This window comes from Apostichopus japonicus, chromosome 9, assembly GCF_037975245.1.
Source record: "Apostichopus japonicus isolate 1M-3 chromosome 9, ASM3797524v1, whole genome shotgun sequence".
Lineage (NCBI taxonomy): Eukaryota > Metazoa > Echinodermata > Holothuroidea > Aspidochirotida > Stichopodidae > Apostichopus > Apostichopus japonicus.
In genome coordinates, this window is record NC_092569.1 from 13,306,422 (window position 1) to 13,594,779 (window position 288,358).

At 37.0% G+C, this 288,358-nt stretch overlaps 7 protein-coding genes and 4 long non-coding RNA genes across 16 annotated transcripts in view; 3 read left to right on the forward strand and 8 right to left on the reverse strand.

Moving 5' to 3' along the window:
- Positions 1-1,754: 1,754 nt before the first annotated feature.
- LOC139974180 (uncharacterized) lies at positions 1,755-6,323 on the reverse strand. Its single transcript, XM_071981153.1, has 3 exons — positions 6,193-6,323; positions 2,797-2,902; positions 1,755-2,453 (listed from the first exon to the last, which is right to left on the reverse strand). Exons 1-3 carry the CDS (start codon positions 6,242-6,244, stop codon positions 2,261-2,263), a joined length of 351 nt encoding a protein of 116 aa, XP_071837254.1. The 5' UTR covers positions 6,245-6,323; the 3' UTR covers positions 1,755-2,260.
- A 20,401-nt stretch (positions 6,324-26,724) lies between these two features.
- LOC139974161 (uncharacterized) lies at positions 26,725-188,953 on the reverse strand. Of its 5 annotated transcripts, XM_071981103.1 has the most exons (21): positions 188,627-188,953; positions 187,389-187,499; positions 185,413-185,529; positions 184,349-184,459; positions 184,052-184,168; positions 181,661-181,771; positions 180,660-180,779; positions 178,385-178,495; positions 174,066-174,182; positions 172,029-172,145; positions 171,099-171,218; positions 170,608-170,727; positions 137,096-137,212; positions 136,144-136,263; positions 52,353-52,472; positions 51,000-51,119; positions 49,996-50,112; positions 49,296-49,412; positions 48,279-48,389; positions 28,832-28,937; positions 26,725-28,397 (listed from the first exon to the last, which is right to left on the reverse strand). In XM_071981103.1, the coding sequence occupies exons 1-21, from the start codon at positions 188,706-188,708 to the stop codon at positions 27,941-27,943; spliced, it is 2,739 nt and encodes a 912-aa protein (XP_071837204.1). In that variant the 5' UTR covers positions 188,709-188,953; the 3' UTR covers positions 26,725-27,940. The 5 variants fall into 5 exon arrangements, with proteins under 5 accessions (XP_071837204.1, XP_071837205.1, XP_071837207.1 ...); XM_071981104.1 differs by lacking the exons at positions 26,725-28,397; positions 28,832-28,937; positions 48,279-48,389; ... (2 more) ...; positions 51,000-51,119; positions 52,353-52,472 and adding exons at positions 126,184-130,309; positions 130,669-130,777; positions 133,807-133,917; positions 134,853-134,969; XM_071981105.1 differs by lacking the exons at positions 26,725-28,397; positions 28,832-28,937; positions 48,279-48,389; ... (4 more) ...; positions 136,144-136,263; positions 137,096-137,212 and adding exons at positions 160,990-163,552; positions 163,911-164,016; positions 165,948-165,977; ... (1 more) ...; positions 168,912-169,028; positions 169,611-169,727.
- Positions 54,879-59,238, forward strand: LOC139974181 (uncharacterized). Its single transcript, XR_011795413.1, has 3 exons — positions 54,879-55,220; positions 56,485-56,613; positions 57,776-59,238. It is a non-coding gene; the product is annotated as an uncharacterized lncRNA (long non-coding RNA).
- Positions 69,538-73,509, forward strand: LOC139974187 (uncharacterized). The gene is made up of 3 exons (XR_011795418.1): positions 69,538-70,628; positions 71,427-71,641; positions 72,746-73,509. It is a non-coding gene; the product is annotated as an uncharacterized lncRNA (long non-coding RNA).
- On the reverse strand, positions 75,745-80,492 carry LOC139974183 (uncharacterized). The gene is made up of 3 exons (XR_011795415.1): positions 80,137-80,492; positions 77,887-77,986; positions 75,745-76,201 (listed from the first exon to the last, which is right to left on the reverse strand). It is a non-coding gene; the product is annotated as an uncharacterized lncRNA (long non-coding RNA).
- Positions 93,658-111,035, reverse strand: LOC139974173 (uncharacterized). Its single transcript, XM_071981138.1, has 4 exons — positions 110,839-111,035; positions 98,196-98,274; positions 97,637-97,960; positions 93,658-96,179 (listed from the first exon to the last, which is right to left on the reverse strand). Exons 2-4 carry the CDS (start codon positions 98,248-98,250, stop codon positions 95,467-95,469), a joined length of 1,092 nt encoding a protein of 363 aa, XP_071837239.1. The 5' UTR covers positions 98,251-98,274; positions 110,839-111,035; the 3' UTR covers positions 93,658-95,466.
- An 8,642-nt stretch (positions 188,954-197,595) lies between the features above and the next one.
- On the reverse strand, positions 197,596-227,741 carry LOC139974160 (angiotensin-converting enzyme-like). The gene is made up of 25 exons (XM_071981102.1): positions 227,205-227,741; positions 222,163-222,321; positions 220,727-220,817; positions 219,789-219,932; positions 218,129-218,320; positions 217,804-217,901; positions 216,905-217,077; positions 215,773-215,996; positions 214,501-214,645; positions 213,782-213,880; positions 212,469-212,591; positions 211,513-211,682; positions 210,943-211,079; positions 210,193-210,351; positions 209,136-209,223; positions 208,037-208,180; positions 206,927-207,115; positions 206,152-206,249; positions 205,015-205,187; positions 204,025-204,248; positions 202,019-202,163; positions 201,544-201,642; positions 200,684-200,806; positions 198,622-198,788; positions 197,596-198,125 (listed from the first exon to the last, which is right to left on the reverse strand). Exons 1-25 carry the CDS (start codon positions 227,406-227,408, stop codon positions 198,046-198,048), a joined length of 3,648 nt encoding a protein of 1,215 aa, XP_071837203.1. The 5' UTR covers positions 227,409-227,741; the 3' UTR covers positions 197,596-198,045.
- A 4,746-nt stretch (positions 227,742-232,487) lies between these two features.
- Positions 232,488-246,589, reverse strand: LOC139974166 (melanotransferrin-like). The gene is made up of 14 exons (XM_071981127.1): positions 246,415-246,589; positions 245,224-245,354; positions 243,642-243,762; positions 242,736-242,957; positions 241,720-241,843; positions 241,292-241,469; positions 240,454-240,537; positions 238,341-238,500; positions 237,552-237,716; positions 236,734-236,903; positions 235,637-235,766; positions 235,143-235,305; positions 234,253-234,517; positions 232,488-233,242 (listed from the first exon to the last, which is right to left on the reverse strand). The coding sequence occupies exons 1-14, from the start codon at positions 246,473-246,475 to the stop codon at positions 233,033-233,035; spliced, it is 2,184 nt and encodes a 727-aa protein (XP_071837228.1). The 5' UTR covers positions 246,476-246,589; the 3' UTR covers positions 232,488-233,032.
- Positions 246,590-246,648: 59 nt separating this feature from the next.
- LOC139974185 (uncharacterized) lies at positions 246,649-278,768 on the forward strand. The gene is made up of 3 exons (XR_011795416.1): positions 246,649-246,785; positions 262,222-262,355; positions 278,652-278,768. It is a non-coding gene; the product is annotated as an uncharacterized lncRNA (long non-coding RNA).
- Positions 260,469-277,400, reverse strand: LOC139974177 (peptidyl-prolyl cis-trans isomerase-like 3). 2 transcript variants are annotated; one of them, XM_071981150.1, is made up of 5 exons: positions 277,264-277,400; positions 266,890-267,017; positions 265,216-265,324; positions 263,722-263,840; positions 260,469-262,077 (listed from the first exon to the last, which is right to left on the reverse strand). In XM_071981150.1, the coding sequence occupies exons 1-5, from the start codon at positions 277,264-277,266 to the stop codon at positions 261,942-261,944; spliced, it is 495 nt and encodes a 164-aa protein (XP_071837251.1). In that variant the 5' UTR covers positions 277,267-277,400; the 3' UTR covers positions 260,469-261,941. The 2 variants fall into 2 exon arrangements, with proteins under 2 accessions (XP_071837251.1, XP_071837250.1); XM_071981149.1 differs by lacking the exons at positions 260,469-262,077; positions 263,722-263,840; positions 265,216-265,324; positions 266,890-267,017 and adding an exon at positions 269,568-273,800.
- A 6,107-nt stretch (positions 278,769-284,875) lies between the features above and the next one.
- LOC139974172 (tenascin-R-like) overlaps positions 284,876-288,358 on the reverse strand; it is a 10,227-nt gene continuing 6,744 nt past the window's right edge. The window contains exons 4-6 of the mRNA XM_071981137.1: positions 287,693-288,001; positions 286,183-286,450; positions 284,876-285,263 (exon numbers count right to left, since the gene is read on the reverse strand). Of these exons, the coding sequence (XP_071837238.1) occupies positions 285,016-285,263; positions 286,183-286,450; positions 287,693-288,001 (825 nt within the window). The 3' untranslated portion in view covers positions 284,876-285,015. The remainder of the gene's footprint in view (positions 285,264-286,182; positions 286,451-287,692; positions 288,002-288,358) is intronic.

Consider the following 288,358-nt stretch of genomic DNA (forward strand, 5'->3'; position numbering starts at 1 on the left):
GGTTCCAGTAAGCTAAAGATGCAATTATAATGGTTCCAGTAAGCTAAAGATGCAATTATAATGGTTCCAGTAAGCTTAAGGTGCAATCATAATGGTTTCAATGGGTCAAATATGCAATCACAATGGTTCCAGTAAGCTAAGGATGCAACCATAATGGTTCCAGTAAGCTAAGGATGCAATCATAATAGTTCCAGTAAGCCAAAGATGCATCCATAACGGTTGCAATGAGCCAAAAAAGATGCGATCACAATGGTTCCAATGAGCCAAAGATGCAATCATAATGGTTCCAATGCGCTAAAGATGCAATCATAATGGTTCCAGTAAGCTTAAGATGAAATCATAATGATTCCAATGAGCTAAAGATGCAACCATAATGGTTCCAGTAGGCTAAAAATTGCAACCATAATGGTTCCAGTAAGCTAAAGATGCAATCATAATGGTTCCAGTAAGCTAAAGATGCAATCATAATGGTGCATATCGAACTCATGTTATCCCTGCATTCGGGGCTACATGAATTCGATATTGTCCATGAAACATGACAGTTGCATAGATGTACAAAGAACAGATATGTGTGACAAACCAATACTTCTTTATAAAACACCATAGATTGCCCAAAAGCACGTTATCAATACTCTGTATAGATATTTACAACTATACACAATCCTCGTTTAAAAACGAGTTCTACTATAGTTATACTCAAATGTGAAAGTACCTACACTGACCAGTTTGGTTGTGTAAATTCAACTGTTTTGAGCTTTAAGACCTTTAATAATATAGCCAGTCTACCATCAAGCAATCAGACCTTGCCAAAAGGACTTGGCGAACATAATAACGAAACCTCGAAATTATATACATATTTCATATCATGAAATCGACAAAAAAGCGAAATTACAGAATTTCATAATCAATTTAAAATGTTTTTGATTTTATCAACCCCTCTTCTCTCCTGTATTCACAATTGTCTTTAATAGTACTGTATTTTAGAAGAAATTAAATTTGTCGAATAGAATAATTATCAGTTTAGAATGTGATTCATTTTGTCCACTCCTTTACTTTCCTGTTTAATTACATGATAATCTCATTAAACTGAATCAAGTAATGAAGAAGATCAGATGGGATGCAAACGTAAAGATAGGATCATCAAATTTGTTATAATATAGAAAACATCCAAAGTTATCAAAATTAAATATGCGAATCTTCGAATATGTTTTATTTCATCATCCAGATAAAGAGAAAGTAATTTTTTAGTTTAATTAACGAAAGGGCTGATTATCTCCCATAGTGTACATCTTCCCCATATATAGGAACATAGAAATGATGGTCATATTTATTTACTTTTCGTTCAACGTAATCCCTTAAAAATGCTAGTCTATAGTAAATTGTGAAAACAATGTCTAAATTATTATCAAATAAAATGCAACAAATAAGTTTGAAAAAGGCGAGGACCGTCATGTTGCTTATTTCGGCTGAACTGTTTTTAACTTTGTACACGTTTCTTATACTACTGTGGTTCCCATTTATCAAGGAAGACACCTCACAGAGAGCTAGCACCCGATACTCATAGCTAGTACAGTAACTATTGTTCATGTTCCACAATCGTGCATTAGTAACTACTGCTCTATGTTCGCAACACGGTAACATGTGTTACAGGTGGCACAGTAGTTACTCCAAAGCTATTAAACGTTGAACTACGACGTTATTTTCCGATGTAGGACGAATTTCCGATAGGTGAAAATTTGCAGTAATTTAAAAAAAAAACAGCTAGAGACTTTAGGTCTTTACTTATCAGTTTCAATGCGCTGATACACAATCAAAATCAAAATCAAAATTAAACATATTTATGAGACCAATCGTTACAGAGTGAGGAATTCACAATTTTAAGTATAATTTCTTTTATTCTGTGGAAAATTCTACGACTCCTATACATAACACTCGGCTAAGGAAATCCTGAGATCATTATACACCTTTCCCCTGGTTTCCCAATACCGAGTTAAGCTTTCCAACTATAGAGGTGATTTTATAGTATAGTATACAGAATACGACTGCCTCTTTTCCTTCAGTGAATAATTTTTGGGAATATTCGTTTTCTTCTCTCATCGAAGCCTCATCGACCATTTTGCCATTCGCATTCTCAACTATCCCTTTCTTCTTATCAATCTGTTCAAAATATTTATTTGTAGTTTGGATATTTCATTTTTCCAAAGTTTCCTTGCTTTTAATCGTTGCCTTCTTGCCAACGGTTTCATAACTATCATGATTGTTAACGGTTTCCTGATATAGTAAAAGCATATGTTGGTGTTTTTACTTCTCCATCTTCTATACTGTAATATTTAGGGTCACCATTGTACACCATTTCGTTATTGACATCACCATGGTGATTGGCAGGTTGATTCCCTCTGACGCCAGTTCTGTTATTATCTTGTTTATCAGGATGAGCAGTTCCTCCTTTTTGTCTGTAACATAAACACAGAATGAATACCTTGTAGAGTCTTTCAGTTTTCATTGGCTGAATGATAGAAATTTTGAAGTAAACTTGTAATAACCTTGATTCTGCTTGTCGAACCCTATTTTCGTCATTGATTCATTAAATGGTTTCCAATATTTATTACACCTACATGGTTTACATTAAAGCCTCTGATTTGTAACTATTTGATTATATAGGCCTATACATATATTCCTTTCTTTATACACTGTTAAATCCTTTCATTCGCTGCTCAAACATCAACACATATTTATAACTAAGCATCGATTTTAATTGTGGCTACTGTGCATAGTTTAAATGAAAATAAGATTCACCTTCTTGAGCGGTACCAGAGTAAGCCCACAAACGCAAGGACTAGCAACAGTATAACCGCAACTGCGACAATTACTATCCAAAGACTTGTCCCGCCGTTGTTAGTCTCTGTGAGTGAATATAAAGTGGCTTGTTTAGGGCAACAAAAACAAAAGATAAACTAGACGTTCCACTGAGCAACTAAATTGGTACACGTGCTCATCTCTTACTCCATATTTCTGGTATGAGCATGAGGTGTCACTTCCATTATAGAAACGTTTACAAATACAGCCTGTCCACAAACAAATACAGCTTCCATTGGCTCACATATCTGGGTATAACAGTTTTATGGCAGCTGTTATAAGGTGTCAAATACTGTTTTCGCTGAATGTTTCAAAAGTTTTTGAAGCGTCTCAAAGCTACGGCCCATATCTCAGTGGATTATACAACTGCCATATTTCAGGGTAAATGCTAACGTTTAATATTTTAAATAAATAAAGATATGTATCAACATCGAAGACACACATACAGATAGTAATAGCATATGTCTTAAGATGTGTATACCCTCAGTATGCTAGGTATAGTTACATAATTTTTCAAATTGACGATAATGTACATAGCAAGGTAGCTTATGTCATCAGCTTTGTACACTTTTGACAATAATTCTTTCATCTTGATTCGACTATGAGATTGGTCCTTGTACTAAGTTATGAATGACTTATGGGAAATATATTCTTTGTGGTTTGAAACAATATTTGTCTTTACTACTACTTCTACTACTACTACTTCTACTACTACTACTACTACTTCTACTACTACTACCAGTACTACTACTACTACTACTACTACTACTACTACTACTACTACTACTACTACTACTACTACTACTACTACTACTACTACTACTACTACTACTACTACTACTAGTACTACTACTACTTCTACTACTACTACTACTACTACTACTACTAGTAATACTACGTCTACTACTACTACTTCTACTACTACTAATACTACTACTACACACATTGTTCCCAATAACGTTTTAAAAATCTGAGAGGTAATGAGTATCAATATGTTTGATTATGATGATTATTTTCTTCCAGTTGTAAAGTCAAGATTCTACACCCATTTTCAGTCTCAGCTTGAGACATATTTTAACATCTTCTTCCATTCGTTGCTCAACTGTACGCAGATCCTCTGTGTTCATTGTATAACTAAAACCAATGACTAAATGTTTCTCAGAAGTATACACACAAGGCAAAAATTATATAGAAATGGATATAACCTGGTGAAAATTAATGCCATCTCTAACCTATGTGGGTCTCATGTTAGAAAGTAAACTAAACAAATAACATACACAATTAAATGTATTTCGTTGAAATAATCTTACCAGAAATATTTCTAGTATATCAATTTTTCATTTATTACGCTTAGACAAGCTTTGAACATTTTTGATTGAAATTAATGTTTGGCATTTATAATGGTAAAATACTTAACTGGCAAACGTAGTATTTAATGACGTATCACTTATTATATTTTTATATTACATGTGTATTACTATTTCAAAGTGAATAAGCATCGTTAAATCATCCAGCATTCTGTGCGTTGAATATAGTAATGAAGATTACATTAGCAATTGTATTGCTCTTGGTTTTCTGGAAATTGTAATATTGGATCCGATATAACTACGCTGATGATTTTTTCGTTACGAATTCAGATAAAGCAACAAATAAGAATGTATGTTATTAGTTAAATTAATTAATTAAGAAACTGAGAAAGAAAAAGTAAGTGAAAACAGATAGAATTATTAAACCAATGAGGTAGAATGATGATACTCAAATTTTTAAATGTAATCGAGAATATAAAAATGTAGTGTGTCATGAAAAGCATCAGCATTGCTTAAACAATATATTGTAAGGTTTTGAACAGTTAAAAGCGTCTCTGAACCAGAAGCAAGCTTTGTTGTTATGTGATTGGGGAATATGTCCAACAAGGAACAATTGCGATTATGATAACATTTGTCTCACGAGAGGTTTTGGCATAGAAGGGAAAAGGAAACGATGGGGTTGAATGGGATTTGAGAAATAAGTATGAAAAGAGGCTTATAAAAGAAATTTTTTAACACATGGGCACGCGAGTCAAGAGTACACGTACACACGTCTATTTTCGCAAAGATTTCTTCTTCTTATACATAAGTATATATAAAACAGAAATGATGAATTCCCAGTACAAAGCGATGTCCTTTATTTCGTCTTAGTTAACAGCGTAGGCAAACATTTCTTTCAAAACACCATAATGTTATATTCTGTGTTGGACAGGTGTGTGGAAAACCCACCGGAATAATATAGTGTTGCATACCTCCACACAATGTACAGCATACTGCAGGCAAATAACAAATCGACTAAAATGTTATTTCATGAGTGACTTTAATACTCAGTTACTGTAAAGGAGAATATTAATGTCATTAATGATTGCAACGTATAGTTCCTCCTCTGTATTGTACTGAAAAATCCAATATTCTTAGTAAACCAAAGCATGGCTGAAAGTAATACTTTAACAAGACTTTTATGGTATTTAAAACATGATTGTTATTATATCCTCCTCTTTGTATTTTTGAAATCCGAGAACGTCATAGTATTACCATCACATTTCAGCTAAATTCTTACACTCTGAGCAACTGACTCCGGTGAAATCTGTAGGGATACTGTTGTGGGCAAGTTTTACCTATTGCATATTCGCAATGCTATATTTATTTATGACGTAATTTGTACGACATCACCCTCGTAACCGTCCACGCAAGTACCGCATCCTGATACCAGTCAGAGGTTTATACACCGTTGTTGGGGAACCATCGCCTCTCACCCAGTTCCAGTTCCAGCACGGTTATTTTGCTTTGCTTTGCCATAACATTGCGTTACCTGTTATGAAACTCCAGACCCAATCTTTATAAATAATGTATTTCTTTCTACCTGGCGCCTTTCGTTAAATGTACTCTTTGCTATTCATTTATTTGTACCATTCACCTTTATTCTCAATATTATTTGTAGAATATATAATATTATAATTCAAAATACCATTCGAAACCTTGTCCATCTTTCTATTATGCGTTAACACCCTTGGAAACTCTTTCTGCCGGAATACGAATTATTTTCATGTCGTTTCCGTTACAATACACATAACACTGGCTTTTGCTGTCACACGTCGCTCTGTAAACCTCCGTCACCCTCCGGAATCAATAATGAGTAAAGTTAGTCACTAATAAGAATATAAGCATATACAATGCATATTGTTAATTTAATAGATTGAGAATAAACCCCGTTTCTCTCCTAAACAAATATATTTTTGCTTTGCATCCTCATATATCCCTTTTGGAGTTCCAAGACATAATAGAACAGTTATATAGTTATTTATCTTACCTTTGGTACATCTTGGTTCAAGGAAGCCATTAGGACAGGTACAGATGAACATGTCGGATGATTCAAAGCAGACACCATTGTTTAAACAGGGTGCGGATTCGCAAGGGGAACCTCCCGAAGAAAAAAAGAAACAAACAAGCACAAGTAAGACAGTAATTAACTGATATAAATATAAAGTTGGTAAATTTTTGATGTTACTGAACGGTAAAATCCCTTACATTGAAAAAATAAACTAGTCAATATTGCCACGGACTAACGTAAAATTAGTCTGTAACGTTAGTCAATGCACACGGACTAGCAAAAGTCTTCGTTTCATCACTGCTTCTTAGTCAGTTTACACTGACTAAGGAAATATAATCGCAGCTTAATCGGTGGCGACGGACTAAGGTATTTTAACCCATGGACTAAGAACGATACGGACACCCGATTTATGTCATAATCGTAGCTTAGTCGGTGTAGACGGACTAATGTATTTTAACCCAATTTGATTCAATTCAATTTCGAAACCGAGAGGCAACGGCAGCTTGATAGGCTTGGCATAGTTTCATACGATCACCCTAAGCAACTTTCAACCGTAGATCACCCAAGAAGGTCTTTAGAAAAATGGAGGTATTAACTGCCATCATCGGCCTACCTGTTATTCCTTTAACTTTAAGGTAAAATTAAAGTTAATTGTTAGGCCACTGGCACTAGTACTGTATTATGGTTAGTGTTATTACGCAGTACGTGTAACCGTTGTTAGGCTGGTGTTTCGCAATACACAAGTGCAATGACAGTGAGTAGCCTATAGGATATCTACTGGGTACTGCAGTGCATTCTCAACACTAAAGTGTGCATTCTAAACACCAATGAACAATGTGTTTTGTGTGTATTGGGCTAGATTGAACAGTGGCAATTTATTCCCAAACAAATGCTGGGACTATAAGTCTCAATAGTTTATTTGAAGTCTACACTCATTTGGTAAAGATTTCCTGTAATTTCCCATGTGAATCTAAATGGGTAGGCTATGTGATATTGAATAAGCAAGGCTAGACCTTCAAACTTACAGTCACAGTAGGCTGAACAAATTATGTTGGCTAGTCACCGGTATTATATACTTTAGTACTACTAGTTAGACTAAATCAAAACGACCGAAAGACAAACTTAGTGTAACAAAGTACTGATTCTTCTCTAGCCTTGGTCTGAACAGGCTTGTTATGTGAGCAAGCAAAATAACAACTAAAAACGATTAGGCCTATAAATAAGTTGACTCAGTGCATTTGTGTTGCATTTGTTCTAAAATTTTATATTTTTTTAATAGATCATAAAAACAAACAAAGATTTAGCCCATATTTTATTATCTCAGTATTCTGCGCATTTGATTCTGGTTGCAATGGTGATTACACTCTGGTTCAAATGTTCAGCTTTAGACAGTCTGCTTCAAACTTTAAAGATTGTTTTTTGAGACTATAGTGGAAGCAAATCTCACATAACTTTGCGGTGAGAACTTTATTTAATTTTGTTTTCAAATGATGAATACTTTGCTGTTTCTTTTTTTCCAGGAAGAATTGAAAAGCCAAATATTCAAGATGTTCACAATGCATTCCTGTATATGAAACCAGACGACTGGCAAACCGGCTGTAGTGGGTGTGGCTGGGAGAGCAATTTTAAAGTCACCTGATAGCTAACCTAGATCAGCTTTCATAGTAATCACATCAAAGTAAGTACAATGTGTCAGGTATGGCCCCAAGAGCAACAAATGGCCATTGCCAGTAATTATTGGTGGTGGGGTACCCTGCCAGTGATCAATAATTGACCCCTCACGGCTGACCTAGATCAGCTCATGAGGTAACCACTTGAAACCTACTGGAAAATGTTGGTTAGGACTTCAGATACAAGGGATGGGCATTGCCAGTAATTTATATTGGTGGGGTACCCCTGCCAGTAGACCCCCAAAATGCCCATTCCCTCATTGACGTAGGTCAGCTCATAATGTAACCAGTTAAAACCTATTGGAAAATGATAGGTATTACTTCAAATGTAAGTGATGGGCATTTCAGTAATTTATATTGGTAGGGTACCCCTGCCAGTAAACCCCCAAAATGCCCATTCCCTCATTGACCTAGGTCAGCTCATGCGATAACCAGTTGAAAAATTACTGGAAAATAATAGGTATCACTTCATATGTAAGGGATGGGCATTTCCAGTAATTTATATTGGTAGGGTACCCCTGCCAGTAAACCCCCAAAATGCCCCTTCCCTCATTGACCTAGGTCAGCTCATGAAGTATCCAGTTGAAAACTACTGGAAAATAATTGGCAGGACTCTATATGTAAGGGATGGGCATTTCCAGTAATTTATATTAGTGGGGTACCCCTGCCAGTAGACCCCCAAAGTGCCCCTCCCCTCATTGATCTAGGTCAGCTCATGATTTAACCAGTTGAAACTACTGGAAAATGATAGATATCACTTCATATGCAAGGGATGGGCAATTCCAGTTATTTATATTGGGGGGTACCCCTGCCAGTAGACCCCCAAAATACCCATCCCCTCATTGACCTAGGTCAGCTCATGAGGTAACCAGTTGAAAACTACTGGAAAATGATTGGCAGGACTCTATATGTAAGGGATGGACATTTCCAGTAATTTCTATTAGCGGGGTACCCCTGCCAGTAGACCCCCAAAATGCCCCTTCCCTCATTGACCTAGGTGAGCTCATGATTTAACCAGTTGAAACTTACTGGAAAATGATAGGTATTACTTCAAATGTAAGGGATGGGCATTTCCAGTTATTTATATTGGTGGGCCACCACTGCCAGAGCCCCCCCCTTTTTTAAGATAGGTGGGCTAATTGTGTGACCAATTGAAAACTTCTGGAAAACAAACCAAATTTCAGGTCATAGGTCGTAGATTAACGTTTTATGGTTTTTCACAAAGAAATGTCCCCATGCTGAAAGAAATTGGTTTGGCAACAAAAATCACAAACAGTGAATCATTCACCAGATTAACATATTTTTCCTTGACACCTGGAAACAGGCTGGTGCCACTGGCATGGACCACATGTTTCAATCAGACAATCACCTTGGCATTAGTTAAGCTACGGTAACTTGAACGGACCACTTCAGAACAGCTCCTCTGGGCTCCCGGTCTATTGGGATCATTATGAACATGATTAACATGATTATTAAGCTTTGAAAAATAATTTGGTATTATGCTGTGCAAAGCTAATAATTATTTGGTAAAGCTGCTATTCCTGGCTTATAATTTGAGGGACCTAGATTTAAATGTATACCTATGTATGTTTATGATAATGTGAGTTATCATGTGCTATATCTGTATCTGTGCTTACACGTATATCATATTTTTTGTTCACAGGTCAATAATGGTGCACATTTTTGGCTTCCTGAAGACAAGTGGGAGGCCATTTGTAGTTAAGAGAAACACTCTTTGTTCGTGAAGACTTAAGTGGTGTCGATTTGGGGTACCACTTTAAAACGAAAGTCGTGAGGAACTCTTGCCCAAGATTCAACTTTGCATTATTGTGCAGTACTATACTTTTGTGATTCATGTTTGATCCATTAACTTGTCTTAACTTTGTTGGAATAAAATGATATTTTCAGATTTTTGTTGACAGTGATTTTTTCTCCATCTGTCGAAAGTCAGCTTTTGTAGACATCAGAAGTTTTATCAGAAATAAATATTGCCAACGTACACATTATTTGTGTTTCTTCTGCTCTCTTTTCTTTCAGTGATTCTAGTCAGTGAAACTAGTCGGGTTTAATTCTTTCAGTGATTCTAGTCAGTGCAACCAGTCAGTCGATACCGACTAAGAAAGGTTAGTCGGGAGAGGCACCATCCTGACTAATGTAAAACCTGCTATAAACTAGTCGGTGGCTCATATAAATTAGTCGGTAAAGACCGACTAATGTCACCAACTAATGTAACTGTCTAATATACATTTACCGACTAAGATATTGTTGATCGACTAAGCTGACGGACTAAGATGATCGACTAAGAAATTCAACTCACTAAGGAATAAATTAGTCGGTTTAGCAACTGACTAAGGCTATGTTAGTCGGTAGAGGCACCAGATGGACTAACGTTATGTTAGTGTGCATGGACCAATTTAAGTTTTCAGTGTAGCATATCATTAATTACACTTCAATTCAAATGAGAAAGAAAAAGTAGAACAGTCAGTTTTGAACATATTCAATGTGCTAGTTGCAGCTGATTAATACTAACATTCAAAACGTGTTTACACGATTACCAATTAAGTCATTTGGTGTTAAAAGGTAACAGATTGACTTACTTTCAACAATCATCACCTTATGATGTGTAAATCTCGCCATTTTGTTTGAAAATTTCGTATAGTAGCTGCTCTTGATTAGGATTGATTTTAGCTATTTAAATCTGTTGTAATTGTTGCTATCAAATGAGTGAAAGCGATTTGTGTATTCTTACTTAGAGTAAACTAAGGTGAAAGTTTGAAAAAAATTAATGAATAATTGTGATTTCAAACAAAATCGTTGTTGCGGTATTGAATAATTCTTAGGGAAAGAGGTTTTGCTTGCACTGTAAGATTATGTCAACATCGAGAGAATGTAGAAAGGTTTAGATCGTAGTGACACTATGACGTTAGATAATCCATCATTACAAAATGAAAGCTACCAGACACAGCACCACGTCACGTCAAAACTGCGTCATTTCATACTTCATGTCATTTAGACCACACCACACCATATGAAATCACTCTCTTCGACGCTGCATACACACCACACCACATCAAATATCACAACTTACCACTAAGTTGCACCAAGTCACCTACCATTCCACCTCCTTTCATGACATACCATATCACATACCACATTACACCAAGCCACACCACATACCAAATCACATCACATCGTATCACGTTACTTCGTATCACGTCACGTACCACACTACATCACACCACATGCCACCACGTCACGTCACATCACGTCACGTCATATCACATTACATCTCGTGCCTTTTCAAAATGGTATGATAGACCTGACGTCACACAAAATGACTTGAAATTTCACCTGACTTGCAAAAGTTTAACGTTTGACCTATGGCAGTTGCAACGCGTAACATATGCATTAGTAAACAGATGTAACTTAAAATTTTATTTCTTTTGTTTATTGATCGTTATCAAAACATAATTCCGCAGTTACCAGATTAATTATGGATTTACCTCGGCATGAACTAATTCGCATATATTAAACTAGATTGTAAATGCAGTTGCTGCCGTCTTAAGATTATTGCTTGCATCATTGAAAATAAAACGAAACAGAACTACATAATTTCAATACAGAGGGACATTTTAATATTATGCAGGGTGATTCAAATTACGTTATAGTACAAAAGCAACAACGGATACCAAACCTGTGCCATTACAGAGACAGGATTATCCTAGTCTAACGTCATTTATCTGATATTAACTTTACCTGGATCCGTGCAGTTCTTCCCAGTGAATCCAGTTGCACAATCACATGAATAGTCCTCCGTCATTTCGTCATTCATACATGTGCCTCCATTCAAACACGGGTTGGGGACACAAGGATCTGTCATGGAGAAAAACATCGAAAGAAACTAAGCTTTGAAATATTATTGATACGATTACAATAGAATAGTAGATTAGACGTAGCATATATAACAGTGGCTGTACATAAAGCCCCGGATGAAGCACACAAAGATAAAAGAAAAAAAACTTAAAATATAGATATAAATATATATATATTTATATATATATATATATATATATATATATATATATATATATATATATAAATATCAATATATCTATCTATCTTTGTATATATATATATATATATATATATATATATATGTGTATATATATATATATATATATATATATATCTATCTATCTTTGTATATATATATATATGTGTATATATATATATATATATATAAAGATAGATATATATATAGTAAATCAATAAAGAATAACACACCAGAAAAGTTCCACTCCACGACCGGTTTCGTCCTTTTGGGACTATATATATATATATATATATATATATATATATATATAATTAAAAATCGTTATGAGTTGGAAAATCAAGAACAGTGAAGAAACTTACAGCCTCCACCGAGATTCGAACCCGGGTCTATAAAAATGTAGTGTTTCATGAAAATCCTCAGCATTGCTTAACATATATATTGTAAGGTTTTAAACAGTTGAAAGCGTTACTGAACCAGAAGCAAGCTTTGATTGTTATGTGATTGGGGAATATGTCCAACAAGGAACAATTGCGATGATGACAACATTTGTATCACCAGAGGTTTTGGCATAGAAGGGAAAAGGAACGATGGGGTTGAATGGGATTCGAGATATAAGTATGAAAAGAGGCTAATAAAAAGAAATTCTGTAACACATGGTCATATGGTCTTACTTGTCTTATTTGGTCTTATTTATACCATTCACCTTTATCATCAATATTATTTGTAGAATATATAAATATTCTTATTCAAAATACCATGTACGAAACCTCGTCCATCTTTCTGTTATGCGTTAACACCCTTGGAAACTCTTTCTGCCGGAAAACGAATTATTGACATGTCGTTTCCGTAACAATACACATAACACTGGCTTTGGCTGTCACACATCCCTCTGTCAACCTCTGTCACCCTCCGGAATTAATAATGAGTAAAGTTAGTCACTAATAAGAATATAAGCATTTACAATGCATACTGTTCATTTAATAGATGGAGAATAGACCCCGTTTCTCTCCTAATCAAATATATTTCCATACTCTGTTATTATCGCTTTGCATTCCCATATAATCCTTTTGGAGTTCCAAGACATAATAGAACAGTTATATAGTTATTTATCTTACCTTTGGTACATCTTGGTTCAAGGAAGCCAATAGGACAGGTACAGATGAACATGTCGGATGATTCAAAGCAGACACCATTGTTTAAACAGGGCGCGGATTCGCAAGGGGAACCTCCCGAAGAAACAAGAAACAAACAAGCACAAGTAAGACAGTAATTAACTGATATAAATATAACATTTGGTAAAGTGAGGATGTGACTGAACAGTAAAATCCCATAGCAGATCATTAATTACACTTCAATTCAAATGATAAAGAAACAAGTTGAACAGTCAGTTTTAAACATATTCAATATGCTTGGGGCATTTGATTTAAACTTAAATTCAAAACGTGTCTACAAGATTACCAATTAAGTCATTAAATCATTCAAACACGGGTTGGGGATCACACGGATCTGTCTAGAGAGAAATATCGAAAGGAACTCAGCTTTGAAATATTATTGTAGAAAAGAGTAGACGCGAAATAATTTGTGATTCCTAAAGCCGGCTCTCGAAAGAGATACTTTGAAAGACTTTATGTAAATGAAACGGAGGTAAACGACATAGGCAAATGAATAAATAAATAAATATATATATATATATATATATATATATATATATATATATATATATATATATATATTTATTTATTCATTTGCCTATGTCGTATATATATATATATATATATATATAGGCTAGATATATATAGGCTAGATCTATATATGCAATATATATAGGCTATATATATACATATATATATAGGCTAAATATATATATATATATATATATATATATATCTCTTTATATATATATATATTTATATATATATTTATATATATATATATATATATATATATATATATATATATATATATATATATATATATATATATATATATATATATATATATATATATATATATAGATATTCACACAAATGTGTGTGTTGAAGGACAATTAAGAGATCTCCTGTTTCCAATTATTGAAACTCATGTTTCATGCTTTTAATCTTAACATGAATTTGGTTTTATGGTATTTAAAACATGATTGTTATTATATCCTCCCCTTTGTATTTTTAGACCCGAGAACGTCATAGTATCACAATTACATTTCGGCTGAATACTTACTTGACAAGCAAGTGACTCCGGTGAACCCTGCAAGGCATGTACAAGTAAAACCCTGACTTGTGCTGTCACATGTCCCTCCGTTACTACATGGATTGGAGTCACATGGATCCGAGACAGCTAAAAAATGAAGAACGAAATTCTGACGTTATTGCTTAAGCCGTTACCTCTTCTGTCCTTATGTTACAGTGATGCTATAATATTTGGGAATATTACCTGTTTCCTCCCACCATCCTTTAATGTATTCCTACATATTCTTATCCTCTTTCTGTGGCAGCATATCCTACCTAAATTAATCTTAGCTTGTCTAGTTTGAGTCACATAAGCACATGTAAATGTGTATAAATGGTTTAATACTGTAATCAGTAAAGTGTGAACCTTGCTTGAAAAGGGCGAAACAGTAAGTTGTCGTCATCGATTTCGGCAATAAATGTTGCAATGACCTAATAGAAAACTTAACATGAATGCTTTTATAACCAGACTGCAGATTGTTTTGGTCTTGTTCACCCATAACGTTTATAGACTACAAGATGTTCACACAGATGTTCACGAGTAGGATGCTCCATAAACCTACTTGCCGTCTCCCACACCCGATCTCCCACAATACATTGAAAAATAATACAACTTGTTAAAGTATTACTTAGCGCTCATTCCATGTTAGTATATCGGCCGTGAGATGTGCTTATTTTCGTATGTTAAGGTGATTAAATCATGATGGTAAATTGCTAGAAAAATTCAATTAGCTAAGTTATTACATAATTGAATTGAATGCAAATTTCACCAGCATGCTTAGATTATGTCCCTCTTTAACATATCGAAAAGAAATTTTACCCTGGAATATTCTTTTAAATTTAAACGTAAGTGACATAGAGAGAAGCCACTGCTCCTACCCAACCCACTCCTCCTCCCTCCTAGTAAACCTTAAAATACAACCTACATATTCAAGCATAACATACAAATTGTCTTTTAATATGCCGGCTATTTTACTTTATTTCTGTCTAATTTATGAAAAAGCAACTCAAAACATGGCAGCATTAGGAAAGGCACTCAAGTCACATTCGGTAGGCATGAGCGATAAATAATTTGATAAACCATTGATTATTGCAGTACATACATACCATTATCTGAACACGTACTTCCAGTGTACCCTGTAGTACACATGCACATAGGCTGAATTGTGCTGTCACATGTCCCGCCGTTCTCGCATGGATTTGGAATGCATGGATCAGACATCACAGCTAGAACGAAGTTATGATTAAAACGTTTTTACTTCAGTGATTATGTCGGCCGTGAGATTAGCTAATTGTCTGCATGTTAAGGTGATTAATACATAGTAAATTTGTAACAAAATCCAATTAAGTATATTATATGCATTTTGGAAAACTGGAAAACATTTTCCCTAACCTCCTTCTTTTCTTTACTCAATCATATTCCGGGTGAAAATTTCATAATACTAATTCATCACGGAAGGACTTATAGATCAGACCCGGAATAAGATTGACATAAAAATGAATAGTTCAGTTAGTCAGGTAATCACGATCTTATTTTAATGCATTGGCCGGTAACTGCCAATTATTGTTGACCGCTGTTCCCAGATCATGAAGATCAACACCATGTACAACATTGATTCAATTCAGGTTGATTTATATAATTGCATGTATAAATTTAACATGATTTGAACTGGGTTTAATCGACGCATGCACCAATTTAACCCAAAACGTTTATTTTTTATGTGTGTCGGTGTTCAAGGACAATTAAGAGATCTCATATATCCAATTATTCAAGCTCATGTTTCATGCTTGTAACATTATTTTTGTTCAGCATTTATAAAGCGCAGGGCTGACAATCATTATCGAAAACTTTATATCGTGATAATCAATGATGCCACACTTACCGCCCCACCCAATTAATTTGTAACAAATCAAAGCATGGGTTAAAAGCAATACTTTAACAAGACTTTTATGGTATTATAACATGATTGTTCTTATGTCCTCCACTTTGTATTTTTTAGATCCGAGAACGTCATAGTATCACGATCACATTTCGGCTGAATACTTACTCTCTGAGCAAGTGACTCCAGTGAACCCTGCAGGGCATGTACAAGTAAAACCCTGGCTTGTGCTGTCACACGTCCCTCCGTTACTGCATGGATTGGAGTCACATGGATCCGACACAGCTATAAAATGATGAACGAAATTCTGACGTTATTGCTTAAGCCGTCACCTCTTCTGTCATTTTGTTACAGTTCTGCTATAATATTTGGGAATAATACCTGTTTCCTCCGACCATCCTTTATCATATTCCTACTTATTCTTATCCTCTTTCCGTGGCAGCTTATCCTACCTAAAGTAATCTTAGCTTGTCTAGTTTGAGTCACATAAGCACATGTACATGTGTATAAATGGTTTAATACTGTAATCAGTAAAGTGTGAACCTTGCTTGAAAAGGGCGAAACAAAAAGTTGTCGTCATCGATTTCGGCAATAAATGTTGCAATGAACTAATAGCAAACTTAACATGAATGGTCTTTATAACCAGACTGTGGATTGTTTTGTCTTGTTCAACCATAACTTTTATAGACAACAAGGTATTCTCCATAAACCTGTTTGCTTTCTCACACATCCGATCTTTAACAATACATTGGAAACTTTAAAAACTTGTTGAAGTAGTACTTGGCGCTCATTCCATGTTAGTAATCACATCGGCCGTGAGATGTGCTTATTTTTGTATGTTAAGGTGATTACATCATAGTACATTTCTAACAAAAATCCAATTAGGTAAGTTATATGCACTTTGGAAATCTTGAAAATTTACCTACACACCTACTTTTCTTAATCATATTCCAGGTCAAAATTTCATTATACTAATTCATCACGAAGAACTTACAGATCAGACCGGAATTAAATAGACATATTAATGAAAAGTTCAAATAACGATTATATTTTACTACATTGGCCGGTAACTGCCAAATATTCTAGGCCGTCTTTACCAGATCAGGAAGATCAAAGATATGTACAACATTGACTCAATGATGGTTGATTAGTTGAAGTTCTTCCTCTATCATATCCATACTGCAGTACATCGTATACCACACCGCACACCACTACGTGACGTCACATTGCGTTATCTATAATACCACTCCGCATAATGTCATCCAGATCACACCTTATAGCATCACTCTATTCAACGCTGCATACCACAACATCAGATATCACACCTTACCACACAGTTGCACCACGTCACCTACCATACTACCGCGTACCATCCACATACCACAGCATCTACCACAACACATTACCACTGAGTTGCACCACGTCATCAACCATACCACCTCGTATCATTCACATACCAAATCATCTACCACATCATATCACATACCACGACACATTACATATCAAACCTTACCACAGAATTGCACCACGTCACCTACCATATCATCCACATACGGTACCACATCACATAACATACCATATCACATACCACACCACATCACATCACATCACATCACACCAAGCCACACCAAGCCACACCACATATCACATCATATAGAATAGTTCACGTACCACATAACACTACACCACAATACAAGCCACCACGTCACGTGATATCACATTACATCCCATACCTTCCCATTATCACATGATAGACCTGACGATTTACAAAATGACTTGAAATTTCACCTGATTTGTAAAAGATTATCGTTTGACTTGTTGCCATAGCAACGCATAACATCTGTACAAATGTACCCCAAAATGTTATTCTTTTTGTTTATTAATAGTTATCAAAAAATAAATACACAGTTAGCAGATTAATTATGAATTTACCTCGGCATGAACTAATTCGTACATATTAAGGTAGATTGAAATTGTAGTTGCTGAGGTCGTATGATTATTGATTGCATCATTTAAGATGAAACGAAAGAGAAAGAGAAGAACGATTTTAATATGATGCAGGGTGATGCAAATTACGTCATGGTACAAAACTAACTACGGATACCAAACCTGTGCTGTTACAGAGACAGGATTATCCTAGTCTAACCTCATTTATCTGATATTAACTTTACCTGGATCCGTGCAGTTCTTCCCAGTGAATCCAGTTGTACAATCACATGAATAGTCCTCCGTTATTCCGTCATTCATACATGTGCCTCCATTCATACACGGGTTGGAAACGCACAAATCTGTCATCGAGAGGAATATCGATAAGATATAACCCTTGAAATATTATTGATACGATTACAGTAGAATAGAGAAGTCATATCATATATAACACTGATAAGTGCGGACTGTATGTAAAATCCTGAATGAATTAGATTACAGCAAACTGTTCCTGTTGATATAAAATATGAATGGCCAACATACTAATAATACAACAAAATATTGTGTGTGATTTGGACGAGACGTTACCTCATGTATGCCGTAGCCGCATATTTGGTGGGGGGGGGAGGTGGGGGGGTGGAGTGATTGCAAAATGCTACATAGGAAAAACGTTAAAAGGATACTTTTAAGAATCAGTTGAAGAATTGATCATTTTTGTGAGAATGAAGTACATTTGGAGAAAGGTGATACTGTTGGGGATTAAGGTATCACAACGATCAGTTCTGAAGGAGATGATTTACGTGGACAGGGTGCAGAATCAGGTTTGACATGTCTCCAACATCAAATAATAATCGGACGTTTAACTGGTAAGCTATAGTACAGTAACGTTTGTGGTTCTATTCCCTAATACTGAAGCATGCCTGGACCCAATGCGTTGTCGACCCAATTCTAGCAGTAAGGGGGTTCGGAAGGACCTATTTTGTAAAAAAAGTACATTTTTCCTGGAGGGGGGGGGGTGGCAAACAAATATAAGGTGTATTTAATCCCCCCCGTTCCTAAGTCACAGTTGTAACCTGCAAAAGTTTAAATTTGAGATTTCTATTTCAGTATTTATGTCGAATACTCAACATAAAAAGATCAACTTTTCTTGCAATTAAGAGTTAAGGTGGTACGTAGTAAGGTATAGTGTATATTGGCAATTGAGGCCGTAACGAAACTTCCACATCAAGTGTTGAAAAATTCCATGTTTCAGCTTGATTGCCTGGCACTCTGCTATTTCTTTAAATTTATCTCTAGATTCAAAAGGGAGGTGACAGAAACATACTTCGTTCCATCACATTTCACAGTGGGATAGGGTGGGGGCAACTACCAACCTATTTGTCCCCCGTTCGTACGTCTATTTTATTGCTTTAGGCTACGAACATGGTTGTGACGTCACGGATTCACTTTGTCCCGACTGCCCAATTTATTTCAATGGATGGTATCACGGTAACAATATTTTAGACCATTTACTTCAACATAAATTTTGTTTATATATATATATATATATATATATATATATATATATATGTATATAATATATATATATATATCATTGAAATCGTCGCAGATAGTTTTCTACAGAGCATTTCTATATAGTGTGTTGGCCACCTATGTTGATATGGCCGCAAAGTAAATACAGGTTTAACAAACATGTTCGTAACGTTTAAAATGTGGGGGGGGGGGGGGCTAAAGGTTATTTTCAAATGTCATTCTCTCAAAAATTGTAATTCAAATGAGTATATGCTTGATTTGGTGCATTTTCGGGTTATTTCCGATTAATGTTAAAAACATCTGGACCATTCTGTTAAAGTACGATCAACTGCCCATCACGAGTTAGAATGCTCGTTATTCTAGTTTCTCTTGATATTGTATATGTTATACAAAAGAGAGGTACAACATTCGTTTCCGGTTGTCGTTTACAGCAAGGTCTCTCAGTACACTACACGCGTTCGCGATTATTGCAAAAAGCCAACACAGAGCAACTCGCGTTTCGGGAATTAAACGTGTGACGTATGGCAATCCGAGACTGTGAGTTGCTTTCCGCATAGCCTGTACTTGGAAATCGTCCGGAATTGATAATGAGTAATGTTAGCCATTGATAAGAATTTAGGCATATGCAAGTTCGTTAAGATTAAGTTTGTCTTGGATACTGCTTTGACCTTGACTTTTTGTATCCAAGCTCGTCGGTCTTAAGCATCGGAGAAGTTTGTAGCTGGTTATTTTAATAGAGGGAGAATAAACCCTGTTTCTATCCTAAACAAATATATTTTCATACTCTGTTATTATCGCTCTACATCCCCATATATCCCTTTTGGGTTTCAGAGACATAATAGAACAGTTATATAGTTATTTATCTTACCCTTGGTACATCTTGGTGCTAGGAAGCCATTACGACAGATACAAAAGAACGTGCCTGAATGGTCAACGCAGAAACCACCGTTTAGACAGGGACTGGAATCGCAAACGAAAACTCCAGAAGAAACAACAAATAAACAAACCTCAAAGTTAGACAGTAATTATCTGATATAAATATAACATTTGGTAAAGTTTCGATGTTACTGAACAGTAAAATCCCATAGCAGATCATTAATTACACTTCAATTCAAATGATAAAGAAACAAGTAGAACAACCAGTTTGAATATATTCAATATGCTTGTTGCATCTGATTAAAACTAAAATTCAAATCGAAATTCAAAACGTGTCTAGAAGATTACCAATTAAGTCATTTGGTGGAAAAACAGATTGACTTATACTTTCAACAATTATCACCATATGATGAGTAAATCTCGCCATTTTATTTGAAAATTTTGTATACAAGCTGCTTTTGAGTAGGATTTTTTTAACTCTTTAGACCGCTGTAATTGTTGCTATCAAAAGAGTGAAAGCGATTTGTGTATTCTTTCTGAGAGTAAACTAAGGTGATAGTTTGAGAAAAATTAATAAATAATTGTGATTTCAACCAATTCCTTGTTCAGGTTTTGAATATTTCCTAGGGAAATAGGTGTTGCTTACACTGTAAGATTATGTCAACATCGATTTTGTCCTTTATTACAATGTTTATTTTCTGTAATGGAAGTGAGTATAGCAATCAAGCTCTTAACGTGACCTAACATTGGCATGGGTTTCCAGTGTTAAAACTGTCACCACTCTACCTTGAAAATGTCAGAAAACACAGAAGAGAATGTAAAATGTTTCAGATCCTAGTAACACTATGACGTTATGTAATCATTACAAAATGAAAGCTACCAGACACGACTTAAACTACTATCTACGAAACGGAGCAAGATATTGTAAGTTGGATGATCCTCATATAGAACTCTGTCATACAAGTTTAAGTTCCTAGTCCGGTGTGTATTCGTTGAATACAACGATTTTGCTTTTTACATCTGTTAATCAACAATATACCCCAAAGCAATAATCAAAATGAAAGTCATGTATTAGTGAAAATTCAAGTCAATTCAAGTTTACAAGTTGATTTGAAAGTCTCTTTTCGAATATTCATGTCTAGAGTGTACTGAATAAAAACTATATACTATTATTTCTATGCAGACTGTAGTCAGACTTACCTTGACTGGTTACTGGTTGAGAAATGAAAGATAAAATGATGATAAAAATACACCAATCTCTAATTCTTGATGCCTGTTTCATGCTGCTCGTGATAGCAGAAAACTAGTCACCGTCGACGAATCGTAGAAAGATTTGTATAAAATAAGAATAAAACACAGGCACCTATCCACTGTAACTGCACACAAAGCTTTATTGACTACAGATTAGCTATAAGAGAAAAATAATATGCATAACCTATATACAGTCATTTAGTTATCGAATACCACAGCCATATTGTGCATAGATTCTATGCAAACGTATGTACATGGTTGAGTAACCCTCACTATATACAGGTTGTCTACTGAAGTATTCTGTTTAACCGATTCTCTTGAATGATCATAAATAGTGTACAAGGAATGTCAACATAATATCGGACGGCTTGGCTCTCTGCTGCACTCCTTTGTGTCCATTTTGCTTAATGTTTGTGACATTTCTGCGATCATGTGATTTAATTAAACAGTGTCAGACAAGATCTACATTGGAGGTATTTTTTATCTGTACCCGTGAATTTAGAATTAGCTCGTTGAACCGAGTGTGCATCAACGAAGAGAATCCGTTATACACACAACTAGCATTGATACTTGTCGTTGCAGGACAGTTAAAGGTCACGGTTGTCAAACAAAGTTATATTTCTATATAGCAATGTTAACTGTTAAGGTATGCTCTATCTTGTGTGTTATTTCGATATGTCTGATAACAATTTGAAGAGTAAAGACTTCCCGGAAAGGAAAACTTCTAGCAATTATAGCGTGCTATAATTTGGGTCCTGACTACCTTTAACCATGATAACCGCTAGCCTGTCTGGGTATCTTCTTTATTGAAGTAAGCTAAATATGCAATCATAAAGGTTCCAGTAAGCTAAAGATGCAACCATAATGGTTCCAGTCAGCTAAAGCTGCAATCATAATGGTTCCAATGAGCCAAAGATGCATTCACAATGGTTCCAGTAAGCTTAAGATGCAATCACAATGGTTCCAGTAAGCTAAAGATGCAACGATAATGTTTCCAGTAAGCTAAAGATGCAATCATAAAGGTTCCAGTAAGCTAAAGATGCAATCATAATGGTTCCAGTAAGCTTAAGATGCAATCATAATGTTTCCAGTAAGCTTAAGATGCAATCATAATGTTTCCAGTAAGCTAAAGATGCAATCATAATCCAGTAGGCTAAAGATGCAATCATAATGGTTCCAGTAAGCTAAAGATGCAATCATAATGGTTCCAGTAAGCTAAATATGCTATCATAATAGTTCCAGTAAGCTTAAGATGCAATCATAATAGTTCCAGTAAGCTTAAGATGCAATCATAATCCAGTAGGCTAAAGATGCAATCATAATGGTTCCAGTAAGCTAAAGATGCAATCATAATGGTTCCAGTAAGCTGACTATGCAACCATAACGGTTCCAGTAAGCTAAAGATGCAACCATAATGGTTCCAGCAAGCTAAAGGTTCAATCATAAAGGTTCCAGTAAGCTAAAGATGCAGTTATAATGGTTCCAGTAAGCTAAAGACGCAATCATAAAGGTTCCAGTACGCTAAAGATGCAATCATAAAGGTACCAGTAAGCTAAAGATGCAACGATAATGTTTCCAGTAAGCTAAAGATGCAATCATAAAGGTTCCAGTAAGCTAAAGATGCAATCATAAAGGTTCCAGTAAGCTAAAGATGCAATCATAATGGTTTCAGTAAGCTTAAGATGCAATCATAATGTTTCCAGTAAGCTTAAGATGCAATCATAATGTTTCCAGTAAGCTAAAGATGCAATCATAATCCAGTAGGCTAAAGATGCAATCATAATGGTTCCAGTAAGCTAAAGATGCAATCATAATGGTTCCAGTAAGCTAAATATGCTATCATAATAGTTCCAGTAAGCTTAAGATGCAATCATAATAGTTCCAGTAAGCTTAAGATGCAATCATAATCCAGTAGGCTAAAGATGCAATCATAATGGTTCCAGTAAGCTAAAGATGCAATCATAATGGTTCCAGTAAGCTGACTATGCACGATAACGGTTCCAGTAAGCTAAAGATGCAACCATAATGGTTCCAGCAAGCTAAAGGTTCAATCATAAAGGTTCCAGTAAGCTAAAGATGCAGTTATAATGGTTCCAGTAAGCTAAAGACGCAATCATAAAGGTTCCAGTACGCTAAAGATGCAATCATAAAGGTACCAGTAAGCTAAAGATGCAACGATAATGTTTCCAGTAAGCTAAAGATGCAATCATAAAGGTTCCAGTAAGCTAAAGATGCAATCATAAAGGTTCCAGTAAGCTAAAGATGCAATCATAATGTTTCCAGTAAGCTTAAGATGCAATCATAATGTTTCCAGTAAGCTTAAGATGCAATCATAATGTTTCCAGTAAGCTAAAGATGCAATCATAATCCAGTAGGCTAAAGATGCAATCATAATGGTTCCAGTAAGCTAAAGATGCAATCATAATGGTTCCAGTAAGCTAAATATGCTATCATAATAGTTCCAGTAAGCTTAAGATGCAATCATAATAGTTCCAGTAAGCTAAAGATGCAATCATAATGGTTCCAGTAAGCTAAAGATGCAATCATAATGGTTCCAGTAAGCTGACTATGCAACCATAACGGTTCCAGTAAGCTAAAGATGCAACCATAATGGTTCCAGCAAGCTAAAGATGTAATCATAAAGGTTCCAGTAAGCTAAAGATGCAGTTATAATGGTGCCAGTAAGCTAAAGATGTAATCATAAAGGTTCCAGTACGCTAAAGATGCAATCATAAAGGTACCAGTAAGCTAAAGATGCAACGATAATGTTTCCAGTAAGCTAAAGATGCAATCATAAAGGTTCCAGTAAGCTAAAGATGCAATCATAAAGGTTCCAGTAAGCTAAAGATGCAATCATAATGGTTCCAGTAAGCTTAAGATGCAATCATAATGTTTCCAGTAAGCTTAAGATGCAATCATAATGTTTCCAGTAAGCTAAAGATGCAATCATAATCCAGTTGGCTAAAGATGCAATCATAATGGTTCCAGTAAGCTAAAGATGCAATCATAATGGTTCCAGTAAGCTAAATATGCTATCATAATAGTTCCAGTAAGCTTACGATGCAATCATAATAGTTCCAGTAAGCTTAAGATGCAATCATAATCCAGTAGGCTAAAGATGCAATCATAATGGTTCCAGTAAGCTAAAGATGCAATCATAATGGTTCCAGTAAGCTAAATATGCTATCATAATAGTTCCAGTAAGCTTACGATGCAATCATAATAGTTCCAGTAAGCTTAAGATGCAATCATAATCCAGTAGGCTAAAGATGCAATCATAATGGTTCCAGTAAGCTAAAGATGCAATCATAATGGTTCCAGTAAGCTAAATATGCTATCATAATAGTTCCAGTAAGCTTGAGATGCAATCATAATAGTTCCAGTTAGCTTAAGATGCAATCATAATCCAGTAGGCTAAAGATGCAATCATAATGGTTCCAGTAAGCTAAAGATGCAATCATAATGGTTCCAGTAAGCTGACTATGCAACCATAACGGTTCCAGTAAGCTAAAGATGCAACCATAATGGTTCCAGCAAGCTAAAGGTTCAATCATAAAGGTTCCAGTAAGCTAAAGATGCAGTTATAATGGTTCCAGTAAGCTAAAGACGCAATCATAAAGGTTCCAGTACGCTAAAGATGCAATCATAAAGGTACCAGTAAGCTAAAGATGCAAAAGTATTGGTTCCAGTAAGCTTAAGATTCTATCATAATGTTTCAAGTAGGCTAAAGATGCAATTATAATGGTTCCAGTAAGCCAAAGACGCTATCATAAAGGTTCCAGCACGCTATGCAATCATAATGGTTCCAATGGGTCACAGATGCAATCATAATGGTTCCAATGAGCCAAATATGCAATCACAATGGTTTCAGTAAGCTAAAGGTTCAACCATAATGGTTCCAGTAAGCTTAAGATGCAATCATAATGATTTCAATGAGTTAAAGATGCTATCATAATGGTTCCAGTAATGCAATAATAAAGGTTCCAGTAATCTAAATATTGCATGCATAATGGTTCCAGTAAGCCAAGGATGCAACCATAATGGTTCCAGTAAGCCAAGGATGCAATCATAAAGGTTCCAGTAAGCTAAAGATGCAATCATAATGGTTCCAGTAAGCTTAAGATGCAATCATAATGTTTCCAGTAAGCTTAAGATGCAATCATAATGTTTCCAGTAAGCTAAAGATGCAATCATAATCCAGTAGGCTAAAGATGCAATCATAATGTTTCCAGTAAGCTTAAGATGCAATCATAATAGTTCCAGTAAGCTTAAGATGCAATCATAATCCAGTAGGCTAAAGATGCAATCATAATGGTTCCAGTAAGCTAAAGATGCAATCATAATGGTTCCAGTAAGCTGACTATGCAACCATAACGGTTCCAGTAAGCTAAAGATGCAACCATAATGGTTCCAGCAAGCTAAAGGTTCAATCATAAAGGTTCCAGTAAGCTAAAGATGCAGTTATAATGGTTCCAGTAAGCTAAAGACGCAATCATAAAGGTTCCAGTACGCTAAAGATGCAATCATAAAGGTACCAGTAAGCTAAAGATGCAAAAGTATTGGTTCCAGTAAGCTTAAGATTCTATCATAATGTTTCAAGTAGGCTAAAGATGCTATCATAATGGTTCCAGTAAGCTAAAGATGCAATTATAATGGTTCCAGTAAGCCAAAGACGCTATCATAAAGGTTCCAGCACGCTATGCAATCATAATGGTTCCAATGGGTCACAGATGCAATCATAATGGTTCCAATGAGCCAAATATGCAATCACAATGGTTTCAGTAAGCTAAAGGTTCAACCATAATGGTTCCAGTAAGCTTAAGATGCAATCATAATGATTTCAATGAGTTAAAGATGCTATCATAATGGTTCCAGTAATGCAATAATAATGGTTCCAGTAATCTAAATATTGCATGCATAATGGTTCCAGTAAGCCAAGGATGCAACCATAATGGTTCCAGTAAGCCAAGGATGCAATCATAATGGTTCCAGTAAGCCAAGGATGCAACCATAATGGTTCCAGTAAGCTAAAGATGCAGTCATAATGGTTCCAGTAAGCTAAAGACGCAATCATAAGGGTTCCAGTATAGGGTTCATATAGAACTCAAGTTATCCCTGCATACGGCTCTACATGAGTTCGATATTGTCCATGAAACATGGCAGTTGCATAGATGTACAAATACCAGATATGTGTGATAAACCAATACTTCTTTATAAAACACTATTGATTGCCCAAAAGCACGTTATCAATACACTGTATAGATATATACAACTATCAACAATCCTCGTTTTAAAATGAGTTGAATAACATAGCCCCTCAACGATCAAGCAAACACACATTGCCAAAAAGACTAGGCGAACATAATAACGAAAACTCGAAATTATAAACATATTTAATATCATGAAATCGAGAAGAAAGAGAAATTACATAATTTCATGATCAATTTAAAATGTTTTTGATCTTATCAACTCCTCCCCTCTCCTCTCCTGTATTTACAATTGTCTTTAATTAATAGTACTGTGTTTTAGAAGAAATAACATTTGTCGAATAGGATAATTATCAGTTTAGAATGTGATTCATTTTTGTCCACTCTTTTACTTTCCTGTTTAATTATATGATAAACTCATTAAACTGAATCAAGTAATGAAGAAGATCAGATGGGATGCAAACGTAAAGATGAGACCATCAAATTTGTTATAATATAGAAAACATCCAAAGTTACCAAAATTAAATATGCGAATCTTCGAATATGTTTAATTTCAACATCTAGATAAAGAGAAAGTAATTGTTTAGTATAATTAACGAAAGGGCTTGATAATCTCCCGTAGTGTACATCTTCCCAATATATAGGAAAATAGAAATGATGGCCATATTTATTTACTTTGTGTTCAACGTAGTCCCTAAAAAATGCTAATATATAGCAAATTGTGAAAACAATGTCTAAATTATTATCAAATTAAATGCAACAACAAGTTTAAAAAGGCAAGGACCGTCATATTGCTTATTTCGGCTGAACTGTTTTTAACTTTTTAAACGTGTCTTATACTAGTGTGGTTCCCATTTATCAAGGAAGGCACCTCACGGAAAGCTTGAGACTTTAGATTTTCACTTATCAGTTTCCATGCCTATCCACAAACAAAATCAACATATTTATGAGTCCAAGCGTTACAGAATGTTGAATTCACAAGTTTAAGTATAATTTATTTTATTCTGTGGAATACCTCTTCGAATCCTATACATAACACTCGGCCATGGAATCATAAGAACCCCATAGACATGCCCCCTGGTTTCCCAATACCAAGTTAAGCTTTCTAACTAGAGGTATGCCCGGTGATTTTATAGTTTACATATTGAGGCCTTCTGTCACAGAATACAACTGCCTCTTTTTCTTCAGTGAATATTTTTTTGGAATATTCGTGTTCTTCTCTCATCGAAGCCTCATCGGCCATTTTGCCATTTGCATTCTCAACTATCCCCTTTTTCTTATCAATCTGTTCAAAAGATTTATTTGTATGTTGGATATTTTTAAGATGATCATTTTCCAAAGTTGCTTTGCATTTAATCGTTGCCTTCTTGTCAACGGTTTCCTGATCAGGCAAAGCATATGTTGGTATTTTCACTTCTCCATCTTCTATACTGTAATATTTAGGGTCAACATTGTACACCATTTCGTCATTGACATCACCATGGTGATTGGCCAGTTGATTCCCTCTGACGTCAGCTCCATTATTATCTTGTTTATCAGAATGAGCAGTTTCTCCTTTTTGTCTGTAAAATAAACAAAGAATAAATATCTTTTTAGAGTCTTTCGGTTTTTCATTGGCTGAAAACGTTCATTAGAATAAATGAAATTTTGAAGTAAACTTGTAATCACTTTGATTCTGATTGTCCAACCCTATTTTCGGTCATTGATTCATTGAATGGTTTCCAATATTTATTACACTTACATGGTTTACATTAAAGCCCCTGATTTGTAAGTATTTCATAATATAGACATATATATATATATATATATATATATATATATATATATATATATATATATATATATATATATATTTATATATATATATATGTATATTCCTTTCTTTATACACTGTTAAATCCTTTCATTCGCTGATCAAACATCAATACATATTTATAACTAAGCATCGATTTAAATTGTGGCTACTGTGCATAATTTAAATGAAAATAAGATTTACCTTCTTGAGCGGTACCAGAGTAAGCCCACAAATGCAAGGACTGGCAATTGTATAACCGCAACTGCGACAATTACTATCCAAAGACTTGTCCCGCCGTTGTTAGTCTCTATGAGTGAATTCAAAGTGGTTTGTTTTAGGGCAACGAAAATAAAAGATAAACTAGACGTTCCACTGAGCAAATAAATTGGCACACGTGTTGTGCACACGTATTTGTGGTTCGAGCATGATGTGTCACTTCCATTATAGAAACGTTTACAAGTAGAGCCTGTCCACACACAAATACAGCTTCCATTGGCTCACATATCTGGGTATTACAGTTTTATGGCAGCTGTTATAAACTGTCAAATACTATTTTCGCTGAAAGTTTCAAAAGTTTCTGAAGTCTACACCTATAGAAGCGTCTCAAAGCTACGGCCTATATTTCAGTTGATTATACAACTGTCATATTTCAGGGTAAATTTTAACGTTCATTATTTGTAAATAAATAATGATAGGTATGAACATCGAAGACAAATATACAGATAGGGATATCTTATGTAGTCTGGTGTGTATACTTTCAGTATGCTAAGTATAATCACAGAATATTTCAAATTGACGATAATGTACATATAGATAGGTAGCATATGTCATCAGCTATGATTGATTGGTTACTCTGAAATAAGCTTTGGAATTTTATTCTTCCTTTCGTGATTTGTGTCACAGATTGTGTGTTTTTAATCTCAGTTAATAAAATCTTGAGGAATACAAAACGGATATTGTCATATTTTTGTTTCATTCGATTTATACCAGGATGTATTTATCGTTTAAAGTTAAGTTACTACCCGTACCAGTTTTATCTGAATCTGAAGTTTGCATTATTTTCGATGTACGAGGAAGCTCTATGATTTCAGTTGGAGAACTTTCCCTAGGTCCGGAAGACTCAGAAATGGTAGCTTAAAGAAATGGAAAGGAAGAACGAAATAACGGTAGCGATAAATGAAACAATTGTTTGTAATTTATAATGGCAAAATACTTAACTTGCAGACGTAGGTATATGTAATGTCGTATCACTTATAATTATATTACAGGTGTATTACTATTTCAAAGTGAATAAGCATCGTTAAATCATCCAGCTTTCTGTGTGTTGAATATAGTAATGGTGATTAAATTAGCAAATGCGTTGATCTTGGTTTTCTTGAAATTGTCATATTTGATCCGATATAATTATGCTGATGATTTTTTGTTACGAATTCAGATAAAGCAACAATGAATAGTGTATATCATTAATTAAAAGTTAAAAGCGTCTCTGAAACAGAAGCAAGCATTGATCGTTATGTGAAAATTTGTATTACGACGGGATTTCGCATAGAAGGGAAAAGAAAACAATGGGGTTGAGGGCGAGGGAGGCAGAGCATGTCATAAACGTCCTTTAAAATTCAACAGAGTTGGTTTATAAATCATCGCGTAGTGCAATTTCTCCACTCCTATGAGATATTATACATATATTTAAATACATTTTATGTTTTGTTATTCATTTTTGTGCATGGTTATTTGTCAAGTGAATTACTTTTCAGGCTAAAAATGACTGAAAAATGACACGGGTATAGACTTGGTAACTGTTGGAACATCTGCACTCAGTAAAAGAAGAAGAAAAGACGTATTGGTCTCGGAGGAATTCTTAGATTCTGAGTTCTACTTATTTTTGTTCCAAAACAATTTTTGTTCCAAAAATAAATCCAAAGTTATCATATTAATTATGGATTTACCTCGGCATGAACTAATTCTCATACATTAAGCTAGATTGAAATTGCAGTTGCTGTCGCAGGAGTGATGCAAATTACGTTATAGTACAAAACCAACTATACGGATACCAAACCTGTGCCGTTACGGAGTCAGGATAATCCTAGTCTAACGTCATTTATCTGATATTAACTTTACCCGGATCCCTGCAGTTCTTCCCAGTGAATCCAGTTGCACAACTACATGAATAGTCCTCCGTCATTTCTTCATTCGTACATGTGCCTCCATTCAAACACGGGTTGGGGACACAAGGATCTGTCATCGAGAGAAATATTGAAAGGAACTAAGCTTTGAAATATTGTTGATACGATTACAGACATAACATCTATAACAGTGACTGTACACAAAGCCTTGCATGGATCATAATGTAAAGAAAGGAAATCTTTACACACATTATCGTATCTTTCCATTAACGTGTGATAGATCTGACGTCACACAAAATGACTTGAAATTTCATCTGACTTGCAAAAGTTTAACGTTTGGCCTGTTGCGATTGCAACGCGTAACAACTCCTTAAGAAAACAAATGTACACTAAACTTGTGTTTCTTTTGTTTATTGATCGTTATCAAAAAATAAATCGAAAGTTATCATATTAATTATGGATTTACCTCGGCATGAACTAATTCTCATACATTAAGCCTAGATTGAAATTGCAGTTGTTGCCGTCTTAAGAATATTGCTTGCATTATTTAAAATAAAGCGAAACAGGAATACATAATTTCCAAACAGAGGGACGTTTTAATATGATGCGGCGTAATGCAAATAACGTTATAGTACAAATCCCCAAAACTGATACCAAACCTGTGCCGTTACAGAGACAGGATTATCCTAGTCTAACGTCATTTATCTGATATTAACTTTACCCGGATCCGTGCAGTTCTTCCCAGTGAATCCAGTTGCACAACTACATGAATAGTCCTCCGTCATTTCGTCATCCATATAACATGTGCCTCCATTCAAACACGGGTTGGGGACACAAGGATCTGTCATCGAGAGAAATATCAAAAGGAACTAAGCTTTCAAATATCATTGATACGATTACAGTAGAATAAAGTTGACATAACATCTATAACAGTGACTGTACACAAAGCCTTGCATGAATCACAAAGTAAAGAAAGGAAATCTTTACACACATTATCGTATGATAATATAATAATATCTTTCCATTAACGTATGATAGACCTGACGTCACACAAAATGACTTGAAATTTCATCTGACTTGCAAAAGTTTAACGTTTGGCCTGTTGCGATTGCAACGCGTAACAACTCCTTAAGAAAACAAATGTACCCTAAACTTGTGTTTCTTTTGTTTATTGATCGTTATCAAAAAATAAATCGAAAGTTATCATATTAATTATGGATTTACCTCGTCATGAACTAATTCTCATACATTAGGCTAGATTGAAATTGCAGTTGCTGCCGTCGTCAGATTATTGCTTGCATTACTTAGAATAAAGCGAAACAGGAATACATAATTTCCAAACAGAGGGACGTTTTAATATTATGCAGGGTAATGCAAATAACGTTATAGTACAAATCCCCAAAACGGATACCAAACTTGTGTCGTTACAGAGACAGGAATATCCTAGTCTAACGTCATTTATCTGATATTAACTGTACCCGGATCCGTGCAGTTCTTCCCATTGAATCCAGTTGCACAACTACATGAATAGTCCTCCGTCATTTCGTCATTCATATAACATGTGCCTCCATTCAAACACGGGTTGGGGACACAAGGATCTGTCATCGAGAGAAATATCGAAAGGAATTAAGCTTTCAAATATCATTGATACGATTACAGTAGAATAAAGTAGACATAACATCTATAACAGTGACTGTACCCAAAGCCCCGCATGAATCACAAAGTAAAGAAACGAAATCTTTACACACACACACACACACACACACACACACACACACACACACACACACACACACACACACACACACACACATACATACAAATAGACATACATACACAAATACACAAATATGTTTATACATACACATTGAGCAAACAAAGAAAGACATAAAGAAACAGCAGAGAATGTCGATGTTCGATTTTTCAGACATATCAATCTTCGTGACACTTGTTTCGTCATGTTTTTAACTGATTCTGTATCTTACTATAATTTAGTATTACACGTTATTGCTTGTAATCTTTACATGAATACCTTACAGTTCAGTGATTAGTAAAAAGAACGTACTCTATCATATCATATCCATACTGCAGCACATCGTATTTCACACCACACCACGCAACGCCACGTCACGTCACGTCACACTGCGTCATCTATCATACCAAACCGCGTCATCCAGACCACCCCAAACCATATTGAATCACTCTCTTCAACGCTGCATACAAACCACACCACATCACATATCACAACTTACCACAAAGTTGCACCAAGTCACTTACCATTCCGTCTCGTATCATCCACATATACCACATTACATCACATACCACATTACACCAAGCCACACCACATAGCAAATCACATCACATCGTATCACGTCACTTCGTATCACGTCAAGTACCACACTATACCACACCACACCACATGCCACCACGCCACGTCACATTGAGTCACGTCAATATCACATTATATCCCGAGCCTTTTCACTATCGTATGAGAGACCTGACGTCACACAAAATGACTTAAAATTTCACCTGATTTGCAAAAGTTTTACGTTTGACCTGTTGCGTTTGCAACGCGTAACATCTGCATAAGTAAACAGATGTAACTTAAAATGTTATTTCTTTCGTTTATTGATCGTTATCAAAACATAATTCCGCAGTTAGCAGATTCATTATGGATTTACCTCGGCACGAACTCGTTCGCATATATTAAGCTAGATTGAAAATGTAGTTGCTGCCGTCTTAATATTATTGCTTGCATCATTTAAAATAAAACGAAACAGAACTACATAAGGAACGTTTTAATATTATTCAGGGTAATGAAAATTACGTTATAATACAAAACCAACAACGCATACCAAACCTGTGCCGTTACAGAGACAGGATTATCCTCATCTAACGCCATTTATCTGATATTAACTTTACCTGGATCCGTGCAAATCTTCCCAGTGAATCCAGTTGTACAATTACATGAATAGAATCCCCTAAATTCGTCATTCATACATGTGCCTCCATTCAAACACGGGTTGGGGTCGCAAAGATCTGTCATGATCGAGAGAAATATCGATAAGAACTAAGCCCACACATATCATTGATTGATACGATTACAGTAGATTAGAGTAGACATAACATATATAACAGGACATAAAGCCCCGCATAAATCACAAAGAAAAGAAACCTTTACACACACACACACACTCACACACACACACATATATATATATATATATATATGTATATACATACATATATATATATATATATATGTATATATATATATATATATAAATATATATATATATAAATATAAATATATAAATATATATATATATATATATATATATATATATATATACGCCCAATCTTTCGCGACTGCACTTTTGTTCTGAACTTTTTTTCGATACATTTGTACCCACTGGCACTTATTTCACAAACTTATTAGCCCCCCCCCCACCCCAACCAAATAATTTTGTGAAAATTCGGGCAGTATGCTGATAACTTTTCGGGCACCTACTGAAAGAAAGATTATTTGGAATGTGTTTCTCAGTGGTTAAACTTATATAAATATTACCATTACTATTGTAACGACTTCCCACATAATTGTAACCAAATGGAAGGGTAATAGGACGGAAAATTATTGTATGTTATTTGCATACGATGTTAAAACCGATGCCTGCCTATATATTATGCACACTAACACGTAGAACGTGCGAGTAGCGCGCGAAAAATTTGGGTTATATTTTCGGGCAAGTCGTTACAACCTCCCCCCCCCCCAAAAAAAAATCAAATTGGGCTCCTACGCCTATGACGGTAGTTCTATTAGGCATTTTTTGGAGTATTCAAACTCATACGAAGTTTTGTACGGTGGAGTATAGGAATCGCGAGATTTTTAGGTCATGCACAATCACAGGAATAAATGAATAGGCCTATATCGGAAATTCCGACTGTCGCACTCCAATTTTCCAACTATCGTCAGTTTTACCAAATTTGGGGGTTGAGACACCCCACATCCCCTTTAGCGACGTCCCTGCGTGTACCCAGTGTTCTCACTGTGGAGTAGACTCCGGTATCACTCAACAACAAGGTAAAATGGGATGCGCTGCCACGGAATATGCTCCCTATATCATTTCCCCAATATTAGGGAACGGGCACCGTCTTTGAAACACCATCTGCAACTAAACAACAACTATGTACAAGCTTTGGCTCTAGCTATGAAGTGCTATCTATTATGATATTGACGGCGCACAAGTTTTCTACTGGAATCGCCTGAAGATGCGGCGTCTGTAATCCGAGGAACCAACGAACTTCTCTGATAATTCCTCAGGCTTCAACTGGACTAGACGTTCGTGGTGAATTTGGCCCACCATCACATGGTTCAGCCTCTGTTGAGTCACGGTGCTCCGCAGCCATGTCTTCGAACGCCTCAAAGCACTAAAAGATCTCTCGGCTTCCGTCGAACTGGCGGAGGAGACGAGGAGCAACCACAAAAGAGCTTCGACTTCACCAAACATAGCCCGTACCGCTGGATTCATCGACTTGAATATTTATCTATACCCTTCAACCAACGACGACTGGAACTGGCCTCGAAAGAAGGACAGACTAAGTTTAAGATTGTCGGAGAGCTCAGGGTACCAACTCACGAGTTCTAGTGGAATTCTCCATTCAGCAACATTGAGTGATATTCGATGATATGAATCCTGAGATGTGTAAGTCCTAACCAAATAGACACTACTCTTTTTCCAAATGCGTGGGGGGGGGGGGGGAGCATTTGATATTGTTTTCCCTACCCATCGAAATGTGGGGGGAGGGACGTGTCCCACAGTTCCCCCTGGATTGACGCCCATGATATATATATATATATATATATATGTGTGTGTGTGGGTTTCATATATATATATATATATATATATATATATATATATATATATATATATATATATATATATATATGTGTGTGTGTGTGTGTGTTTCATGCTTGTTATCTTAACCTGAATTTGGTTTAGCATTGATAAAGTACATTGCTGTTAATCTTTATCGAATGATCGTTTATATCGTGGTAATCCATGATGCTACGGAGCAAACTCCCCGCCTAACCCACTAAGTTCTTAACAAATCAAAGTATGGGCTACAAGTAATACTTTAACATGACTTTAATTGGTTTTTTCAAACATGATTGTTATAATATCCTCCCCTTTGTTCTTTTAGTTCCGAATACGTCATAGCATCATCATCACATTTCGGCTAAATTCTTACTTTCTGTGCAAGTGACTCCGGTGAACCCTGTAGGGCATACATATTACCCTGACATGTGCTGTTACACGTCCCTCTGTAACCCCCCGTTACCCCCGGAATTGATAATGAGTAAAGTTAGTGACATAAGAATATAAGCATATGCAATGCATATGGTTAATTGCCATAGAGGGAGAATAAACCCCGTTGCTCTCCGAAAGAAATATATTTTCATACTCTGTTACTATCGCTCTGCATCCCCATATATCCCTTTTGGAGTTTCAAGACATAATAGAACAGTTATATAGTTATTTATCTTACCCTTGGTACAGTCAGAAATACAAAAACAACGGGACGTGTCGGATGTTTCAAGGCATAGTCTACCCTCCGGACAGGTAATGGATTCACAATCGGGACCTCCAGAAGAAACAACAAACAAACAAGCACAAAGTTGGACAGTAATTATCTGATATAAATATAAAATTTGGTAAAGTTTCGATGTTACTGAACGGTAAAATCCCATAGCAGATCATCAATTACTTCTCAATTCAAATGATAAAGAAACAAGTAGAACAGTCAGTTTTGAACATATTCAATATGCTTGTTGCATTTGATTAAACTAAAATTCAAAACGTGTCTAGAAGATTACCAATTAATTCATTTGGTGGTAAGAGCTAACAGATTGACTTACTTTTATCAATGATCACCTTATGATGAGTAAATCTCGCCATTTTTGTTGTTGAAAATGTTATATACTAGCTGCTTTTGAGTAGAATTGTTTTTAGCTCTTTAAATCCACTGTAATTGTTGATATCAAAAGAGTTTTAGCGATTTGTGTATTCTTACTTAGAGTGACATAAGGTGAAGTTTGAGAAAATTCAATAAATAATTGTGATTTCAAACAAATTCGTTGTTACGGTTTTGAATTTTTCCTAGACAAAGAGGTGTTGATATCACTGTTAGATTATGTCAATATTGATTTTGTCCTTTATTACAATGTATATTTTCTGTAATGGAAGTGAGTATAGCAAGTGCTACACATAAACTATTCAAGCTCTTTACGTGACCTCATGTTGGCATGGATTTCCAATGTTAAAACTGTCATCATTCTACCTTGAATATGTAAACAACAAAAAAACAGAAGAGAATGTAAAATGTTTCAGATCGTAGTGACACTATGACGTAAGATAATCCATCATTACAAAATGAAAGCTACCTGGCACGACTTAACTTACTCCAAGCCATACACATTTCCCTAATGAAGATAATAGTACTTGGGATCTTATTAATAAAATATTTTGGAGGGCTTGACGTAACCTGAAAAAAGAAAGAAAACGACTGAGTTTAATGATTTCAAAATACTTCACGATTGTGTTTCTACCAATAGATGTGAGATCACGCCCATTCCAAACTCTAAGCTGGTGCTTCAGCCTAGATAAATATCTGCTCATAATTAAAGCGAAAGAGATCGTCACCATTGTGAGTAAAGTTGATCACGAGGTACCTGATAGGACCGTTGCTAATATACAGATTGGATTCACTGACATGAGCTGGATGCTTTAAAATAAAAGGTCCAGGGGAAAAAAAAAACTGGGATTGGTTGAAAATAAGTTTTAAGACCAGATTTTATTCGAAAAATCTCGAAAATATTCAGCACCTTAACGGTACTGTTGCGGGTACCGTCTAAAAAGAAAGTGGTGTCGTCGGCATACTGCATAAACCTGCCATACAAGTTAATGATCCCAGTTCGGGTTTTGTCTTTGTTAAATACAACGATTAATTACATTTGTTTATTAACAATATACCCTTAAAATATTCAAAATAAAAAGTCATGTATATAGTTAAGTAGCCTACTTCTTTCAAATTGAAAGTCTCTTTTAGAATATTCATGTCTAGAGTGTACTGAATAAAAACTATATACTTTCATTTTTATGCAGACTGTAGACAGACTTACCTTGACTGGTTACTTGTTGAGAAATAAAAGATAAAATGATGATAAAAATACACCAATCTCTAATTCTTGATGCCTGTTCCATGCTGCTTGTGATAGCAGAAAATTAGTCACCGATTACGAATGAAAGATTTCGTATAAAGTAGGAATAAAACTACCCAAAACAAGAACAGGCACTTATCCACTGTAACTGCACACAAAGCTATATTGACTACACATTAGCTGAAAGAGAAAGATAATATGCATAGCCTATATACAGTCATTTAGTTACCAAATACCACAGAAATATTGTGCATAGATTCTATGCAAACGTATATACATGGTTGAGTAACCCTCACTATATACAGGTTTCTACTGAAATATTCTGTTTAACCGATTCTCTTGGATGATTATAAATAGTGTACAAGGAAGGTCAACATAATATCGGACGGCTTGGCTCTCTGCTGCACTCCTTTGTGTCCATTTTATTTACTTTTTAATTATTATTTAAATTAAACAGTTAGATAAGATCTAAATTTGAGGTATTTAAATCTGTAGCTGTGAATTTAGAATTAGCTCGATGAACCGAGTGTGCATCGATGAGGAGAATCCGTTATTCACAAAACTAGCATTCAATTTGATACTTGTCGTTGCAGGCCAGTAAAAGTCACGGTTGTCAACCAAAGTAATATTTCTATATAGCAATTTTAACCGTTAAAGGGAGTGAAGACTCGTGAACAAAGAAACGTCTGATGCCGGTAATCTGACCAAGTTTCGAATGAGGTGTAACAGAAGTGTTAGACACCACCATCGATCCCAGAAAATACACACACACAGCTTGCTACCGTCGGTAAATAGACACTAGTGTACATTCAAAACATACAGCTACGATCAATACCCACAACACAGTGTACATAGCAGCGATGGACATCTCAGGTCCATATAAAAGGTAGAAAGGTATCACGTTTCATTACTGTCTGCATTTTGTAGCGACAAGAAGAAAACTTCACTTGCAAGCAACGGAAAGTTAACTTTTTCAGAGGGCGGCACGCGGTTTGGGGTGAGTCTTCGATGCCTTTAATGTATGCCCTATATTGTGTGTTCCTTAAAACTGTATGTGTATAATTTGGAGAATAAGACCTCCAGGAAAGTACTTTTGGAAAACTACTAACAATTATAGCATGTTATAATTTGGGGCATATACCTTTAACCATCTTTAACTATCTTCCCTATAATGAGAAGATTTTTACTTTTGAAGATACAAATGGGGTCCAGATGGGACACAGAAAATTTCAACATCTCAACATTCCATAACTTCATCTCAATATGTAGCCTTGTGCGACCTATTTACCACTGTCCTACACGATAAACTTTCAACAAAATCAACATTTCGGTATAAAAAAAAAAATCACGAACGTTCAACTACAATCACAAAGCATAACATTTTCTTAAAATTTAGGATGAAAGTGCATGGTAGGGTGGTACTAGGTATGGTAGAGTACGGGTAGGGTAAACAACTAAGGGTAGCGAAAGGGACACATCCATTAACTGTTGACGTATTCGAACTCTGATAACTCTGAAGATATCAAACATGGGTGGTATTCATAATAGAAACATTGAACCAGCTGAAAATGTTAATTTGCTTTTCAAAACACACTTACGTAGAGATGAAAGTTTTAATAAGGATGACATAAATATTGTCGCCTGTTCGAGCCCGTCCTCGCTCTCAAAACCACTTTTACAGATAGAATCCAGAACGAATTGCTAACTTCACTTCCACTAAAACAAACTTGGAACATATGCAATCTAAGGTCAAACAACAAAGAGACAGAGACAAAAATGAAAGAACAGAAAACGCTTTGCTGTCAGTGTGCACTCAAGTGGTCAAGTCATTGGACTTGTAATCTATGGTTGCAGGTTCGAGTCCTGGCCAGATCATTACGTTGTATCCTTGGGCAAGGCCCTTAATCCCCATTGCCTATCTTCACCCAGGAGTATAAAGGGGGGGACCTTACAGGGATATAGCTTGTATACATAGTTGCGTGTGCCGGTTTGTGGCTGCACACCAGCGTAGATGTGGTACATTGCAGTGGTGCATTGTATAGCGACCAACAGGGACTGTTTGAATTGTGCACACTTTGATGTGTGGGTGTGACAAGGTATACCAATCACCGGGGGTTTAATGTTGCACCAGGGGTTTAATGTCGTGTGTCAAACAAGATTGTAAACCTTCAACTTTAACTTAGTTCACTTTTACTAGTCAAAATGGGTCAAATGTTTCAAATGTAGCTATCTCTAAAGCAGGATGCTTAAAATATGTTCTTTCAATATTCAACTTTTTGTTTTCTCTCTCGATACACACAAATCGAATGCAAATTTCATTAAGATTCCTAGGATATGTAACTCTTTCTTTCATTAGTAAAATTCAATTTTTCATTTGGAAGCTATATCCCTTTTCAACGACTAATCTACTTTCCCTTTTGAGGCAACGTTTTGTCCTAAGTTGTTGACTTTCTCAAGTCATTCAATCTTAGGTTGTGCAGATGTCATGTTGAATATATCACGTTGTTGAGTGCAATACGTTGAATGGTCTATGTAAGTAATGTAGTTACGTTAAAGGTGTCGAACCCTGATGGATATTTGCATATGTCAGTATCTGACTGATTAAAACACCAATTATTAATAGACTTAATAGGTGTTGAGATGCCGCGAGCAAAAATTTTCAATTTCTTCTGGGAATAGCTTCTCGATAGCTGTGAAATCTCCTTCATGCCATCACTAGAGAGACACCTAAGATGGTTGGTTAAACTAGAAAATCAACGCATGTTTTTCGAGTATGATGCCGCAGCCTATATATGCCTTATCGGTCGGACCTATTAGTTCGAATAAATGAATAATATAACCAAAGCATTCGATTATCTATACATTTATATTAAGTGATGTATTTCAACCAATTACTTTGACGATTTAGTTTGGAAGTCAATAGAGCAATTATATGGAGTATGATACCTCAGAGGGGCTTTCCAGAAATTCAACATACTTCAACATCGCTGCCACACAATTGCATAGAATACTAAAATCCTCCCGATAGTCATCCTTCTTATATTAACCTCTGCGTATTTATTTAAAACGAAAAGTCAATTAACAAGAATTTTCAGTAATGTCTTCTTTAAATCAGTTTATTTTAAATTCTCTGACCAACAAACGTTGTTTTACCAAAAAAAAAAGTCATACCATAAACTTCCCCGAATTCAAACGCTTCAGAAAAAACAAAATAACAGCCCTTTGCTTATATTATCTGAATAAATACTTGCATTTTTACTTCCAATGATATCAATAAGCATTAAAAATAATTATTAAAAATAATTGTTAAATAGCTTAGGTCTAAAACACGTGCTGAAGCGCTCTGAACTTCTGTCTCCTATCATACTCCACCCATCCCACCAAAGTCAACCCCTTCTCTCAATTGACATACCTTTAACATTTTTCTCTGCATTAACATATCTACACTTCCGTTAACATTCATGTTAGGATGTCAAATATTTAAATACGTATGCCTACATGAAATATCGTAAATCTAAAAGTAAATATTGCAATGATAATGGTTCCCATAGGCCAAAGATACAATCATGATATTTCCAGTTAACTACAGATGTAACCATGGTTCCAATAAGCTAAAGATGCAATCATAATGGTTCCAAAAGACTTGAGATGCAATCATAATGGTTCCAGTACGCTAAACATGCAATCGTAATGGTTCCAGTAAGCTAAGTATTGTAATCATAATGCTTCCAATAGGCCTACAATATAATCATAATATTTCCAGTACGCTACAGATGTAACCAAGTTTCCAATAAGCTAAATATGCAATCATAATGGTTTCAGTAAGCTAAAGATGCAACCATAATGGTTCCAGCAAGCTAAATATGCATCGTAATGGTATCAGTAAGCTAAATATTGCAATTATAATGGTTTTAATAGGCCAAAGATAGAATCATAATATTTCCAGTAAGCTACAGATGCAACCAAGGTTCCAATAAGCTTAAGATGCAACCATAATGGTTCCAGTAAGCTTAACATGCAATCGTACTGGTTTCAGTAAGCTAAGTATTGTAATCATAATGCTTCCAATAGGCCAAAGATACAATCATAATATTTCCAGTACGCTGATGCAACCATGGTTCCAATAAGCTAAAGATGCAATCATAATGGTTCTAATATACTAACGATGCAATCATAATGGTTCCAGCAAGCTAAATATGCAATCGTAATGGTTCCAGTAAGCTAAATATTGCAATGATAATGGTTCCAATAGGCCAAAGATAGAATCATAATATTTCCAGTAAGCTACAGATGCAACCAAGGTTCCAATAAGCTAAAGATGCAATCATAATGGTTTCAGTAAGCTAAAGATGCAACCATAATGGTTCCAGCAAGCTAAATATACAATCGTAATGGTTCCAGTAAGCTAAATATTGCAATGATAATGGTTCTAATAGGCCAAAGATAGAATCATAATATTTCCAGTAAGCTACGGATGCAACCAAGGTTCCAATAAGCTAAAGATGCAACCATAATGGTTCCAGTGAGCTAAATATGCAATAATAATGGTTTCAAGAGACTAAAGATGCAACCATAATGGTTCCAGCAAGCTAAATATACAATCGTAATGGTTCCAGTAAGCTAAATATTGCAATGATAATGGTTCTAATAGGCCAAAGATAGAATCATAATATTTCCAGTAAGCTACGGATGCAACCAAGGTTCCAATAAGCTAAAGATGCAACCATAATGGTTCCAGTGAGCTAAATATGCAATCATAATGGTTCTAGTAATCTAAAGATGCAATCATAAGGGTTCCAGTAAGCTAAATATGCAATCATAATGAGCTAAAGATGCAATCAAAATGGTTCCAGTAGGCTATGGATGTAATAATTATGATTCCAATAAGCTATAGATGCGATAATAATAGTCCCAGTAAGCTAAAGATGCATCCATAATGTTTCCAGTAAGCTAAAGATGCAATCATAGTGGTTCCAGTAAGCTAACGGTCCAATCATAATGGTTACAGTAAGCTAAAGATGCAAGCATAATGGTTCCAGTAAGCTACAGATGCATTCAAAATGGTTCCAGTAAGCTTAAGATGCAATCATAATGTTTCCAGCAAGCTAAAGATGCAATCATAATGGTTCCAGTAAGCTAAATATGCAATCATAATAGTTCTAGTAAGCTAAAGATGCAACCAAAATGGTTCCAATGAGCCTACGGTACAATCATAGTAGTTCCAGTAAGCTAAAGATGTATTGTGACTTTGTGATAAAAGCAAAGTTAGGATAAATTCATGCTTGAAAATTGTTGTTGAGGGACAACATGCAGTCACTATTCTGTTTTAAGATCAAACACTAGTTCAATATTACACTATGAACTTGATCTTTTACGAAGCACTGTAATGCGTATTATAGTTTAATAATGACTGAGATCGTGTCTCGAAAAGTTGGGGGTTCGTGGACAACTCTGATATCCACAGGGGTTTGTGGGGGGATATAGTTAGGGAAACCCTGATTTAATCCCTTTGCATCCCGTTTGAAATAGAAAGGAAACGATGCATGACGTACTGCAAATTCAGATTATTAAACTTCGTAATTGCTTATTTTTGTTTTTTGATTTTTAATAGTTTATCAAAATCCATGATGGCCTATAACACTGTGGCCAAAGAAAATAATTTTAATCGAAAAATCTTATCATCAATGAAGTATCACGCTGTGTATTATGTACAGGTATAAATACAGACATGTGTATTGTATAACTACTGGGCTGTGTTCGCAACACGGTGACATGTGTTACAGGTGGCACAGTAAATACTGCAAAGCTATTACACGTTGAACTACGAGTCCGGCAGGTGAAAATTTGCAGTAATTAAAAAAAAAAAAAAAAAAACAGCTAGAGACTTTAGCTCTTTACTTATCAGTTGCAATGCGCTGATACACAATCAAAATTAAAATAAAATTTAAACATATTTATTAGACCAATCGTTACAGAGTGAGAAATTCACAATTTTAAGTATAATTTCTTTCATTTTGTGGAATACCTCTACGACTCCTATACATTACACTCGGCTATGGAAATCTTGAGATCCTTATACACCTGCCCCCTGGTTTCCCAATACCAAGTGAAGCTTTCCAACTATAGAGGTGATTGAATAGTTTATATATTGAGGCCTTCTGTCACAGAATACAACTGCCTCTTTTCCTTCAGTGAATAATTTATGGGAATATTCGTTTTCTTCTCTCATCGAAGCCTCATCAAACATTTTGCCACTCGCATTCTCAACTTTCCTTTCTTCTTATCAATCTGTTCAAAAGATTTATTTGTAGTTTGGATATTTCATTTTTCCAAAGTTTCCTTGCTTTTAATCGTTGCCTTCTTGCCAACGATTTCATAACTATCATGATTGTTAACGGTTTCCTGATATAGTAAAAGCATATGTTGGTATTTTTACTTCTCCATCTTCTATACTGTAATATTTAGGGTCACCATTGTACACCATTTCGTTATTGACATCACCATGGTGATTGACAGGTTGATTCCCTCTGACGTCAGTTCCGTTATTATCTTGTTTATCAGGGTGAGCAGTTCCTCCTTTTTGTCTGTAACATAAACACAGAATGAATATCTTTGTAGAGTCTTTCGGTTTTCATTGGCTGAAAACGTTCATTCGAATAAATGAAATTTTGAAGTAAACTTGTAATAACCTTGATTTTGCTTGTCTAACCCTATTTTCGTCATTGATTCATTGAATGGTTTCCAATATTTATTACACTTATATGGTTTACATTAAAGCCTCTGATTTGTAACTATTTCATAATATAGGCCTATATAGGTATTCTTTTCTTTATACACTGTTAAATCCTTTCATTCGCTGATCAAACATCAATACAATATTTACAGTTAAGCATCGATTTAAATTGTGGTTACTGTGCATATTTTAAATGAAAATAAGATTCACCTTCTTGAGCGGTACCAGAGTAAGCCCACAAACACAAGGACTAGCAATTGTATAACCGCAATTGCGACATTTACTATCCAAAGACTTGTCCCGCCGTTGTTGGTCTCTATGAGTGAATTCAAAGTGGTTTGTTTTATGGCAACAAAAATGAAAGATAAACTAGACGTTCCACTCAGCCACTAAATTGGTACACGTGTTCATCTTTAACTTGATATTTCGGGTACGACCACGATGTGTCACTTCCGTTATAGAAACGTTTACAAGTAGAGCCTGTCCACAAACAAATACAGCTTCCATTGGCTCACATATCTGGGAATTACAGTCTTATGGCAGCTGTTATAAGCTGTCAAATACTTTTGCTGAAAGTTTCAAAAATTTCTGAAGCGTCTCCAAGCTACGGCCCATATTTCAGTGGATTATACAACTGCCATATTTCAATGCTAACGTTTAATATTTTAAATAAATAAAGATAGGTATCAACATCGAAGACACATATACAGATAGGGATATCTTATGTCGTCAGATGTGTATACATTCAGTATGCTAGGTATAATTACAGAGTTTTTCAAATTGACGATAATGTACAAAGATAAGGTAGCTTATGTCATCAGCTTTGTACACTTTTAACAATAATTCTTTCATCTGGATTAGGCTATGAGATTGGTCCTTGTACTAATAGTTTCAACCTCTAGTAAGAGCTAGAAATTATTTATATGGCTGATAAGTTATGAATGATTTATGGGAAATATAATCTTTGTGTTTTGAAACAATATTTTGTCTTTAATACTACTACTACTACTACTACTACTACTACTACTACTACTACTACTACTACTACTACTACTACTACTACTACTACTACTACTACTGATAGAATGAATATATAGAAACTGATAGAATTATGAGACCTATATGAGGTAGAATAATGATACAGATTTTTCAAATGTAATCGAGAATATAAAAACGACATGTTTCATGAAAAACATCAGCATCGCTTTAACAATATATTGTAAGGTATTAAACAGTTAAAAGCGTCTCTGAAACATAAGCAAGCTTTGCTTGTTATGTGATTGGGGAATATGTCCAACAAGGAACAATTGCGAAAATGACAACATTTGTATCACGAGAGGTTTTCGCATAGAAGGGAAAAGGAAACGATGGGGTTGAGGGCGAGGGAGGCAGAGCATGTCATAAACGTCCTTTAAAATTCAACAGAGTTGGTTTATAAATCCTCGCCTAGTGCAATCTCTCCACTCCTATGAGATAAATGTTTATACATAAAACGGAATAAATTTTGATGTTATTCATTTTTGTGCATGGTCATTTGTCAAGTGAATTACTTTTCAGGCTAAAAATGACTTGAAAATGCCTTTTCAAGTTGATAATTAAGAAAATACTTACCACTGGTAGGCTTGGTAACTGTTGGAACATCTGCAATCAGTAAAAGAAGAAGAAATAGACGTATTGGTCTCGGACGGATCCTGAGATTGTGAGTTTTACTTACTTTTGCTCCATAGGTCTGCTCACCGACTGTAACCAGTACCAACAATTATGAATGGGATTCGAGATATAAGATATGAGATATAAGTATGAAAAGAGACGTATAAAAAGGAATTCTGTAACACATGGGCACGCGAGTCAAGAGTACACGTACACACGTCCATGTTCGCAAATATTTCTGCTTCTTATATATAAGTATATACAAAACAGAAATGATGAATTCCCAGTACAAAGCGATGTCCTTTATTACGTCTCAGTTAACAGCGTAGGTAAACATTTCTTTCAAAACACCATAATGTTACATTCTGTGTTGGACATGTGTGTGGAAAACCCACCGGAATAATATAGTGTTGCATACCTCCATACAATGTACAGCTTACTGCAGGCAAATAACAAATCGACTAAGATGTTACTTGTTACTTCAATACTCAGTTACTGTAAAGGAGAATATTAACGTCCTTAATGAACGCAACGCAGTTCCTCCTCTGTATTGTACTGAAAAAATACAACATTCTTAGCAAATCAAGCTCATGTTTCATGCTTGTAATCTTAATATGAATTTGGTTCGGCATTGATAAAGTACATTGCTGTTAATCATTATCGAAATCGTTATATCGTGATAATCTATGATGCTATGGAGCAAGTGACCTTCTCACCCAATAAGTTCTTAGCAAATCAAAGCATGGGCTGAAAGTAATACTTTAACATGAATTTAATGGTATTTAAAACATGATTGTTATTATATCCTCCACTTTGTACTTTTTAAATCCGAGAACGTAATAGTATCTCAATCACATTTTAGCTAAATTCTTACTTTCTGAGCAAGTGACTCCGGTGAACCCTGTACGAATACTGTTATGGGCATGTTATACCTATTGCATATTCACAATGCTACATTTCTTGATGATGTCATCTCTACGTCATCGCCCTAGTGATCGTCAACGCAAGTACCGCGTCCTAATAGAGGTTTATACACCGCTGTTGGGGAACCATCGCCTCTCACCCCGTTCCAATAGCACGGTTCTTTATTGTTTTGCCGTAACATTGCGTTACCTGTTATATTCCTATCGTTAGTACGTTCTGTGTATCTGTTCAAGTTTTGACTGAAGGATCTTCAAGTCTTTAATGACTTCTTTCCACCTAATTATCCACTCACTTCTACTACGGAATGGACTTTCCCTTATCCATACCATATCTGACATCCATCCAGAGAATTGAAGTGGATCCCATTATAACAAGTTTAACTATTCTTGGATGAACTTTTATTCATTTATAAATTCCGCGCCTCGCGCCTTTTGATGGAGCACTCTTTTTCTCGGATCATTAAAAGGCCCAGCTCTACTACACCATCGAGTTCATCGACTTCAGACCCAGTCTTAATAGATAAGTTAATTATTTCTATCTGGCGCCTTAAGTTAACTCTACTCTTTGTTATTCCCTTATTTGTACCATTCACCTTTATTATCCATATTATTTGTAGAATATAGAAATATTACTATTCAAAATACCATTCGAAACCTCGTCAATCTTTGATTTTATGCGTTAACACCCTTGGAAACTCATTCTGCCGGAATACGACTTATTTACATGTCGTTTCCGTACCAATACACATAACCCTGGCTTTTGCACACGTCCCTAATTCAACCTACGCCACCCTCCGGAATTGATAATGAGTAAAGTGAGTCAATAATACGAATATAAGCATATACAATGCATACTGTTAATTTAATAGAGTTAGATTAAACCCCGTTTCTCTCCTAAACAAATACATTTTCATACTCTGTTATTATCGCTCTGCATCCCCATATATCCCTTTTGGAGTTCCAAGACATAACAGAACCGTTAAATAGTTACTTATCTTACCCTTGGTACATCTTGGTTCAAGGAAGCCATTAGGACAGATACAGATGAACATTTCGGATGATTCAAAGCAGACACCATTGTTTAGACAGGGATTGGAATCACAAGGGGAACCTCCCGAAGAAACAAGAAACAAACAAGCACAAATATTGACAGTAATTAACTGATATAAATATAACATTTGGTATAGTTTCGATGTTACTGAACAGTAAAATCCCATAGCAGATCATTAATTACACTTCAATTAAAATGAAAAAGAAACAAGTAGAACAGTCAGTTTTGAACATATCCAATATTCATGTCATCCAGACCACACCACACCATATTACATAACTCTCTCTAACGCTACATACTACACCATACCACATATCACACCTTACCACAAAGTTGCACCAAGTCACCTAACATTCCGTCTCGTATCATCCACATATACCACATTACATCACATACCGCATTACACCAAGCCACACCACATACCAAATCACATCACATCGTATCACGTCACGTACCACACTACACCACACCACATGCCACCACGATCACATAACGTCACGTCACGTCACATTACATCCCGTGCCTTCTCAATATTGTATGAAAGACCTGACGTCATACAAAATGACTTGAAATTTCACCTGACTTGCAAACGTTAAGCGTTTGAACTGTGGCGTTTGCAACGCGTAACAATTGCATTAATATGTAACTAAAAATATTATTTAGTTTGTTTATTGATCGTTATCAAAACATAATTCCGCAGTTAGCAGATTAATTATGGATTTACCTCGGCATGAACTAATTCGCTAGATTGAAATTGTAGTTGCTGCCGTCGTCAGATTATTGCTTGCATCATTTAAAATAAATCGAAACAGAAAGACCTAATTTCCATACAGAGGGACGTTTTAATATTATGCAGGGTGGTGCAAATTACGTTATAGTACAAAACCAACAACACATACCAAACCTGTGCCGTTACAGAGACAGGATTATCCTAGTCTAACGTCATTTATCTGATATTAACTTTACCTGGATCCGTGCAGTTCTTCCCAGTAAATCCAGTTGCACAACTACATGAATAGTCTTTCGTAATTTCGTCATTAGTACATGTGCCTCCATTCAAACACGGGTTGGGGACACAAGGATCTGTCATCGAGAGAAATATCGAAAGGAATTAAGCTTTGAAATATTATTGATACGAACAGTAGAATAGAGTAGACATAGCAGCTATACTACTGACTGTACATAAAGCCCCGCATGAACACAAAGATAAATGAAAAAACTTTAAAAAAAACTTAAACAAAAATAATAATATATATATATATATATATATATATATATATATATATATATATATATATATATATATATTTATATACACACACACACATATGTGTGTGTTGATGGACAATTAAGAGATCTATTATTTCCAATTATTCAAGCTCATGTTTCATGCTTGTAATCTTAACATGAATTTGGTTCGGCATTGATAAAGTACATTGCTGTTAATCATTATCGAAATCGTTATATCGTGATAATCTATGATGCTATGGAGCAAGTGACCTTCTCACCCAATAAGTTCTTAGCATATCAAAGCATGGGCTGAAAGTTATACTTTAACAAGACTTTAATGGTATAAAAAATATGATTGTTATTATATCCTCACGTTTGTATTTTTTAGACCCGAGAACGTCATAGTATCACAATCACATTTCGGCTAAATACTTACTTGATAAGCAAGTGATTCCGGTGAACCCTGTAGGGCATCTACAAGTAAAACCCTGGTTTTTGCTGTCACACGACCCTCCGTTACTACATGGATTGGAGCCACATGGATCCGACACAGCTAAAAAATGATGAATGAAATTCTGACGTTATTGCTTAAGCCGTTACCTCTTCTATCCTTTTGTTACAATTCTGCTATATTATTTGGGAATATTACCTGTTTCCTCCCACCATTCTTTAATATATTCCTACATATTCTTATCCTCTTTCTGTGGCAGCCTATCCTACCTAAATTAATCTTAGCGTGTCTAGTTTGAGTCACATAAAACACATTTACATGTGTATAAATGGTTTAATACTGTAATCAGTAAAGTGTGAACCTTGCTTGAAAAGGGCGAATCAGAAAGTTGTTGTCATCGATTTCGGCAATAAATGTTGCAATGAACTTACAGAAAAATTAACATGAATGGTCTTTTATAACCAGACTGCAGATTCTTTTGGTATTGTTCAACCATAGCATTTATAGACTACAAGATGTTCATGTGTAGGATGCTCCAAAAACCAACTTGCCGTCACCCACACCCGATCTCCCACAATACATTGGAAAGAAAACAACTTGTTTTAGTATTACTTGGCCCTCATTCCATGCCAGTAATCATATCGGCCATGAGATATGCTTATTTTCGTATGTTAAGGTGACTAAATCATGATGGTAAATTTCTAACAAAAATTCAACTAGCTAAGTGACATAGAGAGAACCACTGCCCCCACCCGACCTACCCACCCCACCCCACCTCCCTCCTAGTTAACCTTAAAATAAAACCTTTATATTTAAGCATAACATACAAATGGTCTTTTAATATGCCGGCTATTTTACTTTATTTCTGTCTAATTTATGAAAAAGCAACACAAAACATGGCAGCATTAGGAAAGGCACTCAAGTAACATTCGGTAGGCATGAGCGATATATTATTTGATAAACCATTGATTATTTCAGTAAATACATACCATTATCTGAACATGTACTTCCAGTGTACCCTGCAGTACACAAGCACACAGGCTGAATTGCGCTGTCACACGTCCCGCCGTTCTCGCATGGATTTGGAATGCATGGATCAGACATCACAGCTAGAACGAAGTTATGATTAAAACGTTCTTACTTTTGTAATTATGTCGGCCGTGAGGTTAGCTTAATGTTTGCATGGTAAGGTGATTAAATCATAAAACATTCTAACAAAATCCTATTAGGTAAATTTAATGCGTTTTGGGTATCTGGCAAATTTTCCCATAACTCCTACTTTCCTTTGCCTAATCATATTCCGGGTCAAAATTTCTTAAGACTAATTCATCACGAAAGGACTTATAGATAAGACCCGGAATTAAATTGATATAACAATGAAAAGTTCAGTAATCAGTTTAATCGACGATCTTATTATCATAATTTGGCCGGTAACTGCCAATTATTGTTGGCCGCCGTTACCAGATCATGAAGATCAACACCCTGTACATCATTGATTCAATTCAGGTTGATTGATATCGTGACATGTATGAATTTAACATGATTTGAACCGGGTTTAATCGACGCATGTAACAATTAAACGCAAAACGTTTATGTATGTGTATGTATCGGTGTTCAAGGACAACTAATAGATCTCATATTTCCAATTATTCAAGCTCATGTTTCATGCTTGTAACATTATTTTGGTTCGGCATTGATAAAGCACAGTGCTGACAATCATTATCGAAAACTTAATATCGTGATAATCAATGATGCTACAAACTTACCGCCCCACTCAATTAATTTTTAACAAATCAAAGCATGGGTTACAAGTAATAATTTAACATGACTGTAATGATATTTAAAACATGATTGTTATTATATCCTCCACTTTGTACTTTTTAAATCCGAGAACGTCATTGTATCTCAATCAAATTTCGTCTGAATACTTACTTGATAAGCAAGTGACTCCGGTGAACCCTGCAGGGCATGTGCAAGTAAAACCCTGGCTTGTGCTGTCACACGTCCCTCCGTTACTGCATGGATTGGAGTCACATGGATCCGAGACGGCTAAAAAATGATGAACGAAATTCTGACGTTATTGCTTAAGCCTTTACCTCTTCTGTCCATTTGCTACAGTTCTGCTATACTATTTGGGAATATTACCTGCTTCCTCAGAACATCCTTTATCATATTCCTACTTATTCTTAGTATCCTCTTTCCGTGGCAGCCTATCCTACCTAAAGTAATCTTAGCGTGTCTAGTTTGAGTCACATAAACACATGTACATGTGTATAAATGGTTTAATACTGTAATCAGTAAAGTGTGAACCTTGCATGAAAAGAGCGAAACATTTTCCCAACCATTATCTGAACATGTACTTCCAGTGTACCCTGCAGTACACATGCACATAGGCTGAATTGTGCTGTCACACGTCCCGCCGTTCTCGCATGGATTTGGAATGCATGGATCAGACATCACAGCTAGAACGAAGTTTTGATTAAAACGTTCTTACTTTAGTGATTATGTCGGCCGTGAGGTTAGCTTAATGTTTGCATGTTAAGGTGATCAAAGCATAGAACATTTCTAACAAAATCCAATTAGGTAAAGTAAATGCGTTTTTGGAAATCTGGAAAATTTTCCCTTAACTCCTTCTTTTCTTTGCCTAATCATATTCCGGTTATAATTTCTTAATACTAATTCATCACGAAAGGACTTATAGATCAGACCCGGAATTAAATTGAAATAACAATAAAAAGTTCAGTAATCAGCTAATCGACGATCTTATTATCATAATTTGGCCGGTAACTGCCAATTATTGTTGGCCGCCGTTTCCAGATCATGAAAATCAACACCCTGTACAACATTGACTCAATTCAGGTTGATTGATATCGTGACATGTATGAATTTAACATGATTTGAACCGGGTTTAATCGACGCATGTACCGATTAAACGCAAAAACGCTTATGTATGTGCGTGTGTGTCGGTGTTCAAGGATAATTAAGAGATCAGTCAAATTTCCAATTATTCAAGCTCATGTTTCATGCTTGTAACATTATTTTGGTTCAGCATTGATAAAGCACAGGGCTGACAATCATTATCGAAAACTTTATATCGTGATAATCAATGATGCTACCGAGCAAACTTCCCACGCACCCTAATAAGTTCTTAGCAATTCAAAGCATGGGCTGAAATTAATACTTTAACATTAATTTAATGATATTTAAGACATGATTGTTATTATATCCTCCCCTTTGTATTTTTAAAATCCTAGAACGTCATAGTATCACAATCACATTTCGGCTAAATACTTACTTTCTGAGCAAGTGACTCCGGTGAACCCTGTAGGGCATGTACAAGTAAAACCCTGGCTTGTGCTGTCACACGTCATTCCGATACTGCATGGATTGGGGTCACAAAAGTTCACTGAAATGATGGAATGAAATTCTGACGTTTTTTCAAGCCGTTACCTCTTCTGTCCATTTGTTACATACAGTTCTGCTATAATAATTGGGAATATTACCTGTTTCCTCCGACCATCCTTAATCATATTCCTACTTATTCGTATCCTCTTTCCACGGAAGCCTAAAGTAAGCTTAGCTTGTATAGTTTGAGTCCCATAAGCACATGTACATGTAAATGGTTTAATACTGTAATCAGTAAAGTGTGAACCTTGCTTGGTGAGGGCGAAACAGAAAGTTGTCGTCATCGATTTCGGCAATAAATGTTGCAATGAACTAATAAAAAAACTTAACATGAATTGTCTTTTATAATCAGACTGTGGATTGTTTTGGTCTTGTTCAACCATAACTTTTATAGGCTACAAGTTGTTCACACAGATGTTCACGAGTAGGATGCTCATAAACCTACTTGCCGTCTCACACATCCGATTTCCCACAATTCATCGCCATCTCACCGAAGATAATTATTAATATTTGCTGAACACGTTGTGCTATACCGAAAATAAAACAACTTGTTAAATCAGTACGTGGCGCCCATTCGATGTTATCAGACATCTGGAGCTTCATGAGACCTGATATTTCCTAGTTTCGTCATGTTTGTAACTGATTCTGTATCTTACTATAAATTAGTATTACACTTTATCCTTTTAGGTTGTGATTAGTAAAAGTACTTCCTCTATCGTATCCATACTACAGTACATCGTATTCCATACCGCACATCACTACGTGACGTCACATTGCGTTAACTATAATACCACTCCGCATAATGTCATCCAGACCACACCATATAGCATCACTCTATTCAACGCTGCATACCACAACACATCACATATCACACCTTACCACAGAGTTGCACCACGTCACCTACCATACCACCGCGTACCATCCATATACCACATCACATACCACAGCACAACACAAACCACTGAGTTGCACCATGTCATCAACCATACCACCTCGTATCATTCACATACTGTACCACATCACATATCATATCACATCACATACCACATCACATTACATCACATCAAGCCAAGCCAAACCACATATCACATCACATAGAATAGTTCACGTACCACATAACACTAAACCACAATACACGCCACCACGTCACGTAATATCACATTACATCCCATACCTTCACATTATCCTATGATAGACCTGACGTCTTACAAAATGACTTGAAATTTCACCCGACTTGCAAAAGTTTATCGTTTGGCCTGTTGCGAGAGCAACGCGTAACATCTGTTCAAATGTACCCCAAAATGTTATTTGTTTTGTTTATTAATAGTTATCTAAAAGTAAATCCGCGGTTAGCTGATTAATTATGGATTTACCTCGGCATGAACTGATTTGTATATATTAAGCTAGATTGAAATTGTAGTTGTTGCGGTCGTACACAGTAAACACAATGTGTAAAAGTTAACGGGGTACAAAAGTGAGGGGTAAAGAGTTGTGCAATTTTTACACAACGCTGAGTAAAACATGTATATCAGGCGACACAGACACAGGTGTAATGATTTACAAATGCGTATTGTGTAAAAAAAAGGACCAGTTTGCCCCTTTCTACCGGTAAAACAAAATACCGGTGTAATTTGTTGCACTGCACTGGGTAAAATACATTTATGTTACAACTTTGATGTGTAAACACGCTTTCATACCGCGTCGCTGCTTGCAGAACGACAACATGGAAGCCACTAAAAGTTCGATGGTCGTTTCACAATTTCTGGAAAACATCGGCCTAGCGGAACTGAAGCCACAATTAGAAGGTAGGATGGTGTATTTCGGGCATCAGTACTAATATTTTATGCGGAAAGAATAATATTTCAATAAGTCTTGAACTACAATTTCACCGTTGAATACTGAACGAAAACTGTTTTAAACGGCATATACTCGTCGCCTAGGCCTCACTCTTGTTTAACGTTACGACTAAATGTTAGTGCAAGGTCGAACGTTAGGCTAAGCTATTTCTAATAGTAAGCGCCAAGCATACATATATAGCCTTTCGTTCCTCTCTAGATTCTCTTTTCATGCCCATAGAGACTAGGTAGTGCACATCACCATCTTGTTCGTACTAAAGATATTACTCACGTATGAGAGTAACTTAGGTTACGTATAACGTTGGCCCACGTTGAACCATCCTAGCTTTGGCTTATGTTTAAGGCCCAAGCCAATTCTACATTTATATACTGATAGGTCTCCTTAACCAACACTACAAATAGGCAAGCGATACAGCCTAGGCTAACATTACCAGTTGAATATTAGTTTTAAGGCCAGGCAATGACCCATTATGACTAGCATATCCATTAAAATAAGCCTCACTATGATCCTGCAGTAGTCAACCAAGACCCTGGCTCTCATATGTTAGGGCCAAATGGTAAAACAAGCTTTGTTAGTTGTGATGAAAATAGTATGCTTTGCAATCATAATGGCGTATGTGTGTGTTTGTGCTGCCAAGCTTGTAAACACAGTATTTCAAGATGGGAATTTTGGACTTCTCATGTTTGGTGTGTATGTGACCACATTAGGGACAAGAAGCGCACTGATTTTTGGGGAGGTCAATGGTCATTTGGGGTCATCAGAGGTTAAATTGTGAAAACTACTAAACCTGATATCTCAAGAAGGGAAGCTTGGACAGATCTGATATTTGATATGTGGGTGTGTAACATGAAGTTGGCCTACAAGAAGCCTACATTCCAATTAAGACTCTGGTCCATGGTGGCTTAATAAAATAATGATGTTAGTGTTAGAACTTTGAATGCAGTTGACTTTTACCTGAAGAAAATAAGTTATGTTAATGAGTGGGCTAAGCAGTAAGCACATTAATATCTCTGCATTTTTTTTATTTCACAATAAAATGTTTACATTCTCTGGTTGTTTTTTATGTCTAGAATAATATGTGATGATTGCAATATCCATGAATGTTCATTTTACGGAAGCAATTTCCTAATATGCAACATGTCCTTTGTCATTACTGTTATTAAGCTTTGTAACAGTGTTATATGGAAAATATTTTCCCTCTAATTTCCACAGCTCACAGGATTGATGATGAAGTATTTGAGTTACTGGATGACGAGAGCATAACACAGATAATCCCCAAACTCGGTCTTCGTTTAAAGTTTAAACATCACTACAACCTAAGGTGCAACTCTCTTTCAGAAGGTAATAATATCATTGTTCAACACAGGTTCGATTCCTTGCTGCACACGGAATAGTATATGTGTTCAGGTCCATATGCATATGTACGTGTACTGCGTATGCATGAGTGAGTGTGTGATGCTTGGCTTTGTAACGTGATAACTCAACAATGGGTGATCGCCCTTTGTTACTTAAAGATCTTATTGTGTATGGTGTTCATCGATCTCATCGTAAATATCAGTTAAAGTATTGGGTCAGAGGTCAAAATATTTCAATAACAATGATTCTGCACCCAAAGGTCACATTATATCCAAACTTTGTATGATCTTTGTGGTTATCATGTTTGTCAATGTTATTGTGACATAATTCTGAGTGGTGGGCCTCATTTCAGAAGATGGCATGATATATCATTACCATGCTAGTAAATAGCCCGTAGTAATCAATTGTTTTTGGTGTACATAGCATTGATGTTGTCACAGATTGAGGTCAATATGTACAGATAAATGTTGCAATATTACTCAAGTAATGGTTCTGATGCCACAGGTAATCATCAAAGGTATTACTGTACTACAGTATAAATGCCCTGAAATACTGCATTTATGCTCATAGTAATCAGTTCCACTAAATAAAATTAAATAGACTGTTAACCCTGGAGAACCTGCATGGTTGTCAAATGGGGTGGGTGTGGAATATGCCTCTTCCTCAAAAGGAAATACCATCACAAAAATGAACTAGTAGTAACCATGAGTGAGGGTTGCATGGGGATACCCTCTTTTAAGGGAAATTTCCTGATAGTTTCAGTGCCCCTTTGACTCTATACCCCACATAACTCGCCCATTGTCAGAACCTGGCTATGTTACTGCAATATACTACCAAAATAAGTTGCCCTTAATTTGGCCAGAACTAACATATCATTTCCATGGTACCTCTAGACTTTGATAATTTATTATACCAGGAATCTTCATAGGACTGGAAAAGAAGATATTAAATAATATTTCAAATCCTTTTGGTGTCGAGACAAGTATGACCTGTGTGTTGTAGAAGTTCCCCCTGAAGAAACCTGTTTCTTTTTTACTAGCATTGGTCAGATATGCTTAAAGCTACACAACTGGAAGGTTACCTATACATATTTCCCAGATTGTGGTCAATATATATATAAATTTTATATAATAACTTGTCTTTTCAGGAAGGTGTAAACTTAGCGCAATACTTGACTCAATTTGATGGACGTACACAGCCATTCGTTTTGATCTTGGGAGGCAACTACTGCCAGCCACAGCAGCTCTTCGTCATCATTGAGCGAAAGGCAATGGTGGTAGACACACTTATTGCAGCAATTGACCTCTGCTACAAGGCTTACCAGATTTTAGACCTCTGCTATCCACCTCAGGCTATGGGGGTATGAACTGCTTTAGACACTCTCATTTATGCTATTAAAGTACCGAATGAACCAGGGTCTATCAGGGCATTCAGGGCATACTATCATTTCAAATCAATTATGTAAGACCACTGTCAGCAACATGACATTATTTTCGTCATTGTTAACAAGTAATCCGCTCCAGTAGCTCTTCGTCATCATTGAGGAGAAGGCACTGGAAGTGGGCCCGCTCTTTGTATCCATTGGCCTGTGTTATGTAAAGCTAAACAGATGTTAGACCTCTAGCTGCTATTAACTTCAGGTTACAAGGGTATGTAAAACTTTACACAGTTTAACATATAAGTGATGATTTGAGTCTGTTCCTATATAGATATTTTCTGTTGTTTTGAAAGTTGTGTTGTGTTCTTTCTATTATACGTGATCACTGCGTATAGGTAATTTTGCAGGGCTTTAGTTCTCCAGCATGTTTTATTGAACAACTGTGATAACAGATAAGTGATGATTTTACTTTCATTCCATATAGATATTTTTCTGGTGTTTTCAAACTTGTTTTGAGTTCTTTCTATTATATGTTAGATTTTTGTGAAATATCACAGCTTATAGTTGATTTTAAAGGACTTGAGGTCTCCAGTATGGTTTATTCAACAACTGTGAAAGCATATAAGGGATGGTTAAGTTTCTTCAAAGTTCTGTTTTAGTACCTCAACTATATGATACATTGTAACATTTGTCGATGTAAATATGTTAGAATTTTGAGAAATATGACAGCTTAGTAAAGTTGAGTTTCATAGGGTTTTAAGCATCTAGCATGGTTATCCAACACATAGTAATGATACACTTTACATTAATTCTAAATAATACTGCCCGAATGTTGGAAAACTTTCTGAATAACTCGTTGATGAGGTCAACATTAGGCACAAACAAATTAAAAAAATGTAGATTTTGTTGGCTATATAATTGCTATGTGAGATTGATATCCAGGAAATACCCCAGGAATAAAATATCACAGGGATTTAAAAGTCATGTGTATGTTTCACCTGTTTGATATGTAGCTTAACTCGTCTTTCACCTAAACTTGGGTTGATATTATGCAAGCCCATAGCAAGTGGTGTCAAAAAAAGCCCCCCCCCCCCACACACACACCAACCTGATTAGAAAAACAATTAAGAATAAGAAAAGTACATTTCATTATGCAATGGCTCCCCTACAAAAATATTTTAGCCTACTATGAACAATATTATTAACCTATATATGTGGCTGCATTGCTACGAATACTGTAATGGTATTCACTTCTATGATTTTCATGTTCTGTTTTATGCAAGAGAGAAAATTCATTTTTCCTGATAAGCTGAAAGTTATTTACAGAAGTCTTAATAAATTTTATCAGTTCATTTTGATGTTACAAGTGTTTTATTTTCTTGCACTGAGATCATAGGCTTCCTTGCCATAGAGCCAATGTTTGTTCCCATGTTTGTTCATATAAACTAAAGTCTTAAAATTATTGCAACCTTACTTAACACGCAAGCATATGCAAGTATGGAAGTTATATCAAATTGTTCAAATGTATATGTTTTTGACACGATTTTGAGACATTTACAGTATATATAAAATTATATTATTTACACAAGTGTGTGTGTAAAAGTAACCCCAAAAGGTGTGCTTATATTACACAACTGTTGTGTAAAAAAAAAGGAACCCAGAAAGGTGTGCTAATATTACACAACTGTTTTGCAAAAAAACTACACAACTGTGGGGTAAAACCAGTGCCCTGCTTGACATGGGTAAAATTTACACAAAATGGGGTACAAAAGGGAACATGGTCATTGTTGTGCAAATTTTACACAATGCTCAGTTGGTAAAATAATTTACACATTGTGTGGTAAAATATTACCCCACAGTAAGGTAAAACTTTGCCAAAGCATTAATGTGTAAAGTTTACACATCTGTTGACCATGTTCCCTTTTTACACCATAGAGGTGGTCCATTTTACCCCATGTTGAGCAATTATTTTTAAGTGTGTATAATTATTGCTTGCATCATTTAAGATGAAACGAAAGAGAAAGAGAAGAACGATATTAATATTATGCAGGGTGATGCAAATGACGTCATAATAAAAAACCAAACCTATGCTGTTACAGAGACAGGATTATCCTAGTGTAACGTCATTTATCTGATATTAACTTTACCTGGATCCGTGCAGTTCTTCCCAGTGAATCCAGTTGTACAATTACATGAATAGTCTTCCGTTATTCCGTCATTCATACATGTGCCTCCATTCATACACGGGTTGGAAACGCACAAATCTGCCATCGAGAGGAATATCGATAACAAAATAAGCCTTGAAATATTATTGATACGATTACAGTAGAATAGAGAAGTCATATCATATAGAACACTGATAAGTGCGGACTGTATGTAAAGCCCCGAATGAATTAAATGACAGCAGAAAGTTCATGTTGATATAATATATGAATGGCAAAGACATTTTCTGGTGAAAGATTTTGATACATTGTCCTTGCAATTATTTTTTTTTATTTTTCTAACCATGTAAAAATTGTCCCCATTCGACGTTTTCTTCTTGTAGAAATGTGGTTTTCAAATTCACCAGTTTCACACCAAAAGTACCGTTTGTTCGAACGCATCAATATGGTGATTGACGTAGTGCTGGCAAACAGGCAAAACAGGCGAAGTTAGCACTCCCATTTCCGCAGCAAATACACTCCCACGTGTACACGCACATGTGAATGCCTTTATAATATATGGTATACGTATAGCGTTGCACATAATATACTCTCACACTCAAACCACAGTTCATAAACTGTTCTTCGAAATCGCTGAAATTAAATTCACGGATCAAATTTACAGTAAAAGGAAACTTGAAAAGTATTCGGAACACCGAAAGATGAAACTTGGAGGAATCGATGTCAGAGCAGAATGTAGTACCGAAAAGCTTAGGCTTCGCAGAACTGTCCGATTGTAAACCTTAGAGTAGCCTACATGCAAACATTCCATTAATCCGTATACAAACGCGGTTTTTGTTGTGATTACTGTATCCTACATGCGAACATTCCTCGCGTTGGAGCTGGATAGCGCGATGTATAAACAACGATGAGTCTGCTGTTAAAACTTATCTTGTGTTTACAAAAAGACCACGAAACCACCGATCTACTGCATATATCGCGGCTTAAGGAGTTTTTGAAAACATATCTAAATTATAAGAAATTTCACCGAAAATTAAGGAAGAAATTAATCTGTATACAAACGCGGTTTTTGTTGTGATTACTGTAGGTACTGTACGGAGCGTGGGTTAATGTTGCAATCTGTATTAGCGTAGATGACGTCAGTACGTTTTGTACTGTTCAAATCATATTGGAAATGTCCATCCTTAACGATTAAAAAATCGTTTCTCTGTCAAACGCAACATTAGCGTTTTCATACTTTGACAACATGTTTGGAAAATTATTTATCACTTTTTAAGGTTACTTCTTTGGGCCACCAGACAATCCTTTTAACAAAACCAAAAAAACATTGAGTGTGATTTTACGAGACGTCACCTCATGTATGCCGTAGCCGCATATTGGGTGGGGTGGGGGGAGGTAGGGGGGTGGTGATTGCAAAATGTGCAAAATGCTGCATAGGCAAAAGGTTTAAAGGATACTTTTAAGAATCAGTTGAAGAATTGATCATTTTTTGCGAATGAAGTACATTTGGAGAAAGGTAATACTGTTGGGGATTAAGGTATCACAACGATCAGTTCTGAAGGAGATGATTTACGTGGACAGGGTGCAGGATCAGGTTTGACATGTCTCCAACATCAAATAATAATCGGACGTGAAACTGGTAAGCTATAGTACGGTAACGTTTGCTGTTCTATTCCCCATTACTGAAGCATGCCTGGACCCAATGCGTTTCTAGCATTAAGGGGGTTCGGAAGGACTTTTTTCTTTGAACAAAGATATTTTTCCCTGGAGGGGGAGGGAGAGGGGGAGGGGGAGGGGGAGGCAAACAAATATGGGGGTGGTTAGTCCCCCACCCTCCGTTCCTAACTCACGGTTGTAACGTTGCAAAGTTTGTATTTGAGATTTGTATTTTAGTATTAATGTCAAATAATCAACATCAAAATATCAACTTTTCTTGCAATTAGGGCAATGGTAGTACGTAGTACGGTATAAGGTATATCAGCAACTGAGGCGGTAACGAATCCTTCACATAAAGTGTTGAAAATTCCATGTTCCAGATTGATTGCCTGGCACTCTGGTATTTCTTTAATTTTTTCTCTAGATTCAAAAGTGAGGGGACAGAAACATACTTCGTCCCCCTCACATTTCACAGTGGGAAAGGGTGGGATGGGGGCAACTATCCACCCATCTGTCCCCTGATCGTACGTCTATTTTATTGTACATTTTCAAGATGAGTCCTTAGCAAATGTGTATCCATATAACTGTGTATTGCCCTTTAGCTATTAAAAGAAAGTTAAGAGAGAGATTTTTGTCATACCATAAATGAACTACAGAGTTATAAAACAACACTTCACGAAAACATTTACTTATCTGATAAACAGGTTGAGAGAAAATGAAATTTGAAACTAACCATTAGCCTGCTCCCGAATTTTATAAAATGCTTTTTAGGCTATGAACATACTTGTGACGTCAGGGAATCACTTTATATATATATATATATATATATATATATATATATATATATATATATATATATATATATAGTGACCTTTAACTGAGATGTCAAGCGAAGTATAGTTAACCAACTGAAAATAATTATCTGTGCTATTAACCAGTATATCAATACTTGAGAGGCTCACTGACCGTTACTTCGATTTATTTCTTCTTTCTCAGTGAATTTCAACCCATCTATATAAGGAATATAATTTTTCAAGTTTTAGTCAAAAATTTCGAGTGGTAGAAATCTTAGAATGTTTTTAAATCTTATTTCAACCCTTATACGCGTGGCAGAGCATCTCTATATACTATGTTGGCCACCTATGTTGAATATGGCCGCAAAGTAAATACGGGTCTTCACAAACATGCTCGTACCGTTTAAATGTTGGGGGGGGGGGGGCTAAATGTTATTTTCAAATGCCATTCTCTCAAAACCTGTAATTCAAATCAACTGCCCATCACGAGTTAGAAGGCTCGGTATTCTAGTTTCTCTTGATATTGTATATGTTATACAAAACAGAGGTACAAACATTCGTTTCCGGTTGTCGTTTACAGCAAGGTCTCTCAGTATGCTACACGCGTTCGTGATTATTGTCAAAAGCCAACAAGTGCCCGTAGAGAGCAACTCGCGTTTCGGGAATTAAACATGTGAAGTATGACAGTCCGAAACTGTGAGTTCCTTTCCGCATAGTCTGTACTTGGAAATCGTCCGGAATTGATGATGAGTAATGTTAGTAACTAATAAGAATATAAGCATACGCAAGTTCGTTAAGATTAAGTTTGTCTTTGATACTGCATTGACCTTGACTTGTATTCAAGATCGTCGGCATTAAGTCTCGGAGAAGTTTGTAACTGGTTAATTTAATAGAGGGAGAATAAATACTGTTTCTCTCCTAACAAATATATTTTCATACTCTGTAATGATCGTTCTGTATCCCCACATATCGCTTTTAGAGTTCCAAGACATAACAGAACAGTTATATAGTTATTTATCTTACCCTTGGTACATCTTGGTTCAAGGAAGTCACTACGACAGATACAGAAGAACATGTCGGTAAATTCAAAGCAGGCACCATCGTTCAGACAGGGATTGGAATCGCAAAGGGTACCTCCAGAAGAAACAACAAACACACAAGCACAAAGTTAGACAGTAATTAACTGATAAAAATATAACATTTGGTAAGGTTTCGATGTTACTGAACAGTAAAATCCCATAGCAGTCATTAATTATTACACTTCAATTCAAATGATTAAGAAACAAGTACAACAGTCAGTTTTGAACATATTCAATATGCTTGATGCATCTGATTAAAACTAAAATTCAAAAAGTGTCTAGAAGATTACCAATTACGTCATTTGGTGTTAAAAGCTATAACAGATTGACTTACTTTCAACAATTACCACCTTATGTTGAGTAAATCTTGCAAGTTTCTTTTTTAAATTTCGTATACTAGCTGCTTTTGAGTAGGATTGTTTTTAGCTCTTTAAATCTGCTGTAGTTGTTGCTATCAAAAGAGTCAAAGGGATTTGTGTTTTCTAACTTAGAGTGATATAAGGTGAAAGTTTGAGAAAATTTAATAAATAATTGTGTTTTCAAACAAAATCGTTGCTCCGGTTTTTAATATTTCCTAGGGAAAAAGGCGTTGCTTACATTGTAAGATTATGTCAACATTGATTTTGTCCTTTATTACAATGTTTATTTTCTGTAATGGAAGTGAGTATAGCAAGTGCTGTATACTTAAACTATTCTAGCTCTTAACGTGACCTCATGTTGGCATGGGTTTCCAGTGTTAAAACTGTCATCATTCTACCTTCAAATTGTCAAGAAACACAGAAGAGAATGTAGAAAGGTTCAGATCGTAGTGACACTATGACGTTAGATAATCCATCATTACAAAATGAAAGCTACCAGACACGACTTAAACTATAGGATATCTCCGAAACGGAGCAAGATATTGTTAGTCGGGTGATCCTCACATAGATCTCTGTCATACAAGTTAAAGTTCCTAGTCCGGTTTGTGTATTCGTTGAATACAACGATTGTTTTTTTACATCTGTTAATTAACAATATACCCCCAAAAAATTATCAAAATGAAAGTCTTGTATTAGTGAAAACTATTGAAAATTTAAGTACACAAGTTGATATGAAAGTCTCTTTCGAATATTCATGTCTGGAGTATACTGAATAAGAAATATCAAAATGTACTATCATTTCTATGCAGACTGTAGACAGACTCACCTTGACTGGTTACTTGTTGAGGAATGAAAGATAAAATGATGATAAAAATACACCAATCTCTAATTTTTGATGCCTGTTCCATGCTGCTCATGATGGCAGAAAATTAGTCACCGTTTACGAATGAAAGATTTCGTATAAGGTAAGAATAAAACTACCCAAAACAAAAACAGGCACTTATCCACTGTAACTGCACACAAAGCTACATTGACTACACATTAGCTATAAGAGAGAGAGAATATGCAAACCTATAAACAGTCATTTAGTTACCAAATACCACAGAAATTTTTGTGCATATATTCTATGCAAACGTATATACATGGTTGAGTAACCCTCACTATATACAGGTTTCTACTGAAATATTCTGTTTAACCGATACTCTTGAATGATCATAAATAGTGTACAAGGAAGGTCAACATTATATCGGACGGCTTGGCTTTCTGCTGCACTCCTTTGTGTCCATTTTGCTTAGTGTTTGTGACATTTCTGCGATCATGTGATTTTAATTAAACAGTGTCAGTCAAGATCTACATTGGAGGTATTTATATCTGTACCTCTGAATTAGCTCGATGAACCGAGTGTGCATCGATGAAGAGAATCCGTTATTGACAAAACTAGCATTTAATTTGATACTTGTCCTTGCAAGCCAGTAAAAGTCACGGTTGTCAACCAAAGTCATATTTCTATATAGCAATGTTAACTGCTAAGGTATGCTCTATCTTGTGTGTTACTTAAATATGTCTGAGAACAATTTGGAGAGTAAAGACTTCCAGGGAAGGAACACTACTAGCAATTATAGCGTGCTATAATTTGGGGCCTATACTGACTACCTTTAACCATGATAAACACTGGCCTGTCTGGGTATCTTCCCTATAGAAGATTTTTACTTTAGGAGATGGAAAGGGGTCCAGACGGGACAGAGAAAATTTCAACTTCCCAACATTCCACAACTTAATCTCAATATGTAGCCTGTGTGCGACCTATTTACCACTGTTCTGCACTATAACCTTTCAACAAAATCAAAATTTCGTTCTAAGAAATCACAAACGTTCAACTGTAATCACAAAGCATAACATGTTCTTAGAATTTAGGATGACAGTGCATGGTAGGGTGGTTCTAGGTATGGTAGGGTAGGGTAGGGTAACGTTAAAAACTATGTGTAAATGTTACTCGCTTTGGGAATATTTATGTTCGCAACTTTCAGAACACCGAACGCTGACGTCGGCATATGTTTCAGAGTCAGAATGGGTAGGAGGCGTGCTGTGTTACCATCATATTTACAAACACTTCACATGATGTAGGACATGCGTATATTGTGACCCTCCTGTGAAGTTGTGGGTCCTCATCTTACGTCATTAATTTCGTATAGGTGCCTTAATAGGTGTGGAGGAGATGAAAGAAATATTGCAAATTAAGCCATTTGACAATGTTTCTATGTGTGAATGTGGGCGGGGGGGGGGAGGGGGGGGGTCGTTGAAGGGGAACTGATAGTGTGCAAGAGTACTCGATGCGTGTTTGAAATAGTTACCTTGCAAGGTCGATGGAGTTGTGTAACAACACCGAATTATCGTTCTATTTGTAATATTGAATAAACTTTCTGAACAACCATTTGAAAGTGTTCATGTTTTGAACGAAAAATTAACTTCGGGCAAACAGGTGTGATGTCATAGTTTGACATATCAACTCCCTGGTGAAAAATTTCTTTTCTGTTTTTCTTTAAAATGTTCATTTATATCCCTTAAAACGTACGATACATTAACAAATGTATGAACACACTACAGTCATTAAGGGTTGGAGGTTGGGTGAGGGTATTGATAACTTCATTTCCACCAAAACAAACTTGGAACACATATCCAATCTCAGGTCAAACAACAAAGAGACAGAGACAAAACTGAAAGAAGAGAAAAAGCTTTGTCAGTGTTCACTTTATGATATCACTCCTCCATCCGTTGTGGTCAAGTGGTCAAGGCATGCATTGGACTTGTTATCTATGGTTGGCAAGTTCGAGTCCTGGCCAGATCATTGCCTCTCTTCACCCAGGTGTATAAATGAGGAACTTACATGGTTATAGCTCGTAAACATAGTTGCGTGCGCCGGTTTGTGGCTGCACACCAGCGTAGATGTGGTGCATTGCAGTGGTGCATTGCATAGCGACCAACAGGGACTGTTTGAATTGTGCACACTTTGGTGTGTGGGTGTTACAAGGTACCAATCATCATGGGTTTAATATTGTCAAGTCGTGTGCAGGGAGGCATTGGCCTCAAACAAGACTGAAAACCTTCAACTTTAAATTAGTTCACTTTTATTAGTCAAAACGGGTCAAATGTTTTAAAGGAATTGTCTGGTGGAAGAATTTGATACATTGTCCTTGTAGTTATTATTTTTCTCTTTCAAACCATGTAAAAATTGTCCCCAATCGACGTTTTCTTCTTGTAGAAATCTGGTTTTCAAATTCACCAGTTTCTCACCAAAAGTACTGTTTGTTCGAACGCTTCAATATGGTGATTGACGTAGTGCTTGCAAATAGGCAAAATAGGCGACTTGAAGTTAGCACTCCCATTTCCGCAGCAAATAAACTCACGTGTAAGCACATTGGATTGCCAAATATATATAACGTACATACTCGCGAACGTATATCCTACGATGCCCAGTTGGTGTACTTGTATAGCGTTGCACATAGTACACTCACACTCAAACCACAGTTCATAAACTGTTCTTCGAAATCGCTGAAATAAAATTCACGGATCAAATAAACAGTAAAATGAAACTTGAAAAGTATTAGATACACCGAAAGAGCAGAATGTAGCACCGAGAAGCTTAGGCTTCGCAGAACTGTCCGATTGTAAACGTTAAGAGTAGCCTATACACGCGAACATTCTTCGCGCTGGAGCTGGATATCGCGATGCATAAACAACGAAGAGTCTGCTGTTAAAACTTATCTTGTGTTACACAAATACCACGAAACCACCGATCTACTACATATATGGCGGCTTAAGGAGTTTTTTAAATCATATCTAATTTATAAGAAATTTCACCGGAAATTATGGAAGAAATTTATCGGAATCTTGTCAGAGCAGAATGTAGCACTGAGAAGCTTAGGCTTCGCAGAACTGTCCGATTGTCAATGTTTGAGTATAGCCTACATGCGAACATTCTTCGCATTGGAGCTGGATAGCGCGATGTAAAGCCTAAACAACGAAGAGTCGGCTGTTAAAATTTTTTGGCAGAGCTGACGTCACGTATTGTACTGTTCAAAATATATTTGAAATGTCTATCCATAACGATTAAAAAATCGTTTCTCTGTCAAACGCAACATTAGCGTTCTCATACTTTGACAACATGTTTGGAAAATAATTTACTATTTTTTAAGGTAACTTCTTTGGGCCACCAGACAATCCATTTAAATGTAGTTATCTCTAAACCAGGATGCTTAAAATATGTTCTTTCAATATTCAACCTTTTTTCTCTCTAGTTACACACGAATTGAAATGCACATTTTCATCAAGATTCCTAGAATATGTAACTCTTTCTTTCATTAGTCAAATTCAATTTTTCAATTTGGAAGCTATATCCCTTTTCAGCGACTATACTATACCTTTCCTTTAGAGCTTACGTTTTGTCCTAAGTTGTTGACTTTCTCAAGTCATTCAATCTCAGGTTGAGCAGATGTCATGTTGAATATATCACGTTGTTGAGTGCAATACGTTGAATGGTCTATGTAAGTAATGTAGTTACTTTAAAAGGTGTCGAACCCTGATGGATATTTGCATATGTCAGTATCTGACTGATTAAAACCCAACTAGTAATAGACCTAATAGGTGTTAAGATGCCGCGAGCAAAAATTTTCAATTTCTTCACAATTTCTTCTGGGAATAGCTTCTCGATAGCTGTGACATCTCCTTCATGCCATCACTAGAGGGACATCTAAGATGGTTGGTTAAACTAGAAAATCAACGCATGTTTTTCGAGTATGATGCCGAAGCCAATATATGCCTCATCGGTCGGACCTGTTAGTTCGAATGAATAATATGATTAGCATAACCAACGCATTCGAATATCAATACATTTATATTAAGAGATGTCTTTCGGCCAATTATGAAAAGCAAAAGATTTAAAGAAACTAATTTGTCAATGAAAAATTAAAACATAAATTTAACATTAACATTTTCTTTTGCACCAAGGAGTCATCATTAATTTACCCGTAATGTGTCATACTACATAGATCCGTATATCCATATATATATCCATATATATATTCATATATATCCATATATACATATATCCGCATACTACATATATCCGTTAAAGGTGGGATCGCTCGTAATTTCCTCGTTAATTCTGTCCTTCACACCAACCGATTCAAAAATAATATCAATACTACCCTCTACCGGTTCGTCGCTGTTGTTTCGTAATTTCTCAGCAATCCCGTATTTACGGCTAGTAAGCAATAAACGGGTTTGGTTACCTGAAGCGGTGGCCTTGGCGAAATTCCTGCATAGTTTCTTGTCTGTAGCAGAGTCAGTACAGGGAGTTGTTATGGAAAAACTCCCTGGTCAGTAGTATGCGGTAAATTATTACGTCTCGTTTTCGTGTGTGTTATGTGATACAAAACTCTGTGGTTTGTTTTACGTTCATAACTTTTTACAACTAGTGGGCTGTACACTGAAAAAATAAACTAGTCAATATTGCCACGGACTAACGTTAAATTAGTCTGTAACGTTAGTCAATGCACACGAACTAGCAAAAATCTTCGTTTCATCGCTGCTTCTTAGTCAGTTTACACTGACTAAGGAAAATATAATCACAGCTTAGTCGGTGGCGACGGACTAAGGTATTTTAACCCTTGGACTAAGAACGATACGGACACCCGATTTACGCCATAATCGTAGCTTAGTCGGTGTCGACGGACTAATGTATTTTAACCCAATTCGATTCACTTCAATTTGGAAACCGAGAGGCAACGGCAGCTTGTTGGACTTGGCATAGTTTCATACGATCACTCTAAGCAACTTGCAACCGTAAATCACCCAAGAAGGTCTTTAGAAGAATGGAGGTATTAACTGCCATCATCGGCCTACCTGTTATTCCTTTAACTTGAAGGTAAAATTAAAGTTAATTGTTAGGCCACTGGCACTAGTACTGTATTATGGTTAGTGTAACGCTACCGTTGTCACGCTGGCGTTTCGCAATACACAAGTGCAATGACAGTGAGTAGCCTATAGGCTTCTACTGGGTACTGCAGTGCATTCTCAACACTAAAGTGTGCATTCTAAACACCAATTAACAATGTGTTATGTGTGTATTGGGCTAGATTGAACAGTGGCACATAATCTTCTAATTTATTCCCAAACAAATGCTGGAACTACAAGTCTCAATAGTTTATTTGAAGTCTACACTCATTTGGTAAAGATTTCCTGTAATATCCCATGTGAATCTAAATGGGTAGGCTTTGTGATATTGAATAAGCAAGGCTAGACCTTCAAACGTACAGTCACAGTAGGCTGAACAAATTATGTTGGCTAGTCAACGGTATTATATGTTGCGAGCAGTCAGGATGCACGCTTCAGTTCTATTTAACCTTTTCATTTATCATTTTTTAGTATTTAATTTCCGGTCACGCCCAGGAAACAGTTGCGACATTCCTTCACGGTCGACTTGTTTACTGTAAGAAGTATTAACCGTTTTTTCTCAGGAAAGCTTGATAGTCTGAAGTTATTATAACATGTGCTTTTAGTATACTGCAAAAAGAGTAAGTTGTTGTATTTGTATTGATATTTTATGTAGAAGTAACGAAAAATTTAGTATGTTTAGTTTGGTCTAATTGCACGTTCTTTTTCTGTCCAATGTAGTGCAGGGTTCACTTGCGCGAATTCAAATTATTCTGTTTATGTATATGTATATGCATCGATTCGTAGATTATGATGTTTTATTGACATTTATTTGTAATTCAAGCATATCTGTTCAGTAGCAAAGTTTAAAGGTTAAGATTAATTAGTTTTCTCTTTTTGATCCTAGATTGAATGAAACTCATTGACGTAAATAATAGGTCAGATCATACAGTTTAACGCAGTTCCTAAAACTCTGGGTATTCTCTAGTCTTCGCCGGTCCATTATATACTTTAGTACTACTAGTAAGACTAAATCAGAACGACCGAAAGACAAACTTAGTGTAACAAAGTACTGATTCTCCTCTAGCCTAGGTCTAAACAGGCTTGTTATGTGAGCAAGCAAAATAACAACTAAAAACGATTATGCCTATAAATAAGTTGGCCCAGTGCATTTCTGCTTCTAAAATCTTATATTTTTAAAGATCATAAAAACAAACAAAGATTTAGCCCATGTTTTATTATCTCTGTATTCTGGGCATTTGATTCTGGTTGCAATGGTGATGACACTCTCGTTCAAATTTTCAGCTTTATACAGTCTGCTTCAAACTTTGGGATTGTTTTTTGAGACTATAGTGGAAGCAAATCTCACATAACTTTGTGGTGACAACTTTTTTTTTCTTTTTCAAATGATGAATACTTTTGCTGTTTCTTTTTTCCAGCAGGAATTGAAAAGCCAAATATCTAAGTCAAGGGTGAGGTTTCCTGTGATGTACGACACCAGTGTGGAGGCAATAACAGAAGAGGAGAACTGTGTTATATATGGCTTACAGACATGTTTTAAGATGATATATTGGTACCCTTCGCAGAACAAAAGAGTTTATCCAAGAGTCCAAAAAGCAAAGGAACAAGTACCATAGAGAAAAAAGATGGAAGAGTGAGTTTAACTATTGTACCCAACTGTTTAATGATATTAAAGATACTTTTCATAACCTGTTTAAAAAAAAAACAGTCTAGTATATAATTTACGTGCAAGCTTCATAAGTTTGGTCAAATTTTCACTGATCTGTAGAACGGGAGTCCAGAGGGTTTGGTTAGCTGGGAAGGTAACCAATTGCCTGGTACATCACAATGTTCACAATGCATTCCTGTATATGGAACCTGACGACTGGCAAACCGACTGTGGTGGATGTGGCTGGGAGAGCAATTTTAAAGTCACCTAATAGCTAACCTAGATCAGCTTTCATGGTAACCACATCAAAGTAAGAACAATGTGTCAGGTATGGCCACAAGAGCAACAAATGGCCATCGCCAGTAATTATTGTTGGTGGGGTACCCCTGCCAGTGATCAACAATTGACCCCTCACGGCTGACCTAGGTCAGCTCATGAGGTAACCACTTGAAACCTACTGGAAAATGTTGGTTAGGACTTCAGATAAAAGGGATGGGCATTGCCAGTAATTTTTATTGGTGGGGTACCCCTGCCAGTAGACCCCCAATATGCCCATCCCCTCATTGACCTAGGTGAGCTCATGATTTGATCAGTTGAAACCTACAGGAAAATGATAGGTATCACTTCATATGTTAGGATACTTACTTTGATGTGTTACCATGAAAACTGATCTAGGTTAGCTATCAGGTGACTTTAAAATTGCTCTCCCAGCCACACTCACCACAGTCGGTTTGCCAGTCGTCTGGTTTCATATACAGGAATGCATTGTGAACATTGTGATGTACAAGGCAATTGGTTACCTTCCCAGCTAACCAAACCCGCTGGGCTCCCGGTCTATTGGGATCATAATTAACATGATTAACATAATTATTAAGCTTTGAAAAATAACTTGGTGTTATGCTGTTCAAAGCTAATAATTATTTGGTAAAGCTGCTAATCCTGGCTTATAATTTGAGGGACCTAGATTTAAATGTATACCTCCCAATTTGTTATAAAATTTTAATGTAAATGTATGTTTATGATAATGTGAGTTATCATGTGCTATATCTGTATCTGTGCTTACACGTATATCATATTTTCTGTTCACAGGTCAATAATGGTGCAGATTTTGGCTTCCTGAAGACAAGTGGGAGGCCATTTGTAGTTAAGAGAAACACTCTTTGCTCGTGAAGACTTAACTGGTGTGGATTTGAGGTACCACTTTAAAACGAAAGTCATGAGGAACCCTTGCCCAAGATTCAACTTTGCATTATTGTGCAGTGCTATACTTTTGCGATTCATGTTTGATCCATTAACTTGTCTTAACTTTGTTGGAATAAAATCATATTTTCAGATTTTTGTTTACAGTGATTTCTTCTCTATCTGTCGAAAGTCAGCCTTTGTAGACATCAGAAGTTTTATCAGAAATAAATACTGCCAAAATACACATTATTTGTGTTTCTTCTGCTCTCTTTTCTTTCAGTGATGCTAGTCAGTGAAACTAGTCGGGTTTAATTCTTTCAGTGATTCTAGTCAGTGCAACTAGTCAGTCGATACCGACTAAGAAAGGTTAGTCGGGAGAGGCACCATCCTGACTAATGTAAAACCTGCTATAAACTAGTCGGTGGCTCATATAAATTAGTCGGTAAAGACCGACTAATGTCACCAACTAATGTAACTGACTAATATACATTTACCAACTAAGAAATTGTTGATCGACTAAGCTGACGGACTAAGATGACCGACTAAGAAATCCAACTGACTAAGGAATAAATTAGTCGGTATAGCAACTGACTAAGGCTATGTTAGTCGGGAGAGGCACCAGATGGACTAACGTTATGTTAGTCGGTGAACCAATTTAAGTTTTCAGTGTAGTAGCTGTACAGTATAGATGTAATAGCTTGACCAGGGAGCTGCTACTCGAGCGGTTCCCTGCTTTTTACTCTTTTAGGCCCACATGTTGAACAGTCGAAGTCCGAACTGTTCGGATGCCCTGGTTTCGTAGTTGATTCACTGATTTGGAAAGCTCTGCATGCTTTATGCTGTATCGAATATCAGAAGTTTAGCCTATAGAAGTACAGTAAGCTAACGCTATTTTACTGTAAAAAAACAGTGTATTCCAAACCTTTACAGATGCGCCAGTCTTGTACTAACCCGAGTAAAGTATTTGAAATATTGCAACCTTAGTTGCGAGCCGACATTCTTTCACAGCTCAAGAAACTTATAGTGAAGTTTATGTCTGATACATTGACTCGTGTCACAAAAAGGACAGACGCGAATGAGTGAAAAAATTGACTGAAATGATTACAACATTGGGTATCAAACGTATGGTCAAGTCCGTCATATGTGAACAATTGGTATTTCAGCCAATTTAGGTATTAATTACACATAGACACAGTCACAACTTACATTGTATTTTATATATACATTTTAGTTATATATCAGGAGGATTTTATGTCATAAACCATATATAGATAAATATGTATATTTAATTATTTTTGGACTCCTGACAACGGGCCCTTTAGGCGATCACAGAACACTTGCCCTAGCTGCACCCCATCCTCCTAACCGGTGCACGTAAACCCTGTCCTTGCACCACTTTGACCCGAATTAAAAATAACGAAATTTGAACGGAAAAGGGAACGAAATTACGTTGCCATAAGGGGCGGCTCCACCCTCTTTGGAAAGGATTGGCAAAAAGGGAATAAGTACATGAACAATAAATTAAAAGTTATTTCCATTGAAAAGTGACTCGCTGAACACCTGCAGTCAAAGCAACCTTTTTTTTTTCTAAATCACGTCAGTTTATTGCTTTCCAGCGTACTGTACTCCAGTATTGATTTTCCTGCCTCTTGTTCCGAACGGCTCCCAAAGAAATGCCAAGTCGGCAACGGGTTGGGGGTGGGTTACCCAGCCCCACCATGGGGCACCTCATCACGACTGACTCGAATTACAACTCAAAACTATAACTCAAATTGGATTGAATTTAAAAAAAAAAAACTGTCTGCATGGCTCATACTTATCTATACTATTATGTGAACATATAGGCGTACAGGCTCTAGTCAACCAGGAGGGACACTGGAGGGGGAGGGGAGCTTTTTTTTCTTGCCACAGAAAATTAAACATTGCCCGGCAGTTATAGCACGATTAATTCATTTCAAACTTCGACGACAATGAAGGACAAAGAGAACCATCTAGGCCTATGCCTGACTATAAGACCATTGAACCATCACGAACAACTCCGAATAATCTTCCATTTGCCGATTCATGACACTGGGGAAGTAAGGGGTGGGGGGTGGGGCTTTCCATTTGATCCGCAAGTATAGTGAACGGTCACCACAAAAGGTGTATAACTTGGGACTAGCATGGGGAGACTTGTCAACCTTGTGAACATTTTTTAGGGGGGTAAGATGTAAGGGGGGGGGGGAGTCGGCAAACTAAAACATACAGGGTAAACAGAGGGAAGGAAAGAAGTCAAAAAAGAAAGAGTGAAAGACAGATGAAGGGATGGAGGAAGAAAGTAATGAAAATGTGGAGATGGAGGTTAGGGGTAGAGATAGATATGATATGAAATACAGAGAAAAGAAAACCAAGAGCAGAAAATGGAGATCACTGGGATACTGTCAAATACACAAGAAGAATATACAATCTCAATACTGGAATTAAATATTGCACCACATAAATACAGCTTATGACATCAAGAAATCAAAGGGGAAGGATATAATGTTTCAAGGATGCTGGAAAATAAGACACAACAGAAGATAATCATGGTTTCTGATCTATTAGGCTTCTTCTAACTACTGCTACAAGGATGTAAGAGACCACAGGGACTCACACAACTCTTTAAGTTGTGATGACCTCTGACCCTTACTATGCCTAACTGTTATGTTGCCAGGAAATAAATACACCAGTGCATGAGAGGAGGTGAGAGACAGGACTGATTGATTGTGTCTATAGGGGTGTTTAATATACATGTGATTCAAGAAGATAGATGTAAAATGTAGCACTGTTTAAACACTTCAAAGGGGACCCCTTCCACACCCCCCCACACCCTCCCCACGTTCAAATCATATCCCCTCCTGCCTCCTGGCAACGGATATGAACACCACTATAAATAAACCGATACAGATATTTATACCCGCTGTGTGTAGGCCTATATACAATAATACAAAGCTGGCCATTCTCTGATTGTTACTCCTTGATTGAATTTCCCCAACCTTGCCAACCTTGACTTAGAGGGTGGCCAAGCTTCTGATTCACAGTCATAGCTACTATCGAACAAAATGGACGAAAGCAATTTATCTCAATCTGGTGATGCAGATGTATCAATAGCTGCTAATCCAACGTGAATGTCGCACAACCTGTCAATAAAAGTCTGGGAAAAGTGCTTGCCCCTGCCATATGTATGATCTCTTTTGTTCAGGATCATGTAAATGTGGCAATGTGTATTTGTATGGTCTGAAGTTTCTCTCCCATGCTGCTCCATATCTAATCCTACTGGTGACATTGGACAGAACATGGCAGATGGCTTCTTGAGAGGTGTTGAAGTAACTGGATCAGAAGTATCTGTAAAGATTACATAAAACATTTGTTACTAGATTGCAAGTATCCTGCTATAGCTACTATGGCTGTGACTAAAAATATACTTTTGTTTAGAACTTATCACACTTTCGCAGCACTGGAAACTGATATTTCAATTTAAATGGTGTCATTGAGTTTAGAGGACATTGAAGTAGAAGATATTGAAGTTACAAGTATGTTGGTGAAACCAAGACCACCCTCAATAAGCAGTTCTAGTCACAGGTCAATACAATGAAAATGGAGACTCCAGTGGGGGAACACTTTCAGTTCCCCAATCATACCATTAAAGTAAGACATGTCCCAACAGGTAACTAAATTCGTAGACTAACCATCTCAGACATAGTACACCACAGCAGAGATAGAGAGAGTGGACGGAATGCCTTAGCACCATTCAACTGAATGGGCTCAATATACAAGAAGGACATGACTAACTTACATAGGCGTAGGAGGCAGGGGGCTGGGGGGGCTGCAGCCCCCCAACCAAAATTTTTGGTGAAAATTCGGGCAATATGCTGAGAATTTTTCGGGCACCTACTTAAAAAAAGAATAATATGCAGTGTGTTTTGCACATTTTTGGGTGAAAATTCGGGCAATATGCTGAGAATTTTTCGGGCACCTACTGAAAAAGGATAATTTTCAGTGTGTTTTTCACATTTTTTGGTGAAAATTCGGGCAAAATGCTGAGAATTTTTCGGGCACCTACTGAAAGAAGAATAATTTCCAATGTGTTTTCCACTTTTTTCGGTGAAAATTCCGGCAATATGCTGAGAATTTTTCGGGCACCTACTTAAAAAAAGAATAATTTGCAGTGTGTTTTTCACATTTTTTGGTGAAAATTTGGGCAATATGCTGAGAATTTTTCAGGCACCTACTGAAAAAAGAATAATTTGCAATGTGTTTTTCACTTTTTTTGGTGAAAATTCGGCAATAAGTTGAGAATTTTTCGGGCACCTACTGCAAGAAGAATATTTTGCAATGTGTTTTTCAATGTTTAAACTTATATTGTTATGATCATTTTTGTTTTACAGATTCCCCAATAATTTTAACCAATATGGAAGGCTAATAAGATTGTATGTTATTGGCATGTGATGTAATAACCGATGTATGCCTATATGATATGCACAACAACATGTTGATCGCGCGCGGAGCGCACGAAAATTTCGGATACATTTTTCGGGCAAGTCGTTTCAGCCCCCCACAAATCAAATGAGGCTCCTACGCCTATGCTAACTTAATCCTGCTCCATCTCTGTATTCTGCCATAGTTCATTCCCCCTCTCTCCTTTCTTAATCCTCGCTTTGTACTCCACAGTTTATCTAAATACCTCTGCTTTCCCTGACTCCTTTTTTTCAATACACCATTAACTTCTTTCTTTGTGTTCACCATGTCCTCTCTGTACCAGGCTCTATTGTGTCTCTTGAATTTCTTGTTACTAGTCAGTTTGCCTCTAAAGAAGATCCTCATAATATCAGGCCCACTGACTTTTATATAAATTCTCATACACATGTACCCTTTTTAGTGGATGAGCAATATGCTACCATTTTTTTCTTTTCTTTAGGAATTTAATGAGAATGAAATTGTATTATTTTTCTGATCACATCAGATCAGATATAAGATTAGCACTGCTCTTCCAGTCTGTTATTCATGCAAGGATAAACATATAAATTTACCTTCTCCTTTCTGAGTGTCAACTGATCTTTCTGTGGTGACAGCTGCTGAGAATGCCTCTGTTTGACTTTCGGCATCCTTCTGGAAAGATGCATTTAACACCTGTTCAATGAAACAAAAAAATTGTCCGTAAATCATATAACTGAAATAGTAATTTTACTGTACACCCCAAGCTTAATTGTATGCGTAATGAATCTGGTAATGATTATTACAAACAAACATGTTTTTATCATACCTACCCAAGAAAAAATATGAAAGAGAAAAGTAACAAACAAACACTTTGGCAGATTTCAATAATAACATATTGTTAACCCACAATGATTTAAACCCAGATAAGGATGATATATTCTTTCATACTCTTCTTCAACATATCCTAAAACCGTGGTACCTTTCAAGAAAATTGTGAGGATAATTTTGTGTTGCCCAACTGCTTGCTCAACAACCTGAGCTCACATGTCAATGTACAATTTACTATGTAAACTTCCTGTCTAAGTGAACTGATTGGTTTCATATCACTAAAAGATGTCCAGTCTTTTGATCAAAGTTTGATGTACACTCATTATTTACCTACTGTGAAAACTTCCTGTTTATGTGAGCAGTTGGTTTCATGAGTGAGAATTGAGATGCTAGCTTACTCCATGACATAAGCCCACCATTGTGAAAAATTCCTGTTTACATGCATAGCTAGTTTTCAGACTACCATTAACGCTAGATTACTCTCCACAAGAGATAGTTACGGTCACCAAATTTAATAGATTATAATTTTTGAACACTAAACATCAGATCATTTACGGCTCTTAAAATGCAATCTGGATTTGGTTGCTAGGCGGGCCGTATCCTAGCAACCAAAAAGTTTTCCAATTTTTTTTTGCCCAATTTCATCCTTTGAGACATATTGCAAGACACCATATCAATTTTAGGCAATTCTGAGAGGGTGGGCGTGGAGGCCACTGTTGATTTGGCATGGATGGACCCATATATAAAAATATGATAACTTATCACAACATTATAGCATCAGGCCTACACAAAAAACTGGTACTTTCTTACCTCCAGGCATGGCAATATAAAGGTTTATATAGGTGTAGCTATATGTACTAATATGTTCCCTCAATTTGTGAGGCTAATTTACCTTAGTTCTTGCATAGCAGTTGGGTTCCTTCAAAAATCCCAAACGCAGAAATGTACACACGATTGAGTCAGTAGATAACATGTACACCCCGTTGCCCAAATGAACCATTAAAACTTGATTACGTATATGCTAGCTGTGGCTGACCTTAGAAAAACCTAAGGTATAGTTGCATATGTAGCGGTGTGAAAACATGTGAATCAGTTAGGAGTGATTCTAAAGTATTTATGTAGATGCATTATTTTTATAGGAAAAACTGCAGGTCCATGTGGTTGTACGTGTACAGCACTTTGAACACTAAATTCAGATACTTATTACAACAGGCCTTAGTTCTATATATGCCTAGTTAATTATGACTGGGCAAAGATGAGGCTTCAAACTTCTTTCTTTTTTTCAAATGCTCATTCACAAGAATATCTTCTTCAAACAAGGACAGCTGATAACAATTTAGAACCTGGAGGGGGTGGGGATGAACAGATCACCAAGGCCTAGTGGTTAGAAAATATATTTCCATCAATTTGTTGAGGCAAAAACAGTTTACTATTTGGTGATGAGAAGGCCCAGCTTTCCATTGCATAAATATGAGTCAGTCTTCTTTAGAAAGGATACTTTCATTTTTAACTGTATACAGTGTCTTCATGACAAGCATTCACAAACAGTGATGATGCTGACTCAGTAATACAACTTACTGCTACTTTGTGCTAGGATAAGTATGATAAGGTTAGCATACGCTAGGCCCATTGGAAAAATAATGAATGATAGGACTAGTTACATGGCCTAGGCATATCAAATCATGTATGTTACAAATACAATAGCATACTACCTGTAGACACTGCGAAATTCGAACACCTAAGCCTTAAAATACCCCCAAACTCCGTTATCTTCATTTTATTGACAAATATATACGTACATACTTGCACACAGGTCATTTTGGAGAGGAAATAACTGTAGCTTCGTAGTTTTTAGTGATACTGGCTTTTGTTTGTAGGTTATCATTGTGAAATCGTGTATTTCTTAGGGGTGTCCGAACTTGACAGTATTCTGTACTTCGCAAAACTGATAGGCTATACATGTAACCTAGGACAACTACCCTATACAGTTTTAGCCTAGCTTAGCAAATCATTACCTTTTTGTGTGATCCTGAAGCAAATGTCCTGCGAAATATACGTTGCTCACAGAAGTCAAATCATGGACATGTCTGTATAGTTCTTTCTCCATTTGCCAGCTTACATAGGAACGTAGAAGATAGATCTTCGTGGCATCTCTTCGTCGCTGTTGTTCCTTTGCACTGCTGTTTTTGTCATGTCCATGCAACAAAGGCCTTCCTCCACTTAAACCTAACCTACGCTCGTTCCAGGATAAGGTCGTTTTATTTCGCCCGATTCTTCTTGCCCTGATCCTTTTTCCATGATTGTCACAATACTCTAATCGAATGTATTTGGACGAAAATCGTACAGTATTCTTTACTCAAAAGGCACACAAACAAACTATCGAGGACGAAGGTCCTATGTGGTAAACAGTACAGGAAACTGAAATGCTGTGTTATAGCATTATGTGTGCAATGGGTACGGGCTTGTTGCGAATACGCTTGCCTGTGCTATTCACTGATCTAAATTTGCCACCGAGGTCACGTGATTAATAGGGGTCCCCGTAAACCTCGCTGAAACCTCGATAATGCCAGTGCCCTCAAAAAAAAGTCTACGAGCGATATCGCCTTTAATATATCCATATACATATATATACATACATATACATATATATATATATATATATATATATATATATATATATATATATATATATATATATATATATATATATTGTATTAACATAAAGTCTGTTCAAAGTATCTCTTTCGAGATCCGGCTTTAGGAGTCACAAATGATTTTCGAGTTGGATCGCATCATGTTTGATCTCCAGAGTAGGGCAAAATATGTCACCAAAAACAGAACTAGTATTGTTCGATATAGGTGACAAACGCCTACAGTGGAATTACGATCTTCCTTACCGGTTTCGAACCTCTGGACATACAATCAGCGTCCATAGCCTAGTGGTTAGGGTGTCCGCGTACAGAGCGGGAGGCCCGTGGTTCGAATCCCGGTGGAGGCTGAAAGTTTTTTCACTGTTCTTGATTTTCCAACTCATTACGATTTTCATTTATATATATATATATATATATATATATATATATATATATATATATATATATATATATATATATATATATATATATATAGTCTATATCAATCAGGAAATGTGCCAGCAAGCATAAACATGTTTCTTTTCTTTGATATGTAATCAAACAGTATCTGTTGTTTTTCTGGCTGCGATGTCAGAGTATACACATGGAAATACAAGCGGTGCACAAATAGGGTCATTTGAGGCAGTTTTTGGGTCCACTCTGGGCCTCCCGGAAGCAGCGTACGGACATGATTTATTAAACTGAGTAAAGGAGTTTGTCAACAAGTGACGAAACTTCAGGCTCTCATTAATCACGGTCATGAACGGAAAGTATATTGTGCCATGAATAGCCAACTTATCAGCTATCCAATGATGAGTTTGAGGTTTAGCTAGAGAAAAACGTCTACAATGACTGACATAGACCACATTACTTTAACAATTTAGTGTGGAAGTCAATAGGGCAATTATATGGAGTATGCTACCTTAAAGTGGCTTTCCAGAAATTCAACATACTTCAACAGCGTTGCCACGCAATAACACAGAATACTAAAATCCTCCAGTTAGTCATCCTTCAAGGCAACAAAGGATTACTTCTTATATTAACCTCTGCGTATTTATAAAAAACAAAAAGTCTATTGACATGAACTTTCAGTAATATCTTCTTTAAATCAGTTTATTTTAAATTTTCTGACCAACAAACGCTGTTATACCTAAATATGTCATACCATAAAATTCCCCGAATTCAAACGCTTGAGAAAACCAAATAACAGCCCTTTACTTATATTATCTAGATATATAATAGCATTTTTATTTGCAATGATTTTAGTAAGCATTTAAAATCATGTTTAAGAAGCCGAGGACTAAACCACGTGCTGGAGCGATCTGACCTTTTGTCTCCTATGTTATTCCACCCATTCCGACAAAGCCCTCACCCCCTCTCTCTAATGACATCCTTTAAAAGATTTCTCTTCATAAACATATCTATAATTCCGCTTACGTTTATGTTATGATACAAATCTTAAAATACTTATGCCTACATGAAATATCGTCAATCTAAAAGGTAAAGCAAAATAATTAAATTAGAGTAAAATTCCCAACATGGTTTCGATGAGATAAAGATGCAATCAGAATGGTTCCAGTAAGCTTAAGTTTCAACAACAATGGCTCAGGTAAGGTAAATATGTAATCATAATGGTTCCAGTAAGCTATAGATGCATTCAAAATGGTTCCAGTAAACCAAACATGCAACCATAATGGTTCCAGTAAGCTAAAGCTGCAATTATAATGGTTGCAATAAGCCAAAGATGCAATCACAATGGTTCCAGTAAGCTAACGATGCAACCATAAAGGTTCCAGTAAGCTAAGGATGCGATCATAATGGTTCCAGTAAGCTAAAGGTTCAATCTTAATGGTTCCAATATGTCACAGGTGCAATCATAGTGGTTGCAATAAGCCAAAGATGCAATCACAATGGTTCCAGTAAGCTAACGATGCAACCATAACGGTTCCAGTAAGCTAAAGATGCAATCATAATGGTTCCAGTTAGCTAAAGGTTCAACCATAATGGTTCCAGTAAGCTTAAGATGCAATCATATTGATTCCAATGAGCTAAAGATGCGACATAATGGTTCCAGTAAGCTAAAGATACAATCATAATGGTTCCAATGGGTCACAGATGCAATCATTATGGTTGCAATAAGCCAAAGATGCAATCACAATGGTCCCAGTAAGCTAAAGGTTCAATCATAAAGGTTCCAGTAAGCTAAAGATGCAATCATAATGGTTCCAATGAGCCATAGATGCAATCACAATGGTTCCAGTAAGCTTAAGATGTAATCATAAAGGTTCCAGTAAGCTAAAGATGCAATCATAATCCAGTAAGCTAAAGGTTCAATCATAATGGTTCCAGTAAGCTAAAGACGCAATCATGAAGGTTCCAGTACGCTAAAGATGCAATCATAATGGTTCCAATGAGCCAAAGATGCAATCACAATGGTTCCAGTAAGCTGAAGGTTCAACCATAATGGTTCCAGTAAGCTTAAGATGCAATCATATTGATTCCAATGAGCTAAAGATGTGACATAATGGTTCCAGTAAGCTAAAGATACAATCATAATGGTTCCAATGGGTCACAGATGCAATCATTATGGTTGCAATAAGCCAAAGATGCAATCACAATGGTTCCAGTAAGCTAACGATGCAACGATAACGGTTCCAGTAAGCTAAAGATGCAATCATAATGGTTCCAGTAAGCTAAAGTTTCAATCATAATGGTTCCAATGAGCTAATGATGCAATCACAATGGTTCCAGTAAGCTGAAGGTTCAACCATAATGGTTCCGGTAAGCTTAAGATGCAATCATATTGATTCCAATGAGCTAAAGATGCGACATAATGGTTCCAGTAAGCTAAAGATACAATCATAATGGTTCCAATGGGTCACAGATGCAATCATTATGGTTGCAATAAGCCAAAGATGCAATCACAATGGTTCCAGTAAGCTAACGATGCAACGATAACGGTTCCAGTAAGCTAAAGATGCAATCATAATGGTTCAACCATAATGGTTCAACCATAATGGTTCCAGTAAGCTTAAGATGCAATCATATTGGTTCCAGTAAGCTAAAGACGCAATCATGAAGGTTCCAGTACGCTAAAGATGCAATCATAATGGTTCCAATGAGCCAAAGATGCAATCACAATGGTTCCAGTAAGCTGAAGGTTCAACCATAATGGTTCCAGTAAGCTTAAGATGCAATCATATTGATTCCAATGAGCTAAAGATGCGACATAATGGTTCCAGTAAGCTAAAGATACAATCATAATGGTTCCAATGGGTCACAGATGCAATCATTATGGTTGCAATAAGCCAAAGATGCAATCACAATGGTTCCAGTAAGCTAACGATGCAACGATAACGGTTCCAGTAAGCTAAAGATGCAATCATAATGGTTCCAGTAAGCTAAAGGTTTAATCATAATGGTTCCAGTAAGCTAAAGAAGCAATCATAATGGTTCCAGTAAGCTAAATATGCAATCATAATGGTTCCAGTAAGCTAAATATGCAATCGTAATGGCTCCAGTAAGCTGACGATGCAATCATAATGGTTCCAGTGAGCTAAAGATGCAATCATAATGGTCCCAGTTAGCTAAAGATGCAATCATAATGGTTCCAGTAAGCTAAAGGTTCAATCAGAAAGGTTCTAGTAAGCTAAAGATGCAATCATAATGGTTCCAGTAAGCTAAAGGTTCAATCAGAAAGGTTCCAGTAAGCTAAAGATGCAATAATAATGGTTCCAGTAAGCTAAAGACGCAATCATAAAGGTTCCAGTAAGCTAAAGATGCAATAATAATGGTTCCAATAAGCTAAAGATGCAATCATAATGGTTCCAGTAAGCTAAAGATGCAATAATAATGGTTCCAATAAGCTAAAGATGCAATCATAATGGTCCCAGTAAGCTAAAGATGCAATCATAATGGTTCCAGTAAGCTAAAGGTTCAATCAGAAAGGTTCTAGTAAGCTAAAGATGCAATCATAATGGTTCCAGTAAGCTAAAGGTTCAATCAGAAAGGTTCCAGTAAGCTAAAGATGCAATAATAATGGTTCCAGTAAGCTAAAGACGCAATCATAAAGGTTCCAGTAAGCTAAAGATGCAATCATAATGGTCCCAGTAAGCTAAAGATGCAATAATAATGGTTCCAATAAGCTAAAGATGCAATCATAATGGTCCCAGTTAGCTAAAGATGCAATCATAATGGTTCCAGTAAGCTAAAGGTTCAATCAGAAAGGTTCTAGTAAGCTAAAGATGCAATCATAATGGTTCCAGTAAGCTAAAGGTTCAATCATAAAGGTTCCAGTAAGCTAAAGATGCAATAATAATGGTTCCAGTAAGCTAAAGACGCAATCATAAAGGTTCCAGTAAGCTAAAGATGCAATCATAAAGGTTCTAGTAAGCTAAAGATGCAATCATAATGGTTCCATTAAGCTAAAGATGCAATCATAAAGGTCCCAGTTAGCTAAAGATTCAATCATAATGGTTCCAGTAAGCTAAAGACGCAATCATAATGGTTCCAATGAGCTAAAGATGCAATCATAAAGGTTCTAGTAAGCTAAAGATGCAATCATATCGGTTCCAGTAAGCTAAAGATGCAATCATAATGGTTCCAGTAAGCTAAAGATGCAATCATAAAGGTCCCAGTTAGCTAAAGATTCAATCATAATGGTTCCAGTAAGCTAAAGACGCAATCATAATGGTTCCAATGAGCTAAAGATGCAATCATAAAGGTTCTAGTAAGCTAAAGATGCAATCATATCGGTTCCAGTAAGCTAAAGATGCAATCATAAAGGTCCCAGTTAGCTAAAGATTCAATCATAAAGGTTCCAGTAAGCTAAAGACGCAATCATAATGGTTCCAATGAGCTAAAGATGCAATCATAAAGGTTCTAGTAAGCTAAAGATGCAATCATAATGGTTACAGTAAACTAAAGGTTCAATCATAAAGGTTCTATTTTGCTAAAGATGCAATCATAAAGGTTCCAGTAAGCTAAAGATTCAATCATAATGGTTCCAGTAAGCTAAAGACGCAATCATAAAGGTTCCAGTAAGCTAAAGATGCAATCATAATGGTCCCAGTAAGCTAAAGATGCAATCATATTGGTTCCAGTAAGCTAAAGATGCAATAATAATGGTTCCAATAAGCTAAAGATGCAATCATAATGGTTCCAGTAAGCTAAAGATGCAATAATAATGGTTCCAATAAGCTAAAGATGCAATCATAATGGTCCCAGTAAGCTAAAGATGCAATCATAATGGTTCCAGTAAGCTAAAGGTTCAATCAGAAAGGTTCTAGTAAGCTAAAGATGCAATCATAATGGTTCCAGTAAGCTAAAGGTTCAATCAGAAAGGTTCCAGTAAGCTAAAGATGCAATCATAATGGTTCCAGTAAGCTAAAGACGCAATCATAAAGGTTCCAGTAAGCTAAAGATGCAATCATAATGGTCCCAGTAAGCTAAAGATGCAATAATAATGGTTCCAATAAGCTAAAGATGCAATCATAATGGTCCCAGTTAGCTAAAGATGCAATCATAATGGTTCCAGTAAGCTAAAGGTTCAATCAGAAAGGTTCTAGTAAGCTAAAGATGCAATCATAATGGTTCCAGTAAGCTAAAGGTTCAATCATAAAGGTTCCAGTAAGCTAAAGATGCAATAATAATGGTTCCAGTAAGCTAAAGACGCAATCATAAAGGTTCCAGTGAGCTAAAGATGCAATCATAAAGGTTCTGGTAAGCTAAAGATGCAATCATAATGGTTCCATTAAGCTAAAGATGCAATCATAAAGGTCCCAGTTAGCTAAAGATTCAATCATAATGGTTCCAGTAAGCTAAAGACGCAATCATAATGGTTCCAATGAGCTAAAGATGCAATCATAAAGGTTCTAGTAAGCTAAAGATGCAATCATATCGGTTCCAGTAAGCTAAAGATGCAATCATAAAGGTTCCAGTAAGCTAAAGACGCAATCATAAAGGTTCCAGTGAGCTAAAGATGCAATCATAAAGGTTCTAGTAAGCTAAAGATGCAATCATAATGGTTCCAGTAAGCTAAAGATGCAATCATAAAGGTCCCAGTTAGCTAAAGATTCAATCATAATGGTTCCAGTAAGCTAAAGACGCAATCATAATGGTTCCAATGAGCTAAAGATGCAATCATAAAGGTTCTAGTAAGCTAAAGATGCAATCATATCGGTTCCAGTAAGCTAAAGATGCAATCATAAAGGTCCCAGTTAGCTAAAGATTCAATCATAATGGTTCCAGTAAGCTAAAGACGCAATCATAATGGTTCCAATGAGCTAAAGATGCAATCATAAAGGTTCTAGTAAGCTAAAGATGCAATCATAATGGTTACAGTAAGCTAAAGGTTCAATCATAAAGGTTCTATTTTGCTAAAGATGCAATCATAAAGGTTCCAGTAAGCTAAAGATTCAATCATAATGGTTCCAGTAAGCTAAAGACGCAATCATAAAGGTTCCAGTAAGCTAAAGATGCAATCATAATGGTCCCAGTAAGCTAAAGATGCAATCATATTGTTTCCAGTAAGCTAAAGACGCGATCATAAAGGTTCCAGTAAGCTAAATATCGCAATCATAATGGTGCATATAGAACTCAAGTTATCCCTGCATACGGGTCTACATGAGTTCCATATTGTGCATGAAAAATGGCAGTTGCATAGATGTACAAAGACCATATATGTGTGACAAACCAATACTTCTTTATAAAACACTATTGATTGCCCAAAAGCACGTTATGAATACACTGTATAGATATTTTCAACTATCCACAATCCTCGTTTAAAAATGAGTTGAATAACATAGCCCGTCAACCGTCAAGCAATCACACATTGCCAAAAAGACTAGGCGAACATAATAACGAAAACTCGAGATTATACACATATTTAATATCATGAAATCGAGAAGAAAGAGAAATTACATAATTTCATGATCAATTTAAAATGTTTTTGATTTTATCAACTCCTCTCCTCTCCTCTCCTGTATTTACAATTGTCTTTAATAGTTCTGTGTTTTAGAAGAAATAAAATTTGTCGAATAGGATAATTATCAGTTTAGAATGTGATTCATTTTGTCCACTCTTTTACTTTCCTGTTTAATTATGCGATAAACTCATTAAACTGAATCAAGTAATGAAGAAGATCAGATGGGATGCAAACGTAAAGATGAGACCATCAAATTTGTTATAATATAGAAAACATCCAAAGTTACCAAAATTAAATATGCGAATCTTCGAATATGTTTTATTAGATAAAGAGAAAGTAATTGTTTGTATAGTTAACGAAAGGGTGATGATGATTTCCCATAGTGTACATCTTCCCCATATATAGGAACATAGAAATGACGGATACATTTATTTACTTCGTGTTTAACGTAATCCCTTAAAAATGCTAGTCTATAGCAAATTGTGAAAACAATGTCTGAATTATTATAAAATTAAATGCAACAAACAAGTTTGTAAAGGCAAAGACCGTCATTTTGCTTATTTCGGCTGAACTGTTTTTAACTTTTTATACAAATCTTATACTACTGTGGTTCCCACTTATCAAGGAAGGCACCTCACGGAGAGCTGAAGACTTCCGACCTTCGCTTATCAGTTTCCATGCACCTATCCACAATCAAAATAAAAATCAAATATATTTATGAGTTAAAGCGTTACAGAATAAGGAATTCACAAGTTTAAGTATAATTTATTTTAATCTGTGGAATACCTCTACGAATCCTATACATAACACTCGGCTATGGAATCATATGATCCTCATAGACATGCCCCCTGGTTTCCCAATACCAAGTTAAGCTTTCTAATTAGAGGTATGCCCGGTGATTTTATAGTTTACATATTGAGGCCTTCTGTCACAGAACACAACTGCCTCTTTTTCTTCAGTGAATATTTTTTTGGAATATTCGTGTTCTTCTCTCATCGAAGCCTCATCGACCATTTTGCCATTTGCATTCTCAACTATTCCCTTTTTCTTATCAATATGTTCAAAAGATTTATTTGTATGTTGGATATTTTTAAGATGATCATTTTCCAAAGTTGCTTTGCATTTAATCGTTGCCCTCTTGTCAACGGTTTCCTGATCAGGCAAAGCATATGTTGGTATTTTCACTTCTCCATCTTCTATACTGTAATATTTAGGGTCAACATTGTACACCATCTCGTCATTGACATCACCATGGTGATTGACCAGTTGATTCCCTCTGACGTCAGTTCCATTATCTTGTTTATCAGAATGAGCAGTTTCTCCTTTTTGTCTGTAAAATAAACAAAGAATGAATATCTTTTTAGAGTCTTTCGGTTTGTCATTGGCTGAAAACGTTCATTAGAATAAATGAAATTTTGAAGTAAACTTGTAATCACTTTGATTCTGCTTGTCTAACCCTATTTTCGGTCATTGATTCATTGAATGGTTTCCAATATTTATGAATCTTACATGGTTTACATTAAAGCCTCTGATTTGTAAGTATTTCATAATATAGGTCTATATATATATATATATATATATATATATATATATATATATATATATATATATATATATATATTCCTTTCTTTATACACTGTTAAATCCTTTCATTCGCTGCTCAAACATCAATACATATTGTTAACTAAGCATCGATTTAAATTGTGGCTACTGTGAATATTTAAAATGAAAATTAGATTCACCTTCTTGAGCGGTACCAGAGTAAGCCCACAAACGCAAGGACAAGCAACAGTATAACCACAACTGCGACAAATACTATCCAAAGACTTGTCCCGCCGTTGTTAGTATCTATGAGTAAATGCGAAGTGGCTTGATTAGGGCAACACAAATAAAACATAAACTAGACGTTCCACTGAGCAACTAAATTTGTACACGTGCTCATTTCTTACTTCATATTTCTGGCATGAGCATGATGTGTCACTTCCATTTACAAGTATAGCCTGTCCAAAAAAACACAACTTCCATTGGCTCACATATCTGGGTATTACAGTTTTATGGTAGCTGTTATAAACTGTCAAATACTATTTTTGCTGCAAGTTTCAAAAGGTTCTGAAGTCTACACCTATAGAATCTTCTGAAAGCTGCGGCCCATATCTCAGTGGATTATACAACTGCCATATTTCAAGATAAACTTTAACGTTTAATATATTTAAGTAAATAATGATAGGTATCAACATCGAAGACACATATGCAAATAGGTACACCTTATGTCGTCAGATGTATACATTCAGTTTGATAGGTATAATTACAAATTATTTTCTTCAAATTGACGTTTATGTACATAGAAAGGTAGCTTATGTCATCAGCTTTGTACACTTTTTGCAATAATTCTTCCATCTGGATTAGACTATGAGATTGCTCCTTGTTCTATCAGTTTCAGCCCCAAGAAGAACTAGGAAATATTTATATGGATGCTAAGTTATGTGAGATTTATGGGAAATATAAATCGTTGTGGTTTGAAACAATATTCGGTCTTTTTTACTACTACTACTACTACTACTACTACTACTACTACTACTACTACTACTACTACTACTACTACTACTACTACTACTACTACTACTACTACTACTACTACTACTACTACTACTACTACTACTACTATTGCTTTAACAATATATTGTAAGGTTTAAAACAGTTGAAAGCATCTCTGAACCAAAAGCAAGCTTTGATTGTTATGTGATTGGGGAATATGTCCAACAAGGAACAATTGCGATGATGACAACATTTGTATCACCAGAGGTTTTCGCATAGAACGGAAAAGAAACGATGGGGTTGAATGGGATTCGAGAAATAAGTATGTAAAGAGGCTTATAAAAGAAATTCTGTAACACATGGGCACGCGAGTCAAGGGTACACGTACACACCAGGGGCGTATCCAGGATTTTCTAACCCGGGGGGGGGGCGCAAATTACTATCTAAGCGGAGCGCCACCATCGGTTGGCGCGCAGCGTACAAGAAAATTTTTGGTTTTGATAGCCTCCCAGATCACCGGAAATGGCACTTTTCGGGCTTGAAAATGACCATCCAGATGTGCACTTTTTGCTTGAGAACCAAGTATTTCCCAATAGTTTTTTTTCCATCCATAACATTTTTGAAGATTGTCACCAGTCACACATCATGTTCGACCTCATCGCATGTCCTGCATGTAGATCATTACTTTTGTAGGTGATTCTATGTCGCGGCCCACAATACCCGACAGCCCCACTTTTCAAGGTTTTAAGCCCATTATTTGTTCAGAATTTGAAAATTCACGTTTCTCGTGAATAAACTCACTTGAAAACATACCCATAATGTTGCCAAAAAATTCATCTATTGACAACCAATATAGAAAAACCTCCTTGAACCCCTAACAGACCGGCCAAAATTGCACGAGTAAAGGGAAGTATGATGAAGAATGTTGGTCAGGAAATTTTCGAAAATTCAGACACAGTTAATTTATTGGTGTAGAAATATTAAAACCTTTTATAACGGCTATTATAAAACTTGGTTGAAGGAAATGAAACAAATGCCAGATATTTCCGAAACCGAACACTACACAGATAGGCGTGGGCTGCAGCCCCCCCCCCCCAATATTTTTTTCCTGAAAATTCGGGCAATATGCTGAGAATTTTTCGGGCACCTACTGAAAGAGAAATAAATTGCAATACATAGCTACATCTAAAGGAAATTAATTTAAATAAAGTTCTAAGCTTGGCCGACTAGTTAGCCATTACTAATATAAAAGAGAGTTTTGACATAATTGGACCTCCATGCTTTTTCTTCATATACATAAGACATTTCGTTGTTTAGATGGGCATCCCGCGGTGTACTGCGCAACTTTCACGAACCGCACGGTACACGATGGTATGCGATGTAATAACCGATGCTTGCTTAAATGTGATAATGACATTAACATGTTGAACGCGCGCGGAGCGCGCGAAAAATGTTGGTTATATTTTTCGGGCAAGTCGTTACAGCTCCCCAAATCAAATTGGGCTCCTTCGCCTTTGACTACACACACAGACAGATTTGAAGCTGTTCATCCTGGAACGCCATTTTCATGCTCACTGATATGATTTGATATCTGCTGTTTGCTTTAAAAATTCGAACGGGCGCGTAGCGAGGAATTTTCCAAGTTAGGGGCGAAGTCTGTAGACAAACTATCTAAGCGTAGGGACGTTTTAATATTATGCAGGGTGATGCAAATTACGTTATGGTACAAAACCGACAACTGATACCAAACCTGTGCCGTTACAGAGACAGGATTATCATAGTCTGACGTCATTTATCTGATATTAACTTTACCTGGTTCCGTGCAGTTCTTCCCAGTGAATTCAGTTGCACAACTACATGAATAGCCCTTCGTCACTTCGTCATTCATATAACATGTGCCTCCATTCAAACACGGATTGGGGTCGCAAAGATCTGTTATGATCGAGAGAAATATCAATAAAATCTAAGCCTTCATATATTATGTTTTATTAAAAGAAATTATGAATTCCCAGTACAAAGCGATGTCCTTTATTACGTCTTAGTTAACAGCGTAGGTAAACATTTCTTTAAACGTATACCATAACGTACATTCTGTGTTGGACATGTGTGTGGAAAACCCACCGGAATAACATAGTGTTGCATACCTCCACACAATGTACAGCTTACTGCAGGCAAATAACAAATCGACTCAAATGTTACTTGTTACTTTAATACTCAGTTACTGTAAAGGAGAATATTAATGTCCTTAATGAACTCAACGTAGTTCCTCCTCTGCATTGTACTGAAAAATACCACATTCGTAGCAAATCAAAGCATGGGCTGAAAGTAATAATTTAACATGACTTTAATGGTATTTAAAACATGATTGTTATTATATCCTCCACTTTGTATTTTTTAGATCCGAGAACGTTATTGCATCACAATCACATTTCAGCTAAATTCTCACTTTCTGAGAAAGTGACTCCGGTGAACCCTGTATGGATACTGTTATAGGCATGTCCTTCCTATTGCATATTCACATTAATCGATGACGTCATCTCCACGTCATCGCCCTCGTAATCGTCCACGCAAGAACCGCGTCTTGATACCAGTCAGAAGTTTATTCACCGTTGTTGGAAAACAATCGCCTCTCACCACCGTTCCAATTGTTTTGCCGTAATATTGCGTTACTTGTTATATTCCTATCGTTAGTACGTTCTGTGTATCTGTTCAAGATTTGACTGAAGGATCTTCAAGTCTTTAAAGCAGCAGTTTGCGTCCTTTTCTATGAAATTTCTCAACCTCACTAACTCCAATATGCCATAACGACATACATAACTAGCTTACCTATTTAAATCTTACTTCAAATGGTGGTATAAAAGTCGAAAAATTTGCAACATTCAACTTTGTTTTTCTCCAAGATATTTTCCGTTGGGATCCCAATTAACCTCGCCCATAATATAATATGATTAAGCACTACGAACGTCATTGACCAATACGTAATACAACACCAAGCTTGATTTGTGTACAGTCTATATGGCAATTGTACCAGGGAGTTCCATAACAACTTCCTGGTTGCACCAACGCAAAGTCTTGAATTTATTTTCAGCAATGACTCATGACTAAACCTGCATCTCTGATTGGTTGAATTCAAACTAGTGGGTTTGGGGGAACTGTATGCGATTAATTTTAAATGTGGAATTTTGTCGTGGACACCTTTCTCATTATCTGCAAATATCCTTAATTACTCGCCAATTAACGATGTTGGCAGGGAAAAACTTGGCTGGTATCTTAGTTTGCTGATTTGTGATTGATATATGTAAAAACTCGATGGACATGTCAAAAAAAAAATAGAAAACGGCGACCAAACGCAAAATGCTGTTTTAATGACTTTCTTGCCACCTAATTTTCTACTCACTTCTACTACGGAATGGACTTTCCCTTTTCCATACCATATCTGACATCCATCCAGGTAATTGAAGTGGATCCCGTTATAACAAGTACAACTATCCTTGGATGAACTTTTATTCGTTTCGCGATTCTTGATGGAACACTCTCTTTATCGGATCATCGCAAAGGCCCGGCTCTACCACACCATCGAGTTCATCGACTTCAGACCCAGTCTTATTAGATAAGTTATTTTTTTTCTATCTGGCGCCTCAAGTAAACTGTACTCTTTGTTATTCCCTTATTTGTACCATTCACCTTTATTATCCATATTATTTGTAGAATATAGAAATATTATTTTTCAAAATACCATACGTCCATCTTTTTTTGATATGCGTTAACACCCTTGGAAACTCATTCTTCCGGAATACGAATTTTGTACATGTCGTTTCCGTACCAATACACATAACATGGCTTTTGCTGTCACATGTCCCTCTGTCAACCTCCGTCACCCCCCGGAATTAATAATGAGTAAAGTTAGTCACTAATAAGAATATAAGCATATACAATGCATACTGATAATTTAATAGATGGAGAATAAACCCCGTTTCTCTCCTAAACAAATATGTTTTCATACTCTGTTATTATCGCTCTGCATCCTCATTTATCCCTTTTGGAGTTCCAAGACATAATAGAACAGTTATATTTATTTATCTTACCCTTGGTACATCTTGGTTCAAGGAAGCCATTAGGACAGCCACTGCAGAGGAAATTGTTTTACAGGGGCGGCCCACCCTGCCCGTCTTTTTCGCCTGCCCTGCAACTCTTTTTGTCCGCCCTGCCCTTTCAACCAATTTTCACCGCCTAGCTCTGCTTTCAATCGCCCTTGTACTTCCCTACTCGCCAACTACGTAGTAGCCCCATTCTTCAACCTTGCAGTGATTCCAACTGTTCAAATCCTCATACCTACAGTGTGCATATCTCTCACTAAATTCCTCACAGTTCACTACTGCATAACGCAGGTAGATAGGCCGGTTCGAACTTGGGAGTTTCAACTAGACATGCGATATTCCTCAAAACCTGATCCAACATTATCCTGCGTTCCTTGCAATGTTTGCAAACAACCAGCTCCACGAAAATTACAGCAGGCCTATGAAAATAACTTGTTATGCAATGTCGATTAAAAAATAAAACTTCAATGGCTACTTTTGACAATGCATGAAGTACAGTAGATAACACAAGAACATTGCACACAGAAAAAAATGCTGGAACCACGTAGGGTCATGGTAAGTGAGGTGCAAAATCCTTTTCAGTATCTGAGATGCTAGCTTCCCACAAAATTCATTGACTGTCTCAAAACACAACATTTTCTGATCAAAACCATGATTAAAATATAGGTGATAGTCTCAGAAACAATTCAAGCGCATCTTCGTAACAGGAGCGCATATATGATAGCCTATACCACAAACTTAGCTATCTCTACAGAGGGGAAAGTAGCGTTACAAGTAGTTGCATACTATTGTGTCCATTGAGCACTACAGATGCAAGTTTATCTGCAGACAATGTGTAAGGGACTACTAGCCAATCAGATCACTGGAAATTTGGACAAGCATCATTGACTATTTTTATCATGAAAATATTGACAATGAAATGTTTTTTTAAGCCTGCACCTTGTGCTTGGTTGTTGTGACTTAATTGTTTTCAAACAAATTCAATGATCCGTAGGATTGGAAGAGATTTTGTTTCTTTTCAAAAGAAGTTGTGGTTTTTGAAAAGGGAAAAAAAGATGTTCAATCAAAAATGTACTTTTTTTATGTTTTGCATAGGCCTAGTTGTAAGGGTGTGTACTTGGGGTTTGTTCTGTAATGAAAAATGTTTGTGCCTGCCCTTTACGAAGTATAGGTATTAGATGCGGGTTTTATAACATTTATGTATACAGAAAAGTACTTACTGAAAATAATAACATCGATTGTTTCTATATGATCCATGTCATTATGGCTGGCGACACATGTATAAATGCCCTGGTGATACAATTCAGCTTGTGGCAGCATCAGTGACCCATCAGGAGTCAATCTGAAATCCTTGTTGTATGTTTCATTAAAATCCTCTTTCCAGGTTTGCACTCTAATTAGAATGACTTCTGGGGTTTCAAATCTATCAGTGGATCTCTTCCAAACTAGAATCCTTTTGTTAAAGTCATGACAGGGTAGAATCATAGTAGAATGAAGCTGGACATAACGTTGTATAGGACTGTGTGATATGTCGACACTTCCATTCTCTAAGATAACCAACGTCTCATTCTCCTCCAAGATCCAAGTGTTCTCGTTTACGCTACATACCAATACTGACAATAACGGGGAGTCGTTATGTATTTTAACAGTCGAACGAGGAGTGAAAGTTACTTCATCGTTTCTGATTATTGTCATATTCGACTCCAAAAGTTTATCACGCTGAGAGTTTCGCTGATTCCAAATCACAGAAATTATAGGACGGACATTTTCGACAGAGCAACTCAATTCCAGAGGGTTTTCGTATAACATGTAGCATATTTTAATCTTATCTTGACACTCTTCAATCACAGGATATTCAAGTTCCGGCTTAACTGTTGAATGTAAGGAAATGAAATTAGCGTGTAGTGAGTAGTGAACGAATATGATTTTGTACATTCATTCATGCATCCAACTAATCAACTTATGTTAAAGGCCGCTTAACTTCAATACAGACAAATGGAAACTTATTTTTCTTAATTAAAAATAAGCTTTATATTATGCAATTCTTAGTAATTGTACTGGCAATCACTCAAGCCACCTGGACTAACATGTTTGTCTTAATATAATTATATATCGATGATGAATGTTCGATTCATCACATGTAAATACCAGTAATGTTATTAGAGAAAAGAAATGTGCGTCCCGTAAAAAAAGCATGCGTCCCGATCGAAAACCAATTACGTTTATCGTATGACCTACTGTTACTATTACTAGTGTAGTATCACTGCCGAGACTTTGTGAATGTTATACACAATATATCGAGCAGAAATGCTCGGTGCCTTAGCTTCGCTGTTTTCAGCCATTTGTTTACCCCCAGTCCCTCCTTCTTCATCCACCCTTGTACTTCCCTACTCACCAACTAAGTAGTAGCTCCGTGCTTTGACCTTGCAGCGATTCCAACAACCAACTCTTCAAAAATCCCAGTACCTACAGTGTGCATATCTCTCGCTAAATACCAGTTCATTGTACTACTGTATGTACATTTTGAACTTCACATGCGCAAATCCTTAAAATCTGATCCAACATTTATCCTGGCTCTTTGCAAGCAATCATCTATACGAAAATTACAGTAGGTTCATGTGAATAGCTTTGAAGCAATGTAGATTTTTAAAGAATCAGTTCAATGTTCTAAAGTACAGTAGTTTACTGACAAATGTTGCGCCAAAATTACATTTACTAAAGCACGTGGTTAATTGGACCGCAAACAATTTTTGCAACAGAAACTACTGTTGGTGAGAATGCACATTTTACATTAGCAACTCTTAATGCAGAGAGAAGAAACATACTGTGAGCTGAAATATCCTGTTCAGGATCAGAGATGTTAGCCTCCCACAAAATTCATAGTTTCTCTCCACTCATAAACATTTTCGGATCAAAAAAATGATTCAAATATTATATGATAGTCTCAGAAACAATGCAAGTGCATCTTCGTTATCAAAAGGTATACGTATTGTATGTGACAAACATGATATTGGAGTGCACACACATGATAGCCCATACCGCAAAATTCACTATCTCTTCACAGGGGAAAATATCGTTGCAAGTAATTGTTGTGCCCAACCCCCCATGCGCGGAAGGGTTAAACAACATACTCCGTGTTCATTGAGCACTACAGATGCAAGAATGTTCACAGACAATGGATGGGGACTATTAACCAATCAAATCACGGGAATTTGGGAAAAGGAACATCATTGTCTATATTCAGCATGAAAATTATCATTACAAAGCTACCATTTGTTAGACCCTTTCATACGTTAAATGAAGAATGATGAAAGTCTGAGGTTCTTACCAAACAATTGAACTTGAATATTATACTGCTTCACCTCTGCAGATGCCGAGCGTGCATGGGTGACAATGAATACTCCCTCATGTTCTACTGTTACGTTTCCAACAAACAGCGATCCATTTAACCATACATCGTAATCTCCAGATCTAAATCCAGGGCCATCTTTTACATCTCTTATATAGGTAATGATCATAGAGGTTTCCTCTACTGTTGAATTGAACCACTGAACTCCAAGAAAGCCCTCTTCGAGCGAACACTGGATAATTCCTGGCTGATGTAGCTCGAGATACTGTTTGTTTTCACAACCTTCGCCGACAACAGATGAGGCTGGACAGAGTGTAAGCAAGCAAACCGGAATGTTTTGTATCTATATTCTCTGTATAATCAAGTAGTGATTGCTTCTTATAGGCTTTAGATATAGAAAACTGCCATGATAGTCATTTTCTTTCAGGTGCAATATGCACAGTTCACTAAAAAACAGTTAAACATGACTTACATTCAACATGTCCAGATCAGAAACTTACTAATTTCCGTTTAAGATGGACCATGGTTAGCTACTTACCACAGACTACCTGGACCAATAGGAAGAAGGTCAAATGTATGGTGAACTTTCCCATTGTGAAGAATCCTGTGTTAATCAACTGCAGCAAAAGGAGAAACAATCATCAGATAATCTTAGTTATCTTAGTGTTATCTTAGTGCTGTATTAACATGCGGAATGATCTTAGTTGCTGTACTAACATGAATAATGATCTTGATGCTGTATTAACATGAATGGTCTTAGTTGCTGTATTAACATGAATAATGATCTTAGTTGCTGTATTCACATGAATGATCTTAGTTGCTGTATTAAGATGAATGATCTTAGTGCTGTATTAACATGGATGGTCTTTGCTGTATTGACATGAATGATCTTTGTTGCTGTATTCACATGAATGATCTTAGTTGCTTTATTAGCATGAATAATGATCTAAGTTGCTGTATTAACATGACATGTCAAAAACTATTTAATTTACTGAACCATGGCTGCAACATGATGGGAGAATCTCTCCATAAATAGTTACCAAATTGTCGTAGTAAATAAAGTATGTTAATGAAAGGCAAATGAAAGGAAATAACCGAATTGTCAAATGGCTAATGATAAATGTCAAATATGCGTCGTTATCAAAAGTAATAGCTCTGGGTGTGTTAGGGAGCAGTGCAGTACTCAATGACTACTACATTATCTACAGTTAAACAGTAAAGTAAAGCCTCTGGATGTGCAAGAGAGCAGTGCAGTACGCAATGACTACTGTAGTATGTCCAGTTATACAGTAAAATAATACCTCTGGGTGTGTAAGGGGCAGTGCAGTACTCATTGACTACTGTAGTATGGACAGTTATATAGTAAATTAATACCTCTGGATGTGCAAGGAGCAGTGCAGTACTCATTGACTACTGTAGTATGTACAGTTATACAATAAAGTAACTCCTCTGAGTGTGTAAGGGAGCAGTGCAGTACCATATTACAACTACTGTAGTATCTACAGTTATAGAGTAATGTAATACCTCTGGGTGCGCGAGAGCAGTGCAGTACTCATTGACAACTGTAGTGTCTACAGCTATACAGTAAAGTAAATCTCTGGATGTGTACAGAAGCAGTGCAGTACTCAATGACTACTGTAATATCTACAGTTATACAATAAAGTAGTAGCCCTGGGTGTGTTAGGGGGTAGTGCAGTACTCAATGACTACTGTATTGTCTACTTTTATATAGGAAAGTAATACCACTGGGTGTGTAAGGGAGCAGTGCAGTACTCAATGACTAAGCTTGAACACTGACTTAAGTCATTTCCTTCAATACATACTATACAGCTCACATACCAGAACATTCCTCTCAATAAATTACAGTGTTTCTAATCATTCTCTTATTCAATGACCATTTTCTGATCATATTGACTCAACACTTTTTACTACTGCAGATGTTTATACTGCACCAGAGCCATAGAGGAAACATGGGTTGAGTAATTCATGTTCAGCTAGAAGGATTATTTATCATCTGATATAGTTTAGTCTGTTGTGTATTTTTTCTTGTATCTGATACACATATTAGGATATATTGGACAATCTTCCTTCCTATCTGTGGCTAATGTTAGTCTTGATTTAGCTTTAGACTTTGATTGTCATGTCATGCCGTTCATGTTAATAGGTTTCGTAACATGTTTCCAAGTGCATAGTATCCAGAGATGGGGAGGGTGGAGCTTTAGGAGTATCCAATGAGGTTTGTGTGTATTGCGCGTATAGACAGACATGAATAATAAGGTTTGTATGTATTGCACGTAAAGACATACATGAATAAGGCTTGTATGTATTGCGCTTATAGACAGACATGAATAATGTTTGTATCTATTGCGCGTATAGACAGACATGAATAAGGTTTGTTTGTATTGCGCGTATAGACATACATGAATATGTTTTGTATGTATTGCGCGTATAGACAGACATAAATAATAATGTTTGTATGTATTGTGCGTATAAGATATACATGAATAATAAGGTTTGTATGTATTGCACGTATAGACAGACATGAATAGTATTAAAGGTTTGTATGTATTGCGCGTAAAGACAGACATGAATAATAAGGTTTGTATGTATTGTGAATATAGCTGATTATATCGAATGCCAACATCTACGACAGACATGAATACCGAGCTAGGAAAGGTACCACTTCTATAACTACCCCGAGTGTTCCAGTCAACGACATCTGATCTAATATTATCTATAACATACAGTACACTGCTCATGTAGTGGTAAAGTGGTAGACATTGTTCAACATGTTTGTGTGTTTTATGTCTGTGTGCATATTCGTAGCTGTTATGATTGAATTATTTACTCAATTTTTGTCTTTCCTTTCTTATTATGTTTTCTAGCAATCTATAGTGTTATTGTATATGGACATGTTTCAGTCAATTAATTGTTTTGTGTATCTGGTCGAATTTGGAAAACAAAACTAGAAAAAAGTATGTAGTAACGGGAGGGTGGTACCAATTAAAGTTTGAGACACAAGAATATCATGATGCGAAATCTGACCACATTTCAATTGTAAGCTTTCTGGGAATAGGTTTGTTGTCGCACTACCTGGTATAGTACTACAGCTAATATGCTATCATACATGCTAACACATGGGAGGTACTGTAGTGCCACTACTAACATATATTACAAACAGTACAGGTATCACAGCACAATTCGAGTAGTGCATGTCCACCACAGAGGTTAAACATTGTCGGAAAATAGCCATAAAGTGACCTACCGAATTGATTGTATTGGCATTTTCTGAGTCATTATCATTCTTTTTTATGCTTGGGTATTGATGAGGATGAAATAAACTACTGCAAATATGTATACCTGGACTGTATCTTAGGTGAAACAAGAAGATTCCACAGCGACAGTTGGCAGATGGGTTGGGGAGCACTATGATAAACTTTGAGCTCTTCTAGGTAGAAATCTAGGCATCAGCTATCAAATATGGTGGGAAGGCCATGTCAGATGAAAACTTCTATCTATGCTCTAGTGGCCTTGGGAAGTGACAAGTTTAGTGTGTAAGTCAAAGGGAGCAATTGCTTGTGGTGCGACCACCTTTAGGCATTTTTTTTTGCGGTTTGGCTGAAACACAGCATGTTATTGGCTTAAATGCTTAGCATAGTGTAGCAATTGATATTTCAGGAGAAACATTCATGATTCAGTGATTTCTGTGGTCAGAAATGAATAATTGTGTCAAAGATTTTGACTTTTAGGCCTGAGATTGCTCACAAGGTCATAACTCGGTTCCGGTAATCCGAGATCCCGGTGTGTATAGGGACACTCACCTTGCAATGGATGAGCAAGTTAATCACATATTTGTCATATTAGGCGGGGAGGGGGGAACTTATGAAATATCTCGATAGGCCTATGACTGAGAAACTTAGTCAAGTTGTTTTGAATGTTTCTTCAGGCTCAGCAGCTACCAGCGATTAGCAGCTAGGACTATAGGCTTGGCCCTATATAGATGTGTTGGGGTCTTATTGTCACACGTTGATCTATTTACTCACACTAAAGTTATTTTGAATGTTTCTTAAGGATCAGCAGCTACCAGCGATTAGCAGTTAGGACTATAAGCTTGGCCCTATGGAGATGTGTTGGGGTCCTATCGTCACAAATTGAGCTATTTACTCATACTAAATTATTGTTAATGTTTCTTAAGGATCAGCAGCTACCAGCGATTAGCAGTTAGGACTATTAGCTTGGCCCTATGTAGATGTGTTGGGGTCCTATCGTCACAAATTGAGCTATTTACTCATACTAAATTATTTTGAATGTTTCTTAAGGATCATCAGCTACCAGTGATTAGCAGCTAGGACTATAGGCTTGGCCCTATATAGATGTGTTGGGGTCGTATTGTCACACGTTGAGCTATTTACTCACACTAAAGTTATTTTGAATGTTTCTTAAGGATCAGCAGCTACCAGCGATTAGCAGTTAGGACTATAAGCTTGGCCCTATGGAGATGTATTGCGATCCTATGGTCACAAAGTGGGCTATTTACTCATACTACTGTAAAATTATTGTTAATGTTTCTTAAGGCTCAGCAGCTACAGTACCATATATATAGATATATACGTATAGGTCACAATACTTTACAAGCAAGATACTGTCTGTGAAACCATAGCAAAGCATAGTTAATGATTTGTTGTTGTTAATGTTTACCATTTTCCTATTTTTGTTTTTATTCATTTGATCTTTTCCTTTCATTTCTTACTTTGTTTTATTCATTTGACAATGATTAAGAATTACATAGGTAGATTAAGGATTTCCTAAATTTTCACTGCTACAGGGCAACAGTTTGTGGTCAGGTGTCCCTGTGTGACCTTTCTCTTTAAAAACCTGTCTTTAAAAACGATTTATGAATATTCAATGATCAACTTTTGTGTTTGATTAGTTTATAAAGGTGGTCATGCGTGAGTTTCCATACACTGAAATATGGGATGTTTTCTTACAAATATGGGATGTATTCTGTTAGTTATGGGATGTATTGTAGGAATTATGGGATGGAATGAATAGGGTATGATAGTAGGGGACAAAGTTAAGGGAAGATACTATAAGCCAAGTTTTCATAGTAAGAGGAGAACAGAGGAAGGATAAGTTGAGATGGTTGTGCACAAGATCAAGATAATTTCTTAAAATAACAACAGTGTTAGAGGAGAGGACCCGTATTTTCCAATAAGTTCAATGGATTTCTTATAAGACTTATAACAGCTCTTGTTTAAGTGACCTCATTGCTTTTAATACACGATTCATGTGCATAGTAAACCCATTATTTTGCCTTTATATGTTTATTTTTTGTGTGAGCAGTTCGCCTTTTCAAGTTGTCCCCACGATCTCAGAGTAAACCGACCCTACCCTCATGGAAAGGTGCCACTTGTAATTTTCCATACCTAAAAATATAATTTTGCCTGGTCACTGTGTTTTTGGCCGGCTACACCTGCAAATAGGTTTTTAGAATCTAGTCTCAGGATGTATGGCTGTTTGGGATGTATACAGAAAATCATTTCATAAAACTCTTGTTGAAGATTGGAATGCCTGCTTTAGAGACTATTACCATCACCAGAAATGTGACAAAGTTTGAAAAAAGATGGATGTTTAATGTGTATGACTTTTATCAATCAAATAAGAAACATATGACAAAGAAATAATATATTTTTTTCATTATTTTAATTCATTCACTTTTTATGTAGTTTTTTTTTGTATAATATACAGACACGGGGTTTTCACCAATCAATTTTATACAAATGAAATAACGTGAATAATTCATTCATTGGAATATTGCAAAATTAAAGCCATCAAATCTGAATACCATTTAAGCGATGCTTCATGCTAACGATATTTGTCCCTGTGTCGGCAAGCGCTAATTAGTCCAGTTCTGGGTCCTGGAACCTCACATACTCAGCTGAGGGGAAGGAATCCCTAATCTTTGTAACTGCACAAGCAAGAGTGGTCACTCTGTGTTTTTTGCCAAGATACCCCCAACACCACCTGACTAGTTGCCTGTAAGCAACATATCTGTAACGCCTGTCAGAAAAAAAGAAGTAAATCACAAAATATAAGAAAATGCATTATAACTGAACACTCAAGCAAGCCCATTGAATTGAATGTTTCCAATAAACAACGAACCGAAATCTGCTTATAAGATTTGGAAGCAAAACAATACTTTGTGAATTTTTTTCCATAATTGGGCAAATTGATTGAAAACTCAAAAGGGAGTGTTTCCCTTTTTACAGGATTGATTTCTTACTTCTTTGTAGAGTTTTTCAAACACTCCCCCACAAAGGTGCAGACACTGAAGAGTGGGGAAATGACCAATTTTCTCTGCACTTACATGTATGCAAATGCTTTTCCAGGTACAGGTAGGTACAGTATTCAGTTGATGAGTCGGTCTTGCAAGAAAGAGGCTCTGAGTTTACTACATTTTCTGAGTCATCTGTGTTCTGTCCTTGCACAAACAACATTTTATCACTTGCGTCATTGAAACCAGGGAATAGCACCGGCTTTATTGGCCTAATAGTTTGATGGTATTCACTCTTTTTTCATATTACATTACAAATTTGAAGTATATATGAAACAAATTATTTCCAATCTGATTTACAGACATATCTGGCAACTGTAGATTCTGTAAATCCTGCTAAAATGTTGTCTTCGCATATTTTTTTCACCAAATCATTTAGTACCCTACTTTACTTAATAGTAATTTATTATTATGTAGGTACACTACCTTATACTTACGTGTGTAGATCTTCTTCTTGCAGTTGTCCATATTGTTGCTGGTAGTCATAATGAGCTGTTTACATAACATAAATGTCCAGAAATACACTTTGAAAGCCTGGGTGTTGGATTATGCACCGCACACTATCATCCTCTAGGCTGTCCACTTTGTTTTTCACTTCTTCAATTTCCTTTTCAAATTCTCACAGGTGCACCTGCAAATTGAAGTTGTAAACATAAATGGCATAGAAAAAATGGCTTTCATGTAGTTCACACGACACCAAATATGAGACCACTTTTTAACTGCATCAACAAGTTTTGAAAGACTGGTTAGGGATAGACAATAATTGACACTCAGGCGCGTAGCCAGTAATTTGCCAAGGGAGGGGCGAAACTGTAGATTCGGCATTACAAACTATCTAAGCGAAGCGCCACCATTAGTTGGCGCGAAGCATTCAAGAAAATTTTGGCTGAAAATGCCTCCCAGATCGCTGGAAATGGCACTTCCCAGGCCTTGTAAGTTGCATCTTAGCATTTTCTCTTTTGAAAATACTAGCGATATCATAAAATCATTAAAACAAAATAAAAAAATATGCTCAAGAGGGGGGGGGGGGGGTGCGACTGCCCCTCCACCCCCATTGGCTACGCGCCTGTTGACACTATGTAATATGTTTTTTGTTTTGTACCACAATCCCATACAAAATTTAGGCCTTAGATTAGGAATGAACTGAAAGTCATTTTTTCAAAAAGACGTAATAAATTCAGTATTCCTGTTTTCTGCTGGGAATGGTCGGCGCAACGTAAATAGATGTAGATAATATTGAGTGCAGAAATTTCCAGTATGAGCCTAGCCTAGGCTTACTGTTAGATTAAATAATTTTGCATTGTCAAATTGCTTGTTATATTTTACCTGAACTAATTTTCGTATCCGTTTAGTTCCTGTCAAAATGATACTGCTTTGTCCTATGATCAACGTCATATCGTCATAACGTCTTATCAACGTCAGGAACTGCCGGAGCTTCGTCTCCCAAATCTCTTTCTGCACCACCCCTCGCAACTGCCACTGGCTCGAACTGGTAGGTTGCACCCAAATGCTTCTTTTTTTCATCATCGCTATTTTCGCTTTCATAAAAAACTCGACGAAGAGCAAGACAGGCGCAATTCTATTTCCTCTGAATTATCGTCGGAACTTTGAGACATTTCTGATCAATTTTGTGCTTCATTGTGTAATTGATTTCAAGTTGATGAAAACGCGTTAGCACACACTACACAGTGAAACACACAGATATCGGCGTAGCGTCGTTCATGCAATGACGTCACGAGGCTTATCGCTGCAAAATTTGTTTTTCTCACTTCCTGGTTCAGAATGCGTCATAGTTCGTATCTTCATTTGAAATTTTCTCCACGAAAATCACGTTTTTTTTTAACAAAAAAAGTTATATATTTTTCTATCAAATTGTCCAAATATTTTAATTTCAATGAGTGACCTATGACCGTTTCGTGACCTCTTTAATGCTTTTAATGCAGCTATAGGGTGGGAGAGGGGAGAGGGAATCGCATGTATTATCCAAGCGTGCCATACTTCAGTAGCCTCTTCTATCTATTAGAGCACAGGTGAACAGTACAGCAGCATATATATTTGGCGAAGAAACAGTTGCAGTTTCTCATCCCCTTCACAACTAAACGTAACATCTAATACTGAGAGCAACGACAGACATGTATAACAAGGGAAGGACATTTGCAATCCTAACCTTGAAAATGCTATGTGTAATGCATGTACAACTCTCATGTAGTGGTAAAGTGATAGGCATTATTAAACTGGTTTGGCGGTTTATTGTAACGCCGACCGAATTCTATACAGTCAAGTCGGAACACAGAGCCTTGAAAAATCAGCCAAAGAGTTCAAGTAATGTCTAAAAACTTTGTTAAAAAGAAAACACTTTCTCCTGTTACAATGGTTAATGAAGTACATCAATTAATCCTCCAATCAATGTTTAAACGCTTTAAGATGAGTTAAACGGTAGCAATACATCTTTGGGCATAATACATGGCTTAACTCATTTACAACACTATTGGAAGTAAAGCAGTACCAAAAGAATACAAGTGTAGACCAAACCTCGCAGCCTCTGCGAGTTCTGACAATAACTCGCAATATGCGAGCGAACCCTAAAAGTCGTAATTCCTGCGAGCTGATCTGTTTCCCGCTACTTGCGATCTGTGCTGTATCTCGCAAATCAGTGCGAGCTGGGATGTTTCTCGCAGCTTGCGATCTGTGCTGTATCTCGCAAATCTGTGCGAGTTGGACTGTCTCTCGCAGCTTGCGATCTGTGCTGTATCTCGCAAATCCGTGCGAGTTGGAATGTCTCTCGCAGCTTGCGATCTGTGCTGTTTCTCGCAAATAGTGCGAACTGCACTGTGTCTCGCAAATCCCGAGAGCTTAAACTGAAACCCAGGTATATCTCGGGTCTTTACACATATTCACAAAATAGGGAGATGGTCGAGCTTCAGCCTTAGGTTACGTTTCAGTACTTGTACGTCAATCTTTCTCAATATACCGCATTGAATTCTGAGCTACGTTAATGCTCCAGCCTTGTAAATTTTAGGGTTACATCACAAGTAATTCTGGCAACTTTAATATTATATTTGGTCGAGATAGATAGACAAACAAATATACTATCGTTAATTGGTTCACTTCACTGACACGGTCGATATAACATTGACGGGTACTAACGGCTTATTCCCAAGTTCCCTTAACACATAAAAGAAAACAAATGAAAATCATTACCAAGTAAATGTCTAGAATCACCGGTCACCAGGTAGAGCCAGGAAACACAATAACGGTTCCTTGATACACAAGGATCACAGTAGAGATCCGTGTAGAGAGTACACATGAGCAAGGGCGGCGGAACCGGGGGGGCACAGGGGGCACGTGCCCCCACTTTTCCTCAGGTTAAAAATGTGCCCTTTTTCTACATAAAAATTGACGTGTCTCAAGTTAGCAAGAGGCCAGGGAAACAGAATGAACACTCGGGAAAGGCCGTTTCCAGCCATCTGAGGGGTCTGTAAAACCAAAACTTTTCTTGTACGTTCCTCGCCAACTGATGGTGGCGCTCCGCTCAGATAGTCGTGCTTACAACTTTGCAAATCCTGGCTACGCCCCTGACTTTTAATGAATTTCCGTGGGTCAAACTCAATGCTATTTCGAATGGAAAAATATTGTTAAGATATTGACAAGAAATAAACTTCAATTCGGAAGATTCCTACATTAGTAACTAGCATGATTTCACCTCATTTTGTCTCAAAAGAAAACTTTTTCCTTGTTTCCCAATTTGCACATTGGATATTGCAGTGCTAGTATTTTCCTTCAAGGGGGGGGGGGGGGGCGTTGATGGAGTGATGTGTATACGCAAATAAGATAACACAGTAAGAGTTATAAAGGCTACTAAATATAAAGCTGCATCAGTCCAAGCGAATTTCTGCAAAGTGCCCTTTGATGTCGGTGCCCCCCCCCAGATTAAAAGTGCTTCCGCCGCCCTTGACTATAACGTAGGCACCCTCAGCGCGAGTCGTTGTTTGGGTGTTTCAAGATGGCGTGAATGACCTTCAAATAGCTGCAAAGAGTAGTTGTTGTAAACAGATGCGATATGGCTTCTATGCATTAATTTCTGTGGTAGAGTCACACTGAGCGTTAACTGCTGAGAGTTCGAGCAACCACAATAACATTAACAAAGGAGTTAACGGGGTGTGTTAAATATTAAGTTAAACATTTATGGTCGACACAGGTGCGGAAGATATGTATATGTATGTGGAAGCAGTTTTAATCATTTATAAAACTATCGGGCAGCGGGGCAGGTGAAAAGAACAACAAGACCCTGGAATATCAAGACCCTGCAGGGAAGACAGTGAATGTCAGTAGATGATAATTTGGCATTTGGTATATGCAAATACATAATGCCTTATCTAATCCATAACCGCTATGTGTAGAGAACTCTTTGTCAAAGTAAATAACGCAGAAAAGGGTGTATGAAGGGACAAGAAGCGAAACCAAAAAGAAAGGAGCAGCCGTTATGATGGGGTTACGATTTGGTTTCACGATTTTATGATAATAATCTATCTCCATTATTGTAAGTGATCGCCGATAAACCTGCATTATATCAATATACATATGAATAAAAAGCCTTAGCAGACGTTTCTGTGTTCTCTAGTATATATATTTTTTTTAAATTTATTTATTCATTTATTAGGATAGTTTTGAATTAGGTTTGGTTGTAGGCCTATCTACTATATTCAATGTTAATCAATACTGAAATCTCATACCAATATAACTCACTAATTATCATTAGCTTCTCTTTTGTAAACCGAGTTACCTTTGGTTACAGGATGATAGGAGGGCGTGCCTTATCTTATCCAGAGTGTATAACAGTTGATTATAATTATCAACTGTTAATCTGTCATATACCAATGTATTTTGGCGACAACACGGTGAGTTATAGGCTACTATCATATAGCATGGAGTGAGCTCCATGCATATATAATAAGGGGTTTTATGCTTCAGCCCCCATAGGGTTACGACACACGGTACCCGCGGCCTCATCTTGATTTCCAAGGGTTATACACGTCAAAATTTACAGAGAGATTTTGTTTGTTTGTATATGTGCTATTAAGGTATCGTATAAAGTATTAACCACCACTGTACGTGTATCTTTTATCCGGTATAGGCCTCAAAAATTATATGCTAGATAGCGCTATTCGGAAGCCATGCTATCATATATACAAGGAAATACGACTTTGGTGTAACATATATGTGCAAACTAATACAATGTGGAATAGCTTAGTATGTTTTTTTCCAACAAATGTCGGATTATCTTTCATGCATATTTTGAGAATCAGCCATCTTATAGTTATATTTCATTCCTATATGAGGAAGTAATCTATGTGATTGTGAGATGGCGTACGTGGGTGTGCGCTCGCGTGTGTGTGTTTGATACTCGTAAAATGCTGTAACTTCAGAAGGATAACTAGGATACATGTCATGTTTGGTATATACGTTCTCCTTAGGAAGAACTGGTTTGAATTGTTGTTGGTATGGGACAAAGGTCATTTCAGGTCAGCACGGGTCAAAGTCAAAGCAAGGGCGGCGGAACCGGGGGGGGGGGCATAGGGGGCACGTGCCCCCCACTTTTCCTCAGGTTAAAAATGTGCCCTTTTTCTACATAAGAATTGAGGTGTCTCAAGTTAGCAAGAGGCCAGGTAACCAGAATGAACACTCGGGAAGGGCCGTTCCCGGCCATCTGAGGGGTTTGTAAAACCAAAAATTTTCTTTGTACTCTCCGCGCCAACCGATGGTGGCGCTCCGCTCAGATAGTCTTGCATACAACTTTGCAAATCCTGGCTACGCCCCTGACTTTTTAATGAGTTTCTGTGGGTCAAACTCAAAGCTATTTCGAATGGAAAAAAAATTTGTTAAGATATTAACAAGAAATAAACTCTAATTAGGAAGATTCCTACATTAGCAACTTGCATGATTTCACCTCATTTTGTCTCAAAAGAAAACTTGTTCCTTGTTTCCCAATTTGCACATTGGATATTGCAGTGCTAGTACGCATATTTTCCTTCGGGGGGGGGGGGTGGGCGTTGATGGAGTGATGTGTATACGCAATTAAGAGAATACAATAAGAGTTATAAAGGGTACTAAATATAAGGCTGCATCAGTCCAATCGAATATCTGCAAAGTGCCCTTTGATGTCGGTGCCCCCCCAGATTAAAAGTGCTTCCGCCGCCCTTGCACATGAGTAATATTGCAGTAAACGATTGCAACTTAGCGCTAACTGACTACTTTCACAACTTTTGGGCGTCTGCCTCTTACGAACAATAAACCAATCCTTTTTATACCAAGTAGCTTGAATAGCTGAACTCGGTGACCCCCTTTTATGTTTTTGATGTATGCCTAAGCGCGCGCACGCAGGAAGCGGCTTCCTTTTTGTTTTGGAAAACTGTCTACACTGCTGGGAAAACACGGTGAGCTTCCTTAGATCTTAAGAGAAAGGGTTAAAGTTCTGGGGCCCGAGACGGGAAATCAAAATGAGAATAGTAAGCAGCCCGAGCTCAATACAGAACGAAACAAATTAACAGTAAGAAATCTGCGAGGCTTATACGTCAAATTTCTGTAACATTATGTCTAGGCCTATGTTAATTCATGTAGTGTACATAAATTTGGTACACAGTAACGGGTACAGTAAATTGAATTAATTCAATATTGTTGTTTAAAATATTAAATGTTATTATGAAATGTTGTAGGGCAACCTGTTAACACCGTTTTCAAGAACATGATTGACACACACACACAAGATTAGTTTAGTAACCTACTAGCCTGTAGCAGACATGATAGGCTAATCGTTGACTAGAGATTCTTAAAGTTGATTAGCACTTACCTGTATTCAACTGATACTATTTTCCAACTCGAATTTTCAAGATGTACGTTACAGTGTTTTTAAGCATATAAGTGAAGAAACCGAACGTGGGAAGTTCCTGTTGGGTGCAGCGCGTAAAATAATGGCTGCACACAGCGAACCATAGTATGCAAAAGAGCACTTATATTGATAAAGCATACAGCTAATGTGTGTGAACGAAACCGAAAGGTAAACTTCCTATAAAAACACGGCCGCGTTACATTAGGCGTTTCATGAATACAACGGCAAAGGTTAAGGTCAAACGTAATGCACGCCGTTTGTACCAAATTTGTTTCAGAAACTTATGTTCAGGGGCGTCAGAAGCTATTTGGGATTGGTACGGCAGATCAGAGTGTGGCCATCTATCATAATTATCGGGGGGGGGGGGACGATTGGTAGGTTAAACTACGCTACGCGTCACTATGGTTGGCGCGTAGCGTAATGGAGAAAATTTTGAAAAAAAAACGGTTCCCAGATTGCAGGAGATGGCACTTCCCGAGCTTGAAAACAAGACACCTGCCACCTGATTAATCTTCTGAAACACATTATGCAGTATGTTTCATTTTGGTTCTTTATCTTTTGCCATTTTTTTTAGTCCTCCTCCTTTTTGTTGTTGTTGTTGTTGTTGTTGTCGCCGTGAATATTGGTCACGCCCCTGATGTTGCCGTGGCTAAAACCCAGGTTGACGCCGCGGTAACTTAGGTTGCATTCGAGGAAACTTCCGTTATCCAATTTTATTCTGTTGTCCACTTTCATTCCGTTGTCCAAATTCATTTCGTTTCGAAGTAGTCCGTCGCGAGGAATCTCGTTGCATGATGCAAGAAGTTAACTGTGAAGGTGGGCCTTGTCCAATCAATGAAGTTTATATCTGGCATTTAGAACGGCCTCATTGAAGGTAGCAGCCAACACTAACATCAGCCAATAAGAAAAAAAAAAGACAGTAAGACATGACACAAGGTACTGCCACTGCGGTCGTGTGTGTGTTGTTCAAAATTAGTGCATAAATGTGAAAGGTATTGTTTATTTTCTTCAAAATCGTTTAAATTGAGTTATCGACCTAAATGAGAAGTCCGGTTAGCACCACATTAAAGTAGAAGGAACCTTTTCACGTGATATATCTCTACCATCGCTACGTCTTGACCTAGAGTGGCCTTAAAGTTTTCACCCCGATACGGACCTCTATCGTCAGCCACGGAAATATGCCACTTATGAAAGACACTTATTTTTCTCTCGATCTCAACTGAACAAGTGGCTGTAGAATAATTTAAAGCGCATGTCTTTGATCAGGGCAGCTGTACGCATCTGTAGGATTCTGAAAACAACTGTTTAATAGCAACAGTTAATGATAGGGAAAAAATATCTCCCTTAGCATACATAGGCAATTGCTACAATCAAAATGAATTAGCGTCTTTAATATATCTGTTTATTGACGCAAAAATTATCAATGCCAGGTGAAGTAAATATCCAGCAGTCTGGAAGGCATTTTCGACATATCATGTATTTAGTAGACTATACTTTATTTACCAAAACACTGACACACATATGAATACATGCAACACCTATATGACTTCATGCTGGTTTCTACTGACACGAGTTGACTCTGACCGCGCAGATTGTTTTGACTTAATTTGACAATGTATCTGATTTGCTTTGACGTGGGAAAAAATTGTCCACTGCATGCTGATTAAATTAGCTTTTGACAAGTCGAAATTTGGCCAGAAAATGAAAAACTTACAATTGTCATTATTTATATAAGTTTGTGTGAATATAATGAAACCATGAGCAGGGAAAATCTTAACATGGCTGAAAGTGTGCATAGTAAACAACATGAAAATGGCTGAAGTCTTCATAGGATTTACAGTTTTGAATTACTAAATTTTTGCAACACAAACATTTTTACAAACATTTTACAGTAATACAAATTCACATAACCATCATTTTATCTTGTTTCATATGAATTTAATTCATGTGGGAGTGTTAGTGTTAGTATTACTGTTAATGAGTGTTAGTGTTACGAAGTGTTAGCTCAGTGGTTAACGCCAGGCGCGGCGGAATGGGAAAATTATTGGGGGCTATTGTGTGGAGACTATCTAAGCGGAGCGCCACCGTCGGTTGGCGCGGAGTGTACAAGAAAATTGTGGGTTTTTCAAACCCCCCAGATGGCCGGAAACGGAACTTCCAGAGTGTTTTATGCTACGAATACCTAGCCCTAAAATAGTGGTCTCAAGCCTGCAATTTCTCAGATTGCACGTAAAAACATTGTAATTTGTATATTCGATGGTGTTTTAAGAGAGTAGCTATTACTCGTAGTGTACTCGCAAAGACGTTTTTGAGTTTAGTAAATTACTACTTGCAATTAAATGCAATAATTAAATAAATGTCATAAGAACAAAACTGAAAGCATTCCTTAATGTCAACAAATGGGTAATTCCAAAACCATGTGCAGCTGCACAAATTTCTATGAACCAAGCACTATCACGAATGCATGTACCCTATACAGTACACTGGGCTGAGTACATGTGAAATGCTAATACTGTGTTTATGTTATCACTTTAGAAGGATATACCCTACGAAAGATACATCTCCAATAAGAAGGAAATGTCCCTGAAGGATATACCCATGGGAAATGTGCTACCATTAGAAGGATATACCCTTCAGGGGATGTTGGAGAACTGGTTGAAATGAGGCAAGTCATTGGCCTAAGACAAAGCTGTGTTGCGCTTACCGGTACTCACACTTACTGCTTCCACTTTTCACGGGGCGTGAAGACGCGGTTGGCGTGACAATGTGGTCTATAGCCAGGGGACCTGTCGAGGGTCCCCCAGCATTAATTAAAATTATTACACCTATATAGTATACATGTGCTTCGGACAGATCGACAAGTATGCATTCAAAAATAGGCAGATGCACGTTTCGGAGCCTTGGTAAATATTGGGGGGCTTTTCATGCATTTGCCCCCTCAACTTTTCATTGGGGGGGGGGGCTGAGCCCTCCAAGCCCCCCCCCCGGTACCGCCGCCACTGGTTAACGCCGGTGCCTTTCAATCATAAGGTCCCGAGTTCGAGTCACTCCAAGATTAATGTATGTGATCCAGTTACAGAGTTGTTGACAATTCACAATCATGGACGTTATATATGAATCTAAGAGACAGGTCGGTCAGCTCGCGGCTTTGATAAGTCAATGATGTCTTCTTCGCGAGTTCCTGCTTGCAGGAATATCTAAAGTACGTACATATGCAGGAAAACCATTACTATGGAACACTGTAGTCCCGTAAAAGGTCTTTATCAAGATGAATGAACAGATTTAAAAGAGAACTCTCAACTGGTAGTGAGATGTCCCTGAATTATTTAAATCTGTACTCTGATTTCCTGATCTTCCTTAAATGACTATTTACACAAGAACCACAGAAAGTTACAATAAACTGGCAAATTAACTCTGGGGAAAGAGGCACAATTTTTAAAGCAAAATTTTACTGTACATTAAAGTATGAGTATTTCCTTCTTTCCACAATGCTTCTGCTGCACAAAAATATTCATTGATTTACATCTGAAAAAATCTCTGCAACGATTTTACACAAATCCCAAATGACACAGATTGGTTTTTTGTACTTGTATATCTGCAAAATATACATGTTGGCTTTTTTTTTCTCGAATAGACTTAACATTTTAGACTTTAAATTCTTTAGATTCTTTAATGAATAAAACATTAACAGCACTTTAATGGTTTCATCCTCCCAAAGAAAAAAGTTTTATATGTGATATATTTGTTCTTCTTTCGCATTTAAATTGGAGAGGATGTGGGGAAAATATTGATCGTTGGCTTGATATCCCCTTAGTCCATTAACTATGTTGCCATTGAGAACATTGTATTTATACATCAACACTAGTGCTAGCCAAAACAAGGAAAACTTATAGGATGCATTTAGATAAGCCGTGGCCAGTATAAGTGTTTGCTGAATACATCTTATGAATTAAGATATTACACAGGGCATTTTCTGAACCAAATGCAGAGCAAGACATGATGACAGGAAATTGGGAATAAGACTTGGCATAGTTAGGTAGGCCTAGTTCTGTGAGGGACACTTCGTTTTCATAGTCATATGTCTACTTCTTTAAAATGAGGGGTATTATTAATAGAGGTGAGTATAGCTAGTGCTATATACTTAAACAAACTATTCAAGTTCTTAACGTGACCTTATAGTGACATGGGTTTCCAGAGATAAAACTGTCACCATTCTACCTTCAATATGTCAACAACAAAAAAACAGAGAAGAAAATGTAAAATGTTTCATATCCTAGTGACACTATGACGTTAGATAATCCATCTTTAAAAAATGAAAGCTACCAGACACGACTTCAACTATAGGATATCTCTGAAACGGAGCAAGGCTTTGTTAGTTTGGGTGTTCCTCACATAGATCTCTGGCATACAATTTGTTTTCCATCTCATTTATTCAACACACTTGTATTTACAATTCTGATGAGAACATTGTTTTGTCATATCAATGTTACAAAGGAATTATTCATATAATGCGAACAATGTTTCCGAATAGAGTATTTATTCCCTCTCTTCTTTTATAAATATATATGCCTACACAAAACCGTACATAAATACACGTACACACATACACATACATAGATATACACATATATGTACAAACATACCTATATATATTTATACACATACATACACACACATATGTATATAAACATACACAGTGAGCAAACAAAGAAAGACAAATAGAAACAGCAGAGAATGGCGATGTTCGATATTGTCAGACATCTCAACCTTCGTGAAATTTGTTTCGTCATGTTTTTAACTGATTCTGTATCTTACTATACATTAGTATTACACGTTATTGCTTGTAATCTATACATGAATACCTTACAGTTCAGTGATTAGTAAAAAGGACGTACCCTATCATATCATATCCATACTGCAGTACATCGTATTTCACACCACACCGCAAAACACCACGTCACGTCACACTGCGTCATCTATCATACCACACCGCGTCATCCAGACCACACCACACCATATTGAATCACTCTCTTCAACGCTGCATACAAACCACACCACATCACACCACATCAGATATCACAACTTACCACAAAGTTGCACCAAGTCACCAACCATTCCGTCTCGTATCATCCACATATACCACATTACATCACATACCACATTACACCAAGCCACACCACATACCAAATCACATCGTATCACGTCACTTCGTATCACGTCAAGTACCACACTACACCACACCACAACACATGCCACCACGCCAAGTCACATTAAGTCACGTCATATCACATTACATCCCGTGCCTTTTCACTATGGTATGATAGACCTGACGTCAAACAAAATTTCACCTGACTTGCAAAAGTTTTACGTTTGACCTGGTGCGTTTGCAACGCGTAACATCTGCATAAGTAAACAGATGTAACTTAAAATGTTTTTTCTTTCGTTTATTGATCGTTATCAAAACATAATTCCGCTGTTAGCAGATTCATTATGGATTTACCTCGGCATGAATCGTTCGCATATATTAAGCTAGATTGAAAATGTAGTTGCTGTCGTCTTAATATTATTGCTTGCATCATTTAAAATAAATCGAAACAGAACTACATAAGGGACGTTTTAATATTATTCAGGGTGATGAAAATTACGTTATAGTACAAAACCAATAACGGATACTAAACCTGTGCCGTTACAGAGACAGGATTATCCTCATCTAACGTCATTTATCTGATATTAACTTTACCTGGATCCGTGCAAATATTCCCAGTGAATCCAGTTGTACAATTACATGAATAGACTCCCCTAAATTCGTCATTCATACATGTGCCTCCATTCATACACGGGTTGAGGTCGCAAAGATCTGTCATCGAGAGGAATATCGATAAGAACTAAGCCTTCAAATATTATTGATTGATACGATTACAGATGATTAGAGTAGACATAACATATATAACAGTGACTGTACATAAAGCCCCGGATGAAGCACAAAGAAAAGAAACCTTTACATATATATATATATAAATATATATATATATATATATATATATATATATATATATATATATATATTTATATATATATATATATATATATATATATATTGATGCCCCTGGTATATATATATATATATATATATATATATATATATATATATATATATATATATATATATATATATATCAGGTGCATCAATCCGATTTGAAACGTGAGGGGGGGGGACGTAATCGATTCGAGTATTTCGGCCGTAAGTACTATCTAAGCGGAGCGCCACCATCAGTTGGCGCGCAGCGTATCAAGAAAAATTCAGATTTGAATACCTGCCAGATCGCTGGAGATGGCACTTGCCAGGCTGGATAGCAGCCATCTAGTTGCGTGATTTCGGGAGAAAAAGACAAATTCGTCACTCAGAAAATCTGCAGCAAAGTTCATGCGACCTTCATTTTTGGTGGATTATTTTTTTTTATAAGTGATTCCAATTGACATGAACATTAGAACCCAGTGCAAGTTGACAATGATGTGGCGAAGTGGAATCCAGCCCCATTTTGCCTATGTTTCAGGATAAAATACCCCTCATTTGTTCGAACCCATGACAACTAACAATCTGTGAATATATTTACTTCGAAATGGGCACATTATATTGCACCAAGTCGGTAAAGGAATGACCCCAGGGCCTCCTCAGATATAGGCCTATAGCAGGGGTGGGCAACCTTTTCGAATGAAAGGGCTAGATTTTAGGAGTGAAAGATTGACAGGGCCGCACCTAACCAACGACCTGCTGTTGATTTCAAACCGTTGCTTCCGAGGACGTTCAAGCAATGGGTGTGTGTACTAATCTGTATTCACAAAAACATAATGTCAATATAGTCCAATTGGTCATTAATGGTGATAATAGACCTACCTGACAGCATCATAAGTGCAGATAAATTCTAAGCAGCTGGTTCGTTTTTTGCGATGATGTAAAATAGATTGATTTTTTTCTTTTTCTTGCGACATCTCACGGGCCGCAAAAAAATCACTGGCGGGCCGCATGTGGCCCGGTCGCCGTAGGTTGCCCACCCCTCGCCTATAGGAACGATGTCCCAAAATGTCCCCGGACATATAGGCGAAGGAAGCTATCCGCCGCGACTGTATGTGAGTTTCTCGACTTGCCGTTCTTGGAGTCATACCACAAAATGGTGCATTTCCTCATACGTCATTATTAATAATTTAAATAACTAACTAATGAGGCAAAGCCCAGATCCGAGTTCGTATATTAAGCTTAGCGCAAATTTGGCCAAAAGTTGTCATAGGCCAGCATGTTAAACCACCAATGACTTTTAATGCAACCCGTGACACACTTCCAATGGGACTGTGTCAGTTTAAATATTTTGCTAGGTCTACAAGAATACATTTCTATGAAATTTGAAACAAGGATGGCAAGACGAACCACTTTAATAATGTTTTCAGGACCTCACACATGCGCATGTATCGTCAGACTTAGAATAGGTCCCATGTGAGTGGTGGCTAAAGTGATGAAGGCATCAAAATAAATCAGTGGTTGTTCGTTGGAGTCCTCACGCAAGTTACCTCGGTTGCTAGGTGAATCTGCATCTGGTAAATCGGGTGAATTCTGGTCGGAGCGTACAATGTAAACACCGTGTACCAAGGGACGTAGCTCTGAAGGTTGGGGGGGGGGGGGGTGGGGGTGTAGTGGCTGAAAATCCATCTAGATGGGTTTTGAAGCCAGAAAATTCCGACTGCTGCTTTGTACCCCCCCTCACCCTCGCGCTACTGGTCAACGATACGGTCAGTGTCAGTCAGACACCCAATCTTTCGCGACTGCACTTTTGTTCTGAACTTTTTTTCGATACATTTGTACCCACTGGCACTCATTTCACAAACTTATTAGCCCCCCCCCCCCACCCCAACCAAATAATTTTGTGAGAATTCGGGCAATATGCTGATAACTTTTCGGGCACCTACTGAAAGAAAGATTATTTGCAATGTGTTTTTCAGTGGTTAAACTTATATTAATATTACCATTAATATTGTAACGACTTCCCCAATAATTCTAACCAAATGGAAGGGTAATAAGACGGAAAATTATTGTATGTTATTTGCATACGATGTAAAAACCGATGCATGTCTATATATAATTTGGGTTATTTTTTCGGGCAAGTCGTTACAACCCCCCCCCCCCCCCAAATCAAATTGGGCTCCTACGCCTATGACAGTAGTTCTATTAGGCATTTTTTAGAATACGAAGTTTTGTACGGTGGAGTATAGGAATCGCGAGGTACAATTTCTCAAGTGACAAGGAAATCGTGGTAAATATAACAGATTAAAGGTCAATTTTGACCGAATTTTTTCAATTTTTAGGTCATGCTCAATCACAGGAATAAATGAATAGGCCTAAATAATCTATAGTGCGACAGTCGGAAATTCCGACTGTCGCACTCCAATTTTCCAACTATCGTCAGTTTTACCAAGTTTGGGGGTGAGACACCTCCACGCCCCCCCCCCCCCCATAGCGACGTCACTGCGTGTACCCAGTGTTCTCATTGTGGAGTAGACTCCGGTATCACTCAACAACAAGGTAAAATGGGATGCGCTGACACGAACGAAATATGCTCCCTATTTCATTTCCGCAATATTAGGGAACGGGCACCGTCTTTGAAACACCATCTACAACTAAGGGACAGCTATGTACAAGCTTTGGCTCTAGCTATGAAGTGCTATCTATTATGATATTGACGGAGCGCCCTAGTTTTCTACTGGAATCGCCTGAAGATGCGGCGTCTGTAATCCGAGGAACCAACGAACTTCTCTGATAATTCCTCAGGCTTCAACTGGACTAGACGTTCGTGGTGAATTTGGCCCACCATCAAATGACATGGTTCAGCCTCTGTTGAGTCACGGTGATCCGTAGCCATGTCTTCGAACGCCTCAAAGCACTGAAAGATCTCTCGGCTTCCGTCGAACTGGCGGAGGAGACGAGGAGCAACCGCAAGAGATCTTCGACTTCACCAAACATAACCCGTACCGTTGGATTCATCGACTTAAATATTTATCTATACCCTTCAACCGACGACGACTGGAAATGGCCTCGAAAGAAAGACAGACTATGCTTAAGATCGTCGGAGAGCTCAGGGTACCAACTCACGAGTTCTGGTGGAATTCTCCATTCAGCAACATTGAGTGATATTTCATAATATGAATCTGAGATGTGTAAGTCCTAACCAAATAGACACTTTTTTTTTCCAAATGCGTGGGGGGGGACATTTGATAATGTTTTCCCCACCCATCGAAATGTGGGGGGACGTGTCCCCCGTCCCCCCTGGATTGACGCCCATGATATATATATATATATGTGTGTGTGTTTCATATATATATATATATATATATATATATATATATGTGTGTGTGTGTTTCATGCTTGTTATCTTAACCTGAATTTGGTTTAGCATTAATAGAGTACATTGCTGTTAATCTTTATCGAAATCGTTTATATCGTGGTAATCCATGATGCTACGGAGCAAACTCCCCACCCAACCCAATAAGTTCTTAACAAATCAAAGCATGGGCTACAAGTTATACTTTAAAATGGCTTTAATGGGTTTTTTATTCAAACATGATTGTTATTATATCCTACCCATTGTTCTTTTAGTTCCGAATACGTCATAGTATCATCATCACATTTCGGCTATATTCTTACTTTCTGTGCAAGTGACTCCGGTGAACCCTGTAGGGCATACATATAACCCTGACATGTGCTGTTACACGTCCCTCTGTAACCCTCCGTTACCCCCAGAATTGATAATGAGTAAAGTTAGTGAATTATAAGAATATAAGCATATGCAATGCATATGGTAAATTGCCATAGAGGGAGAATAAACCCCGTTGCTCTCCTAAAGAAATATATTTTCATACTCTGTTATTATCGCTCTGCATCCCCATATATCCCTTTTGGAGTTCCAACTTCCAAGAAATAATAGAACAGTTATATAGTTATTTATCTTACCCTTGGTACAATCAGAACTACAGATACAGCGGAACGTGCTGGATATTTCAATGCAGAAGCTACCGTTTGGACAGGTAGCGGAATCACAACCGGGACCTCCAGAAGAAACAACAAACAAACAAGCACAAAGTTAGACAGTAATTTTCTGATATAAATATAAAGTTTGGTAAATTTTTGATGTTACCGAACGGTAAAATCCCATAGCAGATCATCAATTACTTCTCAATTCAAATGATAAAGAAACAAGTAGAACAGTAAGTTTTGAGCATATTCAATATGCTTGTTGAATTTGATTAAAACTAAAATTCAAAACGTGTCTAGAAGATTACCAATTAAGTCATTTGGTGGTTAAAGCTTACAGATTGACTTACTTTTATCAATGATCACCTTATGATGAGTAAATCTCGCCATTTGTGTTGTTGAAAATTATATTTACTAGCTGCTCTTGAGTAGGATTGTTTTTAGCTCTTTAAATCCACTGTTATTGTCGCTATCAAACGAGTTTTAGCGATTTGTGGATTCTTACTTAGAGTGACATAAGGTGAAGTCTTGGAAAAGTTATTAAATAATTGTGATTTCAAACAAATTCGTTGTTACGGTTGTGAATTTTTCCTAGACAAGCGGTGTTGATATCACTGTTAGATAATGTCAATATTGATTTTGCCCTTTATGACAATGTTTATTTTCTGTAATGAAAGTGAGTATAGCAAGTGCTGCACTTAAACTATTCAAGTTCTTAACGTGACCTAATATTGGCATGGGTGTCCAGTGTTAAAACTGTCACCATTCTACCTTGAAAAAAAAGACGAAAATGAAGGTTCAGATCCTAGTGACACTATGACATTAGATAATCCATCATTACAAAATGAAAGCTACCAGACATGACTTAAACTATAAAATATCTCCGAAACGGATTTTGTAAGTTGGGTGTTCCTCACATAGATCTCTGTCATACAAGTTTTGTTTTTATTTATTCAAGAGTATTGTATTTATATATATGGTACACACTTGTATTTAGTTCTGATAACTACATTGTTATGTCATCTCAATGTTACAAAGGAATTTTGTACATGAAAACAATGTTTTTGAATAAAGTAATTTTCCCTCTCTTCTTTATTTAATATATATGTATACCTAAAACCATATACAAATACAAGTACTCGTACACATACACACAAACATAGATATAAACATATATGTACATTCACACCAGTCCTACATATATATATATATATATATATATGTATATATACATATATATATATACATATATATATATATATATATATATATATATATAAACATTCACACCTACACACAAATACACACACATAAACAAATACACACATATGTATATACATACACAATGAGCAAACAAACAAAGACCCCTGCAGAAACAGCAGGGAATGTCTAAACAACAATTAAATGAAATCCCAAGAAAGTGACATATCAAAGCCATACACATTTCCCTAATGAAGATACTAGTACTTTGGATCTTATTAACAAAATCTTTTGGGGGGCTTGACGGAACCTGAAAAGGGAAAACGAATGACTTGGCTGATTGCAAAATATTTCACGATTATCTTCCTACCAATAGGTGTGAGATCACGCCCATTCCAAACTCTAAGCTGGTGCTTTAGCCTAGATAAATATCTGCTCATAATTAAAGCGAAAGAGATCGTCACCATTGTGAGTAAAGTTGATCACGAGGTACCTGATAGGACCGTTGCTAATCTACAGATTGGATTCACTGACATAAGCTGGATTCTTGAAAATAAAAGGTCCAGGGAAAAAAAATACTGGGATTTGTTGAAATTAAGTTTTAAGACCAGATTTTATTCGAAAAATCTCTAAAATATTCAGCACCTAAACGGTACTGTTGCGGGTACCGTCTAAAAAGAACGTGGTGTCGTCGGCATACTGCATAAACCTGCCATACAAGTTAATGATCCCATTTCGGGTTTTGTCTTTGTTAAATACAACGATTAATTACATTTGTTTATTAACAATATACCCTTAAAATATTTAAATTAAAAAGTCATGTATATAGTTAGGTAGCCTACTTCTTTCAAATTGACAAGGTGATTTGAAAGTCTCTTTTAGAATATTCATGTCTAGAGTGTACTGAATAAAAACTATATACTTTCATTTCTATGCAGACTGTAGACAGACTTACCTTGACTGGTTACTTGTTGAGAAATAAAAGATAAAATGATGATAAAAATACACCAATCTCTAATTCTTGATGCCTGTTCCATGCTGCTTGTGATAGCAGAATATTAGTCACCGATTACGAATGAAAGATTTCGTATAAAGTAGGAATAAAACTACCCAAAACAAGAACAGGCACTTATCCACTGTAACTGCACACAAAGCTATATTGACTATATATTAGCTCAAAGAGAAAGATAATATGCATAGCCTATATACAGTCATTTAGTTACCAAATACCACAGAAATATTGTACATAGATTCTATGCACGCGTATATACATGGTTGAGTAACCCTCACTATATACAGGTTGTCTACTGAAATATTCTGTTTAACCGATTCTCTTGAATGATTATAAACAGTGTACAAGGAAGGTCAACATAATATCGGACGGCTTGGCTCTCTGCTGCACTCCTTTGTGTCCATTTTATTTACTTTTTAATTATTATTTTAATTAAACAGCTAGATAAGATCTAAATTTGAGGCATTTAAATCTGTAGCTGTGAATTTAGAATTAGCTCGATGAACCGAGTGTGCATCGATGAGGAGAATCCGTTATTCACAAAACTAGCATTCAATGTGATACTTGTCGTTGCAGGCCAGTAAAAGTCACGGTTGTCAACCAAAGTAATATTTCTATATAGCAATTTTAACCGTTAAAGGGAGTGAAGACTCGCGCACAAAGAAACGTCTGATGCCGGTAATCTGACCTAGTTTCAAATAAGGTGTAACAGAAGTGTTAGACACCACCATCGATCCCAGAAAATACACACACAGCTAGCTACCGTCGGTAATTAGACACTAGTGTACATTTAAAACATACAGCTACGATCAATACCCACAACACAGTGTACATAGCAGCGATGGATATCTCAGGTCCATATAAAAGGTAGAAAGGTATCACGTTTCATTACTGTCTGCATTTTGTAGCGACAAGAAGAAAACTTCACTTGCAAGCAACGGAAAGTTAACTTTTTCAGAGGGCGGCACGCGGTTTGGGGCGAGTCTTCGATGCCTTTAATGTATGCTCTATATTGTGTGTTCCTTAAAACTGTATGTGTATACTTTGGAGAATAAGACCTCCAGCAAAGTACTTTTGGAAAACTACTAAGAATTATAGCGTGTTATAATTTGGGGCATATACCTTTAACCATGATAACTGCTGGCTTGTCTGGGTATCTTCCCAATAATGAGAAGATTTTTACTTTTGAAGATAGAAATGGGGTCCAGATGGGACACAGAAAATTTCAACATCTCAACATTCCATAACTTCATCTCAATATGTAGCCGTGTACGACCTATTTACCACTGTCCTACACGATAAACTTTCAACAAAATCAACATTTCGGTATAAAAAAAATCACAAACGTTCAACTACAATCACAAAGCATAACATTTTCTTAAAATTTAGGATGAAAGTGCATGGTAGGGTGGTACTAGGTATGGTAGGGTACGGGTAGGGTAAACAACTAAGGGTAGCGAAAGGGACACATCCATTAACTGTTGACGTATTCGAACTCTGATAACTCTGAAGATATCAAACATGGGTGGTATTCATAATAGAAACATTGAACCAGCTGAAAATGTTAATTTGCTTTTCAAAACACACTTACGTAGAGATGAAAGTTTTAATAAGGATGACATAAATATTGTCGCCTGTTCGAGCCCGTCCTCGCTCTCAAAACCACTTTTACAGATAGAATCCAGAACGAATTGATAACTTCACTTCCACTAAAACAAACTTGGAACATATGCAATCTAAGTCAAACAACAAAGAGACAGAGACAAAAATGAAAGAAGAGAAATCGCTTTGCTGTCAGTGTGCACTCAAGTGGTCAAGTCATTGGACTTGTAATCTATGGTTGCAGGTTCGAGCCCTGGCCAGATCATTACGTTGTATCCTTGGGCAAGGCCCTTAATCCCCATTGCCTATCTTCACCCAGGAGTATAAAGGGGGACCTTACAGGGATATAGCTTGTATACATAGTTGCGTGCGCCGGTTTGTGGCTGCACACCAGCGTAGATGTGGTACATTGCAGTGGTGCATTGTATAGCGACCAACAGGGACTGTTTGAATTGTGCACACTTTGATGTGTGGGTGTGACAAGGTATACCAATCACCGGGGGTTTAATGTTGCACCAGGGGTTTAATGTCGTGTGTCCAACAAGATTGTAAACCTTTAACTTTAACTTAGTTCACTTTTACTAGTCAAAATGGGTCAAATGTTCCTCTAAAGCAGGATGCTTAAAATATGTTCTTTCAATATTCAACTTTTTTTTTCTCTCTCGATACACACAAATCGAATGCAAATTTCATTAAGATTCCTAGGATATGTAACTCTTTCTTTCATTAGTAAAATTCAATTTTTCATTTGGAAGCTATATCCCTTTTCAACGACTAATCTACTTTCCCTTTTGAGGCAACGTTTTGTCCTAAGTTGTTGACTTTCTCAAGTCATTCAATGTTAGGTTGAGCAGATGTCATTTTGAATATATCACGTTGTTGAGTGCAATACGTTGAATGTCTATGTAAGTAATGTAGTTACGTTAAAGGTGTCGAACCCTGATGGATATTTGCATATGTCAGTATCTGACTGATTAAACCCCCAATTATTAATAGACTTAATAGGTGTTGAGATGCCGCGAGCAAAATATTTTCAATTTCTTCTGGGAATAGCTTCTCGATAGCTGTGAAATCTCCTTCATGCCATCACTAGAGGGACACCTAAGATGGTTGGTTAAACTAGAAAATCAACGCATGTTTTTCGAGTATGATGCCGCAGCCTATATATGCCTTATCGGTCGGACCTATTAGTTCGAATAAATGAATAATATAACCAACGCATTCGATCATCGATACATTTTTACTAAGTGACGTATTTCAACCAATTACTTTGACGATTTAGTGTGGAAGTCAATAGAGCAATTATATGGAGTATGATACTTCAGAGGGGCTTTCCAGAAATTCAACATACTTCAACATCGCTGCCACACAATTGCATAGAATACTAAAATCCTCCCGATAGTCATCCTTCTTATATTAACCTCTGCGTATTTATTTAAAACGAAAAGTCAATTAACAAGATTTTTCAGTAATGTCTTCTTTAAATCAGTTTATTTTAAATTCTCTGACCAACAAACGTTGTTTTACAAAAAAAAAGTCATACCATAAACTTCCCCGAATTCAAACGCTTCAGAGAAAACAAAATAACAGCCCTTTGCTTATATTATCTGAATAAATACTTGCATTTTTACTTCCAATGATATCAATAAGCATTAAAAACTAATTGTTAAATATCTTAGGTCTAAAACACGTGCTGAAGCGCTCTGAACTTCTGTCTCCTATCATACTCCACCCATCCCACCAAAGTCAACCCCTTCTCTCAATTGACATACCTTTAACATATTTCTCTGCATTAACATATCTACACTTCCGTTAACATTCATGTTAGGATGTCAAAAATTTAAATACGTATGCCTACATGAAATATCGTAAATCTAAAAGTAAATATTGCAATGATAATGGTTCCCATAGGCCAAAGATACAATCATGATATTTCCAGTTAACTACAGATGCAGCCGTGGCTCCAATAAGCTAAAGATGCAATCATAATGGTTCCAATAGACTAAAGATTTAATCATAATGGTTCCAAAAGACTAAAGATGCAATCATAATGGTTCCAGTAAGCTAAATATGCAATCGTAATGGTTCCAGTAAGCTAAGGATTGTAATCATAATGCTTCCAATAGGCCTAAGATACAATCATAATATTTCCAGTAAGCTACAGATGTAACCATGGTTCCAATAAGCTAAAGATGCAATCATAATGGTTCCAAAAGACTTAAGATGCAATCATAATGGTTCCAGTACGCTAAACATGCAATCGTAATGGTTCCAGTAAGCTAAATATTGCAATGATAATGGTTCTAATAGGCCAAAGATAGAATCATAATATTTCCATTAAGCTACGGATGCAACCAAGGTTCCAATAAGCTAAAGATGCAACCATAATGGTTCTAATATACTAAAGATGCAATCATAATGGTTCCAGAAAGCTAAATATGCAATCATAATGGTTCCAAAAGACTAAAGATGCAATCATAATGGTTCCAGTAAGCTTAACATGCAATCGTACTGGTTTCAGTAAGCTAAGTATTGTAATCATAATGCTTCCAATAGGCCAAAGATAGAATCATAATATTTCCAGTACGCTGATGCAACCACGGTTCCAATAAGCTAAAGATGCAATCATAATGGTTCTAATATACTAAAGATGCAATCATAATGGTTCCAGCAAGCTAAATATGCAATCGTAATGGTTCCAGTCAGCTAAATATTGCAATGATAATAGTTCCAATAGGCCAAAGATAGAATCATAATATTTCCAGTAAGCTACAGATGCAACCAAGTTTCCAATAAGGTAAAGATGCAATCATAATGGTTTCAGTAAGCTAAAGATGCAACCATAATGGTTCCAGCAAGCTAAATATACAATCGTAATGGTTCCAGTAAGCTAAATATTGCAATGATAATGGTTCTAATAGGCCAAAGATAGAATCATAATATTTCCAGTAAGCTACGGATGCAACCAAGGTTCCAATAAGCTAAAGATGCAACCATAATGGTTCCAGTAAGCTAAATATGCAATCATAATGGTTCCAAAAGACTAAAGATGCAATCATAATGGTTCCAGTAAGCTTAACATGCAATCGTACTGGTTTCAGTAAGCTAAGTATTGTAATCATAATGCTTCCAATAGGCCAAAGATAGAATCATAATATTTCCAGTACGCTGATGCAACCATGGTTCCAATAAGCTAAAGATGCAATCATAATGGTTCTAATATACTAAAGATGCAATCATAATGGTTCCAGCAAGCTAAATATGCAATCGTAATGGTTCCAGTAAGCTAAATATTGCAATGATAATGGTTCCAATAGGCCAAAGATAGAATCATAATATTTCCAGTAAGCTACAGATGCAACCAAGGTTCCAATAAGCTAAAGATGCAATCATAATGGTTTCAGTAAGCTAAAGATGCAACCATAATGGTTCCAGCAAGCTAAATATACAATCGTAATGGTTCCAGTAAGCTAAATATTGCAATGATAATGGTTCTAATAGGCCAAAGATAGAATCATAATATTTCCAGTAAGCTACGGATGCAACCAAGGTTCCAATAAGCTAAAGATGCAACCATAATGGTTCCAGTAAGCTAAATATGCAATCATAATGGTTTCAAAAGACTAAAGATGCAATAGTAATGGTTCCAGTAAGCAAAATATGCAATTATAATGGTTCCAGTGAGCTAAATATGCAATCATAATGGTTCCAGTAAGCTAAAGATGCAATCATAATGGTTCTAGTAATCTAAAGAAGCAATCATAAGGGTTCCAGTAAGCTAAATATGCAATCATAATGAGCTAAAGATGCAATCAAAATGGTTCCAGTAGGCTATAGATGTAATCATTATGATTCCAATAAGCTATAGATGCGATAATAATAGTCCCAGTAAGCTAAAGATGCATCCATAATGTTTCCAGTAAGCTAAAGGTCCAATCATAATGGTTACAGTAAGCTAAAGATTCAAGCATAATGGTTCCAGTAAGCTACAGATGCATTCAAAATGGTTCCAGTAAACTTAAGATGCAATCGTAATGGTTCCAGTAGGCTAAATATGTAATCATAATGGTTCCAATAAGTTATAGATACAATCATAATGTTTCCAGCAAGCTAAAGATGCATTCATAATGGTTCCAGTAAGCTAAATATGCAATCATAATAGTTCTAGTAAGCTAAAGATGCAACCAAAATGGTTCCAATGAGCCTAAGGTACAATCATAGTAGTTCCAGTAAGCTAAAGATGTAATGTGACTTTGTGATAAAAGCAAAGTTAGGATAAATTCATGCTTGAAAATTGTTGTTGAGGGACAACATGCAGTCACTATTCTGTTTTAAGATCAAACACTAGTTCAATATTACACTATGAACTTGATCTTTTACGAAGCACTGTAATGCGTATTATAGTTTAATAATGACTGAGATCGTGTCTCCAAAAGTTGGGGGTTCGTGGACAACTCTGATATCCACAGGGGTTTGTGGGGGGATATAGTTAGGGAAACCCTGATTTAATCCCTTTGCATCCCGTTTGAAATAGAAAGGAAACGATGCATGACGTACTGCATATTCAGATTATAAAACTTCGTAATTGCTTATTTTTGTTTTTTTGATTTTTAATTGTTTATCAAAATCCATGATGGCCTATAACACTGTGACCAAAGAAAATAAATTTAATCGAAAAATCTTATCATCAATGAAGTATCACGCTGTGTATTATGTACAGGTATAAATACAGACATGTGTATTGTATAACTACTGGGCTGTGTTCGCAACACGGTGACATGTGTTACAGGTGGCACAGTAAATACTGCAAAGCTATTACACATTGAACTACGAGTCCGACAGGTGAAAATTTGCAGTAATTAAAAACAAAACATTAAACAGCTAGAGATTTTAGCTCTTTACTTATCAGTTTCAATGCGCTGATACACAATCAAAATCAAAATCAAAATCGAAATCAAAATTAAACATATTTATGAGACCAATCATAACAGAGTAAGGAATTTACAATTTTAAGTATAATTTATTTTATTCTGTGGAATACCTCTACGACTCCTATACATAACACTCGGCTATGGAAATCCTGAGATCCTTATACACCTGCCCTTGGTTTTCCCAATACCAAGTGAAGCTTTCCAACTATAGAGGTGATTGAATAGTTTATATATTGAGGCCTTCTGTCACAGAATACAACTGCCTCTTTTCCTTCAGTGAATAATTTATGGGAATATTCGTTTTCTTCTCTCATCGAAGCCTCATCAAACAGTTTGCCACTCGCATTCTCAACTTTCCTTTCTTCTTATCAATCTGTTCAAAAGATTTATTTGTAGTTTGGATATTTCATTTTTCCAAAGTTTCCTTGTTTTTAATCGTTGCCTTCTTGCCAACGATTTCATAACTATCATGATTGTTAACGGTTTCCTGATATAGTAAAAGCATATGTTGGTGTTTTTACTTCTCCATCTTCTATACTGTAATATTTAGGGTCACTATTGTACACCATTTCGTTATTGACATCACCATGGTGATTGACAGGTTGATTCCCTCTGACGTCAGTTCTGTTATTATCTTGTTTATCAGGATGAGAAGTTCCTCCTTTTTGTCTGTAACATAAACACAGAATGAATTTCTTTGTTGAGTCTTCCGGTTTTCATTGGCTGAAAAGGTTCTTTCGAATAAATGAAATTTTGAAGTAGACTTGTAATCACCTTGATTATGCTTGTCGAACCCTATTTTCGTCATTGATTCATTAAATGGTTACCAATATTTATTACACTTACATGGTTTACATTTAAACCTCTGATTTGTAACTATTTCATAATATGGGTCTATATATATATATTTCTTTCTTTATGCACTGTTAAATCCTTTCATTCGCTGCTCAAACATCAATACATATTTATAACTAAGCATCGAATTAAATTGTGGCTACTGTGCATATTTAAATGAAAATAAGTTTCACCTTCTTGAGTGATACCAGAGTAAGCCCACAAACCAAAGGAGTAGCAATAGTATAACCACAACTGCGACAATGCTGACTATCCAAAGACTTGTCCCGCCGTTGTTAGTCTCTATGAGTAAATACAAAGTGGCTTGTTTAGGGCAACAAAAACAAAAGATAAAGAAGACGTTCCACTGAGCTACTAAATTGGTACACGTGCTCATCTTTTACTTCATATTTCTGTTATGAGCATGATGTGTCACTTCCATTATGAAAACGTTTACAAGTACAGCCTGTCCAAACAAAAACAGTTCCATTGGCTCACATATCTGGTATAACAGTCTTATGGCAGCTGTTATAAGCTGTCAAATACTATTTTTGCTGAAAGTTTCAAAAGTTTCTGGAGCGTCTCAAAGCTACGGCCCATATCTCAGTGGATTATACAGCTGCCATATTTCAGGGTAAATCTTAAAGTTTATTATCTGTAAATAAATAAAGATAGGTATCAACATCGAAGACACATATACAGATAGGGATAGATTATATCATCAGATGTGTATACATTCAGTTTGCTAGGTATAATTACATACTTTTTCAAATTGACGATAATTTACATAGATAGGTAACTTATGTCATCAGCTTTGTACACTTTTAACAATAATTCTTTCATCTGGATTAGACTATGAGATTGGTCCTTGTACTAATAGTTTCAATCTCTAGAAAGAACTAAAATTATTTATATGGCTGCTAAGTTATGAATGATTTATGGGAAATATAATCTTTGTGGTTTGAAACAATATTCTGTCTTTACTTCTTCTACTACTATAAGACACAGTGTTCCCAATGACGTTTTAAAAATCTGAGAAGTAATGAGTATAAATTTGTTTGATATGATTATCTTTTTCCAGTGATAAAGTCAAGATTCTACACTAATTTTCAGTCTCAGCTTGAGAAATCTTTAACCATCTTCATCACGTCGTTGCTCAACTGTACGCAGCTCCTCTGTGTTCATTGTAGAACTAAAACCAAATGACTAAATGTTTCTCAGAAGTATACACACAAGAAAAAAGAATATTTATAAATAGATATTACCTGGTAAAAGGTAATACCATTTCTAACCATAGTAGTGTCTCATGTTAGTAAGTAAACGAAACAAATACCATACACAATTAAATGTATTTCGCTGAAATAATCTCACCAGAAATATTTATAGTATATCAATTTTTCATTGATTACTCTTAGATAAGCTTTGGAATTTTTTCTTCCTTTCGTGATTGAAATTAATATTTGTCATTTATAATGGTAAAATACTTAACTTGCAGACGTGAGTATATATATATGAGGTGTTAATTATAATTATATTACAGGTGTATGGCTATTTCAAAGTGAATACGCATCGTTTAATCATCCAGCTCTCTGTGTGTTGAATATAGTAATGGCGATTAAATTAGCAAATGTGTTGCTCTTGGTTTTCTGGAAATTGTCATATTTGATCTGATATAACTACGCTGATGATTTTTTCGTTACGAAATAAGATAAAGCAACAATGAAGAATGTATGTTATTAATTAAAATTAATTAACTGAGGAACTGAGAAACCAAAAAGTAAGTGGAAACCGATAGAACTATTAAACCAATGAGGTAGAATAATGATACTCAAATTTATAAAATGTGATCGAGAATATAAAAATGTAGTGCGTCATGAAAACATCAGCATTGTTTAAACAATATATTGTAAGGTTTTGAAAAGTTAAAAGCGTCTCTGAACCAGAAGCAAGCTTTTATTGTTATGTGATTGGGGAATATGTCCAACAAGGAACAATTGCGATTATGATAACATTTGTCTCACGAGAGGTTTTGGCATAGAAGGGAAAAGGAAACGATGGGGTTGAATGGGATTCGAGAAATAAGTATGAAAAGGGGCTTATTAAAGAAATTCTTAAACACATGGGCACGCGAATCAAGACTACACGTACGCACGTCTATTTTCGCAAAGATTTCTTCACCTCATATATAAGTATATATAAAACAGAAATGATGAATTCCCAGTACAAATCGATGTCCTTTATTACGTCTTAGTTAACAGCGTAGGTAAACATTTCTTTCAAAACACCATAATGTTATATTCTGTGTTGAACATGTGTGTGGAAAACCCACCGGAATAATATAGTGTTGCATACCTCCACACAATGTACAGCTTACTGCACATATTCACAATGCTACAATTCTTGATAATGTCATCTCTACGTCATCGCCCTAGTGATCTTCAACGCAAGTACCGCGTCCTGATACCAGTCAGAGGTTTATACACCGCTATTGGGGAACCATCGCCTCTCACCCCGTTCCAATAGCACGGTTCTTTATTGTTTTGCCGTAACATTGCGTTACCTGTTATATTCCTATCTATAGGATCTTCAAGTCTTTAATGACTTCTTTCCAACTAATTATCTACTCACTTCTACTAGGGAATGGACTTTCCCTTATCCATACCATATCTGACTTCCATCCACAGAATTGAGGTGGATCCCGTTATAACAAGTACAACTGTCCTTGGATGAACTTTTATTCATTTATAAATTCCGCGCCTCGCGCCTTTTGATGGAGCACTCTTTTTCTCGGATCATTTCAAAGGCCCAGCTCTACTACACCATCGAGTTCATCGACTTCAGACCCAGTCTTAATAGATAAGTTAATTATTTTTATCTGGCGCCTTAAGTTAACTCTACTCTTTGTTATTCCCTTATTTGTACCATTCACCTTTATTATCCATATTATTTGTAGAATATAGAAATATTATTATTCAAAATACCATACGTCCATCTTTGATTTTATGCGTTAACACCCTCGGAAACTCATTCTGCCCGAATACGACTTATTTACATGTCGTTTCCGTACCAATACACATAACCCTGGCTTTTGCTGTCACACGTCCCTCTGTCAACCTTCGCCACCCTCCGGAATTGATAATGAGTAAAGTGAGTCAATAATACGAATATAAGCATATACAATGCATACTATTAATTTAATAGAGGTAGATTAAACCCCGTTTCTCTCCTAAACAAATATATTTTCATACTCTGTTATTATCGCTCTGCATCCCCATATATCCCTTTTGGAGTTCCAAGACATAACAGAACCGTTATATAGTTACTTATCTTACCCTTGGTACATCTTGGTGCTAGGAAGCCATCAGGACAGATACAGATGAACATGTCGGATGATTCAAAGCAGACACCATTGTTTAGACAGGGATTGGAATCACAAGGGGAACCTCCCGAAGAAACAACAAACAAGCAAGCACAAATATTGACAGTAATTAACTGATATAAATATAACATTTGGTAAAGTTTCGATGTTACTGAACAGTAAAATCCCATAGCAGATCATTAATTACACTTCAATTCAAATGAAGAAGAAACAAGTAGAACAGTCAGTTTTGAACATATCCAATATTGATGTCATCCAGACCACACCACACCATATGACATCACTCTCTCTAACGCTACATACCACACCACACCACATATCACACCTTACCGCAAAGTTGCACCAAGTCACCTACCATTCCACCACGTATCATCCACATACCATATCACATCACATACCACATTACACCAAGCCACACCACATACCAAATCACATCACATCGTATCACGTCACTTCGTATCACGTCACATACCACACTACATCACATCACATCACATGCCACCACGTTCACATCACGTCACGTCATATCACATTACATCCCGTGCCTTCTCAATATCGTATGAAAGACCTGACGTCATACAAAATGACTTGAAAAGTCACCTGACTTGCAAACGTTTAGCGTTTGAACTGTGGCGTTTGCAACGCGTAACAAATGCATTAATATGTAACTTAAAATGTTATTTATTTTGTTTATTGATCGTTATCAAAACATAATTCCGCAGTTAGCAGATTAATTATGGATTTACCTCGGCATGAACTAATTCTCATACATTAAGCTAGATTGAAATTGTAGTTGCTGCCGACCTCAGATAATTGCTTGCATTATTTAAAATAAAACGAAACAGAATTACATAATTTTCATACAGAGGGACGTTTTAATATTATGCAGGGTGATGCAAATTACGTTATAGTACAAAACCAACAACGCATACCAAACCTGTGCCGTTACAGAGACATGATAATCCTAGTCTGACGTCATTTATCTGATATTAACTTTACCTGGATCCGTGCAGTTCTTCCCAGTGAATCCAGTTCCACAACTACATGAATAGTCCTCCGTCATTTCGTCATTCGTACATGTGCCTCCATTCAAACACGGGTTGGGGACACAAGGATCTGTCATCGAGAGAAATATCGAAAGGAACTAAGCTTTGAAATATTATTGATACGATTACAGTAGAATAGAGTAGACGTAGCATCTATACTACTGACTGTACATAAAGCCCCGCATGAACACAAAGATAAATGAAAAACTAAAAAAAAAACTTTATATATATATATATATATATATATATATATATATAAATATGATGAACGTTATTCTGACGTTATTGCTTAAGCCGTTACCTCTTCTGTCCTTTTGTTACAGTTCTGCTATAATATTTGGGAATATTAGCTGTTTCCTTCGACCATCCTTTAATATATTCCTGCATATTCTTATCCTCTTTCTGTTACAGCCTATCCTACCTAAAGTAATCTTAGCGTGTCTAGTTTGAGTCACAAAAAACACATGTACATGTGTATAAATGGTTTAATACTGTAATCAGTAAAGTGTGAACGTTGCTTGAAAAGGGCGAATCAGAAAGTTGTCGTCATCGATTTTGGCAATAAATGTTGCAATGAACTTATAGAAAAATTAACATGAATGGTCTTTTATAACCAGACTGCAGATTGTTTTGGTATTGTTCAACCATAGCATTTATAGACTACAAGATGTTCACGAATAGCATGCTCCATAAACCTTCTTGCCGTCACCCATACCCGATCTCCCACAATACATTGGAAAGAAAACAACTTGTTCTAGTATTACGTGCCCATCATTCCATGTCAGTAATCATATCGGCCATGATATATGCTTATTTTCGTATGTTAAGGTGGTTAAATCATGATGGTAAATTTCTAACAAAAATTCAATTAGCTAAGTTATTACATAATTGAATGCAAATTTCACCAGCATGCTTAGATTATGTTCCTCTTTAACATATCGAAAAGGAATTTTGACCTGGAATATTCTTTTAAATTTAAACGTAAGTGACATAGAGAGAACCACTGCCCCCACCGACCTACCCACCCCACCTCAATCCTAGTTAACCTTAAAATACAACCTTTATATTCAAGCATAACATACAAATGGTCTTTTAATTTGCCGGCTGTTTTACTTTATTTTTGTCTAATTTATGAAAAAGCAACTCAAAACATGGCAGCATTAGGAAAGGCACTCAAGACACATTCATTAGGCATGAGCGATATATAATTTGATAAACCATTGATTATTTCAGTAAATACATACCATTATCTGAACATGAACTTCCAGTGTACCCTGTAGTACACATGCAAATAGGCTGCTTTGTGCTGTCACACGTCCCGCCGTTCTCGCATGGATTTGGAATGCATGGATCAGGCATCACAGCTAGAACGAAGTTATGATTATAACGTTCTTACTTTAGTGATTTTGTCGGCCCTGAGATTTGCTTATTGTCTGCATGTTAAGGTGATTAATACATAGTAAATTTGTAACAAAAACCAATTAAGTAAATTATATGCATTTTGGAAATCTGGGGAAAAAAATCCCTAACCTCCTTCTTTTCTTTGCTCAATCATATTCCTGGTCAAAAATTCTCAATTATAATTCATCACGGAAGCACCTATAGAACAGACCTAGAAAAAGATTGACATAAAAATGAAAAGTTCAGTTAATCAGTTAATCACGATTATATTTTAATACATTGGCCGGTAACTGCCATTTATTGTAGGCCGTCATTACCAGATCATGAAGATCAAAGACACGTACAACATTGACTCAATTCAGGTTGTTTTATATCGCGGAATGTATCAATTAAGCATGATTTGAACCGGGCTTTATTGACACATATACCAATTAAACACACAAACATTATATGTATGAGTGTGTGTCGAAGGAAAATTAAGAGATTTCTTATTTCCAATTATTCAAGCTCATGTTTCATGCTTGTAATCTTAACAAGAATTTGGTTCGGCATTGATAAAGTACAGTGCTGTCAATCATTTTCGAAATCTTTATATCGTGATTATCCATGATTCCACTGAGCAAACCTCCCACTCACCCTAATAAGTGCGTAACAAATCAAAATATGGGCTGAAAGTAATACTTTAACATGAATTTAATCGTATTTAAAACATGATTGTTATTATATCCTCCACTTTGTACTTTTTAAATCCGAGAACGGCATAGCATCTCAATCACATTTCGTCTGAATACTTACTTGATAAACAAGTGATTCCGGTGAACTCTGAAAGGCATCTACAAGTAAAACCCTGGCTTGTGCTGTCACACGTTCCTCCGTTACTGCATGGATTGGAGTCACATGGATCCGACACAGCTATAAAATGATGAACGAAATTCTGACGTTATTGCTTAAGCCGTCACCTCTTCTGTCATTTTGTTACAGTTCTGCTATAATATTTGGGAATACTACCTGTTTCCTCAAACCATCCGTTCTCATATTCCTACTTATTCTTATCCTATTTCCGTGACAGCCTATCCCTACCTAAAAGAATCTTAGCTTGTCTAGTTTGAGTCACATAAGCACATGTACATGTGTATACATGGTTTAATACTGTAATCAGTAAAGTGTTAACCTTGCTTGAAAAGGGCGAAACAGAAAGTTGTCGTCATCGGCTTCGGCAATAAATGTTGCAATAAACTTATAACAAACTAAACATGAATGGTCTTTTATAACCAGACTGCATATTGCTTTGGTCTTGTTCAACCATAACATTTACAGACTACCAGATGTTCACACAGATGTTCAAGAGTAGGATGCTCATAAACCTACTTGCCGTCTCCCACATCCGATCTCCCACAATACATCGCCACCTCACCAAAGAAAATTGGTAATATTGGCTAATATTGACAATAAAACAACTTGGTAAAGTAGTACTTGGCGCCCATTCAATGTTGTCAGACATCTCAAGCTTCATAAGACCTGATATTTCCGAGTTTCGTCATGTTTGTAACTGATTCTGTATCTTACTATAAAGTAGTATTACACTTTATCCTTTTTACGTGTAATCTTAACATGTTGACCTTGCAGTGATTAGTAAAAGTACTTCCTCTATCATATCCATACTGCAGTACATCGTATTTCAGACCTCACAACACTACATGACGTAACATTGCGTTATCTATAATACCACTCCGCATAATGTCATCCAGACCACACCATATATCATCACTCTATTCAACTCTGTATACCACAACACATCACATATCACACCTTACCACAGAGTTGCACCACGTCACCTACCATACCACAGCGTGCCATCCACATACTGTACCACATCACAAAACATACCATACCACATCACATCACACCAAGCCACACCACATATCATATCACATAAAATAGTTCACATACCACATAACACTACACCACAATACACGCCACCACGTCACATGATATCACATTACATCCCATACCTTCACTTTATCGTATTATAGACCTGACGTCTTACAAAATAACTTGAAATTTCACCTGGCTTGCAATACTTTATCGTTTGCCTGTTGTGATAGCAACGCGTAAAATGTTGTTTTGTTTATTAATAGTTATCAAAAAATAATTCCGCAGTTAGCAGATTAATTATGGATTTACCTCGGCATGAACTAATTCGTATATATTAAGCTAAATTGAAATTGTAGACGCTGCGGTCGTATTATTATTGCTTGAATCATTTCAGATGTAACGAAAGAGAACGAGAAGAACGTTATCAATATTATGCAGGATGATGCAAATTACGTAAAAGTACAAAACTACGGATACCAAACCTGCGCTGTTACAGAGACAGGATTATCCTAGTCTAACCTCATTTATCTGATATTAACTTTACCTGGATCCGTGCAGTTCTTCCCAGTGAATCCAGTTGTACAATTACATGAATAGTCCTCCGTTATTCCGTCATTCGTACATGTGCCTCCATTCATACACGGGTTGGAAACGCACAAATCTGTCATCGAGAGGAATATCGATAAGATATAACCCTTGAAATATTATTGATACGATTACAGTAGAATAGAGAAGTCATATCATATATAACACTGATAAGTGCGGACTGTATGTAAAGTCCTGAATGAATTAGATTACAACAAACTGTTCCTGTTGATATAACATATGAATGGCCAACATACTAATAATACAACAAAATATTGTGTGTGATTTGGACGAGACGTTACCTCATGTATGCCGTAGCCGCATATTTGGTGGGGGGGGGAGGTGGGGGGGGGGGGGAGTGATTGCAAAATGCTACATAGGAAAAACGTTAAAAGGATACTTTTAAGAATCAGTTGAAGAATTGATCATTTTTGTGAGAATGAAGTACATTTGGAGAAAGGTAATACTGTTGGGGATTAAGGTATCACAACGATCAGATCTGAAGGAGATGATTTACGTGGACAGGGTGCAGAATCAGGTTTGACATGTCTCCAACATCAAATAATAATCGGACGTTTAACTGGTAAGCTATAGTACAGTAACTTTTGTGGTTCTATTCCCTAATACTGAAGCATGCCTGGACCCAATGCGTTGTCGACCCAATTCTAGCAGTAAGGGGGTTCGGAAGGACCTATTTTGTAAAAAAAGTACATTTTTCCTGGAGGGGGGGGGGTGGCAAACAAATATAAGGTGTATTTAATCCCCCCCCCCCCCGTTCCTAAGTCACAGTTGTAACCTGCAAAAGTTTAAATTTGAGATTTCTATTTCAGTATTTATGTCGAATACTCAACATAAAAAGATCAACTTTTCTTGCAATTAAGGGTTAAGGTGGTACGTAGTAAGGTATAGTGTATATTGGCAATTGAGGCCGTAACGAAACTTCCACATCAAGTGTTGAAAAATTCCATGTTTCAGCTTGATTGCCTGGCACTCTGCTATTTCTTTAAATTTATCTCTAGATTCAAAAGGGAGGGGACAGAAACATACTTCGTTCCCTCACATTTCACAGTGGGATAGGGTGGGGGCAACTACCAACCTATTTGTCCCCCGTTCGTACGTCTATTTTATTGCTTTAGGCTACGAACATGGTTGTGACGTCACGGATTCACTTTGTCCCGACTGCCCAATTTATTTCAATGGATGGTATCACGGTAACAATATTTTAGACCATTTAGTTCAGCATAAATTTTGTTTATATATATATATATATATATATATATATATATATATATATATATATATATATATATATATATATATAATATATATATATATATATCATTGAAATCGTCGCAGATAGGTTTCTACAGAGCATTTCTATATAGTGTGTTGGCCACCTATGTTGATATGGATATGGCCGCAAAGTAAATACAGGTTTAACAAACATGTTCGTAACGTTTAAAATGTGGGGGGGGGGGGGGCTAAAGGTTATTTTCAAATGTCATTCTCTCAAAAATTGTAATTCAAATGAGTATATGCTTGATTTGGTGCATTTTCGGGTTATTTCCGATAAATGTTAAAAACATCTGGACCATTCTGTTAAAGTACGATCAACTGCCCATCACGAGTTAGAATGCTCGTTATTCTAGTTTCTCTTGATATTGTATATGTTATACAAAAGAGAGGTACAACATTCGTTTCCGGTTGTCGTTTACAGCAAGGTCTCTCAGTACACTACACGCGTTCGCGATTATTGCAAAAAGCCAACACAGAGCAACGGAGAAGTTTGTAGCTGGTTAATTTAATAGAGGGAGAATAAACCCTGTTTCTATCCTAAACAAATATATTTTCATACTCTGTTATTATCGCTCTACATCCCCATATATCCCTTTTGGGTTTCCGAGACATAATAGAACAGTAATATAGTTATTTATCTTACCCTTGGTACATCTTGGTTCAAGGAAGCCATTAAGACAGGTACAGAAGAACGTGTCTGAATTGTCACTGCAGAAACCATTGTTCAGACAGGGATCGGAATCGCAAGGGTAACCTCCCGAAGAAACAACACACAAACAAGCACAAAGTTATACAGTAATTAACTGATATAAATAACATTTGGTAAAGTTTCGATGTTACTGAACAGTAAAATCCCATAGCAGATCAATAATTACACTGCAATTCAAATGATAAAGGAACAAGTAGAACAGTCAGTTTTGAACATATTCAATATGATTGTTGCATTTGATTAAAACTAACATTCAAAAGGTGTCTAGACGATTACCAATTAAGTCATTTTGTGTTAAAAGCTAACAGATTGACTTACTTTCAACAATTAAAACCTTATGTTGAGTAAATCTTGCAATTTTTTTTTTAATTTCGTATACTAGCTGCTTTTGAGTAGTATTGTTTTTAGCTCTTTAAATCCGCTGTAATTGTTGCTTTCAAAAGAGTGAAAGCGATTTGTGTAGTTTAACTTAGAGTAAAATAAAGTGAAAGTTTGAGATAAATTAATAAATAAATGTGATTTCAAACAAAATCGTTGCTCTGGTTTAGCATATTACCTAGAAAAAGAGGTGTTGATTACATTGCAAGCTTATGTCAACATCGATTTTGTCCTTTTACAATGTATATTTTCTGTAATGGAAGTGAGTATAGCAAGTGCTACACATAAACTATTCAAGCTCTTTACGTGACCTCATGTTGGCATGGATTTCCAGTGTTAAAACTGTCATCATTCTACCTTGAATATGTCAACAACAAAAAAACAGAAGAGAATGTAAAATGTTTCAGATCGTAGTGACACTATGACATTAGATAATCCATCATTACAAAATATAAGCTACCAGACATGACTTAAAACTAAAGGATATTTACGAACGGAGCAAGATTATGTTAGTTTGGGTGCTCCTCATATAGATCTCTGTCATACAAGTTGAAATTCCTTGTCCGTTTTGTGTTTTCGTTGAATACAACGATATTTTAACATCTGTTAATTAACAATATACCCCCAAAAAAATAATCAAAATGAAAGTAATGTATTAGTGAAAATTCAAGTGTACAAGTTGATTTGAAAGTCACTTTTCGAATATTCATGTCTGGAGTATACTGAATAAAAAATATCAAAATATTCTATCATTTCTATGCAGACTGTAGACAGACTTACCTTGACTGGTTACTTGTTGAGAAATGAAAGATAAAATGATGATAAAACTACACCAATCTGTAATTCTTGATGCCTGTTTCATGCTGCTCATGATGGCAGAAAAGTAGTCACCGTTGACGAAAAGAAGAAAGATTTTGTATAAAGTAAGAATAAAGAAACAGGCACTTAATCCACTGTAACTGCACAGAAAGCAATATTGACTACACATTAGCTATAAGAGAAAGATAATATTCATAACCTATATACAGTCATTTAGTTATCGAATACCACAGCCATATTGTGCATAGGTTCTATGCAAACGTATGTACATGGTTGAGTAACCTTCACTATATACAGGTTTTTTACTGAAATATTCTGTTTAACCGATACTCTTGAATGATCACAAATAGTGTACAAGGAAGGTCAACATAATATCGGACGGCTTGGCTTTCTGCTGCACTCCTTTGTGTCCATTTTGCTTACTGTTTGTGACATTTTTGCGATCATGCGATTTTAATTAAACAGTGTCAGACAACATCTACATTGGAGATATTTTAGCTGTAGCTGTGAATTTAGAATTAGCTCGTTGAACCGAGTGTGCATCGATGAATAGAATCCGTTATACACAAAACTAGCATTGATACTTGTCGTTGCAAGCCAGTAAAGGACACGGTTATCAACCAAAGTTTTATTTTCATATAGCAATGTTGACTGTTAAGGTATGCTCTATCTTGTGTGTTATTTCAATATGTCTGATAACAATTTGAAGAGTAAAGACTTCCCGGAAAGGAAAACTTCTAGCAATTATAGCGTCCTATAATTTGGGTCCTGACTACCTTTAACCATGATAACCGCTGGCCTGTCTGGGTATCTTCTTTATTGAAGATGGTCCAGATGGGACACAGAAATGTCAACATCCCAACATTCGACAACTTCATCTCAATATGTAGCCTGTGTGCGACCTATTTACCACTATTCTGCACGATAACCTTTCAACAAAATCAAAATTTCGGTCTAAGAAATAAAAAACGTTCAACTGTAATCATAAAGCATAACATTTTCTTAGAATTTAGGATGAGAGTGCATGGTAGGGTGGTACTAGGTATGGTAGGGTATGGGTAGGGTAACGTAAAAAAACTAAGGGTAACGAAAGGGACACATCCATAAACTGTTGACGTATTCAAACTCTGATAACTCTGAAGATATCAAACATGGTCCACGAGTCCAACAAGGTTGAGGATTCTTGAGTGCAATATCGATGTTTGAGCATGTGTGACCATCAGTTCATAATCTACGATAAATTTGACGGTTTGATGAGAATATTCAACCGATGTAATGAGATAGGAACAATTTGCGTAATTTATATTTTAAGATCATGGCTTTACTTGTATATAGGCTTTAGTTTTGATATGTTTCTAGACTGGTGTCTCCCCACCACTCTTATTAATTGGAAATTAAAGTGATAAGTGATTGTAAGATATTCCTATGTGTAAACGTTACTCGCTTTGGGAATATATATGTTCGCAACTTTCAGAACGCTGAACGCTGACGTCAGCATATGTTTCAGAGTCAGAATGGGTAGGAGGTGTGCTGTGTTACCATCATATTTACAAACACTTCACATGATGTAGGAAATTCGTATATTGTGACCCTCCTGTGAAGTTGTTGGTCCTCATCTTACGTCATCATTTTCGGATACGTGCCTGCATGGGTGTGGAGGAGATGTCAGAAATATTGCAATTTAAACCATTTGACATTGTATCAATGTGTGTGTGTGGGGGGGGGGGGGGGGGGTGGTGGGGAGAAGGGGTCGTTGAAGGGGGGACTGAGAGTGTGCAAGAGTAATCGATAAGTGGTTGGAATAGTTACCGTGCAAGGTCGATGGAGTTGTGTAACAACACCGAGTTATCGTGCTATTTGTAATATTGATTAAAGTTTTCGAATAGCGGATCGGTATTTATATGTTCACGCCCCTGTATAATTGTGTAAGTTTTTGATCGATGTATTGTTTTCAACTGTATTTCTGAGAGGTACCGTACTCAATTTACAGGACTCGCTTCGGAGCGAGGTATTCATAAAAGAAACATTGAACCAGCTGAAAATGTTAACTTGGTTTACATAGCACAATTACGTAGAGATGAATGTTTCAATAAGGATGACATCAATATTGTCCCCCTGATCGAGCCCGTCCTCGCTCTCAAAACCACTTTTACAGATAGAATCAAAAAACGCATGTATTTGTCTCTGCTATGTCCCCTCAGGTAGATGTTATTATACCCCTCAGCGTGTGTCAAAGTAATATCAACCCGAGTACAATATACCACTGCAGAAGAAAATAGATTTTTGACTAAAGAAAGATGATATTTTTAATCTCATTCTGGTGAGATTTGCTTTCATGATTCCTATGTTTCGTTTTCGAGATAACAACCATTTGAAAATTTACATGTTTGGAACGAAAATTAACTTTGAGCAAACAGGTGTGATGTGATAGGATGACAGCAGGGAGTTCCATAACAACTCCCTGGCGACAGTGACAAATTTCTTTCCTGGTTTTCTTCAAAATGTTCATTTATTTCCCTTAAAACGTACGATACATTAACAAATGTATGAATGCATTACAGTCATTGGGGATTAGTTGGGAGAGGGGGGTGGGTGAGGGTATTGAAAACTTCACTTCCACTAAAACAAACTTGGAACACATATCCAATCTCAGGTCAAACAACAAAGAGACAGAGACAAAACTGAAAGAAGAGAAAAAGCTTTGTCAGTGTTCACTTATGATATCACTCCTCCATCCGTTGTGGTCAAGTGGTCAAGGCATGCATTGGACTTGTTATATATGGTTTGCAAGTTCGAGTCCTGGCCAGATCATTATATTGTGTCCTTGGGCAAGGCACTTTATCTCCATTGCCTCTCTTCACCCATGTGTATAAATGGGGGGACCTTACATGGTTATAGCTGGTAAACATAGTTGCGTGCGCCGGTTTGTGGCTGCACCCCAGCGTAGACGTGGTGCATTGCAGTGGTACATTGTATAGCGACCAACAGGGACTGTTTGAATTGTGCACACTTTGGTGTTTGGGTGTGACAAGGTATACCAATCACCAGGGGTTTAATGTTGTCAAGTCGTGTGCAGGGAGGCATTGGCCTCAAACAAGACTGAAAACCGTCAACTTTAAATTAGTTCACTTTTACTAGTCAAAACGGGTCAAATGTTTCAAATGTAGTTATCTCTAAACCAGGATACTTAAAACATGTTCTTTCAATATTCAACCTTTTTTCTCTCTAGTTACACACGAATTGGAATGCAAATTGCATCAAGATTCCTAGAATATGTAACTCTTTCTTTCATTAGTAAAAATTCAATTTCTCATTTGGAAGCTATTTCCCCTTTCAGCGACTAATCTACCTTCCCTTTTGAGGCAACGTTTTGTCCTTAGTTGTTGACTCTCTCAAGTCATTCAATCTCAGGTTGAGCAGATCTCACTTTGTTGAGTGCAATACGTTGAATGTCTATGTAAGTAATGTAGTTACGTTAAAGGTGTCGAACCCTGATGGATATTTGCATATGTCAGTATCTGACAGATTAAAACCCCAATTATTAATAGACTTAATAGGTATTAAGATGCCGCGAGCAAAAATTTTCAATTTCTTCTGGGAATAGCTTCTCGATAGCTGTGAAATCTCCTTCATGCCATCACTAAAGGGACACCTAAGATGGTTGGTTAAACTAGAGAATCAACGCATGTTTTTGCGAGTATGATGCCGAAGCCTATATGCCTCATCGGTCGGACCTATTAATTCGAATGGATAATATGATTAGCATCACCAATGCATTCGATTATCTATACATACAGATACATATATATATATATATATATATATATATATATATATATATATATATATATATATATATATATATATATAGTCTTTACTAATCAGGAAAAGTGCCAGCAAGTATAAACATGTTTCTTTTCTTTGAAATGTATTCAAACAAAATCTGTTGTTTTTCTGGCTTAGATGTCGGAGTTCAAACATGGAAATACATGCGGTTCACAAATAGGGTCATTTGAGGCAGTTTTTGGGTCCACTTTGTGTCTCCCGGAAGCAGCGTACGAACATGATTTATTAAACTGAGTAAAGAGGTTTGTTAACAAGTGACGAAACTTCAGGCTCGCATTAGACATGGTCATGAAACGGAAAGTATATGGTGCCATGAATAGCCAACTTATTAGCTATGCAATGATGGGTTTGAGGTTTAGCTAGACAAAACGCCTACAATGACTTAAAGAGACCACATAACATGGCAAATTTAGTGTGGAAGTCAATAGGGCAATTATATGGAGTATGCTACCTTAAAGGGGCTTTCCAGAAATTCAACAGACTTCAACATCACTGCCACACAATTACACAGAATACTAAAATCCTCCAGTAAGTCATCCTTGAAGGCAACAAAAGATTTCTTCTTATATTAACCTCTGCGTATTTATTGAAAACAAAAAGTCAATTGACAAGAACTTTCAGTAATATCTTCTTTAAATCAGTATATTTTTTAATTTTCTGACCAACAAACGCTGTTATACAAAGATATGTCATACCATAAAATTCCCCGAATTCAAACGCTTGAGAAAACCAAATATTATCCCTTTACTTATATTATCTAGATAGATAATAGCATTTTTATTTGCAATGATTTTAGTAAGCATTTTAAAATCATGTTTAAGAAGCCAAGGACTAAACCACGTGCTGGAGCGCTCTGAACTTTTGTCTCCTATGATATTCCACCCATCCCGCCAAAGCCCTCACCCCCTCTCGCTAATGACATCCTTTAAAAGATTTCTCTTCATAAACATATCTATACTTCCGCTTACGTTTATGTTATGATACAAATCTTAAAATACTTATGCCTACATGAAATATCGTTAATCTAAAAGGTAAAACAAAATAATAAAACTAGAGTAAAATTTTCAACATGGTTCCGGTGAGATAAAGATGCAATCATAATGGTTCCAGTAAGCTAAAGGTTCAACCATAATGGTTCCAGTCAGGGGCGTAGCGAAGGGGTTTTTGTTGGGGGGTGGGTGTGGAGAATTTGATTTGCCGACGGATCTGGAAGTGGTGACTGAAATGGGGGAGGGGTCTAAGGGGAGGGGGTGTCCCCTCCCCATTGTCATCATATTTTTTAGATTTGAAACGTCCTTAGATGAAATCTGGTGCATATTTTAAGTAAAATTTGATTTGACGACGGATCTAGAAGTGGTGACTGAAATGGGTAAAAGGTCTAAGGGTAGGGGGTCTACCCCTCCCCTTTGGAAAATTTTTAGTTTTGAAACGTCCTTAGATGCAATCTGGTGCATATTTTGAGTCAAATTTGGCACGGAAGAAGCTCCCGTTCTCCTTTTCTCTATTCAGCTTTCCTTCTTTCTTCCCCTTCCGCTCTCTTCACCTTTTCTCCTTTTGCCGACAGACCCAAAATTTGCCGACAGCGACCAAATTATTGGGGGGGGGGTGTGACACCCCCACACCCCCCGCTCGCTACGCCCCTGGTTCCAGTAAGCTAAAGATGCAATCAAAATGGTTCCAGTACGCTAAATATGCAATCATAATGGTTCCAGTAAGCAAAGACCCAATCATAATGGTTCCAGAAAGCTAAAGACGGAATCATAATGGTTCCAGTAAGCTAAAGATGCAATCATAATGGTTCCAGTAAGCTAAAGACGAAATCATAATGATTCCAGTAAGCTAAAGACGAAATCATAATGATTCCAGTAAGCTAAAGACGGAATCATAATGGTTCCAGTAAGCTAAAGATGCAACCATAATGGTTCCAGTAAGCTAAAGATGCAATCATAATGATTCCAGTAAGCTAAAGACGAAATCATAATGATTCCAGTAAGCTAAAGACGGAATCATAATGGTTCCAGTAAGCTAAAGATACAATCATAATGGTTCCAGTAAGCTAAAGACGAAATCATAATGATTCCAGTAAGCTAAAGACGGAATCATAATGGTTCCAGTAAGCTAAAGATGCAACCATAATGGTTCCAGTAAGCTAAAGATGCAATCATAATGATTCCAGTAAGCTGACGATGCATCCATAACGGTTCCAGTAAGCTCAAGATGCAATCATAATGGTTCCAGTAAGCTAAAGATGCAAGTATAATGGTGCATATCGTCTACATGGATTCGATATTGTCCATGAAACATGGCAGTTGCATAGATGTACAAAGACCAGATATGTGTGATAAACCAATACTTCTTTATAAAACACCATTGATTGCCCAAAAGCACGTTATCAATACTCTGTATAGATATATACAACTATCCACAGTCCTCGCATAAAAACGAGTTCTACTATAGTTATACTCAAATGTGAAAGTACCTACACTGACCAGTTTGTTTGTGTAAATTCAACTGTTTTGAGCTTTAAGACCTTGAATAACATAGCCCGTCTACCATCAAGCAATCACACCTTGCCAAAAGGACTTGGCGAACATAATAACGAAAACTCATTATATACATATTTCATATCATGAAATCATGATCAATTTAAAAAAAAATTGATTTTATCAACCCCTCTTCTCTCCTGTATTCACAATTGTATTTAATAGTACTGTGTTTTAGAAGAAATTAAATTTGTCGAATAGAATAGTTATCAGTTTAGAATGTGATTCATTTTGTCCACTCTTTTACTTTCCTGTTTAATTATATGATAATCTCATTAAACTGAATCAAGTAATGAAGAAGATCAGATGGGATGCAAAAGTAAAGATAGGACCATCAAATTTGTTATAATATAGAAAACATCCAAAGTTATCAAAATTAAATATGCGAATCTTCGAATATGTTTTATTTCATCATCCAGATAAAGAGAAAGTAATTGTTTAGTATAATTAACGAAAGGGCTGATTATCTCCCATAGTGTACATCTTCCCCGTATATAGGAACATAGAAATGATGGTCATATTTATTTACTTTTTGTTCAACGTAATCCCTTAAAAATGCTAGTCTATAGCAAATTGTGAAAACAATGTCTAAATTATTATCAAATTAAATGCAACAAACAAGTTTGAAAAGGCGAGGACCGTCATTTTGCTTATATCGGCTGAACTGTTTTTAACTTTGTAAACGTGTCTTATATTGATCAAGGAAGACACCTCACAGAGAGCTGGCACCCGATACTCATAGCTAGTACAGTTACTACTGTTCATGTTCCAAAACCGTGCATCAGTAACTACTGGGCTGTGTTCGCAACAAGGTAACATGTGTTACAGGTAGCACATTAATTACTGCAAAGCTGTTACACGTTGAACTATGAGTTCGACAGGTGAAAATTTGCAGTGATTAAAAAAAAACAAAAAACAAAAAAACAGCTAGAGACTTAAGCTCTTCACTTATCAGTTTCCATGCGCTGATACATAGTCAAAATCAAAATTAAACATATTGATGAGACCAGTCGTTACAGAATGAGGAATTCACAAGTTTAAGTATAATTTATTTTATTCTGTGGAATACCTCTTCGAATCCTATACATAACACTCGGCTATGGATTCTAAGATCCCATAGACATGCCCCCTGGTTTCCCAATACCAAGTTAAGCTTTCTAATTAGAGGTATGCCCGGTGATTTTATAGTTTACATATTGTGGTCTTTTGTCACAGAATACAACTGCCTCTTTTTCTTCAGTGAATATTTTTTTGGAATATTCGTGTTCTTCCCTCATCGAAGCTTCATCGACCATTTTGCCATTTGCATTCTCAACTATCCCTTTTTTCTTATCAATCTGTTGAAAAGATTTATTTGTATGTTGGATATTTTTAAGATGATCATTTTCCAAAGTTGCTTTGCATTTAATCGTTGCCTTCTTGTCAACGGTTTCCTGATCAGGCAAAGCATATGTTGGTATTTTCACTTCTCCATCTTCTATACTGTAATATTTAGGGTCAACATTGTACACCATTTCGTCATTGACATCACCATGGTGATTCCCTCTGACGTCAGTTCCATTATTATCTTGTTTATCAGGATGAGCAGTTTCTCCTTTTTGTCTGTAAAATAAACAAAGAATGAATATCTTTTTAGAGTCTTTCGGTTTTTCATTGGCTGAAAACGTTCATTAAAATAAATAAAATTTTGAGGTAAACTTGTAATCACTTTGATTCTGCTTGTCTAACCCTATTTTCGTCATTGATTCATGGAATGGTTTCCAATATTTATTACACTTACATGGTTTACATTAAAGCCTCTGATTTGTAAGTATTTCATAATATAGACACACACACACACACACACACATATATATATATATCCCTATATATATATATATGTATATATATATATCCCTATATATATATATATATATATATATATATTACTTTCTTTATACACTGTTAAATCCTTTCATTCGCTGATCAAACAGCAATACATATTTATAACTAAGCATCGATTTAAATTGTGGTTACTGTGCATAATTTAAATGAAAATAAGATTCACCTTCTTGAGCGGTACCAGAGTAAGCCCACAAATGCAAGGACTGGCAATTGTATAACCGCAACTGCGACAATTACTATCCAAAGACTTGTCCCGCCGTTGTTAGTCTCTATGAGTGAATTCAAAGTGGTTTGTTTTATGGCAACAAAAATAAAAGATAAACTAGACGTTCCACTGAGCCAATAAATTGGCACACGTGCTAATCTTTATATTTGTGGTTCGAGCATGATGTGTCACTTCCATTATAAAAACGTTTACAAGTAGAGCCTGTCCACACACAAATACAGCTTCCATTGGCTCACATATCTGGGTATTACAGTTTTATGGCATTATAAACTGTCAAATACTATTTTCGCTGAAAGTTTCAAAAGTTTCTGAAGTCTACACCTATAGAAGCGTCTCAAAGCTTCTGCCCATATTTCAGTTGATTATACAACTGTAATATTTCAGGGTAAATTTTAACGTTCATTATTTGTATAGAAATAATGATAGGTATGAACATTGAAGACACATATACAGATAGGGATATCTTATATCGTCTGGTGTGTATACTTTAAGTATGCTAAGTATAATTACAAAGTTTTTCAAATTGACGATAAAGTATAAATAGATAGGTAGCATATGTCATCAGCTACGATTGATTGATTGCTCTGAGATAAGCTTTGGAATTTTATTTTTCCTTTCGTGATTTGTGTCACAGATTGTGTGTTTTTAATATCAGTTAATAAAATCTTGAGGAATACAAAACGGATATTGTCATATTTTTGATTCATTCGATTTATACCAGGATGTATTTATCGTTTAAAGTTAAGTTACTACCCGTACCAGTTTTATCTGAATCTGAAGTTTGCATTATTTTCGATGTACGAGGAAGCTCTATGATTTCAGTTGGAGAACTTTCCCTAGGTCCGGAAGACTCAGAAATGGTAGCTTAATGAAATGGAAAGGAAGAACGAAATAACGGTAGCGATAAATGAAACAATTGTTTGTAATTTATATTGGCAAAATACTTAACTTGCAGACGTGAGTATATGTAATGTCGTATCACTTATAATTATATTACAGGTGTATTACTATTTCAAAGTGAATAAGCATCGTTAAATCATCCAGCTTTCTGTGTGTTGAATATAGTAATGGTGCAAATTAGCAAATGCGTTGATCTTGGTTTTCTTGAAATTGTCATATTTGATCCGATATAATTATGCTGATGATTTTTTGTTACGAATTCAGATAAAGCAACAATGAATAGTGTATGTCATTAATTAAAAGTTAAAAGCGTCTCTGAAACAGAAGCAAGCATTGATTGTTATGTGAAAATTTGTATTACGACGGGATTTCGGATAGAAGGGAAAAGAAAACGATGGGGTTGATGACGAGGGAGGCAGAGCATGTCATAAACGTCCTTTAAAATTCAACAGAGTTGGTTTATAAATCATCGCGTAGTGCAATTTCTCCACTCCTATGAGATATTATACATATATTTAAATACATTTTATGTTTTGTTATTCATTTTTGTGCATGGTTATTTGTCAAGTGAATTACTTTTCAGGCTAAAAATGACTGAAAAATGACACGGGTAGACTTGGTAACTGTTGGAACATCTGCACTCAGTAAAAGAAGAAAAGACGTATTGGTCTCGGAGGAATTCTTAGATTCTGAGTTCTACTTATTTTTGTTCCAAAAAAATTTTTGTTCCAAAAATAAATCCAAAGTTATCATATTAATTATGGATTTACCTCGGCATGAACTAATTCTCATACATTAAGCTAGATTGAAATTGCAGTTGCTGTCGCAGGAGTGATGCAAATTACGTTATAGTACAAAACCAACTATACGGATACCAAACCTGTGCCGTTACGGAGACAGGATAATCCTAGTCTAACGTCATTTATCTGATATTAACTTTACCCGGATCCCTGCAGTTCTTCCCAGTGAATCCAGTTTTACAACTACATGAATAGTCCTCCGTCATTTCTTCATTCGTACATGTGCCTCCATTCAAACACGCGTTGGGGACACAAAGATCTGTCATCGAGAGAACTATTGAAAGGAACTAAGCTTTGAAATATTGTTGATACGATTACAGACATAACATCTATAACAGTGACTGTACATAAAGCCCCGCATGAATCACAAAGTAAAGAAAGGAAATCTTTACACACACACACACACATACCCATACATACAAATACACATACATACACACAAATACACATATACGTTTATACATACACATTGAGCAAACAAAGAAAGACATATAGAAACAGCAGAGAATGTCGATGTTCGATATTGTCAGACATCTAAACCTTCGTGAAATTTGTTTCGTCATGTTTTTAACTGATTCTGTATCTTACTATACATTAGTATTACACGTTATTGCTTGTGATCTATACATGAATACCTTACAGCTCAGTGATTAGTAAAAAGGACGTACCCTATCATATCATATCCATACTGCAGTACATCGTATTTCACACCACACCGCAAAACACCACGTCACGTCACACTGCGTCATCTATCATACCGCACCGCGTCATCCAGACCACACCACACCATATTGAATCACTCTCTTCAACGCTGCATACAAACCACACCACATCACACCACATCAGATATCACAACTTACCACAAAGTTGCACCAAGTCACCAACCATTCCGTCTCGTATCATCCACATATACCACATTACATCACATACCACATTACACCAAGCCACACCACGCCACATAGCAAATCACATCGTATCACGTCACTTCGTATCACGTCAAGTACCACACTACACCACACTACACCACATGCCACCACGCCACGTCACATTAAGTCACGTCAATATCACATTACATCCCGTGCCTTTTCACTATCGTATGATAGACCTGACGTCACACAAAATGACTTAAAATTTCACCTGACTTGCAAAAGTTTTACGTTTGACCTGTTGCGTTTGCAACGTGTAACATCTGCATAAGTAAAAAGATGTAATTTAAAATGTTATTTCTTTCGTTTATTGATCGTTATCAAAACATAATTCCGCAGTTAGCAGATTCATTATGGATTTACCTCGGCACGAATCGTTCGCATATATTAAGCTAGAAAATGTAGTTGCTGTCGCCTTAATATTATTGCTTGCATCATTTAAAATAAATCGAAACAGAACTACATAAGGGACGTTTTAATATTATTCAGGGTGATGAAAATTACATTATAGTACAAAACCAACAACGGATACCAAACCTGTGCCGTTACAGAGACAGGATTATCCTCATCTAACGTCATTTATCTGATATTAACTTTACCTGGATCCGTGCAAATTTTCCCAGTGAATCCAGTTGTACAATTACATGAATAGACTCCCCTAAATTTGTCATTCGTACATGTGCCTCCATTCAAACACGGGTTGGGGTCGCAAAGATCTGTCATGATCGAGAGATATATCGATAAGAACTAAGCCCACACATAATATTGATTGATACGATTACAGATGATTGGTGTAGACATAACATATTTAACAGTACATAAAGCCTCGCATAAATCACAAAGAAAAGAAACCTTTACATATATCTATTTTCCAACTCATTACGATTTTCATTTATATATATATATATTTATATATATATATATATATATATATATATATATATACATATATATATATATATATATATATATATATATAAAAGGGGCATCATTCCGATTTGAAACGTGAGGGGGGGGGGGGGGTGGGGGACGTATTCGATTCGAGTATTTTGGCCGTAAGTACTATCTACCATCGGTTGGCGCGCAGCGTATCAAGAACATTTCAGATTTGAATACCTGCCAGATCGCTGGAGATGGCACTTGCCAGGCTGGATAGCAGCCATCTAGTTGCGTGATTTCGGGAGAAAAAGACAAATTCGTCACTCAGGAAATCTGCAGCAAAGTTCATGCGACCTTCATTTTTGGTGGATTATTTTTTTTTATATATATATATATATATTTTTATATTCCAATTGACATGAACATTAGAACCCAGTGCAAGTTGACAATGATGTGGCGAAGTGGAATCCAGCCCCATTTTGCCTATGTTTCAGGATAAAATACCCCTCATTTGTTCGAACCCATGACAACTAACAATCTGTGAATATATTTACTTCGAAATGGGCACATTATATTGCACCAAGTCGGTAAAGGAATGACCCCAGGGCCTCCTCAGATATAGGCCTATAGCAGGGGTGGGCAACCTTTTCGAATGAAAGGGCCAGATTTTAGGAGTGAAAGATTGACAGGGCCGCACCAAACCAACGACCTGCTGTTGATTTCAAACCGTTGCTTCCGAGGACGTTCAAGCAATGGGTGTGTGTACTAATCTGTATTCACAAAAACATAATGTCAATATAGTCCAATTGGTCATTAATGGTGATAATAGACCTACCTGACAGCATCATAAGTGCAGATAAATTCTAAGCAGCTGGTTCGTTTTTTGCGATGATGTAAAATAGATTGATTTTTTTCTTTTTCTTGCGACATCTCACGGGCCGCAAAAAAATCACTGGCGGGCCGCATGTGGCCCGGTCGCCGTAGGTTGCCCACCCCTCGCCTGTAGGAACGATGTCCCAAAATGTCCCCGGACATATAGGCGAAGGAAGCTATCCGCCGCGACTGTATGTGAGTTTCTCGACTTGCCGTTCTGGGAGTCATACCACAAAATGGTGCATTTCCTCATACGTCATTATTAATAATTTAAATAACTAACTAATGAGGCAAAGTCCAGATCCGAGTTCGTATATTAAGCTTAGCGCAAATTTGGCCAAAAGTTGTCATAGGCCAGCATGTTAAACCACCAATGACTTTTAATGCAACCCGTGACACACTTCCAATGGGACTGTGTCAGTTTAAATATTTTGCTAGGTCTACAAGAATACATTTCTATGAAATTTGAAACAAGGATGGCAAGACGAACCACTTTAATTATGTTTTCAGGACCTCACACATGCGCATGTATCGTCAGACTTAGAATAGGTCCCATGTGAGTGGTGGCTAAAGTGATGAAGGCATCAAAATAAATCAGTGGTTATTCGTTGGAGTCCTCACGCAAGTTACCTCGGTTGCTAGGTGAATCTGCATCTGGTAAATCGGGTGAATTCTGGTCGGAGCGTACAATGTAAACACCGTGTACCAAGGGACGTAGCTCTGAAGGTTGGGGGGGGGGGGTGGGGGTGGGGGTGTAGTGGCTGAAAATCCATCTAGATGGGTTTTGAAGCCAGAAAATTCCGACTGCTGCTTTGTACCCCCCCCCCCTCACCCTCGCGCTACTGGTCAACGATACGGTCAGTGTCAGTCAGACACCCAATCTTTCGCGACTGCACTTTTGTTCTGAACTTTTTTTCGATACATTTGTACCCACTGGCACTCATTTCACAAACTTATTAGCCCCCCCCCCCCACCCCAACCAAATAATTTTGTGAGAATTCGGGCAATATGCTGATAACTTTTCGGGCACCTACTGAAAGAAAGATTATTTGCAATGTGTTTTTCAGTGGTTAAACTTATATTAATATTACCATTAATATTGTAACGACTTCCCCAATAATTCTAACCAAATGGAAGGGTAATAAGACGGAAAATTATTGTATGTTATTTGCATACGATGTAAAAACCGATGCATGTCTATATAATATGCACACTAACACGTGCAACGTGAGCGTAGCGCGCGAAAAAATTTGGGTTATTTTTTCGGGCAAGTCGTTACAACCCCCCCCCCCCCCCTCAAATTAAATTGGGCTCCTACGCCTATGACAGTAGTTCTATTAGGCAATTTTTAGAATACGAAGTTTTGTACGGTGGAGTATAGGAATCGCGAGGTACAATTTCTCAAGTGGCAAGGAAATCGTGGTAAATATAACAGATTAAAGGTAAATTTTGACCGATTTTTTTCAATTTTTAGGTCATGCTCAATCACAGGAATAAATGAATAGGCCTAAATAATCTATAGTGCGACAGTCGGAAATTCCGACTGTCGCACTCCAATTTTCCAACTATCGTCAGTTTTACCAAGTTTGGGGGTGAGACACCTCCACGCCCCCCCCCCCCATAGCGACGTCACTGCGTGTACCCAGTGTTCTCATTGTGGAGTAGACTCCGGTATCACTCAACAACAAGGTAAAATGGGATGCGCTGACACGAACGAAATATGCTCCCTATTTCATTTCCGCAATATTAGGGAACGGGCACCGTCTTTGAAACACCATTTACAACTAAGGGACAGCTATGTACAAGCTCTGGCTCTAGCTATGAAGTGCTATCTATTATGATATTGACGGAGCGCCCTAGTTTTCTACTGGAATCGCCTGAAGATGCGGCGTCTGTAATCCGAGGAACCAACGAACTTCTCTGATAATTCCTCAGGCTTCAACTGGACTAGACGTTCGTGGTGAATTTGGCCCACCATCACATGGTTCAGCCTCTGTTGAGTCACGGTGATCCGTAGCCATGTCTTCGAACGCCTCAAAGCACTGAAAGATCTCTCGGCTTCCGTCGAACTGGCGGAGGAGACGAGGAGCAACCGCAAGAGATCTTCGACTTCACCAAGCATAACCCGTACCATTGGATTCATCGACTTAAATCTTTATCTATACCCTTCAACCGACGACGACTGGAAATGGCCTCGAAAGAAAGACAGACTAAGCTTAAGATTGTCGGAGAGCTCAGGGTACCAACTCAAGAGTTCTGGTGGAATTCTCCATTCAGCAACATTGAGTGATATTTCATGATATGAATCTGAGATGTGTAAGTCCTAACCAAATAGACACTTTTTTTTCCAAATGCGTGGGGGGGGGGACATTTGATAATGTTTTCCCCACCCATCGAAATGTGGGGGGACGTGTCCCCCCGTCCCCCCTGGATTGACGCCCATGATATATATATATATATATATATGTGTGTGTTTCATATATATATATATATATATATATGTGTGTTTCATGCTTGTTATCTTAACCTGAATTTGGTTTAGCATTAATAGAGTACATTGCTGTTAATCTTTATCGAAATCGTTTATATCGTGGTAATCCATGATGCTACGGAGCAAACTCCCCACCCAACCCAATAAGTTCTTAACAAATCAAAGCATGGGCTACAAGTTATACTTTAAAATGGCTTTAATGGGTTTTTTATTCAAACATGATTGTTATTATATCCTACCCATTGTTCTTTTAGTTCCGAATACGTCATAGTAACATCATCACATTTCGGCTAAATTCTTACTTTCTGTGCAAGTGACTCCGGTGAACCCTGTAGGGCATACATATAACCCTGACATGTACTGTTACACGTCCCTCTGTAACCCTCCGTTACCCCCGGAATTGATAATGAGTAAAGTTAGTGAATTATAAGAATATAAGCATATGCAATGCATATGGTAAATTGCCATAGAGGGAGAATAAACCCCGTTGCTCTCCTAAAGAAATATATTTTCATACTCTGTTATTATCGCTCTGCATCCCCATATATCCCTTTTGGAGTTCCAACTTCCAAGAAATAATAGAACAGTTATATAGTTATTTATCTTACCCTTGGTACAATCAGAACTACAGATACAGCGGAACGTGCTGGATATTTCAATGCAGAAGCTACCGTTTGGACAGGTAGCGGAATCACAACCGGGACCTCCAGAAGAAACAACAAACAAACAAGCACAAAGTTAGACAGTAATTTTCTGATATAAATATAAAGTTTGGTAAATTTTTGATGTTACCGAACGGTAAAATCCCATAGCAGATCATCAATTACTTCTCAATTCAAATGATAAAGAAACAAGTAGAACAGTAAGTTTTGAGCATATTCAATATGCTTGTTGAATTTGATTAAAACTAAAATTCAAAACGTGTCTAGAAGATTACCAATTAAGTCATTTGGTGGTAACAGCTTAAAAATTGACTTACTTTTATCAATGATCACCTTATGATGAGTAAATCTCGCCATTTGTGTTGTTGAAAATTATATTTACTAGCTGCTCTTGAGTAGGATTGTTTTTAGCTCTTTAAATCCACTGTAATTGTTGCTATCAAACGAGTTTTAGCGATTTGTGGATTCTTACTTAGAGTGACATAAGGTGAAGTCTCGGAAAAGTTAATAAATAATTGTGATTTCAAACAAATTCGTTGTTACGGTTGTGAATTTTTCCTAGACAAGCGGTGTTGATATCACTGTTAGATAATGTCAATATTGATCTTGCCCTTTATGACAATGTTTATTTTCTGTAATGAAAGTGAGTATAGCAAGTGCTGCACTTAAACTATTCAAGTTCTTAACGTGACCTAATATTGGCATGGGTGTCCAGTGTTAAAACTGTCACCATTCTACCTTGAAAAAAAAGACGAAAATGAAGGTTCAGATCCTAGTGACACTATGACATTAGATAATCCATTATTACAAAATGAAAGCTACCAGACATGACTTAAACTATAAAATATCTCCGAAACGGATTTTGTAAGTTGGGTGTTCCTCACATAGATCTCTGTCATACAAGTTTTGTTTTTATTTATTCAAGAGTATTGTATTTATATATATGGTACACACTTGTATTTAGTTCTGATAACTACATTGTTATGTCATCTCAATGTTACAAAGGAATTATGTACATGAACACAATGTTTCCGAATAAAGTATTTATTCCCTCTCTTCTTTTATTAATATATATGTGTATATAAAACCATATATAAATACAAGTACACGTACACACACACGCACATAGATATACACATATATGTACACCAGTCCTATATATATATATATATATATATATATATATACATATATATATATATATACATATAAATATATATATATATATATATATAAATATATATGTATATAAACATTCACACCTACACACAAATACACATACATACACAAATACACACATATGTATATACATACACAGTGAGCAAACAAACAAAGACACCTAGAAACAGCAGAGAATGTCTAAACAACAATAAAATGAAATCCCAAGAAAATTACAGAAAACAGTAAGGTAGACGACCAGGCAGAGGAAAAGTCAAGAATCGCAAACTTCATTAATTGAGTGAGAAAAACAAGTCCTTAATGCCATGTATTTCTACGAGCAGAGGTAGTAGAATTTAGAGTCGATTAATTATATTTTATAGAAAAAATGATAGCAATCAGGCTTAATATTGTTTTGCTTACAATTTAAAATGTAGTATTTGATATGCAGGATGAAAATAATTTAGCGGGTCATAATCTGCTTTGCTTGCTGAAGAATTAAAGAAAAAAATGTTCTTTTAAGCAGATAACATGTCAACCAAAACATTTCTGTTCGCAAAGGATACTAAACATCACATGACAATACCAGAATACATGTTCAATTGTTTCATCCTCAATATTGCCAAATGGTACAGAGCGGGAAGTCGCATCGTTCATTAAACGTAAAAGCCGACTGGTTCCTAAGATGCCGTCCTGAAACCTGAACTGGAAATATTTATTCAGAGAGCGTATACGGGAAGGAATCTTAAATATAGTTAACCAATCGCCACGTGACAAGTCAAAAGTAATGCTCCACTTAGCGCAGGCTTCTGGCGGAAGTAAAATACAGTCAATAAGGTGAGGAAAGACCAACTGCGACAATTTAGAATTGCGAGACATAAGAATGAAAATGTGATATTGCTGGTCATCGACATCGTTTACAATACTGAGGGAATTTTTCAAATTTCTAGGGATATTAATAAAATTATTGTTCCAAAGGATTTGCTCACCAAAGAGTTCCGAAGGTTTCTTAAAGGTTAAATTACTCCAAGCCATACACATTTCCCTAATAAAGATACTAGTACTTGGGATCTTATTAATAAAATCTTTTGGAGGGCTTGACGGAACCTGAAAAGGGAAAACGAATGACTTGGCTGATTGCAAAATATTTCACGATTGTGTTGCTACCAATAGGTGTGAGATCACACCCATTCCAAACTCTAAGCTGGTGCTTCAGCCTAGAATTCTGCTCATAATTTAAGCGAAAGAGATCGTCACCATTGTAAGTAAAGCTGATCCCGAGGTACCTGATAGGACCGTTGCTAATCTACAGATTGGATTCACTGACATGAGCTGGATTCTTTAAAATAAAAGGACCCGGGGAAAAAAAACTGGGATTTGTTGAAATTAAGTTGAAGACCAGGTTCTTTTCGAAAATTCTCTAAAATATTCAGCACCTTAACGGTACTGTTGCGGGTACCGTATAAAAAGAAAGTGGTGTCGTCGGCATACTGTATAAACCTGCCATACAGAGTTAATAATCCCAGTTCGGTTTTTGTCTTTGTTAAATACAACGATTAATTACATTTGTTTATTAACAATATACCCTTAAAATAATCAAAATAAAAAGTAATGTATATAGTTAAGTAGCCTACTTCTTTCAAATTGACAAGGTGATTTGAAAGTCTCTTTAGAATATTCATGTCTAGATTGCAATGAATAAAAACTATATACTATCATTTCTATGCAGACTGTAGACTTACCTTGACTGGTTACTTGTTGAGAAATGAAAGATAATATGATAATATAAATACACCAATCTCTAATTCTTGATGCATGTTCCATGCTGCCAGTGATGGCAGAAAATTAGTCACCGTCGACGAATAGTAGAAAGATTTTGTATAAAGTAAGAATAAAAAACAGGCACTTAATCCACTGTAACTGCACACAAAGCTAAATTGAGTACAAATTAGCTATAACAGAGAGATAATATGCATAGCCTATATACAGTCATTTAGTTACCAAATACCACAGAAATATTGTGCATATATTCTATGCAAACGTATATACATGGTTGAGTAACCCTCACTATATACAGGTTTCTACTGAAATATTCTGTTTAACCGATTCTCTTGAATGATCATAAATAGTGTACAAGGAAGGTCAACATAATATCGGACGGCTTGGCTTTCTGCTGCACACCTTTGTGTCCATTTTAATTACTTTTTATTTATTTTTTAAATTTAACAGTGTTAGATAAGATCTAAATTTGAGGTATTTTATCTGTAGCTGTGAATTTAGAGTTAGCTCGATGAACTGAGTTTGCATCAATGAAGAGAATCTGTATTGACAAAACTAGCATTCAATGTGATACTTGTCGTTGCAAGCCAGTAAAAGTCACGGTTGACGATGCAACCATATTGGTTCCAGTAAGCTAAAGACGCGATCATAATGGTTCTAGTAAGCTAAAGACGCGATCATAATGGTTCAAGTAGGCTAAAGATGCAATCATAATGGTGCATATTTAACTCATGTTATCCCTGCATACGGGTTTACATGAGCTCGATATTGTCCATGAAACATGACAGTTGCATAGATGTACAAATACCAGATATGTGTGATAAACCAATACGTCTTCATAAAACACTATTGATTGCCCAAAACCAAGTTATCAATTCTCTGTATAGATGTATACACCTATACATAATCCTCGTTTAAAAATGAGTTCTACTTAAGTTATACTCAAATGTGAAAGTACCAACACTGACCAGCTTGGTTGTGTAAATTCAACCGTTTTGTGCTTGAAGACCTTGAATAACATAGCCCGTCTACCATCAAGCAATCACAACTTGCCAAAAAGACTTGGCGAACATAATAACGAAAACTCGAAATTATACACATACTTAATATCATGAAATCGAGAAGAAAGAGAAATTACAGAATTTCATGATCAATTTAAAATGTTTATGGTTTTATCAACTCCTCCTCTCCCCTGTATTCACAATTGTCTTTAATAGTACTGTGTTTTAGAAGAAATAAATTTGTCGAATAGAATAATTATCAGTTGAGAAGGTGATTCATTTTGTCCACTCCTTTACTTTCCTGTTTAATTATATGATAATCTCATTAAACTGAATCAAGTAATGAAGAAGATCAGACGTAAAGAGAGGATCATCAAATTTGCTAAAATATAGAAAACATTCAAAGTTACCAAAATTAAATATGCGAATCTTCGAATATGTTTTATTTCATTATCTAGATGAAGAGAAAGTAATTGTTTAACATAATTAACGAAAGGACTTGATTATCTCCCGTAGTGTACATCTTCCCAATATATAGGAACATAGAAATGATGGCCATATTTAGTTACTGTGTGTTCAACGTAGTCCCTTAAAAATGCTAGTCTATAGCAAATTGTGAAAACAATGTCTAAATTATTATCAAATTAAATGCAACAAACAAGTTTGAAAAGGCAAGGACCGTTATCTTGCTTATTTCGGCTGAACTGTTTTTAACTTTGTACACGTGTCTTTTACTACTGTGGTTCCCATTTATCACGGAACACACCTCGCAGAGAGCTGGCACCCGATACTCATAGCTAGTACAGTAACTATTGTTCTTGTTCCACAACTGTGCATCGGTAGCTACTGCTCTATGTTCGCAACACGGTAGCATGTGTTACAGGTGGCACAGTAATTACTGCAAAGCTATTACACATTGAACTACGACGTTATTTTCCGATGTAGGACGAATTTCCGACAGGTGAAAATTTGCAGTAATTTAAGAAGAAAACAGCTATAGACTTTACCTCTTTACTTATCAGTTTCATTGTGCTGATACACAATCAAAATCAAAATTAAACATATTTATGAGACCAATCGTTACAGAGTGAGGAATTCACAATTTTAAGTATAACTTCTTTTATTCTGTGGAAAATCTCTACGACTCCTATACATAACACTCGGCTATGGAAATCCTGAGATCATTATACACCTTTCCCCTGGTTTCCCAATACCAAGTTAAGCCTTCAGTAATAATTTTTGGGAATATTCGTTTTCTTCTCTCGTCGAAGCCTCATCGACCATTTTGCCATTCGCATTCTCAACTATCCCTTTCTTCTTATCAATCTGTTCAAAAGATTTATTTGTAGTTTGGATATTTCATTTTTCCAAAGTTTCCTTGCTTTTAATCGTTGCCTTCTTGCCAACGGTTTCATAACTATCATGATTGTTAACGGTTTCCTGATATAGTAAATGCATATGTTGGTGTTTTTACTTGTCCATCTTCTATACTGTAATATTTAGGGTCACCATTGTACACCATTTCGTTATTGACATCACCATGGTGATTGACAGGTTGATTCCCTCTGACGTCAGTTCCGTTATTATCTTGTTTATCAGGATGAGCAGTTCCTCCTTTTTGTCTGTAACATAAACACAGCATGAATATCTTTGTAGAGTCTTTCGGTTTTCATTGGCTGAAAACGTTCATTCGAATAAATGAAATTTTGAAGTAAACTTGTAATCACCTTGATTCTGCTTGTCGAACCCTATTTTCGTCATTGATTCATTGGATGTTTTCCAATAGTTATTACACTTACATGGGTTACATTAAAGCCTCTGATTTGTAACTATTTAATAATATGGGCCTATATATATATTTCTTTCTTTATACACTGTTAAATCCTTTCATTCGCTGATCAAACATCAATACATATTTATAGTTAAGCATCGATTTAAATTGTGGCTACTTTGCATATTTTAAATGAAAATAAGATTCACCTTCTTGAGCGGTACCAGAGTAAGCCCACAAACCCAAGGACTAGCAATTGTATAACCGCAATTGCGACATTTACTATCCAAAGACTTGTCCCGCCGTTGTTAGTATCTATGAGTAAATACAAAGTGGCTTGTTTAGGGCAACAAAAATAAAAGATAAACTAGACGTTCCACTGAGCCACTAAATTGGTACACGTGGTCATCTTGAACTCGATATTTGTGGTATGAGCATGATTTGTCACTTCCGTTTCACAAGGTTCAAAAGTTTCTGAAGCGTCTCAAAGCTACGGCCCATATCTCAGTGGATTATACAACTAACATATTTCAGGGTAAATCTTAACGTTTAATATTTTTAAATAAATAATGATAGGTATGAACATCGAAGACACATATACAGATAAATTATGTCATCAGATGTGTATACATTCAGTATGCTAGGTATAACTACAGAATTTTTCAAATTGACGATAATGTACATAGATAAGTAGCTTATGTCATCAGCTGTGTACACTTTTGACAATAATTCTTTCATCTGGATTAAACTATGAGATTGGTCCTTGTACTAATAGTTTCAACCTCTAGTAAGAACTAGAGATTATTTATATGGCTGATAAGTTATGAATGATTTATGGGAAATATAATCTTTATGGTTTGAAACAATATTCTGTCTTTAGTACTACTACTACTACTACTACTACTACTACTTCTACTACTACTACTACTACTACTACTACTACTACTACTACACACAATGTTCCCACTGACGTTTTAAAAATCTGAGAAGTAATAAGTATAAGTATGTTTGATATTATTATTTTCTTTCAGTTATAAAGTCAAGATCCTAAACTCATTTTCAGTCTCAGCTTGAGACATATTTTAACATCTTCTTCCATTCGTTGCTCAACTGTACGCAGCTCCTCTGTGTTCATTGTAGAACTAAAACCAATGACTAAATGTTTCTCAGAAGTATACAAACAAGCCAAAAATAAATTATAAATATATATTCTCTGGTGAAAGGTAATGCCATTTCCAACCATAGTAGTGTCTCATGTTAGTTAGTAAACTAAACAAATATCATACACAATTAAATGTATTTCGCTGAAATAATCTCACCAGAAATATTTATAGTATATCAATTTTTCAATGATTACTCTTAGATAAGCTTTAGAATTTTTACTTGCTTTCGTGATTGAAATTAATATTTGTCATTTATAATGGTAAAATACTTAACTTGCAGACGTGAGTATATATAAATATGAGGTGTTATTTATCATTATATTACAGGTGTTTTACTATTTCAAAGTGAATAGGCATCGTTAAATCATCCAGCTCTCTGTGTGTTGAATAATAGTAATGGCGATTAAATGAGCAATTGTGTTGCTCTTGGTTTTCTGGAAATTGTAATATTTGATCCGATATAACTACGCTGATGACCTTTTGTTACGAATCCAGATAAAGTAACAATGAAGAATGTATGTTATTAATTAAAATTAATGAATTGAGGAACTAGAAAACAAAAATTAAGTGGAAACTGATAGAATTATTAAACCTATATGAGGTAGAATAATGATACACATTTTTCAAATGTAATCGAGAATATAAAAACGACATGTTTCATGAAAAACATCAGCATTGCTTTAACAATATATTGTAAGGTTTTAAACAGTTAAAAGCGTCTCTGAAATAGAAGCAAGCTTTGCTTGTTATGTGATTGGGGAATATGTCCAACAAGGAACAATTGCGAAAATGACAACATTTGTATCACGAGAGGTTTCCGCATAGAAGGAAAAAGGAAACGATGGGGTTGAGGGCGAGGGAGGCAGAGCATGTCATAAACGTCCTTTAAAATTCAACAGAGTTGGTTATAAATCCTCGCGTAGTGCAATATCTCCACTCCTATGAGATAAATGATTATACATTAAACGGGATAAATGTTGATGTTATTCATTTTGTGCATGGTCATTTGTCAAGTGAATTACTTTTCTGGCTATAAATGACTTGAAAATGTCTTTTCAAGTTGATATTAAAGTAAATACTTACCACGGGTAGGCATGGGTGCTGTTTGAACATCTGCAATCAGTAAAAGAAGAAGAAAAAGACGTATTGGTCTCGGAGGGATCCTGAGATTGTGAGTTTTACTTACTTTTGTTCCATAGGTCTGCTCACCGACTGTAACCAGTACCAACAATGATGAATGGGATTCGAGATATAAGCTTGAAAAGAGGCGTATAAAAAGGAAATTCTGTAACACATGGGCACGCGAGTACACGATTACACGTACACATGTCCATGTTCGCAAATATTTCTTCTTCTTATATATAAGTATATACAAAACAGAAATGATGAATTCCCAGTACAAAGCGATGTCCTTTATTACGTCTTAGTTAACAGCGTGGGTAAACATTTCTTTCAAAACACCATAATGTTACATTCTGTGTTGGACATGTGTGTGGAAAACCCACCGGAATAATATAGTGTTGCATACCTCCATACAATGTACAGCTTACTGCAGGCAAATAACAAATCGACTAAGATGTTACTTGTTACTTCAATACTCAGTTACTGTAAAGGAGAATATTAACGTCCTTAATGAACGCAACGCAGTTCCTCCTTTGTATTGTACTGAAAAATACAACATTCTTAGCAAATCAAGCTCATGTTTCATGCTTGTAATCTTAACATGAATTTGGTTGGGCATTAATAAAGTACATTGCTGTTAATCATTATCGAAATCGTTATATCGTGATTATCCATGATGCGACGGAGCAAACTTCCCGCCCACCCAATACCTTCTTAACAAATCAAAGCATGGGCTGAAAGTAATAATTTAACATGACTTTAATGGTATTTAAAACATGATTGTTATTATATCCTCCCCTTTGTATTTTTTAGATCCGAGAACGTCATTGTATCACAATCACATTTTAGCTAAATTCTTACTTTCTGAGCAAGTGACTCCGTTGAACCATGTAGGGATACTGTTATGGGCATGTTTTACCTATTGCATATTCACAATGCTACATTTCTTGATGATGTCATCTCTACGTCATCGCCCTAGTGATCGTCAACGCAAGTACCGCGTCCTGATAGAGGTTTATACACCGCTGTTGGGGAACCATCGCCTCTCACCCCGTTCCAATAGCACGGTTCTTTATTGTTTTGCCGTAACATTGCGTTACCTGTTATATTCCTATCGTTAGTACGTTCTGTGTATCTGTTCAAGTTTTGACTGAAGGATCTTCAAGTCTTTAATGACTTCTTTCCACCTAATTATCCACTCACTTCTACTACGGAATGGACTTTCCCTTATCCATACCATATCTGACATCCATCCAGAGAATTGAAGTGGATCCCATTATAACAAGTTTAACTATTCTTGGATGAACTTTTATTCATTTATAAATTCCGCGCCTCGCGCCTTTTGATGGAGCACTCTTTTTCTCGGACCATCTCAAAGGCCCAGCTCTACTACACCATCGAGTTCATCGACTTCAGACCCAGTCTTAATAGATAAGTCAAATATTTCTATCCGGCGCCTTAAGTTAACTGTGCTCTTTGTTATTCCCTTATTTGTACCATTCACCTCTATTGTCCATATTATTTGTAGAATATAGAAATATTATTATTCAAAATACCATTCGAAACCTCGTCAATCTTTGATTTTATGCGTTAACACCCTTGGAAACTCATTCTGCTCGAATACGACTTATTTACATGTCGTTTCCGTACCAATACACATAACCCTGGCTTTTGCACACGTCCCTAATTCAACCTACGCCACCCTCCGGAATTAATGAGTAAAGTGAGTCAATAATACGAATATAAGCATATACAATGCATACTGTTAATTTAATAGAGTTAGATTAAACCCCGTTTCTCTCCTAAACAAATACATTTTCATACTCTGTTATTATCGCTCTGCATCCCCATATATCCCTTTTGGAGTTCCAAGACATAACAGAACCGTTAAATAGTTACTTATCTTACCCTTGGTACATCTTGGTTCAAGGAAGCCATTAGGACAGATACAGATGAACATTTCGGATGATTCAAAGCAGACACCATTGTTTAGACAGGGATTGGAATCACAAGGGGAACCTCCCGAAGAAACAAGAAACAAACAAGCACAAATATTGACAGTAATTAACTGATATAAATATAACATTTGGTATAGTTTCGATGTTACTGAACAGTAAAATCCCATAGCAGATCATTAATTACACTTCAATTAAAATGAAAAAGAAACAAGTAGAACAGTCAGTTTTGAAGATATCCAATATTCATGTCATCCAGACCACACCACACCATATTACATAACTCTCTCTAACGCTACATACTACACCATACCACATATCACACCTTACCACAAAGTTGCACCAAGTCACCTAACATTCCGTCTCGTGTCATCCACATATACCACATTACATCACATACCACATTACACCAAGCCACACCACATACCAAATCACATCACATCGTATCACGTCACGTACCACACTACACAACACCACATGCCACCACGATCACATAACGTCACTTCACGTCACATTACATCCCGTGCCTTCTCAATATTGTATGAAAGACCTGACGTCATACAAAATGACTTGAAATTTCACCTGACTTGCAAACGTTAAGCGTTTGAACTGTGGCGTTTGCAACGCGTAACAATTGCATTAATATGTAACTAAAAATATTATTTAGTTTGTTTATTGATCGTTATCAAAACATAATTCCGCAGTTAACAGATTAATTATGGATTTACCTCGGCATGAACTAATTCGCTAGATTGAAATTGTAGTTGCTGCAGTCGTCAGATTATTGCTTGCATCATTTAAAATAAATCGAAACAGAAAGACCTAATTTCCATACAGAGGGACGTTTTAATATTATGCAGGGTGGTGCAAATTACGTTATAGTACAAAACCAACAACACATACCAAACCTGTGCCGTTACAGAGACAGGATTATCCTAGTCTAACGCCATTTATCTGATATTAACTTTACCTGGATCCGTGCAGTTCTTCCCAGTAAATCCAGTTGCACAACTACATGAATAGTCTTTCGTAATTTCGTCATTAGTACATGTGCCTCCATTCAAACACGGGTTGGGCACACAAGGATCTGTCATCGAGAGAAATATCGAAAGGAATTAAGCTTTGAAATATTATTGATACGAACAGTAGAATAGAGTAGACATAGCAGCTATACTACTGACTGTACATAAAGCCCCGCATGAACACAAAGATAAATGAAAAAACTTTAAAAAAAAACTTAAACAAAAATAATAATAATAATAATAATATATATATATATATATATATATATATATATATATATATATATATATTTATACACACACACACATATGTGTGTGTTGATGGACAATTAAGAGATCTCCTATTTCCAATTATTCAAGCTCATGTTTCATGCTTGTAATCTTAACATGAATTTGGTTCGGCATTGATAAAGTACATTTCTGTTAATCATTATCGAAATCGTTATATCGTGATAATCTATGATGCTATGGAGCAAGTGACCTTCTCACCCAATAAGTTCTTAGCATATCAAAGCATGGGCTGAAAGTTATACTTTAACAAGACTTTAATGGTATTAAAAATATGATTGTTATTATATCCTCACGTTTGTATTTTTTAGACCCGAGAACGTCATAGTATCACAATCACATTTCGGCTAAATACTTACTTGATAAGCAAGTGATTCCGGTGAACCCTGTAGGGCATCTACAAGTAAAACCCTGGTTTTTGCTGTCACACGTCCCTCCGTTACTGCATGGATTGGAGTCACATGGATCCGACACAGCTAAAAAATGATGAACGAAATTCTAACGTTATTGCTTAAGCCTTTACCTCTTCTGTCCTTTTGTTACAATTCTGCTATATTATTTGGGAATATTACCTGTTTCCTCCCACCATCCTTTAATATATTCCTACATATTCTTATCCTCTTTCTGTGGCAGCCTATCCTACCTAAATTAATCTTAGCGTGTCTAGTTTGAGTCACATAAACACATGTACATGTGTATAAATGGTTTAATACTGTAATCAGTAAAGTGTGAACCTTGCTTGAAAAGGGCGAATCAGAAAGTTGTTGTCATCGATTTCGGCAATAAATGTTGCAATGAACTTACAGAAAAATTAACATGAATGGTCTTTTATAACCAGACTGCAGATTTTTTTGGTATTGTTCAACCATAGCATTTATAGACTACAAGATGTTCATGTGTAGGATGCTCCAAAAACCAACTTGCCGTCACCCACACCCGATCTCCCACAATACATTGGAAAGAAAACAACTTGTTTTAGTATTACTTGGCCCTCATTCCATGCCAGTAATCATATCGGCCATGAGATATGCTTATTTTCGTATGTTAAGGTGACTAAATCATGATGGTAAATTTCTAACAAAAATTCAACTAGCTAAGTGACATAGAGAGAACCACTGCCCCCACCCGACCCACCCCACCTCCTTCTTAGTAAACCATAAAATACAACCTTCTTATTCAAGCATAACATACAAATGGTACTTTAATATGCCGGCTATCTTACTTTATTTCTGTCTAATTTATGAAAAAGCAACACAAAACATGGCAGCATTAGGAAAAGGGGCAAGACACATTCGGTAGGCATGAGCGATATATATATATATTGATAAACCATTGATTATTTCAGTACATACATACCATTATCTGAACATGTACTTCCAGTGTATCCTGCAGTACACATGCACATAGGCTGAATTGTGCTGTCACACGTCCCGCCGTTCTCGCATGGATTTGGAATGCATGGATCAGACATCACAGCTAGAACGAAGTTATGATTAAAACGTTCTTACTTAAGTGAATATGTTTTAACTATTTTACATATCGAAAAGAAATTTTGACCTAGAATATTCTTTCAAATTTAAACGTAAGTGACATAGAGAGAACCACTGCCCCCACCCGACCCACCCCACCCCATCTCCCTCCTAGTTAACCTTAAAATACAACCTTTATATTCAAGCATAACATACAAATGGTCTTTTAATATGCCGGCTGTTTTACTTTATTTCTGTCTAATTTATGAAAAAGCAACACAAAACATGGCAGCATTAGGAAAGGCACTCACGACACATTCGGTAGGCATGAGCGATATATAATTTGATAAACCATTGATTATTTCAGTACATACATACCATTATCTGAACATGTACTTCCAGTGTACCCTTCAGTACACATGCACATATGCTGAATTGTGCTGTCACACGTCCCGCCGTTCTCGCATGGATTTGGAATGCATGGATCAGACATCACAGCTAAAACGAAGTTTTGATTAAAACGTTCTTACTTTAGTGATTATGTCGGCCGTGAGATTAGCTTAATGTTTGCATGGTAAGGTGATTAAATCATAAAACATTCTAACAAAATCCTATTAGGTAAATTTAATGCGTTTTGGGTATCTGGCAAATTTTCCCATAACTCCTACTTTCCTTTGCCTAATCATATTCCGGGTCAAAATTTCTTAAGACTAATTCATCACGAAAGGACTTATAGATAAGACCCGGAATTAAATTGATATAACAATGAAAAGTTCAGTAATCAGTTTAATCGACGATCTTATTATCATAATTTGGCCGGTAACTGCCAATTATTGTTGGCCGCCGTTACCAGATCATGAAGATCAACACCCTGTACAACATTGACTCAATTCAGGTTGATTTATATCGTGGCATGTATAAATTTAACATGATTTGAACCGGGTTAAATCGCATTTACCGATTAAACACAAAAACGTTGATGAATGTGTGTGTGTCGGTGGTCAAAGACAATTAAGAGATCTTATGCTCATGTTTCATGCTTGTAAAATTATTTTGGTTCGACATTGATAAAGTACAGTGATGTCAATCGTTTTCGAAATCGTTATATCGTGATAATCCATGATGCTACGGACCAAACTTCCCGCCCCACCCAACGGATTCTTAGCAAATTCAAGCATGGGCTGAAAGTAATACTTTAACAAGACTTTAATGGTATTTAAAATATGATTGTTATTATATCCTCCACTTTGTACTTTTTAGATCAGGGAACGTCATATTATCACAATCACATTTCGACTTAATACTTACTTCCTGAGCAAGTGACTCCGGTGAACCCTGTAAGGCATGTACAAGTAAAACCCTGGCTTGTGCTGTCACACGTCCCTCCGTTACTGCATGGATTGGAGTCACATGGATCCGACACAGCTAAAAATGATGAACAAAATTCTGACGTTATTGCTTAAGCCGTCACCTCTTCTGTCATTTTGTTACAGTTCTGCTATAATATTTGGGAATATTACCTGTTTCCTCCGACCATTCTTTATGATATTCCTACTTATTCTTATCCTCTTTCCGTGGCAGCCTATCCTACCTAAAGTAATCTTAGCGTGCCTAGTTTGAGTCACATAAAACACATGTGTATAAATGGTTTAATACTGTAATCAGTAAAGTGTGAACCTTGCTTGAAAAGGGCGAATCAGAAAGTTGCCGTCATCGACTTCGGCAATAAATGTTGCAATGAACTTATAGAAAACTGAACATGAATGGTCTGTTATAAGCAGACTGCAGATTATTTTGGTCTTGTTCAACAATAAAATTTATAGACTACAAGTTTTTCACACAAATGTTCACTAGTAGGATACTCCATTAACCTACTTGCCGTCTACCACAACCGATCTCCCACAATACATCGCCACCTCACCAAAGAAAATTTGTAATATTGGCTTAACACTTTGTGCTACACCGAAATAAAGCAACTTGGTAAAGTAGTACTTGGCGCCCATTCGATGTTATCAGACAACAAGCTTCATGAGACCTGATATTTCCGAGTTTCGTCATTTTCGTAACTGATTCTGTATCTTACAATAAATTAGTATCACACTTTATCCTTATTACTTGTAATATCAACATGTTGACCTTGCAGTTCAGTGATTAGTAAAAGTACTTCATCTATCATATCCATACTGCAGTACATCGTATTTCAGACCTCACAACACTATATGACGTCACATTGCGTTATCTATAATATCACTCCGCATAATGTCATCCAGACCACACCATATAGCATCACTCTATTCAACGCTGCATACCACAACACATCACATATCACAGCTTACCACAGAGTTGCACCACGACACCTACCATACCACCGCGTACCATCCACATACCAGATCACATACCATACCACAACACAATACTACCGAGTTGCACCACGTCATCAACCATACCATCTCGTATCATTCACATACCACATCACATACCACACCACATCACATCACATATCACACCTTACCACTGAGTTGCACCACGTCACCTACCATACCACCTCGTATCATCCACATACCACATCACATACCACATCACATCACATATCACACCTTACCACAGAGTTGCACCACGTCACCTAACATACCACCTCGTATCATCCACATACCACATACCACATCACATACCACAACACATCACATATCACACCTTATCACAGAGTTGCACCACGTAACCTACCATACCATCTCGTATCATCCACATACTGTACCACATCACATAACATACCACATCACATACCACAACTCATCACATCACACCAAGCCACACCACATGTCACATCACATAGAATAGTTCACGTACCAAATAACACTACACCACAATACACGCCACCACGTAACGTGATATCACATTACATCCCATACCTTCCCATTTTCGCATGATAGAACTGACATCAGACAAAGTGACTTGAAATTTCACCTGACTTGAAAAAGTTTATCGTTTGGCCTGTTGCGATAGTAACGCGTAACATCTGTACAAATGTACCCCAAGATGTTATTTTTTTTGTTTATTAATAGCTATCAAATAATAAATCCGGAGTTAGCAGAGTAATTATGGATTTACCTCGGCATGAACTAATTCGTATAAATTAAGCTAGATTGAAATTGTAGTTGTTGCGGTCGTATGATTATAGCTTGAATCATTTAAGATGAAACGAAAGAGAAGGAGGAGAACGATATTCATATTATGCAGGGTGATGCAAATACGTCATAATACAAAACCAATATGGATACCAAACCCGAACTGTAACAGTGACAGGGTTATCCTAGTCTAAAGTCATTCATCTGATTATAACTTTACCTGGATCGGAGCAGTTCTTCCCAGTGAATCCAGCTGTACAATCACATGAATAGTCTTCCGTCATTCCGTCATTCATACATGTGCCTCCATTCAAACACGGGTTGGAAACGCACAAATCTGCCATCGAGAGGAATATCGATAAGAAATCAACCTTGAAATATTAGTGGTACGATTACAGTAGAATAGGAAAGACGTATCATATATAACACTGATAACTGCGGACGAGACGTTACCTCATGTATGCCGTAGCCGCATATTTGTTGGGGGGGGGGGGTGGGGGAGGTGGTTGCAAAATGCTACATAGGAAAAACGTTAAAAGGATACTTTTAAGAATCAGTTGAAGTATTGATAATTTTTGTGAGAATGAAGTGCATTTGGAGAAAGGTAATACTGTTGGGGATTAAGGTATCACAACGATCAGTTCTGAAGGAGATGATTTACGTGGACAGGGTGCAGGATCGGTTTTGACATGTCTCCAACATTAAATAATAATCGGACTTTAAACTGGTAAGCTATAGTACGGTAACGTTTGCTGTTCTATACCCGAATAATGAAAGTAAGCCTCGACCCAATGCGTTTCTAGTAGTAAGGGGGGGGGGGGTCGGAAGGACCTATTTTGTAAAACAAATATAGGGGGTAGTTATTCCCCCTCCCCCGTTTCTAAGTCACAGTTGTAATCTTCCAAATATTGAATTTTAGATTTCTATTTTAGTATTTATTTCGAATAATCAACATCAAAATATCAACTTTTCTTGCAATTAAGGGCTATGGTGGTATATAGGCAACTGAGGCGGTAACGAAACTTTCGCATAAAGTGTTGAAAATTCCATGTTCCAGCTTGATTGCCTGGCACTCTGCTATTACTTTAAATTTATCTCTAGATTAAAAAGTGAAGGGACTGAAACATACTTCGTCCCCTCACATTTCACAGTGGGATAGGGTGGAGTGGGGGCAACTACCAGTCCATCTGTCCCCCGTTAGTACGTCTATTGTATTGCTTTAGGCTACGAACATGGTTGTGACGTCACGGATTCACTTTGTCCCGACTGCCCAATTTATTTCAATGGATGGTATCACGGTACAGTATACAATATTTTAGACCATTAACTTTAGCATCAATTTTGTTTATATATATATGTACCCAGGCCCGGGTTCGAATTTATATATAGGAATAACGGAAAAACTGTTAAACAACTATGCTGCATTCATAGAGAAAGGCTGGATCTCGAGTGATATACAATAATTCAATTAGGTAAGTGATTGGAAGTAAAACAGCCAATGTTTGGTTTTTGCAGAGCTTTCGAGCAAAACTAGCTCTTCTTCAGTGCATGATCACCGAAAGTGACGAGGAGTAACAGGAATTGAAACTATTTTATAGAGAAGATTGTTGGCATGGTTGTAAAGTCAAAGCGACTTACTGATTTCTGCTGAACTGAGCAGAAGTTTTAGAAATTAGGATTATTTTAATGCGCGTCGGATTATTTTAATACGATTCCGTCGTAATTGCAAAGGAATTGTTTTGGTTTATCTGGGACGGCAAATCGTTTCTGATGTTTAAACCGAATGATGCCGTGGTCTTTAGGTTTAGTTCCCAGAAATTTTCTTTTCCTTTCCTAGATTTATCTGTCCAAGTATCGTTGTGGTCAATTGCAATAACACGCAAAGTCTGAATTGAATGATTTTGGAGATTGAAGTGATTTGCAACATGTTGGTTGACCTTTTTTGTTTTGATCGCCGATCTATGTTGTGTCTTTCTCATTCCAAGAGTGTTTTTTGACTCTCCAACGTATTGTAAGTTACAAATATTGCAGCAGATGAGATAAATGACATTTTTGGATAGGCAGTTAATTTTGTGCCGAATTTGGAACGTGTGTTTGGTTTGGTTGCTCTGAAAGGCCCCGGTCGAATCGACAAGTAAGCACGTTTTGCAATTTTGTGTACAGGGCGATGATCCTGTAGTTTCTGTTTTGCTTTCCCCTAATGGGGTGTCATGCCGAAAGGATGCCCGAACTAAGATATCCCGTAGGTTGCTGGGTATTTTAAAGCGACGACAGGTAATTCTGGGAAAACTGATTTCAGGCGTTCGGTGCCTTGAGGTATGTGAAAATTCTTCTGAATGATATTAGCCAGTGGTGGGAGACCAGGGTGGAATTCAGTAACCAATTATACCCTTTTTGGAACTGGTGTCTTTGGTGCGTGAATCAAAATCGACTTCAGAGGAGCAAATGCGTCGAATGCGCAACGCTTGACTGTACGGAATATTTCTGGTACAGTGACGTGGATGGCAACTGCTTGGTAAGAGGTAGTTGTGCTTGTTCGTGGTGTATTGAACAAGTCTGTTTTGAATGAACCATTTTGTAGGGTCACAGTGGTGTCCAGGAAGTGAACGCCATGTCCAGAAAATTAGCAGTAAATTTGATAGTGTGATGAAACGAGTTAATGTCATCAATGAAGAGTTTAAGATTTGCCTCACCATGGGTCCATATCATAAAGATATCGTCAATGAAACGTAACCACGTGTGTGGTTTCAAGTTTTGTCGAGATAGAAATTCTTTCTCGAGGTTTCCCATGAAGATGTTGGCAAAAGGCGGTGCCATTTTGGTACCCATTGCGGTGCCATGAATTTGGAGGTAGTGTTTGTTGCCAAATACCAGATTATTGCTGGTCAAGATAAGCTGCATCAATTCGGCCAATTCTTTCTTCATGGGGGTTTTGCCACGTTTCGGTTTGAATGCTTTTGTGCAGGCCGAAATGCCCTCTCCGTTAGGGATATTTGTGTATAACGAAGACACATCCAAGGTAACTAACAGAGTGCATAGGGGAAGATTTTTTTTATCCCCATTTTCCGGATGAAATCCGTAGTGCCCTACACACATAGGACGGTAGGGCCGAAACAAGAGGTTGGATGAGAAGAGCCACGAATTTGGATTTTTTTTCAGTCGCTGTACCATTACCCGATATTATGGGCCTCCCGGGATTGCCTTCTTTGTGAATTTTAGGCAAAAAATAAAAGCGACCAGGTTTTGGTCGTTTTCAAGGAGGTTTTGGCCTAACTTGCGGTCAATGGAACCATTCGAGACTGTCTTTTGGATGACTCTTTTCACGTTTTGTGTGATTTCTTGAGTAGGATCAGAATCCAGGAGTTTGTAGTGTTGAGGGTTGCCGAGTAGTCTGTTGACTTCCTCTCTGTAACATTGTTTGCCCATAGCGACAACTGCAGAACCCTAGTCGGCTGGCTTGATGACAATGTCATCGCGCTTCCGGAGTTCACGGATATATCTCAGTAATACAGTATATTTATATATATATATATATATATATATATATATATGTATATATATATATAGTATATATATATATAGTATATATATATATACATACTATATATACTATATATATACTATATACTATATATATATACTACATTTACTGAGATGTCAAGCGAAGTATATAGTTAACCAACTGAAAAGAATTATCTGTGCTAATAACCAGTAGGTTATCAATACTTGAGAGGCTCACTGACCTTTACTTCGTTTTATTTCTTCTTTAAAAGTGAATATGTAAACTTTCCGTATAAGGAGTATAAAAGTTTTCAAGTTTTAGTCAAAAATTTCGAGTGGCAGAAATCTTGGATTTTTTAAAATCTTATTTCAACCCTAATACGCGTCGCAGATAGGCTTCGTCAGTGCATCTATAAAGAGTTTGTTGGCCACCTATGTTGAATATGGCCGCAAAGTAAATACGGGTCTTCACAAACGTGTTCGTACCTTTTCAAATGTTTGTGTGTGTGTGGGGGGGGGGGGGCTAAAGGTTAATGTCAAATGACATTCTCTCAAAACCTGTATCTCAAATGAGTATATGCTTATTTAATTGGTGTTTAACATTTTCGACCATGTCTAACATGGTTATTTCTGATAGATGTTAAAAACATCTGGACCATTCTGTTAAAGTACGATCAACTGCCCATCACGAGTTAGAATGCTCGGTATTCTAGTTTTTCTTGATATTGTATATGTTATATTTATTATTAAACAGCCAACAGAGAGCAACTCGCGTTTCGGGAATTAAACATGTGACGTAAGTTCGTTAAGATTTAGTTTGTCTTGGATACTGCATTGACCTTGACTTGTTGTATTCAAGACCGTCGGCCTTTAGCCTCGGAGAAGTTTGTAGCTGGTTAATTTATTAGATGGAGAATAAACCCTGTTTCTATCCTAAACAAATATATTTTCATATTCTGTTATGTTGCTCTGCATCCCTATATATCCCTTTTGGGTTTCCGAGACATAATAGAACAGTTATATAGTTATTTATCTTACCCTTGGTACATCTTGGTTCAAGGAAGCCATTAGGACAGAGACAGATGAACATGTCGGGTGCTTCAAAGCAGAAACCACCGTTTAGACAGGGATTGGAATCGCAAGGGAGCACTCCAAAAGAAACAAAAAACAAACAAGCACAACGTTAGACAGTAATTAACTGATATAAATATAAAGTTTGGTAAAGTTTCGATGTTACTGAACAGTAAAATCCCATAGCAAATCATTAATTACACTTCAATTCAAATGATAAAGAAACAAGTACAACAGTCAGTTTTGAACATATTCAATATGCTTGTTGCATTTGATTAAAACTAAAATTCATAACGTGTCTAGAAGATTACCAATTACGTCATTTGGTGTTAAAAGCTAACAGATTGACTTACTTTCAACAATTACCACCTTATGTTGAGTAAATCTTGCAATTTTTTTTTTTTTAATTTCATATACTAGCTGCTTTTGAGTAGAATTGTTTTTAGCTCTTTAAATCTGCTGTAATTGTTGCTATCAAAAGAGTCAAATGGATTTGTGTATTCTTACTTAGAGTGATATAAAGTGAAAGTTTGAGATAAATTAATAAATAATGTGATTTCAAACAAAATCGTTGCTCTGGTTTTGCATATTACCTAGAAAAAGAGGTGTTGATTACACTGCAAGCTTATGTCAACATCGATTTTGTCCTTTATACAAAGTTCATTTTCTCTAATGGAAGTGAGTATAGGAACTGCTACACTTAAATTATTTAAGTTCTTAACGTGACCTCATGTTGACATGGGTGTCCAGTGTTAAAACTGTTCCCTTTCTTCCTTCAAATTGTTAAAAAAAAAAAAAAACACAGAAGAGAATGTAAAATATTTCAGATCCTAGTGACACTATGATCTTAGATAACCCATCAAGTTTGGTGATCCTCACATAGATCTTTGTCATACAAGTTTTTTTTTCCATCTCATTCATTCAAGAGTATTATATTAATGGTACACTCTTGTATTTAGTTCCAATAACTACATTGTTATGTCATCTCAATGTTACAAAGGAATTATTTACATAATGCGAACAATGTTGCCGAATAAAGTATTTTTTTCCCCTCTCTTTCTTTTTAAATATATAGGTATACATAAATCCATATATAAATACACGTTTACACACATAAATAAACAAAAATACTAACATATATATATATATATATATATATATATATATATATATATATACATTCACACCAACACATAAATACAGATACATACACTAATACACATATATGTTTAAATATACACATAGAGCAAACAAACAATGACACAAAGAAACAGCAGAGAATGTCCATGTTCGATTTTGTCAGACATCTCAACCTTCGTAATACTTGTTTCGTCATATTTTTAACTAATTCTGTATCTTACTATATATTAGTATTACACGTTATTGCTTGTAATTTTAACATTTTGAACTTGCAATTCAGTGATTAGTAAAAATTACGTCCCTGTTATATTACATATCCATACTGAAGTAAATGGTATTTCACACCACACCACACCACACCGCACAACACCACGTCACGTCAAACTGCGTCATCTATCATACCACACCGCTTCGTGCCATACAGACCACACCCCACCACATGGCATGACTCTCTTCAACGCTGCATACCATACGACACCACACCACACCACATCCCATATCATACCTTATCAAAAAGTTGCACCAAGTCACCTACCATTCCCCTCGCATCATACACATACCATATCACATAACACATTACACCAAGCCACACCACATACCAAATCACATCACACGCCACCACGTCACGCCACGTCATATCATATTACATCCCGTGCCTTCCCATTATCGTATGATTGACCTGACTTGACATTTCACCTGACTTTTAAAAGTTTAACATTTGACCTGTTGCTTTTGCAACGTGTAACATATGCATTAGTAAACAAATGTAACTTAAAATGTTATTTCTCTTGTTTATTGATCGTTATCAAACATAATTCCGCAGTTATCAGATTAATTGTGGAATTACCTCGGCATGAACTAATTCGCAAATAAAAAGCTAGATTAAAACTGTAGTTCCTGCCGTCGTAAGATTATTGGTGCATCATTTAAAATAAAACGGAAAAGAACTTCATCATTTCCATACAGAGAAACGATGTTCATTTGCTGCAGGGTGATGCAAATTACATAAAAGTACAAAACCAACTACACGGATACCAAATCTTTGCCGTCTAAGAGACAGGATTATCCTAGTCTAACGTCAATCATCTGATATTAACTTTACCTATCTTCATGCAATTCTTCCCAGTGAATCCAGTTGTACAATCACATGAATAGTCTTCCGTCATTTCGTCATTCATATAACATGTGCCTCCATTCAAACACGGGTTGGGGACACAAGGATCTGTCATCGAGAGAAATATCGAAAGGAACTCAGCTTTGAAATATTATTGATACGATTACAATAGAATAGAGGAGACATAACATATATAACAGTAACTGTACATAAAGCCCCGGATGAAGCACACAAAGATAGAAGAAGAAAATAACAATATATATATATATATATATATATATATATATATATATATATATATATATATATATATATATAAATTAATATATATATATATATATATTCATATATGCATATATATATATATATATATAAATTAATATATATATATATATATATTCATATATGCATATATATATATATATATATATATATATATATAATATGTATTCATATACGCACACACATATGTATGTGTTGAAGGACAATTAAGAGATCTCCTATTTCCAATTATTCAAGCTCATGTTTCATGCTTGTAATCTTAACATGAATTTGGTTCTGCATTGATAAATTACATTATAGAAATCGTTATATCGTGGTAGTCCATGATGCTACGGAGCAAACTCCCCACCCAACCCAATTAGTTCTGAACAAATGAAAGCATGGGCTACGAGTATTACTTAAAAATGACTGTAATGGGTTCTTTTTCAAACATAATTGTTCTTATGTCCTCCTCTTTGTATTTTGTTTTTGGTCCGAGAACGTCATAGTATCACAGACACATTTCGGCTAAATACTTACTTTCTATGCAAGTGACTCCGGTGAACCTGTAGGGCATACATATAACCCTGGCTTGTTCTGTTACATGTCCCTCTGTAACCCTCCGTTACCCTCCGGAATTAATCATGAGTAAAGTTATCCACTAATAAGAATATAAGCATATGCAACGCATATGGTTAATGTAATAGTAATTTAGTTATTTATCTTACCCTTGGTACAACTTGGTTCAAGAAAGCCATTAGGACACACACATGAGAACGTGTCGGATGTATGAATGCAGACACCACCGTTTAGACAGGGATCGGAATCACAAGGATATACTTCAAAAGAAACAACGAACAAACAAGCACAAGTTAGACCGTAATTATGTCATATAACTATAAAATTTCGATGTTACTGAACAGTACAATTCCATAGCAGATCATTCATTACACTTCAATTCAAATGATAAAGACACAAGTAGAACAGTCAGATTTGAACATATCCAATATGCTTGTTGCATTTGATTAAACTAAAATTCAAAACGTGTCTAGAAGATTACCAATTAAGTAATTTGGTGTTGAAAGCTAACAGATTGACTTACTTTCAACAATTATCACCTTATGATGAGTAAATCTCGTAATTTTGGGGGAAAAATTTCGTTTACCAGCTACTTCTGAGTAGTATTGTTTTTAGCGCTTTAAATCTGCTGTAATTGTTGCTATCAAAAGAGCCAAAGCGATTTGTGTATTCTTACTTAGATGAAAGTTTGAAAAAAAAAAAATTGTGATTCCAAACAAAATCGTTGTTCCGGTTTTGAATATTTCCTAGGGAAAGAGGGGTTGCTTATACTGTAAGATTATGTCAACATCGAGAGAATGTAAAATGCTTCAGATCGTAGTGACACTATTAGTCAGGTGGCTTAGCAACTTTAACGTTACCGGCCGGACAAAAGTACCAAATTTGGCATGGAGTTTCTTTTCGACCTATCTATCGATTTTATCCGTGGAACCCACTTTATCGGTTCCGATTTTTCAAGATGGCGGCCAAAATCCAAGAATGCCGCCAGAAAAAAAGGAAATGTCATATGTCTGGCTGTAAAAATCGGAGATGAACAAATGAGAGGTCAATTCAGGTGTTTCCGAGCTCACTGAAACAGATGATGGTCATGGTATATTGCTTGGGCCACCCACTTCCAAGATGGCGGCCAGAATCTAAGATGGCCCCCTGGAAAAAGGAAATTTCATATATATTCATTCCCCAGACCCCTGTGCCCTTTTCTGATCGGGACCATCAAACCTTCCGTCCTCAAACGTGTAAATGAAACCGGGCTAGCACCCTGATTATATGTTATGGCTGGTATTCTTATTGTGTCACTTTGGCTTAGGAAGTCACTTAGGACCTATTGGGGAACTTTGAGGTGTGATCGACCGAAGATAGAAACTGTCGCAAAGCCCGTTATTATATGGGAGTTACGACTGATTACATTGAGTCAACTATATAATAGGGTAACCTGAGGGAAAACCGACCGTGACACAATAAGAATACCAGCCATAACATATAGTCAGGGTGCTAGCCCGGTTTCATTTACACGTTTGAGGACGGAAGGTTTGATGGTCCCGATCAGAAAAGGGCACAGGGGGTCTGGGGATTGAATATATAAAATTTCCTTTTTTCCATGGGGCCATCTTGAATTCTGGCCGCCATCTTGGAAGTGGGTGGCCCAAGCAACATACCATGACCATCATCTGTTTCAGTGAGCTCGGAAACACCTTAATTGACCCCTCATTTGTTCATCTCCGATTTTAACCCCAGATATATGACATTTCCTTTTTTTCTGGCGGCCATCTTGGATTTTGGCCACCATCTTGGAAGTGGGTTACTCAAGCAACATGCCATGATCATCTTCTGTTTCAGTGACCCCGGAAACACCTGAATTGACCCCTCATTTGTTCATCTCCGATTTTTACAGCCAGATATATGACATTTCCTTCTTTTCTGGCGGCCATCTTGGATTTTGGCCGCCATCTTGAAAAATCGGAACCGATAAAGTGGGTTCCACGGATAAAATCGATAGATAGGTCGAAAAAAACTCCATGCCAAATTTGGTACTTTTGTCCGGCCGGTAACGTTAAGCCCCGAAATTGTTGGCAAGCCACCTCACTATATGACCTTAGATAATACATCATTACAAAATGAAAGCTACCAGGAGCGACTTAAACTATAGGATATCTCCGAAACGTCACGTCACGTCCATACTTCACCACACCACACCACACCACATGCCACCACGTCACGTCACATCACATCACGTTACTTCCTGTGCCTTCTCAATATCGTACGATATACCTGACGTCAAACAAAATGACTTGAAATTTCACCTGACTTTTAAAAGTTTAACGTTTGACATGTTGCTTTTGCAACGCGTAACATCTGTCGTCAGATTATTGCTTGCATCATTTAAAATAAAACGAGACAGAACTACAGAGGAATGAAATAAATATTTTGCAGGGTGATGCAAATTAGGTAATAAGTACAAAACCAACAACGGATACCGAGCCTGTGCGTTACAGGGATAGGATAATGCTAGTCTAACGTCATTTATCTGATCATAACTTTACCTGGATCCGTGCAGTTCTCCCCAGTGAATCCAGTTGTACAACTACATGAATAGTCCTCCGTCATTACGTCATTCATACATGTGCCTCCATTCAAACACGGGTTGGGGTCGCAAGGATCTGTGATGATCGAGCGAAAAATCGATAAGAACTAAGCCTTGAAATAATATAAAAATAATAACCCTGTTTCTCTTCTAAAAAAACATATTGTCATACTCTGTTATTATCGCTCTGCATCCCCATATAGCCATTATGGAGTTTCAAGACATAATAGAACAGTTATATAGTTGTATATCTTACCCTCGGTACATCTTGGTCCAACAAAGCCATTAGGACAGCTACATAAGAACATATCAGATATATGAAGGCAGACACCACCGTTCAGACAAGGATTGGAATCGCAAGGGTACCCTCCGGAAGAAACAACAAATAAACAAGCACAAAGTTAGACAGTATTTAAATTTTAAAATTTGATAAAGTTTCGATGTTACTGAACGGTAAAATCCCATAGCAGATCATTTATTACACTTCCATTTAAATGATAAAGAAGCAAATAGAATAGTCAGTTTTGAACATATTCAATATGCTTGTTGCATTTGATTGAAACTAAAAAAGACCACACCACACCACATGGAATCACTCTCTTCAACGCTGCATATACACCACACCATATCACACCACACTGCATATCACAAATTACCGCAAAGTTGCACTACGTTACCTACCATTCCACCTCGTATCATCCACATATACCACACCACATCAAATACCACATTACACCTAGCCACACCACACTGCATATCACATCACATCGTATCACGTCACTTCGTATCATGTCACGTACCACACCGCACCAAACCACAACACATGCCACCACATCACGTCACATCACGTCACGTCATATCACATTACATCCCGTCCCTTCTCAATATCGTATGATAGACCTGACGTCAAACAAAATGACTTGAAATTTCACCTGACTTGCAAAACTTTAACGTTTGACCTGTTGCGTTTGCAACGCGTAACATATGCATTGGTAAACAAATGTGCCCTAAAATTGTATTTCTTTTGCTTATGGATCGTCATCAAAAAATATATTATGGATTTACCTCGGCATGAACTAATTCACATATTATAAGCTAGATTGAAATTGTAGTTGCTGCCGTCGTAAGATTATTTGCTTGCATCATTTTAAACGAAACAGAACTACATCATTTCCATGCAGAGAAAAGATATTCATTTGGCGCAGGAGTGAATCAAATTACGTAATAGTACAAAACCAAATATACGGATACCAAATCTGTGCCGTTACGGAGACAGGATTATCCTGGTCCAACGTCATTCATCTGATATTATAACTTTACCTGGATCCGTGCAGTTCTTCCCAATGAATCCAGTTGTACAATCACATGAATAGTCCTCCGTCATTACGTCATTCATACATGTGCCTCCATTCAAACACGGGTTGGGGTTGCAAAGATCTGTCATGATCGAGAGAAATATCGAAAGGAACTCAGCTTTGAAATATTATTGATACGATTACAATAGAATATAACACTAATGATATACTATATAAATGGCCAAGACATTAATAATACAAAAACATATTGTGTGTGATTTGACGAGACGGTACCTCATGTATGCCGTAGCCGCATATTGGGAGGGGGAGGAGTGGGGGTGATTGCAAAAAGTACAAAATGCTACATAGGAAAAACGTTGAAAGGAAACTTTTAAGAATCAGCTGAAGAATTGGTCATTTTTGTGCGAATGAAGTACATTTCGAGAAAGTTAATACTGTTGCGGATTAAGGTATCATAATGATCAGTTCTGAAGGAGATTATTTACGTGGACAGGGTACAGGATCAGGTTTGACATGTCTACAACATTTAATAATAATAATCGGAAGTTAAACTGGGAAGCTATAGAACGGTAACGTTTGCTGTTCAAATCCCTAATACTGGAGCAGTAAGGGGGTTCGGAAGGACCTATTTTGTAAAACAAAGATATTTTTTTCCTGGAGGGGGAGGGGGAGGGGGAGGCAAACAAATATAGAGGGAAGTTAGTCCCCCACCCCTCCGTTCCTAACTCACGGTTTTATATATATATATATATAAATAAATATATTGATATATATGTAAATATAAATATATATTAATATATATGTAAATATTAATATATATTAATATATATGTAAATATAAATATATATTAATATATATGTAAATATAAATATAGATTAATATATATGTAAATATATATCTATCCATCTATATAAATATATATATATATATATATCTATATATCTATCTATCTATCTATCTATATCTATATATATATATATATATATATATATCTATATATCTATCTATATATATATATATATATATAGATAGATAGATAGATAGATAGATATATATATATATATATATATATACATAAATATGTCAATATAAATATATATCTATCCATCTATATAAATATATATATATATATATATCTATATATATATATTTAGTTATATATATATCTATATATATATGTATATATATATATATATATATATATATATATATATAGAATATGAATATGGCTGCAAGTGAATACGGGTCTTAAAAAAAACATGTTCGTACCTTTTAAATTGTTTGGTGGGGGGGGGGGGAAGGTTATTTTCAAATGCCATCCTCTCAAAACCTGTGATACAAATGAGTATATGCTTGTTGATTTGGTGTTTAACGTTTTCGGGTTATTTCCGACAAATATTAAAAACATCTTGACCATTCTGTTAACGTACGATCAACTGCCCACTACGAGTTAAAATGCTCGTTATTCTAGTTTCTCTTGATATTGTATATGTTATACAAAACAGACAGAGGTATAACATTCGTTTCCGGTTGTCGTTTACAGCAAATTCTCTCCGTACACTACACGCGTTCGCCAGTATTGCCAAAAGCAAACAGAGAGCAACTCGAGTTTCGGGAATTAAACATATGACGTATACAGTCCGAGACTGTGAGTTGCTTTACGCAAAGCCTGTACTTGGAAATCTTCCGGAATTGATAATGAGTATTGTAAGTCAGTAACAAGAATATAGGCATTTGCAAGTTTGTTTAGACATAAGTTTGTCTTGGATGCTGCATTGACCTTGACTTGTTGTATTCAAGATCGTCGACATTAAGTCTCGGAGAAGTTTGTAACTGGTTAATTTAATAGAGGGAGAATAAACCCCGTCTCTATACTAAACAACTACATTTTCATACTCTGTTATGATCGCTCTATATCCCCATATATCCCTTTTGGAGTTCCAAGACATAATAGAACAGTTATGTAGTTATGTATCTTACCCTTGGTACATCTTGGTTGAAGGAAGTCCTCATTACAGAGACAGAAGAACATGTCAGATGATTCAAAGCAGACACCATTGTTCAAACAGGTTGCGGAATCACAAAGGGAAACTCCCGAAGAAACAAAAACAAACAAGCACAAAGTTAGACGGTAATTATCTGATATAAATATAAAATTTGGTATAGTTTCGATGTTACTGAACAGTAAAATCCCATAGCAAATCATTAATTACACTTCAATTCAAATGATAAAGAAACAAGTAGAACAGTCAGTTTTGAACATATTCAATATGCTTGGTGCATCTGATTAAAACTAAAATTCAAAACGTATCTAGAAGATTACCAATTAAGTCATTTGGTGGTAAAAGCTTACAGATTGACTTACTTTCAACAATCTTCACCATATGTTAAGTAAATCCTGCAAGTTTTTTTTTTTTAAATTTCGTTTACTAGATGCTTTTGAGTAGAATTGTTTTTAGCTCTTTGAAACCGCTGTAATTGTTGCTTTCAAAAGAGTGAAAGCGATTTGTGTATTCTAACTTAGAGTGACAAAAGTTGAAAGTTTGGGAAAATTTAATAAATAATTGTGATTCCAAACAAATCGTTGTTCCGGTTTTGAATATTTCCTAGGGAAAGAGGTGTTCCTGCACTGTAAGATTATGTCAATATTGATTTTGTCCTTTATTACATTGTTTATTTTCTTTAATGGAAGTGAGTATAGCAAGTGCTATATACTTAAACTATTCAAGCTCTTAACGTGACCTCATGTTGGCATGGGTTTCCAGTGTTAAAACTGTCATCATTCTACCTTCAAATTGTCAAGAAACACAGAGGAGAATGTAGAAAGGTTCAGATCGTAGTGACACTATGACGTTAGATAATTTATCATTACAAATGAAAGCTATACCAGACACGACTTAAACTATAGAATATCTCCGAAACGGAGCAAGATTTTGTTAGTTTGGGTGTTACTCACATAGATCTCTGTTATACAAGTTAAAGTCCCTTTTCCGGTTTGTGTTTTCGTTGAATACAACGATTGTTTGTTTTACATCTGTTAATTAACACAATACCCCAAAATAATTATCAAAATGAAAGTCTTGTATTAGTGAAAATTAGTGAAAATTCAAGTCTACAAGTTGATTTGAAGTCTCTTTCGAATATTCATGTCTGGAGTATACTTAATAAAAAATATCAAAATATAGTATCTTTTCTATGCAGACTGTAGACACACTTACCTTGACTGGTTACTTGTTGAGAAATGTAAGATAAAATGGTCATAAAAATACACCAATTTCTAATTCTTGATGCCTGCTCCATGCTGCTTATGATGGCAGAAAATTAGTCACCGTTTACGAATGAAAGATTTTGTATAAGGTAAGAATAAAACTACCCAAAACAAAAACAGGCACTTATCCACCGTAACTGCACACAAAGCTATATTGCCTACATACATAAGCTATAAGAGAAAGATAATATGCATAGCCGATATACAGTCATTTAGTTACCAAATACCACAGAAATATTGTGCATTGATTCTATGCAAACGTATATACATGGTTGAGTAACACTCACTATATACAGGTTTTTTACTGAAATATTCTGTTGAACCGATTCGCTTGAATGATCATAAATAGTGTACAAGGAAGTTCAACATTATGTCGGACGACTTGGCTTTCTGCTGTACTCCTTTGTGTCCATTTTGCTTACTGTTTGTGACATTTTTGCGATCATGTGATTTTAATTAGACAGTGTCAGACAAGATCTACATTGGAGGTATTTTTATCTGTACCCGTGAATTTAGAATTAGCTCGTTGAACCGAGTGTGCATCGATGAAGAGAATCCGTTATACACAAAACTAGCATTGATACTTGTCGTTGCAGGCCAGTTAAAGGTCACGGTTGTCAAACAAAGTTATATTTCTATATAGCAATGTTAACTGTTAAGGTATGCTCTATCTTGTGTGTTACTTCAAGATGTCTGAGAACAATTTGGAGAGTAAAGATTTCCATGAAATGAAAACTTCTAGCAATAATAACGTGCTATAATTTGGGGCCTATACTGACTACCTTTAACCACGATAACCGCTGGCCTGTCTGGGCATCTTCCCAATAGAAGATTTTTACTTTCGATGATTGAAGGGGGTCCAGATGGGACACAGAACATTTCAACATCCCAACATTCGACAACTTCATCTCAAAATTTTGGTATGAAATACAAATGTACTATATCCTGTATCCAGTTTAGGAAACTACGTAATTTCCATTGTACGTCATTTTATGATTGAGTTTATCGAAGTTGAATATCGACGTTTGAGCATGTGTAGACCATGAGTTTAAAACCCTACCATATATAATTTGACGGTTTTAATGAGAATATTCAGCCGATGTAATGAAATAGGAGCGATGTGCGTATTTTATATTTTAAGATCATGGCTTTACGTGTATATACACTCTAAAAGCAACCTGCTGAAAATTTCCTGGTCAACAATTTGCTAACATTATCCTGGAGATTGTCTACGTTAGTTAACATAATCCTGATTACGCCTGGTTAATTTGCATTTCCATCAAAACCTCTTCCTCATGCTGATTCGCAGTATGAAATAGCAACTTTAGAGTTGCACAACTTGCAAATATATCATAGTAAAGAAGGATTTGAAACATTTTTTGGGGGTATTGTTTGTACTAGACCTAATAACCTCTGAAAGAATCAAGTACCTCGAAGCAATGGTTTAGGTGCAGTTCATCACTAAAAATAGCACAGTTTTCAGTGAAAAATACAAAAATAGAAAGGTAGTAGGATGTTTAATTGCTGAGAAATGAGACCTCAAAAGTCAAGAAAATGCCAAAATGACACCGTGGCGACAAATTGCGGGTTTTCAAAGTATGATAAATCTGCCAATTGTGAAGCAGTACAACCGAAATTGTCAGGACATGCTTATTTCATGGTGTTCCAATCATACAACAGATTTGGGGATTTTATTCTCCCCCAAAATAGGTTTAGAGCACTGTAAGTTAGGCAGATTATATTTCCACTTTAGGCACAGCAGATCATGAAATTAGTGTAAATCTCATTAAACTGAACTGCCCATAGCAGGGACTCCTTATGGCATGATTTTCTGAACTTTCAAAAAGGTACACATTTACAGTTTTCATTGTAGATGTCACTGCCCTATCATACATCTCTTCAAAGAGGAATGTTTACAACAGTATATAGATATAAACTGGTAAGTATTTAAACATGGTACAGAACTCAAAAAAAGACCATTGGAATTAATTTTGTTTTACTTCCAAAATATTTTCTAACGAATGTGACCAGCTTCTGTTAAATTCAGAAATAAATTAAACTCTTTATTGCTGTTATGTGTCATTTTGTTTTGGCAGAAATAGCCGATTTGTCCCACGAGGAGCTAACAGCCACGACAGAGTACAGTACATAAAACACAACCTTGAGCCTTCCATACAATTGCAAACTACATGAAAAAAAATGCTGGCTGCAGTGTACTAAGCCCTGGGATGGTAAGCACTGTTCATTGTAATGTAACGGAAAACTGTCGAGTAGAAGTAAAATATCTCCATACCAAAATACTGATGCTTAACTACAGAAGATTTGACATTCAAATTTATATACCATTTTCATATAATAAAGCAACAAGTGAACATGCTCGTTTAAGTTGCTACAATGTTCGTGCTGTAAACCCTGGGCTGACCCTCTGTTTCTGGAAAGGATCGGGAACGATCACAGAAATCATAGTTTAATACCAGGGAATTCTCGCAGCCCTACATGATTAATCATGAACAGTGTTATACACATAAAATGTATATAACTCTTCACTCATGTTTTTACCAAGGTTTAAAATTTAACACGTCTTGATAATGTTTGCGTCCGCTCAGAATAACTTGCACCCCTATATACCTCCATGAAAACATGCACTTTAAAGTACCTCTACATGAACGCACAATACTTAGTTAAAATGACCCTTGACAATCATTGGCTTGTGCACAAAAAAATCAATGACGAAAACTGTAACTGTTATACAAGAAAAAAATTATTGTCAAATTCTGAAGTGCGAAGTTTGCCGTAGACTGGTTACCATATAGTTACAAGTAGTTGTATTTAAACAACACCCTTTGTGTACATTGAAAACTATAGATGCACGAATGCTTCCAGACAATGGTATGGGCTATATTAGCCAAGCAAATCACAAGAAATTTAGAAGCCACCATTGACTATTTTTAGCATGAAAATCTCTGTTATAGAATTTTAAACAAAGTACTAGCGTTGATTGTTATGATTGATTTGTTTTCAAACAAATTCAATCATCTGTGCAAAGGATTGGAATGTTGGTTCTTTCGAGAAGTTGTGGCTTTTGAAAAGAAAAAAAAAAATCATTCAACAAATTGTTATGTTTTCAATAGGCCTAGCTGTGAGTGAGTGTACTTTGGGTTTGTTTACCCCAAAATGTAGGAGGAAGCAGTTTGAATGTTTTGGTTCCTTGGCTAAAAGTAAGACTACCCACTAAGGCAGATAGACTAACATTACGGTACTCACCTAAAAGGCTAACTTGATATATTGTATTATTACTTACGTACGGCTCTCGTGTAAGGCGCTACATTTTAAAACTCCCAAGGGTTTGAAAATCGCAGGACGTACGTAACTATAACATATGTAATAGTCCCTGGGCATATATTCAGTAACTTTAGTGCACACGATATGTGCGAAGTACCACGTCAGGAAACTCCAGTAGTATTTTTTGGTGCTTTCATTGTACAACCGAACAATTCTTAAAATTTTCTTAAAAATGAGCCCTGGCTATGAGAGAACCTACGGCTCCGCACAGTTTTTGGTACAACAAAGACATGCTTCATTTTGCCTTATATTAAACTACAACTCAGGCCATCAAGTTAAAAGTTCCACACAGAATTAGTTGCAAGGCTATGGAAACCATGTACAAGTTATGCATGTAGAGGTCAATTGAGGTCACTGGAACTGGAACTGGAGTAACCATTTTGTCTTAAATCCATACACTTCCTCCTTTTAAAGTGTTGATTTGTATTGATTTATCTTCGCAAAAGTTTGGTCACTTACTCTCCGCCAAATGTGGAAGCATAACTTGAAGCCTTTGCTGAAGGCTTCAACTTTATATTAGAGGAATGCTCTTGAGATAGTGAAATTTTAGTTGAATTAAAGTGCATGTATCTTTGAAATTTCAAAACAGAATAGCCAAATCAGGGGACTGTACAACATATAATTGTACACTGTTCTAGGTATATCCTACAGTCTATATTGTAGATGGCTAGGCTCTGATTTCTAGTTTATTTCGCCGTGGTGTATGTGAGTCTTACATGTCATAATTTGTTTCATCTGTTTAAGTCAATGTAAGTACAGCTAACCTATGTGTTCATGTCATTGCATTATAATTACAGATAGAGCAAGACTTTGATTATTTGAAACAAAGGTGTAAGAGCTCTCTTTGTCAGAAAGGGATGATTTGGCACAACAGATAATTACTATGCAGATCTTGTGTAGTCCACATGGCCATGACTACTAATAACCTTCCACAGTATAATTGTTCCTCATCATAGGTGATTCCAATATTGCTTTCCCTTCTGATACAATATCCAAAATATTGATTGTTACAACAACAAAAATACTAAACCTCACTAGTTTTGGTATTTACATGCAAAGATACTTACCTGTCTTCACCTTGATGAGATGCAAAACACAACTGAAAACAGTGAGAAAGTGCAATTCCTAACCCAGGAATTTGTAGATAGAGTTACGCTTCTTTACTTCGTGAATTTTGGAGGGAGAGGTGATTGGTGTAGCCAGAAGAGGGTCAATGGGAGTGAAGTTCTAAAATGTTGCCAGTTAATAGGTCAGCTAGGTAAATGTAATGTTGCAATAGTATCATTGAGACATGTAAGAGAGAAGCGCAATACATTCCAAACTATCAGGAAGCTTGAAATATGTTCACATTTAGAGGGTCAATCAAGCTGCTTTCCTATTTTCTTAACCATAAAAGTGAATTAACACATCTGTTGGACACAAAGAGTGTGATCATGGCCTTCAGTAAGTGTCAGAGTCCTTGTTAAAATTGTAGTCATAGAGCAGTGAGATACATTGGTGATCTCAAAGGGGGGGGGGGGTACACTTCAATGAATGTTATTTTACTGTATCAAATTTACACTACTCCACGAAACTTTTCTTGCAGATGATATGAAGTACTTTTTCTTGTCACTCTGTTGTTTTGGCGAAGTTCAAAATCGAAGGGTGTATAACACTGCTTGCACTATTGCAACCTCCTTGCCATCATTCATAGATGTAAATCAAGTAATTTTTATTGTTTAGCTTAATGTTTAATTCACATGGAAATACATTAGCTGATAGCTCACTGATTATTGGTAAAGTGGGACAAGTTTGGATATTTTAGGAAAATTGAACAATTAATTTAGTGGTGTGTCAGCCAGAAGTGACAGGACTTTGCAAAGCAAAAACAAACTTGTCTAAAATGAAGAGAAACCGCTTTGACAGAGATCTTTCAGTACTCCTACCTTCATGTACCGTAACATGACAAGAAGAAAACAACAATCTTGAACCCATGCCATACCCTATGGTTTTGAAGAGGTTTGAGTAACAAACACTATTGACTCATTTTGCTCCAAGCGACTATCGTGTACTGCACTTTTACACATTTTACCTTCGCCTATTATAAAAGTTCATGAACACAGGTTGTGGTACTGAAGTCTCCATTTTCTTGTTTGTCGGAAAAGATCAGAGGAAAACAACCGTGAAGAACATGATCCTTTATTGGCTGCCAGCGCAGCCTGTTACTGCACTTGCAATAAAATACAGGCTAATGCAATTTATTCCTCTCCTACATCCGGATCTGATAAAAAAGAGGTGTTTAAAAATATTTGGTACAAACTAGTACACTGAAAAAAACGATTAATCCTCTTTTTCATCCTAGTTCATTAACACATAATTTAATTTTTTAATTGTTTAATTCCTTTCCAGGATTGGTACAAATATGCCAAAATACCTGGAGGAGGTGAAAAATTGAGAGAGGCTGCTAAGTAATACAGCTTCGCAGTAGTAGAAGCACATCTCTGGCCTGGACGATGCACATCAGGAATGTGATTGTAGCTGTTTATGAAAGTAAAGTTGTATTTCAATCCATCTCTCTGTCCCACAGTTGCAAAAACCCTGCTTGTACAACTTCAATGAAACTTGGACAGAGATGACCTGTGATGAAGAGACATGAAGAAGTTTTCAGGAATTTTATGTGCAAGGTCATTTAGGGGTCAGTTTAGTTAATTCTTTGGAAATGCTTCTTTGTCCACGGATAGACATGTGGATGTATGCAAACGTGATCATAATTATTTTCAAGTATGAAGATGGTCGGAGTTTCAGAAATTTCATGTTAAACTACACTTCGGTCTATTCTTTAGCTGTTAATTCAAAATCTTTTTAAATCAATCTTTCTTGTGATTTTTATGAGCCACAGTTACCACTTTGTGTTTGAGTTAAAATAGTTTGCACAAGATTGTGACGTTAAAGGAAGAGCTAATGAATAAACCATTGATGGTATCGTTGGTAACCTCATTTTTGCATTGCAGAGCCTTGCTTGGATGTAATGGTTAAAGATGTTCGGTTTGCCAGTGCGAAGTGGTAAAATATATTGGTAATTAAATTCAGAATATTAACTAATTACCAATAATTAAATATTTAAATTAAACAAAAATGTTTTGGTAATAGGTCATCCTTATAAACAACAACGTGGACAAAGATCTTTTAAGACCTTCCTATCTATAGTTCAAAGAAAAGTAGCTACTGCTACAGGGCTGGCTTTTGTCGTAACATAAAGGTTATTGCGAGAGAGGCTTTGATCAAGTTTTTTAGGAGACAGATATTGGTAAAGGGTCCATTTGCCTTAGTAAAATCACATCACGTGACCTATAATTAAGTAATCTTTTGTTCAATTCTTGTTCCGTAGTAAAAACTGTTCAAGTGATTTTGTTTCCTTCTGCAAAAGTGCTGACTAGGTCCTGGTATTCCCTGTTATACTTCACAGTTGAAGCCAAGCAATCAGAGCTTCGGCATGTAAAGATGGTAATGTGAAACATATGAAATAAACTTTCAGTAACATTAATTATGTTGTTTTATAATCTTTGTTTTGCATTTGCATAATTGGATGCATTGCAACTTTAACCGAGGATAAGGTGGTATACCCAATAGTATTAACAAGGAAAGTGGTGATTTAACCAGGAATGAGGTGCAAAAGTCTTTGATATTAACCAGGATAGTAGTCACATCAATCAGGAAATGTTTAATGCAACCAGGCAAGGGGTGAAACGTTCTATGATATTACCCAGGAGAGTATTGGCACCAGCCAGGAAATGTTGGTTAATTTAAGCAGGAAAGAGGTGGAATACATTTGATAATAACCAGGATAGTAGTCACATCAACCAGGAAATGTTGGTTAATTTAACCAGGAATGAGATGAAATACTCATTCATATTAACCAGAATAGTGATGAAATCTAACCAGGAAATTTAACTAAGATATCATGGTTATTCCTTCCAGAATTTTGTTAAAGTCTCATTCACTAAGAAACCTGGCGAAAACAACCAGGATATGGAGGGTGGCATTATAAACGCAGCTCCTGGTGAGAAATTTCAGCAGTTCATGGGGAACGTTCACCAGGTTGTTTTTAGAGTGTAGGCTATAGTGTAGATGTGTTTCTAGACTGATATCTGCCCACCACTCTTATTAATTGGAAATTAAAGTGATTAATGAATTTAACATTCCAATGTATAAGTGTTACTCACTTTTGGGAAATATATTCATGATTCATATGTATCGTTTTCGAAATAACAACAATTTGAAAATTGACATGATTTGTACAAAAATTTAACTTTGAGCAAACAGGTGTTATGTCATAGAGTGACACTGAAAAATGTATTTTTTGTTTTGTTATCTTTAAAATGTTAATCCATTTCCCTTCAAAAAATGATATGTTAACAATTGTATGGATACACTACAGTCATTGGGGTTTGGGGGGGGGGGCAGAACGGTATTGATAACTTCACTTCCCCTAAACAAACTTGGAACACATATCCAATCTGCAGCGAGGAGTCGACGTCATTATGAATTTAGGAATGAAATTATGAATGAAGGTGGCATACTCCTTATATATAGTCTATATAAATCAGGGAAAAGGGCCAACAAGCATCAGGAGAACATTGTTTTTCGTTGATAAGTAATCAAAAAAAAAATGTTATGGCTTGGATGTCAGAGTACACAAATGGAAGTACATCCGGTGCAAAATTTGGGTCAATTGTGGCAATTTTATACCACATATACTGAGTAAAAAAGGTTTGTTTAAAATTGACGAATACTTTAGGTTCTCATGACGAAAAATCTACATGGTCATGAAACGGAAAATTGATGGTGCCGTGAATGGCCAATTTGTCAGCTATCCAATGATGTGTATAGGGTTTAGCTATATTGATAACACCCAGAAAGACCACATTATTTGGACGACTTAGTACGTAAGTCAATGGGGGCAATTATATGGAGTTTGCTACCTAAAAGGGGTATTTCCAGAGATTTAACAAACGTCAACACCGTTGCCTCACAAATAGATAGAAGATTAAACTCCTCCCTTTAGTCATCATTTAAGGCAACAAAAGATGGATTACTTCTTTTATTAACCTTTGCGTATTTATTTAAAACGAAAACTCTATTAACATGGAGAAATGAAAAACTTTCAGTAATATCATCTTTAAATCAGTTTATTTTCAATTCTCTGACCAACCAACAAACGTAGTTATACAAAGTATGTCATACCATAAAATTCCCGGAATTCAAACGCGTGAGAGAAAACAAAAGAACAACCCTTTGATTATAATATCTAGATATATACTTTCCTTATTTTATTTGCAATGATTTTAGTAAGCATTTAATATTTTTTGTTGTAAAAAGCTTAGGTCTAAAACACGTGCTAGAGCGCTTTGAATTTTCGTCCCCTGAGATACCCTCCTCCCCCTATCTCAAATGACATACCTTTCATATGATTTCTCTACACAAACATATCTTCATTTATCAACGCATGATACATGATGTAAATGGTCCTTGACCTCTTCTCACCCCCTCCTGACCTCAAACGACCTATGATATACTTCCGTTTACATTTATGTTATGTATGTATATGTATGCATGTATATTAGATCCTCCTGCAAGCAGGAACTCGCGAAGAAGCCTCATTGGCTTATCAAAGCCGCAAGCTGAGTTATGATACAAATCTTAGAATACGTATAAATCTACATAAAATATTGTCAAACTAAGAAGGTAAAGCTAAGCAGTAAAACAATATAAATCACAAATGGTTCAATTAGGCTAAAAATTGCTATGTTACTTTGTAATAAGATCCACCATCCTAAAGTATTAATGGTATCAGAGTTTTGTCGCAAACTATAATTGTGCTATTAGTCAACAAATGAAAGTTTAAACTTGATGTACTTTTTTTTAATAATAATAATTTTACAGAAAGAATTTATTCGGTGTCACAAATTCATGAATTATACAAACCAAAAAAGGGACAAATAGACGATTTCGTATTTAATTAGCACTGCAATATATTATAGTATTTTATCAGTTGAATAGAGCGAGTAGTGTACACAACAGAAGTACAATCCACGAACCACCATATGATACTGCAGAACCTGGATTGTCTGTAGGAGAGAAGAGGAAGATAAAGTAGGCATATGTATATATATATATATATATATATATATATATATATATATATATATATATATATATATATATATATATATATATATATATATATATAAATATATATATATATGAACAGAAGTAAATCGTACACAAGTTACTTTATTTTCCTTTGAGACGAAGAGGGGAGAAGAGGGGAGGGGAGGAAGAGAGAGAAGAGGGCAATAGGAAGGGAGAGGATGAAGAGGGAAGATAAGGGATAAGAGGGGAGAGAGGGGAGGGAGGTGAGAGAGGAGAAAGGGGAAGAGGGTGGAGAGAAGGAGAGAGGATGGTTAAGTATGAGGAAGAGTAGGAGGAGGAGAGTAGGGGATAGATGTAAGAGGAGGAACGGGGCAGTAGGTGAATAGACGAAGAATCATTAAAGCATCAAGATGCTCCCAAAATATCAATCGAACTGTTTTTAATCGGTATAAGTGACAGTTTATACATTACCATCTTCCCATCCGACAACATCTCCATTCATTTCGTTCTGAACCTCCAACCAATCGATAAGTGGCTTAAAGAACTCAATCAGTGGCTCTGCACTCATATCACGTGAACCAGTAATGGCCTCCAACGCTTCGGGCCAAGGCCTACTTGATCCCAACTTCAACATATCCCTTATAAGATAAATAAAAAATAATACTAATAGTAATAAGTCATAGACAAATCCATATTGTTAATCTTGGTAACAACATTTGAAAGATTTCATTCCATTACACCAACGAGAGTGCAGCAAAAGAGGAACAATTGATCCTAAAAGTGTTTTACTTTAATGTTATTCTGACGATGCACGAGGGAAGTGTTACTTAAGCTTTTTGAAGTACTTAGCAGCAGCCTTGTAGGGCGAGTACCACAACATTAGTACAAGTACATGTCCAGTAGAGTACGAGTACTAACAAGGGCGTAGGAACCGGGGGGGGGGGGGAATGGGGGGGGGCGCTAGGCCCCGGTGAAAAACATGATAGGGCGGAAGTATCATTCCGCCCCCCCCCCCCCGCTTCGCAAGTCAGAAAACCCCTTTTTCACTTCCAAATGAGAAAAAAATCTCATTTGGAGCACCAAATTGCATCTAAGGCCAGGTGAAAATGCAAAATTATATACAAAATGGAGTGGGTGGGTTAAAGTGTGCTATATTGCACCAAATTGCATCTGAGGCCACCTAGAAATTCCAAAAAATTCCAAAGGGGAGGGGGAGGGGAGGACACCCCCTCCTCTTAGACCCCTGCCCAAGGCCGACCATCAGTCTTCAGCCCCTCCACTCAAAAGTACATTTCACGCCTCTGAGTACAAAGTTCTAATTACATATAGGAGTACTTTAATCTTGCACTAGATTTACAAAACACTCATGAGCACAAATCCATGAGTATACGAGTACGCGGGTATATAGACAACTATACGCAAGATAAGATAAGTACATTCTAAAAGGGGCGGGCAAATATTTTTTTGTACCTTAACACTGTGTACATATCCAACCAACTTTGGGTTCAATTTTGCTTCAAACAACTAAACTTGCAGACCATTCGTTCATGATAACCGGTGGCCTGTCTGGGCATCTTCCCCGGAATATTTTAATTTTGAAGATGGAAAGGAGGTCCTGATGGGACACAGAAAATTTCAACATCCCAAAAAATTCGACAACTTAATCTCAATATGTAGCCTTGAGCGATTATTTTACCACTGTTGTTCTTGATAATCTTTCAGATACAAATTCAAAATTTCGATATAAAAAATAACTATTGATATATAAAGGGCTGATAAATCAACATTTGATATCGAAATTTTAACAGTGTTTATCTCAAAATTTCCAGTATATGTTTCATTTCAAACATTTCTCTCTCTTATGTCGAAATTTCAACTTTTACTGGACACTTTAAACATTTTCTTCTATCGAAATGGCGACTTTTTATCTAAAAGCTTGGAATAATTTAGTTCCAATATATTCTAATATATCCTTGAGATTACAACTTTTTCGTATCGAGGTTTCGACTTATTTCCTCGTAGTTGCAATTTTTTTTATCACAAACGTTCAGCTAATTATAATCACAAAGCATAACATTTTCTTAGAATTTAAGATGAGAGTGGTAGGATGGTACTAGGGAAGCTAGGGGTAAGGTAGGGTATGCAACTAGGGGTAATGAAAGGTACACATCCGTAAACTGTTAAAGTAGTCGAATTGTTGAAACGGTTGACATAACAACTTGACATTTTTATCGAAATTACAGAAGTCGGAAATTCGACTGATTATGCTGTATATGTGAACAAAATTGATCATTTGACTACATGGAGGTATTTTTGCTAATTCAAAAATCCAGTCGAGTATTTCACCCCCGCCGCGGTTTGCACCTCTAGTTAAAAATGTGGGGTGGGGTGAGGTTATAGGGGTAGGGAGAGAACAGACACACATTCCAGCCCCTTTAACTGTTTAATAGTTCCTAATTCGATGGTAATTAAGTAATAATAATTATCATTTTAGTTAATTATTTGTGGGTATTATAAAAGTAGGCGCATATACCCGAGTTTTGTTCCTGCTTCAGTTGACTGATAAATGTCACATTTGTGCAGAGGTCCTGTATGTCCAGCTGCGTCACAAAGGGCTTCGTGGAACTGGTACTGCAGAATACTGCTCACGAAATATCTAACAAAAGATATGTAAGGAATAAGTTATTATTACATTATATAATATCCATGTCAATTGAGAGTTTTTTACGAAGCACCCATGACTCTTAAGATATCAATTTCAACATGGTCCACAAGTCCATGTGGAGTGTCCATTGTGGAGTGTTAGCTCAGTGGTTAATGCCGGTGCCTTTGAATCATAAGGTCTCCGGTTCGAGTCACTCCCAGATTAATGTATGTCGTCCAGTTTACAGAGTTGTTGACAATTGGCAATTCATAATCATGGACGTTAAATATGAATGTAAGAGACTGACTTCGGTCAGCTTGCGGCTTTGATAAGCCAATGATGGCTTCTTCGCGAGTTCCTGCTTGCAAGAGGATCTAAAATACATACATACATATATACAAGTCAAAAAATAAATTAAATTGAGGATTCCTGAGTGCATTGTTCTCGCAGACAGGCGGAAACTTTAAAACATGTTGACAGATTGTATTAACTTTGGACCTAATGCTCATATGACCTTAAATCAATTCCTGATAAGAATTTGCATTAAAGACCTGTTATGATTTAAAGAAATAATAACTGCAATTATAACATATTTTCGAAGTATTTGTTCTAAAAGTCGTATTTAATGTTACGCATAATATCATCATACATTTGACATATGGAATGTTTTAATCAATGGCCAACTTCAATACCGAGTTACAGTTTCATTATTAAATATTAAATGATATCAAATATTCATGAATCTTTACCTGATGTATGGGGTTCCAGACGGAATATGGTATTTAGCAGCAGGATCAAAGTCGGTGGATGACCTCTTTACAGGGGGTTTTACACCTTGGTATTTAGTCCTATATTTGTACAGAAAAGGGAACAACCATAAAAATGAGCTCCATATAAGTCGAAATTGAGTGACATGATGTGACAAATTCCGTTACAGTTAATATAACTTCAAATTGAAGCACATGCATATAAAAGACGGTATATTTTCAATTGGGGAAAAGCTTTAATGGTTGTCACGTTTCGATTATGGACGTAACTGTAGGCCGTTCTATAAGCTATATATCCGTGTTGAAAGATGTTAGTGCTACTGACCAGCCTTCCCGATTCTCCAACCTCCTCAGATGTACGGGCATATTATGAATACTCGTGGTTACGATATATCATCCAAACGTATTTTGTATTCGATCATATTATTCCATCATATGTGTGTTCAGAAGGTCCTACCTGAGTTCCCACCACTTGGTGTTATATTCCTCGGGAGGGGTGTCTCCTCGGAACACGCTCCACCTCCATTGGTCCATCAGATAACCGAAGGGAAGGAAAGCAATTTTCTCCAGAGCAGTGAGCATGAGATAATTCAAGTCGGTTTCTGTAACCAAAAAGGATTAAAAACGTCAAACTATTTAGTTTTTGTAATTCCTATAAACTTGTAAAGTCTTATTTACCATACCCAATGGTATCGATAACTGTTAAGAAATATCAGAATAGGGTTGAGGTTGGGTAGGGTGGGGGTTGGTGTAGGGATCGGGATGGGGTTGGGTTGGGGGTTGTGATGGAGGTTGGGGTGCAAATGCTAAACATTCATGTTCTATCCGAAAGAGAGAGAACACTCATTCAGTCATTACAGCAGAAAAGTTTTAACCAAATATCAATTTATCAAGTGTCAATTTCCTCCCTACCTCTCCCGCAAGCCCTGACTGAAAACCCAACGGACATCCATCAGGGAGAGATGCAAGAGCGGAATTACTTAAAGGGGAAGGGGTGTGGCCCGGAGGAGTACAAGCCGAGTCTCAAACTTTCATACGTGGAATGGTGTATTCTCAGGAACATTAAGGCTATAAATAATGCCTACATCAATGAGTGTGCTAAAAACTACATTATTTTTTTTTGGGGGGGGGGAGGGGGCGTTGAAAAAGGGGGGTCGGTGAGGTGTACACTCCACACGCTCCAATGGATTATCGCCTGTCCATCTTCATGGTTTGCGATATCAGATCAAAGCCCAGTTGTAATATCATATTTCGCAGATGTAATTGCATGCATGTTGCCAAATGTTCAGTTTCAGATATTTTAGTTTTCTTCTCTGCATTATTGATATTACTAAGATTTTAAATAACAATCAATGATGTGTTAAATTTCATTATCGTAGCTGTTTTTGTTTTCTTGTCTGAGGGAGAGAAAATAAAAACCCTGTGAAATTAGCCAAATGGTGAAAGCTTTCATAGTCCAATTAAAACCTAGTAGGAAAGTGACAAACTGTGTACTTTCTTGACTGGACTTTATTCGTTCTTTTTTAAACATATTTTGCAATATTGCTTTATAATTGGAGAATAAAGGATGTTTTTTTGTATACCGTGGTCCTTTTATATGCTTCCTAACATAATTTTCAAACCCTACTGTTTGCCCTAAGGCGGGGATTACCTTGTTTCTAAATTACTTTCAAAGTATATTTCCACAAACATTCCCCAAAACACGTACACAAACAGTACAAACAGTAACGAAACAAACATTAGCTATTCGAAGGACATCTCCTAGAAATAAAGAAGGATACCTAATTTAAAGTATGGGATTTGTTGCCACAACTCCTTCTACAATATGCAGAGCGTTGAAGTCAAAGGGAAAGGGCACGTGGTCTTGTAATATGTGGATTGCAGGTTAAGTTCTGGTCGGATCATTACACTGTGTTTTTGGTATAGCACTTAATCTCCATTGCCACACTACACTAGAAGTCAAAAGTAGCTTGCAAGGTAAACTTGTAAATATAGTTGCGTGCACCGGTTTGTAGCTGCAGACCTACATGAACCACCCCCCCCCCGCAGGTGGCACGTAGGTGCTGTACCCTATAGTGCCCACGGAGCGCCCGTTTGAATAGTGACCAGCCAGATTGGTGTTGCTGCATCAAACACACATGGCAGGTTACCAATGACCCACATGGTTAACTGCAGGGCAGGTGTAAAAGCTCTGTACTAGAAAGGCCTTGCCTTCTTATAAGACTGTGTACCTTCAGCCTCACCCTCTTAAAGATTTTTTCAAGGGCCTTGCCTTCTCTCAAGAGACTGTGTATCTCCACCCTCACCCTCTTAAAGGTTTTTTTTTCAAGGGCCTTGCTCCCTTACAAGACTGTGTACCTTCAGCCTCACCCTCTTAAAGTTTTTTTTTTTCAAGGGCCTTGCCTTCTCTCAAGACTGTGTACCTTCACCCTCACCCTCTTAAAGTTTTTTGTTCAACTTTACCGTCATCATCCAGTAATTCTGGTAAGAGTCCCACAGCATAGAGATGTTTGGGTGTGGTCACAGAGAGTGCGAGGACGTCACCGACTGCCTCATGGAATCCTGGGTTAGCTCCTCTTCGATAAACTACGGGAAGGTCCTTGTACTGTAAGTAGTATTCAATGTGTCCCATTTCGTGATGGACGGTACCAAAGTCATCTGTGGTAATGTCTGTGCATTGTTTAATTCTATAAAAGGAGACAATGGCACCATTGTTTTATTTATTTACAACAATAGATGTTATTCAAACTTAAGGACAAAAAAGAAGGAAAAAAATTCAACAATGAAATATTTGTTTCTCGTGTAAAAATACAATACATTTTAAACACAATCGATTTAAATGGAGACAATGACAGCATTGTTTTATGTGTGGACTTGTGATTTGTAAAATGCATTGCTACGTGTTTTATTTGCCAAAGTATATATTTAAGATGTATTTGAATTGGTGGGGAGAATTGAATGTGAACATTATTACATTATTTTATTCTGAATTAACTACGGAGATGTAGAATTCCCTTACAGGGGGACTTTAGGTAATATTTAGGTAGTAGTAGCGGTGGCGGTGGGGTTGACGGTGACGGTGACGATGACGATGACGGTGACGATGATGATGTCAACTGCTAATGGCAGGCTTTGATTTGAAGCGATGTTAATCGATCCATTGTTTTATACATTCTAATAATTCAACCAAAGAAAGTTCCTTTCATAAGAGTTTTATAAGAATGTCAAGAATTTATTCTTGACAACTTTCTAGTGCATTGTAAACATGCTATTTGAGGCCATTAAAGTCTTATTTTCATTTCCAGGATGAGAGGGGCAGAGGGAGAGAGAGAGAGAGGTGGGTAGAGGGCGAAGCAATGTTAGATAGGGCGAAGGATTAGCGAGACTCCGGGCACACTGTCAAACCCAAGGCATCACATATTGTTGGGGTTATTTCTTCTTTTTCTATAATACCTGAAATCAATTCCGTTGTAGAAATCCCAAGCAGACGCGTGGCACACAACATCACGGCCATCATCCGGTTTCTCGAGCATCGATTTTTCCCAAAACTCGTCCGGCATTCCAATCAAACCCAACGACGTAAAGAACTCCTCTGAAGTCTCAAACATTTTGACTGGTGTATATTCCTAAATGTATCACAGATAAAGAGAGAGTATAAAGTTTCATGAACGAGGCCCTTTTACTGAGAAGAATTAAAATAATAATGATACAGTTATAAGAAAAATTAAAATAGCTAACGGAACATGACCACATTTGAATTTCTTTTAAAAAGTATATATATTTTGTGACAAATTAGTATACACGATAAATGATTCATTGTTGCAATTTTTTACAAAATGAAATCGCTCCTATTGTAGTGTATATGGACAACTTAGATGCTAATGCAATGATAAAGCATGTGCTATTTTCTTCATATAACCTTATTTCTTTTAATATTGCATACCTCCTAGAACGAAAGAAAAAATAAGAATATAAATGTAATCCGTGGTATCATTAAGTCTTCGTACAGGTGACTCTCAACTATCAGAAAATTTGCAACATATTTGACATGTTTCTCAGGATGTGATCTAACCATTAACCATACCCATAAACCCCTTACCCATATAATCAATGACTAATAACCCTAATCAAAAGTTAATATTTAATTATTTAATCAACAAGTTTTTAAATGGAGATCGATGATAAAATATTCAGTGTTTTTGAGATTGTTTTCTAAATTAAAAAAGTTAAATGAGTCAGTATGGGTACCTATAACACTGTCAAGAAATCTCTGCAAAATTTATAAGAAAATTATTATATGTAATGTTTGGTCAGTCTGTAAAAATTACATATTAAATGTAATTTTACAGACATAACCACAAATTACATAAAATATATGTGAAACTTGTTGCCAGGATACCTTTGACTGTTACATTACAGATTGTAAGAGCGAAATGTTCTGTTTCTTTAACAGAAACTGAACAAAGAAACATGCAAGCAGACTACTTTTGAAAGATTATTCAAATGACTTTTTTTATTCAAACAAAGCTTTAAGGCTATAAGACTAAGAGGGCCAAACAACAACGGTCATGGGTAACAAACTGTTTATACCTGGTCTACTAGGGCATCGGTTATGTCGATGCTTGGTGCGTTAGGATATGGTGCAACCAGATCGAAAATGTTACCCCAAGACTGAGCCCACATGTTACCTATTGAGAAAGAAAATGTAGATGGATTTTTTTCTCTACCATGGACACAAAGCAAAAACATCAAGTTCCTAAGAACGAAGATTGGTATATATGAATATGACATTTCCATCTGTCTTTTGCTATGTATACTTTATATATGCTTCATATACTTCATGTATACTTGATATAAATATGAATCTAAGAGACTGACTTCGGTCAGCTTGCGGCTTTGATAAGCCAATGATGGCTTCTTCGCGAGTTTCCTGCTTAAAGGAGGATCTAAAATACATACATACATGCATACATATATACCGCTATGGCAGGGGACAGGGAGAATGGAAAAAGGGATAGGGATGATCGGTACGGGTGGGGTGGGGGAGGGGGAGCAAGGACACATCGTTACCAAGCTATTGTACCATTTATAGCAACCTTTTGGACTGACTGACGTACGTGTACCAATGATGAAAGAATATTTATCTGTTGAAGCACTCAGGCACTCATTCAGGGTCAACCCCTACCCCCCCCCCAACCCCTACGACCCCACTCCTCGCACTGAAGCATAATTTATTTGCTGGAAGAGGACCAACACCAATAGGATTTGGCTTCAGCAATTCCCATGGCCATCCCATCTCCTTTATAACATTCTAGATTCGTCCCTGATGTCTATACCAACAACAAGAGAAGCTTTGTGCTAATACCAAAAAGGTGTGCTGGAATTGGTCCGCGGAGATCAATTTTATCTCCGTATACGTCATAGAGTTTTCTTCTGACGTAGGCGTGCAGTTGAACGTATAGAGGGCGCAATTCATTGTACAGTCTTTCTACTTGGTCCTCCAAGTCTGACACTTCGTACCACGATCTCCAGTATGCCCCGCAGTCAGGCTGATCTGTTGAAAGATTGAACGGAAAAGTGCATACTTCTGTTAGAAATCAAGTGCACACTTCTGGTATAAATCATGTGCACACTTCTGATAGAGATCAAGTGCACACTTCTGATAGAGATCAAGTGCACACTTCTGGTATAAATCAAGTGCATACTTCTGATAGAGATCAAGTGCACACTTCTGGTATAAATCATGTGCACACTTCTGATAGAGATCAAGTGCACACTTCTGATAGAGATCAAGTGCATACTTCTGGTATAAATCAAGTGCATACTTCTGATAGAGATCAAGTGCACACTTCTGATGGAGATCAAGTGCATACTAATCAAGTGCATACTTCTGATAGAAATCAAGTGCAATATCTATCTTCTTTAAAAGTCGAAATAGACAGACTCTTCGTGTATTTGTCTCGCATTTGATGTCAGTTACACTACTAGAGATTGAATTATGTCCGGAGAGTACAAATGTAGCCGTGCATTTGTGATGCTTTTGTTAACAGTTGTCCTTCTTATACAGATGAACTATCTCCATGACCATAATTCGAAAAGACAGACGTGTTGTGTATATAAGTTTTAGTACAATTCTCTCTAGTTGTACTTCTAACGATAACATTAATTTCTAATATATGCTTACTTCGAAATGAACATATCTGTCATGATTTGTTATGATTTGTCATATATTTATTTTCAAGTTGGCGCTCTTACTTAGATCAATTTCTTTTCGTCTATTTCGAAACGGACAGAGACTTTGTTATTATTTGATGCCTATATTTTCGAGCGGTCATACCATATTGTTGCTATACGTTACATAGTTTCTGATTTTTCAGATGGGTACGATACCCTCCCACATATCCACTAACCTCACACCCCTTTCCCTACCCCCCCTCCCCTCTCCCCTCTCTCTGTCCATCGTAGATGCACTCACCATTAGCTAGAGCGGCTTCATTCTTTAATTCGACATATTTTATATAGTCATTCTTTGCAGACGGACCAACAGCGTCCCGCCAACTTTCCCACGCCCACAACAGTTCGTCATAGTCACGTGATGATTGCATAATACGAGTTAAACCTATAGATGAGAAAATAAAAAAAATCAAGATATCTCGCAATCTACTAAAATTTCCGGTAAATATGGAACATGATTTAATTTGACCAAAATTGTAGTTGTTAAAGTTTCTTAAGCAAACGAAACCACACACACAGCGTAAAGGTGAGGCGCCCTCTAACTGTAGCGGGCTTAGGACACCACTCACGCGAGTGGATCGTGGTATAGGAAAGGCACTTAGGTGTTTAAACTTGTATAATCGGGCAAACGATTGGTGATGAGGGACACCTCATCTGTTCACTTATTAACGATAAATTATTCTACTAAGATCGTGTCCGAGGGAATCTTGAAAGCGGTTATTGTTATTGGAATAGGTCTTGGAATGTATTAGTATAATGGGCAGCTCTTCTTTTAAATTAATAGAGTAACTTTATGAGACATTATTGTAAAAGAATGGATATAGTAAAAAATATCATGATTGGCTTTCGTAATGAACAATGAACAGGCGTATACCATCACTCCTTTTCTTGTGGTGGGGGGGGGGGGGGGTGGGGGTCCTCTCATGTGAGAAAATCTTTGGGTAGGAGGATTAAATGCAAATTGTTGTTAAAATTTTCATAATTTAACTTCATATGTGTACTACAATTTCTTATTCTTAGCGTCTGTTATTTAATGTAAGCCGTTTGGAAGAAAGGCTTTATATTTGGAGGAGGGGTTGGGTTGGATAGATAGGGTACGAGACTGCGCACCCCCCCCCCCCCGCGGAGATACGCCCTGCTTCTTTCAATGACGAGTAAGTATGACCTATAATAACGATTTTTTTCCACAAAGAAACAAACAAACAAAAAATGCTATAAGGAATACAAAATATGATAACCATAAAATACCAAAGATGCCTCAAGAATTACACAGTCAAGTTATGTTAAAAGTTTAAGATTTTGTTAAATGTTTTAATTGTTTTAATGAACCGAATACATACCTGGTTCCAGCTGATAGCAATCATTTTCGGACTTACAAACTTCACCAACGGAGTACCTGGTCTCAAGAGATGCTTTAACGTTGGTAATCTACATATTCATAGAATTAATAACAGGGAAAATTACAAAAAGTTGGCAATGCATTGTAATATTTTTATTAATAATCATACCAACATGACATTTGGAGAAACTAATACTTTAATTTCAATAAAGTGATATGACTTAACTTATAGGCGCATTGTAATCGTTAATTGTCTCCTTCATCGAGCCGGAATAATTTGGATTTACGCAATTTTTAGTAAATACTTATTAAATAATCATAAAGTGGGCGTTATCCTATAAAGCATAAGCTAAAAGTTCATTGATTCAAGTATGCATGTTTATAATTTAGTCATAGCTATTGTTGAATTTGTGTGCACTTGAAAAGTCTGTATGCTTTTATTGTTGGTTCGTTGTTGTTTATAGTAAACTTATTACAATATATATGAATGGCATGGATTTTTGTTGATGGGGTTAATCATCCCCTTCACAAATTAACCGTACGGTGGTCCTAAAGGGACAGAGAGTAACAACAATACAACGGCACCATACATCTTAAATGTTTAGGTTCGCGACTTAAGGTACTTTATACATATGTAAATATCTTATTAATATATGAATGAAATAAGCTTCAATTGTTGGTTCGTAATGTTACACTGACGTGACGTGTTGACAAAATTGGTCAATTTCGAGATTTTCTTTGCTACATTAAAGTAATTAATCAATCATTGTTATGTGAAGTCGTATAATTTATGGTAACGCATTAAAATTATCTCGTGTGTCCCGTCGGGGCCACCGTATTGCCGTACGCGAATATAATCCTTTCTGCTAATCCTGAAATCGTTAAGAACTCATTTATATATTACTTGTAATAATTATCTTGATATTTCCTATGGCTTATTTAGTTCTCTACAGATACTTTAGTTAAGCCAGATATTTTTAGAAGTAAGTTTTATTACTAAACATCGATCAGATTCTTTATTTGAAACAATATATGAGTAAATGTCGTCGTCAGCTCACCTCTGTCAGTTTCTCCTGATCCTCAAGGGCGGCATCGCCGATGTAAAGTAATTTTTCTATCTGCCGGTTCGTATCATAAGTAAAGGAAGTTCGGTCAAACTGTGCAAATGTCCTTTGCCATCTTTTATCGAAGGCAGCGGTGTGGAGATCTGCTTCAACCTTCAAAGACACAGAAAAAGTATGGAATCACAGACTAAACACATGAGTGGAATCACAGACTAACCACAAGAGTTGAATCACAGACTAAACACATGAGTGAAATGACAGACCTAACATAAGAGTGGAATCACAGACAAACACATGAGTGGAATCACAGACCAAACACAAGAGAGGAATGTCAGACCTAACACAACAGTGGAATCACAGACCTAACACAGGAGTGGAATCACAGACCTAACATAAAAGAGGAATCACAGACCAAACAAAAGAGTGGAATCGCACACCTAACAAAACAGTGAAAGGGTAGACCTAACACAATAGTGTGAAATGACCAACTAAACTCAAATGGCGCGGGGCGGCGGGGGGAGGGGGGGGGGTAAGCAAAGCCAGAAAATAAATGGACGCGAGCTGTAGGTGTTTTATCTGTATAAGGTGTTAGTAGTATACTGCTGATGACATCAATTTTTAGCATGCTTTCAAATATTTTCTTGGAGAGACTGCACGGAGGCCTGGAGCTTCCCCCCCCCCCAAACAAAAGAGCAACAAAACAACAAGTTCACAAATAAACAAACAGAAAAGATACAAACTTACACTTTTTAGTTGGTTGTACTCCGTGATATTTGTGTAGTAAGTCCAGGCGGCCTCGCTTGCCGCCGAGTACTCCACCTGAGCTTCCTCGTTAAACTGATCGAGGAGCTCCAGGGCTTGATCTTCGTCTGTGTTTGAACCTACGTTTTAAGGTAATTGGGGTAAAAGGGCGTACATCATAATGAAATGACTAAAGTGTGTACATGGCATATATATATATATATATATATATATATATATATATATATATAAAGATATATATATATATATATATATATATATATATATATATATATATATATATATATATGGAACCACCACACAACATCCCACCGCCACTCTCAAAGACAGTTTCCCTTAACAATTCATTTTCTATATTTCAACATTATTGTACTCAATGACTGCAGTTATTCTGATAGACCCGTAGTCCCTTGAAGTCTTTACCTTTGTCAACGTTTATTATGTAAATACACTACATTATTCTGTATCCCGTATTACCCCAGCAAGCCTAGTTTTTCCCGGACACTGGGACTGTGTCACCCTAACCTCCCTATCGTCAGGTCTGGGTCTTACCAGCAGCTGCCCATCCCAGTACATCACCGTTAGCTCGATTTTGCTCGTCCAACCAGTCAATCAGTGGCTTAAAGTAATTGATGAGTGGGAGAGCACTCATATCACGTGACCCTACGATCGCTTCTAGGGCATCCGGCCAGGGTTTACTGGTCCCTAACTTAAGCATATTTCTGTGGAAGGAAGAATCTGTGACTGATGAAAAGTGACAAAATTAGAATCGCTATATAGCTGTACCAGATCATGGTATGAGCTATATACCTTATCGCACACACCCCTAAAATTCCATATATTTAGCCTAGATACGACAGGTGTTAGAAAAATTACGCGTCTTAAAAAGCCCCCACCCTTAACCCCCAACCCCCACACACACTCACACACACACAATTCTCAAACCATCCCGTCTCCTCCTCTTCGCATCCCCTCTGAACTCTCCCTTGTAAGAATATGTTCAAATGAAAATAGCAGGATTAATTACTAATCAGATATATTATGAAATATATTATAATGTACAATATATTATAAATATATTAAATGTTGCAATAAAACGAACAGAATAGTAACTTATAAAAGTCTAAATTTCGATAAATTGTTGGTAATTTATTAAACGTAGAACGTTTGTTCGAATCTTACGCAGAAATATTGATAACGTTCCGAGCTATGAGCATGGATACCTTAAGGGTTGAGTTTTATGAAGAAATGTTTCTTAGGCTACAGATTAATTAAACAGCAAGAGTCCCGAAAAACATTGGTTCCCGTTCTGTACCCCTTTAAATATCACATATATTAAACACACTCACAAAGGTTTGCTTTTCCATTGTTAAAATCCACGTAATATAACGTTAACAATACCCCCAATAGAATTCCTTCTGGGGACTTCGAATTCCACAGTCAGACTACAAAACAAGTGCACATACACACGCGTACACTTTCAATAGTTTGTGAGTGGATATACGTACGCGAGTTTGGTACCGGCTTCCAGCGATTCATAAATATCACATTTGTGAAGAGGACCTGTATGCCCCGATGCATTGCAAAGTGCTTCGTGAAACTGGAATTGTAAAATCCGGCTCACAAAATACCTGTTGGAAGTAGGATGGAATTAAATTAAAAATTATCTGTTCACTTGAAATGTTTTGTTATCCCCTTTTCTACCTTTAAGAAATAATTTATCACATTGGTCAATGAGACTATAACTTCAAGATAAGAGATCTGAACAGTTCTTTTATTATTTCATAAGCAAAAATCAACAACAACAAACATAACAAAGCAAAATTCCAAAACCAAAACCAAACAAGTAAATAAACAAAACAGACAGACATATACTTAGGCCAACACAAATCACCGTCAACACCACAAATCAACACAACAAGTCAACAAATCAACACAAATCACACAAATCACCGGTGAAGAATGGATATCGCATTGACGAATTAACCTTATGACAAGATGGGAACGTTTTATTTTATTTCATCTTATTATTTTTGGCTGTTTCATATTCAGAATGTCTTGTCAACGTGTAAAAAAATCCGAACAAAACCATAAAGATCAAGCTTATATTATTTGTATTGGAATATTCTAATACTACCATGTCTTTGTGCTATCAGTTAATGTTGTATTTCTATACCACTTTTATGGTTGTCTGACGCATGGGCCCAAATCCTGACGGGGACAGCGGGACGCGTCCCCACCAACTGTTTCAGTGGTGGGGACATGATATACAGTGTCCAACCATATTTATCTTGACCAAACGATGCATTTCAAGTTCCCCTGTATTGAATTTTGGCGCAGTTTGATCCAGCATTGTGCAAATGACATGCAGCAGTTCTTATTTTATTATATTTATCCACAGTTATTAAATATAGGACGGAAATCGCATTTGCGGTCTATAATTGTTTTCTGGGAGAGGACCCCGGACCCATCGTATACAAAAGTCTACTTGGATTATTTGTCCCCTGATTTTTTTTTTCTGCAGACGCCCATGTATTCCCCAAACTAAATTTCTAAGCCATGAGATCTAAAACTTAAGGAGATTTGGGAGCATCATTGGGTCTGGGAAGTGTTATTTCCGGCGATCTGGGAGGTTTATTTGCCAACACATTTCTTGTTACGCTATGCGCGAACCCATGGTCGCGCTCCGCTTAGAATTATATCAGAGAACAGACATGCGTGCCCACCATTTTCCAAGACTGATCTGCGCCCATGGGCTGACGTATATCTTGCTCGTGCATGCCAAGTTACCAAAGCGACAATGATTTGGTTTACCAATTACCTGATGTAGGGCGTGGATGCTGGAATGTGGTACTTGGCGGCTGGATCAAAATCATCCTCTGTCCTCTCAACAGGTGGAACGAGACCTTGATACTTCAGTCTGGAAGAAACGGGGGGAAAATGAAGTCAAAATATGATAGAAAGATCGAAAATCAGGAGTAATCAGATATTATTCAATTAATTTATCTCATGTTTTACTGTCCCCAATTAGAACATTTATTTACTAAAACACTAAGACAATTGACCTTCTTCCTGTAACCCTCGTCATCGCCTCGGTGTACTGCAGTTCATAAATGACCGCGAGCACTTGGTCAAAATGATTCCACAATTATTTTTTTGTAGAAAACAAACATGTTTGCATGTAGAAAACAAACATGTTTGCATAAATCTGGTATTGTCTTTAAATAGTTTACCTAAGTTCCCACTACTTGGTGTTATGTATCCAAGAAACACATGCAATAAAGACGAGATATTTTCCAAGTGGGAAAACATTTATGGTTGTCAAGCTTCGATTATGGACATAACTGAAGGCTGGTCTATAAGCTATATATCCGTTTTGAAAGACCTTGTTGCTATTGACCAACCTTCCCGATTCTCCAACCTCATCAGAGGTACGGGCATATTATGATTACTCGTGGTTACGATATATCATCCAAACATATTTTGTGGTCGGTCGTATTATTCCACAAGCTCATCACATGTGTGTTTTGGAGGTCCTACCTGAGTTCCCACCACTTGGTATTATATTCCTCGGGAGGGGTGTCTCCTCGGAACACGCTCCACCTCCATTGGTCCATCAGATAACCGAAGGGAAGGAAAGCAATTTTCTCCAAAGCAGTGATCATTAAGTAGTTCAAATCGACTTCTGCGAGGAGAAAGGTTTGTCAGAGATGATAGATATTATTGTTAATTAAGGAATGATTATTTTGTTATGAGCTACCATTATTACTCTATGGGCACAAAGCGTTTTATTGAAGATATCCTTTTTCTTGACATTCGCAGATTCTGTGTAGTATAAGTTCCCTTTCTATGGGACTCATGATACGCATGTGATTATTATCACACTGTCACAGTCTTGGTGCAAGGGGACTGGGGTCGAGGTTAGGTCAGTTAAGTAGATTCGTTTTCGTTTCATGATTCTTTCCTTCGGCGACTTTTCTTTTAAAAAAAGAACAGCTTCAGGTTGTAGCAGCACGCAACTGTTTCGTTTTCCATCAACCTCTGATGTGTTGTCACTTTGGAGAACCTTACAGTGGAGACGGAGCCGTGTAAAACATAAGCGGAACCGGGAACCTGTTTCACCTTCATAATTGCCCTCTTTACAAAGAACACAGTAGAACATGTAAACAATATTGCTAGAATCACATGAAAGGGAAGGGGATCAACATTTGGAATTTTAACCACAGTGATTCTAGCAAAATTATAACAAAAAAAAATGAAAATGGGGTGTCATTTCGCCCTAATTTTTGTTTAAATTTACTTTATATTTCGTTCACTTTTCTATTCATGAGCCTAATGAATATTCATGAACATCATTACTATCACCAGCCAGTTGGGACAGTTTTCCAATGCTTATATCACTACATACTGTCCTCTAAAATCACGCATCGAAGCACTAATACTGACAGTATGAACAGTTCCTAACTTGTATCTGCCAGAAATAGGATATGCATACTGCTGGTGCTGTCATTTGTAGTGTTTTGAAGCATAATTGAGTATAGAATATATAGAAAGAAAATTGGCTCAACTGGGTTATTATCAAAGCAGCTTGGGTCAATTTTCCAGTGTTAGTAGCACCCTTTATACTGTCCTCTCAAATGTATCAAAGCACAGTATGAACGGTGCCAAACCTTTACCTGATTGAAACATGATATTCATACTGCCGTTGCTGTAAGTAGGAGTGCTTGAAACATAACACTGACATACAGTTAATCAAAAGCATTGTCCCAACTGCATGGGTGATTTTCCTTACTAAGATAAATATACCCTTACTTGGGTCATCCAGTAACTCCGGCAGAAGACCTACAGCATAGAGATGTTTGGGTGTGGTCACAGAGAGTGCGAGGACGTCACCGACTGCCTCATGAAATCCTGGGTTAGCTCCTCCTCGATACACGATCGGTTGGTCCTTGTATTGTAAAAAGTATTCAATGTGTCCCATTTCGTGATGCACCGTACTAAAGTCATCCGTGGTGACGTCAGTGCATTGTTTAATTCTATACGAATAATAAGTAATGATAATATAATAAAATGAATACGAAATTCTACACGAAATTCATGAATAATTGTGACCGTGGATTTTTGGTTTTAATCTATATATGGATAAAACGTTACCTATTGAAGCCAACGGTAAAAGAGTCCAAACTAATGCATTCGTTATCAATACCCAGTAGGCCTACACTTTTTGTCGTTTTGGGCAATATAAAAATAAATCAAATCAATTGGCTATTTAAAAAGCTTCATGTCATCATACTACCTCACCGTCGTCATTGTCATGGCAATAGTCATCGTCATCGTCACATCATTGCTGTCGTCGTCGTCGTCGTCGTCGTCGTCGTCGTCGTCGTCGTCATCATCATCATCATCATCATCATCATCATCATCATCATCATCATCATCATCATCATCATCATCATCATCATCATCATCATCATCATCATCATCATCATTGCTGTCGTCATCGTCATTGTCATCATCGTCATCTGCATTGTCATTGCTGTCGTCATTTCACTGTCTCTGCTGTCGTCATTTCCATCGTCACTGCTGTCTTCATCGTCATCGTCATCGCCATCGTAATCGTCATTGTTGTCGTCATCGTCATCATCGACGTTGTCGTCTGAGAAATGCACTACTTGGTGTCCATCCGTTTGAGGAGAGTCGTTTGAGAAATACGTCGGAAAGTATTTCTCCGTCGATCGAGAAATTGACTACTAGATGCTACATACGTTTGACATGAGACTAGTGTACTTGTTATGTATTTTTTAACTATAGGGGGAAGTTAATTTGACACAGTACTAACGGACAGGACGTGGAGCCAAAAATGGGGTAGGGTAACTTGATTTGGGGAGGGGGCATCTTTAAGTCTTAAGAGAGGCGATCTTTAAGTTTTATTTCTCTGACTAACCTGAAATCCTTGCCATTAGAGAAATCCCAAGCAGATGCGTGACAAACCACTGATCGTCCGTCCGTAGGTTTTTCAATCATCGACTTGTTCCAGAACTCTTCAGGCATTTCGATCAGACCGAGTGACGTGAAAAACTCTTCCGACGCTTTAAACATTCTCAGTGCCGTGTAATCCTAAATGAGATGAATATTTCTATAAGCTGCAAGTAGTATTACAACAATATACAAATATCTATACTAATTCATTCTTCTTCTTCTTTGTTTTTTTTTTATAAATTCTAGTAACTCAACTATAGACATGTTCTTTTAAACTCCTATGAAGAACAAAGCACCAATGTTCACACTCACCGCCATATGTTCTTCTCTTGATACACATTTATAGTGCAATGGAAGCAAATGGAAACATAAAAACATCATTTGAAGCCATTCAATTTGGGATTTATGTTGCATCAACTTGAGAAACAGACTAAATGACACTTTTTAAGAAAATTAATCCACAATAGAGCCTTTGCATGAAAACCAAGCAAATTGCAACCCCCCCCCCCCCCACGGCCAGTCCCCTTACATCGAGACTGTAACCGTATGATAATGACGATGTCATGTCAAATGAGTGTCACGAGTGAACTAACATTATAACATGGGTGTTATACTGAGTAGACCAGTCACTTAAATGAATAAGCTTCAGATAATTATAAATAAAGTGATTTTGTCGGCTGTTAAGTTTAACAGTGACATGGGAGGGTATATCCAGTCTGTGTTTCCCCATTTCAAACGATTAACTTCGCATTAATAAGTTGTAATTGCTGTGTCTAAGTATTTAATCAGTTTTTAATTTGCCTCTAACCCATTGAATAGGAATTGTACTGTTATGTTCACATTAAGTTGCCTGTATACCTTTACCTGTTCTAGTAAAGCTTCCGTGATGTCAATACTCGGCACATCTGGATACGGAATGCAGAGGTCAATGATGTTACCCCAAGTCTGAGCCCACATGTTACCTGGTGAAAAAAACAGCTCAAGTTCTATTGAAAATCGCTGACATTTTTGGATATATACAGTAGCTAATTTTAGTTACAAAACAATGGTTAAACGCGGCTTTGAAAGTTGTTAAGTTTGTTCCATGTTGCCATACATCACGAAACTATTATTTGCGACGCGTATGTATATGCCATGAGAAATATAAAAAAAAACACCAATTGGTTTTATTTTGAATGAGTAATATTACCTAATATATGAGCTGGAATCGGTCCTGTAATGTCGATCTTGTCCGGACCATAATGTTCGTATAACTTTCTCCTGACGTAGGCATGTAACTGTAAATACAGAGGGCCTAACTCATCGTACAGTCGTTCCATCTGCTCTTCAAAATCGGCGGTTTCATACCAAGAACGCCAGTAGGCGCCAGAATCCGGTTGATCTGTGTAGAGAAGAGAATGAAGTACAACAGTGTTCATAAACTCGAGTATGCGGATAATGGGCGCTGGAGAGGGTGAGCCGTGAAGCAAGGAGAGGGGCTGAAAGGTGTGCGGTGTGTGGAAGGGGCGGGGGGGGGGAGTAAATTTGTACAGAATACACAGGTTCAATTTTTTGCGGGACATTGTCGAGGCGATTGTGTGGTTACTTCCTCCAATGAAAGTCACATGTTCCACTGGCATTTGAAGTTTGATTCCCCTACCTACCCCAATTGAAACCTCTTGCACCGCCTCTATATAGTCGGTGGTATACTACCAGGTCTTGATGTGCAGCACCCTCTCAGTTCAACTATTTGCCTCCTTACCACCCCACCCCTTCCTTCTCGGCAAAAACACACAGACATTTCTTGCAACACAACCCCATAATAAATAACCGTGCTATAAGAAAAAGGCGAAATTGTTTTCCTAACTAAGACTAATCCCTATAAGGGATCTTTAGACAGAATTATACTCTTGATTAGTTAAAGTCTAAGAAAGAAAAGAAAAAATGAGTAATCCAGCAGCTCGTTTTTAGTCGATATGGGTTTAGCTATATAGAGCAGTGCATCAGATGATTGATTATCTGTTTGATTTCTTTTTAAAATATATTTGTTTTTAAAGCATTTTGATGAAGGTACACATTTTAGTTCTATATGATCTTTCCAAATCGCTGCTATAGCCGCCTAAAAGTGGAAGTGTTATTCATACATACTATTAATCACATACATGCACAGTGACAAAACAATTGAAAAAAACTACACACGTCTTTTGGTACTATTAATGAAATTATTATGTGAAATTAGTTGAAACCAATGCCATGGCTTATCAAACCAATTGACTACATTATAGAGGGAGTATATTATCAAATAAAATCATGATATCATTCAAAATCAATCCTTAATAGTACAGTATATGGAGGTCCTTATAAGCAGGAATTCTGACCTGGGGTATACCTACTATTTAAAAAGGCGGACAACCAATTTAAAGATGAGCAAAATATTGTGTATTGTAACTTGTGATATTTCTTGTACACATGGTGGGGGGGGGGGGAATATGGTGTGGGGTTGGGTTGATGGGTGGTACACAGGGTCTTCTGCAAGGTGGTGGGTGGTGGTGGTGGGGGAGGGGGAGGGGGTAGAGCACGAACTTGAGTTAGTAATTTTAATAAGTAATAAGCTAAAGTGCTCGTCCATATATACTCCCTTTATTGAGCAGTTCCATCTTGACGTCTGATGACGGATTGGGAGATCCTCATTTGTCGCTATTTGAAGTTGTCTATATAATAAAGCTGACGGTTAATGCTAATAAAAGATAAACCTTCATAGTAAGAGGTGAACGAGGGCTGGAAGGGTATCCCCATTTCCCCATATTATTATACCATATAGTAAAAAAAAGACCGAAAGGTATTTAGTTATATGATCTTCCGTCTTTTACCGTTGGCCTTGGCGGCTTCGTTCTTCAGTTCTACGTAGCGAATATAGTCATCCTTTGCAGAGGGTCCAACTTCATCCCGCCAGCTTTGCCAAGCCCATAATAATTCATCATAATCACGTGAGGTGGACATGATCCGCGTGAGGCCTGAAATCAAGAAACCAAAACTAATCATAAACACGGACTGACAATAGGGGGGGGGGGGGGTCCATGCCCACAGCCTCTCACAAAATATTAATTAGCAAAATATTGCATTTAGGGCTACCTGCATAGATCTTATTTAAGTTATTCATGTGCCTCAGGAAGCACAAATTGACCTTTTTTATGGGGTAGGATCTCCAAACCCCTCAGTGACCCATGTTCACTCCCACTCCTTTATAAATTCCTTCATTCGCCTCAGGTCCTTCCAAGAAAGTTCCGCTCCCTATATCTTAATCTGAATTTGAATTCTTCCTGCACCCTAGTGTACACATTATACTGCATACGAATACCATCACGACAACATTATACTACTCATTAATATTGATCTGTCTTAACGCCGAAATGTTACACTCGCCCTTGCTTATACAACTATAGCGAGGGGGTAGTTGCCAAAAGGGAAACAGCCCCAATATCCATTATAAGCTACCCTTTATGATAACAGCTGCAGGGGACAGTTCTTACTTTGAGGAGAGAATAAAATACGGTTTATGCCAAGCTATTCGGCAGTTAATATCAACTATGATTCATATAAAAATATATATCATGATGGCATAATTATTGTTAGCTTTCGTCGTATTGGAAAAGTGTTTCTAATGAGGGAAAACACAAATCGAACTGGCGTTTAGTATGTCGTATCATAATAAGTTATTTATAAAATAAACATAAAACATTTAAGCCCTTCTGAGTATTAAGATATGTACGTTTTTACATTCCGATGAGAATAAATTCTGCTAACTCACCAGGCTCCAGTTCGTAACATTCTCCGGTGTCCTCTTTGCATACTTTACCAGTTGAGTAACGTGTTCTCAATGATGCCCTGGTGTTCGTTAGCTGCGAAAAGAAGAAGAACATTGCGTAAAGTTTGTGGTACCAAATAAAAATATGTAGGTCTAATCCCTAAGTATTGTAAAATCGGGGAAGGTAAATTGAACAAAAACAAAAATGATGGAGTTTCGCATACATCGTGGGTAGTCAAACCGTGGCTCGCGAGCCACTTGCGAATATAGTAAATTGACATTTATGTGCGGCTCATGGCAAGGCAAATTTGGCATAAATAAATTGAAAAAACATATGTGCGAAATTTATTCATGTCTTGCGACTGTCAAGAGGTTTATCGTATATGTGGAAATTTCATTACCCCAGGTATATTTATTAAAGATGCACTGAATCCATGGATACCATATGCAGTAAACAAATGACCATATTTATGTTGGCAAAGCTGACACAAATATATATATATATATATATATATATATATATATATATATATATATATATATATGTGTGTGTGTGTGTGTGTGTGTGTGTTGATACTAGTTGAGACTAGTGGAACACTAGTAGTTGTAACTCGGAGTTTCATGCGTTTTAGCGATCGTCAGACAACTGATCTGATCAGTTGTCTGACGTTCCTTATGTTGTCACTGATCAGTTGTCTGACGATCGCTAAAACGCGTGAAACTCCGAGTTACAACTACTAGTGTTCCACTAGTCTCAACTAGTATCAACACATATTCCGCTCTGTCCACTGGACATAGAGCACTCTGCGCCAAGATAAACGCCAACCAACCAACTCCCTATATATGTATATATATATATATATATATATATATATATATATATATTTATATATATATATATCATGGTAAATCCGCACTCTACATTCACAATTACCTACAGAGATGGATCGCGTTCCTAACGAGCTCTTTACAGCGAATTTCATCTTAGCTTATATAATTAAACGAGTACTCATTAATAACTTTTGTTCTGCCATAGACATAGATTTCTAACTTAATTACACTACTACCAGCTGCCAGTCTTACGGCCAGTCAAAAATCGTGCCTTCATGTCACTCGTATTAACATTTTAAGACAGCATATTTCAAATACTGAAAACAGTTGGTTCAACGAGTAACTTAATGTATCTCGTCACGCAATACAGCACATGAGCACGACATATATTCTTGGCGGGTTGCTATAATTTATGGTATAGCATTGACATATGTGTAGGAGACAGGGGACGGGGGGGGGGGTGGGCTGCAGCTCTCAACCAGAAGTCTCCGTGAAAATTCGAGCGATAGAAGAAAAACAAAAATCCTTTCAATTGTCAAACTTGTAAACTGGCACAAAACAACGAACTGTTAATATACTTTTTTTTCTATGAGAGTCAATCAATGTACCTCTTCCAACTTTTCTTGATCATCCAGCGCAGCATCTCCAATATACAAAAGGGCCTCCAGTTTTCTGTTAGTGTCTACAGAAAACGAAGTACGATCAAACTCCTTTGCCAATAGTTGGAAATGTTTGCTAAAATTTGCCACACGGAGGCTTGCTTCAACCTGAAAGTAAACAGCAAAAAAGAAATAGAAAATAAAGAGAAAAACAAAGAAGATTGATAGAGAGAGAAAGATTTCTGTTGTGTAAAATCTGCAATGATATCTTTCATTCCAAATTTTTAAAAATTGTAATTTTTTTGTCTACAGTTCATACTTCAAACTAGGATTCCATGTTTTGGACTTCCATTTTCCAGTCACGTCAGTAGCCGGTGTACGAGGCAAATAACAATTAAGCAACCCATAGTGTATATTGCTCTTCCATCTGTATTCGAAGGGGGTTGTTTTAACGTAGAAATTAAACCCATTCTGTATCATTATTTCTATGGAGTAGTTTATTTGGTGGCCTATCAAAATATGTACATTAACATTCTCCAATGCCTCAGGGGATGTTTCTATTCATTACATCCTAGCCTATATCACGGAGATATAGCATGCTCAGACACTATGAAGATAACTTTTCTGACCCCTGGAATTCTCTTTTTTTCCCTTCACTTCCTTCTTTAAATCGCATCCCATATAAAGTTTGGGGACCGTCGAGGTAGGTCAAAAACCAGAATGCAGATGCATTGAGGTTTCGATGACTTCAATGCACTAGACTTCTGCTTGTTAGTATAACCAGAACTTTAGCTGTTAAAATAACACTATGGCATGACAAACACAGGTCAGTCTACTGTACGTCGCTATATGCACCTCTACCAATAAAAAAAATGGGGGTATTGTACTCAATTTTATGAATCCACACACCAAGTATTAGAGGTATGTACGGTTTCCATCATTTGATATCGTTTGACCTCTGGTGACCTATAGGAGATTTGACCTCACAAGCAATAGGATCTTGTACCAAATATGGCAAATCCATATACCATGTATTAAAAGTATCCATGATTTCTACCATGATGAATCATGTTTTCAAGGTTTCAGGCTTCGACAAATATTTTTGAAAGTACTCGCTTTTTGGCGACCGTGACTAAAAATCTACTCGCCAAATTTCACTCGCCAGTAGACCTATTGTTCAAGCCTCCAAAGTACAGATCTGCAACATCAATACTTTCTATGAACAAAGGTTAGGCACTTAGGCAGATGCATGGTGCACCGTAATTGCACATTAGAAAGACATTTTTCTTTGCAGTATGAAGTTCAAACTTTTTCCACCAAAAGTAAGTGTTGAACAAAGTAAAACATGTCGCAGTATCATACATAAGCAGCTAGGCCTACTGTAATGTCTTAAACAATTAAAAGTCAAACGTCCTAAAAATACCTACTAAGATTGCTTGGTTTCTGTTAAATTAGGGCTTCTCTATTACTAGGTATTACTATATACAGTAGTGTGCGCGAGTCCTAAGCCTATACAGTACCTTACTGCTACTTTGAACCGCTACTCGATTAGCGCAACTTCGTATATTCGCCCCGTTATTTATCTTGTCTTTTAGCTACAGATTGATGCGCCAAAAAAAAAATTGATATAAATCAATAACACTGCCTAAATAAAAGCGATCTTTTACGCAATGGAAATCTGAGGTTGTAAGAGCATCTATCATCTTCAAAAAATCCTAGCAGCAACATCAGCAAACTTGTCTCATAACTCCTTAAATTGTTCTATACTAATTGACTGATACCCAGTAGGAAAATGCTTTAAGAAATAATTAAGGAGATGTGTTGGTATTCTGACTGGTATTCTTCACGTTGTTGTGTTAACGAACCCGTTTCCTCCCAACCGTTGCTGGCCTAGACAACATGAACTTGCTCACAGGCCTAGTCAGGTTTGTTAAAATTATCCCATTATCATAAACGTGACGAAAGTCGAATATTACTGATAGAGTTCTTCTACTCGATGTGGTACTCATATACAGCAAATATTAGATTGTTCAAAGCTTCCCTTCTTGGGATAACGTGTTTACAAGCGAGGTGTTTACAAGCGGGGCGTTTACAAGCGGGGCGTCAGGTTACGATTATCATCGAAACCGATAAGGCAAAACACAATCCATAACGCTCATGATAGTATACATCGTATATGATTTGTTTGATAAATTCCCTTTTGAACGCAAACACGACTGGAGAGCAATATACTGAATAACATAATAAAGGGAACGGTGTTTGTAACCAGTTACAGCCTAGCCTACCAATAAACACGGCATCAATCAAGATCACCAAACTAAATATTGTTTACCCTACATCTTTACATATCATATTTACAATTCATCTGAGGCATATAAGGGTTTCACGCTAACCCTTCTCGAGTTGACTTCGTATCAATGTATATATATATGTATACATATATATATATATATATATATATATATATATATATATATATATATATATATATATATATATATATATATATATATATATATATATATATATATATATATATATATATATATATATATATATATATATATATATATGTATATATATATATATGTATATATATATACATACATATATATATATATATATATATATATTATATATATATATATATATACATATATATATATATATATATATATATATATATATGTATATATATATATATATATATTATTTTGGTTATTATTCACCTGCAGTATATCACACTTTTTATTTTTATCATGTATATTATACGGCATACATACTCACTTCGACTATCCTGAATAGCCTGCAGTATAACAATTATTTCATTCTGTATATAGGCCTATGTGTTCTGTACATAATTTGCTTATCATTCAACCGCAGAACCACGCATGTTTTATACTTCTCCTGCCATTAACAATACATAATATTTTCCCTCCACCATCTGCCAAGTTATAACTTCGAACCTTCGAATCTTCGAATCGGGCAGGTTTGAGACGTGAGGGGTATCAACGGGGAGTACGTAGACACGACACAGTCTCATGATTCAGGGTCACGGGGTCGAGTAATGTATGTACGGATAGAGCATATAATGTAGTCCCATATTGATAATATATACTTAAGAAAAATAGATGACTTCCAAAAGTAGTATGAGTGACACAATAGTCCCTATGGGTCGGTTCTGGCTCTAAACGGGGGTTCTGGCAATAATAGCGCACAATATATATATATATATGCTGGCAATAATAGTACACAAGTATATAACTCTATAAAATACCTAGTCGTGGCAACAAAGAATCATCACGGTTCTACGTTTTACAGTTTGATGATTACCTAAGTTCAGGGTAACCGTTACTTCTGCGATAGTTTATCAGTCTTTACAACACTTAACTTTACACGACAGTTTATCGCTTCTTTATCTCTAATGACAAGTTTTATTGATGTTGTTAACCTATTCGCTTCATCGTAAAAAAAAAGAAGAAGAGACAATCGGTTTTCAGGGTACATCTGCGCAACTGCAGGGGCACAACCTATCGTCACAGTGAAGGGAAAACAAACTGAAGTATATATATATATATAGGCTTATATAAACAAAACAAAAATGCATTATCATGAACGATAGGCTGCATTTCCTTCGCGTCTATCCTTCACAAACATGAACATTTCAAATAGATATGTTTCTTCGAGCGAAGATGTGGATAATTGGGTGAAAGGTTCACAAGGATATATCCATAGCAAATGTTCTTCTCTTCGGAGGATATTTGCTTACTATAGGAAGTGTTCTCCTTGCGGTACTATATATCATAACAACTTTTGGGGCAACAACAAGCGATGAATATTCATGTTTCTACACCCTATTGTCTTTGAGTGACTAAATGTGATCATTTTAAAACAGATTTTTTTTTCGGTGTGAAGACTCGCGCACAAGGAAACGTCTCATGCCGGTAATCTGACCTAGTTTTGAATGAGGTGTAACAGAAGTGTTAGACATCCCAGAAATTACACACACAGCTTGGTACCGTCGGTAATTAGACAGTAGTGCACAACCAGTACAAACATGCAGCTACGGTCAATACCCACAACACAATGTACATATAATAGCAGCGATGGACATCTCAGGTCTAGATAAAAGATAACAAGGTTCCACGTTACATTACTATTCTGCATGTTGTAGCGACACGAACAAAACGTCACTTGCAAGCAACGGTAAGTTAACTTTTTTTAGATGGCCGCACGCGGTTTGGGCGAATCTTCAATGCCTTTGAAGGAACAAAGGACTCGTAATTTTAAGTCATCTTTATGTTATCTTCAGTTGTTACCGGGTTCTCAAATGTCAATTCAGGGAGTTGTTTAGGGCCCTGGTCAATTTGACGAGCGTTTGAATACACATTATAAAAGGATTGACCTGAATCCAATTTTGTTTTCACAGCACGGGTACGTTATATAAATTTTCAAAGCTTGAATTTGGTATTGAAGTAATTGCTACATATACAACCTTATAGAACCACATTCATAACCATTGGAAAACAAAAAGTATATATCTGAAAATATCAATATATTAAATGTAACTTCATTTTGTAACTTACCGTGGGCAACGAAAACTTTGGCATAAACTCAAAACAGGGAACCCCAAAACCGACGTGACATGAACGGGAACTTATGTGGGGGTGTAGAAAAGTGTGTGGGGGGGGGGGGGTAATGGTATCTTAAAATCTACATGGTTAATATACGGAAAGTTAATGGTACCATGAATGGCCAATGTTTCAGTATCCAGTGAGGGGTAAGGTTATCTCAATATAAACCTTTATAGGGATTTCGTCGACCACATTCTTTTGACGATTTAGCGTGTAATTCAATGGGGATAATTGTATGGAGTATATGCTACCTTATAACCCTCCCCCTTCTCCACCTTCCGATAGAAATATTTACAGTAATAACGTATCATTAGGAAAGTCTTTTTTCTTAAAAAGTTGACAAGATTAACTGATCGAATATTATTTATATGTTCAATTTAAATGATACCTCTGTTAATAAATATCCGTAAAACTCACACTTTTCTGTTGATTGTAGTCTGTGATGTTTGTGTTGTACGTCCAAGACGCTTCGGCCGAGTTGTAGTACTCCACCTGCGCCTCGGCGTCGAATCTTTCCAAAAGATTAATTGCGTCTACTTCATTGGTGTTGGTTCCATCACCGAGAGAAGACTGCAACCAACATAACACCAATGTAGTTATTATTATCACACGAAGAGACATTGTAGTTACACCAATGACAACCCTCTCCGCATCAGAAGAACACCGAAACTTTCCACAGGTCAAAGAAGAAGAAGAAGCTCAAATCACAACGGTGACTGTCTCTGTGAGTATATAGCCGATGATACTGGAGACCGATACTATAGGCTATTGACTGATTACTAGGTAAAGATTATTAAGTGGAATGTTTGGATAAAGTCCACACCGTTTTATGGATGGATGGATTGGTTTCTCGGTGGGCTTGGTTAAAGTGGAGATAAGAAATTTACAAGCTCTTGTCAAATTAAAGAATCGAGTCGTTTTCTGTACCATTTGAAGGGTTATAGATTATTTTATTTTTTCTTTACAAAGACCCTCATACAAACAATAACTGATGAAAGAGATAACGCAATTATTTATGATAGAGAGCTAATCAGACGCAACGCATAGTTGGGAATCATCGAAGGGTAGAAAACACATAGGCCTATATATATATATATGAACGCTGCAGTTACTTTGAGCTTGAAACTCACAAATATTATGTCTAAGTATTTTTTTTTTCTTTTAACAGGATCGTAACTTTGGGTTTTTGGTTTCGATGATAATCGTAACCTATGCATTCATTTAGGCGGTGTGTGTGTGTGTGTGCGTGTATCTCGATATCCCAAGAGGAAAAGCTTGGACCAATCTAATATTTGGTGTATATAAGTACCACATTGAGTAGAAGAACCCTATTGTTTTGTGGGGAGGTCAAAGGTCATATGGAGTCACCAGGGGTCAATGGTGAAAACCTTGTTAACACGATATCTCAAGGAGGTATAAGCTTGGACCAATCTTATGTTTCGTGAGTAGGAGGACCACATTTAGGAGCAAATGTCTGTAGTTTTTGGTGGGGTCCAAGTCCATTTGGGGTCACTAGAGATGAAAAACTTGTGAAAAACTTGTAAACACGATAACTCAAGAAGGGAAGGTTGGAAGAACCTCATATTTAGTATGTTGTTGGTTGAAAATACCGAATGTTGCTAACAGATATACGGTATAGTAGTGGTTAGGAACAATGTAAGTGAACATACTCTGAAACCGGGGGTCGATTAAGGGCTTGTTACAACTTATACATACAAGGTATAATGCAGTGGCGTAGGAAGGAACTTTTGAGTGAGGGGGCTGAAGACTGATGGCCGGCCTGGGGGAGGGGTTTAAGGGGAGGGGGTGTCCCCCTCCCCTTTGGCACTCTTGCATTTCCAGGTGGCCTCAGATGCAATTTGGTGCAATATAGCACACTTCAACACCCACTCCATTTTGTAAACTTAATTTTGTATTTTCACCTGGCCTTATAGATGCAATTTGGTGCTCCAAATGAGATTTTGTTTCTCATTTGGTAATGAAAAAGGGGTTTTCTGACTTGCGAACCGGGGGGGGGGGGCGGAATGATACTTCCGCCCCTCCACATTTTTCACTGGGGGGATGGCGCCCCCAGCCCCCCCCCCCCCGGTTCCTACGCCCTTGGTATAATGTGGCTTTTATAATGGCACACCTTACCAACGAAATGCTTACGTATAAGGACCGATACCAAACGTATAGCACTGGTGGTGAACTATTATGATATAGCGCAATTGATATGTATACAGTAGAGAGAACAATGAGGATATGGAATGTTGTTGACACCGCTTCGAATCACGCTCTAGAGAAAATGTGTTTACACGACAGGAATATGGGATATATAGTTTTCAACAAACAAAATTTTCAAGGAAATCCCCCGCTGTATTCGTTTTTGTTTTCAGTTGAAAAGGCCAACATGTTAAGAAACCACCCAGAGGCAGCAACAACAACAACAAAACAGGGATAAAAATGAAAAATGAAAAAGTATAATTCTTGTCCATTATCTGTTTCACAAGTTTTTTTTCTTCATCTGTCTATATTGTTGTTTTTGCTACTTATCAACTTACAACTTATTTTGCCTGGAGTGATATCTTTTAATCAACATCAAGGTCAGCCCTTTCGTTATAGGACTACTATATATAACATGTGAGTATATAGCTGATATGAACTTTAGATTTTAAAAAGTATACATGAGAGTTAGAGCACAAGAACGAGTGTTGTTTTCTTGTTGTTTATCAAATATGTATATATGAATGCATGAACGATACAAGTTATATGACCTTGTACATACACAAGTATGTGGCAGGTCCACTACAGGGTCATAATGGCTGCCCATTGTTTGCCTTACTTGAAACAACCAATCACGGCACAGCGTTTTTTTCACACACGTGACTGGTGGTAAAGTTGTCAAATTCGTTGTCGAAAATTCAACAACGTGATAACGAAACAATACTACACAAATTAGCAGTTTACAAGTATACTGACAAGTAATTTCGGCAGAAATTAAAGAATAGGTATAGGCTTCAACTATCGCCAACAAGGAGGTCGAAAAATACCATGTGCGTTTCGACAGATACGTAAACAAAACAATTAGTGATGCGTTTCCAATCACGTGATTTGGTGTGTCAAACGCGTATAGTCGAAAATTTGACAACAAGTCGTAGAAAGTTTAAAAAAAAACTTGATAAATGTTGCAATACAGTACTATATATACAATAAGAACGTTAGAAAACGGTGACAAGTATATAGTTTGTGCAGAGATGAAATAAGGTATATCCTTTTAAAGTCTCAATACATGTTTGCTGATGAATTTCGGAAAACAAACTTCCGAAGCAGACTCAATGTTTCTTATTTTAAATGCACCCTGACCAGGTGAGTTTAATGGAGAAAAGTTGTGCAAAATACGCCCCCGTGTTACCCTGCATAGGCACTGTGGTTATAACTTTTCAAAAAATGTTAACTATGGTCTAAGACCCAATTCCCCCTCGTGTGAATTTAGCAATATCATTCACTTATATAACTGTGTTCTTTGTAAAGAAAACTCCACTATATTTCCTAAAACAGTACTCATTATTTGTCATTTATGAGTCATATCTTATTTCTCTGCTTTTGTCTAGTATATATCCCTTTCGAGATCCGGCTGTAGGTATCACAAATCAAGGGCGTAGGAACCGGGGGGCTGGGGGCGCCAGCCCCCCCTCCCCAGGCAAAATATAAACATAGACACACAAACATTTGTCCCAAACAACTATAAATGAAGAAGAAAGTTCAAAACAATTGCCTCGGCGGGGAGTCGAATCTAGGCGGACGTGATAATTAATATAATTTCAAGTAAAAATTGATTTCTTAGCGAGAAAAAAAAACCTGAATCAGAAAAAGGAAAATGAAACAGGGAATCGAACGAAGGCAGACATGATAATGAAGAAGGCAGCGCAATTAAAAATGTGTAAACAAAACAAAAGTTAACTTGAGAATACGCCTCATTGAGGCCATGGTTTCACTGAACGTTGAACATCAGCCCAGTCTTATAGACAGCTAGCCCACTTCTGGCCCTTCGTTTTTTACTTTATTTCATTAGCTCATAATCTAGAAAGGAAAATATTACATAGCAAATAGGAGTCATTTAGGGAAAGAAAACAGCTGTTGTGTACTTGATTCAAATACCATGCACATATTAGTTTTAGTGAAATCATAGTGATAACTACGTACAGGGAACTTGTTCAATCAAAAACCAACTTCGTCGGGCCTCTAAATTTCAGGCGTGTCTGAAAGTTTCACAGGACAAAGGATCGAGCCGGGAAAAAAAACTCAGTGGATTGATATTTGCAGTGATACCGGCAATTAAAGACAAATTTGTAAAATAATTTTGACACGATAAACATATAGGCTACAATTTTTTTTGTGTGGTTAAGACGTAACAAGTTGGCTGAAAAAGTGTTAATAATCAGATTCAGTCCAGCACTTGATTATTAATTTGATCCCCCAAAAATGAAGGGAGCAAGTTTGAACAATTTGACCTCTCAAAGATATCAATTTTTGGATCGCAATATATAGCTTGCAGGATATTTTGTGATACTGTAGAAACATTTTTAACACAAATGTTTTCAGTATGATTGATTGATTTTCTGTGTGATCATTGCGGTTTCCTTACGGTTCCTTTGCACAGATAATGATACCTTCTTTTATATGCTATTGATGTCGCCATGCGCAAAAGAAAAATGTGTTTACCGGAACTTAAATATAATAATAAATTAAGAACGTTTGAGTCATTCCTTTCTCTTGAGGGTGTGCCTAACCCGGTTTCGTAATTCTTCAAGTGAAACATTTATATTGTACATTCCTCATTCCAGGCCGGATTTAGCTTGTGGGGGCCCGGGCCAGTATAGTTTGGGGGCCCTTTCACGATTAGGCCCACTATCTTAACGGAGCGCCACCATAGGTTGGCGCGTGGCGTGCACGAACATTTGGGCAGAAAATGCTTCCCAGATCACTGGAAATGGCACTTCCCAGGCCTTGTAAGTTGCATCTAAACATTTTCAGTTTTGAAATCCCTTGTCCTGGAAATTGACTTAAGATGAAAATGTTGTTTTTTTGGGTTTTACGTTGTTTTTTTTTCTAATTTCCCTCCAGGAATCAATATTCCGTTTTCCGTAGGAATCACATGATCAGTAGTTGATAGTTATAGGGGAACCAATTTGTTTTGCAAACCGCCTGAAGTTACATTTTAAACACTGAATTTATGGCCCCGCCGTTAATCCGCCGTAAATCCGGCAATGCCTCCCACCCCAATAAGAAACAAATATTGGGCAGCATCCGTACAAAAAGTACAAAGTAGCTGATGAACATTTGAATATTGATGTTATGTTCACTGTTTAGTTAGTCTCAATCATTGGAGTTGTACGCTCAAATATGTTCATTTGGGATAAAAACACAAAACATGGCATGACTCGGCCTTAGGGAACATTCCAGATAGTTGGCATATTTTAGAGAACAACCGTAGACTTTGAAGTCCCGGCTTCTCGGAGCAAGGTTTACCTTGCACGCAAATACAGTGACGTCACACGGAAGCTAAGTTATGGAGGTTAGCTAACGCCTCCCACCATCCATCACAAGCACCCGTGAACCAAACCCCTCCTCCGCCCCTCCGAACCCCCGCTTTCCATTTCAATTTCATTTCAATTTCGGTAAAATATCGAGATAAATAAGAGGCAGAGATATTGTACATTATATTCTCTTTCATTTTTTACTTTTATTCATTAGCTCATGATCTACAAAGGAAAATATTACATAGCAAATGGGAGACGTTAAGCGAAGGAAAACAGCTGTTATGTGATAATCGATTCAATTACCATGCACATGTTAACTCAACTCTATCAGTAATTTTGTGTACATATTTAAATTTATCTACCCTTGAAAACAGAGTGATAAATATGTACAGAAAACTCGTTCAATCAAACACCAACTTCGTCGGGACTCTTAGATTCATTGCTACGAATATATTGTATGTTAGTCATACGCTCCAAACTGTGTCAGGTTTTCACAATTTACTGAATGTGTTCCAGATAATTCTCTTTTATATTCTGAATTGTTACTCACCCCCCCCCCCCCCACCCCACCCCACACACACACGATATTCTCTCTGCCCACTCTTAACCTTACAAGACGATGAACCTTAAGTTAATTCTTGTTTCAAGACCCATATCTTTACTTTTCCATCAAAGATTGGAATGTTTCGCAGCTATTATACCGAGTTAATTCCGTTAGCTAGCCTAGTTCCTTTCACACTTAATAGTCTCCAATGCGTTAACATAGCTTATTCCCAGATACGCATCATAGTTACGCTTACTACTTGGAATACTCTTCAAATTGATCGTCGAATCTTTGAACAGCAAATTTTTGCCAGTTTGGCCCTCGTTGTCGATGTAACCGGTCGAGTTAAACATCTTGAAACCACTTCCTACTGGATGACCGAATTGTCCCTGAAAAATGAAATTAAAAAAAAGTGATAATTGAGTTTAATCGGTCGGTTCCTTTGTCTGTAGAGATAGTTAGAAGCGAAGGGTATCATGACACATCAAAGGCGATTTTTATCGAACAAACTGGAATAGCTTAGTTTTCTCTAAATTGTATCCATCGTCTGCCACTGAAAATGCTGGATTACACTCGCTGGAACTCTAGAGAACAATATATGCTTTCCCTTGTTAATTCTTTCTTCCCCTTTCCCCCCTTATTAAACATTTTTAGTAGAACCAGAAGATAGAGAAAGAAAATGGTAAATCCTGTCTAAACAATTTTCACGGAGGCCACTGATGGTATTGTGAACCCTTTGACCTTGGGCACTATATGTATTATCTCATCTATATACTGGATACTGCGTTGTGGTTTCACAGGTAAAACAATGGAGTTCCTCTTACCGGCCTTGCAAAATTGTGAGGGGGGACATGCGGATCGTGAAGCAGGTGACTATACTATTACGATAAGATTCGTCCAACACGGCAGCATATACAGAAACGTCGTACTCAAAGCCGAAGCCAAAGTGAATTAATCAGGTCACACAACCGGAGTATATGCATGCTAAGTTCTTCAATACCGCCCTCATTTACTTTCGTGGAAAACACTTCATACTGTAGTTTTCATTAAGAAAGGTTATCCAAGATTGAGCCTGAACCAAGAATACCAAACTATACTTGATCACCTTTCAACCCGACCCAGCCACCCCCCCCCCCGCCCCCATAATTACATGGAGTCTGTTACCGTGTGATCATGACGACGTCACGTCATGTGAGTATATTACGAGTCTCTTGGCAAAAGAACAGATTCTGTACACGTGATAGGGTTAAAGTTTGGTGAGCTATAGATCATAGAGTGTAAAGTTTAATTTAAACTTCATCACGTGATCATAGCCAAAATGTCGAGAAGGATAATCCGGCACTGGTTTTTTTACATACTGCACACTTGAAACAACTCAAGTTTTATGTTTATAACTCACCACTCCCGCACTTAGTAGCGTGATAATCTGCGCAATCTCGTCATCTTTCTTTTCTCCTGACGTCACGACAGCGTGAGATGGCACCTGTCCGAGGTTGCATTGTCGTCCTTTCCAAGAAGATTTTCTCGTACCGTCCGGACACAAAAGTTCGAAATTTTTCTTCCTCAAATAACTGTTCCATTCGTCTTTTCCATTTGGCTTGGTGTTTTCCTCCACGGTTGAGTGTTTCACAAATGCTACGTCACCCGCGTTCTCAACAAGGCACCTGTCATAATGAGGATGTCATATAGTTATTTCAATGAGTATAACTGTGGGATTTTAGTTTGTGGTCTGTGCTTTCGTTATATTTGTAATTTTTCGTTTAAACAATCAAGGAGCCAAGGCCACACAGACAGAGGGCACCTGCCACGCACCTTCCCCGCATGTTATTGTTGAAAACTTCAAAAGTGCCTTTTTAACACATTAAAAGTACCTCTTTTTGGTAAAATAAAGCACACCTTTTCCTTTTTCTGCGTATATAAAAATGTGATCTTTCGTTGATAAATGAAAACTCTAATGGAATCAATAAGTGTTTCATTATGGTGGGGAAATAAAATCGAAAAAAATGAAGTCCTAATGAATGGATCTATTGTATAGGCGATACTAAAATGTTGATGATTTGTTCAAAATGTTGCAGTTTCTACTTCGTTATGCTACAGACCTGCTGTATAAAATATAGGGCTTTTGTTATATCATAAATAATAATTTCATCATATTTAGGTATGGGGGAGGAGGGGGGGGGGTGGTGGACTGTTTATATACTCATATGTCACAAAATGATCTCTGCGCTAGATGCAGAACATAGTCCTATCTATTGATTTCAAATAAATTTCGATGAGCGGTGCACGAACCTGAACGCTCCAGAGTAGTCATAATATGGCTCGTGACTGTTTCGGGCACAAAAGTCTTCATCTTTCCCGACACAGTTTGTACAGAGCTGAGGTGGGTTCGTTCCATATACGTCATAATCCCTGCTCTTAGCCCCCGGTACACAGCTCGAATTAAAGAAATTTCCTAATAAGTGACAGAGAAAAGAAAAATTAAAAAGTCCTCTCTCGGTTATTTCATATTACAGGTCGACATGTCGTTATTACTCCATTTCCCGTGGCTTATCTTTTATGATAATGTCGTGTCGACGAGTTATGTCAAAGCTATATATATATATATATATATATATATATATATATATATATATATATATATATATATATATATATATATATATTGTAGATAATATTATGTATAGCAAGATAGCGTGTGTGTGTGTGTGTGGCTTACACGGCTTAAAACAAGGTAACTTAATATTTGATCTGTGATACCATGGCAATAGAAATCAACCACTTACCCACGGCGGCAGTGACGTCACAACCATCATTTCCACCCGTCGTGTCGATGTACTCATTTGTTGCAAGGAAGCCAACAGGCATCACCCACCCGGATGTCTTCATAATACCGGTGTGGCACGATCTCTTACCCTAATTTTCAAAAGAGAACAGCATATCTAAGTAAGTATTTTATTGTATGAACCACGTCAAAATATCGAGATATTTAAAATGTCCGCCCAATCCCCCACCCCTCCCCTCCCCTCCTCTCTCTCCTCAGAGAAACATGGTTAAAGGTTTAAGGTCCATACTTTTTATAATGCTATAGTCATGTATTGCTTCAAGAATGCTAGCAATTTGCACCAATTTGACTAGACGAAACACATGCATTAAGTTTTTGTACGGAATTTGAAATAGGCTTACGGAGTACATCTGGTCCTCAAGTTGTACTCCGTTACCCTATATAAATGGATTTTTATTCATTATTTCTTTTATTTTCGCCATGACAGTTAGCCAGTTGCTTTGAGCGACTCTCGAGCTTATAAGCGTGCGACCCAGGAGATTCTATAAGGACGGAGCCACGACCCATCAGAACCCCACCCGCCCCGAAGGTCTCACGCCCCCCCTCCCCCCCCCAGAATCGATGCGCAGAATGCTTGGACCGCCGGCAAGCTCCGATAAACTGTAGATTAATTTTCCGACATGTCGAAAATCAGGCGACACACGGAAAACTTTGTGTCCCACTTTGTGTTGCACCCCATTGTCTGCAAACTGTCGCCTTAAACCACAGCGTTGTTAAAAGTCAGCATTGAAAAGATGGGAATTTCAGGGTTTCAGCCCCCTCCCCTTCTATCTCCCAGGTTCAAGCGTGAGACCTGGCCCAGCTGGGTGCTTACACGTAACTTTAATTGCACTAGACCAAAGCCATTAACTGCAAACCCAAAAAGGTTGTTTTACTTGACTGGCAGTTGAGCTCCGTTGGCTCAAAATGAATTAACCAATCCTGGGTGGAGGGGGGGGGGGGGTGAGGGCGAGAAATTGGGGGCGCCTTGGTACAATACACTGCTTGAACTACACCTATTGCTTGGCCTCTGATTAATTGGATTTATAATCGACTTACCTCCAGTTGATGGATGTTGAATGAAGTCCCCGCATGGACGACAGCTACTGACCAGTAACTGCCTGGTTGATTATAATTATAGACTTCTCCTAAAATTACTTTCAATCCATGATCCTTCCCGGCTCTGTAAATATCTCCCCCATCTAAGGTCACGATGTCGGCAAGACCAGCTGTAGATAATATGTAAGATGCATACAAGTAATATCCCTCCCATGTGGGTTCTCTGCGATTGCCATTGTTTCGGCCGAGGGCCGGTGTGAGGAAGTTAGAAAACCATTTTTTTTTTGTATTGGGACTCGGTGGGAATCATGCATTACACAGTAAATTATTTTCGAGAAGTGTTATAATGATGGTATGTGTTTCTGTTTTTTGTTTCCTCGATAGAATCATTCCGGACTAACTCATAAAGGGAGAATGCGTTACGGATTGGGAATGCGTTACTCAGAAATGGATGTTTGATGAATTAAACAGCCATTTTACGACTACACGTTATAAAACTTTCTTTGTGGGATAAATGATTTAAATGTTAACAACGTATCTATGAATGAATAACGAAACAGAACATAATTAGCCTAGTGAAATGCAGTTTGGGAAGAATCAACGTGTGCATGCATAATTATGTTCAGTCTAGAAAGCAGTATTAACCTAATTAACGTTATACGCTAGACGGGTTTGATGGAAGGGGAGCCGGAGAGGGGTTGGGGGGGTGGGTCCGAGAATTGCCTCACTCATGATTCGAAAACGTTTCACTTCCGTGGTGGGTGTCGGAATAATTAGGCTATATATGCTTCATCATTAATTTCATTGTTAAACCTTACCAACTATGCTATCGATGCAATCAGCGTGGTTGGCAGCGGGGTAACAGGATAGTTTTGGTAACAGGCCAGCAGCCGAGAACGCGTCCCTCATTGCGCGGCATTTTTGTTGTTCTTGTTCCGAAATGGTACAGAAGCGGATGGTATTTTCAGGGCATTTCTGTAGACCTAAAGAGAAGGCAAAGAATGACAAAGAAGCAAAGAATAAGGAGTGAAACAAGAAGGGGATCAGAAATATATCCATAGTGAAGCACCAAAATGCTTTTCCCCTTCTATTTCCTACATGGTTCAGAGCAAACCTATGGTACGGTATTGATCGTAACAATTCCGTGTTGTAGTTACGACTTGCTGTTGGAGGGGAGGGGAGAGGGAGGGGGAAGATGGAGGGGAAGGGGAAGGTTCACAGGTTGCCAGTGACGTAAACAGTCTTTTGAGGGTGCAGGGGTGCAAATTCTGATTTTGTTCAGTAGGACGGTCATGAATCTTTATGGACGGGCTGCGCGCGGATCAAACCGATTACGAAAGAGGTCTTTGAATGAGACTCCTATGTATTGGGAGAGGTGTGGGGGCCCACCACCAAGAATCAAAATCACAGTTTAGACATCAAATAGTGCACTTTGAACTAAATTAGGTCAATATTTAGGCCTATAACGCAAGGTTGTGCTTATAAATACTTTTTGAAATAAAACTATAAATTCCCCTACTGAACGATTTCCCTGGACTGGCAATGGACGGGGTGGGGGAGGGGGAGGGGTGGGGAATACCATGTCACATTCCTGTCAGTTTTCTCACCTTCAAAGCTTTCACCGTAACCACCCAAATATTCGGCATAATTTTCAACTTCGACGTCAGCCATTGATTCTGTGTAATCCTTGAAGATGAGATTTCTACCATCCCAAGCGGACGAGTCGAACATCGTAAATTCTTCATTGTCGTCTCCAGAAAATAAATTCTGCCAAAAGTAAGTCAAAACAATACGAGTATTAAAAGGTTCAACCTAAGAGTCGAGTATAGCAGAACGGCGAGAACAACAAAGACAGGGCCCGTATTGCCGGGACGCGATATTTGTTTTCGTAGTACAGCGAGGGGAAAGTCATGAATTATTCATGATCTTACAGAACTTTATTACACATCATGTACAAGTAGTAGCACACATAACGTTTAGTTGTTCGCTATTGCTTTTCTTAGCTGAGAAACAAGTAATCTGAATATTTATTAAAATCTACGAAAAAAAAATATCGCTGCCGGGCCTGGCTACAGGTCTGAGTGACGGCTGACATTTTCAAAATCTTATTAGTTCAATATTTATGTTCAATTTAGTGAAACGTTGAAGTTTCGTCTCAAGAGTTTCCCCGTTTTCCTTTTCCGTATTCTTCCCTTGCGTACGAAGTCCGCGACTTAAAGAGGGGGGGTGGGCACAAATTCAAACAATACCTTGGCTTATTATGACGGAGATCTTTGTGAAACACAACTCCCCGACCAGCTTCCGTTGGGAGATTATCTTAGTCTTAAATGTCGTTCCGGGTAGCTGCCATTTTGTTAACCTGTGATGTCATAATATCGCTATGGGATCTCAAACATTTAACTTTCTCTTTGTTTTGTTTTTCAAGGTAGAATGTTAACATTGTTGACAACATGATGTCATGCATAACGATTTAATTAATTTATTTCCAATTACAGATAATAAAACATTGTAATCAATAAAGAAGACCATCAAGCATTGATACACACGTGGCTCGATGATGTCATATTTAGACTTGATCAAGTCTTCGGCCGTGCGTGTGAGAAAGCAGTTAAGCTCAATCTGTGATAACTCCCCACATGGAATGAGATCTTTCTTAGCTGTTTAGTGAAATTGTTCGTGACGGTTATCTCTGTCACATAAAGTCTATTTAGTGAAGGTAGGATTTGTGTCTGCTTTAATATATTAAATACCACTTATGTTTCACGAGGGCATACGGAGGGAAAGTGGAGTATGCCACGCAGGGTAGCTTCGTCAATGGCTTTGGCTTCTGCCTGAGATCTTTTGATCCACTTGTTAATAATAAGTAACTCCAAAGCTGGAGGAGAGTTGTACGTTTCGCTCCGGTAGTTCTAAATCGCTCAGAAAATGCGTTAATCGGGAAACCAAATAGACACTTCACTCGAAATGTATACACATACCCATATCCCCTCCCCCACCCACCCACCCACCCAACCCCTCCATACACATAATTTATTGATACCATTAACTATCTTCAGAATTCCTGTCTAAACTTGTGTACGGTTAGACTTAGATAACGGGTGGATCTGAGGGGACAGGCGTGTTGTGCGTGTTCATGTAACACTATACAACACGATAAATATATGTCTTGTCGTGTTGTTTGGTCGAGTTGACAAGACACGTGTAACGCAGTAACTCGCCAATTTGATGTTCGCCCAGATAAAATATTATCTTAACGTGTCGACTTGACCAATATCATATTTTTGACCTGTTGTCAAGTTATGTGCAATGCAGCAAATTTTCGTCGAGATGTAACGTTAGCGTTATTTGTCAACTCGACCAAAATGTAGACAAATTTGTCGTGTTGTCGTGTTATATTAACACGCTTAGTCTACAACTCGCCTGTCCCTTCAGAACCACCGTACTTAGAAAAAGTAAACAAACAATGACATTTTAAAACGTGCAGAGCTTAATCTTCGTTTATTTTGTTTGCCAAGAAAACTAAAATTGGAAAGGGGAGAGGGGGGGGCAGGGGAAGGCTGGGAGTGATTTGGAATAACTTGAAAATGATAGTTTGAAGACCACAGTATATGGGAGCCTAAAAAGATTTTTGGAACGCTCCGCTATAACTTAATCATTGTCACTGACTGTTTTACTAATCTTGTTAAAGTTCACCTTCCACACATCATCTATAACACCTACCGTAGCCGATTCAAGCAACCTCTGGTATGACTCAATAACCTCACCAGACGCTGTGCCCGACGTCATTACTGAATGACTGACACCCTGTAAAAGAGAAAGAGAGAGAGAAAGGGGGGATGGAGTGTGAGACAAAATAAATCTAATTTCACATTTCATGGACTTCTCGTTCAAATAAATATATATCGCAAATTACATGATGGCTTGAGGCAGGACTTATCAAGTAAGTTACTAAAACCGCTGGAAATGTCACTGGTCAGAGCAAAAGGTTCAGAGAGTAGAGAGAGGCGTTTTTTTTTTTCCACCATAGATATAGATCGGGTAGGCCAGTACGGTGATCAAGCCACATGCCTTAGGAACCTTTATTGCAGATTTGTGTAAGATTGTGAGAGGATTGCCCAGATCGGTACCCAAGTCTTCCGACTGGCGACATTTGGGCCGCATATTTAGAACCCCCTTTTCAAATCGTGAGTGGTAGGACAATTTAGGTTGGATGTTACAGATGATAATATCCATGACGGGGACAGGGCTGTACTGAAGTATATTATGTACGTTAATATTACAATGCATTGACAGGATGTTATTTATTGGAAAGAAAACTCCCAAGTTTACTTAGCTCACCCGATGGCATAAAAGAAAGGGCTGAGTGAAAACGTTACCCTTATATGTGCAACATAGTCAGGTATGTGTACGGATATCTATTAGGCTTCTTATCCAAACATCGTCTGGAGATAACAATCGACCCCCCCCTCCCCCCCCCCCCCCGCACTTCCCACCGACCTACCCTTTCGCTAAGATCATCCGTACTACCATATCGATACCGTACTATATAAATACGTACCGATGAAATGTGACAGTTTGCTGCATCGCTAATAGGAGCTTGACTTCCATCTTTACAGAGGAGACGTAAATCGTCAGCTGTGACGCCATCAGCCCAATCAGGGGCGTTTTCCCCGAGGTTTGCTTCGAGTGTGGCAGGTTTAATAAATGCCACTTCTCCTCTTCCTTCCACTAGGCACCTTGAGTTTGAAAGAAAAGTTCAAAATCTAATTTCACCCTGATTGATTGATCATTTCGTTCATTTGCAAATGTTTCTCGTGGCATTAAGTAACAGAAGTCATGCTTAAAATAGGTGGCGCTGGGCTTGTTTGGCAGTAGCGCATGTTTGCTAAGTCTTACCTACCGCATAAAAATAGAGGGGTAAAGGGTAGAGGAGGAGGAGGAGAAGAAGAAGATGGGACGGGAGCATTTTAACGTTTCGTAGCTCACCGTAAAGCTCCCGAGTAGCCGTTATAGGGTTCAGTGTCTGCATCACGACCGCAGTCTCCGCTACAGATATTACATAGATTATCTACGTCATCATTGTAGGGATTATTAATGGCCAATCTGGCACCTGTCAAAAAGATTAAATTACTGAATATATTAGAAATTCTCCAAATCATTCATGTGTCGTGTCAAATAACACTAGCCGAGTTAGTATCCATTGTCATAATGTACACAGTACTAGAAACGCTACATCGTACGCTATATGGTATTTGCATGTATGTTCGAATAATAATTTTAACTGAAGTGTTGTTACGTACGTAGGCCTAACAGAGACATAATACATTCAAGGATAAAACAATAGCAAAATCGACACAAGATGAGCTTTTAATCCTTACCCTACCCCGCGTGCAACCGTCCCCCTTCCAAGTCCTGATTAAATAATATAAACACGATTAACGTTATAAATATGATATGAGTTAAACATCACACCAGGCAGCACGGCTAGGCTGATTATGTTTGTATATATACATGAAGTCTGACTTTCGTGTGCTATTAATATCGGTGCATATATCCTAATTGCCCTCTCCGGGGAACCACCCAACACGTACACTCCCATTCTTCCCGCAGCGTCTTACCATGCAGGAGCACAGCAGCTATAGACTGAGAGCATTGAATGAAACTAGCCGAATAAGTATACACTACAGAAAGCCAATATGATTCGAAGACTATTATACCATAGGCCTAGTGATAGAGCGATGGCTGCTTTAAGAATAAACATCATCGCTTCATAATTATCTTTAACGCTTTCCCTCTCCTAAACCACACGTCATCCTTCTGATTACGGCACATTAACCACAATTTGACATTACATAATATATGATCTGAGTCAAAAACATGTCTTTAGACTTCCTTTTATCTATATTCTATCTAAAGACAAGCTTTGCCTATGACCTCTATCCCCTTTTCTTTTCCCCACCCCACCCCCTCATTACTCCTTCCGTATTTAAAGATGGACTTACCAGGAGCACAGCTAGCATTGAAGAACTTTGCTGCTGATTTCACGTGTTCCTTGCAGCCTTCAGACTTCATCTGACCAGAGTGGAGAAGGTAGCCGACGGGAATATTCCAACCTGCTGTGCGTCCTACACCAGTGTGGCAGCTACGTGCCCCTTTAAGGTTCGTCAAACTCACATTAGTGTACGTAGCTCGTGTCACTGCGATACCATAGTATCCAGTTGATCCTGCAGGTAAAGTAACGCAATATTGCTTTAAGAAGAAATACCATTCGCTCTACTTTGAATTCAATTACAACATTGCCATGAGTTAAAAAAAGGTAGTTATACAATGATGTAACACCTAGTTTGAAGTATTACCGAGTCACAGGTACATGTCAGAAAGGGGTTGAAAGCGAAGGAGTGGGAAATAATTTTGGTTTCAAATTCCCCGACCATCCTTCCTTCCTTCCTTCATTGCCCAATTTGCGTTTCTTCATTAATTTGTAACAATTTTACAAAGCCTTCCGAGGCAATGTACAGCTGCTAACAAGCAGGTTGCCGTTGTTTAATTTTATTAGCTGAAACCATTTTTTGATGCTTTCATTTTTGAAATGATTTCACCTAATAAAAGTATAATAGCAAGTAATTATAATGAAACGCCTCGCACAAAGTTATCGCCAAATAAGACAAAATCAGAAAATTGATAGGTAATCTAATTTTTCTTCATTTTGTTGGAAACTTGACTACTATAGTCAAGATAATAATCTACACAGTTAACCATGTGATACTGTACTATAATTTCGTAGTGGTAAAGATTTTTTTTCTTGGTGGGGAGGGGGGGGGGTCGAGGGGGTGAAGATCGTGACAATGCTACGCCTACTTCAATGTAGGGTTCGCTATTATGTTTAATTTATTCGTCTCGTAACTTACCACCAGAGTAAAGTTCCTTCATAATGGGTTTCATACCAAAGACTTTGCCAGCTCTAAAGACGTCACCACCGTCCAGCGTGATAAGGTCTGCACCGCCCTCACGTATAGTGATGAGGCATTCCTGTTGTGATTATGAAAACGGAAAGATTTTTTTCATTCATTTCATCCAGGGCTATACTAGAAATTACTAACATTGATCAATGATGTAGTTTTCTTGGCTTTTGTCAGATTACCCCAAGGCTTCGACAAGGATCAAATAAGTGAATTAAATGACTGGAGAGGTGGAGTGTCGACGCGGGCAGGAGGGAGCTCGGGGCTGCATTTTGAGGGCGTTCAGTAGCAGGAGGGAGGGGCTGTATTTTGAGGGCGTTCAGTAGCAGGAGGGAGGGGCTGTGTTTTATGGATGGTATAAAGCCACCGTGAAAGATTATGACTTAACGATTGAAAATAATGAAAAATCAAGAACAGTGAAAAACCTTCCAGCCTCCACCGGGATTCCAACCCGGGCCAGAGCTCCCAACTGACCCGCAATTCGTGGGTTGGATCCGCATTCTAACACCCAAACCCGCTGACCCGCGCAAGCGTCCGAAAAACCCGCATTGTAATTGTCAAGTATACATAAAAAAAATTGCATCAACTTTTGACTTAGCAACCGCATCATTTCTTTAGCATTTAGCATAATAGAGTATAAAACCTCCTTAACAGCATCATTTGAACGTCAAATTAGCTTATATTTCTTTTCATTGGGGCGAGTAGCGAACTTTTTCATGCCACGGGAAAGAATGAATTATCACCTACTATTCAATTTATTGATGTTACACACAAAAAAATGCATATTTCTCAGAAAATTTTGGGTGATAAAAGCCTTTCTAAGTGCCACCATTTTACATGTAGGCATCACCGGGATTCCAAAAGAATTCAAAATGGGAGGGGACACCCACTCCCCTTATACCCCTCCCCCAGGATGGGGATTCGTGGCATGGACCAGCATTTGCCTTCAAGAGAGTTGGGAGCTATGCCGGGCCTCCCACTCTGTACGTGGACACCCTAACCACTATGCTATGGACGCTGATTGTATGTCCAGAGGTTAGAAACCGGTAAGGCAGGTCGTTATTCCACTGTAGGCGTTTATCACCTGTATCGAACAACACATGTTTTGGTGACATATTTTGCCTTACTCTAGAGATCAAATATGATGCTAACCAACTTGAAATCATTTGTGATTCCTAAAGCCGGATCTCGAAAGAGATACTTTGAACAGACTTTATGTTAATTAAATGGAGGTAAACGACAACAAAGGCAAATGAATATATATATATATATATATATATATATATATATATATATATATATATATATATATATATATATATATATATGTGTGTGTATGTATATATAATTGAAGTCGTAATGAGTTGGAAAATCAAGCACAGTGAAAAAAACTTCCAGTCTCCATGCACCGGGAATCGAACCCGGGCCTCCCGCTTTATATGCGGACACCCTAACCACTAGGCTATGGACGCTGATTGTATTTCCAGAGGTTCAAAACCGGTGAGGAATATATATAAAAATGTAACCTTACCTCTACCGTGGGTCGTTCGAGACAGTGGACAGTAGGTGAAAGGTGGTTGTCAGCAAAGACTTGTGACATGCTTAGGCATTTAGCGTATTCAGCCGCGGAAATGGTGCACCATCGTGCAGGTGGTTCTGGTGCTGTGGAGAGATAACATTTTTTTTTAGACTTTTGACCTCTATTGCCCTTTGACCTCTACAGAAAACGATCTGTTCTTGTACTGAATAATAATGGAATCAATATACTAAATATGAAGTTCATCCACTATGTCCTTTTTTTTTATAGTTTTTACAGAAATTACAATACAATGTGCCATATATACGGATACATTCATACGCACACACACACACACACGCACACAATGAAAATAAAATAAAACAAAATGTTTCAATTCGAATTTAACGTTGAAATATTTCCTGTTCAAAAGTAGGAGAAGATGCGTGCAATAATTTATGATGGCATTGTTTTTCACTGTTTTTGTTATAGTTTATAGTTATTTAGAACAAATCTTAGCGAAATCAATAATTAATTTTGATCATGTCACGTGATCATACCTCTCCAAAAGAGAAAATAACACCCGGTGTGTTGGTGACTTTCAAGAGGGAAATGTCCAGTATAGTCCATGGAAAATGAATTGAGAGCTATAACGTTTGATACGCTATTTCGGTTTTCAAGCTATACAAATTTCAAATATGCTAAAACTCTGGAATTCTCCTGTCACCGAAAACTTTAGTACAGTATAGGCCTAATTGTTAATGTTAACAAGTAATGTTCTAACAACTCAAATATAGGCCTAAGTGTTCTTTTTCACTTCATATAACGAAAGGAGTGCAACATTGCATAACATTCAACATTATTTGTCATTATCAAATTTGAAATCATATACCTGTTTTTTTGGTTTTGAGGGCATAAATATTTCCTCAAATGTTGCCCGTGTCGCATCTAAGTGCTATCAAATATCAATAGTTAAATCCTGCTTAAATTCATCAATTAACTTTATATATTAATTAAATATATATGTGTTAGTATAATATAATTATACTAACACATATCCGTTAAATAGGAGTGGATAGGAGTATCATTGTATTGTTTTATATATGAGATTTGAGCACAATTTGCAAAGAATCTAAACGAAGAGGAAGAAAAAAACAACAACAAAAAACAAGAAAGAAATTAAGAAATTTGAGGAAAAATACTCACAAGATGCTTCATGTGCCCAGGCACCACACAAAAACAGGAACGCTAAACATAAACGTATCATTTTGTCAGTTATTCTCTTGTCATCGACGCGGGTCTTCAATTCTGATGTCTAGGTGAGCCTGCAGGGTCTCCGTGCGATTTCTTCTAGTCGCTGTTGGAGCGCAAGTGTCGGCATCCTGGAACCTGTACATCACTTTTATTGCTTTTTGTGATCTCACGAAAGGTAAGATCAAGGTCAAATGGCTACAAAAATTAACGACTTTCTGTTTTTTTTTTTTACCCCTTAACCCATACGTTTTCCTCGATGGTGCTGGCTTACCTGGAAACGGAAGATAATTCGTTCCTGGATTTCTGGAATTGTCATTTTCATGGTAGGTAGCTATATATAACCGTTAGATAACATAGCAAGTCTATTGATGATCATTCAATGCGTCCTCCTTTCAGTAAACAACGGATCCGTTGTTCCATTAAACTCCTATACCTGGGTAAACCAGGGAGTTGTCATAAACAACTCCCTGCAGGGTAAACTGTTTACTACAGACCGAAGCATATATATATACTGTGGTAAAAAAAGTGGAGAATTTTCATATAAACATATATACCCTGCAGGGGTAGATTGTCGGGTTATGCAGTAAGCGACGGGGTGATAAATCAGCTGATCCTTCATGGTCAGCAAAATGCTGTGTAACATAGTTGTAGGTGATGTTGTACTGTGTTAAATGTGCGTGTGGTATACCCAGAGAGCTGTTATATTAATGAGAACAGCTCCCTGGTATAAGAACGTTTCATACACAGCAAAAGAGGAAAGGGTACACCAACAAACGTCGCCACGAAGATCATCAGAGCTAGCGTCTCACCTCCCACCCCGACACCCCTTCCCACTCCGACACCCCTCCCACCCCAACACCTCTTCACCCCTACTCTATCCGTTCTTCTCACTGCCGACTCTGTCATATCACTCTTATTTACCATCCATGATATATCTTATATCGCATATAGTTTATTACCTATTTAACATGATTATTCGATGTAACAAGACCTAACTATGCAACCTGTATATTATATGTATATGGCCTAACCACGTATCATTGACAAGGAAAACTTGTATAACGGATGACTTTCATACCATCATCCATGTATCGTCAAGACTTCCGGGTAAGATTTTGTACATTATTTATAGTTCTCCATATATTCTCTTGTTACATTACATATCATCATTACAAATCGTATACCCATATCCATGTATTGAGTTATTAACGGGATTATCCAGTTGCATATTCCGAGTTCTGCGACCTGAGGCTTAAACATTTATTGAACCCTTCAAATTTTAAATATGTTAAAATAAGGGAAGACTACTAATCCTTTCCTTTTTCCAGTTCCCTTCCTACTGACCCTCCCCCTTTCGATCCTCTCCGATAACCCCCCTCCCCCCGACTCTCCCTGCCTGGAATAAAGTTTGGTGTTAAAGACAGTTTTTTTTTTCAAAGTATAGTTTTATTGAATTTCATTTGCGACACATTCTCTGACATTCAGGAATGTTAAATTATATAGACCCCCCCAAAAAAAAGGGTCTTAGTGAGAAACATAGTTAACGCTGAAAAATTGACTGTAAAATGATAGTTTAAGTTGAAATATGAGTGACCATTTCTAGTGCGGTTCTAGCATATTTACGTACAATAAAGTACAAAGTGTAGGCTATATGACTCGAAACTTAATCAGGTTTTCAGTCTCCGTATATTTAGCCTAGTCGACTCGACACGACTCGACCGTAAAATGAAGTGATTCAACCGTATGAAGTCTGTGTATTGTATACAACGCGGCTGTTTGCAGATCTCTTCAGGGCCAGATATAGCTTGTGGGGAGCCCGGGGCCAGAATAGTTTAGGGCCCTTTCACGATTAGGCTCACTTTCTAAGCGGAGCGCCACTATAGATTGGCGCGTATAGCGTGCATGACAATTTTGGCAGAAAATGCTTCCCAGATCATTGGAAATTGCACTTCCCAGGCCTTGCAAGTTGCATCTAAACATTAATTTACATTTGTAAACACTGAATTAGTGATGTTTTGTGGTGTCACGTGTGTGACAAGTTACGCAAATGCCGTAGAATAAAGATCATGCATCCTTATAGGCCCCATGTATTTATGGAAAGACAACTTTTGTTCAGTGTGGAGTTTCGAACAAAAGGTCCATATTTTACATGTTGACCATCGACGGACGGACGGAAAGGCATCTTATGCCTCCATTTTTTTGGACACCCAAATGTGGGGGCCCGGGGCCTGGGCCCCGCCGTAAATCCGGCACTGAGACTCATGCATTCAGTATGTATTTGACTAGTAATCTGAGTGTACGTTGCACATCAGTTCTCAAACAAATATAATTGCGATGAGCTCATCTCATTCATACCAGGGTGGGATTAATTTTGCTCTTTAATGATTAGTCCATGTGACATTGTCCGCAGCATATCACTATCAATTTTTTTTTTTTTTTTACAAATTTGCTTGTACACGTGTACATGTCTCCATTTCCTCGCAGCGAAAACGCACGTAATACACTATAATTTGTATCCCAAGGTAAACGTGACCTAGTGAATATAATCCCAGTGAGCATGTATCAGGTTTGCGTGCAAGTTCAACAGAGTTCACATACAGGTGTAGTCTTGTTAAGACCCTAGTATGAACAGCCTAGTGTACCTTTCTTTTTCACAAAGCTATTTTTCCGTATCTATTTGTTGTACTGCCCATGCAGACGCTTTCGATTGATACTAGGTCGGACAGATCCTCTGGCATGTAAAATACAGTGGGCAAGCACATTCGTGGTAAGCAGAAACGGACTCTGGGGCATGTACAGTTTGCACGCGAGAAAAAGAGTATTACAAACAACTTGGCCATGACTACTAAGGTGCCGTACCACAGTTAATCGTTCCATTGATTGCTTAATTCATCACTTTCATGGCCCGCTAAAACATAGCTAGGTTTCAACTGGCGTATACTATACCCGCCACATGATATATGAGAGCTTGGCCTGCTATGGCCGGTTAGATCTTGAGCTAGAAGAGGAGAAAGTTTAGCATACTGAATCCGAACCCTTCCGTCTGCTCGCTCGGAGTAATTCCCACATTTAAGCATAGAATTTCTTTACTGCATTATATCACCTCATATCCTACTAATCTTTACACCATCTGTATTTTTGGAAATATGCTCCCTTCCATAAAGGCAGGAATAGACAATGATAATAACCGAAAAAATGCCAAAACAAGCATTAGATCAGTCAGGTCATATTAGGTCTTCTTTTTCTGAGCGGATGTACATTACTGTAATTGTGGTAAATTGCCTACAGTTAAATACACCTTGCGTAATTTCTGATCCCAAATCATGAGGTAGTGTACGTACAACTTTTATGTTGCGATTCGAAATGAGTATGCCGTGAAAAAGTAAGAAAAAACAAGCAGCGTTTGATGACGTCATTGGCTCCATTCGGATTATATTCCTGTGCAAATATCATTGTAACTTACGGTACTTTTAATTTACTTTCATACACAAGCTCTCTAGTGGATAAGCAGCTTGCTAACAGTTTTATTTTATTTTCAAATATAATTGTGTTATGCAGTTCAGAAATGTGAAAGAAGGCACATACCTAAAACGAACCTTCAGCTTACTTGATAGATATCTTTGTAATGGACACCCCTCCCCCTCTCTCCCGCCCTAAACAGCTAAGGAAAAGTCTTGCACCATTTGGGGGATATCCTGAGCTAGTGTAAGTGTCTGGAAGTTACCATCTGCATGATAAATTGGTGAGGTCAGAATGCCAACAGGATCTGAAACGTTTGACTTTCTTGTTGTCTTTACTTACATATTTCCCAGGTTAAGCGTCAAAGGTGTTGTTACTGACTCTGAAATCCCTGTCATCCGATCATTAAGTCATGTTAATAGCTTCCATTTGTTAGATTCAGCAATTTCAATACCAATCCCCATGACGGAAAATAAACATTGTAATAAACATAGGAATACATAAGAAAAATGAAGCACATCATAAAGTTCAATGATGTCAAATTTAGACTTGATCAAGTATTCAGCCGTTTTGTGTGAAGGAACATTAAATCTGTGATATCTCCCAACTGGAATCAGATTTTTCTTAGCTGTATGTGCATGCCACGTCTCTCTATCACATAGATCAGTAATGATGCTAGGGTTATTTGTGTTTCCTCTAGGAGTACATTTTCTTGTAACGTTAACTGAAGCATTTGATAATTTCTGCTTTGTTTCCTTTGGTAATGTTTTCTTTATATTTTGCTCTGAGTGGGAGCGACCAAGAAAGTGAATTTTCCATTTAAGGAAGCAACGGTGTATACTCCATCCAGATATTTTTATACGTAAGTGAAGCTAATCACATAGCCACATACAATTATTTCCCCGTAAAAGTACAGTGCAAATTACGCTGCACTATTAAGCTATATACATGTTTAGTATTGAAATGAGCAGACAGTCGATTGCACACACACGACCGTACACGCATGTGCGCACACTCAGCCAAAATGGCAAAGTCACACACTGAAAACTTGAATTTATCGCATGATATTATATGTGTAATTATGTATGTATATTAGATCCTCTTGCGAGCAGGAACTCGCGAAGAAACCTCATTGGCTTATCAAAGCCGCAAGCTGACCGAAGTCAGTCTCTTAGATTCATACTTAACGTCCATGATAATGAATTGTCAATTGTCAACAGCTCTGTAACTGGACGACATACATTAATCTTTGAGTGACTCGAACTCGGGACCTTATGATTGAAAGGCACCGGCGTTAACCACTGAGCTAACACTCCATATCATAACATAACACTCCATAACACTCCATGTCACTTTAAATGGTTGTGTTATTGCAACAGAAGACGAAATAGGTCATGTGAACTCTGGCAGATACAATTGCTTTAAATTATAACAAGGTGTTATTCATATAAACATGCCTGGTGTTAAGCTGTTCCTTTTGTTAATGATTTCCTGGATATCGTTGAGGTCGTGATAATCCAATGTTGTTATCAAAGGTGAAGCCGAGTGCGAAAAGTGTACTTTTTTGCAGGTCTCCACCTCAACCCCTTAATCGCCTACACGTAAAAACCAAGGAGTGACGGGCGGGGGAGGGGGGAGGGGTAGGTGGGATTTAAAGTCATATTAATGTACTATTTTTTTTTTATAGGACTTAAGCACCGAATATAGGATGTGAAATAACACCAATATTAGCAGAGTGATATAGCTTCAATGGTATAATCACGTATATACAGCAGGAAGAGATACCCTTAATATGTTTTTTTACCCCCTTCAGATGGCATCGAATCTAGACTATGAACTTTCACCTTTCAAAAAGTCACATCGGTTGAGGGCGCTCCATATCTCTATTGTATTAGGTAACCTTAATGTTTTGAGATATTAAAATTATTAAAACTTACTAGTAGCATAATAATAAATGTGTATTATTAATTTTGATGTGATTTATACGATCTGGATAAAAGAAAGTAGCATTTATACCTTCATTGCGCGTATAGAAAGAACAGGTTGTTATGTGATCATATCTCCTTCATAACTTTACAGAATGGCGTCGAGAGACAAGTCGTGGTACCCCCCACCCCCGCCCCCTTCAACACTTTTTCTCATGCATAAGCCCTTTGGAAAATATCAGCAAGTTAATACACTATTCTTTATACCACATTTTTCCGGGTCCCCAGCCCTTTCATTTGGCTCCTCTTGTCGGGCTGACATTTAGAGGTCAAGGAACATGTACAAGTTGAATAGGTACGTGCTCAGCGTGACGTATACCTTAACTGGAAACGAAAGTGAGTTAAGTGGGACAAATCGGTTCCAAACGACCGTGGAATTCTACACAGAGCAATCCTATAGAATTATGGGATAACACAACTTTTTATTATTATTTATAATTATGGGATAACACACCTGATTGACACTCGTCTTTTAACAACAATTGTATGATTTGATATGTAATTTTGCCCGCCCACTTCATCTGTGACGCCAGACTGCTCGGAATGGGCGAGGTGTGTGTGTTGGGGGGGGGGTGGGGTGAAGAAGTTAGGTGAGGATGGAAGGGGGAGGTGAGTAGGAGCCGATACCTTTAGTATGGGATGGGGCATAAACATTTTGCATAATAGCCTTAGCATGTATACTATCATACTGAAAGATCATCAAGCTGCAGAAGGTACTATGAAGCTTTAACGGGGTTGTGGGGGAGGGGGTGATGGATATTTGAAAGGACTTTCTCGGCTTGTCTTTTAAACCTTTTTGAGGAGACACCAAAAGAAGACGGAGAAAGACAACAACGAAGAGAGACAAAATTTTAGATCAAACATCCGGAAGACAAACTCGAAATCCAAGCTAGGTCAGTGCTACAATTAGACCAAATAATTGGATTTCAACAACTTCCTTTTTATTGGTGGTATTCTTCTGGGAAATCCCCTGTGAGGCAAAAGTTGTTATGCATCGACAATTATGTGACATCAGTCCACTTTTTTTCAACGTCGGGAGGTAGAAGGGGTGGAGGAGGGGAGGAGGAGAAGGCCAGAAACCCTACCATCCTCCTTCCAGGCTGGATCCCCAATATCGCATCCCGTGGATATTTCCAATCGAATCAAGTATGTTATGGAATTGTACATTGAGCGTTTACATATATCAATGACGAATGGTGAAACGGGTATCGATGCTGGGTGGAGAGGGGTGGGAGATGGGTGGGAGAGGGGTGGGAGGGGGTATTGCAACAATTTACATGCAATTCGCAATTCAACCGCTCACCTCCCTTCCTCGTTCACCCCTTCGCCGTACACCTCCCCTTCCCCCGTTCACCTTCCCTCCCAATTCACCTCCTCTCTCACTTCACCTCCCCACCCCATTCATCTCCCTTCACAATTCACCTCAAGAAAGAAGAAAAACGAAATAGAAATTTAAGATAAACGTTCATCGTTGTCTGGGGACAGCTGGTAAATATTTCGAAAGTCAAAGGGGAGTTCCCTCAGAATGTGGACACAAGTACTATTAGCCTATTTAATGACTGACCCCATTAACTGACTAACAAGACTTCATAAAGGTTTCGATAAGCTATATCTATTTGATTTGCAAAGTAATGCATTGCTCAGTCTGGAATAAACTTATATATTTGTAATGCTCAGCAAATTTAGAGCAGAATGTCACGGTGTGAACGCTAACAATCGCAGTGATAATTTACAGCTAATATTAGCCCATCACGTAACTCGAAACAGCTGATTTTCAAACTAGGTTTCAGAGAAATAAAATGAGCTATTAAGGTTTAAAGTTCAGTCTTAATGACGATATGCTATAGTTACCCTACCAACTCTGTGGTATAACTCATTCAATTGTCATTCAAAACATCTGTTTCCTTGAGATGGCAAACGTGTGAGATATCTTTACGTCCCAGGTGTGCTTCACATGACCTCACCAGAAAATTCCAGCGAATCAGGAACCACCTGTATCTGTATATGCTATGGAATATTAATAACTGAGATGTGAATTGTTGCATTGGCTCTCAGATTTCTTACTTCATTTAGCGTTAAAGGTAATAGTATTTAGGCTGGCCACCTCTCCCTCATTCCTACCTAGTATGGTGTCACATATGGCCAGGCAAGCATCATGCATGGACAACCATAGGCTTACGAGGCGGAGGGGGGGGCAGGGGGCAGACTCCCCCCAAATTCCAGATGACAAGAAATTCGGGCAAAAGTCCTAAAAAATTCAGGCAGCCTAAGAGGAAAAAACTATATATATATATATATATATGAATATGCAGTAGCTTGCCCGAATTTTTTAAAATTTTTGCCCGACAATTCTGTGGAGAGCGTTTCATGTCATTTGTTTTGTGACATTAATATTAATAGAGGCGTAATGATTTTCTTTATTTAGCATCATGTTGCCAGAATATTTTCGTGTAACACCACCGTAAGCGCTTTTTGAACTATCAAAAGAATGTTCTGACTAGTCAACTGTATACCTGGACATCCCCGACATGAGTGTATATAAGAAACGTTTTCTTGTTCATGGATGGTGGGGGTGCCTACAAGTACAGGTTTATCATATTCTTTGTTAGTTTTATACTTTTTTGTGAGACAAATTGCAGTCTCACCCGACACAGCGACATTATCACGCCTACGTGTCGTTGAACAATGTATGTTTTTTTCTGGAGGTAGCTGAGTAGCCTACTGTGTTAAAATAATAAATACGGTAACTAAATAGGAGCTTAAAAAATATACTGTCATATTTTTCCCCTTCAAAGTGATGTTACCATTTTTTTCCCTTCTAATTTACCAAAATTTTGGGGAAGTGTAACTTTCTAAAACGTGTGATTGTAAAATGAAGAATGTTTAGATGCAACTTGCAAGGCCTCAGAAGTGCCATTTCCGGCAATCTCAGAGGCAGTTTTTGCCAAAAAATTATTGAGCGCTACGCGCCAACCGATGGTGGCGCTCCGCTTTGATAGTGTCACGGGAACTTTCGGGCATAAAAGTTTCTGCCCCAAACTGAAATGGTCCCGTACGCCTATGTGGACAACCATGCAACCAACGTATGTACTTTAATAAGCATTTTACTTTGATTCTAGCCAGAGGGTTTTATTTGTCATATTTTAGTCTCAAAACGTGCTTGCTGATGAAATTCGGAAAACAAACTTCCGAAGCAGATACAATGAATCTTATTCTAAATCCACTTTGACCAGGTGGGTTTAGACCTAATTGCCAAAAAAAAGTGTCGCAATCGAAAGAAAGAAATTTATTTTTTGTTGCCCTTGTGGCGCGAACGATTTACCGTAAAATCACTGCGACCGCCCATATCAACATGCTCATTACACAAAACCTATATATACTCGTACCGTCCACTTTTTTTTACCCAATTCCACGGAGGAAACGTCTGAAAACACTTGTTTATTCATTGCAATGGCAAGAAATAACACAATTTCGCAAGCTACATCCGTAAGACCAAATGAAAGATACAATTCAAGAGAAGAAACCTTACACAGGCTAGCCTCGAACTTGAAAGCCTAAGCCACATAACGGTCGTAACTAACAAAACAGATAGATTTGATTGGCGCATGATCTGTTGGGCGGGGCTTGCAAATGTTAATTGAAGTTCAGATAGATTTGATTGGCGCATGATCTGTTGGGCGGGGCTTGCAAATGTTAATTGAAGTTCAGATAGATTTGATTGGCGAATGATCTGTTGGGCGGGGCTTGCAAATGTTAATTGAAGTTTGTAGAATCTACGGACTCGTTAATAAATCTGGGGCGAACTTTATTCAACTCAAAATGTTTAGCTACAGATAACTCCATAAAAATAATGAATATTGATATGAAAATTGCATAGAACGGTGTAAGTTTCACTGAGCTTTTAGGGCAGTAAGCTGGAAAGGTCGAAGTTAAAATTTTGCAAACACACATTGAGACTTTAATATTCCTCAATAGTCTGGGTATACGTTGGAGAGTTAGAAACCACACGAAGGAAATATTATGTCTCACTGCTAGGGGATTCACCAACCTCCTCCTTCAAAGTATGGCCTTTAAGTAATGGCCCCCTTAGTCGCCCCCCTCCCGCACACATATACACACACCAGTGGCGTAGCTACGGGGGGGCCTGGGGGCCGAGGCCCCCATGAAATGGGCTGGCCCCCCACTGGCCCCCCACTGGGAATGGGGTAACAAAAATGTTGTAAAAAAAAAAAAAACTCATCAGTGCCATTCACTAATATTTTTTGTTCAATAATTTGGGAAATAGAGTGACACAATTTTCTCGTCTGCATCTGGGAGAATAAGAATAATACAATATCTGAAGTAATCATGAGAATGGTCACACAGCATGGCATGGCAATGGTCGATGCGACGATTGCGACCATACACCACGAACCTTGTTGTGCTGCGCGATATCGATATCTACCAATACATGTAATCGGTCATCGATTGGCACAAAAACCCAGATTCTGATGACAGCTGCCTCAAGAAACCCAATAAATGGCCTAATTAGCACCGAGCCACCAATGTGGACCATTACCGAAACATCGATGCGTGTTTAGTCTTCCATCCACAAGTCCACATGTGGGCATATCCTGCAAACCTACCGGTAGCCCACAGGGGTTTGAGTTGGGAGAAAGGCCTTGAAACCTTGAAACGACAAATGATGCCAACCATAGGCATACGGGGGGGGGGGGGGGGGGAATGCCCCCAAATTTCCAGTAGACGAGAAATTTGGGCAAAAGTACTGAAAAATTCGGGCAGCCTAAGAGGAGAATTTTTTTTTTCTCCTCTTAGGCTGCCCGAATTTTTCAGGACTTTTGCCCGAATTTCTTGTCCTCTGAAAATATATATATATATATATATATATATATATACATATATATATATACCGGGGGGAAATGGGGCACGTGCCCCTCCCCCACTTTTCCTCAGGTTAAAAATGTGCCTTTCTTTCTACATAAAAAATGAGGTGCCTCAAGTTAGCAAGAGGCCAGGGAACCAGAATGAACACTCGGGAAGGGCCGTTTCCGGCCATCTGAGGGGTTTGTAAAACCAAAAATTTGCTAGTACGCTCCGCGCCAACCGATGGTGGCGCTCCGCTCAGATAGTCGTGCATACAACTTTGCAAATCCTGGCTAAGCCCGTGACTTTTAACGAATTTCTGTGAGTCAAACTCAAAACATCAAATTTGTTAAGATATTAACAAGAAAAATCTCTTAATTCGGAAGATTCCTACATTAGCAACTAGCATGATTTCACCTCATTTTGTCTCAAAAGAAAACTTGTTCCTTGTTTCCCAATTTGCGCATTGGATATTGCAGTGCTAGTATGCATATTTTCCTTGAGGGGGGGGGGGGGGGGCGTTGATGGAGTGATGTGTATACACAAATAAGATAATACAATAAGAGTTATAAAGGGTACTGAATATAAGGCTGCATCATTCCAATCGAATTTCTGCAAAGTGCCCTTTGATGTCGGTGCCCCCCCAGATTAAAAGTGCTTCCGCCGCCCTTGACCTGGATATCCCCGACATGAGTGTATAAAAGAAACATTTTCTTTTTCATGGATGGTGGGGGGGGGAGTGCCTGCAAGCCTAGAAGTACAGGTTTATCATATTCTTTGTTATATTTTATACTTTTTTTGTGAGACAAATTGCAGTCTCACCCGACACAGCGACATTATCCCACCTACGTGTCGTTGAACAATGTATGTTTTTCTGGAGGTAGCTGAGTACTGTGTTAAAATAATAAATAAGGTAACTAAATATAGGAGCATAAAAAATTTACTGTCCCATTTTTCCCCTTCAAAGTGATGTTACCATTTTTTCTTCTTCTAATTTACCAAATTTTTGGGGAAGTGTAAATTTCTAAAACGTGAGATAAAATAAAGAATGTTTAGATGCAACTTGCAAGGCCTCAGAAGTGCCGTTTCCGGCAACCTGAGAGGCATTGTGTGCCAAACATTTTCTTGTACGCTACCCGCCAACCGATGGTGGCGCTCCGCTTAGATAGTGTCACGGGAACTTTCAGGCACAAAAAGTTCCGCCCCCCAAACTGAAATGGTCCCGTACGCCTATGATGCCAACTTCCCTCAAGTTAAAAGTCTGGCTGAGTTGGCAAGGCCAGTCAGCATGAAAGAGAAATTTTTTTTTTTGCATTTCTGTCACCAAAGTTGCACATCTTTTTGGTTGCTATTTTGCCTCACAGGTGCCATCTCCTGCGATCTGGGGGGTGCTGAAATCTCAAATTTTCTCTGTACGCTCCGCGCCAACCAAGGTGGCGCTCCGCTCAGATAGTAACCTCCGGCCCCCCCCCCACAAGAAAGAACAGCCCCCATGGCCCCCCCACTCAAAAAATCCTAGCTACGCCATTGACACACACAGCTAACAGAGAAATATTGTGTGTAACTCTAGGCGTGGTTAATGGAAGCAGGGACCAACTCCCTGATAGAAGGTATCTATTTGTTTTTTTTTCAGATAAACCCTTTGTCATCCAAGGAAGCCTTTGATGAACAGCGGGCAGCCAATCTGTATTTTTTTGTCATCAGGGACGTAGCCAGAAATTTGAAAGGGTTGGGGGGGGGGGGGGGTTTAAAAAAGGGAATTTATTACAAAGGGAGCAATATTACACTTAACGGAGCGCCATGATGTACAAAGATATTTTTTTGACCAAAATGCCTCCCGGTTGCAGTAAATAAACAATAATAAGAGTACTGTATTACGTAGCAGAAGAACTTTCAGCGGAAACATTGAGAAGGGTCGCTTATCTTTCTTCAACCTGAAAAAAAGGGCTTTAATGATATTTACTGATTTTAGTTAAATTTTATTTTTCAGGGTACTCAAAGGGGTGGGGTGGGGGAGGAGCGATCGCTCCAATTGGTTGTCATAGTGACGCATACACTACAAACCGATCCCTGTACCGTACCGACTTCCCTTGTGCAAGGGCAGCGGAACCGGGGGGGGGGGGCAGGGGGCACGTGCCCCCCCACTTTTCCTCAGGTTAAAAATGTGCCCCTTTTCTACATAAAAATTGGGGTGTCTCAAGTTAGCAATTAGAGGCCAGGGAACCAGAATGAACACTCGGGAAGGGCCGTTTCCGGCCATCTGAGGGGTTTGTAAAACCAAAAATTTTCTTGTACGCTCCGCGCCAACCGATGGTGGCGCTTCGCTCAGATAGTCGTGCACACAACTTTGCAAATCCTGGCTACGCCCCTGACTTTTAATGAATTTAAGTGGGTCAAACTCAAAGCTATTTCGAATGGAAAAAAAATTGTTAATATATTATCAAGAAATAAACTCTAATTAAGATGATTCCTACATTAGCAACTAGCATGTTTTCACCTCATTTTATCTCAAAAGAAAACTTGTTCCTTGTGTCCCAATTTGCACATTGGATGTTGCAGTGCTATATGCATATTTTCCTTGAGGGGGGTGGGGGGCGTTGATGGAGTGATGTGTTTATGCAAATAAGATAATGCAATAAGGGTTATAAAGGGTACTAAATATAAGGCTGCATCAGTCCAATCGAATTTCTGCAAAGTGCCCTTTGATGTCGGTGCCCCCCCCCCCAGATTGAAAATGCTTCCGCCGCCCTTGCCCTTGTGTTATCCTTTTGATCATTTTTGATGGCAAAATTTTATTCTAGAGAATTTGCAATCAGTTCCTGTTTTATTTCTTTCTCTTCTTTTTCTTTAGATGTACATGATTAATAATTGTTTACACTAATAGTGAACTCGAAGTAACGGGTGTAATATTATTGTTACAGTGGCGTGCACAACTTATAGTGGACAGGGCTAGGGGGAACACACCCACTCCCATCTTCAGTTAGGGAGGGGGTGGTGGGGGGGTTGAACGGGTTCAGTCGAGGGATTTTTTTTTATTCGGCCCGGGAAGAATTAGAACAATGATGAGTATTTATTACCACAACTTCACTTAGAGCCACCGAAAGGGGGGAGGGGAGAGAAAAGACTCCAGCCCTCATGAAAGTAATAAAATCATAAAATCATAATAAAATCATTGATTATTCTGTAGCTTTCCTTAAAGACTCGAACCTTAAATCAATCGAATAAATATTTTAAGTTTCCCATCTGCCCCTCCCCCCACCCTTCCTAATCCTTTGAAATCCTGTACACGACACTGCATAGCTGCACATTGAGGACAAAATACCAAAGGTAATTTATCATTATCTATATTTCACTCCATCTAAAGATCACTAGCGGTTTATAATCGCACCTCATCACCAGCTTAAAGGGTAACTTGAAACCATGTTCGAAACCGACGGATTTTATTTTTGGGGTTTTTGGATTGTGTAGCGGACCTCTAGCTGGATGATAATTTGGAGGGAATAGAAGGGGGTGATGAAGTGGGAAGGGGTGGGGAGGCAGGCGGGTTGGCATTACATGCTTTCCATTTCCCCTTCAAACCACTACCTGCAGACTGTCTGAATTTTTACCTAGCTAAACCCTAAAGGCAGAAATATTCCTTTTTTATATGAAAAAAAAAGGTCTCACACCATGGCAAAAGAATGTAACAACAAAAATACATACATTTCTTTTAATTGTTATGTTATATTTCAATACAAACGTACACATTTCCAATACCGTGACTGTTTGAACTCCCATTTATAGTTTAGAGAAACAGAACCTATCTGTAGACTTGTATGAGTACAAGTATGTCATACGAATAAGATTTTTAAGAAGATACTGTAGTGCAAGTACCAAAACTTATATCTTGCTTTAAGTTTATATACTAGATTTCTAAAGGGCTGTGAGTACAATGACAGTATATGTTATGAGTACCAGCACCAATATCTACCTATGCTAGAATAGGAGCTACAGCGCGCAGACTAACTACACGTCTGCTATCAAATAGAATCACTACCATAAACTCCAAAATCACACAACTCTCTGAACACCCTTACAATCCTATCACATGATATGGGATTTAGCTATTGCTCCAATCACAAAATACACTTGTGTCATGTTAATGCAGATCAGCATCAACTTAGAGAGTGGTAAGATAATATACTCTGCAAACTGCATTTTGTAGCCTTCACAGTCTGGTTCTGTCTGTCACCATAGAAACCCCCTAGACGTTAGTCAATGTGTTTTAAACAGAGAGAGCGTCACTGCCTGTACAAAGGATATCATAATAATTCGACATAATATGGACAACAAATGACCCCTTCCCCCCCCCACCCCCATCAAGAAATGTTAAAAAGTACAGAATGTCAACGCAACATCATCAGTATAGAACAATTGATTTCAACTGTCCACTCATTCTTTCAAATGTATTGTCAAAGTGTTACCATGTCTATCGAATATTCAATTTTAACTCAGTATTGACTGTAACAGAAAGTGCCCACAGTCACACCCAGGATAACTATCCATCACAATTTCGTTATTGAGGAGCCTCCCACGACCCATGAACTACTGTACAACCACAGGGCGGGTCAATATGAGATAAAGATTAATGTATTCTGAAATGCCCATGAAGATCTCATGAACATATGAAGACTTCATATGAAGGGGGGACCAGATGACATAACTGCCCCCTGGGATCGATCTGACTCTCGAATGCCCTGGGTGAGGGGGAGGGGGAGAGGGGTGCATACCATTATGATCCATAGATTCAATGTATTGATGCATCATATCAATGTTTAGTAGTTAACTAAAGCATATACAGTACTGCAGTTTGTTACCTTCCTGTCACACCTTCCTAACGTTATTATGGAAACTTGTGACTTTTCATTAGTATTGTCTGTCACCATCACGATAAGAGCAGGTTACTGCTAACGGTAAACTCATTACTACAGGGGATTCCCCATGACTCCATACTGTACATGTCATCTCTGAGCCATCAAAATCCATTTAATTCATGGACCTGCATCTTTATCAGTAATTAAACTGCATCATCATCAGGAAACTGCAGAATCCATCCACAACATTTCTCGGCCTTCCATGATATCGAGTTCATTTTTTGGCACTGTGTCACCATGGCAACCAACTGCCAGCGGTTTAATCTGCATTGTCTGCTATGGGATTTGCATGCATTGTAACGGTTTGAAGCTTCACCTCGTTCAGCGGACGAAAATTCTTTTCGTTGACGGGAACTTTTTCCAGTTCATCGAGTGACTCGAATCCATCGATAACCCTGAAGAATTTAATAAAGGAATGCAGTCATATTAAAGATATCATGACGGAAAATATTACAGTTAGTGTAAAACTTTCATGTATTAATGAACTTAAATATTAAAAATGTAAATTTAAAATGTGTCGACTTTCATTCTCATTTCAGTTGACCTCAGAATATCAAGACATCCCTGTTTTCTTTTAAGTTAAGGAGAGCAGATAAGTTGCTACATGGGATCATTCCAATCAATGGTTTATCATTCATCTCAATAATCCAGGCCACTGTGCCCTTTTTGTGAGGTGAGTATATATTTCATTATAGCCGTTACAATAATATTATACCATGGGATAACAGTATGTTTACAACATCTCAGTGAGAGCAGTCATTAAAAATGTTTTTGTCTAATATCTGTGTTGTTTCACTTCAAGGCCACCCAACATTCACTTCCATTCCAATTTTAGCAAAACATTCTTTTTGCTGCATCCACTAAAGATAGTAAAAAGAAAATCTAAATCTAAAAAACAATAGTAATTATAAGTGAAAATACAATGTTGAGGGAGATCCAATAATTTCTTTACAAAGGGACATGGTAGTAAGGAGATACAGGGGTTTTCATATTGTAATAGCAGTCAACTTTTGGTGGGGGGGGAGGTGGGGGTGCAGGGGGGTGATTCCACTCAACCACCGAGATGAATGTACTGCAGAATGACGATAGGGTGACTCCATTGTCAGATAATGCGACACTTTCCCCCCATTCCAAAATATCTTGTTCCACAGTGCTCTACATGTGGTTGTTGTGAATGTAAAATACATCACACTGCTGATGTCAGATGCATTGACAAGATACTTCTCATTCTCTAATGGCGATGTTTAATTAACGAAGGCTAAAACCTGGTCCTCAGTTGAAAAGACAAAAGATTAGAACAAAGGTATAGGCGTAGGATGATGTATTCATGCTTCAAGAAAGTGGATTAAATTGGCTTTAGAGTTGTGAATTGATCTAAAGAAATCCCCAAGTCAAAATAACAATGCAAGCATGTGGAATTTCTAGGATATAAGTCTCGGCTGTGGGATTAGTGGTGGTGTGTGTGTGTGGGGGGGTTGGGGGTTAGGGTCCAAAAACAATTCCAATTTATAGTTCTAGGTGGATGAGCAAATACAAAGTACTATGAGGATGTGATACATAGATCTAAAAATCGAGAAACTCCACAGCAAATTAGTCAAGCATTTCAACTTAGGTCATTGGAGTACCCCTTTAATGTATTAATAGATGGCGCTACATATAAATTGATAGTAACCACATAATTTTGGTAACATACTACATCAGTATGGTTACAGTATGCCAGTTTTGTGTAGTTAGATACAGATCCTTGAGAGTTTTTACTTTTTGGGATATAAAAAATAAGGCTATTTGACTATGTTTGAGTGTTCTTTTAGGTAACAAATGCTCACTGTTTAATTACACGACTGAAGGAAGGGGATTTTTTTCACAAGAAAGGAGCGCTCTTAATTCAAGGTTTTTCTTACCCATATGGCACATGACCACTTCCCTCACCCCCACCCCTCCCCCACAGCTTTGCCACCACTGAAGCCATATATCAATAAAGTTTATAGAACTTTGAAACTGGGGGGGGTCCTTTCAACCATATCAATCAACAAACTAACCTTCCAATGATAGTGTATTTCATATCCAAGTGAGGCTGTCTTCCGTAGGTAATGAAGAACTGCGATCCATTTGAATCAGGACCGTTGTTGGCCATGGACACAACTCCTCTGACGTTGTGCTATAAAAAAAAACAGACCACATGAGAAATTTCAATCGTAAGCGAAGATATCAAATGATACATTATTGTTTTATTTTACATAGTGACATGAATACTGTACTTGTATACCTCTGGCTCCAGTGATGGATTATTTGGAAAAAAAAGCAAGAAAATTGCTAAGAATCATGAAACAGCTGTAAGTTTGTTGTTTTCTGGAATGTTATCTCAGTGAGATAAAATTCACAGGGCACTGACTCGTCATATATTGTTATGTATTTCTCCTGTTCAAATATGGCTACCACACTCCGGACGAAGGAGGAAGGAAGCTACCATAAATTGAGAGGGCAGAAAACTGGTGGGGTCTAGGGTTTTCACAAGAAGAATTTGAGTTTCCTAGATGCTACTGTATGGTGGCCCACGTGAGACATCAAAAATTGATTATTATATGTCTAAATTTCTACTCTCTTTGAAAAACACCAATTGCAGTGATTCGTGGCAATTTTGACTTTTCTAGTCAAACTTTTGACTATTTATCAAAATTTCAAAAAAAAAAAAAAAATCAGATGTACTATGAGTCCTGAAACCAAAAAAACTGACCACTTGATTACCTGCTACATTTGCTGAGACAAAGAGTCCAGGAGAACGGATCAGTATTGATATTGAGTACATCCTCAGTTGAAAAAATTAAGGGAGCACAACAATAGTCCTGCCCCCTCTTATTTTGAAACGTCTGCCCCCCTCCCCCCCCCAAACCTCTCTTCCTACACCTGTGCCACTCGCGACCATCCGGGTGGATTTACAAACTATAAAATGTGTTCAGATTTGTAGGTATTTTAAAAATGTTGTCATACATACAGTTAAATATTTTTCTCATCTGCGATTCACTCATCATCTATAATGATTCTAGTTTGAGCAGAGAAAGGCAACATGTCCACACAGCAGCAACACTCCTACCATCAACCTGCATTGTAATCTTTCAATCTTCAATCTGCTGCCATTTTCACTAATGGGTACCCTTCAAAATCAGTATATTTCTCCAACTTACCCTACTGTTATGGCAAACCAATGATCACAGTACAGTATGTATGCTACATGAATATTCATGTCAGTAGGACAAATTACAGCCAATCACAAGACAGTGCTTGTAGACTTTACAAAACCACACCTACAGAACAATGTTTTGGGCAATGTGAATAATAAGGAGCCAGTGGAAACTAGCCTGCTTTGTTTCAAGCACCACGCCAAATTCTCAGGATGTGATACCTTGAGAAATATCGTCAGACCTGGATATAACCTCCTCTCCATGGATAAAGTGGGAACTCTGTTTAGGTCACCACACGACAGAAGTTCACAGAACCTTGCAGTTATGAAGGAAATTCAAAAATATGATACTAACCCGCAAGGCATCGTCTATTTCATCTTCAAATTTTCTGCCCCAGATGCTCTGTCCACCTTTCCCAGTTCCATTAGGATCACCTGTCTGGACCATGAAACCTTTGATGTTCCTGGAGAGATGAGAGACATTGAGAGGAATGTATAAAACTGCATGATACGTCCCCTTACCACAGCCAAATTCTAAGTAACTCTTCTTGATACTAAGGTCTGCTACATGATAATCACACAATATGGTACGATGTCATTTTTGGCCAAACTAGTGGCCCCCTTCACGGAGATTGGGCAAAACGAAGTATTCACATGTAAACAAATTTCCTGGGCTTATGTTCTTTTTTTCAAGAAATTACTCAAGCACATATAAAGAGATTGTGTGATATTCTGTGTTCTAACTGTGCTATGCTATTAAGCAACCTATATTTGCATGTATGCATAGTAATGACCAATGGCTGTCGATATTTAGTGATCGTTATTGGTAAATATTGGACACTATTGCAATTCTGCGATATTATGTGTAAATACCTTAATATAACATAATTACCTACATATACCTAATTACCTTAGTATAACAACTATAAATATTGTGTAATGTGCCGTCGAAATGTGTAAGGTCAAAGATGTTGCAGATAAAAAGAAAACATCATGGCATTATTCCGTTAAGCTACACGTCAAAAGACATGCATTGCTTTGATTAATATCTGTCAAAACTGACCAATCGAATCCATTTATTATTCCTTTGATGAAGGACAAAATCTATCGGTTTCAAATGTTTTCAGATTTGTGGGTGCTACCGTGGTGGTGGGGGGTGCCGTAGTACTGTATGTTCATCGACTTTATCTCCAATAACTGAATCTCTGCATGATTTCAAATTCTTTAGATTTTTTGTGAATCCAGATTCTTGGAGAGGGATATTCTTTCAAACTTTTTCTCTATTCGACCCCCTCCTCCTTCACAGAAAAAAAGATTATACATTATCATTATTTCAGACTGTACTTCCTCGTTTCCTGGAGAATGTGTGCTGCACTACACAAGATAAATTGTTTTATATGTGGGATCTCAGTTTTTAATGGTAACTGCTTCAAAGGTACTTGGATGTCAATTAACACCAGGTCTCAATATTGGAGATATTCTTCTAGTGACAAAGTTAAATGTATCCAGCTTTCTCTATATCTCAAGTAACCTGGAAATATCCAAACCTTGGCAATAATAACTGACATGGAGACTCACCTGTGAAATGTACAGCCATCGTAATAGCCACTGGCGCAGAGAGCAAAGAAAATTTTCCGATGCATTTGGTACAATTTTGTGAAGTATTTCAACTTATGTCATTGGAATGCCCATTTAATGTATTACAGATGGCGCTACATATAAATTAATAGTAACCACATAATTTTGGTAACATACTATGACAATATGGAAACTGTATGCCAGGTTTGTGTAGTTAGATACAGATCCTTAAGATTTTTTACTTCTTGAGATATGAAAAAAAATGACTATTTGACCACGTTTGAGTGTTCTTTTAAGTAACAAAAGCTCACTGTTAACTTACAAAACTGAAGGAAGGGTATTTTCTCTCTTAATTCAAGGTTTTTTACCCAAAGGGCACATGACCACCTCCCTCAACCCCCCCCCCCCTCCAAAAAAAAACTTGGCAATAATAACTGACATGGAGGCTCACCTGTGAAATGTACAGCCATCGTAATAACCACTGGCGCAGAGAGCTAGGAAATTTTCCGATGCTTTTGGTACTTTATCGCAGAAGACCTCCATCTTGATGTCACCGACATCTGTATGCAGGGTTACAGACTGAACCAGAGAAAGAAAATGGCAAGAATGACATCAGAAAAACCATCACAGAACCGACAAACCATTGACCACAGAGAGTGGACAGAGACAAGTACTAGCAGACCTCAATGAGTTGGTCAGAAGTGAAAGCCATCAAGAATATTAAGCACAGTGTTATAGCAAAATGCCATACTAATTTAAATGAGCAGGTTGCTAAACAAGTGGCTAAGATGTACTGTGTAGCAATTTTTTAAGCAGGGTTTATGTATTAATTTTAATATATAAGAGACCAAAGTAAAACCAGTCAAAACTGCTATGTACAACTAAAATTATTACACTAAATTTATGTATCCTGCAATTACCTTTTGACCAGCTACTGTACAAGTATAACTGTATAAACTAGTACTGGGCTTTGATACTTGTGGCCTGCATTTTGGGCCTGTTGCGTTTACTCTCCATCCTGTAAGACACTGGGCTCTGAAGAGTGGATGCACAATACTTCAGATCAATATTTGGAATGTTGAAAATATTTCTTTTGCAAACTGTATGTACAGTAATGGAATGACTAAGTGTATGAAAGTACTAAGTACTCACTCTAAAAGGGTTATTTATGTCCCCACTTGGTATTCACTCTAATAGGGTTATTTATGTCCCAACTTGGTACAGTACTCACTCTAAAAGGGTTATTTATGTCCCCACTTGGTACTCTTTCTAAAAGGGTTATTAATGTCCCAACTTGGTACTCATTCTAAAAGGGTTATTTATGTCCCCACTTGGTACTCACTCTAATAGGGTTATTATAAATGTCCCAACTTGGTACTCACTCTAAAAGGGTTACTTATGTCCCCACTAGGCACTCACTCTAAAAGGGTTATTTATGTCCCCACTTGGTACTCACTCTAAAAAGGTTAATTATGTCACCACTAGGCACTGACTCTAAAAGGGTTATGTCCCCACTTGGTACTCACTCTAAAAGGGTTATTTATGTCCCCACTTGGTACTCACTCTAAAAAGGTTATTGATTTCCCCACGTGGTACTCACTCTAAAAGGGTTATTTATGTCACCACTAGGCACTGACTCTAAAAGGGTTATGTCCCCACTAGGCACTGACTCTAAAAGGGTTACTTATGTCCCCACTAGGCACTGACTCTAAAAGGGTTACTTATGTCCCCGCTAGGCACTCACTCTAAAAGGGTTATGTATGTCCCCACTAGGCACTCACTCTAAAAGGGTTATGTCCCCATTTGGTACTCACTCTAAAAGGGTTACTTATGTCCCCACTAGGCACTCACTCTAAAAGGGTTACTTATGTCCCCACTAGGCACTCACTCTAAAAGGGTTACTTATGTCCCAACTAGGCACTCACTCTAAAAGGGTTATTTATGTCCCCACTTGTCCCCACTTATTTATGTACTCACTCTAAAAGGGTTATTTATGTCCCCACTTGGTACTCACTCTAAAAGGGTTACTTATGTCCCCACAAGGCACTCACTCTGAAAGGGTTATTAATGTCCCCACTAGGCACTCACTCTAAAAGGGTTACTAATGTCCCCACTTGAACAGAACTTTAGTCCTAAACATAAACACCAATATCATACACAAATGAAAAACAATTTATTAATATTAAGTTTGTTGAGTTCATATTAATATATATATTTCTCTTTTCATTGTTTTGAAATTTACTCCCATTGTACCAAAAGTAAGGAATACAAAGTACATGTGGTTAGGTGCAAACTCTTGTAAATAGTATGATAAACAAGATTATATAACATGCCATGTAACTTATAACAAACAGATTTATACTTTCAACATGCAGTTAAAAATTAGTTTAGATTCAGAGGTACAGTAGATAGTACAGGATTTCTCATAAGACGGGGGGGGGGGGGGGGTGGGGGGAAGGCAAGTATCCATATACACCAAAAGTACTGTAAATATTGTCGTGCATATTAAAACGACATAATTGAGAAATACCTACCACACACCCAGCATGCTAATTACTGGCCCCAGTTCAAGTGAAGAACCACTGAAAAGGCATCCTCCCCATCCCCTTACACATATGCCCTCCCCCCTCTCCCCCCCCCCCCAAAAAAAAAAGAGGGGACAATAAGGAATTTACCAAATTTGAGCCTCTGTGTGTTTATTGCAAGGGCAACATGAAGTTTAGTTTTATTCATCTGATGCTGTTTGGTAAATCTACGGCAAGTTCTCCTTGAAGATATTTCTATTTCTCGCTTCGATTACTACTTAGAGAACTTTCTGTCTCTTTCCTTGCAGCAAAGACCATTGTTATACTTTCTACGCCTTGAAATTTCCATCTATTAAGGGCAAATTATACAAAATAAAACATGTCTCTTGTCCCTACACATACATATATCCTATTGTGATCTCTTTCTCTTCCCTCTATTTAGTTTACTTTTCTTGTCAGGATTGTACATAGCTTGAAGCAAACAGATTACATGTCATAGTTGCACACTGACAGCAAAGTGTTTATTAAATTACTTTATTTTTCACTTTTATTCTGTTGACCCTTGGATTGGATGCACATGGTATGGTTCCAACGTTACCTGTACATGCTGATGTGAAGTTAACTGTACAGTATACACCAATGACTGTCTGTGCTGTATTGATACTGGGAAACATTCCATTTTTGAGGTAGTAAATTGGTATTTAAATATTGAAGAAAAAACATATTTGTTAGTGTGCATAGATCTACTGTTTGCTTCAAGTTTACAAAACTGAGCACTGCAATAATTGTGTCAAACAACACAAAAATCAACATGTTACAGTTCTGGAAAATGCCATTTCTCCAAAACCTGAAAAACACTATACAGACTAGTGATAGAATAGATTCCATAAACTTGAAATCCGTACATCAAACAGTTAAACTTGATAGAGGTGTGAAGTAATTACTGGATGAAGCTAGATGAACAGTCTATGGTCTACAGAAATCTTGGTCACTTTACGACAGGCCCAAGCCCATAGCCAGAAATTCTGAGCTGGTGGTGCACCAAAATTTAAGGAGGAGCACTCACAATTTAAGGAGAGGAACAATACTTGCGACATGAAGCTTGGGAAGTAATTGTACACACCAGTATGGCATAGATGAGGGTGAACAGTTGTTAGTACAGACGAGGCACAACCCATGTACCCGTGCCTGGTCATGGCCTGTGCAGCCCGTCAAAAGGTTTTTAATGACTGCAGCTCTTCGAAAAGTTTTACAGGCTCTGAAAATTACCTTTCCATATCCTCTTTAAATTTGAGGGAAAAAAATTGCACATGACTAATTGAAAGACTAGAGCCTTGATTTAAAACTAAAACAGCTTATCTTCATGATATAATTTATATCTAAAGAAATTGAATTTTTACTATTTGTAATAGGTTCAGGAAGTTCCAGCCTGGGAAGTTGGAACTATAGGGTCAATTCCATGGTGACTCGCGTGACATTTTTACTCAAATTCCTCTCTATTTGATATCATTTAACAAATAAAGAAATTACCTGGGAGAAAAGCATTAATGTAGCAGTGAATGTACGCCTTAATGCTTACAACAGTAGAGAAAAAATATTTATACCTCAAGTATTGGGGGTGAAATTGGCGAAAAACTAAACGTGACTCGCGTGACAGTTACTATTAGCAAAAATCAGAATGCACACACAAATGTTCGATTTCTTATGTCTTATTAAAATTTTTCCAATCACTTTTTATAATCATACCGAAGTTGAAAAATACCTCTACCTCAATTGCTATGCAACTTTGAAAAAAAGTTGTAACGCATGAAAATAACGATGAAGATGTATTGTGACTCGCGTGACAAGAAAACTTGACTCACGTGACAAGTTCACTTTTCGGATAGTTCTAGACCAAATGCAGTAGTGAGTTGAGGGCACAGATCTTGCATAGTGAAATATTGCATTCATTGGTCTAGAAAGTGTCCAAAAGGTAGTTCCCTTGGGAATGTCCAGATGATATTAATGTCCCCGAGTTACCTTCATGACTGCAGACAGTAGGTAATATACTGTACGGGTAGTACAGTTGTTCAGGCAATATATTTTGTCAATTAATATTTATAACAATATTTAGTCTGTTGAAGTCACTCATTTGAAAGTTATAGAAGAAACAGATCTATCAAAATGTGATTCAAATTACCATTCTCATTTGTCATATTTGAATAAACCAAAAGTGTAATATTTGAGAAGATACATTTGCTCATAGGATTTTGGGAATGATTGAGCAGTTAAGACCTTAAGGTTGTCAAGTCATAGCACATGGCATTGCCAGATACAAATGTAGATTATGTTTTAGTATAATACTGAAAAATCAATGACATGTGCTAACTTTCCAAATGTGGTGATAAAATAGGCATTATATTGCGAATAAATATTCATGATTTTAAATTCTGATATTTCAAATGAAATTATGATAATTAGTTGCATTATGTGTACCCATATTATTCAAGTTGCCTAATTAAAGGGGAATGCATATATGATATCTTTAATCAGTGATTCATTCATCAAACTAGATAACATCCCTGTAATTTTCACACAGTAAATAGGTAGAAACACTATCTTGATTTGACGTGACTCGCGTGACGTGACTCGTGTGACATTCATAAAGGGTGATTTTCGGCAAAATTTGAATATCTTCTGAAAAGGAAAATTCAGTAATCCTTTTGGTATCTATGTGAAGACTTGATATTCATTATTTTGGAGTAAAACTATTGTGCAGGCAAGGAGAAAAATAGCAAAAACAGTCAATTTTGTGACTCCGTGACAGTAAATCGAGGGTGTTTACTGTTTTCTATTTACCACTGTTGTCTAATGCCTTGATATCAAAATAAAATTGAAGCTATTAAGTGAGCACTATGCTATAGCAAATATAATTAGTCCAACACACAGTTAATAGGTAGAAACACTATCTTGAATTGACGTGACTCGCGTGACGTGACTCGCGTGACATTCATAAAGGGTGATTTTCCACAAAATTTGAATATCTTCTGGAAAGGAAAATTCAGTAATCCTTTTGGTATCTATGTGAAGACTTGATATTCATTATTTGGGGTAAAACTATTGTGCAGGCAAGGAGAAAAAAAAAAAAACAAGTTTTGTGACTCGCGTGACAGTAAATGGAGGGTGTTTTCAATTTACCACTATTGTCTAATGCCTTCATGTAGAAAAAAAATGAAGCTATTAAGTGAGCTCTATGCTATAGCAAATATAATTAGTCCAAAAGACTGATGATATCTATGATTACTATGTACAAATCTGCACAAAATGAAATTTCACTGTAGTTTTCATAATTTAGTTACAACGGGAACCATTTGTTATAACTGACCCCATAATCAAACAAATGATGTTTCAGGGGTGAAAAAATTATTTTTAGTAACTAATATTGGAAACTGATACAATTTTAATGTACAATGATTTTAAATTTTTTGGTATGATGTTGACCTTATCATGAAATTGACCATAGAATAGAGGCTCATGTACTTTATCATAATCCTCCTGACATGAAGGTTAATCTTAACTTTTTCTTAGTCACCTAGGAATATAGCACCCCCAATACTTATCCACATGACCCTTTGTAACATGCCCAAATACAGATCCCTCAATCCCTGGTGTCTGATCATTTCTACCAGGGCAATATATATGACATGCCCTTTCCTTTCCCTTATATTCACAGATACGGTAATCTATTTGCAATAGCTTCAGGAATTATGTAATAAAAGCTCATATATACTTATCATAACCCTCCTGACATGAGGGTAATCTTAACTTTTTCATAGGCACCCAGGAATATAGCACCCCCAATACTTATCCACATGACCCGTGGCAACACACCAGCAAACAGACCCCTAAATCCCTCCTGTCTGAACACTTCTACCAGGGCAAATCTGACGTTCCCTTTGGCAGTTTCCGAGTTCTGACTAGCAAGAATAATTCTAGTCTTGACGACATCTAGGGGATTAGTGATGGCAGCTGCCGTTCCCCCAGATACCGCCCCGCAAATTCCGCTCTGCCATGCGTCCACGGGCCCGCCCTGGTGGGTGGACCAACTTCTCTTGAGGAACTCCCACAACGGAAACTGGAGGAATGAGAAAGGCACTTCGCGTAGGACGGTACTCAGGTATCCTCTGTACACTCCGCGTACTCCCTCCGTCTGCAGGGTTGCCCTCAGAATGCTGAAGCTCCTTTGTCTGGTGGCCTGAGCACGTTGCTTGACGACTTCCACGGGCACGCGGACGAAGCACGCCAAGATTTCTCCGACGGATGCGCCGGCCATCTGCACTAGCGGGTCGTACTTTGTGGAGAGATGGGCAGCGCCGATGGATTTGGTCAGTTCGTAGGTACAGAAGAAGACGGCCGCTCCAGGTACTGATCCAAGAGAGGCGGCTCCTAGACCGCGATAGATGCCCCGGAATCCTCCGCATTTGACGAAGCCCTCCCTGCTCTGAAGTCTTGTTTTAATGGTATCTATGGGGAACAGGGATACATCTACCGTCAATCCAGCTATACCTCCCGAGAGGAGCGCAACAGAGAATGGGACCCTCTGCTCATTCATGTCATGCTCTGGTTGGCAGTTGTTACGAGTTTGCTCGATCAAGTCTTGAGGCGAGTCTCTTCTTGTAGACGACGATGAGAAAATTGTCGCATTCAGAAAAGAGAATTGTTCCTCTAATACCACTTGTTTTCTTTTCTTTTTGGGAAAAGTTAGTAATTCTACCGTTTTTTTTTTATCAGTTCTCAAGTAAGATCAGCTCTCTTATCTAAACTTCCTCAACATCAGTCCGATCCTTTCATGATAAGACTGTGTGAAGAAGAAAGAAAAGAAAGCTGACCATTACAAAGGGTACAAGTGACCACTCAGGAAAAAACAATCAAATTTGTCCTTGCAGTATGTAGCATGCTAATTGTACAGTACATTACAGTACAGGAGTTTATGGTTTGATTCAAGTGCTACAAAGGCAGGCCTACTGTTTTGTATCTGATATACTGTATTGTACTGTAGACATCTGTATTGCATACTGTACTGCACTGCATTGTACTGTACTGTACATATGAAGTAGTAGTATGTCGGTCCTCCAAAATAGAATTTTTAAAAAGTCTGCTACTGTACGTTCAACCATCATTCTTATCCCACCATCACTCTGCACACAATTGGTATTCCGAAGGTGTGGCAAAATATATCCATGTTTTCAAGTTGTATTCCTTTTATCTGTAAGCATGTGAAAGGCGTCTTCCCCGTGCTTTAAGTGATATTGTTAATCCTGGTAATGCCTGTAAAAGCACTCCTAACAGGACAAGGAATAATGCACACGTTTAAGTTAGTAGAACGCATAAAAACATTATAAATTACTAGTACTGAATAATTACTATAACATGGCAAGTTCTTCCTAATGATGTCAAGATGTAAAGTAACTAGTACTGTATGCTAATTCAAATACAGGCTACAGTCTAGAACAGTGGTCCTCAATCATTTTCTATGAGGGCCAAATACAGTAATACATCATTCGCTGAAGGTTCAGGTCAGAGATATTCTAAAGCACATTGAGCAACATGCAAGGTACAGTAGGCAGGGCAATGTGCTCAAGACTGAGGCGTTAATGGTTTGCATACCGGATTAGCATTTACTAGATTTATGCCCCCACCCCGCCGCTCCCCTTCCCCCCACCCCCAATTTATTTTTAATTCGGACTAAGATTCAAGGGTAAGAGTTGGCTCATAGGCCAAAAATTGAAAACCACTGGTCTTAACAATGTACAGTACATGTACTATCAATATCTCTAGAGTTTGATATAGTTCAAGTTTAAAGCTGAGGTTATTGAATGGAGTGCAAACCCAAACCAATTTCATCATATTGTACAAGTATTTCTAGGTACGTACAGTAGTTGTGATCAAGCCAGGTTACATACCATACAAAGGAAAAAATCATTCATGTTACCATGATGGAAAATGTTCCTTCATAAACCAGACTGAAGACATGATCAACTATTTTAAACTTGAGTATACGGTAACCATGTACTGTACGTACAGTACATACCACAGAGCCATTTTACCAAGGCCTGTCAACCAGTACTGACTTTATAGGACATAATTATCATTTTATCAAGTTTTGAACCTGTATACTTTCAACTTCCCCCAGTTCCTACTGTATATCAACTCCAACACACATACTGTATGACCATACATGTACAGTGCTAGGAAGGAGATTTAAAAACTTGGCCATTTAGAGGACAACTTTCGTAAATTTGTGTAATAATCAACACAAGTACTTTAAAAATATATAAAGAAACCAAAGTACTTTGCATTCCTTTTAAGTAGAGGAAAGTAAGTTTTAGATTGTATTTCAAAGTTTAACTTTGCCACCTTCTTACGATAGTGCCCAGGCCTAATGCAGTAGTACTACGACTAATTACAGAATATACTGTACTGTAAGTACTATAGGCACAAGATAAATTTGCTATCCACATGTTGGCAAGTACTGTAGCATTTAGCTGAAGTTTCGATTTGCAGTACCTTCGCCTTCAAAATCCCAGTGATTTGTGAAGGTACAGTATAAATCCACACACTGAAACTACAGTAAAAAGATAATACATATATATCTGGACATTTCTATCAAATTGTGACACAGGGAAACTAAAATACAGAGTACTGTAGAATTGAATATTTTGTTAGAGGACTGATGCAAATCATAAAAGTACCTAGGCTAGTGGTTACCTAACATAATGCCTAACAGATTTTGCAGGTTTTAAACATGAGCAGCCCATGGATAAAATGCCTAGGCCTATTCTTAATCCTTCTCGTGGACAATGATTCCAAATATATTTCCACACAAAAGAAGTTCAAGTTACCACTAACTTGACTAAGTTACACAATAAAGACCTGCCTATGTACAGTACAGTATCTAACAGTAACACTCAGCAGGCAATGCTCCTAAGCAGGGTTCGCAGGTTTCTTCCGGGTGGAAAAAAACATGGTTTTATCCACTCGGAAGAAAATAGGTTTCTTCCAGTTTCTTCCGGACAAAATGGAAGAAACTAATTTTTTTGGGAAAAACTTTTGATAAAGTTTCATAACAACCTGCAATGATTTCTAAATATGTAATAAATGGACAAGAAGCACTAAAGTGTCATCTAGGCTAGGTTTGGAGCACATGACCTGCTTCCAGCATACAGTACTGTACACAATATAGTACTAGGCTACTAGCATCGGACAGTTCAGGGAACAAATATGGGCAAACAATATTTTGCAGACCAGAATGGTCCTGATTATAGCCCAGTTCTTAGTTAAAAACTACTTGGAGGGGCAAGTGTCCCTGGAAACTAGTGTAGGCCTACTACAATGCACACTCATTACTACGATTACATTGTCCACTATGACCATATGTTTCAATCCTACTCCAATCCTACTCAGTGCATGGGCCAATTCAGGTTAATCATTCATACAGTATGGCCAGTTATGCAATTCCTGTTGGTGGGGGGACCGCAAGATGATAAGTACTGTACAGTAGTCCTTCAATATTGTGATTTATAAGTAAACATCTTTTCGTGTAGAAAAACAACCCAAAATTATAATCAAAACAACAATATCATATTTCGATGGTTTCAATGGTATGCATTTCAGTCAGATGGTGGTAAACTATTTGTCTCTTTATCATGTATGTGGGTTGTGCTGCGTATACAGTATGCCAATTTTTGCAGTTTCTTCCACTTTCTTCCGGTTTCTTCCAGAAGAAACTGGAAGAAACCCGGAAGAAACAGGTTTCTTCCACGTCTCCGGAAGAAGGTTTCTTATGGAAGAAACCAAATCCTGCTCCTAAGTCTAGCCTATTTTGCGAAGATTGTCGCAACTTATGCTAGAATTAACAGGAAATGGAGGAAAAGTAGCTGGAAGACCATACAGCTTTTTTTTCAATAAGATTTATGCTACGCAGTTATTGTATGCTGTTCGTAGAGTGGATTGACACTCGCACAGCCTACCCATTTGAACAGTGAGTTATTACAGTAAGTAGCCTACAGTATTAGTCGTACTTGTGCAATGCCAATGGCTGTTACAGCTTGCAGTAGGCCTAATACTGCACGTGGTTTGGCTATGACTGTAGTAGTTTCGCGAAATTATGATTTGGTCATTTAAACATATTTTACATTGACACACTGTCGTTTTATACGTGGTTCCGAAATAAGGTCAATCGAAGAAAACATAATATAAGGCTTCGAAAATAAACATTACAGGCGGGCATATATGATTTAAAACTAAACTACTGTTCTCACCATAATTTTAGTGATCGGTCTTGCCTCGCTGAATGCATGTAAAGCGCAGATGGTAGCACGGATGTAATTCGATTGCGGTTGAGCAGAAACCAACAACTTACCTGTACGGTGCGGCGCTGCGCAGCAATTTGAGGCGTGTCCTGAAATATTAAAATAGGGCCTTATAATTTTACAGTGCTCAGGTTTTTGAAATTGAAGCAAACAGTAGAAGCACACTAACAAATGTAAGTTTCCTTCAAAATTTTATATACAAATTTACTACCTCAATATTTGGAATGTTTCTCAGTATGAATACAGCACAGTCAGTACAGCACAGCACAGTCAGTCAACTTCACCATACACACCATACATGTCAAGTTGGAACCGTATACTGTGCATCCAATCCAAGGTCAATTGAATACAAAAGAAAAATAAAGTAATTTAAAAAAATTTGTTGTCAGTGTGCAACTATAACATGTACTCTGTTTGCTTCAAGCTCAGTAAGCCTACAATCCTGACAATTTCAATTAATTAATGTCCCAAGAATGACATGTACGAATTGGATGTAAATACATTCAAGAGGAAGGATGCAGAATGTGCTCCTCTTTCACCATCCATAAGTAGATTTTCTTCAGACCATTCCTTTAATTGCCAAAGAAAGGTAGCCTCAAAGTTGACTCAAGATAAAAAAGTATTTTAATCTCAAAACTATTGTCTCCCGTTGGTAACTTAATTCAAATGCAACTTCAACTGTCAATATCTCAAAAACGGTACACAGAAATTGATTGCAAATTTCACCAGAATGTTAAGATTATATTCCTCTTGAACATATCAAAGAGAAATTTTGACCTGGACTATTCTTTTAAGTGAGTACTTAGTACTTACATACACTGAGTCATTCCATTACATACATTTTGCAAATGAAAATTTTCTGACTTTCCACTGAAGTATTGAACATCCATTCTTCTGAGCCCAGTGTCTTTTATGGGAGGGAGGGTTAAGGCACAGGCACAAAATGCAGGCCACAAGTATCAAAGCCCAGTACTAGTTTATACAGTTACTTGTAAGTCAAAAGGTAATTGCAGGATATATAAATAAAGTGTAAAATTTTAATTGTACATAGCAGTTTAAAATTGTCTTACTTATGGTCTCTTATATTAAATTTAATACATAATCCCTGCTTAAAAAATTGCTACACAGTACATCTTAGCCACTGGTTTAGCAACCTGCTCATTTAGCATGGCATTTTGCTATGACCTTGTGCTTGATATTCTTGATGGCTTTCACTTCTAATCACAACATTGAGGTCTGCTAGTACTTGCCTTTGTCCACTCTCTGTGGTCAATGGTTTGTCGGTTCTGTGATGGTTTTTCTGATGTCATTCTTGCCATTTTCTTTCTCGGGTTCAGTCTGTAACCCTGCATACAGATGTCGGTGACATCAAGATGGAGGTCTTCTGTGATAAAGTACCAAAAGCATCGGAAAATTCCCTAGCTCTCTGCGCCAGTGGTTATTACGATGGCTGTTTTGGGGGGGGGGGGGTGAGGGAGGTGGTCATGTGTCCTTTGGGTAAAAAACCTTGAATTAAGATTGATATAAAAATACCCTTTTTATTGTTTTGTTATGAAACAGTGAGCTTTTATTACTTAAAAGAACCTCAAACATATTCAAATAGCCTTTTTTTCATATCACAAGAAGTAAAAAATCTAAACTTCTGTATCTATTACTACGCAAACCTGGCATACAGTTTCCATGTTGTCATAGAACGTTACCAAAATTATGTGGTTACTATCAATTTATATGTAGCGCCATCTACTTATACATTGAAGGGTTATTACAATGACCTAAGTTGAAATGCTTGACAAAATTGCTGGGGAGTTTCTCGATCTTTTGATCAATATCACATCCTTATAGTATTTGATATGATATGAATTTTTCAAATGTTTACGCCCACTTATCCAGTCTACTTAATACCCTTTTCTCATCCACCTAAACCTACAAATTTGAAATGTTTTAGCAACCTACCCCCCCCTACAAATTTGAAATGTTTTTGCAACCTAACCCCTCCCCCCCCCCCCTCAAACCAATCCTACAGCCGAGACTTATATCCTAGAAATTTCACTTGCTTCCATTTTTGTTTTGACGTGGGGATTTTATTTTAGGTCAATTCACAACTCTAAAGCCAACTTAATCCACTTTTCTGAAGCATGAATAAATTATCCTACGCCTAGACCTTTTTTATAATCTTTGTCTTTTCAACTGAGGACCAGGTTTTAGCCTTCGTTAATAAACGTCGCCATTATATTCTCTTACAGCAAATATTCTGTAAACAATATATATTCTCTAACCCCCCCCCCAAATTTTTTTATGCCATTGTAAATTTATTCTCTCATAGAAAAATATATATTATCTTACAATAAATTTTCTGTAACGATATATAGACTAACACATAAATTATATTTTTCTATGTCAAGAATATATTTATTCTCTAAGAGAAAAATATATATATATTCTCTAAGAGAAGAAATATATATATTCTCTAAGAGAAAAAAATATATATTCTCTAACAAAAATATACATTTCGGTGAAAATGCCACTGACGTAACAGTTTACCTGCCTTGGACATTTTAATATAGGCTCTCGCGGTAGATCGCATAAGATCTGAGCTGTGAAAGATACTTTTCCACGTTCGTTTCCTTTGCAAGGCTTGGCAAATTGATTACGTAACACACCGGCTAACGTTCCAAACTAATAACCTTGAAATGTGAAGAAGTGAGCAGTGGCCAAAATGAACGGCAGGTTTACTACAGGGCGTATTTTCAAATGTTGAATTTCCGGTACAGAAAAATATTTTTCTCTAACAAACTAAATTCTGTTACAGAAATTATATATATTCTACAGAATAAATTATATTCTATGCAAAAATATATTTGTATTGTGTGTACGGAAAATATATATATTCTCTAACATTCAAGCTCTATATTCTGTGCGAAAAATATATTCTGTACGAAAAATATATTCTGTAAGGAAAATATATTCTGTACGAAAAAATATATATGCTATACAAAGTACGGAGCTCTGTAAGTGCCAACTGAGATGTTGGTGTTTCAGTAACTTATATACCTATATTGCGAGAATTGCCGTAAATGTTCAGCCAGAAAAGGCGTACCCAAGAAGCCACTCCTATGAAAACCTATGCAGCAGGATCACCAATGCAATGCTGTGCAATGGACATAATGGGTCCTCTACCAATCTCAGAGAGGGGTAATAAGTATATACTGGTTTTCTCAGACTATTTTACAAAATGGACAGAAGCTTTCCCAATGCCTGATCAGGAAGCATAAACAGTCTCTTATATTCTGCTCTTAGAATTTATCTGCAGGTATGGAATACCAAGAGAATTACACCGACCAAGGAAGACAGTTTGAATCTGCCATATTTCAGGAAATATGCAATTTACTGAGCATTGACAAACCACGACAACTCCCTTTCACTCGCAGTCAGATGGCAGAGAGATTTAATAGAATCTTGGAGAACATGTTAGCTGCTGTTGGGACCTCAGACCAAAGAGACTAGGACACGTGGCTACCGTATCTAATGTTTAGTTAGTTTGTAGAATAGACCTATGCAGTTAGATTCGTTTTGTTGTTGAAGCGGCGAAAAAAAATATGTAAATTGCAACTGCAGAGAACCCTGTCTATCTGTCGTCTTTTCTGATGCGGCCTTTCTACATCAATCGTCTGTCCTGTAAAAACCTGAGACCCCTGCAATGTTACAGTATAATCTTCAAAACAGTTTAAAAAATGTCATCATAAATAATTGTACGAATATTTTATTAGTGATATGCTCAGGAGATATTTTGACGTAAAATTAGAATTAATTAAACATTCTGTTTTATTTTGTTTTCATGATGTGCGTGTGTGTGTTCGTGTGTGTGTGCGCGTATATATGTATATATATATATATATATATATATATATATATATATAGGCCCTATATCTATATATATATATATATAGATATAGCTGATGCGGTTGATAAAATATATGATGCCTTGGAAAAAAACTCACAACAATTGGTATCTTTTTGGACTTGTCAAAAGCCTTTGACACTATTCATCATGACATCCTCATCTCTAAGCTGCATCATTATGGAATAAGGGGAACACGTTTGTCATGGTTCCGTAGTTACATCTTTGACAGGAAACAATTTAGTAATTTTAACGGTGTAAGCTCAACACATTTAGGTATTAAGTGTGGAGTACCACAAGGTCATCCTTGGCCCTTTATTATTATTTTGTATATGAATGATATTAGTAAGGTTTCTACTAATTCTTCCCTTGTTTGATTTGCTGATGGTTACAAGATAATATATGCGAGGAACTTAATAAATTTAATCATTGGTTCAATGCAAATAAATTATCCTTAAATATTGACAAGACGAATTACATGATTTTTGGTCAACCTAAAGACGATTTCAATTTTCGCATTTGCCTAAACAATAAACCTATCATTAGTACTGATAAAATACGTTTTTTGGGAGTCTCATAGACTCCAAATTATCCTGATGGGATCACATGAATGCTATCTCTTCATCTCTTGCAAAGTGTGCTGGAATCTTATCTAAGCTCAAACACTTCTTGCCTAGAAATATTTTACGTCTATCTACTTGAGTTTATTTTTACCACATCTTTCTTATTGTTTGGCTATTTGGTCAGGCACAAGTAATTCTAATCTAAATAAATTGATATTGTTACAAAAGAAAGCTATCCGACACGTAGCTGGGTCTGGTCCATATGACCACACTAGTCCCCTCTTTGCATCGCTTAATTTATTCAAATTACCAGACCTCATTAACCTAAGTATTGTCTCGTTTATTTTTAGATGTAGTAACAGTAACTTGCCCAATAAATTTAAAACCTTTTTTACACAAAACAGTCAGATTCACAAATACAATACCCGAAAACGCAATCACTTTCACGCTTTTCCTTGCTATACTAACAATGCCCAAAAGAGCTTAAGAAATCGATTAGTTAATATTTGGAAATCTTTGTATTTAAACGATAGAACTTTTCTTACCCAGTCTAACTTAAAGAAACATCTTAAGAAGTACTTTCTCAGTAAATACTAAATGCATCAGAATTGTATTAAGGTGGGGTGTGGGTAAGGATGGTGGGGAAGGGGTGTAGAGTGTGGGATAAGGGAGAGGAGTGATGGTTAGCATGCGGAGGGTTGGGTGGGAAGAAAAATTGGTTGGGACGGCAGGGGAGGGGACGTTGTATTTGTGGGTGGGGCTTATATGTCTATATATTAATTATATAACATTATTTGTATCGGGGAGTGTTGTACCCTGTTAAGCTCTCCAGAGGTTTTGTACAACACTTCCTTTCACAATATTATTCATTCGATTTTTTTCCTTATATTTATATGATTGTAAATTTTCTGTACCAATGCTATTTTCGTGTATATATGTTATATAAATATGTAAATAATGTTGTGAAGAAACAAATAAAATGAAATGAAATGAAATATATATATATATATATATATCTATATATCTATATATATATATATATATATATATATATATATATATATATAGATATATATATATATATATATATATGTATATATATATATATATATATATATATATATATATATATATATATATATATATATATATATATATATATATATATATATATATATATATATAATATGAGGTTAGATTATATCCTGCTTCTTAACAAAAGACATTTGGATGTGAAAAGGTCTAAAAAATTACCAAAAGGACATTAAATATTTTAGACTCCATATATTGCACAAAAGACTGTAGAAGAAGAAAGGTATTTGATCTTTATTGCAATACCATAGAGATTTCATTCTTCAATACAACTAACACAATTTCATTTTACTAATACAGCTTAACTTAACACATGTTCATTACACCAATTTAATAAATAACATTCACCATAAAGACATATATACTTAAAACATAAATAGGGTAAATTTACTAGTGAAGACCAGGATGTGAGCTCTTTGCAAGTGCTTTGAGACGATGGATGGCGTGTGGGGGGGGGGGGGGGAGTGAGGGTTGGAAAAGAGTTTTTGTGTTCTTCAAGGGAGCCAGTGGCATAGGAAGGTACTTTTGAGTGGGGGGCTGAAGACTGATGGCCAGCCTGGGGGACGGGTCTAAGGGGAGGGGGTGTCCCCCTCCCCTTTGGAATTTTTTGCATTTCCAGGTGGCCTCAGATGCAATTTGGTGCAATATAGCACACTTCAACACCCACTCCATTTTGTAAACTTAATTTTGTATTTTCACCTGGCCTTAGATGCAATTTGGTGCTCCAAATGAGATTTTTTTTCTCATTTGGAAATGAAAAAGGGGTTTTCTGACTTGCGAACCGGGGGGGGGGGGCGGAATGATGCTTCCGCCCCCTCCACATTTTTCACTGGGGGGCTGGCGCCCCCCAGCCCCCCGGTTCCTACGCCCTTGAAGGGAGCAGTTGGTCACTCTATCCTTCGAAAATTGATTGTTTATCAAAGGTGACTAGGTTTAATAGCATGATTCGTCCTAGTGTTTTTATTAATTACAACAATCAAGTTCCACACGACGCACGGAACATTGACTAAAAATGACCATCACTGAATCAAAGTTAATCTCGAGAAATCTCGAAAGAAATCTATTCTTTTAGTATGAATGGGTAATGAGGAACTCCTTCTGAGAAGCATCACTTCGTATCGTTACTGAAGGGTTCCAAGTGTGTGGGGGACACTTACCTCTCCGCCCCCCCCCTATTCCCTTTTCCCCTTCTGTACACAATATCAATACGTAGACCTACATTAGTAATAAATTATGTATTAACAAGACAAATTGCTATGAAGAGATTACGTTTATGGAATACTTTCAACTGGGAAGAAGACACCTCGTTTTTCGTTCGATGAAACCCAGAAAGCAACAGAGAAGGGATTTGACGTAGAAACTCACATGATCTGTTTTTAATATATTCATATTTGTTTTTAATATATTCATGATAAATATTTTACTTACACATAAAACATTCAAAGTACTAACGAGTATCCATCTATCCAGTCTATACAGTACATACAAGGATTCGGAATATAATTTGTATTTCGAAACGGTTAAAAATTTGACGAAATAAAGTTGACACTTATTACGTTTAATGTGTTGATAAATCGTTAAAATGATAATAATAACTATGTGGAATTTAAAACTACGGAGAATAAACTTAATAACTATTCACTAATCTAACAAGCTGAGTATACAGGCCCATTTATTGCTGACAAAACAACGCGCGAGTCCAAAACACTTTTAGCAAACTTCTTTGTGGTGTTTATTATTCGTTTTAAATGATATATTCGCCAACTCCGCAGTTGATGGGCACTGTTAATGGAGAAACTGGAGCGTTTGAAAGAACACTAATTACACTTAGTACTATAACGCAATAATATTATCGTAACGCTAAAACAAAATACTAAAACTTGAGAATGATGCAATGGACATTAAACTGTAGTCACTGATATATATATATATATATATATATATATATATATATATATATATATATATATATATATATATATATATATATATATATATATATATGACAATTTAAAGGTTGTTTTAGGAAGGAAGTAGAATTTAATAAGACTTCTACGGTGATTTCCAGGTGTGTGATGTGTTCGTTATATTAGTCTTTATCAAAAGAAGAAGACATAAAAACTTCATAAAACCCTGATAGATGTATATCTAGAGAGGTCTTATCTTCATCTCAGTGTACGTGATGTTATACTCGCCTCCAGGCAGGTTAGCCCATTTTATCCCTATGTAGCCAGTTCCATTATATTCACCATTGAGGTTCGAAATGCTGCATCCATAGTACCACCAGGCACCATACTGATTCCTTGTACATGCACCACTGTTGCTGTCGAATGTATTGAATCGATTGTTTACATCATAACTCAAAGCACTACCAGAATAAAAGCCTCCATTTGGATCTGTGGATTAAACAAGAAAATCTCTGTCTTTATATGTAAATTATTGTACTGACATTTATTCAATAACTTTGTTACAATATATGCACTACGCGTATACTAAGATTGATCAGAGTGATCTATGAGAAAACCGTATTTGGAATAATTTCATGATATCAAAATAACTTACCATGTTATCACATCACACGAATAATTTTGTAATTATGTATACACTAAGTGCTTGATCACACCGGAGTAATATCAGAGAAAACCAATGTCAACTGTTTCCAATTCTTACAGCGATATCATATGATATCAATTATCATTAATTAACGCATTCGACGAATAAGTAATGAAAGTCTAGGAAAGGCAAAACCTTGAAAGACAAAATTATTATCGTCCGTCGTTAGTTCTCAAGATTTCATTTCCCTTTTTTCATTTATTTTTATAAAAGGTGGGGGTGGGGGAAGGGAGTGGTGAGGAGGGGGGGGGGGTTTACAGAAGGATGGGTTGACGGCTGCCGAGATATTTTTAACCATCATGACAAAAACGTCACAAATTTAAAAAAATACAGTTAAATGGAAAACATACGACGTCGAAGTTTCGTCAAAATGTTAGCAAATTTTGAGATTTTGTAAATTTTAACGAGAAATAATAAGGCTGTGAGCAGAACAGTAATTTTCAGATTGTTGACGATTTTTGTCCCTTCTAAGCTTCCGTAGAGTTTGGGATACGTGTAATGCATATGCAGATGGAATAAATTGCCGATTATTAATATTAAGGAAACCATGTAATCAACATGTAAAGCAAAGCAAATGAAATAACACTTAGGATAAGGCGGTCTAAGCTAACCAAAGCAAGAAACGTTTGTCATCAAAAGACCAGAACGATGCTATCGTGGGTCGTTGGTATGGCGTTAAAATATAATCTATTTTAAACGAACCTATTGCTGTTCCACTGAAATCTCCCAGTTCAGACAGTCTGTAAAAGTCACTTTCATTGTTGATCCGGAACAAGTCATACTTCGCGTAGTATGGAACTCCATGCACGTTCACTAGATCAATCCGGATTTGATATTTACCTTGATTGGTGAGGTAATACAACTTGTCATTTCCCAACCAAAACTCATGATCCAGCCAACCAAAGCCTTCTTTATAGCTCGTCCAGTTACGATAGAAATCAACGGAACCATTAACACGACGTTGGAACACCTGTATGTTTGATCAAGCAAGAATAAAGCAAATACCAATTTGAAGCTGACTGAAAACATATTATTGAAAGATTTAAATTATTATAGTTCATAACGGATAATCTGTGATGAAAATATGACTCTTAATAGCAATGCAATGGCTTACTGCTAGACATGAAGCCACTGAAAATTCAATAAATGATGATACGTTTGAGCTTTTTTTCTATATCGCCAGATCAATTTTTAAGTAAAATAAATGTAATGCTTCCATTTGTATAGCCCCATTCTACATTCCAATATTAACATACACAGATCAATACCCATGAAGGAGTTCATTCAATCACTGTACAGGCGCATGCGCACTTCGTACTTTCGTAATCTAACAAACCTCTCTGTGATTGCAATAGAAGCCTTAGTCTGCAGTAATGTTGACGCCCTCAATTTCAATTTATTCACTATTTGCGAAAGGGGTTAAATATGATTCCCAGTTAAATAAATTATGTTATTCCAGGGATCCTGTCGTGGAGCACTTCAAAGAGACTATGAAGTCCCGGGTATCATATAGGACTTTAGCGTGTATGTATTAAGTGTTTAGTAATACATCGTATACATTTTATATATCGTAAATCGATTAGGGATACATCATAGACTAACCATGCATCATTTCCGTCCAAAAGTGTACTAAATATCGTCTTTAACATAAATATGATGTCATACTAGACTTACCGTCCATCCTCCTCCGTCAGTCATATTATACATATACAGTATATCGTCTACACAATAGGATGTCATACTAGACTTACCGTCCATCCTCCTCCGTCAGTCATATTATACATAGACAATACATCGTCTATACTATAGGATGTCATACTAGACTTACCGTCCATCCTCCTCCGTCAGTCATATTATACATATACAATACATCGTCTATACTATAGGATGTCATACTAGACTTACCGTCCATCCTCCTACGTCAGTCATATTATACAAATACAATACATCGTCTATACTATAGGATGTCATACTAGACTTACCGTCCACCCTCCTACGTCAGTCATATTATACATATACAATATATCGTCTATACTGTAGGATGTAATACTAGACTTACCGTCCATCCTCCCCCGTCAGTCATATTATACAAATACAATATATCGTCTTTACTGTAGGATGTCTCACTAGACTCACCGTCCAATCCTCCTCCATCAGTCATATTACATATACAACCCAACGTATATACTATAGGATGTCATATTAGACTCACCGTCCATCCTCCTCCGTCAGTCATATTACAGAAGACATCAAAGGGCGACCCAGTCCAGTTAGTTGGTTTGATGGTATATATACCATTGTCAGTGAAGTTAGCATCGAAGTAATCCAGGCAGTTGGTCATCTGCATACATGTCTCCCCGTTACCTTGGTAACCTCTTTCACAGTAGCATTTGCGTACACCGTTGCGCTTGTCACATTCTGCGCCATAGCTGCAAGTGTACTCTTCATTCACGCTTGTATAACCATTGGTACACGTAAACTTCTTTGTACAATTTTCATTGACTTCAAAGGAACCATGATCCTGAAGGGAAAGAAAATACAAATGTTGACATTACGAAACAGCAATTGACAGTTGTCAAAATCATTTAATTATATGCCATGCATGGACCACTCACATATATGAAGTCAGTAATGTTATGCAAATATAAAAGTGATTGTGGTAAATAAAAAGCTTAAACCATCATATGACTGTATTTTATCTTAGGAATTGAAAGAGAATATAACGTCTACGTAAAAGCAGCCTGGACATCGGTGTCAGTATCAATCAGTTTAACACTGAGTTCTCTATTACATAACAGGCGCCAAGACAGCCGGATGCCGCATTTCTATTCCAAAGGTTGAAGGAACATCGTTGAATATTGTGGATTCAATGGCTATC

Coding starts and splice junctions, on each gene's coding strand:
- LOC139974180 (XM_071981153.1), bottom strand. CDS start 6,244: ATGTTCATCTGTACCTGTCCTAATGGCTTCCTTGAACCAAGATGTACC. Junction 2,903..6,192: donor TGAACCAAGATGTACCAAAG/GTAAGATAAATA, acceptor ATTCACTCACAG/AGACTAACAACGGCGGGACA. Junction 2,454..2,796: donor CTCTGGTACCGCTCAAGAAG/GTGAATCTTATT, acceptor TTTATGTTACAG/ACAAAAAGGAGGAACTGCTC.
- LOC139974160 (XM_071981102.1), bottom strand. CDS start 227,408: ATGTCTCTTCGTGTGATAATAATAACTACATTGGTGTTATGTTGGTTG. Junction 218,321..219,788: donor CGAAGCCGCCAAGGCCAACG/GTAAAAGACGGA, acceptor TTCTCTACACAG/ATCAACCGGATTCTGGCGCC. Junction 217,078..217,803: donor CGGAAGCTTTACTAGAACAG/GTAAAGGTATAC, acceptor CATCTCATTTAG/GATTACACGGCACTGAGAAT.
- LOC139974173 (XM_071981138.1), bottom strand. CDS start 98,250: ATGGGAAAGTTCACCATACATTTGACCTTCTTCCTATTGGTCCAGGTA. Junction 97,961..98,195: donor ATTGGTCCAGGTAGTCTGTG/GTAAGTAGCTAA, acceptor CACTCTGTCCAG/CCTCATCTGTTGTCGGCGAA. Junction 96,180..97,636: donor TATTCAAGTTCAATTGTTTG/GTAAGAACCTCA, acceptor TACATTCAACAG/TTAAGCCGGAACTTGAATAT.
- LOC139974161 (XM_071981103.1), bottom strand. CDS start 188,708: ATGGAGCAGGCATCAAGAATTAGAAATTGGTGTATTTTTATGACCATT. Junction 180,780..181,660: donor TGAACCAAGTTGTACCAAGG/GTAAGATAAATA, acceptor TCTCGATGACAG/ATCCTTGTGTCCCCAACCCG. Junction 174,183..178,384: donor TGAACCAAGATGTACCAAGG/GTAAGATAAATA, acceptor TCTCGATGGCAG/ATTTGTGCGTTTCCAACCCG.
- LOC139974166 (XM_071981127.1), bottom strand. CDS start 246,475: ATGATACGTTTATGTTTAGCGTTCCTGTTTTTGTGTGGTGCCTGGGCA. Junction 243,763..245,223: donor TCGAACGACCCACGGTAGAG/GTAAGGTTACAT, acceptor TAATCACAACAG/GAATGCCTCATCACTATACG. Junction 236,904..237,551: donor TTGCATCGATAGCATAGTTG/GTAAGGTTTAAC, acceptor TATTATCTACAG/CTGGTCTTGCCGACATCGTG.
- LOC139974177 (XM_071981149.1), bottom strand. CDS start 273,554: ATGAATGAGCAGAGGGTCCCATTCTCTGTTGCGCTCCTCTCGGGAGGT.